The sequence below is a fragment of the Schistocerca gregaria genome, chromosome 7 (assembly GCF_023897955.1).
Source record: "Schistocerca gregaria isolate iqSchGreg1 chromosome 7, iqSchGreg1.2, whole genome shotgun sequence".
Taxonomy (NCBI): Eukaryota; Metazoa; Arthropoda; class Insecta; order Orthoptera; family Acrididae; genus Schistocerca; species Schistocerca gregaria.
Window position 1 is genome coordinate 293,454,440 of NC_064926.1, and position 288,358 is coordinate 293,742,797.

The following is a 288,358-nucleotide window of genomic DNA, read 5'->3' on the forward strand; positions in this document are numbered from 1 at the left end:
AGTCTTCCGATGTCTATAACCACCACTGCCTGCAACATTGTCTCCGATCTAATTTGGAACTGACCAGAAGTAGGAGGGTATTATACCTGCTACATTTGACATCTCATGAAGGAGCAGAATGAGCTGGGTTCGAGTAATCAATACACTTCGATATTTTGCTTTCGAAAAAAGTATAACACGTATTCCAAACTTGTACTGACAGAAGCTAGTGATATACATAGCTATTCTCATTCCAGCACAGCTAAGGAATTTAGCACTCTTTATTAGCCTATAGTAGGTATGAGGCTGATGCATTTGAGAGCATTTTGGTGATATAACAGACGATTAAGAAGAAGAAGAAGAAGAAACGTGTAATTTATGCGTAAAATCACTTGCGCTATCAGTTCCGTAGAATTGTTGTAGCGTAACACTACAAGATTCTGGCTGGCCGTGGTGGCCGAGCGGTTTTGGCGCTACAGGAACCGCGCGACCGCTACGCTCACAGGTTCGAATCCTGCCTCGAGCATGGATGTGTGTGATGTCCTTAGGGTAGTTAGGTTTAAGTAGGTCTAAGTTCTAGGGAACTGATGACCTCAGAAGCTAATTCCCATAGTGCTCAGAGTCAACTACAAGATTCTGAAGCATGCAGTAATGTTACAGCAGTGTGATTGCCCATAGTTAGTCGCGTGACGTACATTCACCCTGCAAGTTTTGTATCCCAGTGGCTATGGTGAGAAAGTTTAAGGCGATAAAACTGTTACCTTCTACACAAAACGTGAAAGAAAAAAACAAATTCTTTGTTGTCCATGCACCATATAACTTTCTGAAGGTATACAGCGTCTACTGTTCACATGCGACTATGGTTCAGAAATTATTCTCCGCTGGCAGCAGTCATATGAAATTATCATTGGCAACGGAAAATGCATGAAACAATGACATCTTATCAGGATATAGACAAACGCATACCAGCCGTATTTAACATGGTAAAATACATGCCATGATGCTCTAACTCCGTGAAACGAATATAGTCTCTTCCACACAAAACATCTGTCAAGTAAATGTACACATGGCCATTACATTACCTCATAAGCCCTATTAGTAAGTTAGAATCACCGCAGTTAAAAATTGAAGGCCTTATCTATGACAAAGATGTGGCTGGGGGTAAAGTATTTCGCCTACGTCTTCGTTCATATAGAGGAGGGTGCCTAAATAGGTTCTTAATCAATTTGGTAGACATTAATCATCATACATATGCTGGAGGTCCTCTGCTGACTGCGGTATGGAGAGTTTTGCTGTTAACTATCTCAGGTAGAGAGCGCTCTAAGTCACACATAGAACGCGCACTTGTAGACAAGGCGAACACATGTTTTATCACACAAATGAGACACCCCAAGAGAACAATGGAAAAGAATGGTTAAATAAGTAACAAATGACCTGTCGTATCTTTAAATAAAATTCGTCATTAGTCTACCAATAAAAAATACCTCATCACAACCCCTCTTAACCGATTACTTCATCTAATTTCTATTATCCTTTAATTCAGATCCATGTCAGTTTCGAGGCAGATGGTTGGAAAGTATCAAAGACAGCAGTCAACTTGTATGTGTCTCTATTACCTTAATTGACATACAGTAGGATGTCGTTCAAAGTCATGTAGCAACTGTTCTGTAAGGTATTTGTTACATGACACCACATGATTGTAATTGGTAGAGAGTACAGAGAAGGACAATGTAAACACCATTTGTCACGGTTTAAAACACATAAACAGTCTTGCACAGGGTCAAACATTCTATCAACTCTGCAGTTGTATATTGCAGCCCCCAACCTGGTAATACAATGCCCTTAGGCTAAGGATACTGTATATAAATCTTTGAGGTGGTTGTCAATAGTTCTCAGCTCTCACCTAGGCTTATGATCCGACATACATATAAATTTACCGTTTTAAATCTCGTGGTCATCCACGTTAAACTGTCTATTCCAACCATCTTGACTGAATACATTGTAAGTGCCACTGAATCATAGTGCTTTGCTACCAAAGGCTTAAAGCGAAAACGAGAAGTCAACATAACGAAAAAAAGAGCATTTCTGAATGTTCGTATTGCTACCTACCATATAGTGAAGACCCTGAATCACAGGCAGGCGCAACAAAAAGACTGCTAAAGAAGTAAGCTTTTACCAAAAGGTTTTCTTCTGAATTAGACAACACACACACACATGTGACTGCTTCCCTGATTTCCACTGCTTCCATGTCAACTTTTTCTCGTATTCCTCTCACTGCCACAACTGCCACATACTAATTCCTATGTGCAATAATTTTCCTTTATCAAGCTCACATGTTAGTATTCCCTCATTCTCCCTCAGTTTTCCCACTTATTTTAGGCATATTCTCCCTCAATTTAAATGTATTTTCTGTCAGTTTTCGTAATTTTACTGAGTTTGTGTTACTCCTGCTCATGTTACCATGACATCACATCTCGCCACGTAGTCTAAAATTGCTTGTATATGTAGTAGAATTGTCAACACCTAGTGCAATTGCACTATTTTTCTGCATATGCATATGCATATGCGTATGCCTGTACCACTTTCACGTAGGTTTGGGAGGGGGGGGGGGGCGGGGGGAAGGCTGTACTCTAAAATACCGCTGGTGAATCCGCCTCCAGACACAGCCAACTAAAAGTGAGGCACTAATTCTGCAAATCGAATTTGATAAATACCCTCTGCAATGTAGATTAATTTCCTGTCATGGGATCCTTCCAGTCTACAAGCTCACTGACTCTTCCTGACAATTTTTTCTGGGAGGGAGCAATGGGTGGGATGTCCTCTGGTGGCATTGCACACTTGCTCAGTCGATCCCTGTGTGTGAAGGTGAGCACACTTGCAAAAATTTTCCAACAAGACTACACCTCCACTCTGCAGCAATGCAATTACGTAATTGGGACATGCAGTTGCCAGACAGGGTAATACTAACACCTTCCACACCAATAACTCTGCACAGAGTGAGCGAGTTTCCTGTCCATTTTTTCTGGGTTGGGACCAGTGAAGTGTGGGAGGGGAGGGCTAGGAAATTTCCCAGGAGGGGAAATCGATCAATTTAATTAACTAATCAATTAATTTGATATTATAAGTGTGCTTGTATCTGCAATGGAGGGTTTCTCAGAAAGTCAAATTATCCCCAGGGGTCATACACCAAACCCAGGGTCATAAATCAATCTGCATAACAATAAGTTAGACCCTCAAAGTATGCTAGTCCTTACATGTATGCAATCTGCACAAATAATCTGTCCTCATGGCCCTCTTGCCCAACTACTAGCGTTCACTATTAAATTGCAGAACTCAAGTAGTCTTGCTCCCCTCTGGTTCCAGCTACCAATCCCAAACTCTCCAGTAGCTCTTTCTTCTATTGCCACCCCCACAACTGCATTCCAATCCCCCACAACTGTTCGATTCTTATCTCCGTTTATGTTCTGAATTACACTTTCAATATCCTAAGATACTTTCTCTATATCCCCATATTTTGCTTGCAACGTCGGAGTGTATACCTGAACTATTGTTGAGGGTGTTGATTTGCTGTTGATGCAGATAAGAACAACCGTATTACTGAACTGTCCACAGCAGCACATGCTCTGCCCTACCTTGTTATTCATAATAAATCCTACTCCCATTACACCGCTTTTTGCTACTGTTGATATTACCATGCACTGGTTTTACAGAAATCCTTATCTTCTCTCCATTTCACTTCACTGGCGCTCACTGTATCTAGAATGAGCTTAAGCATTTCCCTTTTCAGATTTTATATCTCCCATACCACTTTAAGACTTCTAACATTCCATGTACAGTCTAGCAGGACGCTGCTCTTTCGTTGATTACTCAGTCTTTTTCTCATGGTCACATCTCCCTTGGCAGTCCTTTCCCATTGATCTGAATCGGAGACTAGTCAACAAGCTTTTGCCAGTGCAGAGATCATCATGACAGTTTTTCAGTTACAAGCAACCTGTCATGTGGATGTTTGCTATGTTATTTATTTATTTATTGCTCCGTGGGACCAAATTAAGGAGAAGTCTCCATGGACATGGAACGAGTCAGTACATGAAATTATAACATGATAGTAGAAACAGATAAATGAAATATAAGTAACTTTTTAGGCTACAATTCTTAAGTCTAAATAAAGAAAATCAACAATATAACACTGGAATTTGCTTAATTTTTCAGCTCTTCCAGGAGGTCCTCGACAGAATACAAAGATTGAGCCAGGAGGAAACTCTTCAGTTTAGACCTAAAAGTATTAAGGCTACTGAAAAGTTTTTGGAGTTATTGTGGTAGCTTATTGAAAATGGATGCAGCAGAATACTGCACTCCTTTTTCCACAAGAGTCAAGGAAGTGCATTCTACGTGCAGATTTGATTTCTGCCTAGTATTAACTGAGTGAAATCTGCTAAGTCAACGGAATAAGCTAATATTGCTAACAACAAACGACATTAAAGAAAATATATACTGTGAGGGCAATGTCAGAATTCCCAGGCTATTGAATAGGGGTCGACAAGAGGTTCTCGAACTTCCACCACACATAGCTTGAACAGCTCGTTTTTGAGCCAAAATACCCTTTTTGAATCAGAAGAATTACCCCAAAAAATAATACCATTCGACACAAACGTATGAAAATATGCGAAGTAGACTACTTTTCGTGCTGAACTGTCACTTATTTCATATACTGTTCTAATGGTAAAGAATGCAGCATTTAGTTTCTGAACAAGATCCTGAACATAGACTTTCCACAACAGCTTACTATATATCTGAACGCCTAGGAACTTGAACTGTTTCGTCTCGCTTATAATATGCCCATTCTGTCTCATCAAAATATCGATTTTTGTTGAATTGTGAGTTATAAACTGTAAAAACTGAGTCTTACTGTGATTAAGCATCAAATTATTTTCCTCAATCCACGAACGTATCTCATGAACTACATTATTTGATACTGTTTCAATATCACACACAACATCCTTCACTACCGAACTGATGTCATAAGGAAACAGAAATACTTTTGAATCAGCTGTAATACTAGAAGGCATATCATTTGTGTAAATAAGAAAAAGCAGTGGCCCCAGCCCCGACCCCTGGGGAACTCCACACTTAACAGTGCCCCTTTGGGACTTAGCATCACTACCACTCTCAATATTGTGGAGAATTACCTTCTGCTTTCTGTTCTTAAAGTAAGAGGCGAACAAATTGTAAGCTACTCCCCTTACTACATAATGCTCCAACTTCTGCAGTAATATTTTGTGGTCAACACAGTCAAAAGCCTTCGTTAAATGAAAGAAAACACCTAGATTTCGCAACCTTTTATTTAATCCGTCCAGAACCACACAGAGAGAAGAGAATATAGCATTTTCAGTTTTTAATCTATTTCTAAAACCAAACTGTTTATTTGACAGCAAATTATGTGAATTTAAATGCTCCAGTAACCTTGTATATACAACCCTCTCGATAACTTTAGCAAACACCGATGGCATAGAAATAGGTCTATAATTGTCAACATTATCCCTGTCTCCCTTTTTAGAAAGTGGCTTCACTACCAAGTACTTTAAGTGGTCAGGAAACCAACCACTCCTAAAGGAAAAGCAACAGATATGGCTAAGTACAGGGCTAACATACATAGAACAATAATTCAGTATTCTGCTAGATACCCGTCACATTTGTGAGAGTTCTTGGTCTTCAGTGATTTAATTATTAAGTTAATCTCCCCCTTTTCAGTATCATGGGAGAGTATTTCCTGTAACAGTCTCGGAATACTTTTTTCTGAGAGTGCTATATGATTCCCTGTTGGGACTAGGTTTCTATTTAGTTCACCTGCTACATTCAGAAAATGATTATTAAATACTGTATACATATGTGACTTACCAGTAACACGGACATTCCTACTATGAACCGATTCTATATCCTCGACCTGTCTCTGCAGACCAGCCACTTCCTTTATGACTGACCATATGGTTTGAATTTTATCCTGAGACTTAGCTATTATATCTGCATACCATATACTTTTTGCCTTCCTAATAACTTTTTAAGCAGCTTACAATACTGCTTGTAAGGGACTGTTGCATTTAGATGTTGACTATTTCTAACGTTTTGATATAATTGTCACTTTGTTTTACAGGATATTCTTATCCCTGTAGTCAGCCACCCAGGCTGCATGTTTGTGCTAGTACCCTGTTCTGAACGTTCTAACGGAAAGCAACTTTCAAAGAGCAAGAGAAAAGTCTTGAGGAAAGCATTATATTTATCGTCTACTGTTCCTTTGCACTCACGTTCGAAAGAATACGGTTTGCATAAGATTATATAAATTAAGGATGTCTACCTGCATCCTCTTCCTAGCACAATCACTTATACAATTAATATTGAAGTCACCACATATAACTAACTTTTTGTATTTCCTATAAAGTGAACCAAGAACCTCCTCTAGCTTTAGCAAAACTGTTGTGAAATCGGAGTCTGGAGATCTATAAATAATAACAGTTAAAAGTTTAGCTCCACTAAATTTAACCACACCTGCACAACATTCAAACATCTTTTCAGTGCAGTACTTTGAAACATTGACTCAAATGGGATACCGTTTTTCACATACATGGCTACTCCCCCACACCGTAAAGATCTCCTAGAAAAACTGCCATCGAACCTGTATCCTGGTAAAGAAGCCTCTGAATTATCTCATTATTTAAGACGTATTCAAATATACCAATAATTTCAGAGTCAACATCTATAAGCAGTTCACTAACTTTATCTCTAATACCTTGTATATTTTGATTTAATATACTAAATGTCTCATTTACCGGATACCTAAGCTTTGTTGAAAGTGGTTTCTTTCTTAGAGAGACTTCCGTTAAGCAGGAATCAGCTGACTTCAATCTAAAAAAAGGTAGAGCTCTAACACCCACTACTACAGGAATTTTCCCATGAGTGATCCCACAACCCCCACCTATGCTGTTACCTCCCCTTTTCATACCTGTTAATGTGCAGGCCATGTCTAGTGAAACCCGTCCTGCTGATAGACTCCACCGACACCATTGAAATGTGACTTATGCATTCTGTCATCGACGCACCCCCAAGTCTCATGTTATTACGCCTGATGGCTGTATTAAGATGAGCCCGTTCTTGCCACTGAAACAGTTCCACGAAATGCACATTCGTGTTTCCAGTCTGAGTGGTTATCTTTTCGAGGCCACCATCTATGTCATATTCCCCATCCCTGTCAATACTATTACCAGCACCACCCACAATCACTCTCACATCATCTTTAGTAAAATACCTACATAATCCCCCTATGTTAAAGTCACCTGAGTCAATCCTGCATTAGGCTTCACAACGCTGGTGACCTGGTACTCATTCCCCAACACTTCCTGCAACTGCTGGCCTACACCTCTACCATGAGAACTACCTAACAGCAGAACCTTCTTTCTCTTAGACATTGCAACTGTCCTAGCCACCGTAACTACTAAGGTCTGCTGCATACTTCCTAAGCCTACACCTACTAGAGATTCCTCTCCACTAGACTCTGATAGTTGGTCATATCTATTGGAAACACCAAAAGTAAAACTATCTGAAAATCTCCTTCTCCTAGCAGATCTCTTGCCAAAAGCCAGCTCCCATTCCTATACCCCTTTCTCCCTTCTCATCCTATCTAGCTATGTGTCTTTAATGCTAAGGTTTCCATTGCCGTATGCATCCTCACGTCGTTGATCATTGCTGTTTCTTCCATCTTTTATGGTCAGTTTGCCACCACAAGAGCAAGAGGGTGATCCAAACCTCCGTCCACTCCTTCTTCCTCTTCGGCAAGCCCTTTGGCAAAACGAGAGTATCTTCTTACACCGGAAGTCATCGGCAGCCCCTGCCGGTGATTTGTATTCAAAATTTAAGCAGTGGCGGGCTTAGAACTCAGAACTGAGGATGTTTTCACTACGAATCAACGACGCTATCCCTACTTAACTTGGGTAAATGCACTACTGTATTATACAGTACTGTCCTGCATTATTAACTGTTAATCTCATATAGCTGCAACATGTCTTTCCAAACATAAAAAAGCTAAATAGTACAAAAATATTAATAATCAAGAAGAAAATGCTGAATGTAAGTAAGTGATGCTCCGGAAAAGCTGACTCACATGCGTTTCTCCAAAACTCAGAAGGAAAAATTTTAATTATTAATCATGCGTTACATTAGTCTTGTTTAAACAATCGGTAACCGGAAATGGAAAAATACTGCTGGAAAATTTCAACGATAAATTCACATTTTGATGTTCATTTTCCAAATTTTTAGAGGCCTCAGTGCAGTCTTTATATATGTACTTTAACCCATGTCTCGTCGATTCATTTGGCAGATACATCGGAAAACTATATTGATCAGCGAAAAGCACAAACTTTGCATCAACACACCTACTCCAGCCGGAAGAGTAATACTGCTGACAGCTCGCAATCAATCTGTTGAAATGTTTGATACGGCCTCAGCCACTTTTTTTTTCTTTCTGTTTTGTCACGTGGGTCCTCAAATTGAACACCATTCTTGTACTGCGAAAAATAATACGTCCGGTTCCACCCAATGGCAGAAGATTATTGTCACAATGGAGACTGCTGTGAACATAAGTAAGCCTCTAAAAGCTTCCTATTCATGGACATCAATGCCACGTACCAAAAAATTGTTATTTCGAGAGGACTTTTACCTATTTGACTCTTCGACGACCACCGGATAATATAATCTAAAATGTCATGAGTAACAAGTAGACCTTATGCCTGTTCAGTATCTGGATTCTTCGCAAAGGCATGAGTCCCTTATCGATTAGCTCTAAATCGCAGACCAGAAAACTACAACACTACGTTCCGTTGTCCTATTCTGACATTACTTGGTGGCTGTTCTTTTCTACATTTGAAACAGTGTCTCCTTCCATAAAAGAAAGAGATACAGTGATATGAATGTTCTTCATACTTCATCTTCAACTGTTTGTACGTCCTCCACTCCATCATCCCCATCATACTTTTCGTATTTCGAATTCATATCATCATCACTTTCTGTCTCAAATCTCCGCCAGTACCACTGTCTTCCCTGTTGGGACTAACTTGTCATGACATTGTGGTACATGTAGTATTCTTATATAGTACTAACATTTAATCGAACTGTGAAGGGAATGGGACAATGTATGAGATATTTCTCTCGTACCCTATAACCATAAACGATGGTTGTATATATGATGGGTATTACGAGGTGCATAGTATGGAGGGGTTCTTGTGGCTTGCTATTGCATTGCTGTCAAATTGATGTATTCTTCAGGGTAGTTCCGTAGGTTCATGCTATCATTCATTTCCGGATTTTTATCTTCCATATGGAAAATGATTTAACTCCTGATATAAAATAATAAATATAGCAACGGATGTACATTACATTAACTTTTCAGAACCTATAGTGTTAACGTATTTGGTCTGAAATTCGGATTTAGATTTCTTGACGCACATTGTTCACAGAAACATCCGTGAAAATGAAGTAAAAAAGGATATACAATGACAAGCTACAAAAATATGTGTAAGAGTATCCCTTGTGCATAATACTGTTTTTTACTAAACGTAGTACTTGAAAATGTTCTGTTTCATGTGGCATGAGTATCTTAAAAGTTAGTGGTACATAATAATACAATAAACACAGGTCGTATGTCCATCATGTGATTCGTGAAGTTCTTTATACTTCCTTGTGACACTCCTGTAGAATTTACTTAGGATGGCTTATCATTATGCAGCAATAAGTGCCTCAGTTATTGGTAGTGAACAAATGATTTTTGGGAAATGAAAGTAAAAAAGGTCATATTTAAGAGTTGAGAAAACGCCCTTTTATTTTCATGGCATGATTATTCAACTTAAATAAGTAGTATGGCAGTCATATTCTCTAGAAACAAATTCGGGTCGCATTAAGAAATTTTGATACTGCAAAAAATCTTAGTTAATTCTAATAAATGCAAAAGAGACTTGTAATTTCTTATAAAAAGTACTGTAACGTATATTTTATTAGTGCCTCATGAGATGAAATAGTGGTAGTAGACGTATTGCTTTTGTAAGTGCTGTGAATTTTGTTCAGCGTGTCTGGTTAAATGAGCAGCGATGGGAGTGATAGCATTTGCGTCATCAGGATGTAAGACACGGCGAAAAGCTTTTTAGAAAAGAGGAGGAGAAATTCGATTAATTTTGCCTATCGAGATTTCGTCGTGACTAGGTGCAAAATATTTTCAAAGAAACAATTACTCCATTGATGGGGTGTAGCAGCTTTTAATAGGACTTACGGTCGCGTTTTGGTAGCAGAAAGACAGGAGGAAGCTGCTGGGAGGAGACTGGGAAAACTGATAGTTGCATGTATTCGGACAAAGAGAGTAAACACACACGAACGTTGGAGGAGTTCTGAGGCAGAAGACATGGACACGTAATGGAGACTAAGTTTCAACTGCGCTCTCAAGTCACATTGTCGCTGGCTCTCTACTCTACTCACAGTACATTGGAGATTGAGCTAAACATGGCTTAAAGCTCTGGCATAATGCGGTAAGCGAGATTGTGTACTTCATTTGCAAAATAGCTACCACTGGCTTATATTAGCGTTTCATCAGGCCTTTAATATTCTTGGATGCTTGTCCCAGACAAATAGTCATTGTGATTCTGACATACACGTTACTGTGCCTCTATCATTGAACTGATGCTTGATTTTGTGTAACTACAACTCATTCAGTAACTTTGTAAAACTCAGAACTTCTATTTGCAGTTCGCATAGTAAGGTACAATTCTGAAAAGTTCTTCTTCAGGTAATTCTACTTAGTTGCATTTTTAATCTTGTCTCTTCAAATGAACCATAGTGTTCCTTACGTGTTGAGTTTATTATCACAACCATATACTTAAAATAACCAATGATATCTCAAATCCTCTTCTTCAAACTCACTGCTAGGCCCTTAATGGCGTTAGTAATTCCGTTACTTACATTAAATTCGCAATGGAATCTCAAGGGTGCTCCTGATTCTCGATTAATTTGGGATTCAGTTAGAGTTCACATTCTCACACACTTGGATTTTGCGGCGTTTGAGATTACACAATAATGAAGCGAAATAGCAGCAAGAGCTCCACAAGAACGCCACTGCTCAAAACGTTAGCGAGCTGTGTAGTCGGCAGCTGAATGAACCAAGCGTACTGTTCCCACATAAGCCATGTTGGCGAAAGTCACCTATTAAGGAAGCCATTGTTTTTTTTTCTTTTTGAGAATACTTTCACGAAAAAGACCCTGTAGAAATGACGTTGTGACAACAGCGTGCACTTACAGTCCCGGGACGAAGGAACGGCTTTCTTCTTGTAGGGAGAAAATGGAACCACGAGGCGCAGGAGAAGTCACGTACTTCTGCGGGTATCAGTTACACTCTCATTCTTACTTGTCTTATTTTAGTGTCTTTTTGCCCCCTCTATATGCTTGTGCCAACGGTGGGGGTCTCTCTCGCCACGAACTCGGCATTGCCCTAAGCGACAAGGTCCTTAGAAACGAAATAAAAACCTGCGCTGGGAAACGATGGGAACGAAGAGAACGAGATAGACCCTGCCCGTTCAGAGAATCCGTCTCGACATATGCCCTAAGCGGTTGTAATATCCACTCCTGTATTTTATCCAGAGTAATATTGACGACGGTATGTGGAATATTAGTGAACTTTGATCGTATTCTCGTGATAGCGATAAAAGGGACACCATCGTTGATAAAATAATAAATAACTAATGCCAACGACATAATTTAATATATTGTAATAACTTATACCTCAGACAATATCCACGTAAAAAGATAATGAAAATCTCACTCTTTTGTTATCTATGAGTTTTGTAGAAAAATTTTTCTTCTTCTTCGAACTGTTGTAGTGGTTTATGTCTCTTAACACAGACGTCTGTGGAAAACTTTAATAAAGTATTGTTTTGCTGCTAATTCATATTTAAATATTGAGTTTATGTGTTATTGAAATGAATCTTCTTTGTTCGCAGATTTTTTTCACTGTAATTCTCGTCCTATATAAATGATAAATTTTCCGCACAGCAACCAAACAGCGCAGCCATTAGCTATTGGTCTACAGTGCAGTTTATTGGTAAGTAGTGAGCATAAATGTGTCATGAAACATTTGCGAATGTTAATGCATATAGTGAAGGTGAGAAGAGATTTAATATACTTATTATTTATTACGAGTAAAACACAGCCTGAAGCAGAATCGATAAGTAATTGTCTTATGTTAGCCGCCATCTAAGTGAAATATTGCAGCTGCAGTTTTAAATTGATTTTCCATTTTGTAGGTTATAACTGCAATAACAATTGTGCACTAGTGGCCGAGGACCCACTCTGAACTAATAAATTCCAGCTACACTGTGAACATGTCGAACTTCTATGAATGCAAACAGCATTTTACGTGACATAAATTCTTATTTTCTTATGCATGAAGCCTGGTAATTTCTTAACAACGTTGATGAAATAATTTGACAGGAAAATACATTAGTGTTGTGTGCATGTGGTATTGTGTGACAAAATGGTTCATTTTACTTAAAGAAAAAGAGTTGCCATCTAACGATAACAGTAGCGTTAATTTTTATAAACGATCTGCCACTAGCAAAGTATTTTAAACAACAGCACTGAAATTACTAAAAATCATTGCTCTTGTTTAGTTCAGATTCCTTATCATACATTTAGCTTATTTGTTGGTTATAAATGATTACTTTTGTGAATGAACGTAGTGACATTTACACTGCTTGTCAAACAACGTTGCTACACGCACCCAGGTGGAGATTTCTTTAACAAAATAACGTTCACTGACCGGTAAAAGCAGTGATTAAATAAAAGCTCATGTTACATTAATAACAAGTAACTAGTTCTATTGTAATCTTGCTGAAATTGTACAACACAACACACGCAATTACACCAAACGCCGTACGGTATAGGGAAATCAAGGAATTACTTAGACATGGATCGCCAGAAGAGTATGTGAACAACTACACACCATGTAATATTTGTGGCTCACACTGTCTGCTAAATCTGAAACATGCTGTTAGTTTGTTAGGAGGCCAACCATAAAGCATATTGGGACTGTAACCTTGTACTATATGACATGAACTCAGCTGGGGGATACCCGTTGCAGCGTGATTACGCATTGTGTTTGTAGTTGATCACATGTAACATCTCTGAGAAATGTGTTTCCCCTTCCCGCACTGGCTGCTAACAGTGGTCCAAGAACAGGAAGTGGGTCCCCAGAGATGTGAGTGGCTGAAAGACACTCAGTAAGATGCCCTAGGCAGCGAGTTTTTATCAGAGACAGGGGCATCTTTCGGAGTACACCAGGTAAGTATGATAGGATCTGTCTTCTTTTCTATACGTGAAGACGATGTGACGAATAGGGTGAGCAAAAATCTGCAATGGTTTATGGTGACGATGTAGTGTACGGGAAAGTGTCGTCAGTGAGTGTTTGTAGGCATATTAAAGAAAGTTTGGAAAGAATTTCTGTTTTGTGCGATGAATGGCAGCTTGCTTTAAAGGTCCAAAACTGTAAGGGAAGGAAGATGAGTGCATTAAATATCTACATGTAACACTGTAAAGCGGTACGAAATGAAACGAGCATAAGGTCAGTGGTAGGGAAGGCGAATGGTCGATATAATATGAGGAGAATTTTGGGTAAGTGTGGTTGACCTGTAAAGAAGGCTGCATATACAACCTTAGTGAAACCTTTTATTGAGTACTGTTCTTTTGTTTTGGATTCCCACCATATCGAATTAAAGGAAGACGTAGAAACAATTCAGAGACGTGCTGATAAATTTGTAATCGGTAACTTCTATCAACACGTGAGTGTTACGGAGTTGCCTTGAGAGGTCAATGGGAATAAATGGAAGGAAGACGCGAAACACTAGTGAGAAAATTTAGCGCACTATCATTTGCAGCTTACTGCAAAACGTTTGTATTTTGGCCAATGTACATTTCACCTATGGACCGCGGAAACAAAAGAGAAGTTTTGGAACGGAATGGTGAACCCTAACCTTTCCTTTCTTTCGGATGCCTATGCACACGTCACAATCGTCTGAAGTCTTTGTCTCCTCCCAAGTATCAGGCGGCAACGCTTCCAAATTCGCACTTTGATTACTCTCGAATGACTGCAATTAAGCAAAAGGCTAAACTATTAACATAATCAGAGAATACAATCACTTCAAAGTAACTGGGCTATAAAATCCGCGTACCTCATAATTAAGGTCCCTAGTTGTGATCTCAAGCGAAAGGAGACTATTACCATTGTTCCCTCCCGTCTCTGGTCACCTCCTCCCCCCACCCTCTCACCAATTGCATTTTCCCCACAATTCGCATCTCTTCCTCACCCCTTTTTGTCCATCTTCTTCTCCCCAGTTTTCCTGTACATTACCTCCTCCCCTCCTTCCCTGTCCTTTCTTTTCTATGTTTCGATTTCTCCCTCCCTCTGTCCACCTTCTCCTCAACCATCTTTCGGTCCATTTCCTTCCCTCCCTCTCTCCGTCCATCTCCTCCTCCCCTGTCTCTAACTATCTACCTCTTCTCTCTCTCTCTCTCTCTCTCTCTCTCTCTCTCTCTCTGTACATAATCCCTTCTTGTTTCTCTGTCCATCTCTTCATTTCGCCTCTCCCTGTCGATTAAATTTCAATTTCAATTCCCCTTCCATCTCCCCCCCCCCCCACCTCCTACCTCTATCCATCTCCACCTCACACCCTCCCCGTCCGTTTATTGATCTCCTCCTCTCCTATTTCCTTTCCACTTTGGCACCCTCACCCCACTTGGAGTCTGGTAGTTTTTACCCATCAGTATTTCTTTCAATATCGCAACTCATATGTGAACCAAATTTGGTTGAAACTATTCCAAGGGATTAGAATGAGATTTTCATTCGTAGCTTCCGCATTGTATGTACACGTCACATATAATTCACATATATTTAACATATTTCGCAAGTATTTGTACAAATATTTCACCGGTACCTTTAGCGAATCTCGCCTTGCATTTTCACTTTGAAGGAGCTCAACGCTTATGATGTCTGTCTTGTGGAATATATGTCGTGCTATGTTATAATTTTTCAAGTGCATCCTGTGGTATATGTGTCTAGCATCTGCGAAATGCGTTGTGAATAGAGTTAGTAGTAAAGAAGTAATTAAGTAAAATTACATTCTTGAGACACCAGTTTTTCACGCATCTCAGTACTTGACACCATATCTCCTGTAATATGTGTTGTACAGTGGTACATTTCTGTAGGTACATTGAGCACAATACGAGGATGCTGTCTAAGGCAAGTGTTGTGAATAGAGTTAGTAGCAAAGAAGTACTAAATTTAAACATCATGGATGATGCGGCAGCTTTTTCGCATCTCAGTGTTTACGACATCATAAGTCCTCAACTATGTGTCATACGATGACATAATTTTACTAGTGCAGTAAGTGGTATATGTAAATATCGTGTGCAAAATGTGACGGGAATAAAGTTGGTAGTAAAGAAGTAATACATTAAAACGTCAAGCCGCATGAGGTAGTTTTACTGCATGAACAGCTAAAGTGTAGTAAGCAGTAACATTTTTTTTTTCCTTTCATCATTGTGTCGCGATTGTCAGGGAGAGAATATTTCGGTAAGGTTCGAAATTATGAGTAAAGTTGAAACGTCCTGGCAGATTAAAACTGTGTGCCGGACCGAGACTTGAACTCGGGACCATTGGCTTTCGTGGGCAAGGGCTCTACCATCTGAGCTACCCAAGCACGACTCAGGCCCCGTCCTCACACCTTTAGTTCGGCCAGTACCTCTTCTCCTACTTTCCAAACTTTACAGAAGCTCTCCTGAGAACATTGCAGAACTAGCACAGCCTGGGGCTGTGGCTAAGCCATGTCTCCGAAATATCCTTTCTTTCAGGAGTGTTAGTTCTGTGAGGTTTGCAGAAGGGCTTCTGTAAAGTTTGGAAGGTAGGAGACGAGGTACTGGCAGAATTACAGCTGTGAGGACGGGGCGTGAGTCATGCTTGGGTAGTTCAAATGTAGAACACTTTCTCGTGAAAGGCAAAGGTCCCGAGATCGAGTCTCGGTCTTGCACACAGTTTTAATCCGCCAGGAAGTTTCATATCAGCGCACACTCCGCTCCAGAGTGAAAAACTAATTCTATGCGTAAAGTTACTTGAAGTCACAAAATGCTCTCCTGCTCAAATATTGGAGAGTAGTCCTGCCTCTTGAGATACGCTAATTATTATTCCCTACTTCCACCCCTTTGATATATAGTTGGTTTGTGATCCGTGTACCAAGTTTGGTTCAAATCGGTCCAATGCTTTAAGAGGAGATCTGGAACATATATATGCATATATACATTAATACAGATCGCGCAGGAAACAGTGGCCGATGAGCAGTGACCAGTTACCGTCCAAAGTGTTGGTCAAGTTCATTCGTTTGCTCCGGAGGGTAGGTGTATAAACGTTTGGCATCTTTCGGCCGGTCGACGTGCAGACTAATCAAATGGCTCTGAGCACTATGGGACTTAACATCAGTCCCCTAGAACTTTTAACTACTTAAACCTAACTAACCTAAGGACAGCACACAACACCCAGCCATCACGAGGCGGAGAAAATCCCTGACCCCGCCGAGAATCGAAACCGGGAACCGGGGCGCTGGAAGCGAGAACGCTACCGCACGGCCACGAGATGCGGTCTCGACGTGCAGGCACTGCAGTCTTCCTTAAACGATTTTACAGAAACTATTCGGTAAAGATGTCCATTATTGCTTTACTTGTAGCTTCATATGTCAGGTTCATTATGACTTGCCCAACATTTCGTTAATGGTCTTAATTACATTAAAACAAAAACAGAGCTAAACCTGTTGTTGATATTACAATTAAAAACTATGTCGAGAGATGAGAAACGATATGAATGGCTCACAATGTCGGTACATGTGAGTTTCATAACCGTAATGTTGGAATGATATGTAGATAGTAGTTAAGTACATATGGTGAATATGGAGGAATCGTACATGCTTTGAAAGACGATAGAGATTTTCACCTAAAAACTTCACATGGACACATGTCCTATTCCGAATGGTTTCCGAGATAACACATTTGATGTGCGTAGTTACTTATTTTCAGTATTATTCAAACATTGTCATTCTTTGCAACGTACCGCTTCAGCGTAGTTGTTACAGGACACTTGTGGTCTGTCAAGTTGGGAAACAACCTCACGTCGGCTTACAAAAACTACGTAAGCTACAGCACATGCACGTCCCGCGTGATTTTTAATATTCTAGTGCTCTCGGCTCACACACTGTTAGTCCAACACCAAAAATTAATAGTACAATTTTTGAGAAATTTTTTCTAAAAAAATGGCTCTGAGCATTATGGGACTAACTTCTGAGGTCATCAGTCCCCTAGAACTTAGAACTACTTAAAACTTACTAACCTAAGGACATCACATCAATCCATGCCCGAGGCAGGATTCGAACCTGCGACCGTAGCGGTCGCGCGTTTCCAGACTGTAGTGCCTAGAACCGCTCTGCCAAAAAAATTTATTCTAGTTTAATTACGTACCACCATACGTTTTCTCTAGTGGTGGTATTTTCGAGTCTTTCAAGGTTAACGTGCAAATATGTTACTAAGTGTTTTATATTTCGGAATCTTTTCGGCGCGTTTGTCCGTATGCAGCAACTATATCCACTTTTCATTATAACATATAAATTATAGAGGGCAACAATCAGTAGTCCTTTTTTACGTTTTATTACGCAAATGCATATTTCGGCTAGTGGCTAGCCATTCTCAATGCACTATTTTCTATTCTCGATGCATGTAAGTCCCTGATGTTCGGTCGTCACTCATATTTCTTTGAATACTCAAGTCTTGCAATATTTGCAATCATTTTATGTTTTCTTCTTTCTTTGTTTACTTTTTCATTAACTTCAAAGGAGTGCAGGTAACTCTGCTCGGCGCCAATGAATGCTGCAGGCAGAGTGCTCTTCTATTTTTATGAGGACGAAAGTATTCTGGAACTACATTCCCTGAGCTACAGCTGCAAGACAAAAGAAGGAGAGATAAATGATGGCGAAGGGGTCTGTTGTGGTAACAAAACCCAAAGGGGAAATGAACGTAGTAAGAAAGAATAATATCTCCAGAAGAGGACGCATTATACAAACGATAAAACGTGAATTTAGAATTCACTCAGTTGAGAATAATTAAAGTGGGTGGCTCACCACGCAACACGTTTGTCTTTAGAGTGCAATTTCCGAAGAGCGCTCTGTTGACGGAGTTCTCTGTGGGATAACTGTGACGGTAGTTGTCTAATTACTGCACTGCAGCGTCTTTGAATCAGTGGAGACTCCTCATTGTGCTCTGAGGCACGAAAATCCGATTTCGTTTGCTGGCTATGGAGGGCAAAACATATACAATAAACACCCTCTTCAATTAACATAGCGCCTGATGTTCGAGGATTGTGTTCTGCATCTCATACAAGTAAATGGAACTTCACTTACAGTTCCGAACACTCAGGATACAAGAAACGGTAGATATCAAGCTGGCTACCGAATAAGAAGTTTTGGAAAACTGCCAACATTGTGGAAATGTGCCACGTAACACAGAGTTAACAGTAGGAAGTCAGTTTAATTAAGGAAATAAATGTGAATATAAGCGTATGTTGCTTCTATAGTCTACAAAAGGAGGAGCTTACATTTATCAGCATTGAAAGCAGTACCAGTATACTTGGAAATTCTTAGGGGGAATTATTTTTCTATCGATATCACTACTAGGAATGTGATCAGTTCTTTGTCTGAAGGTTTTTCTCTGGTCTCAATGTTGCATGCATTGCAGAATGAGAGATCCGTTCTGGAAAACGAAGTAAGTAGTGGCTATAGCACACGGAGGTAACTTTGGGCTCTAAATGCTTACGTTAAGACCTATGATCACTTCTTCATCTTGGATATTCTGATATGTCACTTCCACTCCAAGCTCTTTGCTTTCCATATTTTAGGAAGAGGATGTACCTATCAGAAACAAACATTGTCCATAGCGATCATCACGAAAATAGGCTTCTCATGGTCATATAATTATATTACTACCTTGCCAGTTAGTGATAATTTAAAAAGTTTGTAAAAGTTTCTAAAAAAATGTTAGGCATATCTATTTCAGTCTAGAAGATGATGGAGTACTGTCCAAAAGAAAATTCTTGTCAACTTCTACGAAAAAATAAAAGCTAGCATTACGAGATAACTTGATGAAAAAAAATTATACTTTCACCTGTGGAAAAATCCAAACCACTAACATATTTGGACTGAAAAATCACCTATGAACACTCTCAAAGCTTACAGATACATGGGATGCTCATTTTAACGAGAAAACTTATATTCCGAAAATAAAAACAAAATACCTTGAAAGATTTGATACTATTTACGAGAGACTCTTTTCGAGACAGGGCACGAATGCCTGGACGCCGCCACCTGGATTCAGAGCGACGTCTCGCCATAATACGACTGAGAATATTCCCTAGTTCCCAAAAATCGTTTATTTGTAGCTCTTGCTGACCCAAATCGACGATAAACGCTGTACAAAAGTAACTGTAGGTTCTTTTAGACCAATACTTTCGTTGAGGTCGAGCAAAACATATTTTGGTGCCTAGTATGGTGAAACCCAAGTTTTATATAGAGATAGTAAACGGCTATTTTCCTCCGCACACAGTAAGTGCATTTTACGCATTACTTTGGTTTTGCTGCTGCGATGTGTCTAAATTACATTACACCTTCAGTATCAAAAACCAAGTGAGTGGAGTGGACAAAGAACGGAGAGCACTGAGAGAGAATAATTAATTTTTGCACTGTGATCTTTTTCGTTTTGTTAGATGCCGGATACTTCCCTCCGTCGTAGTATCGAAGTACAGTTCTACGCAAAAACCTCTTGTCAAAATGGTCATATTTCGCTATTTCCGTTTAATTCAAATTCCTATTTAGGATAATCAATGCACACGCTGATATATAGAGATTCTGCCGATGCTAATGCGGAATGAAGAAGCATCGAAGGTGTTACAAGGTTTTTCTGTCATTTTGTTAACCTGATCAATATTGCCATTATTATGGGTACTTCGCTGTTGGCCAGATCAGTTAAAAATAGCCAGTACTTTCAATGAAACAAGTTTAGATTGTTTACAAACGTCCTTATTGCACTTTACGTACAGCGTAGCATTACACATAGGAACTCTTGCTCCTCCTTTTCAGTCACTATCCAAACACACGTCAAAGCACCGTTCCACGTGAGTGTGAAACCACACGTGAACACACGATATCGCACGGAAACACTGACAGAAGATTCAACTGACCGTCACCTACTGCCATGGAGAAGGAGGGGGGGAGGGGGTGGGGGTGGGGGAAGAGAGGACGAGGGTCATGTGACCTTAAAGTTTCTAATTTGGTGACGACACTTTTTAACAAGTAAACATGGTCTCTAAAATGCATACTTGAAGAATTAAGAGTACTTATTCAATTGAAAATAGTGTGTTTCACAGTAACGAAAGTAAACAAGTATTCCTGTCTTTAATAGCCCATGTTTACCTTTTTGCGTCGCATACTGTTTAAAAGAGCTTTGGAAGACTTACGGTCAAATAAGGCAGAAGGGATAGACAACATTCCATCAGAATTTCTAAAATCATTAGGGGAAGTGGCAACAAAACGTCTATTCACGTTGGTGTGTAGAATATATGAGTCTGGTGACATATCATCTGACTTTCGGAAAAGCATCATCCACACAATTCCGAAGACGGCAAAAGCTGACAAGTGCGAGAATTATCGCACAATCAGCTTAACAGCTCATGCATCGAAGCTGCTTACAAGAATAATATACAGAAGAATGGAAAAGAAAATTGAGAATGTGCTAGGTGACGATCAGTTTGGCTTTAGGAAAAGTAAAGGCACGAGAGAGGCAATTCTGACGTTACGGCTAATAATGGAAGCAAGGCTAAAGAAAAATCAAGACACGTTCATAGTATCTGTCGACCTGGAAAAAGCGTTCGACAATATAAAATGGTGCAAGCTGTTCAAGATTCTGAAAAAAGTAGGGGTAAGCTATAGGGAGAGACGGGTCATATACAGTATGTACAACAACCAAGAGGGAATAATAAGAGTGGACGATCAAGAACGAACTGCTCGTATTCAGAAGGGAGTAAGACAAGGCTGTAGCCTTTCGCCCCTACTCTTCAATCTGTACATCGAGAAAGCAATGATGGAAATAAAAGAAAGGTTGAGGAGTGGAAATAAAATACAAGGTGAAAGGATATCAAAGATACGATTCGCTGATGACTTTGCTATCCTGCGTGAAAGTGAAGAAGAATTAAATGATCTGCTTAACGGAATGAACAGTCTAATGAGTACACAGTATGGCTTGAGAGTAAATCGGAGAAAGACGAAGGTAATGAGAAGTAGTAGAAATGAGAACAGCGAGAACCTTAACATCAGGATTGATGGTCACGAAGTCAATGAAGTTAAAGAATTCTGCTACCTAGGCAGTAAATTAACCAATGCCGGACGGAGCAAGGAGGACATCAAAAGCAGACTCGCTATGGCAAAAAAGGCATTTCTGGCCAAGAGAAGTCTACTAATATCAAATACCGGCCTTAATTTGAGGAAGAAATTTCTGACGATATACGTCTGGAGTACAGCATTGTATGGTAGTGAAACATGGACTGTGGGAAAACCGGAACAGAAGAGAATCGAAGCATTTGAGATGTGGTGCTATAGACGAATGTTGAAAATTAGGTGGACTGATAAGGTAAGGAATGAGGAGGTTCTACGCAGAATCGGAGAGGAAAGGAATATGTGGAAAACACTGATAAGGAGAAGGGACAGGATGATAGGACATCTGATAAGACAGGAGGGAATTACTTCCATGGTACTAGAGGGAGCTGTAGAGGGCAATAACTGTAGAGGAAGACAGAGATTGGAATACGTCAAGCAAATAATTGAGGACGTAGGTTGCAAGTGCTACTCTGAGATGAAGAGGTTAGCACAGGAAAGGAATTCGTGGCGGGCCGCATCAAACCAGTCAGTAGACTGATGACAAAAAAAAAACTGTTTCTGTCACATCCGTGAATACTGACCATTCATCTTACGACATCTGAGGCCTGAGGCGTGGCGCCTTATATAGGTACTGTCTAGAGATTGCTTATCGGGAGAATGACACAGGTGAACGCAGTGACAGATGGTCTGAAGCGTGTTCAGTTGAGTACGTAGTTCTATTTTCATCCACCAGAGTACAGTAGTGCATAGAGATATTCAAGAAACAGGTCAAGAGAATGCTTTTGTTAATTGTTCCGTTTATTTCTTGAAGGCTTTTTTTGTTTATTTATGTTCTCACAGTTTTATATATGCTTTTAGTATTGTGAATGATGCATGAATATCATCTAAAGTAAATATGTAGAACGTTGTTTTATTGATAAGTGCTGTACGAACTAACGTGAGAAATTTTTAAGCAGTGTGAATACAGACTACGGGGAATATTGTATCATTAAATGTTAAGTAAATTTAGGGCAAAAGGAAAGCTAATTCAAGTGCAAATGAAAGTAGTTAATAACGGAAAGTATCCGAATGTTAAATATTTATTTCGGGAAGAAGTACAGTTCAAGAGAGTGTGTTTTGTTGATTCGTTGGTCGTGAAAAGTACGGACTAATGTGGGAGACTAATGTCTTTCTATTGGCCTTAAAGAAAACTGACCAATCAGAACCGAGTATTCGTCGCGCGTCTTTTTTCTTGGAGATATAGAATGCTTACAGCAGTCTAAGAGTGGGACCCGAGCCTCTCTATGGTAAGTTCGTGTGGTAGTATGAACTCTGAAGGAAGACATAGTTTGCTGCTTTTAATTGTGCTACAGTCCTCAAAAGTACTTTAAAGTGGAGGCATATTTATTCCGATGTGGTATTTTTTTAAGTATGGACTTTTTAAGTAATTTTGTACACAAGAAAATACAGTAATTCCACGTGGCATATTGAGCAGATCGGTGACTAAAAACTCGACTGGGTTAGACACCGATAAACTTAATAGTATGGAGAGCATGTTCATATAAGAACAAACCGTTCTTAGTAGCTGTTCAGATTTCGGGAAGGGTTTCTTCATGACTGTTAGCATCAGCAGGGCCTTGGCAGTGAATGTGTAATTCTCGACTCCATAATATATCGAAGTTTAGTCTGTCTTTTTTTGAAAATAAGAATTTTTCCCGATTCTTAGATTAGTTAAGTTGTACGTAGCCTGGTGCGAGTTGCAGTACGGTACGTTTTTGCTCGGCTTTCCTGCCCGCGATCTGCTGCACCGAGTTCACAGGTAGGCACATGCAAAGGACGAAAGGAAACGTTCCGCCGGACATCCTGTAGACTCTAGTGCTAAATTTATTCACAGTTTCCGTTGAGTTAGAAACAAATGGTAGTAGACTGTATCTGCAGTGAGGTACAGAGATGGGCTCCAATGGCCGGGATGTTAGAACCATTTGTTGTGGAATACGTAGAATCAGGCTCCTATCTATGTCCGCTTTAGTTTTTCTAAGTACTCAAGCATTATTTATTTATATGGTTCTGTGGGACCATGCGAGCTAAAGCTGTTTTGTTATTAGATGAGTTAGTACGCAGTTTCCAGAATGCCCGTTACAAAATTTATAAAGAAAATGAGTATAACATGAAAAAATGTCAGACAATAAATGGATAAATAAGAAAGAAAATTTCTCAGATATTCATTGAAACTTTCTACATAAGTGAGGATATGTACCACAAGGAAGCCTTTCAACTTGGATTTGAATAGTTGGGGCTTATCACTTAGTATTTTCAGATCTCCTGGTAGGTGAAACAGCTGAAATCAACTAATGATGCACAACTGAATAGTGCACAACTTTCTTTGCAATGCTTACGGAAATCTTATCCAAGTACAGTGGTTCTCCCGACGAATCTTCACTGAATTGCTCATTAAGTTTCCTCTAAACGGGTCAGTGCTGTCAACAACAAATAGCGTGATTTAATAGACTGAAACGTCCCCTTAGAACAATTATACAAGACTATGCTTAAACTGACACACAATATTTTTAGCGCAACGCAATCTGACTTCCAAAAATCCCTACGAAAGAATGGCCCTGACTAACATTAACCTATACGTTTCACAAATCACTTACCTCACAAAAATCTTCGTTACTCAAGCTACTGCAATACAGCGAGCGCCACTACTGCCAGCTAAATAAAAGATTCAAACTACGGAAGTCACTAACTACTGAGGCACAGTTAGCAAATGAAAGATTTTAATAGAGAACAAACAATGTATTTACCTTAATAGTCATAATATATATATATAACCAGTTGTTACAAATTTCAAAACTCCGCCATCTCTCTCCCCACGTCCACCACTGCTGGTGGCTCACCTCCAACTGCGCAACGCCACGCGCTGTTAGCATCCAGCTGCCTCTGCTCAGCACTACAATGGCAGACAACAATGCAAACTAAACACACACTGCGCACAGCACAGCCAGTGATTTTTTATACCGAGTGCTAAGCGGTGTTACCAATAAGAAAACCTAAACAGCCTACTTACATAGCCCCCATGCTCACCACAAAAAATTTTACAAATTGTTTTGGGCAATGGCCAATAATGATTTGATAAAATTTTTCATAATTACTACAACAAAGATATCAAATGCACACACTTATTGATACAGTGTTGGTCAAAAGCTAAAATTTTCTCACAGTCCTTGAAGACAGTCCTGATCATTCATCACAGTAAAATAGCAGTGTTTTTCTCTGAGCAGTAAAAGAAAATGCACACGGAAGTAGTGGATTTCCATGCAGTCTTGAAGTAGTGTTGTCCTTCCAACGGAAAGACAGTGCTGACTCTTGACATGCAGACAGGTAATGAGCCACAACAGAGCAAACCCACAGCAGAGTCAGAGCAGACCCACTGTAGTCCTTGTAGAAATTACGGTATTGGTTGGCCACCAGAGATGCAGACCCATTGCAGTCCTTGTAGAAATAATGGTATTGGTGGGTCATCAAAGGTGTAGACCCACTGTAGTCCTTGTAGAGATGGCCAGCAGCCATCTGTTTGACTGTGCAGGCGCACAATCACCATTGAAGAGTCTTGCGGATAATATAACAAGTCCATAACCACCATTTGTGCACTCAGAAAAATTGTTTTTGAAATGTCCTTAGAACCTGCAATGCTGTTATCCAGTCCCTTACAGAGTTATTAACACATGTGCAAACACTATCAGTCCCTACTTCTCACATATTGTCCATATACTATGACCAACAGAAACGTGTGCAGTGAAATGTAATTTACAAGTTACTTAATTTGATGAACTGGTGTAAATTACAATTTTATAACATAAGAATGCAATAACAAAGGTACAAAATACATCTTTAAAGAACATAACACTACAGATAACATTTGCAGTAGTACAGGCTTTACAAAAGAATCGAAATAGCAAATACCTCAGTGTTACAAAAATTACGAGATAAGTACATACATAAAAGATCAGAATAACTTTTGAAACATCAACTTCACACATGAGCATTAGAACAAAATAGAATAAATAATGTCTAAACATCTTTACAAAGTAAATAACATATTATTGGTGCAAATTATATTTGAGGATAACAGTATTCCTCATCATAGTGAATGTAGCTTAGTATTAGAACAGAAAAAAATCTATGAAACAGTACACAGAGACAGGAAGAAAATAAATACACAAGGGTACACAAACACATAGTGGGATACACAAAAGGAAAGGACAGGGTTTGTTTTCTGGGTAACATTTGGTACTGGAGTCCAACCGAAAACGTCATTCCATAGATCGCCCCTCTTATTTCAACATTTGCTCCAGCCAAAAAAAATCCTATCCAAGCATGCTTTCTGCATTCTGTTCTCATCCTCTTTAAAAAATAGCTTCTCAATGCTTTTCTTCCAATTCATCGTAGTTAGTTTCTTATATAGTCTACCCCCTCTTAAGCTAACTTAAACCTACTGAGCTAAGATGCTAAACTAATGGATGAGGCAATGCAGCAGCACAAAACAATTAATACAAACAGCAATGACAAAAAAAATGCAAGTAAACATAGCGAGCAGCAATAAATGTAATAATTTATATCTAAACATGACAAAGCTGAAGCAGAAAAAATATTACAGTAAAAATGTTTAATACCTATGTCACACCTTAACACTAGAGTGATGCATCACTAGAACATACGCTATCAGGTAAGTTACCAAATCGTAAAAAAAAAATTATTTTTGCAAGTCCTGTGAAGGGAAATGTCTATTTGTGCCCTCTTTTCTAAGGAAGTACATCATAAAATGATTCTTTACTGGGTCTGTAGACAGAAAGTAGTTATATTAGTACATGTATTAAATTTTAATTTAAACAATGCTGCGTTGCAACAAGAAACTAGATATTAAACAAAATAGGCAAAGCAAGGCGTGAAACGTCATTCGCCAGCCATAAGGCACTTCATAATGCAGTAAACAATCTTCCAGCTAGCAAGACAATAGACATGAAACGTTTCTCATCATTTCATTTCAGTAAATATCATAAATTAAGAACTCTACAGTGTAATCATGTTTTCAAGTTTGAGGGTGTCGTATTTACGATGCTTTCTACAAAGGAATGTCAATAGCGAGGATAATGACCTCTTTTTTTTTTACCTGTGCCTCTGACAGGCACACACTAATGGCTTTTTTTCCAGGCGCCTGTCGCGCAGCTGGGTGCCCACGACGCATTACGTGCAGGTGGTCACTTACCTTTCTTACTGAAAAATTTACGACATCAGTTTCCGCTACAGTGACAGTCACATATAAAAATATTTTCACAGGTTGAGAATTTGCGTTACAAATCTGTAGAAACAAAATCATTTAAATATAATAGTGTCCAAAAAATTTTCATCTGCATTGTAATACATTCACGCATTTACATACATTTCATAACTCTTAAAGTGCGATTCTTGGTTTCCAGCAACCTTTTTCACAAACCAGAGCCCTAACCACTACTCGTTATTCCTTACCTTTATTACATATACACATATTCGTAGACACATCTTCAATTTTTCATCATAACAAATACGTAGCATAATCAAATAGCATCAGTTTATTTATCATAAACATACCGCAACAGCATAATACACATCGTCGTCGTAATAATATCATAACATCTCAGTCAACTCTCAAAAACGTTGTAGCTTCCTCCAATAATTTCAAAACCTAAAAAAAATTCTCTGCTCATTTCAATAGTGTCATCTACCTCAAACGTACTTTAAAAATCATGATCTCATACCAAATACATCATTCAAAGCTCTCATAGTATCACAATGGTTCTGAAAACTATGAAGGGTTCACACAGTACAGACAAAATACAATTTCATAAGTGTGAAGTTATCCAGCTGTGTAATTGCGTAAACATCTGTCACTGACGTAGTAAAAAAAAATGTTTGTCTCTCTCAGTTAAGTGATCAGATAGCTGTGTAATTTATGTGTTAGAGAAATATGGTACCGATGTGTAAAGTTGTATAAGTAAATACCATATTAGCTAGGGCTCCTTGTGTTTGCCAGACACATGGTACACAAAGTAAGCGTGTACCCCATGAGGATTAATGTAATTATACCCTCAGGTGTTACAGATTACATCAATGGAATGAAATGTATCATAGAAAACCTTTGTTTCATTGTACTTCAAATATCTTTAAAAATAAATGTTGAAGTACAAAATTAATCACTCAAATACGTGTACGGTAGCGCTAAACTGTGCGTCTTGTTGTAAGATAATCTCTGTGGAAGTGTCGTAGTTATCGTCCTCCGAAAGCTAAGTTCTGCAGAAGTCAATGTACTTACCTCATGATAAACAAAAGTGAAATGCTTTGCGTATAGATATCATAGTTACTACGCTTATTACCGTGATGAAGTACGTACTGTACTGTAACGTATCGTTGTGCTACAGAAAAGGCTGCCTCATTGTAGATATACCACAAAGTTACTACTAAAACATTGTTTCCTTTCCAGAAGAATTCAGAAAAACTGTGCAGATATAAAACAGATACACCGCAAAAGCACAATGTAAACTGTGTCACACATTAGTAGCGTCGTGATATAATTGTGTAGCTATCAAAGAAACCAATTGCTAAGTCATCTTTAATCTCACAGAAAGTACTTCAGATAAAGAATGTCTTTTCAACTAAACCAAAATGTTGCATTAAAATCTCATTAGCAGTATATGTTCTAAGTATGTAAGCCTTATAGTCGTTACGTAATCGTGCAACTAACAAGCAAGAATGTACAAATAACAACACTGTGTCGTCTGTTCACTATAACAATGTATTCGTAATATCTGTTTAAAAATGTTCCCTAGGTTCTAGACTGGATAGTTAACTTCAAAACATTGTTGCATGTTAACAGATTCTTAGTGTGACAAAGTATACTAGTGACGTGATGTGAACAGCTTTATGACAAAGACAAAGTTTAAAAGCAGATTATATTTCAATAAACGGTTTTACATGTGAAATGTGATGTAAACCTTTACTCTTCCTAGTACGCAGACTGTCAACTGAAAAGCAATTATCATGTGATTACGTCGGTAAGGAACACTGGAATTCTGCTCAAGGTTAACTTATGTTATTTTTCTCTGAGCCAGCCGGCGCACGCGGCTGCCTGCGGTGCGAGTCATTGTCTGTTTCTTTGTTGGCGCGCGTCGTTCTTGGGATTAGGAGACCTAACTTCTACAAATTCACCTTGCCGAGAGGGCCCCGCCCTGTTTGAATCCCACCAGTTCTGATGCAATTCAGGACGATCATATCGTCTGTCATCATGTCGGTAGATTCCATAGTTTCTTTCTTGTCGGTCACGTGGTGGTGAATTTCTCCCTGAATCGTTACTGCGCGCTGGACCGTTGCGTCTAAAGTTATTCTGTCTCCCTTGATAATAATTATTTTGGTTCCCATATTGTCTGTGTCTCTGATTGTCTCTGTGATAGTCATTACCACGGAGAGACGACCTTTCCCTGTAATTATTACTACTCTGCCAACGGTTGTCATACGGGTGGTGTCTGTTTTGGTCACGATTTACGTTGTAAGAATACCCTTGTCGTGTCCAGTTATGTCTTTCATCGCGGAACTGCGACGGATATGACCTGTAATGGTTGTGCTTCTGTTTTCGCGTTCCGCAATTATCAGTGTCAATGTCCAGTTCTTGTAAGAGTCGCTGAAAAGCTTCAGTGTCGTCTTTGCAACGTCCTACCAAAATAATATGCCGTAAATGTTCCGGTAATTTGATTAAGCAAATGTGGATGAGTTCTGAGGGGCTGTATGGGTTTGAAAGATACTGATTCTTATGTAACATGTCTTCAAAATATTTGACAAGACTGGAAAATTCAGATTGTTCGAAATGTTTTATCATTATGATGCTATGTTTTACTCGGTCTTGTGTAGCTTGAGACCAATATGCTGAGAGGAAGGCATGATAAAATTCTCCTTCACTATGACAATCGTGAATGACCGATCGCATTCTTACAGCTGGTTCATTCTCCAAGTAGCCACACATAAATTCTAATCTGTGCTCTAATGATCAGTTGGGAGGAAAACAATGAGAGAATTGATGGAGCCACGCTTGTGGATGAATGTCGTTGCCAGAATTCTTAAATGTTTTGAATTTACGTGCAGTAATGAACAGCTTATAGTCAAAATCATCGTGTCGGCGGGTAGCATATCGTTCATTGTTACGTCGTGTCGGCAGTTCCATCTCAAAATTCGGTGCACCTTACCAATTTCTTTCACAATTTCCGAAATGCCCTGTGTTATTATTTTGTGGCTTTTCCGTATTTATAAGTCCCTCTTCCCGTTTTGGAGCGCGGCTGTCCTCTGAAATACGTAATTCTTGTATTACCTGTGTCAGCTGATCTTGCACTTCCCGGATTTCTCTTTGGTGTTGTGTATTAATTTGATTCTGATTTTGTTTGAATTTCCTAATTTGTTCGCACTCTTCTGTATCATTCAGATCATCATCTACCTTTGTAGATAAATTAGTGAAATGATCCGCAAGTTCGGCTACTTTCTCCGATAGTGAACACATTTCCTCAGTGTGTTTTTCTGAACCAAGTTTCAGAGTGTCCATTTGTGTTGAAATTGAATCTACTGTGACCTGACTTCCAAAAATCCCTACGAAAGAATGGCCCTGACTAACATTAACCTATACGTTTCACAAATCACTTACCTCACTAAAATCTTCGTTACTCAAGCTACTGCAATACAGCGAGCGCCACTACTGCCAGCTAAATAAAAGATTCAAACTACGGAAGTCACTAACTACTGAGGCAAAACTCCGCCATCTCTCTCCCCACGTCCACCACTGCTGGCGGCTCACCTCCAACTGCGCAACGCTACGCGCTGTTAGCATCCAGCTGCCTCTGCTCAACACTACAGTGCAGACAACAATGCAAACTAGACACACACTGCGCACAGCACAGCCAGTGATTTTTCATACCGAGCGCTAAGCGGCGTTACGAATAAGAAAACCTAAACAGCCTACTTACAAGACTTACAGGAATGGCTGAGTTAAATTTCGGAGAAAGCTGAAACCAGGACTGCACTAAATTCAGGAACTGACACCGCAGATCAGTCTCACGGCCCATTTCTGAGCTAAGACTATTCTTGGTGGTGGACCAGAGTTACCCGAAAGTATAACACGATACGGTATATTAAAACGAAAGTAAATGCAATAACCAATCTTTTGTCTTTCGGTGACAAAGACAGTGTACATCATGCTTAAAGTGAAGACATCAGCATTCAGTTTCTGCACTAGATCTTGTACGTGATATATCCAAGTAAGCCTTCCATCTACCCTCCAGCCTGCCCTCAGTTGTGAGAATTTCTAACGGCTGACTACCCTGACTGTTAGATCATCTTGGGACAATATAATTTCGCTTTTCCAGTAGCTCTCTCTTAGTAACAGTATGCGTCGTTAAGCTGTACTCTGTTTTCTGAAAGCCATGTACTGATACTACGAACAAAGCTACTAGTTACATCATTTGTATTACGTACCATCACACCTTTCACATAACATTTGCGGTATCTGCAAAGAGAAAATTTTATGCCTCTGCTGCCTACTTTTGTGACAAATCATTGATATAGGGAAAGAAAGGCCACAGACCCAGAACTGATCTCTGTGGCACGTACATCATTACATTACCCTGTAATTAAGTGGTTGTGATAGCGTATTACTTTTGTTCAATTTCTGGAATTCAAAACAAGTTATTGGAATCACTGTAAATAAGAGTACATCACTAAGGAACTGCTTAAGATAGAATGTTACAGCAGGAATTTTTCTCAACCTCAACTAACAACCCGCTATCACAAGTTTCATCAAAACCGATCAACTCAGCGGCTGTCGACGAGCGGTTTACTAAATGATTCTTTATGCTCCGACAGAGTTAAAAACACAAGACACTGAATGAAGAAATAAGTTCACAGAAGTGGCAAAAAAGTATTTATTACAGTGATTTAGCAGTACACAAAATAAATTCTATATATTTCTGAGGAACAAACCAGGAGGAACATCTTGACAAAATTTAAACTGCACTCCTAGGATTGCAGCTGTAGCGTGTCAACAACTTGCTTAAAAACACAGTAGCATAGGTTGCGTCAGACAAGTCAACACATGGGAATGATTCACAGAAAGCTAAATGGACGTGCCTCATACTTGCTAGGAGAGGGGAAGGGGGTCTTGTAATTTTTACTCATGAAAATCTAGGTCCTCAAACAGTAGTCAACGAGTGGAATGAAATTAGTCCCGTTATTTTTATATTTTTAAGGACCTTTTGCTGTGACGTGTGCTGGATGTGAAGCGTTCTCATATTCGCAGTGCTCTGCCTCATATCAGGTGCTCCTGCTGTCTGTGCAGCTGCTGCCCTTCCTCTGCGAGCAACTACTTAGCCTTTGGCAAGATCCCCAAATTGCATTACCTTACTAACAAAATAGATTTATATTTTCGATCTGTCCAAACTATATAACACCATCCTCTTAGCTTAACTGTGGCACCTGGTCGGATATGGCGCAACGTTCGGCCCGTCCCGATATTGATTTCTGTGATAAATGTGTTGCTCACTTTATGCCTGAGCGGAAACTGAAATCACACTGCCTAAAGTGGCTATGGTAAAAAAAAATTGGGGGTGTAACGTCTTCTTCTCGGTGCACGGAAATTTTTTGGGTCAGGGATTGGCTGCTTCTCCAGCAGGGACAAGAATGTCATCAACGTTGGTTAGGATTGGCCAAGTGGTAGAGCAGACGAGCTAGAGTGTGGACAAGGCACTAAAGGAGCCTTCTGAGTGGCACAAAACCCTTGTGCAAGTAGTTGAGTGGGTGCTTTCTTCGAGTTTATCGAGGTTTGATGGAGAGGGAGGAGTTGTGAAACATGGCTTCAGATTTAGACTTTGGTCTGGCAAGCAGTTTCTGGTGCCGTCTCAAGTTGTGAATGTAACACTCGTCATGAGCGTAACTTTTCACTGCCATTGGTGTTGTTTGGGTAGCCAGTGGTAAAGTCTTAGTGATAACGACAGTTTGAACCTGAGTCATCCCAGCTCGCTGTGCCAAGTACAACGTCATTCTTATCACGTCTAGTGTCTTGACATTTGATCTCCTTGTGTGCCCTGCCTTAGAACAGAGTCAAACTGGTCAATACTATGACCGTCATAATAGTGTATCACATGCTGGAGTCTGCTGAGATTTCAGGGCTCCATTTAAGATTAATTGCGATCGCCAGCCCGCAGTTTTCCATATTCCACGCCCACGATTACAAAGCACAGGCTCTGTGCATCACTACTGAGCAGACTCTTACACCACACTGTCACCTGAGACATTGTCACTCATCAAGAAAGGGGTATAGTATTGCTGCTCTGGCTTGTTAGGGCCATCTGAATTACAGTATCGTCTCTTTCTCTCAGCTGAACGAACACTGCGTAGCTCCTGTGTAGAATAAATCTGTGTTACACAGTATCAGATTGCGTTATTCATGTTTTGAGCCAGGGTAAATAGAATAAACAGACAAACCATAAACCTTGACAACCAAACCTCACCCAGTAGAAAGCTGATTACCTTTTGCTTCCATTTGTGTTGCCAAAGTTCCAGATTTGTCATCTTTCTTAACTTTTGTTGTTTGTAATATTTTATGAGCAATAATCACTAGTAATTTTTTATAAAAGATTAATTCTATGTTGACATATTAATCACCCATTAATAGTTGACTACACTAATTATAGTGTCACCGTTTCATTAAATTATTTCAGCGTTCAGGTTTTATTTATGCTTCTTACAAACGTGATAATCTCCTTTGCAGGCCAGCAGAAACAATCACGGTCAGTGTCAATTTAGCAGATTCTTGGCCAGGTAGACAAATTAGAGGCTTAAAAGTTAAAGTGGATGCTGTCAGGGTGTATGCTTACAGGTGCCTTAGCCTTTCAGATCAGACCACAAGACAAGTGTCGTCTTGCAGTATAAACTAAGTCACTAATTTATTTGGGCTAGCAATCAGCTGGCAGGTAACATGGAACACCTACTAATCATTCATGCTAGTGTTACATGGAGCAGCATCACTGGGAAATAACAATACACTGTCATACCTAACCATCCTGGCCACGAAAAAGCTAATAAATAATTGAAAAATTTTGCAACAGTGAAATGATTTACTGAGTCAAGTATTTGTATATTAAGAAAAAATTATCTGTTCCCTGCATAGCATCAACTATAGCACTACACACGCGGTGTTCCGATGCATCCGTGGTTTTATTAACAGAAATCCGCAAGGTTTCATGCTACAGTGTATTTGGAATTTTACAAATTACTTCTTGAAAACACTGTGGCATAAAATTTTTAAGCAATGGAGATTCTTTCGCTACCGTTTTCTTTGTTTATTTTTCTAAAAACACGCGAGACTCCACATTATTCAATCCTACAACACAATGTCAGATCACATGTTACACACAAGTCTTTGAATCTGTACCATGCCTAAGTTAAGCTACCAACTAACTAACTAACTGAAGTATCTGGGACTACCAGTCGACTGTCACCTAACACAGAACACCTACTAATCCAACAGAAAGCTCACTTTCTACTAAAATTACCAAATGAATGAACTTGAAGATTGCACTCATCCACTATCTTTCACACCTAAAGTAATTATGGCCCAGCTAACTGTCTTCCATGACAATGTTGCCCAGAGTTTTGTCACCCCCCCCCCCCCCCCCCCCCCACACACACACATTCGATCATCATACATTCAACCTTACTTTTCGATCCATTTACCTTTCACTACATGGATCATTTACCACCTTACCAGCATTCGATCTCACCTCACTCACACTGAATACCTCTGCAAATCCCACTCTAAGCGAAAATTCGATTCCAACAATACTTTATCTAATATATGCAATCATGGTACACTGCTGCCTCTATAACAACTTATTCCACCAACATTACACCTACTTCCTCTATGTATCTTTTCGCAACGAAACTACTGCCAACTACCTCTACCAGAAATTAAAGCAATTCCAATATTTATCTTCCTATGATTTGCAGGAAGGGACTTCAAAAAATAGTTATGTAATATAACGCCAGGGCAAGTAGATTGAAACGAATCTGCATTAGTAACGGATTCAACTCCAATATAAAACCTGTGTGCACTACCCATTCGCCCCTAACGTACAGAACTTTGCATGTTGTCAAACATCCTATTACTAATTGGGCAACCACACTCAAAGGAAGCACCATTGCACTGAATCAATACTTAAATATACTCCTTGTTATATTTCTTAAATAATGGTCCCCTAATCCTTGGAGAGGTTGCAGAAAGTAGGGTTCATAAATGTAAATCACCTTCACAATTACCATTTTTATTCAAAATCAAAGGTAACATGGAAACTTACTGCAATGTAACACGTGACAGAGAAATACGTAGAGGAAAAACATAGATTACTGAAGTTGATTATGTGGGTGTTTGACAGACTGCTTTAGAATGAAAAAGAACCAAATCAGAGTTCCTCAAAAACACATGTCTCATTTTGAATTTATGCAGCTAAATAATTGCAACGAATGTTCACAACACTTTCAGACAAGATCATCTGTGGTTGGAAGGTATTTTTCAGTGTATAGGAACTGATTTCTGCTTGGAATCCAAGCAAAATTCCGCATCTATGTTTTGATTTTAGTCTCTGACAGCTGATGAAATCTATTGATTCCCTGTTTTGCTCTGTGGTCGACCTATGTACTCTCATGGTTTTCGCTTCGAAATTGGCATGTATTCTGAAGTCTATGATCGCTGGCAGAACTCGCTTAATAGTATCACTGCTCATCTTATTGCTGATGAATTCTAGTTTGCGCGGTATGGCGCAAGAATTCGTTAAAATAACTCTAAACTGACCCATAAATGTCTGTACATGATGATTCACACCTGCTGTGCAGGCGAGAGACTTGTTTACAGAAATGAAGTGCTTATTATCGAAATTCGTCCGGTGGTTGATACACGTGGTGTCCCAGAAATATTACAACAAACTTCAATAGGTTTTAGAGGGTGTCTTGTAGAACAAATCGAGGATAGGAGTCCATGTTCAGAAACGTCGTCCAACGACACTACAGAGCATCGAAGTTACAGGCGCCGGCGGCTGCCTTTAGGCCATCCCTTTGGGTGCAAAAGTGACTTTATGTACTGATGAACTTAGGTGGAACGTGTTGTAATGTTGTTTGTTGTACAGTGATTGCCATGATCGCCTGTGGTGAAGATAGAGCTAGCTGCTGTGTATTGTATTGTATTGTACGGAACTGGGGACCTAGAAACGATGGAGAGGCTTTGTCCCCGATATGGCCTTCAGTGGTTCACAACCCCACAACAGGCTACGGCAGTCCACTCACCCCACTGCCACCCGACACCGAACCCAGGGTTATTGTGCTGTTCGGCCCCCAGTGGAACCCCGCGCCCCCTCCCGCCCGGGAAGTTTCACACCAGACGAGTGTAGTACCAGTGTCTGTGTGGTATGGTAATTATGATGTACGCGTATGTGTAGAAAAAGTAAAGTGTTTGCGCAGCAATCGCCGATATTGTGTAACTGAGACGGAATAAGAGGAACCAGCCCGTATGCGCCGAGGCAGATGGAAAACTGCCTCAAAAACCATCCACAGACTGGCTGGAATACCGGACATCGACACTAATCCGCCGGGCGGATTCACACTGGGGACCAGCATGCCTTCCCATCCGGAAAGCGGTACGTTAGACTGCACGGCTAACCAGGCGCGATTAGCTGCTGTGTAAGGCACTGTTGTCTCAGTGGATGATGTTTTTTCACATGGGGCTCCAATTGCAGTTTGTTTTTTCTGCATACCTAAAAACAATGGAGATTTAATATAGATGCAGGAGAAGAGTAAACTGCAGATGGAAACCAGAGTCCAAACTGAAAGACAGAGTAGTGTACCCAAATTTTTGATTCACTGAGGCAACAGAGATAGCGTTGATCGAAGACAAGGCCTTTCTAGGCAGCATATAGTTCCACCTTCTCCACTGACAGTCATGACAATCACATGCGATCATTGAATAGCAAACAACATTGCGAGACTTTCCACCTGTGGTTAGTTGGCATACTCGTACACAGTCACGATTACTGCTGAAGGGGTGGCCTACTGGCTGGTGCCAGTGCATATAAGTTTCAAGCTTTGTAGTTTACTACACTGGTTCCTATCTTCTGTTTGTCGCTAACAATATTTTTTTAAGCCTCTGAAGTTCGTATCACCGTTTCTGAGACACCCCATAAATTCCAACACACTGGCTTTCTCTCTTACAAACTGCCTTTCACATACTGACAAAACTGTATCATCTTTTTCTCAGCACTTGCCTATCGTGTGTCTTCTGTATCTGAGTCTTTCGCTGCAGTTACTTCTAGCACCTGTATCTCCTGTTCTGGTTTGTGAATGTCTTGTCTAGGTGACATCATCTTATTATATTTGGAGAAGTACACTGTGCTATAGGTCCATCTCTGACCTGAATCTACTCTTACATCTACATCCAAACCCCACAAGCCACCATATGGCAGATGTCGAAGGACATCCTCCATCACTGACAGTCGTTTTCTGTCCTGTTCCAGTCGCGATAAAGCTAGGGAAAACGACTACCTATATACCTACAAGTAGGCCCTAACCTGTTATCCTACATTCGTTACCCACATGTGACATATATGTTGGCACCAACAGACACGTACTGCAGTGAGCTTCAAAGACGAGAGATCTAAGTTTTCTCAATACTAACTAAACTTTAATACTTTGGATACCCATATTCACAGTGTTTCGCGGAAAGAACATTGTCTTCACTTCATAGATTCCCATTTGAATTCATGAACCATCTCCATAATTTTCACATGTTCATCAAACATACCGGTATGAAACATTTCAGTGCTGCCAGTAGGGGCTATCAGCAGATTAGGTTTCACTGGGCATGGCCTGCACCTCAATAGGTATGGGAAGGGCAGGCTGAGAAAGCTTATAGGTGACAGTGTAGTGGGTGGTTGTGGGATCACTCATGAAAAAATTCCTGTAGTTGTTGGTGTTAGAGATGCACCTGCCAAAAATAAGTCCCTCTAAAGGGACATCAGAGCATCACATAAGTAATTTGACAATTCAGAGGCTTCCTGTACCAGGATACGGATTAGCTGGCTGTTTTTCTAGCATTTCCTTGTGGTATGGGCGAGTGGCTATGTCTGTAAAAAGCAGTATTCCATTTGAGTTCGTAGACCTATCATTGCACCGCACTGAACAGATATTTGAATGTTGTGCAGGGGCAGTAGCATTTAACGAAATTAAACTTGTAATTGTTGTTGTTTGTAGGTCCTCTAACTCTGACTTCAGAGCATTTCTGCCCAAGCTAGAGAGGGCTCTTGATTCACGTCGTAGGAAGTACCAGAAATTAGTTATAAGTGGTGCCTTCAATATAAAGTTTGTCTATGATGGTGCAAGAAAAAGGATGCTGGTAGATCTTCTAAATTTATATGATCTGATGCACACAGCGTTTTTTCCTTGGAGGGTGCAGGGGAACAGTATCACAGCCATTAACAATATTTTTTTTCATTCTTCTTTACTAGATGAGCATTCTGTTAGAAAAAGCGTGAATGGTCTTTTAGACTATGATGCACCAATTTTAATATGAAAGCTTTTTTGTATTCAAACAAATCTCATATGAGATTACAAACCATGCAGGGAAGTTAATCCAACAGCAATAGCGTGTATTTTAAACCTTGTCAAGGAAAAAAAGTGTCAGGATGTTTGTGTTGTTGTTGTTGTGGTCTTCAGTACAGAGACTGGTTTGATACAGCGCTCCATACTACTCTATCCTGTGCAAGCTTCTTCATCTCCCAGTACCTACTGCAACCTACATCCTTCTGAATCTGTTTGGAGTATTCGTCTCTTTGTCTCCCTCCACGATTTCGGACATGTCCGAAAGAACAGTGCCCGAGCTCTTACGGGAATCGGCAACGCGTCGCGTGTAATGAGTATAATGGGCGGGGGCACTACGAATGTATAGCGGGACGATACGTTGAGAATGTGGGTTTCGCGAGGACAGTCTGCCTTCGGCAGGGCAACAGAGCGGACGCGTACGTGTTGACTTCGTGCGGCGCGCGAGCTCGCCTTGTTTACATTCTGACGGCCGTTGCTTAAGTGCCGGCTTACCTTGTACGATCCGTGGCGAACCGTTACCGTAAATCAAAACTCCTATTTACTTTCTGCAACGATTATGCCCGACCCAAAGCACTAGAGGTGGAATGTATTCTGCGAGAGGAAGTGAAGATCCCAGCGACCGATATTATCGGCATACATTTGTCCATCGTGAGCAGCACGGTCTATGTAAAAATCATTAACGACGCGGCGTGCGAACGTATACTACGTGAGACCAAACAGGGGCTCCGCTTCTGTCACGCTGATGGCAATGTCGACCACGCAGGCTTAGGTATGCGAACGATACGCATTTTCGAATTCCATTCGAACTTCCTGCTGAGGAAGTCGTCGCAGCACTACGCCCATATGGCACAGTCCACGGCCACACTGCGGAGAAGTGGACACAGTTTCCGACGTATCCCGCCCTAAACGGGGTCCGACAGATCACCATTGATCTCCGAAGCCACGTCCCGTCCTACTTACAGATCGGCGGATGCCGTGCAATAATTATATACGACGGCCAGCCTCGGACCTGTTCCGGGTGCGGCAAAGAAGGCCACCCTAGATCCGAGTGCCTACAACGGCGTATTACGCAACGTCCAGCTGCCGAAGAACCACCCACGTCGCAACCTACGGTGCTACCGGTGACCTATGCCGCTGCTCTAGCTTCTCCTACCGCTTTGCAACGTTGCCCGGTCACCACAAACGACGCCACCAACGAGCCCGACCAGACACCGACGGAGAGCGCCTCGGACGACCCGCCGCCTCGGCCGGCCATCGACGCCGCTCCGAAGATGCCGGCGTAACCAGAAGCTGCCACTGACCTCGGAAACACGATGGAGATCGAGTCGCTCATCGTTCCTACAGCGGCCTTTCTGCTAGAACGACGCGGCTCCCTTCCGTCGTCGGACAAGGAGGGTCGCACAAGGAAACAACGTTCTCCGAAACGTCGCAAGCGAAGACGTCGCACCGTTTCCGGCCAAGAGGAGACGTTACAAGTCGAGGAGGACGTAACCGTCGACCGGCACGAGGCCTCAGAACACGCTACTGCTGACGAGGACGTTATGAGCGCGGAGACATCTATCGGTGTGCCTACGCCCCGTGCTGACGCTGAACTAGATCATGAACGTATCACAGGCGACGCTACACCAAGCACCATTACAACATCTTCTGCAGATAAAATGGACGATACACCAGTTTCCGCTTCCACGGCGTGGCACGAGGAGGAGGTCGAGGAGCAGGACCCGTTACGGGGCCCTGCACCGTCACGGCCGCACCACTAAACATACTCTCCCCAGACTCCCATGCGGGCCAGCGGGATAACGTTCCGCTGCGACGCCCACACCCTTGCGCAGACGGCGGAGTTGACCAGCCTCCAGCAATCCGACACTAGGCCTACCGGATAGCAACCATCAACACCAACAACATCCGTTCTAGGGTGAAAATCCGCCTTACGCAGGTGATGTTCTGGGCTTCGGATATTGATTTCGCTATTCTGCAGGAAGTTCACTTGGCTAGTCTCCCGGATATCAATGGCTCTAACGTCCACGCCTCAGCGAGTGATCCTATGGGCCGTGGAGTGGCCATCTACGTCCGCCGCGGGATTTCTGTCACCGATGTCGCCTTCCTTCCATCAGCTCGGATCATGGCACTCACTGCCATGGGGACACGCATCATTAATGTCTACGCTCTCTCAGGCACCGACCGACGACCTGAAAGAGCCCAGTTTTATTCCGAGGAAATCGCTCCCCTGTTTTTAGGGCGTTATGACCATTGTCTACTAGGAGCTGATTTTAACTACGTTCTGCATCGTAAAGTTCAGATTCCCCACTATACTACATGCCAGGAGCTACGTATAGTGGTGCGAGACCTCCTGCTTCACGATACTTGGGAAGTTCAACACGGCGACTTTTCTGGCCATTCCTTTCTTACAAGTCATTCCGCAAGTAGACTAGACAGGATGTATGTCTCACAAACTCTTAGATCTGCGATACGGGGCGCCGAACGCTGGCCGCTGGCCTTTTCCGACCACTACGCTTACATCTGTACGGTCCTCCTTCCGCCGCAGTCAGTATGGCGCAGCCGTAGGCCATGGAAACTCAATACCTCACACTTGTATGACCTGGCGTCTCGCCAACAAGTCACTGAAACGTGGTCAGCCTGCGAAAGACGCCTTCCCCGCTACCACTCGACATAGACATGATGGTTGGACTGCGCCAAGCCGGCGATCCTGAGGACACTAATGAGGTACGGGAAGGGCGTGGCCGACTGGCATCGCACCACTGTTGACTTCTATTACGCGATTCTCCGAGATCTGGATGCTCAACCGCCAACACCGGACAACCAGTTGGAACGGCAAAGAACTAAGGCGAAGATAATTGCGCTGGCACGCCGGAAACTGCAAGTGCTCGTGATACGGACGTGACGTCACGATCACGCGGATTTAGAAATTCCATCCATGCATAATAATGTCCGATAAACGAAGGCGTCGTCGGCAGATCATCAGCACTCTGACCGCGCCTCATGGAACGCAGGTGACCACTCAGAATGACATCGTCCACGCATTCGTCGAACACTACCGTCGTACTTATAGTGATGAAGACGCTGAGACTGCTGCAGACGACTTCATTTTGCATTACGTTACGCGCACCCTCCCCCACACGGAGGCGGATGCTATGACAGTGGCGGTCACGCTAGACGAAGTCAACAACGCAATCGCCAAGGGTGCAGTCAACAGATCGCCCGGCATTGACGGCTTACCGATTGAGTTTTACCGGACCTTTCGGTACCTCATGGCACCACGGTGGACGACTATGTATCAAGAACTGATGACATCTGGCCAAGCAATCCCACCCGCCTTTGCTGAGGGCATCATTATACCAGTCCACAAACCAGCCCGTGGTTCAATGGTCACGAGTTACAGACCGCTCACCCTACTCAATGCCGATAACAAGATTTTCGCGCGCTTACTGGCAATGCGGCTCCGAACTACACTCCCTCATATCCTCTCGCCTGAGCGAACGATGCCTGGCGGACAAGGTAACATACAGACTGCCACAGGGGAATGCCGAGACTTAATTGCGATAGCGGCAGCCTGCAGACTCCGGGCAGCGGTCGTCGCTATAGACTTCGACAGCGCCTTCGATAAAGTGCGTCATCGTTTCCTGTTTTCGGTGGCAGCCCGAATGGGCATCCCTCCTCCGTTTCTGGACGTCATCCGGCGTCTTTACGACAGTGCTAGTTCACGTGTCCAAGTCAATGGACGACTAGCAGGGCCGGTACCTATCTGCCGTTCGATACGGCAAGGGAGCCCCTTCTCTACCCTCCTGTATGCCATTGCCCTTGAGCATCTTATTGGTGGACTGACGACCAAGCTCTCTGGCCTCACCCTACGCCAATACACTTTCCACTGTCGGGCATATGCTGATGACCTCCCCCTTCTCATGCGCTCCGGCTCGGAGATTCGGGAGGACCTCGAATTGATTACCCGTTATGGGGCTGCCGCCGGCAGTGCCATGAATGTCGCCAAATTTTCTGCAATGCACATTGGACGAGGCCTCCAGGAGGGTGAAGTGGCACCCCTGCCGCTTGTGCGGACTTTCCGGTACCTGGGCATTACCTTTACCCCCACGGTCACACGCACAGCGGCAACGAATTTCCGTCGCCTGTTACACGTCATCCACAACGAAGTCCGCCAGAACCACTTGCGCCGCCAGGACACACTTTAACGGGTTGAGTTTATTAATCTTTATCTGGCTTCAAAATTAGTTCACATCGCGCAAGTTCTCCCTCTGCCAACTGTAATTGGGCGCAACCTTCAGGCGGCTTTTGGCTATTGTCTCACGGCTGGTTCAATGTTTAAAGTCCGTTATGAGACACTTACCCTGCCCTCACGGTATGGTTGCATCGCGCTCGTCAATGTCCGTATGAGAGCTGCAGCCTTGTACATGAGTACCATGAGAAAACTGTGGATGGGCCAGGGTACATCTCTAACACGCAGCTTGCTTGAGGTCCTCCTATCTGCTTCCACCTGACCACCGGTGTCTGTCGGTCATATCGTGCCTTATTTGTCCCATATTTCGAGCTTTTTCGTCGACTATAGTTACATACATACCAGCCTCCCAGATACACGCCCACCTAGGACTAAGGATTTTTACAGCCTGTTGCTGCGCTGTTCCCCGGAATGTGATGGAGACCAAACATCCCTCCATCCAGTGGCTCATAGTGTGGACTACCGTCCACCAGCCCTTCCTCCCTACGAACGTGCGGCCACTGTGGTATCACATAGTCAACAGGAAATTTGCCACGAAGCAGCGCCTGCACAACATTGGCTTGTCAGAATCTCCTCTTTGTCTCCTTTGCCAGCAGCTGGACACTGATGAACACCGTCTGACATGCGCCTCATCGCAATATGTATGGAGCTCCGTGCAGCAAATCATTGCCTGCTATCTCCGGGTGCCACCAGACACAATCGAACCTCGATAGTTTCTATACCCGGAGGACCGACATTTTCCCGCCGCCAAATGTTATGCTATTACGTGGATCAAAGGGTGGGCGGTCGCTAATCTCTTTCATGAGGGACCTAAATCCCGCCTCGACTTCTGGACCTATTTACGAACAGCCAATGCAGCTCTCCAAAACACGCCACGTTACCGAACATTATTTGCTAACTATCTTCGAGCGGTCTTTGTTAGACCTCCACTGAGTTGAGGGGTGCCTAGCTCAGAGGGCACCCACCCCTCCTGCCCCGGTGGTGTCTGAGTTTCAATCGCCTACGATCTATTGTACTTCTTACCTCCGCGGATGGGAGAACGCGTCGAAGATTGCGCGGATTTAATTTCTTCTTGTTTTTCCTTTTTCCCTTCTTTTTCTTTAACCAGAATTTATATTTATTTTCTCTTTTGCGGATGTGTTCCTATAATTTCATGATATTAGTGAATCTTACAAAAACACATGCAAATAAATAAATTACAACGCCTTCCAATACTGTTGATTCCTGTGTCTCCCATTTCCCTAAGCACCACAGGCTCGGTGGTGGTGAGTAGGACACTGTGGCCAGGCGTCGGAATTCGACCCCTGCCCACTTTGCCCCCCGAGCCCCCACCGGTCTACAACATTAAAAATAATAATAACAATAAAAGAAGCTGTTCTAGTCGCTTCAATCTGGAACCGCGTGCAAAAAAAAAAAAAAAACGTAGTAAGCAGCATCATTGTCCCTTAAAAAATGTTTGATAGGGCGGTTGTTCAAGCCTTGTTAAAAAAAAGAAAAAAAGAAAAAAATATGGATAGAGCGTCTGCCATGTAACCAGGAGATCCCGGGTTCGACTCCCGGTCAAGGCATAAATTTTCATCTGTCCCCGTTGACGTATGTCAACGCCTGTAAGCAGCTAAGGGTGCTCATTACATTCTAACGAGCTGCTTGGTATAGTAAATATATATCTTATTGTATTGTTGATTGCGTTTATTTAAATGTATGGACTGACTTTTTGGGTTCATAAACATTTTATTATTTTATTTTATTACTTGTATGTGGTAATTTAATATACTGACACTTTCCATGAACTTGGAGATTGGCTCGTCAATTTGGTCCTACGGAACTTGACGTGTAAATAAATAGACAAAGCAGCCCGTCTCTGAATTAGTTCGATGACTTCCTTTAATCTGACCTGGTATGGATCCCTAACACTTGAGCAGTACTCAAAAGTGGATTGCACTCGGTTTTATAAGTGGAGTACTTCACAGATAAATCACACTGTCTCATAGTTCTCTCAATAAAGCAAGATCGACCGTTCGCCTTCCCTACTGCCATCATTACATGCACTCTCTATTTCATACAGCTTTGCAGTTTTACCCCTAGATATTTAATGTACACCTGACAGAAGAAAGTGGGCCACTGCAGAATGCTACCAACATAATGTAGCTGCGTTGCAGGTCATCTAAACGCTGAAACTCTGGGGGTTTACAATTGTTTCATTATACACAGCGGTTACCACAAAAGACTGTTAGAGGTCATTGCTCACTATGGCAGTCAGTTTAGATGTAAACTAATACCATGATACAACAAATATTTGAAAACACTTTACTAGAGATGAGACAGTCCCTCATGCTTGTAAATTAAACTTCATTACCGAAAGTGACTCACTAAATGACATGATGAGTTTTTGTTCATGGCCTGAATTTGAACCCACTGTTAAACAAACGAAGCTTCTGTGTCTGATTGAGGTTCAACTGAGCGTAAAGAGGTGCGCACTGGGGACCCCAAGGACCTTATATTGCCCCTGAGAAGTAACCACAAAAGTTCACCTACATCTAAATGTATACTCTGCAAATCACATTTAAGTGCTTGGCAGAGGGTCTATCGAACCACCTTCACAAGTCTCTATTATTCCAATCTCGTATAGCGCGCGGAAGGAATGAACAGCTGTACCTTTCCGTACGAGCTCTGATTTCCCTTATTTTATCTTGGTTATCGTTCTGCCCTATGTAAGTCGGTGTCAACAAAATATTTTCGCATTTGGAGGAGAAAGCTGGTGATTGGAAGGACAAGGAAGGAAATCGCGTGTGCCGTTTCAAAAGGCTGATCCTGGCATTTGCTTTAAACCTAAATCAGTGCAGCTTGACGACTATTTGATGAATCGTATGGTAACTTCCTCAGGAGAAAACAGTGACCAATGGCATGCAAATATCCACAAAATGTGTTGTTATTGATATATATCTAGTGGCACAAAGAAGGTATTGTGTGCTGCGAATTGCTTCATAGGGATGTGTTCTTTGCACTGACATTTTTACCAACAAATGAGATGCCTTGCAGTTACAGAGTAACAAATGCCACCTGGAAGAAAGGACCAAGGATCTTGGTTAGCAAACACCCTACAACACGTCTTCTAATCTGGCATCCGCATGTGTTTACCTTTTTCGCCCACAATCGATCGGCAACCAGGATAATTGGCCTTGTTTTGGAGACTACGTGGCGCAACTCAGAATCGGCTGGTCACTACATACGTGGGATCGAAAGTCTTGCTGCATGGGGTTGCATCTGTAGCAGTTCTAAAGCTAGGTACTGAAAAAACTGTTTGTGCACTGTATTCGAATACTAAATTCAGTAGTTAGTTCATCCAAATATTAGCAGCGTACATACTTTTCACATAGTGCGTTTGTAGCTGTAGCGTTCTTAAGTTCCGGCAAAGCTGTTTGCACTGTTTCTTGGTTAATAAATTAAGTAGTTTTCAACGACGTCTCGTCTTGCTTCTGGTGAAACAACGGTTTAATAAACTTTTGGAAACTTTCGACCACCGTATTCTATAGAGTGGTTTGTGTGTTGAAGTTATTTATTAAATTTAGTACTCGAGTTTTCAGCTGAGTGTTCTTATTATTTGTAGTGAAATACTTCAGTAAAACTTACGTTCACTGTGTTTTATTTCGTTAAGTTTCCAGTGGTGGCTTGAATTTGTGCTTTTAAAGAAGATACGGTGTGGTATTGGTAACAGTTGTGGTTTAGTAGTACTAACAAAATTAGTTTCTTTCTTAATACAGAGCGAAATTCGAGATCAACATTGATAGATCTTCAAATAGTTCAATTATTATAACTGACTTTAGGTAACGTAGACGTTTAGATTTTTCCGTAACCGCTAACATTTTACAATGAATGAGGCCGTGCCGTTTCAGACAAACCATCCCGTCATTTGCCTGAAGAGGTTTAGGGAAATCATGGAAAACCTTAATCTGAATGGCCGGACGCGGGTTTGAACCCTTGTCCTCCCGAATGTGAGTCTAGTGTGCTAACTGCACACAGCAGAAAATGTTGTGTGTGCTTTCACTGATCAAATATTAAATGCTCTAAATAACTGTACCTGAACCTTGGAAGATTTTGTGAGGTTTCAAAGGCTTTGGACTGTGTGAATCATAAAATGCTTCTAGATAAGCTTAAGCATGGTGCTTTGAGTGACACAGTGCATGAATATTGAAATTAATATTTAACTGAGAAAATGCAGAAGGTTGAAATTAACAGTACAGATCATCTGGAAAAATCATCAGAGTGTTCTGACATAGGAGATATCAAGAATAGTGTCCAGCAGGGTTCAGTGTGGGGTCCCTTATCGTTGTCAATATACAGGGTGTTTCACAAATGACCGGTATATTTGAAACGGCAATACAAACTAAATGAGCAGCGATAGAAATACACCGTTTGTTGCAATATGCTTGGGACATCAGTACATTTTCAGGCGGACAAACTTTCGAAATTACAGTAGTTACAATTGTCAATAACAGATGTCGCTGCGGTCTGGGAAACTCTATAGTACGATATTTTCCACATATCCACCATGCGTAGCAATAATATGGCGTAGTCTCTGAATGAAATTACCCGAAACCTTTGACAACGTGTCTGGCGGAATGGCTTCACATGCAGATGAGGTGTACTGCTTCAGCTGTTCAATTGTTTCTGGATTCTGGCGGTACACCTGGTCTTTCAAGTGTCCCCACAGAAAGAAGTCACAGGGGTTCATGTCTGGCGAATAGGGAGGCCAATCCACGCCGCCTCCTGTATGTTTCGGATAGCCCAAAGCAATCACACGATCATCGAAATATTCATTCAGGAAATTAAAGACGTCGGCCGTGCGATGTGGCCGGGCACCATCTTGCATAAACCACGAGGTATTCGCAGTTTGTACCGCCACAAATTCACGAAGAATGTCCAGATAGCGTGATGCAGTAATCGTTTCGGATCTGAAATATGGGCCAATGATTCCTTTGGAAGAAATGGCGACCCAGACCAGTACTTTTTGAGGATGCAGGGACGATGGGACTGCAACATGGGGCTTTTCGGTTCACCATATGCGCCAGTTCTGTTTATTGACGAAGCCGTCCAGGTAAAAATAAGCTTCGTCAGTAAACCAAATGCTGCCCACATGCATATCGCTGTCATAAATCCTGTGCACTATATCGTTAGCGAATGTCTCTCGTGCAGCAATGGTAGCGGCGCTGAGGGGTTGCCGCGTTTGAATTTTGTATTGATAGAGGTGTAAACTCTGGCGCATGAGACGATACGTGGACGTTGGCGTCATTTGGACCGCAGCTGCAACACGGCGAACGGAAACCCGAGGCCGCTGTTGGATCACCTGCTGCTCTATCTGCGCGTTGCCCTCTGGTTGCCGTACGCGGTCGCCCTACCTTTCCAGCACATTCATCCGTCACATTCCCAGTCCGTTGAAATTTTTCAAACAGATCCTTTACTGTATCGCTTTTCGGTCCTTTGGTTACATTGAACCTCCGTTGAAAACTTCGTCTTGTTGCAACAACACTGTGTTCTAGGCGGTGGAATTCCAACACCAGAAAAATCCTCTGTTCTAAGGAATAAACCATGTTGTCCACAGCACACTTGCACATTGTGAACAGCACACGCTTACAGCAGAAAGACGACGTACAGAATGGCGCACCCACAGACTGCGTTGTCTTCTATATCTTTCACATCACTTGCAGCGCCATCTGTTGTTGAAAATTGTAACTACTGTAATTTCAAAAGTTTGTCCGCCTGAAAATGTACTGTTGTCCCAAGCATATTGCAACAAACGGTGTATTTCTATCGCTGCTCGTTCAGTTTTTATTGCCGTTTCAAATATACCGGTCATTTCTGGAACACCCTGTACATTAATGTTTTGCCACACTGTATTCATGAAAATGCAAAGCTAGTTCCTTTTGCTAATGATACAAAAATAGTGATCACACCGAACAAACAATAATAAGGTGAGGAAATAGTAAATAACGTATTTCAGAAAATTGTTAAGCGATTCTTTACAAATGGACTCTCACTAACTTTTGAGAAAACACAGTATATACAATTCTGTACAGTAAATGCTATAACATCAACGCTATATACTGGACTCTGGAAAGAAGTATGTAGCTAAGGCAGAATATTAAAATTTTGTAAGCGTGTGCACTGATGAGAAATTGAATTGGAATAAATATGTTGATGATCTGCTGAAAACGTTAGGTTTAAGTACTTATGCTCTTAGTGCTATTGCAAATTCTGTTATAAACATATATGTAAATTAGCCTACTATGCCTATTTTCATTCACTGCTTTCATATGGTATCATATTTTGGGGTAATTCATCATTAAAAGTACTCTTTACACAAAGTCTTGAATCCATTCAAGATCACCATACAGTCATATATTCAAGGAACTCAGAATATTCACAGCACCGTCGCAATACATATACTCACTTACGAAATTTGTTATTGAAAACACACCCCAGGCCAAAATAACGGCAAAGTGCATAGCTACAACACTAGGAGAATGGATGATCTTCACTATTCTGGATTAAATCTGACTTTGGCACAACGGTAGCATTACAAGTCTGACAGAACGCCTACCAGCAAATAAATTAAAAGAATTTCTAAATAACGGCACTTTATACTCGGTAGATGAATTTGTAGGTGTGAAGTAGTAACTGTAAAAAAACATCTAAGGAAAACTTATATTAAATTGACACGTTTCACATAATTATGAAATGTCGTATTCATGATTTATGTAACAAGTATTAATGCAGTGTCGTGTAATGTAAGACTCCGAATTACGCTGCATGTTGCTTGGGAGATGCCTGTCTGCTTTCGGCCGGGACAGCCGAAAGGTATAACGAACGCTCGCAATAAGTGAGAAATCCGGATTCGAATCCCGATCGTGCATAAATTTTCACTATCTTCATTCCATTATACCGTCTCATGGTTGTCTATTTTCGCAACTGCGCATATATTTCACGTATTTCATAACGGTTGTAGTCGCCTCAGCGCATGTGTCTTTGGATATGCATATCTCCGAAGGAACATTGCATCATACTTCGGAATAACACAGACAGTGCAATATCGTATTTTTCCGTCTACACCGGACAGACGTCATTCAACATTTACATCGCTGTCCCCACAAGCCACCGTACGGTGCGTGGCGGAGGGTACCCAGTGCCACTACTGTTTATTTTCTCTTCTCTTCCACCCGCAGATAGAGCGAGGGAAAATCGACCGTCTGTATGCTACCGTGTGAGCTTTAATTTCCCGAATATTGTATTTGTATTCCTTACGCGCAATTTACCTTGGTGGTAGTAGATTCGTTCGGCAGTCAGCTTCAGATGCCAGTTCTCTTAATTTTCTCTACAGTGTTCCTCGAAAAGTGCATCGCCTTCCCTCCAGGGATGTCCATTTAAGTTCCCGAAGCATCTCAGTATTTCTTAAATGTTGTTCGAGTCTATCGGTAAGTAATCTGGTAACTCGCCTCTGAAATACTCTGACGTCTCTCTTCAATCCGATCTCGTACGGATCTCAAACACTCGAGCAGTACCCATGAGTAGGTCGCATCAGAGTGCTATATGCTGTCTCCTTTACAGGTGAACCACTCTATTCGAAAATTCTTCATATTAATCGAAGTCGACCATTCGTCTTCTGTACCACAGTTCTCACATATTCGTTCCATTTCATATCGCTTTGTGCAGATATTTAAACAACTTGACTGTGTCAATCAGAACACTGTACCCGAACATTAAAGGGTTTCATCTTGCTACTCATCACCTTTACCTCATACTTCTGTACATTTACAGATCCCTGCCATTCATCGCACCAACTGGAAATTTGGTTTAAGTCATCTTGTATCTTGCTAAAGACACAGACACCTTACTATACAGCATCATCAGCATACAACGGCAAACTGCTGCCCTGCCTTTCCGAGAACTCACTTATATACATGGAGAACAACGGCGGTCATATCACACTTCCCTGGGGAACTCCTGACTATATCCTTGTGTCGCATGAACCATCGGGGTTGCGGACAACGTACTGGGTTCTATTACTTAAGAAATCTTCGAGCCACTCACATATCTGTGTACTTATTCTATACGCTCGTATCTTTGTTAACAGCCTGCAAAGGGACACAGTGTCATATACTTTCCGGAAATCTAGAAATACGGAATCTGCCTGTATCTCTTCACCCGTAGTTTGCAGTATATCATGTGAGAAAAGAGCAAGCAGAATTTCGGACGCCCTCTGCTTTCTAAAACCACACCGGTTCGTGAACGTAAGATTCCTAGTCACACGAAAGTTAAATATATTCGAAATGATAATATGTTTAAGGATTCTGCAGCAAACCGCAGTTAGGGATATTGGTCTGTAATTTTGCGAGTCCGTTATTTTACCCTTCTTATATAATGATGTAACCTGTGTTTTTTTTTTTCAGGCACTTGGTACTTCGTGCTGGACGTGAGATTCACAATAAATAATGCAGGCTAGGTAAAGAGCAAGTGCTGTAAAGCACTCTTTGTAAAATCGAATTGGGGTTCGATCTGGACCTGATGACAGTTTGCTTTCAAATCATTCAGCGGTTTCTCTACACCATGGATACTTATTACTATGTAGTTCATATGAGAGCCTCTCCGAATGTCAAATAACAGTATGTTTGTGCGATTCTCCTGTGTGAACGATTTCTTGAACGTGAATTTTAAAACTTCGGCTTTCGTTTTGCTAGCTAGAACTGCCACACCAGATTGGTCAACAAGGCATTGAATGGAAGCCTTAGACGTACTTCGCTATTTTACATAATACAAATCTGTTTCTGGTTTTCTGCCCGATTTTTTGCTAACGTGTGACGGTAGTGGTTGTATGCCCCGCTCATAGATCTTTTCACAGGCACACGAATTTGTGCGTTCCCTTTTGAACCGAGAGTGCAACAGCCTCTGCTTTCTCAGGATCCTCTGTATTTTGTCATTAAACCATGAAAGGTCTCAGCCACACTTTACGCAACTTACTAGGCTCATAACTCTCCAAACCACTATTTACAATCTGCTTAAACTTGGTCCGTAATTCGTCTACACCGATCTTTATGTAATTAAGTAATGTCGGTTCACTATCTAAGTGAATTACTAACAACTGATTATCTGTTCTATCTAGTAAAACTGTTTTCTAGCCTTCCTGATTGTTTCATTAACGTTTGTAATTATAGTTGCTATAATGAGATCATGATCGCTCATCCGCGTTTCTATACTGACATTGTCAATAAGGTCCAGGCTGTTTGTAGCTACAAGGTCTAAGATATTTTCATTGCGTGGGAGCTGCCGAGGTAGCTGCTCAAGAGTAAAATGTCTCTTGTACGGGAATACTCGTAATGGATGTACGAGAACAGGTTGGAAACACATGTTGACGACGCACGGAAGTTTGTATCTGATCGTTAGTCGTGCTAGGACAGCATAATGTTAAGGGACCGCTTGCGATGAGCGGAAAATACGGGTTCGATTCCCGCTCCAGTACAAATTTTCACTGTCGTCATACAATTGTACGTCTAATGGTTGTCTATATTCGCAGCTTCGAACACATTTCATGTATCTTTGCTTTAAAACACACTTTGATGAGTTTTCTTTAGTGGTGTACTGCATATACTCACGTCAACTAAGATTTTCACTGAATACACTTAATTAATCGATGACAACACAGGTTTTGTAATGATGCATAAAACTCTGACTTTACCACATTTGTTTCCTTACTGATTCATTGCTCACGTTGGTGTTTATGCATTTTTGTTGTGCGTGCATTATGTCTTAAACTAGGCTATTGGGGGTGTTCATGCGCCTGTGATCGATATTTAAACCAGTTTCTCAGTAACTGTTCAAGAACCTGAGTACAATGATTAAAAACAATTTGTCAAGCACTATTAGTGCGCGTACGCACGACTGTTGAAAAGAGTTTGCAAGTTATAAATGCTGTTATCATTTTATACTTCTTATGGTTATCATTTCTTTGTATCTATTCATGTTGTTGGTCTTTCTAATTCGTTACCGAATTTTGCAGCCTGTTGTTGTGGTCTTCAGTCTTGAGACTGGTTTGTTGCAGCTCTCCATGCTACTCTATGCTGTGCAAGCCTCTTCATCTCCCAGTACCCACTGCAACCTACATCCTTCTGCAGTCTAACCTTTGTTACTTATATATCTCACCCTGCAAAATTCTGGCCGGAGACGCCAAGGGAAAGTGAAACGAGTTTCTGTTCATGTTTGTAAGAATTTCTCTTGTTTTGTATTTCGTAAATTGCGCTAGTAATATATGAATAGGCAAGTTTTGGTTTAATAACATAAAGGGGCAAACAGTAAATATTTTTGGGGAATTATATTACGATTCAGTAGAATACTCATTCCGGGGAGCATAAGAATTGATTTTTTACATTGGCACGGTTATATTTTTGAAGAATGGATTGCGGATAATGATTAAATTTATTATGGTTGAGGCATAGGTTTGATAATGCAATATTCGTGGTTCGTCAGACATCCAGTTCAGGGATCTTTCTTGCTTTTATTCTTTTCGTTATTTATCATTGAGTGAGAAAAGGACTTAATAATTACATTCTGCAATTTTGTTTAAGTGGAGGTTATGCAAGTGAAGTTCAGTTTTTGAAATTCTTGAATTATTGTTACGTGATTTCAGAGAAAACGTAACTATATTTAAAATATCATTCAATGTTGTGTAGTCAAAGTAAACGAAACTGGAATGAAATTCATTAAAATCAGAGCCATTGTCCATATTCCAAGAGTAAATTAAATTTAGTTTATTTAAAAACCATTATCAAAAATTATCAACAAAGAATTATAATATTTTTAGAATAGGCATTTCACCTTTGCATACCTCTGTAGTTTGCACCCAGGAAAGACAAAATGTGTAAAGAACCCGTTCTTCCTTCAATTAAATATCGCAAGGACGAACTTTACTTTCAAAGGAAAGTATTTCTCTTTTATCAAAGTTCATAACCAGATTTTGTGATTATAATGAGTTTCAGATATGGTATGATTTCCTTAACATTCTCTCAGTTTCATTTATGTATTACAAAGAGACTTAACAATTTTTTTTTCTTATTGATAAATGTACAGATAATCCTTTGACTCTCACACCAAAGATTAATGTGACAAGTATGTAACACTCATGGACAAAAGAAGATTTACGCTCTTCCTTTATTAGTTTTAGTATTCGTTACCTTTCGTTGTTACCATGTCGTGGTGATAAGACGCGCTGTGTAATTTTAAAGAGAAATTGTGCTAAACCATGAAAGAAATTTATGAACAATATGATTTTCTGATTCACGATACCATGGATCCCAGCTCCAGTAACTCTGGAAGATTATTTTTTTTAATTTTATATGGATAATTTAGATGGAGGCGACGATCTTCACTACGGCGCTGCTCAACAGTAGAGGTACGTGAACGTGCTCATCTCTTTCCCTTCGAGATGGCCAACGTCAATTTCGATATATTTGCCGCAACATTCAGAACCTGCATTCTTTCTTTTCATTTAATTACGAAGTCCGATTACTTTCTTTCTTCGATGAATAAATGCATTTTAACCACAATTCTTTTTACTCGGGTCACGGGAAGCGGTAGTATTTAGAATGTACGTGCCCCTATCCCGATCGTACGTTCGCATACATTTGAGGCTGTACCAACGTAACTATTCTAATGACCCATTTCCATCACAGTATTACTTCTTATTTTGAATACTCACTCGCGAATGTACATGCCTCTTGTTCTGTATAGTCAGTCGGGTGTATTCTTTAATAACTGTACTTATGATATTCAGTGGCTTAGTTTCCACGATTAACCTTTGTCTGTGTCACAACGGCGCTTCACGCGATATACTGTCATGTGAGTAGGGCCTCCTTTCGATTTGTTACCACACCGGCGACTTACTCGTCAATGGGGATGAAATGATGATTAGGACAACACAATACCCAGTCCCTGGCGGAGAAAATCGCCGAACCAGCCAGGAATCGAACCCGCGCCCTTAAGAACGACATGTTGTCGCGCTGACAACTCAGCTACCGGGAGCGGAGCGCGAAAACCTCATTACGCGACATTCATAATAACTCTTATTTCAAAATTACGACACGGAGTGAATAAGCTATAACAATTTTAACAGTGCGGTTACAACGGTGACCAAGTGCCATGACCTACGTTTCAGAAGAAATTACTACCAATTTTGAAACTGAAAAATATTAACTAATTTTTTCGATCCATTATTGTGATTGTCACCAATTGTTTCTAAACTTTAAACTGATTATCAAGGAAACCGACCGGCAAAAGAAAATACGTAAGGTAAGAGCAACAGCACTACTACGCTTTTGGTTGACCGTAAATGTGGACTAGTCTTTCATTTTTCCGACACCCACTGCGTAGAACGCATTAATTTTTCCAATTTCTTTTGATTTGAATTTGCGTAAAATTTAGTAGTGTACTTATATTGTAAGTGAATCTGTCACAAGATGACAAATCATTTTCATTGATTGTGCGCGTAGCAGTCACTTATCAGTATACTGTTTCACCAGAGACATATTTCACTACATTGAATTTCACGGACGAGAGCGACGTCATCTGTGATTTGTTTACGTTATGTGTAATACGAGCGGCAATAGTAGTGAAGTTCGGCTGCACGCTGGTTTACGGTTTTTATACAGCTAAGGTGAAATTAAGATCACTAACCAAAACGATGGATGTTTCATCCGATGAGGAATCAGTTGCTCAACCTATGCTTATCACAGAGATAGAAAACATTGCAGATACTGATAACGTAGTCGCAGCGACTTTTGGTACTCAGTCGTAAGCGATAGACGATAATATGTCATTTTTGGAATGTGTTCCGGATACCGCAAATGTTCGAAGTCAAGTACAGCCAGAGAATATGCAGATGTTTTGAGTGATGCAGACAGATTTGATGTCACAATTTGTAACTCAGATAACAGTCCAAATGAACACACATATAGGAAATGTCCCAGCACAGGTAAGCAATGTCACTACACAGGTAGACAGTGGCACAAAACAGATAGGAAACGTAAGAGCCCAAATGAATGTACAGATTGAAAATTTCACAACAGAGATAATGAATGTAACGGGCCAAATGAATACACAGTTAGGAAATATCACAGCATAGATAAGCAACGTCAGTACACAAGTAGACAATATCACAACACAGATAGGAAATGTAACAACTGAAATGAACTAGCTCGACAGAGATGTAAAAAGCCCTGCTGATATGCACAGTAACCTGAAGACACAAAGAACACAACTAAAAAGAGAGGTAGCGGATCAGGTAATAGAAGTGGTGCATGAAAATTTAAATTCCAATAATGATGATATTGATAATTTGAAAACTACAGCTATGGATGTCTCTGAGCACTATGGGACTTAACGTCTCTGGTCATCAGACCCCTAGAACGTAGAACTACTTAAACCTCACTAATCTAAGAACATCACACACATCCATACCCGAGGCAGGATTCGAACCTGCGACCGTAACGTCCGCGCGGTTCCAGATTATGGCGTCTAGAACCGCTCGGCCACTCCTGCCGGCGTGCCAGATCAGATACGTAAGTTAACTGAAAATTTCTATGCTATGTGTACAGCAAACCGAGCTCAATACAGAAATGTAGGAAGCTATAAATCAAGTTGAGGACATGACAAAATAGAAAAAAAACTGCATTTTGAGGGCTGTTTAGAAGAAAAAGACACACACATAAACCATAGAAACAGGGCTACAAAAAGCAATAAGTAACACAATGGAACACGTATACGCTACACAAAACACATCTGTAGTTAAACTGCAAACTGACACGGGCCAGATACTGAAAACTTTGACACAGGTATTACCAGGCTGGCAGAATGAAATAGCCGAGCAACTTGACAGGAAACTTAGTATAATTAAATAAAGACACCAAGACGCAGAAGAAGAGCTTGAAAATATGCTCACAGGAAAGAGCGATATTGATTATCCTACCGCTAACCTGCATGTGTGTTCACGAAATTATGAAAGGTACAGTAGCCAACGACACCGTTACGCAAGTAAGAAACAGCATATAGCTGAACCCATTTTGTCATCGGTTCTGTTAGAAGAGAATCTTATAAAATACCGGCACTTTCAAGTGTTTGTCCCTGAAAAGAAGTCTGTGCATCCGATAATTTTTATAAAATAATTCAAAAATGTACTGCCTATAACGTGATCGACACAGCAAAAGATATAATATGGTACGGGTTATATACAAAGCGATGGAGCGTTATGGCCGTTGGAAATGTCAGAAACTTGTCAGACATTAGAACAGTACTGGTCACATGGCGTTCAAGAGAGATTAAGAAAAGCCCAATTCAACCATGAACATCCCAAACTTTGGATCATTGCGAAAGTATTTTGAGAACTATATAAATAAGCCGAGGTTCTGGGATGAGCCAGTGACACACACTGACGTACTACGCATTCTGAAAGCTAAACTACGCCTTAATATTCCGAAAAGCTTTTACAAGTACCCGAAAGCAATTTGCAGTATTTTCTATCTGTCTAGGACTCTACTGACTTAATTGATGAAGATGCAAGACAGACCCACATCAACCAAAATACTTTACGTAGCAGTGGTGGCAACAAGCCTCAACAGCGCCAGCCGCAGTACGGCATCAACAATGTAGAGTGCGCGGCTGAGTCACGACGAGCTTTTGTCGATCCCGTCGCAGCTGCGCATATGCCAGGCTCAAGTTGGGGAGGAAATTTTTGTAATAACTGTAACCAAAACTTTAACCCAGGTTATAAAAGGAAAAGAAAAAATGGTGACAGAAACTACTGTGGCTACTCCGGTAACCGGATACGAAATTGGAATAGTAACGATAAGGGGAATTAGAGGGGTAATTCATACAGTAATTTACAGCATAAATTTAGCAACAACAACATGGCTGACCCACTAAATGTGCAGTGGCAGTATCCAATTACTAATCAACCCTATCAGTCCTAAGCAGAAAGAAACATTACGCATATAAACCCAGGGCATAGTCATGATCGAAATGCCCCACAGTGAAAACTACATACACATTAAAAAAAGTTTTGCATCACCTCGGTTCCGAGAGTTCAGGAACCTGTACAGAATTGGAAAAGAGATCAACATAAACATCATTTCCGCCTTTTCTATCGCTCATGAAAACCACACATTGCATGTTGTACCACCATAAAGCGAGACCTTCATAAGTTGTGGTCCAGATTGCTGTACATACCGGTATCTCCAATACACAATAGCACGTCCTCTTGCAGTGATGCATGATTGTATTCGTCATGGCATACTAGCCAGAAGTTGATCAAGGAATAATAACGCTAACGGGAATCAGTGGGGTAACGCTTACAGTAATTTGTAGCCTCAGTTTAGCAACAACAACATGGCTGGTCCACGAAATGTGCAGTAGCAGTATCCAGATTGTCCCATTCCTTAACAGCGATTCAGCGTGAATCCCTCAGAGTGGTTGGCGGGTCACGTCGTCATGAACACCCCTTTTCAATCTATCCAAGGCTTGTTCGATAGGCTTCATGACTGGAGAATATGCTGGCCACTGTAGTCGAGCGATTCGTTATCCTGAAGGAAGTCATTGACGGGATTTGTACGATGGAGTCGCGAATTGTCGTCCATGAAGACGAATACCCCGCCAATACGCTGCCGATATGGTTGCACTGTCGGTCGGAGGATGGCAATCACATATCGCATAGTCATCCTTCTGTTCCTCTAGAGACTTGAGGTACACGGCTGTTAGAAGTGGGGCAAGTTCTTTCGCGTACTCTGTGTAGAATCGAATTGGTATCCCGTCAGGTCCAGTGGACTTTCCTCTGTTGAGTGATTGCAGTTCCTTTTCTATTCCTTGGACACTTATTTCGATGTCAGCCATTTTTTCGTTTGTGCGAGGATTTAGAGAAGGAACTGCAGGGCGGTCTTCCTCTGTGAACAGTTTTGGAGAAAGGAGTTTAGTATTTCAGCTTTACGCGTGTCATCCTCCGTTTCAATGCCATCATCATCCCAGAGTGTCTGGATATGCTGTTTAGAGCCACTTACTGATTTAACGTAAGACAAGAACTTCCTAGGATTCTCTGTCAAGTCAGTACATAGAATTTTACTTTCGAATTCACTGAACGCTTCACGCATAGCCATCCTTACGCTAACTTTGACATCGTTTAGCTTCTGTTTGTCTGAGAGGTTTTGGCTGCGTTTAAACTTTGAATGAAGCTCTCTTTGCTTTCGCAGTAGTTTCCTAACTTTGTTGTTATACCACCGTGGGTTTTTCCCGTCCCTCACAGTTTTACTCGGCACGTACCTGTCTAAAACGCATTTTACGATTGCCTTGAACTTTTTCCATAAACACTCAACATTGTCAGTGTCGGAACAGAAATTTTCGTTTTGATCTGTTAGGTAGTCTGAAATCTGCTTTCTATTACTCTTGCTAAACAGATAAACCTTCCTCCCTTTTTTTATATTCCTATTAACTTCCATATTCAGGGATGCTGCAACGGCCTTATGATCACTGATTTCCTGTTCTGCACTTACAGAGTCGAAAAGTTCGGGTCTGTTTGTTATCAGTAGGTCCAAGATGTTATCTCCACGAGTCGGTTCTCTGTTTAAGTGCTCGAGATAGTTTTCGGATAGTGCACTCAGTATAATGTCACTCGATGCTCTGCCCCTACCACCCGTCCTAAACATCTGTCTATATCTGGTAAATTGAAATCTCCACCTAAGACTATAACATGCTGAGAAAATTTATGTGAAATGTATTCCAAATTTTCTCTCAGTTGTTCTGCCACTAATGCTGCTGAGTCGGGAGGTCGGTAAAAGGAGCCAATTATTAACCTAGTTCGGTTGTTGAGTGTAACCTCCACCCATAATAATTCACAGGAACTATCCACTTCTACTTCACTACAGGATAAACTACTACTAACAGCGACGGACACTCCACCACCGGTTGCGTGCAATCTATCCTTTCTAAACACCGTCTGTACCTTTGTAAAAATTTCCGCAGAATTTATCTCTGGCTTCAGCCAGCTTTTTGTACCTGCAGCAGGTACAGTAGTCTCGTAAATGCTGCGAACGCTGCAAAAAACACTTCATACAGATGTACTGACCTGCACTCGCGGCATCGCTGCCCGGCGGTGGGTGCACAGCTACTGGACTCCAAAAGGTGCGTAGCGTGCTGCCAGACTAATTGTTACTTGTGCGGTTACTTGAAACTGACGCATTATTGACTGACGGCATGATGCAGGAGGACAATTTGAATGGAACGCAAAATCTACCTTCAAATGGACATTCACAATATTGCAAAGAGATGCAGAGACACGATTTCCTGATGCACTAACTAATGTCTTACCACTACAGCTCATGATCTACATCCCACGTTACGAAATAAAAACGACACTCATGTTCATTGAATTTAAGGTAGAACAGTACCTATTTTTATGTATATGTTAGTGTTAAGTTAGGCTAAGTACTAATCTCTATGAATTTTATTTGTTACATGTTTATCTTGCCCATGATGAGGCAACTATAGAACTAAGAAAGGACTTTAACAAATAGATCCTGGTATTTAAAAGGGAGGCAGGGGAGAGCATAAGTAATTATAAAAAAAGAATTTATCCCACTTACTACTTCAGATACCGGTGTTAACCCTACAGCCTGGATCGATACACCAAACTATGCGACTTTCTTGTGAAACATACTTTCAGGAAAACTGTAATTGCAGAGTCACAGAAAAGGATGTGAAATGTAACGTGCTATTGAAAAATGATATTTATAAGCAGGAACAATGACGCTGCTAACCAACATAAGAAAGTAAACTATGGACTTGTATAAATCGTAATGTATTATTCATATATTTGAAGTAAATGACGGTGATGGAATTTTCGTGTGTAAATGTAAGCTAATTTTATTTCGTGTACCCTAGTGTGTACATTTTGTTTACACTATTAAGTGACAGAGCGGCACAAGAACTATAATACAAGCAAAATGTTAATGAGAAATCCCTTGAATGACACGAACAGTGTAATTCAAGTACGTGTTTAAGTGACTGAAAGAACCACCAGTGTGAAAAATGGTTGGGCTCATTTCCCGGGTTTTGACATTTCTTTCGGACAATTCGCTCAAGGAGATGATATGAAGGACCTTAACTTTTTTGTACTTATTGATAAATGTATAGATAATTATTCGACTCTCATATCAAAGATTAATGTGAAAAGTACACTACTGGACATTCAGATTGCTACACCACGAAGAAGTGCTAAAGGCGCGAAATTTGACCGACAGGACGAAAATGCTGAGATATGCAAACGATTAGCTTTTCAAAGCGTTCAAACAGGGTTGGCGCTGGTGGCGACACCTACAACGTGCTTGCATGAGGAACGTTTCCAACCGATTTATCATACACAAACAGCACTTGGCCGCTGTTGACTGGTGAAACATTGTTGCGATGCCTCGTGTAAGGAGGAAAAATGCGTACCATCACGTTTCCGACTTTGATAAAGGTCGGATTGTAGCCCATCGCGATTGCGGTTTATCGTATCGCGACATTGCTACTCGCCTTTCTTGAGATCCAATGGCTGTTAGCAGAATATGGAATCGGTGGGTTCAGGAGGGTAATACGGAACACCGTACTGGATCCCAACGGCCTCGTATCACTAGCAGTCGAGATAACAGGCATCTTATCAGCATGGCTGTAACGGAACGTGCAGCCACGTCTCGATCCCTGAGTCAACAGATGGGGACGTTTGCAAGACAACAACTATTTGCATAAAAAGTTCGACGACGTTTGCAGCAGCATAGACTATCACTTCGGAGACCATGGCTGTGGTTACCCTTGACGCTGCATCACAGACAGGAGCGCCTGCGTTCGTGTACTCAACAACAAATCTGGGTGCATGAATGGCAAAAATTCATTTTTTCGGATGAATCCAAGTTCTGTTTACAAAGTCATGATGGTCGCCTCCGTGTTTGGCGGCATCGCGGTAAATGAACGTTGGAAGTGTGTATTCGTCATTGCCATACTGGCGTATCACACGGCGTGATAGTATGGGGTGCCATTGGTTACACGTTACACGTCTCTGTCACCTCTTGCTCGCATTGACAGCATTTTTAACAGTGGACGTTACATTTCAGATGTGTTACAACCCATAGCTCTACCGTTCATTCGATCCCTGTGAAACCCTACATTTCACCAGGATAATGCACGATCGTATGTTGCACGTCCTGTACGGGCCTTTCTGGATACAAGTACTGTTCGACTGCTGTCCTTCCCAGCACATTCTCCAGATCTCTCACCAATTGAAAACGTATGGTCAATGGTGGCCGAACAACTGACTCGTCACAATACGCTAGTCACTAGTCATGATGAACTGTGGTATCGTGTTGAAGCTGCATGGCTAGCTGTACCTGTACACCCCATTCAAACTCTGTTTGACTCAATGCCCAGGCGTATGAACGCCGTTAGTACGGCCAGAGGTTGTTGTTTTGGGTACTGATTTCTCACGATCTACGTACGCCAATTGCGTGAAAATGTAATCAAATGTCAGTTCTAGTATAATATATTTGTGCAACGAATACCCGTTTATCATCTGCATTTCTTCTTGGTGTAGCAATATTAATGGCCAGTAGCGTATTTGACACAGATGGACAAAAGAAGATTTACACTCTCTTTTTACTAGTTTTAGTATTAGTTACCTTTGGTTCCTCTAATATTCTGTTGATAAGAGATGCTGTGTGATTTTAAAGTGAAATTATGTTAAACCATGAAAGCAATTTATGAAAAATATGTTTTTCCGATTTACGATGACATGGATCCCAGCTCCTCTAACTCTGAAAGGTTATTATTATTTTAAGTTTATATGGAGAATTGAGATGTAGGCGATGGCGCTGCTCATCAATAGGGGTACGTGAATGTGTTTATGTCTTTTCCTCCATGGCCGCCAATGTCAGTTTCTATATATTTGCCGCGACATTCAGAACCGCAGTCTTTCTTTTCACTGAATTACGAATTCCGATTATTTTCTTTCTGAGATGAATAAATGCATTTTAACAAAATTCTTTTTACTCTGGCCACGGGGATTGACAGTATATTTTATGTACGTGTGTCTCTATCCCGATCGTTCCTACCCATACATTTGAGTCTGTACCAACGTAATTATACTTATGACCCACTTCCTTCACAGTATTACTTCTTATTTTGAACCACTCGCTCTCGAATGTACGTACCGTCTTACTTTGTGCAGTCAGTCGGGTGTATTGTTTAAAAACGTGACTTATAATAATCAGTGGCTTAGATTCCACAATTAACCTTTGCCTGTGTCTCAACGGCCCTCAAGTGAAATACTTAATACGCGATATTCATAATAACTCTCATTTCAAAATTGCAACACCGGCTGACCAAGCCTGTGACAATATGCCTTCTTCCAATCGAATTTTTGTCACAATTAGCGTTAGGCACCTACAAGTTCAGATTCACTTTCAGATCAACTCTCACTTTCACTCACAAAAACCGATCGAAACCGTTAACATTCACTCTGGAATTTACATTGCGCTCTTAATGTTGGCAGCATTACTTTCAGATTCACTTTCGAATCTACATTCACTTTCACCCCACAACAGCTGAAACAGATAACATTAACACTGGAATTCCCATGGCTCTCTAAACGTTACCAGCCTTTCTTTAAGCTTCAGAAGGCTGCTTTGTACTTTTCTTTACGCTGAGTCAATCCTCCCGACAGTCATTTCTTTTCAGATTTTGTTTTTTATGCAGCCGTATCGCCTTTGGTTCCCAGCATTTCCTATTTTTTTTTCATTCCTAAACGGCGCTCTTTTGTATATTCCTCAGTTTCACTGAACATTTTTTTCCCTACTTTCTTTTGCCGGTCAGTTCAGGTATTTGTTCTGTTACCCATCGTTACCTCGCAGCTAACTTCTTGGTACATATGTTTCATCTTTTCAACATGAACGATTGCCATTTTTAGAGATGTTCATTCCTTTTTAACTAAACTGCCTTCTGAGCTAGTCGTTATCACATCGCCTATAACCTAAGAGAACTTCAAGCGTCTCTCCTCAATCCTTGGTATTTTCGTTTCCCATTCTTTGCGCATTGATATTCCGTGACTAGTCTCTTGAATATCAGCCTACCTATCAACCCTACTAAATTGTGATCTGCATCCATATCTGCTCCTGGGTACGGCTTACAATCCAGCATCTGATTTCAGAATCATTGCCTGACCATGATGGGTCGCCTAATCACGGGAGAAGTTTTGAACATAGGCTTCGTAAATGGTAATCGATTTCACGTTCACCATTTTTAACGAAATTAAAACCTAACTTGGAATCTTACTGCAATGTGTTTCGTGAAACACGTGGACGCAGAGAACAAATACTAAATACTGAGGTTAATTACATGGAAGTTTTTATGACATGATTAGGAAGACTGAAAGAGGACGAAAACCAAAGTTCCTCGTCTATACAACTCACATTCACAATTAAGAAAACATTAACCCAATGAACTCTCCATGCAAGATGCACAAACAGGTAGACAATTGCAGCTTGCTCAGAATATGGACACAAAACATTTCGTGCTGTAGGACAAAGGGAGACATCCTTCCCCAAAATGCAGAATCATCTGGAGTAAACAGCCCGTGAATGTGATAGTCGGCACGGGAAAACTCCCCGAAACGAATGATCAGAATTCAAGGCTTCTGTTCTCAACCAAAACTCTCTTTCGAGGAGTAGCTCCAAGCTTGTAGCAGATGTGACGAAGTAGAAAATGCCTCAAAGCGTCAAAATAGAGAACACGGCCAAATTTTCGCTGACCTAGGTACAAATACGAATAATCAATTTGCTAGGTTAATAGCGTGTTTGATCGGCCTTTTCTTATTGATTGACGAAACATGCGAGGTGTCTAGTGAGGGCGGCAACTGATAGGTTTGGCCGAAGACAAGATACTGTTGAGGATGTGCTGAATTTCTCAAAACAATGTTTCAAATGGCTCTGAGCACTATGCGACTTAATTACTGAGGTCATCAGTCCCCTACAACTTAGAACTAATTAAACCGAACTAACCTAAGGACATCACACACATCCATGCCCGAGGGAAGATTCGAACCTGCGAACGTAGCGGTCGCTCTGTTCCAGACTGTAGCGCCTAGAACCGCTCGGCCACTCCGGCCGCCTGAGTTTCTCAGGTTTCATGGGAACAGAAAGACAGTATTCATGCTGAATACATACTTGCTACATCTCAGGTAGGCACTTGGGGGTAAGGCACAGCTGCGACCCCGCATCAGGGATTAAGTCTTAGGAATAGCACCGAAATGGCCCTGGGAACCATTCCAGGATGTTATCCAGCTCTGCACTACCCACTTTAATTTAAGAAAGGAATATAACAGAACTTCTACAGATTATAATAGATTACATTACATGTACTCTAATTTATCCATAGTGAGGAAGTACTCCAGTATGTACGCTGAAGGTCCAAAGAAACTGGTACACCTGCCTAAAATCGGCCAGGGCTCCCAAGAGCACGCAGAAGTGCCGCAACCCGACTTGGCCTGGACTCGATTAAAGTCTGAAGTCGTGCTGGGGTGGAATTGGCGCCATGAATCCTGAAGGACTGTCCATAAATCAGCAAGTGTACGAGGAGATCTGTTCTGGACAGTATGTTGTAAAGCATCCCAGATAGGTGGATACTGTTCATGTCTGGTGAGTTTGGTGGCCAGCGGAAGTGTTTAAACTCAGAAGAGTCTTTCTGGAGCCACTCTGTGGAATTCTGGACGTGTGGGGTGCCGTATTGTCCTGCTGCAATTGTCCAAATCCGTCGTAATGCACAATGCACATGAGTGGATGCAGGTAAACAGACATGATGCTTACGTACGTGTCTCCCGTCAGAGTCGCATCTAGACGTATGTGGGGTTCCATTTCACTCCAACTCCACACGCTCCACACCATTACAGAGCCTCCACCAGCTTGAACAGTCCCCTGCTGACATGCAGCGTCCCTGGATTCATGAGGTTGTCTCCATACCCGTACAGATCCATCCGCACGAAACAATTTGAAACGAAACTTGTCCGACCAGGCAACATGTTTGCAGACATCAACAGTCAAATGTCGATGTTGACTGGCCCAGGAGAGGCGTAAAGCTTTGTGTCGTGCAATCATTAAGGGTAGACGAGTCGGCGTTCGGCATCGAAAGCCCAAATCGACGGCGTTTCGTTGAATCGTTTTCACGATTGATGGCCTAGCACTGAAATCTGTAGCAATCTGAGGAAGGATTACACTTCTGTCAAGTTGAACGGTTCACTTCTGTCGTCGATGGTCCCATTCTTGTAGGATCTCTTTCCGGCCGCAGCTATGTCGGATTCCTGATACGCACGGTACACTTGAGAAATGGCCGTACGGGAAAATACCCAAATCATTGCTACCTCGGAGATTCTGTGTACCATCGCTAGCGTGCCGACTATAACACCACGTTGAAACTCACTTAAATCTTGTTAACCTTCCACTGTAGCTGCAGTAACCGATCTAACAAATGCGCCAGACACCAGCTGTCGTATATAGGCGCCCCCGACCGCAGCACCGTATTCTTCCTGTGTACATATCTCTATATTTGAATACGCATGCCTATGCCACTTTAATTGGCGCTTCATTGTATAACATTTCACAGGATGAAGAATGCGCTACAAATATTTGCTATGAGAAAGACATATGCTAATGTACCTTCCACAGATCCCAAGTGAAATAATCGTCATGGATGCGAAATAAATAATGTAAATTTTGAAACATATTTTCATTTAAAAAGTAATAAATGCTAACCAGAAACAATCATTTTACAACACTTGTTTCCTATGATCGCCTTACCGCACTAAATTTGTACATAACTAGGATTGTACTAATACGTTATTTCATATTATCAGTTACACACATTCTCTTCAATTGCTTCTACTAAGAAATTCTTGAGCGGAGTAGAAGGAGTTTACCATCTATCAATCCTGTAGGCTCTTCTTAAACTGAGCTTTATTGATAGTTAAATTTTTGTGCCTTCTGGTAAGTTATTGAAAATGTGTTTTCCTGAATATTAACATCTTTCTTGACCAAAGTGACTTTAAACCATTATGAAGATTAGAGAATTCTAGTACTGATTTCATGAACAGTGCTGTTGGTTTGAAAAAGAGATACGTTTTAAACGACAAATTTCATTGAGTATTAAATAAACTGGAGAGCAGTAGTTAGTATCACCTGTTGCCTGACCAGGCCTTCGCAGATCACACAACAAATAATTCTTATTACACGTTTTTGGACCTGGAAAATTTTAGCTTGGCTTGATCAGTTACCCTACGAAGTAATCCCGTATGACATTATGGAATAAAAGTAAGGTTAAAATGCAAATTTTTAAAATTTTTATCTTCCTTATGCCTGCCAACACTCTCATTGGAAATAGAGATTATTTAGGTTCATCAGTAGTGCTGCTGTGTGCTCCTCCCACTTGAAATTTTAACAATGCACACTTCTGTTCGTTGTCACATTTTAGGCATATACTGGTGGGAAACCTCTTACAAGTTCTGAACTGCATGTAACGGTATTTTTTTTTTCAAAATCTAGTGACCAAGAATGGGCTAGTACCATTTATTAATGCCCATAAAAATTTCATTAACCAAATTTTCTAAGGGTACGCTTTATACGCTACTTTTTGCAATGTTTGTATCATCTGCGAACAAAACAAACTTGGCGTATGCTAGTGATACAGATGAGAGGACATTGCTATACACAGGAAACAGTGAGGGCCCTAAGGTGGAACCTTTCCGGATACCGTATATATTCAGTTGCCAGTTCGATGATGCCTAACAACTAAATACCTCTACCTTTCCTAATGACACCCTTTGTTTTCTGTCAGACACAGCATTTGAAAACGTTTGTATCGTTTCAGGTTACATCGGAATATTCTAATTTGCTTAAAGGTGTACTGTGATTCACAGAGTCAAATGCCTTTGCTAGATGAAAAATATAGCAATAGCTTCTAATTTAATGTCTAATGAATTAAGTACATATCAAATATACGTGTAGATAGCTTCCTCAGTATCAGAACCCTTAACAGATCCGGACTGTGATTTGTGAAAATGTCATTTGTTGTTAGCTGATTGAGAAGCAATCTGTACCATTCACGTTACAAATTTTTGCTGAGTGCTGCACTGCACTTGAAAGTGACTCAGATATAAGAAACTATTTTCCAACATAGCTACCAAGTCTCCGTAAAGTCCCCTCGTAACAACAGTCAGGGCAGCCCTCCTCCCTTCTTTCAGAATGTTTCTCTATTGAAACTACGTCAGTGCCAACACATCAGAGTGCTTTTCCATTTCTGTTTTCCTTCCATAAACGTCAACATTCAACTATCATCGTCAAGGTAGTACACAACAGACTCCTAAGCTTATCCTCACATCCTACAACCCTAAAGTACATCTAATTTTGCCCAATCGGAAAAATACTTTATCCTCAGTGTATGTCCTTTAATTTTTTATTGAAAGTATATTGCTTCATTTTAAGATTTTCAATGATGTGCAATGTGTTTTAATCACTTTTTCATTGGTTTTGCTTTGCCTTTCAGTTATTTTTGTTTTAATTTGAAGGAAGTATATAAATACCATCCATTAATATTTGTAAGTGTTCCACCGTATGAACATTTTAAACTTTTGCGGATGGGTGCAAAAATTTGGCTGCAGGATGCTGCTCATTTACTACCACTGCCTTGATCGAAGTTGATTAATCAGGATGCAGCCTAAGTAAACAGGGGAAAAAAGAGACAAAAAGTATTTCAAGCTATAAGAAATTCAGTGTCTCACAGTTAAAACAAGCTGTTTATCTTTTTACAGGTAATAATTTTTAGTCGACCGTATATAAACTCTTTTGAGATAGAGCTGAACCAAAAGTACCTAAGTGGTTTCCACAACATGTGATATAGATATCACTATGTGATATTGATATCACTATTTTGTGGCCAGCACAAATTAGAGTCGATATTTCAATATAGCTGTCATATGAAACTGACAGCAGAGAAGCATCTATTAAGTAGTTGCAAAATGTCCTTCTAGCACATATTACGCTTTCTGTCTCGTTTTATTTTCCATATATTACATCTGAAGCGATTTGGAAATTGACTCCGATATTTTCAAGCTAAAAAATCTGATGCATATTAGTTTTGCAGTCTCAAAAACGCAATTAATATAAGCAAATTCACTCAAAACAGACTAAATAATTATTTTCCTATTTAAAAAAATACAAGCCTAATTGTAACACATTAGCCATAGTTATGGTTGACTTGCTGTGATCCCTGTCACGTCGACAAAACTGCTTGTTCTTCGAATTAGGATTCATGTTACAGCCCTCGAAACGTGGGTGCTTTGGAAAATTCATTACAAGCTCCATCAGTGTCGTAACTCGCTCATCGACGACAAACATAAAAATTTTAATTCCTTTTTTCTGGAAAAGGAAATGTACAAAAGTGGGACCATTTTAGGACATTATCGTCAAAAGTTACGAATCTACATATTGCGGAGAATTTAAGTAGAAGAAAAAAAAATAACGTTTCAGCTCCGTACCGTAAGCAACAAACTTCAGCTCTATTTGTCCTTTCATATTATGCAAGCCTTAAAGAGAAGTACAAATGAGGAAGGTGATATAATAGACTTATTTTAATTTGTTAATGTTATACAAAAATGTTTTTATTTTGATATCTGATCTTCAAGTATGCAGAAAAGTGTGTCATATGTGGAGCTTACTTTCGATCATCTTGTAATCAAGGGTTTAGGCAGTGAGTTATTCTAACTACATAATCAAAATATATATTTTCTGTTGTGACGTTTGTTGAACGTGATCCACTAGAGTTCAGACGGGGTAATAACGCCCATAATTAAAACACAAGAGGAAAAAATTGAGGATTTATTATTCTTAATTAAACCTGATTAACTCACGAAGGGGTTCTATCGAGAACTTTGATCACTCACCCAACAATATGAAATTCCTGACAAGCACCAAATTAAATTTCAACTTATTTAGTGCTAAAGTTTTGCAAACTTCCTTGTGTTATTAAACAAAATTTTTGAATATCAGTTGCGAGGCGTAATTTCAATTATAACTTAAAAGACACCTAATTAATTTTTGTTCGTTGGCAGCTAACTGTCTGCTGTCATGGTGCACAGTGAAAATTCTGCGCCGTAGCACTGTTGATTATTTGGAATTTCGTATGAGAATTTGTTTTTCGAGGTGTCGGAAGTGTTGCATCCTTGTCAATCCAGATGACATCTTCAGCCGCGTGGACTGGTCAGATAGTTTGTCAGAGTGCTGCGTCATTTCATTTTGAAGCTGGCATTCCATTGTTTACCCGGACTGTCTAGAACTTGCATCTAGATAAGGAATAAACAACTGAACGTTATTTTTTCAAAGGAAGTTAACATTATGTAAACCGTTTTGATCTTTGCCATTACCAAGCTTCATAAATAGTAATCTAAGGAACATGTAACTATGAAACTTGTCTCCATTATAACATAATCGTATTTATTCTGCCGACTTATCTTTAGGTCACGTTATATTGTGTATGTTTTGTTGGAGAAACAGCGATATATCACAGCACACGTTGTTCCAAAACGAATATAGTGGTTTTAAGACCTACAAATAATAATCAAATAACAGATGACCTCAAAAAGTTTTTCTTAAAAGTGTTCAGTATGAAAATTTCTCTTCACACATCGAATAGATAGGTAAGTTCTTCGCAAACGTTGATCAGTGTGTCAGGAGTAGCTGTTTCAATAATTCTGTTTCTAAAGTCGGTTAGCGCATCTGTAGAGGAGACACGTATATATGATTTTTTAACAAACAGGAAGGGTAAAAAACACATTGCTTCAGATCGTGTGTTAACTTTTAGGTCATACAAAACATGATCTGTTATCCGGCCCCTTGCTGCAAAAAAAAAGATCTCTGGTTCAGCTTCTTCAATTTCAGGAAAGAACTGTAGCTGTAGCGCGTCGAGATAAGAAGCATCAGTAATAACTGCTGCACCGAAGAAGAAAGACCAATAAACTTGCAGCTGTACCATCTCGTGGGCAATTGCGATCATCAAATGCGCTCATTAAGTGTGTTTACTTTTCCACTTACGCAAAATGTCGATTCTGCCATGAAGACGAAATAATCAAGGAAATCTTGATTGTCATACAGCAACATTTCGTCTCCAAAATTGGCACTTAAACCGTGGTCTGTAGACTTTAGATATTGTAACAGCGGCAAAGTACAAGGAGTAGTTGTTAGCGTCTCCTTCAAAGATTCCACATAATCGTGACTCGAATTGCTAATCGACGAATAGACTTCCGATCTCATTCCTCGGGGCTACTCTCATTAGTTCAACATGGTCCTCAGCAATTCTCGGTCGTCCCATACACTTCCCTTTGCACACAGGAATATAAACGCAACGGATTGAGTTGCTCTTTCATTTGACGTATTATTTATAATTGTAAGGTGAATGTAATGAAGGCTACAGAGCTTTGGAACCCGTATATTCAATTATTAAAAAAAATACTTGTCACCTACTACAGATATGTGCACATTGAAAGACCGAAAGAAACTCATGCCAAGACGAGACGAGCTTCACGTTTTCTGGCCTTGTACGTTCGAGCATTCGCCACATCATTAATGCGAGCGTAAATATAAAACATACTTGGAATCGGCCGTGTGACCTCTTTCTCCCAACAGAGACCCACACCTTGTCATGGCTCGTCTCTGCTGAACTGCGAGCGGTAATGAACGTGCAAGAGACGCTGTGATTGATGAGATTGCGTGAGGCGTCGAGACGCGTCGCGACGTCGCTGGCAGCTCGAGAGGGCGTGAAAGGAGTTGTCCCGGAGCCAGTCCCCCTTTCACGTCATTAAATATTGATAGATGACACCAAGACAGCAGCGAAACGCGAAATAATGCTGTCTCCGAAGCCACGAATTTCATTCAGTTATACATCAGCTCCAACGGTTGCATTTATTTTTCGAAGTAGGTATTGTTCCACCGTGTGCTAGCGCACTTACAAATGATAATTATGCATGCATACTCAGTAAGATGGATCCCGTATTGCTTCATTCTTTATCAGATTTTTCCACTTTCTGTGATCCATACTAAGCCTCAGTGACCAGAAAGCAAGAGAGGCGTTCACAAAGTTTCAGTTATCCTGTCGTCAATAACGACCTGAAGGATTTTGATGTGGATTCTTATTCACACATTCACAATTCAGTGCCACACATATTAGACGATGAAAACTGAACTATTATAGCACCCTCCTGTAGCTTTTCTGTATGTCCGTCTGTCTGTCGAACTGTTTAGAACCATTTTGCTTGGAAACGTGTAAACGTATCAAGTCGGAATTCATGTCACATACGAAGTCTACATTCACTTGCTGGTATAAGGAAGTGAATCTTGTATATTATCATATATTTAAAATACACGCATCAAGAAAAAGTTTTGGATCACCTCGGTTCCGAGAGTTCCGGATCCTGCACAGAAAATTGTTATAGAGATCAATATAAACATCATTACCGCCCCTATTAATGCTCACGAAAACCAAACACTGCCACTATACAGCGAGACCTTCGGCGGTGGTGGTCCAGATTGCTGTGCACACCGGTACCTCTAATACCAATCAGCACGTACTTTCTTTTGATGTATGCCCGTATTCGTCGTGGCATAACTATCCACAAGTTCATCAACGCACTTTTGGACCAGATTGTCCCACTCCTCAACAGCAATTCCGCGTGTATCCCTCAGAGTGGTTCCTGGGTCACGTCGTCCGTAAACAGCCCTTTTCAGTCTATCCCAGGCTTGTTCGATGTCTGGGGAACATGCTGGCCACTCTAGTCGAGTGATGTCGTTATCCTGAAGTAAATCATTCACAAGATGTACACGATTTGGGCGCAAATTGTCGTCCATGAAGTCGAATGCCTCGCCAATACGTTGCCGATATGGCTGCACTGTCGGCCGGAGGATGGCATTCACGTATCGTACAGCTGTTACGGCACCTTCCATGACCACCATCTGTGTACATCGGCCGCACATAATACCACCCCAAAACAACAGCGAACCTCCACCTCGCTGCACTCGCTGGACAGTGTGTCTAAGGCTTTCAGCCTGACCGGTTTGCTTCCAAACATGTCTCCGACGATTGTCCGGTTGAAGGCATATGCGACACTCATCTCTGAAGAGAACGTGATGCCAATCTTGATCGGTCCGTTAAGCATGTTGCGAGGCCCATCTGTACCGCGCTGCATGGTGTCGTGGCTGCAGAGATGCACCTCGCCATGGACGTCGTGAGTGAAGTTGCACATCATGCAGCCTATTGCTCACAGTTTGAGTCTTAAGAAGACGTCCTGTGGTAGCGATGCTGTCCGTGTTCCTCCTAGCCATAATCCGTAGGTAGAGGTCATCCACTGCCGTAGTAGCCCTTGGGCGGCCTGAGCGAAGCATGTCATCGACAGTTCCTGTCTCTCTGTACATCCTCCATGTCCAAACAACATCGCTTTGGTTCATTCCGAGACGCCCATTCCGACACTTCCCTCATTGAGAGCGCTACCTAGTACAAAGTAACAATGCGGACGCTATGGAACCGCGGTGTAGAGCGTCTGGGCATGGTTGAACTACAGGCAACACGAGTCGTGTACCTCCTTCCTGGTTGAATGACTGGAACTGATCGGCTGTTGGACCCCTCCGTTTGGTAGGTGCTGCTCATGCATGGTGCTTTACATCTTTGGGCGGGATTAGTTAAACAGTCAAAGGGACTGTGTCTGTGATCCAAAGTGAACCTCTATCTTCAGGAGTTCTGAGGAATGGCATCATGCAATACTTTTTTATGTATGTAAAATAACTCTCTCGGATTTCGTCGAGAGTATGACTTCACGATGTTTCGTAGGGAACGAACAGACCTCACTGGCACTATTTGCACCCTAGGTTGCCTGAACTCAATGTACCGTTTGTTTTTACTTTTGTGGGTTTTGCAAGTCGCCGTCCATCCGTCACCCACACCAACAATGCCGGATGAATTGTGACGACATATAGCAACAGCACATAAACGCATGAACTTCAGGCATGCTCGCCAAATCATGGAGCGGGTTTGAGTATTGTCAGGATGTTTGTCATGCGTCTTATCGAAGGTTCATTGATGTTTTGTGGAAAACAAATGAAAGCTTTGATTCTAAGTATCCGCGGTGATACGCGTATACGTGTAAAAGATGTTCCCTTGTAAAACCAGACGTTTCTTTTGATAATAACGCTTGGTAGTTCTATGTATTAGTTGAAATTCACCAAAGTTTCTGTCTTCATTCGCGTACAGGATATAATCTATTTAAACATAATGAATCTTTCTGAAACGATCTGTACTTTTACTGCAGACACACGTATAGAATAAGCTGTGTCAGTCAGACAGCTCTTGACAATAAATGCCTGTTCCTTTTCGAAAAATTGTTACCACATACATGTTTCTATAACCTTCTCTGTAGCTGTTCACTGATTCACTGGAATGCGCTCTCACTTGGCATTCCCACATGTTGTTTAGCCGTTGCGTTTCTGCGCAGCTCAAGTACCAAACGAGTCCCTACCGGCGGCGCGCTACCAATTGATACAACAGTATTTATTCTGCCAATACGCGAGTGATTCGTTTGCAGGCAGAGTGTTTGGGATATTTTTGGCAAACGACACATTAGTAGCGATGTACGCACCTTTCTAGTGAGGTGTAATATATACGAGTGTCGCTCTAGTTTATCACGCCGTCAACTATAGGTTAAATTAGGCAAGTACAGGGACTTCAGATATAAACCGAACGGAGTGGATTGAGGTTATATTGCGGACATTACAAAAGTAAAGCAGTGATACTGATGTATCGTTTACTTATATCCTATGGTGCTAAAAATTGGTGTAGGAAACAAACAAAAAGCGTTGTGGGGAACCTTTGCCGTTTGAGAAGAGAAGTAGTTGACGACGGCAAAAATAAAACGGATATAAAATAGTCTCGCAGCATGTAGCTAAACCTTCAGCGAAAAGAGAAATACATTATTACGGAAAGCAAATGCAAGAGCTAGGTAGTCTTTTATAGAATTATTTGTCTGGAGTACAACTTTATATAAATCAAACGTCAATGACGGGTTGTAAAATGAAGAAGAAAGTAGACGCTTCTGAGATGTGCCGCAGAACCAGAATCATAAAAGTTAAATGGAAGGACCGGGTACTGAAGAAAATATATTTATCGAATTTTAGGAGAGAAATGATTGTCAGAAACCGCGTGAGACACTCACTTTATTTTCTGATTTAGGCAAGAGTGTGGGGAGGAAAATTTTGCAGGAGAGCCCGGTATTGACTAACGTAAGAAGGCTGAAGCTTGGTTGTGGGATTCAGTAATCCGGCAGAAGCGTTAAACTTCGTGGCAGTTATAATTATGTGGGACACCGGGAGTCGAGCAGGCAGCGTTACCTTTGGTCGGTAACACTGGTTTTCGAGTATCATGGTTCTCTGTTTCGTTTCGGTAGTAAAAGCATAATGTGCTAGTATGAGTATGTAACGAAGACGTAATCATTAGTTTTTGGCACCAATTTCGACACAACCGTCAGAACCCACATTAAAGCTTGGAGAACTTGCTATAGGCTGATTTGTTTAAAACTCGCTAAGAATCTTTCCGCGAATGGAAATGCTCTGGATTCATATACCGATCGGACTCATTGTTTTGATCGCGGCAGGCTGAAGGATTATTTCAGGAAATGTAGAGCCTTGCGTAGAATGCAGTAGTGCGAAAAGTGCGTCGAACAGTCGCCGGATCGAAGACCTCGACCACTACAAATGGAAGGGCATTCCGAAGCTTTTGTAATAGTGATCCTACTTGAAAGAACCGCTACATTACAGAACGCTTATATAGGAAATAAGATCCAGTGGAGTAAGAGCGATAATCATAAAATTTTAAACTGTCACTTCTAAGAAATCGAGCTGCTACCGTGAATGTTTTAGTCCTTTAGATATCCACCTTTATTTGCTACACACTTTACCCAAAGATGGATAGCTTGGTGGAGACCTTTGTTGAACAGGTGTGCATTTAAGCTCTTCAAGAAATTCACGAAATGTTTTACTTCAGAAATCATCTCGTTGTATTTCGCGAAATGCTTCCCATGCAAACAAGTACTATTACTGGGAAAGACGAAGAAGTCAGTAACAACTTATGAGAAGAAAATGCGGGAGTCTGGTCTGTTGAGGCAACATTTGATACCCGTAGTTCAATGAGCCACCAAGCATTACTACGCCTCTTTCAGAAAAGTTGTGGAATTGTAGTGGCGTAAAAACATCCCATGGGGCATCTATCTCAAACGCTTCGTTTTGACAGGGCCCCGCAACCGTTGACTAGTTCCCGTAGTACAGGGGTTCCCAAACATTTTCTCTGACGGAACCCCTTGACAGTCCAGGTATTTTAACGGAAAGCCTTGTTTATTTTTAAGATTAATACATGGTCCAGTCACATTAATGTGACTACCACATATGTTCGACGTAAACGTGATATAACCACTAAGAGACGGCAGATGGCTACAGTAGCAGTGGGTGCTATATAGTGTAGGAGGAAGCGGAGTTACGGTGCAGTCCTTGTCGTAATGCGGAAACGGAGCGATTTACCTGAATCCAAAAGGGCATGTTCATTGCCTTTCGGGTCAAGAGTGGAATTATTTCTGAAACAACTAAGTTTGTAAACTGTTCGCGTGTCAGTGTAATTAAAGTATACAGTGCGTGCCAAAATGTCGCAAGTCAAACCTTAGCCGAGGAAACTGTCACGTATCACGGTCCGTAGATGATACGTATGAACGATGGAAATATGTACGGGCGAACAGACGTGCAACTGTTGAACAACTGACCGCCAAGGTGAACCAACGGGCTCTCAACAATATCTCCTCAATGACCTTTCATGACATGCCGCTGCACGTGGCCCTGAAGGCGCTCGGTTCATAAACCGTGCTAAATGCTGTTCATCGACGACGAAGGCTGGAATTTGCAAGCCAGACCGCAATGTGACGTCCATTGAGAGGCGCCGACACGTGGTCTTTCTAGATGACAGATGCCCACAGACATGTCCGGCGTGAAACGTCTGAACACAAACACTCTGTAAAACTCGTCTGGAGGAATGTGCGTTGTATCCCGGAGAATGTTTTCGTGGCATGGCACAATGGATCAACACAACTACGCTACTGTCTTCGGCGGACAGTGTCCAGCCGTACATTCATTTTGTTTCCTCTCGGCGTGATTGCATCTGCCAGCAGGACTGCGAAACGTGTCACACAGTTCGCAGTATACTGTGCGCGGTTCGAAGAGCACCATAATGAGTTTACCGTACACCTCTGGCCACCAAAGTCTCCGCATTTAAAACCAACCGACAATACGCGGGATCACCTCTTTCGGACTACTCGCACTATGGACCCCACACCGTAAAACCTAGCACGTCTCGCTACGGCACTGCGGTCGGTATGGCTCCACATCCCTGCCGGTAACATCACTGACTCACTTCCTGCTAGTGTCACAGCGGTCTGTGCTCCAAACGTGCTTATTCAGGCTTTTGACAGGTGGTCCATTGATGTGACTGGACGCTGTAAAGTTTAGAACTACGAGAAAAAAACTCTTTCATTCATTGATTACTTCGATAGCAAATCATAGCTAATAACACAGAAGTGAGAATAAAATTAATAAAAAGCAATTAGTTCTGTCAAACTTTCGTAAAACACAACATCAAGTTATTAACAGGTTTTCTCGGAGCTGTTTTTCACTTCCGCGAAACACAGTTTAGAAAGCCCTGCGTGTTGAAATCTTCTGATGATTTGACCCTTAAGAGCATAATGTGTAAGCGCCGCTGCATGACAGTCCGAAGCAACATCTTCTTGGCGATAAGGGATGGCTATTCGCCATATTCGGCGCTGCTAAATCCTCAGGTTTCTACCAAAAGATCTGCCCCTTTGTTTCAGACTCATAGTGACACGCAGCAGTCATGGCACTGGCGATTAGGCGGAGGCGGATAACATCTCGACTGGCTTGATGCTTCGGTTCGGTGTGCTTCTTCAAAGGTTGTAAACAGTCGCGGAACCCAGTAGCTACTATATTTGTCGTTCTCTAATAGGTCGTGCCATATGTTGAAAATGGATCCATGGCCGATTTGACACTTCCCCCCTTCTTCGAGCACCAGGGTCTCACCTTCCGTGGCAATTCGCGGTTCATCAAAGACAGGTAGTCTGCCACTTCGCCTTCATTCGGACACTAAAAGTTCCTGTGCCACCTTAACGACTCTATCACATTACAGTGCATCGTTGTCAGACACTTCCGCCGACTCCGCATGATAGCTGTTCCACCTGAAATGCAGGCAACGAATTATCACCCTACAGCCCACTTTATCAGTGAGCAACACCATTTTGTTTGGGCCCCTCTTGCGGCGTGTTCAAATGTTCAAATGTGTGTGAATTCCTAAGGGACCAAACTGCTGAGGTCATCGGTCCATAGAATTATACACTACTTAAACTAATTTATGGTAAGAACAACACACACACCCATGCCCGAGGGAGGACTCGAACCTCCGGTGGGAGGGGCCGCGCAATGCGTACATGCCGTCTCAGACCGCTCGGCCACTTAGCGCAGCTTGCGGTGTGCTACGATGCTGTGGCTCGGACACTTCGCTGCGTGAGAAGACTGCAGACAGGTTTCAATATCTATAGTAATGTGTGAGATCAACCACGAGTTTAATTTTTTTACAGTTGTCAACACGTTTAATCCATACTGACACGGATTGTGATTCATTTATTTTGCGATGATTCCTGCTCCCGATAACCAACGGCGTGGAGGACGTGTAATACAAGCTCCCAATGTCTCTGTTGTAGACTTCACTAATATGAAATGTGCGATAGGCGATGACGTCACGACTATTAAATGATTCGATTCGTGGTACTTTTTTTTTTTTACTTTACGCGTTATATGTACACCATACCGTTAGTTATCAGGACCAGAAATCATCGCGAAGGTTCCTTGTGAGGTGTCACTCGTTTTTAAGGGTATTTATTTCTCCAAATTTTGCGCTTATCGAGACTCGGCAGACAGGCTAAGTCCATTCGGTGCATTAAGCAGTATCGCAGAATAAAGTGGCAGTGAGCTGGAATCCGGTTCCCTTGGAAACAGAGGCTAGAAACCAGACCATAAGGTGTGATCATAAATCACAAGAGTGGAAAGGGGAACGCGACCCAAAATAAGGGATCTTTCCTACAGTACAGATGTAAGGAAACCACTAGTGTGCTGGGGCGAGGCTCTGAATTATATTGAATCTTAATGATTAAAGCCTTCTTTTGACATAACTGGTACGAGGAGGAGCCTACGGTCATCAAGGATTCACTATCATATGAGCACAATCCACTATGACGTTGTGAATGGGATTGTTTCATAATACTAAACTTTGTTACAGTTTTGGCAAATACATGTATCGTAGTGGAGTCCTGAACTTATTTCCTACAGACTAGATACTGATACCACTAATTAGAATCACAGGTCGCCTGCCTGCATCTTCTGAAGGATCAATTGCGCTACCAGATTTACCTTTGGGGACCATAGAGTTTCACAGAGTACATGTAGCCCATGCACTGACTCGCTAAATGATAAGGGAGCGTATTAACTAGCTCAGTACTCGTTGGGCGGACTTGATCAACATATTTTACAGCACTTAAACCACTTCCTACGGAATTACGAATGAACTGAGAAAAATGTGTGCAGTTTCAAATACGCGAGGGTAGGTTGCAACCCCTAAGGAAAGGAAAAAAAAATTACGGGTACGTAATTTCGTTGTTTTGAGTTTGCGAAGTCAACGAAGGATCAGCTCTATCGACACGAGAACAGATATGAGATGTGTACTTGAGCATTGTAATGGGTTCACCACCCTGTTGGAGCAAATGTGATCTAAATGTATTGTTCACTTGCTAGAACGACAATTCACGGACGCTGCCTGAGACCTAAAATACCTTTGTCCTGTCAAAAGAGACCTGCAATAGAGCCGCAGGTCAGAGCAGTCTCTGCCGCAGTTGCAGTCGCTCGCTGCTACAGTGTTGTAGTCTGTCCCTGGTTCAGTGCAGTTCACAGTTAGTAGTTGTTAAAGTCACAGTGCAGAACAAATTGTAAAATTTTATTATATGAAACTGAATAATAATTGTGATCAGCCACAGAGCTAAATGATATCTTCGAATGAGATGATGATGAACAAATGAATAATGGTTAATATAATGAAAAATCAACAGTGTAATTAAGTCAGCCATCTACTGTAGGGTAAATTTTATTATTTTTATTGGCATGCGGTTAGTTAAGTTACTTGTCTGAGACGTTAATATAAATTTGTTTGAGTCTTTTCTTTTGTGACTCGTCAGTACCAGTTGACCCAGATTTGTAATATATACCGTTTTCCCGTGTAATGGATAGTACGTAGACCTTTATCAAAAAATTCAGAATGTAATTGTTTTTACCAGTCAACTATAAAAGAATAATTTCCCCTAAAGTCATTGCCAGTCCTGATCCAGTCACTTATCTAAATTAGAATATTCCAGAATTTTTGTCAGATCAGAATGATGTGCTCTTTAGTGATCAGACGACCAGCTGTGTTTTTGTGTCACTAAGTAAACTCATTTTTTCTCCAAATTCAGATCTCAGACAAATGTTATCCAGTATTAGTAGATGGGAGATCGATGACATCAGATGTTAAGTCGCATAGTGTTCAGAGCCATTTTCGTAGATAGGCCAGCATTGCACTAAGGTGTGCCACTTACGAGCAGATATATAGACAGCGTTATCTGGCGACACCATCACGAGGTAAGAATTTTTCAGTTTGTTTATCAGGGACAGATTGAGATTGATTTCACAGGCCCAAGGTATAGCGCTGCTTACGTCAAAATTCATTAGTTTTTAATGAGTTAAGATTTATCAGTTTTCATACATCAAAATTTAATTATTCAAATTCAATTATTTTTAATTTTCTGTTCGGGAAGGTTACACATCATTATCTTTTTTTTTTTTTATTTATGCGGGAAAGTTACAGCATCTCTATGCCCAACAACGTGTTTCACGGTTGGTTGCTTTCAGAAGTTCGAGTGCGGGAGCCGTTAAAGCAAAGTCTATAGGTGCGGTTGGTCGCTATCAGGCGACTGCAGAAAACATTCGAATGCTTAGTACTATACCATGTTTTATGCTCATGTGTTGGGCGAAGTATAACATTAATGCTGAACCATAGTTGTCATGTAGATTGAAAAATTCAGGATGTTTGCAGTTCCATTCGAATCTCGTAGCGTAATTTTGTTACTGTAATGAAACAGTCCGCTGGCCGCACCTGATACTGTAGGGAATGTGAGGTTAAGAGGCGGACGTGTGGGCCGAGGCATTTTCGGCTATGTCTGCGATGCTTGGCACGGCCTCGCGTTTGCAGCGCGTGATTCAGACCAGTGAAAGTTTGGCTTAACCCGTGGATGTGCAGTGCCAATTCGCCGCATACGGATTTGTAAGAACACTCGAATGATCTGCCTGTGACGATAAATCGTAAAGTTACTCCTCATAAGTCGACGTCTGGGATTGTCTGTCTCAATGCAGTAATTTGGTTTTCTAATCTTTTTCCTATTACCATTAGTAAGTAATTGTTGTCCGTTGTGTATATATTAGAATACTGGAAGTCGTGAAGGTAAAGGTAATTTATATTGAACTGGCGGCAACCTGTTACTTTTGTGGACATGTTTTTTTTCCATAATGTTTCAAGATCCTGGCCATCCCACCTTCATATGTGTGTGGTGAACACTATTTCTTAAGTAACGGCATTGAAGAATTCAGCAACGAAAGACAGCTATAGGTGCTATAACTTTTATGTGGAAATACTTTTTTCCAGACGCCTACATAATTGTAAACATCTGTTATAGAGTGAACATAAAAGGGAATGTACTCTCAAAACCTTATGTATAATGTGTCGGTGTGGAAAGGGGAGGGCGGGTTGGGCGGGAGGTGGGGTACTGGTCATTCATATACGTGCGTCACCCTATAAACATTAATGGTACGGACACTATCGGTTTGACTTCATGCTGCCGCTAAATAATGGGATCCCGGCTTAGATTCCCAGCAGGGTCGGATTTTATTCGTTCGGGAATTGGAACTCTGTTCTCCTAATCACAATTTCATCAAAATGTTCAAATGTGTGTTAAATCTTATGGGACTTAACTGCTAAGGTCATCAGTCCCTAAGCTTACACACTACTTAACCTAAATTATCCTAAGGACAAACGCACACACCCATGCCCGAGGGAGGACTCGGACCTCCCCCGGGACCAGCCGCACAGTCCATGACTGCAGTGCCTTAGACCGCTTTTTTTTAACATTACTTCACATTTGGAAAAACCTTAATTTCCCGGAGTACCTTCCAAAATTGCAGAAATAGACTACAGCGCATAAAAAATTAATGTCACCATTAAAAATGTAAATGCCGTGTGGCTAGGGCCTGCCGTCGTGTATATCGTTCGCCTGTGCAAGTCTTTCGAGTTGACGCCAGTTCGGCGACTTGTGTGTGTATGTGGATGAAATGGTGGTGATTAGGACAACACAACACCCAGTCTCTGAGCGGAGAAAGTCTCCGACCCAGCCGGGAATCGAACCCTGGCCGTTAGGTATGATATTCCGGCACGCTGACCACTTTTTTATTTTTTATTATTTTTTAATTTTATTTTTAATTTTTTTATATTTTTTAATATGGAAAAAGGCTTCTTTCAGTAACGACAAACAAAATTAGAATGTACATCCGTAGCAACAACAGAACAAGCGTTCCTTCTAAACTATGAAATAGGATTTGAAACTAATAGCGTGATGATAGATAGTTCCCAATTGATACAATATGTTGCAGCGTGTGACGCCCCATGAAGGCGGTCATCCTCTGCCCGGTACTCCCCAACTGTGAGGGGGGTTATCGAAGACACTGCACAAATAGTTCGCAAACAGTTGTCGGTATCGGGGTGTACACTCAAGTATGCTACCACCTTCTCATCATCTCGAAAGAGGTAGTATATGGACATGCCTTTAAACCATGTAAGGGCGTGAGTCTTCCCAGGTGGGAAATAAGTATCCTCTGGACAAAGGAGGAGCCATGGCTCAATTGTGCGAGGCGCGATTCACAGGTAGCAGGCGAGGATCTTCTGCACTAGCAGCCATACCTCTAACGCCGATCCACATGTTAAACGGTGTTCGTCAGTATCCACGAGGTGGCAACGTGGACAAAGGGAGGAATCTGTCATCCCAATAGCGTACAGTCTTTGTCGTGTTACAAACTTCCCGTTCACCACCTGGTACCACGCGGCTCGTACCGGCGTGGGGAGGAACGGCTTCTGAACCGCTCTCCACACTGCGGGCCATAGGGTCGTAGGGCTCTTCCTCTCAATCACATGGGATGAACCTTAACAGCAGTCTGTAAACGTCTCTTGCATTGGGAGTGCGAGCGTTGGGAAGGATTGGGTGCACGTAACTATACTCAAGAATAAATGCCGAGAGGTGCGAGAGTGAGGGAGTAACGTGCGCAACCGTGACAGGTGGCAGAAGAGACGCCGGCAGCAATTCCTCTAACAGATGTACCGTAAGGGAAGCATCTTTGTGGGTCCACAATTTCATCATTGTGCACAAGTATAACGCTGTAGCTCTCGCTCGTACATTTATAAGTCCCAGTCCGCCATCACACGGAGGGCGGGTGAGTGTTTCGTAGCGGACTTTGAATAGGTGTCCGGCTGTAAGGTAATATCCAAACGCTGCTTGCAGTCTGTCTGCCATCGCTGCCGATATCGTTAGGACCTGGGCCATGTGCATCATCTTAGTCGCCACGTGAAGGTTGAGGTATTCCACACGCTGTAGGAGGTCCAACCGTTGAAGTAAGTTCCGGCAAACGTCTGTGCGTATTGCCTGTAGTAATCGTGCATAGTTCATGGCAGCCGTGCGGCGCACATCCTGTATAAATGTTATGCCCAAGAACCGAATCTTGTTAACTAGTGGGAGTGGAGCTAAAGCATCCTCGTGAAGACCTCTGCCAATGGGCATCGCTGCCGACTTGGCCACATTCATGAGGCTGCCCGCTGCCAATCCATAGCGATTGATCCATTGTATCACCGAGCGTGCCTCGTCACCAGATCCGACAAGTAAGAGAAGGTCATCAGCATATATACTGCAGTGAATGGTGTGATCAATGACATGCCTGAGAGCCTGTTTTTCAATCCTCCGACAAGTGGTTCGAGTGCGATCTCGTAAAGGATCATGGAGAGGGGGCTTCCTTGGCGGACTGACCGTCGGATCGGAAAGGGACCAGCAATCCGTCCATTCGCCAGTTCACCGGATTCAGCTCCACGGAAAAGCCTCTGAAAGATTTCGAGGAAGTCAGGAGAGAAGCCCATGCGGGCCATAACGGACAGAAGGAACTTGTGGTGAACTCTGTCGAAGGCGTGGTCGAAATCAATGGAGATCAGAGCAGCTCCAAGGCGACAGGATGTAGCGATGGCTATTAAATCCCTGCATTCGCTGGTTGCCGTTTGCATGTTGGTCACTCCGCCCTGTGTCGTTTGCTCCATTGAGAGGAGTAGGGGCAGAACCTTCTTTATGCGGCTGGCGAGTAGTCGGGCGAAGATTTTATAGTCCGAGTTGAGCATTGTAATTGGCCTGGAGTCCTCGACCGTCCAACCTCTGGAAGGCTTGCGTAACGGTATAAGGAGACCTTCCACGAATGTAGGTAGCACGTGGGAACCGGGGGTCATCCGTTCTTGGTACATGATCATCCATCGGGGCATCATTAGATCGCGGAAAGTCCGACAAAACTCGAGCGGCAGTCCGTCTGGCCAGGGAGATTTGTTGAGTGCTCCCTTGTTAAGCGCGTCCTCGCTGTCGTCCCGTGTAATTCCACCTAACAACGTCGCCGCTGCTGCTTTGTCGAGTGTGTGCGACACGTGCTGCAGTATGACGTGATCGTCCGCTTCCTCGTCCTCTGTATTCACCTTGTCGTAAAACCGGCGATAGTGATCTGCAAAGGCTTCTGTAACCGCCGCCTGAGTCATTACGACCCTACCACCTGGCAATATGAGGTTTGTGATCAGCTGCTGTCGGCGTCGGCGGCTGTCGAGCACGATGCGATGCATAGACGGGTTTTCTCCTTCCACTCGGTCATGACGTCGCGATCGCACTACGACCCCCTCAAAACGTTTCCTCGTGAGAGACAATATTTTACCTTTAATTCGACGGCTTTCCATTTGTCAGTTTGGAGATGGTGGTTGGCTGTCGAGTTCGCGATGCATCGTGTAATGAAAGTCCGACGTGTGACGATGCGAAGCTGCGACATCTGTTCCGAATTGTGTTAGCACACGCCGAAACGCTGGTTTTGCACAGTCCACCCACCATGCTACAGTCGAAGGGTATCGGGGAAGACGACGTTCGCGATCCAGCCATGTGTTGGCGATAATCTGACAGCATTCCGGGGCTTGAAGATGTGCTACATTCAGCTTCCAGGGTCCTCTGCTGCGCCATATCCGCTGCTGTTGTAGAGTGAGTGTGCATATGAAAGCGCTATGATCGGAGAAAGCAAGTGGCCAACGTTCGGCGTCCAATACTCCCGGCGCTAGAGCTCGTGAGACGTAAATGCGGTCTAGGCGACTGGCTGAGTGACTAGTAAGGTATGTCGGCCAGGGACGGTCACCGTGCACTGTTTCCCACGTGTCGGTGAGAAGCAGATCTCGAACCAGAAGCTGAAGTTCTTGACAAGTCGAGAAATGTGGGACTTGGTCTTTGGGGTGGAGCACACAGTTAAAGTCGCCGCCGAAGATATATTGATCGAAGCGACTGATAAAGAGGGGGGCGTTATCCTCCGAGTAGAACAGCGAACGTTCGCGGCGTTGGTCAGTTCCTGATGGCTCGTAAATGTTAATGATGCACGTGCCCAGTGCTGTGATCGCCAGCCCCCTTCCTGACGGAAGGTAAGTCACTTCTTCGATGTCAATTCCGTCGCGCACTAGTATTGCCGTACCGCTGCCATTCCGGTCCGCCGGTGACACATATGTCACATAACCGTAGAAAATGGGGAGGGCCGCTATATACACTTCTTGCAACAGGGCACATCCGAAGAACGAAGCATCTCACGCAGCAACTGGATCTTCACTGCTGTTCGTATCGTGTTGATGTTAAGCGTGGCTATACGATAAGCTTGTTGCCGAACTGCAGGTGTTAAGTTATCCATTAAGACTGTAATTACCTACGACGCTTCTGACTGTATTGACACCTCCACATCCCCCCAAACCTCAACTGCAGTCCTTTCTAGAGAGCCGGCGCCAATGGTGTGGGCTCTGTTAGCGTGACTTGCGTGGTTCGGTCGTCGTCGTGGTCATCCGCCCACGTCGGAGAACTCAAAGCAAGATCGGCTTCCCTATCTTCCTCAGGACGCGGCATGGGTGCCTGCACTCCAGAAGGTGGTGGGCAGCATCTGTCCTGCATATCGGCATCCAATTTTGCCACTGTAGATATAGGGTGGTGTGTCCTCAGTTAGGTTCGGTGGTGCCACACCGCAGCAAATGGCGGCTGCCTCTGTGGTAGCGTCATCATTGAAGGTGGAGTCGTCGTCCTTTGGAGGCTGTGCCGCATCCCGTTCGGAAGTTGCTCTACGCCTCCGCTTCCGTCGCTTCGGAGAGCGTTGCTTCCTGGTGTGTCCTTCTGTGTCAGACGATGGCAAAGATTCACGACGTACCGGCACAAAGGCAGCCGTAGGCACAATAAGCGAGTCTACGGCCATGATGTCGTCATGTATGTTGTTATCCGTCGACGGGGGCGGCGGCATCGGAGTTGAATCCGTAGCTTGTGGAACGGGTGTGTCATCATCGCCCTGTATTGGAGTATGGAGCCGCGACCCAACAGTGGATGTCGGCTGTCGTGGTGAAGTGGTAGCTGTCGTGAGGGCTGCTGCATAGGTCACGGGAAGGAGCGTCGGCTGCGATGGCGGGTCCGCGTCAGCCGGCGGCAGTTGAGTGATTCGACGTTGGATACATTCTGATCGGAGGCGTCCCTCCTTCCCACAACCAGAGCAGGTCTTCGGTTGCCCATCGTAGATGACGATGGCACGGCGGCCACCGATATTCAGATATGAAGGTACACGTCTTTTAAGTTCTATTCGGACCTGGCGGACTCCGTTCAGGACAGGATATGTCTGGAATTGCGTCCATTTTTCCGCAATATGATCATGGACCGTGCCGTAGGGGCGCAGCGCAGTCACGACGTCCTCCACCGGTAGTTCGAAAGGAAGTTCGAAAAGTCTGATCGTGCGAAGTCCCATGCCAGAATAATCGACGTGCACAGTCCCCACGTTGCCATCAGCATGGCAGAAACGGAGGCCCTGTTTCGTATCCCGAAGGATCCGTTCACATGTTGCGTCGTTGATGATCTTGACATATACGATACTTCTCACAATGGACAAGTGAATGCCGAGAATGTCAGTCACCGGGATTTTAACTTCTTCTCGTAGAAATCGTTCGACTTCGAGTGCTTTGGGCCGTGCAACTTCGTTGCGGAACGTAAATTTGAGCGTCGATTTTCTGTATTGGTGCGCCATAGTTATCTATATGCTAAGTACGGCACGCGCGAAACGGCCGAGTACGATGTAAACAACACGAGCGCTCGCTCCGTGGCAAGAATACAAACGGCACGTCCTCACCGCAGCACAGCCAAAGGCCAACTGACCGCTCGGCTAATCCGCCCGGCCCAAATTCATCGAAGATCAAGCCGCCGAATAGGCGAAATTAATCCAGTAAAAAGATTTACACTAGATGCACGAACTATGCCAGATGGTGTCTCCGAGTCAATAATGCAATTCGTTCACTACATTTTAATAACCGTTTCGAGTAAAGGATATACTGGGTTAATACTGACAGTCTTACTTATTGTTCTTCATCTTATCGATCATTATATAGGCCTACTGGTAATTAAGGAACGATCAGCAATAGACAAGGTGATGCATAATTGTAATGGTTATGTGGAAGGGAAGAGTTCACAAGGTGAGAATTAAAAACTTAAGATTACTAGTCGTATTAATGGATAGGTAAATTGTTTGGCGATGGCGATAGCCTCCGACCTGTGACACCTGATAGTTCAAGGCGCGGCGGCGTCTTTCCGTTCCGTACTTGGGTCCTTCACCCCAAGTGTCAGTCCGCCCAGTTGCAGGCAGTGGGCAATGGATCTCCACTGCGGCGGAACGCTGCCGCCGCCGCCGCTGCCGCCGCCCCAGAAAGGCGGTGGTGCGGTCGCGATCGAGCCGGAACTAATTCGGCCCCCCGCTGAACGACCTTCATTCCGCGAATTACCTCTTGCATAATTGACCTAAAACGTGGAGTGTAATGGGCTCCGTAAAACGCCGTCCCCTGAAGCCAGCGAGACGAGTAGGGCTTTCTCAATGACTGGAAAAAGGGAGAGACAGTTTCTCCTGTGACGTAATTGCCCCTGTCCGTTATAAAAGGGAGGAGATGGAGTCTGATAAGAGAGAGAGAGAGAGAGAGAGAGAGAGCTAGAGAAAGAGAGAGGGAGGGAGGGAGGGTGGGGTACTACCGAAGCCTAACGGTGGGGTCTTCTCCCGCTTATTTCTTTTACGGTGGGAGCCCTCTCGTCCGGGGACACCGTTTGCCGGACTGCGCGCGGACAGGGAGCCTTACGTGCTCGACGTGCTGCGGCGTTCATCGGGGTGACATTCCCGAACAAGACGGCCGGCGTTGTAAAAGCGGCCCGCCAGAAGGCGTGTTAATAATGCACACGGCTCTGGCCAGACATATTGTTGCCTTGGGGTCATCAAAGTCCCTTCTACTCCTGTCTTATCCTGCACTGGCGATCAGGCTATTCACGTGTAATTCACGGATGTTTGGCAGTAACAAATACCCCAGAAACGAAAACCACTTTACAAGTATACAGTTTTTGTAATCTGACTGCGCCAATGGGCTGTCGAAAACGTAAATACAACGACTACGTTATCAGCTATTAAATTTTAACTTTCCTTATACGACGTGCTTCGGAAACTATGCTCCATCCTGAGGTGGCAGCTGCACCTATTTAACAGAGTGCATTGCTCCTGTGAAATCAACGTCGCTGCGATGAAATCAACAACGACTACATACATGGAACTCTGTGCAACTTTCTTACGTTTTTTTCTAGAGCGCGTAGCACTGGAATGCAATTACGCCCGCAAACTTTAAACTTTAGAGAAATAAATGATAAATGACTATGAAAATCATTTTTGGTCGATGGCTATCATCACCACATGAAAGTATTATTCTGTATGAGAAATCCACAACTGTTACATGATGTTCTTCCAGTTTTTGTCTGTTTGGCCATGGGCAGGTACAAGAATAAATGCGTGCATGTGAATTTTCTCAACACAAAGGATTTAAACCAAGTTTTTACAAATAGTCTCTCATGATAAACGCCTGTATGAAAACAGGTTTTTATCCATCTACACTGTATCTTTGTATGTACATATACACTCCTGGAAACTGAAATAAAAACACCGTGAATTCATTGTCCCAGGAAGGGGAAACTTTATTGACACATTCCTGGGGTCAGATACATCACATGATCACACTGACAGAACCACAGGCACATAGACACAGGCAACAGAGCATGCACAATGTCGGCACTAGTACAGTGTATATCCACCTTTCGCAGCAATGCAGGCTGCTATTCTCCCATGGAGACGATCGTAGAGATGCTGGATGTAGTCCTGTGGAACGGCTTGCCATGCCATTTCCACCTGGCGCCTCAGTTGGACCAGCGTTCGTGCTGGACGTGCAGACCGCGTGAGACGACGCTTCATCCAGTCCCAAACATGCTCAATGGGGGACAGATCCGGAGATCTTGCTGGCCAGGGTAGTTGACTTACATCTTCTAGAGCACGTTGGGTGGCACGGGATACATGCGGACGTGCATTGTCCTGTTGGAACAGCAAGTTCCCTAGCCGGTCTAGGAATGGTAGAACGATGGGTTCGATGACGGTTTCGATGTACCGTGCACTATTCAGTGTCCCCTCGACGATCACCAGAGGTGTACGGGCAGTGTAGGAGATCGCTCCCCACACCATGATGCCGGGTGTTGGCCCTGTGTGCCTCGGTCGTATGCAGTCCTGATTGTGGCGCTCACCTGCACGGCGCCAAACACGCATACGACCATCATTGGCACCAAGGCAGAAGCGACTCTCATCGCTGAAGACGACACGTCTCCATTCGTCCCTCCATTCACGCCTGTCGCGACACCACTGGAGGCGGGCTGCACGATGTTGGGGCGTGAGCGGAAGACGGCCTAACGGTGTGCGGGACCGCAGCCCAGCTTCATGGAGACGGTGGCGGATGGTCCTCGCCGATACCCCAGTAGCAACAGTGTCCCTAATTTGCTGGGAAGTGGCGGTGCGGTCCCCTACGGCACTGCGTAGGATCCTACGGTCTTGGAGTGCATCCGTGCGTCGCTGCGGTCCGGTCCCAGGTCGACGGGCACGTGCACCTTCCGCCGACCACTGGCGACAACATCGATGTACTGTGGAGACCTCACGCCCCACGTGTTGAGCAATTCGGCGGTACGTCCACCCGGCCTCCCGCAAGCCCACTATACGCCCTCGCTCAAAGTCCGTCAACTGCACATACTGTTCACGTCGACGCTGTCGCGGAATGCTACCAGTGTTAAAGACTGCGAAGGAGCTCCGTATGCCACGGCAAACTGGCTGACACTGACGGCGGCGGTGCACAAATGCTGCGCAGCTAGCGCCATTCGACGGCCAACACCGCGGTTCCTGGTGTGTCCGCTGTGCCGTGCGTGTGATCATTGCTTGTACAGCCCTCTCGCAATGTCCAGAGCAAGTATGGTGGGTCTGACACACCGGTGTCAATGTGTTCTTTTTTCCATTTCCAGGAGTGAGTTTACGATTTTTGTTATTATTATAGAAAAATCCATGACTATTGTGTGAGATTGTACAATTTAGTTTTTTAAGTAAACCGTGTTCGACTGTTTCAAGTATGAAGATAATTAAATGTGTCCATGGAATATGTGTAAATTGAGATTTTAAAGTAAGTGGATGCGAAGCGTCTCTCAACTGGCTCTCAATGCGACAAAATTTTTTACATAAAAATGATTTTTACCTTAGATAAAATATATGACGAGTGGGACTAATAACCTACACGGCTAATTAAATCAGTTCTTTAGACAAGGAAAACGGACTCACCAGAGTACAGTAAACTTAGGTTAGGTTTCAAGGGCATGACTGAACAAGATGTTTCAAGGGCATGACTGAACAGGATAATACTGCCTTAAACAAGTACTGTACATGAACTGCAGATGAGAACAAATTTAGTATTCGAAATTACACTACAAGCTTGCAGATTCAGGAAACAAGGCTATTAAAAAGACAAAACCTAGTCTGCCATTCCCCTATATAACAGCAAACAGTGAGTATTTTAGTTTGCGAGCCTTGTTCAAGGTTAATTTTCCTGATTTTCAGACCATTGTATGGGATTGACCACCATTTCCGGCTTTGCGACTCGTTTTATAGGTCCACTTTGATGATATGTTACAGGTCACGGCCTCTAGAGTAATAGTAAAGCGTAACTGACAAATAATGCGTTTACACAGTGATTATTTTCAAGGATTGATGCTGTTCAATGTAATGATGTTCATACCTCAGTGTGTGATGAATTTCTTTAAGTAGTTAAACGTACTGGAAATCACTGTTAAAAAAGGTAGAATGGGTGACTCACCTGCCCCTTTCGATCGGTTTATGCAACTCTCAATGCATTCAAAAACTGTGCGCGGAATTTTCATTTCTCTCGTTCGGTACACGCAAAAAATTTGTTCCATAGAAAGAAATTAACGGCACACAAGACCTTTTTTAGGAAATTTAATGTAGTGGAGGCCACTGTTTTCGAGCTATTCAAGAAAAACGCGTCTTAAAGTCACATTTGTTCTTCTGTTTGTTGATTGATGGGAAAACTATGACGTCCTGCGAAAATGTATCACAGTGGGAAATTTAATCACATTAATTATCCTACAAAAATGTTCGGTTCGTTTTTCCTGTGCAACTAATGCTTTGGGTGTAGCGAGCGGCCGGCCGGGATGGCCGAGTGCTTGTAGGCACTACAGTCTGGAACCGCGCGACCGCTACGGTCGCAGATTCGAATCCTGCCTCTGGCGTGTATTTGTGTGATGTTCTTAGGTTAGTTAGGTCTAAGTAGTTCTAAGTTCTATGGGACTGTTGACCTCAGATGTTAAGCCCCATAGTGCTCAGAGCCATTTGAACAATTTGTAGCGAGCTACAGAATATGAAAATCCGGCAGCTGGTATTTGAAGGTGTTGTTGGCTGCACATAATCAATCGGAATCAGCAGTTTAATCGCCCCGTATAGCTCAGTCGGTAATAAAATTACCATTGAAAGGTTACGTCCCATGTTTGAGTCCGAGTCTGGCGAACAGGAAACTTCTACGTTAAAGCACTGTGCAGAACATTCTATGTAAGGTGTTAAGCTATTAATTGTTTGTTAGGTACCTGGATAAATATGTAATCTTATTTTCACTATGGTTTTAGGGAAATTAGGTCCCGACTGGTAAGTTCAAACTAGAAACTGAAGTTCCATGAGTCGCTGTTTAGTGACCTCAACAGTAGAAGTGATTACAGAGTAAGCATCACCTCTGAAAAAATGAGAAATGAGTCATAGGAATCAGAAAAAGGGAAAGATATATTATTCATGTATTTAAAAAAGAATTGTAAGTCTCTTGTATTTTGGCGCTTTACGTAGACCAGTGTATGATGAGAAACAGAAATAGCGTCAGAGAAACAACGCTTGAAAGGTAATTATTGAGCTCATCGGACACGAAAGTAGTCAGCCCAGCGCGCCAGCACAGTTGAATCGTGAAGCCTCTGCAGTTGGCACAGCGATCGAATCACGCGCTCAGCCGCGCGCGCAGTGCTTCCGTGTGAGCATGAAGCCGTCGTCACACGGGACGTGGCAGCTAACACTGATGTGCACGCGTACAGGATATCCTACGTCACCAAACGCAGCGCCGTAGGCATACTGAACGAGCCGATTAATGTGATTTTGCGCTCTCCGAGCTCTACAGCGTCAGGTGTCTGCTTTATCTGGCTGGTAAACCATGCAGTTTTTTCACGAAAATGGGTGCACCTAAACTTCGTACGTTAGTTCTATTAAAACGCACAATCCATTGCCAATATCATGTTGTCCCGTCTGCAGTATATATAAATAAAAGCTCCAGTATCCGCAAAGTAAGGGCATCCAACGAGCTCCCGTCGGGACAGAGCGAATACCTAAAATATGATGACAACACCCTGTTCCTTCCTGTCCACTTCAATATTCTGGCCAGTCTCACCTCTCTGCAAGGCTCAATTTTGGCGTTGCAACCGTTAACGGTGGAAGGGAAAATCGACACTTCCGCCAAGTGTGAACCACGTTCTGTTATTAGATTTCTGTGGCTTAAGGGTCAACCCCTATTGAAATCTGGCCGATGTGTTTGGAGAAAAGCGTGTGGATGTAAAAATGTGCGTAAGTGGTGTAGGGAGTTCGCAGACAGCCATACAGGCGTGCATGATGAGGCCGGTCGCGGGTGTCCATGTTCTGCATAAGACAGTAACGAAAGACGAAGAAGTTTTGCTTGCGGATCGGAGAGTGACTGTGCCAGAGATCGCCGAGGATAGAGTACGTCTGTAAGACTACTGTGGACAAGATTTTGAGTGACATTTTGAAGTATCACAAGGGATGTGCCACTTGGGTGGCGCAAATGCTCACTGATGAACACACGAAGAAGTGCATTGGAAGTGGCAGCAAGTTTCTGCGGCCTTACCGGGCGGAGGGTGAGGAATTTCTAGATTCAGTTGTAATGGGACGAGACTTGGGTCCACTACTTCACGACATAGACTAAGGAACAATCAAAACGATGGCGGCATTCCGGTTCTCCAGATATCAGGAAGTTGAAGCAAATGCCGTCAGCGGGGAAGGTGATGGCTTCCGTATTCTGGGATAGGAAAGGCGTTCTGCTGGACGACGACTCGGAAAGAGGTACAACAATGAAAGTGGCAAGGTACTTCGCAGAGACTAACAAAGCTACGCCGGGCTATAAAGAACAAATGGAAGGGTCGGCTCAGGAAGGGCGTTCGTTTGCATTATGACTACGCCCACCCTCACGTCGCCAGCACCAAGCAAATCTCATCGCCAAATTCGGGAGGGAAATCATTGACCATCCTCCATACAACCCCGATTAGGCTCCCACTGACTACTATCAGTTCTCTAACTTGAAACAAAACTTGAGGGGGGGGGGGAGGGGGGAATGAAATTCTCAAGCGACAAAGAGATGGAGGCAGCTGTCCATTCCTTCCTGTACGAGTCGGCAGGAGAGTCGTACGACGCGAGTATGAAAAATCTTTTAGTGCGTCTCCTAAAATGCATGCATCGTTGCAGGGATTACGTTTAAAAATAGCTAAAAGACCAAGCTTACAGAATCTGTAATTGGTTTTGCACTAAAATGATATTTACTATGTGAGAAAGTAATGGGGACCTCAATTTCCCGACAGCCTCCATTTGCAGTCAGTAACGACATCAGCGTAGTTCACCAAATCGAACAAACTCTGTCCTGTCATAGAGTGCACTTATATTTACATACCAATAATACACAAATTATCTCTATTAATTTAAAAAGAAATGCCACAGTATTTTAGAAACGGCGAAGGTTAAAAGAATAGACAAAAAATAAAAAAAAAAAACAGCGCGACATGAACTCCTATCCGATCTATCTTTAGTTCCGTAAGGTTCACCTCTAATAACTATGTTAGGCCGAAGCTTTGCAGTTAGTGACATTGGATTTTACTTTACAATCTTCTGTTGTCCCTAATCGCCGAAACGTTATCGACATTTAATAATAAAGAATCTTAGAAGGTCGACATCTCTTCCATTAATCTTATATGTGCCGTTGTATTATACGCCTTACTATTATAGCACACGAGCTATAAAGCACTTTCTAGTACTGAATGAATTAAGCTCTAAATTAAAGATTTACTAAAAACGTAAAAAAATGCGGTAGTTGCATTTTGATTTTGCTAAAAAGTTATGTTCTGTAAAACATAAAACGTCCCCTCAGAAAAATTACACATGACTGTGCTTAAACTGACACACAATATTTTTTAGCGCAACGCAATCTGACTTTTAATAATCCATACAAGAGAATGGCCTGGACTAAATTAACCTATACCTTTCACAAATCACTTACCTCACAAAAATCTTCGTTACTCGAACTTTTGCAATAAAGCGAGCGCCAATACTACCAGCTAAATAAAAGATTCCAACTACTGAAGGCACTAACTACTGATAGGCATAGTTAGCAAAAGAAACATATTGATAGAGAACAAGCAATATATTTACCATAATGGTGTTCAAAAGTAATAATATGTATAGCAGTTCATGACATCCATTCTTACAAATGTACTGTCTCTGATGGACACACGTCCAGATTATCCGCTCCGAAAATTCCGCCATCTCTCTCCGCACATCCACCACTGCTGGCGGCTCACCTCCAACTGCGCAACGCTACGCGCTGTTAACAGCCAACTGCCCAACACTACAATAGCGATTATTGCAACAATGCCGACTATCCTCAGACTGCACATAGCACAGCCAGTGATTTTCGTACAGAGCGCTACGTGGCGTTGGCGTTACCAATATAGGAACCTAAACAGCCTACTTACAAACATTCCATGCCGTATAATTGGAATGAAATCTGGGTGCAAAATCAGGACCAAAAACAATGTAAACTTCGTATTAGCTTATCTAGCAGAGTGAACGAGTGATGAAAATGAAATTTAGAATGCAATAGATTGACAGCACAAAGGTATGGAATAATAATTTTATTCCCATATTATTTTCCAGTAACTTACAAATTAGTGAAAAAAATGCTGATTTTTCACGATAAGACGAAAGCAGGGTATACTCATACTTCTTTCACAAATACCGTTTTAAATTAACGCTGCAAAGCCAGTCTCAGTCCAGCAACCAATTTAGAGCCCCCACCATCCCCAGAATAGTGAGTTTGATTTCCAATTTGGCTAACAGGCTAAGTAGCAAGAAACATCGCATTGAGAACAATGCTTTCAACTTCGGCTTATTTCTTGTTGGTGAAAGGTATTTGTAATCAGTTGTGGAAAACAGTTTTTGTATAAATAGAGCAAATGAGAGCTGTATTTGTACTACTAAGGATAAAAGATAATAACTGTCTATGTTACATGTTAATAATTTAAATCTATCGTACTAGATTAATATATGGTTTTGTTATACTGGGGCATTGTATTCGGCGTAATTACATTTGCCACAGTACAGATATTGGACCATCGCATTCACCATAGCCGTTCATTTGCCAGAAAACTGCTACATGTGAAGCCAGGCATTGTTTGAATTGTTTTACACCTGTTGCTTCTATTTCCCAGCCTTCTTTTGGATACGGGATTTGGATTTTTGTTTAGTAATTCATTCAGACGTTTGTATAAATTATCTCAGATTTAGTTCCCAGAAATCAACAATACTTCTTTATATGATAAGTCTCAAAGCAGGGTATATAATGGGACGTTGCAAGCTTAGAATTGATATCTAATTTCCTGGCACACTGTCTGTTTCGTGCAAACCAAGCATCTGCGCGTTAGCGTACTTTTCTGCGAATGTTCACTCACAATAACAGCCGGAAAATGTCTCCATGTGAATCGCAGAGGATTCTCGTCATCGTTGCTCCTTCTCCTGCTAGCTTTTTTCCCTTTCTGTAGCATTTTTTTCTACGATATCCCTTACGACAGAAAGATGTAACTCTGCGAGTGCCTTTTTTCGCCCTGTTACTGACCGGTGGGCCATTTAGACTGCATAAATCCACACACTGATCCCACTGAGCTCAGTAACATGTCACAACTGTCAACTGAACCCATATTCGACCTTGCGGTTTCTTTATTTTTTCGCCAGTATTTCTGTCAGTCTTCTCTGTTTCAACGATTTGTGTTGTGTGACTTGTGGTCAATATGCACACCTCTCTCCAAACGAAAAAAATGGCTCTGAGCACTATAGGACTTAACATCTGAGGTTATCAGTTCCGACCGACCGGAGTGGCCGTGCGGTTCTTGGCTCTACAGTCTGGAACCGGGCGACCGCTACGGTCGCAGGTTCGAATCCTGCCTCGGGCATGGATGTGTGTGATGTCCTTAGGTTAGTTAGGTTTAATTAGTTCTAGGCGACTGATGACCTCAGAAGTTAAGTCGCATAGTGCTCAGAGCCATTTGAACCATTATTTTCATCGGTCCCTCAGAACATAGGAGTACTTAAACCTAACATACCTAAGGACATCACACACATCCATGCCCTAGACAGGACCCGAACCTGCGACCACATCGGTCGCGCCGTTCCAGAATGAAGCGTCTAGAATCGCTCGACCACGCCATCCGGCTCTCTCTTATAGCACCACTTGATAGCAAGGATTTTGTCAGTGGACGGTTTCTCCTCGTTTTTATTTCTTCTGCAGTTTTGGAATTTTACGTCTATTCTCATGAACAGTTCCGTATGTGGTCTCGGCGGAGGTTCGAGTACTCCCTCGGGCATGGGAGTGTGTTCTTGTCCTTAGGATAATTTAGGTTAAGTAGTGTCTAAGCTTAGGGACTGATGACCTTAGCAGTTAAGTCTCACAAGATTTCACAGACATTTTGAAGAGTTCCGTATGCTGATGTTCCATGGTTGTGAAGCCAGAGTAACAGGTCCGGGCTCGAGTACCAGTTATCGACATATAGAATACGACCTTGTTCCAAATACGGTCTCATAAGAGTTGTCACTACAACGCCACTTTTCCCTAAAGTTTAGAATCCAATTTGTGTTGTTGCGCCTGTATATGAAATAAAATTCAAAATGTATCCACTCTGACAGTCACACAGTACAAATGTGTTTATTCCAAATCTAACTTCTTAAAAGGTAATTGTCTTCTGAACAGAAAGAGACTTTCAGATATACAAAACCCGTGATGTGGAAGAAATTAATTACGAAGCGTCTTACGAACTTTGTCAACAATCGTCGTAATTTTAAATAGACTGTCGCCCCCGGTACTCGCAGAGTTATCACTGAAATGTAGCACTCACAAAAGTAGACTAAGTGGGTCTCGGGACATAATTACACTGAAAACTGGTGTGTTCAAAAGTGTATCTAGGGACCAATAAACACTTAATTTTAATTTCTTAACTTGCACCATTAGAAGACAAATAGTAACAAAACAATTCATTTCCTCAAATCCAGTGTAGTTCCACTTTGGCAGCCGGGAATTCACGGATTCGATAGTATTTTTTCTGGTGTAAACGAAAAACGATTTGTTCCGTCGGCAATAAATCAGTTCTTCAGACGTAAATATCACAAAATGATGAAAGAATGGTTGCGTCAGTATCTAGTTCACACTTGTGTCCTGAGGTCGGGTCATCAAAGTAATCATACAACGGCTGGAAATCGGTTTCCTTACAGTCAAATCAGTCATTTAAGCGAGCTCTTTTCCGAAGTGTTTCACTGTCACTTCTTGATTCCTCGGATTCAGAGGAACTGCTGACTGTAGTCCTTGCTCTCCCCTCTGATGTAACGGACTGAGGACTACAGCTTCGAGATTCTGTTGAAGAGTCATCACTGCTAGCAACATCAGATAATGTACACTCACTGTCGCTCCTAGTGAGCATATCCAGGATCTCATTATCTGTGCAACCACGGCGACGTGACATATCTCCCGTAGAGAGCAAGAAAACTGACGCAAATACGGGAAGCGAAGTCGAATTCTGCAAAGAAGAAGCACAGCAACGAACATTTACGCGCTCCGGAACTATACAGTCAGGCCATTGAACAGCTCATGGAAGAGCGGGGCGGAAAGATGGCTCTGCGTGTTTTCACGTCTCTCACGCTCAAGTAGCTGTGATTCAGCGCGCCTCAACTCGTCCCTAGCGGTGTAAAGGCTGAGGTTCGTAAGAGCAATTGCCAGCGGGCTCGTGCACATGCGCAGAGCTGAATTCGCGTATGAGCAGTGCCTTCTCCCGCTTCTGGCTACTTGAATCGTGGCTGTTTGCTGTATGGGCAGTAGCAGCAGGTAGCCAGATGCTAACAGGAAAAATTTTTCTGGCGCGCCCAAGCTGCCAGATTTGCGCATGCACAGAGAAAGCTGAGTTGTAGTGGAGGGGGGGGGGGGGGGGAATCCTTCCCCACGTGACCCGTGTATATGTTTCGTGGCTTCGAAATATTGCTGCTCTCTTCGTTTACAGCTCCCACGTCAAATTAAATCAAAATAAATTTCTGGGGCCGGGAGCCATCAAGTGAATTAATACGCATTCTCATAACCATGAAAGACCAAAATAAGTTAGTAGTTTCTATTTTCTGATTTTATATTATTTCCACGTGATTAGGAATCAACCATTAATGTCTTAATGAAGCTATTTCTGTCTGTTTTGTAGAGAAATTTTCTTCTATTAATTTTTTTTCTGCTGAGGCAGTTAGTTTATTTGGAACGAAGTGTTTCATTCCCCACTATTGGCTACTTTCAACTCCGTTCAATTTCAAGTGCAAATTTGCATTTTCTGGGACGAATGACATTACACCATAATAAAGAACCAAACATGAGATTACAGTGCTGGACCTCTGAGAAAACTGGTATCACGAAAACCACATGAAAAGCTGAATATCAGGTACTTCAGAGTGCATCTGGACATAGAAATGTGCAATAAGAGTGGAATGAAGCATTTTACTGTGGTTTATGTTCCCATGCTGTCTGGAGTAGTCTCTGATGTCCTGTTCCTTTTATGAAACTGTAAGATCTCTTAATGCTATATACGTACGAAAATACGTAAACATTTACTTGAAGCTGACTAAGTAGGCAAATTTGGTCAGTAGTTTTGAACTAAATAATTTGTTTCAAATATAATGACAGCTGTAGCAGAATTTTACAAATCTTCCTTCTGTGAAAGTGTTTATCAATGACAAGGCACTTGTCTAGTACTTCCTCTAGGCCTGAAGTTATTTCTTAAATTTGTGTTTACGCCTTAAATTTATAGAATGACATTCTATGGTAAATTGTAGACTGGCAGCATACCGTGTTTTATCGTTTTAACTCCTCACATGGCTTCATATTAAATCCTAGAGTAGAATATAAACTGTCAGTTATACGGTTTCTTTGCCTCACAGATCAGCTTGTTAATTTTTTGCACATTTTGAAATTGTCGTGAAATTTATTGTGCTTTATTCCGGTGTGAGCCACACAAGAAACTGTTTTCTTTTCTTAATAAATTTGTATTCCATCCTACTAGCTTTTTGCAGTGCTGTGTAGATGTAAACCTGTTGGCAATGCTACATAACAATATTGCAGAGTACGAATTTAATAAAAAAAATTGTGTCAAATTCACCCCATAGCAATATGTTATTGTACTTCGAGCTGTGGAGCCTAAATTTGAAATGATATTTTGCCAAGAACTGCTTCATTATTTGCATCCTTTATTTGGGTAGGATATGATAAAGCAATTGCTCTAACAAGGGAACCTCCCCATCGTACCCTCCTCAGATTTAGTTATAAGTTGGCGCAGTGGATAGGTCTTGAAAAACTGAAGACAAATCAATTGAGAAAACAGGAAGAAGTTGTGTGGAAGTATGAAAAAAATAAGCAAAATATACAAACTGAGCAGTCCATGTGAAAGATAGGGAACATCAATGAGCATCTCACCTGAGGAGCGCCGTGGTCCTGTGTTTATCGTGCGCAGCAGGGGAACGAGAGGTCCTAGGTTCGAGTCTTCCGCCGAGTGAGAAGTTTAATTCTTTATTTTCAGACAATTATTGTTTTGACAGAGCACAGGGAAAACTGTTCGACTGTGAAACTGTTGCAGTTATTTGTTGCAGTTTATGTGACAAACTCTTATGTTTTCATCATTTTTTTCGGAGTGATTATCACATCCACAAGAAAACCTAAATCGGGCAAGGTAGAAGAATCTTTTTACCCATTCGCCAAGTGTACAAGTTAGGTGGGTCGATATATTTCTGTCATGTGACGCACATGCCGTCACCAGTGTCGTATAGAATATATCAGATGTGTTTTTCTGTGGAGGAATCGGTTGACCTATGACCTTGCGATCAAATGTTTTCGGTACTATTGGAGAGGCACGTTCTTTCGTCTACTAATCGCACGGTTTTGCGGTGAGGTCGCAAAACACAGACACTAAACTTATTACACTGAACAGAGACGTCAATGAACGAACGGACAGATGATAAAATTGCGAAAATAGAGAAAGGAAACTTTTGACTCGAGGGAAGACTTGAACCTAGGGCCTCTTGTTGCGCAGCTGCTCACGCTAACCACGGGACCAAGGCGCTCCTGAGTGCACACGCTCCTTGATGTTGCCTGTCTTACACATGGACAACTCAGTTTGTATATTTTGCTTATTTTTTTCATACTTCCACACAACTTCTTCCTGTTTTCTCGATCGATCTGTGTTCAGTTTTTCAAGGCCTATCCACTGTGCCAAATTATAACTAAATCTGAGCGGTGTGCGATGGGGAGGTTCCCTTGTAAATACAACTATGTATGACCTCTCAACAACATGCCGCAGGGCTGCACATGTCACGTGATGCCCCACCACGAAATTCCTCCAGAAATTCGACGAAAATCCCATGAGCACAGCAAGCACCAAGCACGGGTTGCCTACGTCATCGTAGCCGCGCATGCGCAATACAGCCTGTTGCCTGGCGCTGTCTGGTAGCTGCTCAAATGAACCCCTGGTGGCATTGTTCGCGTCAACATGTCCTTAGCGCTGTAGGGAAAACCTAAGGGCCGAGCTTAACCACGTCTGGCGCACCAAGGCAACCGTGAGGCATGACGGGTTAACACGACCCCAGCAGTGAAAGGGTAAACGAGTTGGTAGGTAAATTTGAAAGACGGTACGTTTTGCAAAATACATAAATAATTTATTAATTTACATACAAGAAGCATTAACATAACAGAATGTGACTAAGTGCCCCATCGGGGCGTTGGCGCCGCGGCGACGATCAGTAGCCGCCTCCCAGGTACTTGCCACCGCTGTAGCCGCCCCCGACGTACTTGCCGCCTCCATAGCCGGCGTCCCCTCCGCCGCTGGCGTGTGCGTAGCTCTGACCGCCTCCCGCCTGCTCCTCGGCGCCGTACTGTTCGTCGTGCCCGTGGTACGCCTTCTCGCCGTGGGCGGCGTCGTGTCCGCTAGCTGCGTCACTGTGGGCGCCCTAAGCGGAAGGGATGGTCACCGTAACTCACAGACAGGCACATTGGTATTCACTGCCCTTATTTATATTGTGTGTAGATATTGTGAAAAGCATTTGATTACTGTAGTCAGTCAACATCATCCAAATCAGTTACAACAAAGTGGTCATAGTTATCTGGTAAATGACATTGGGATGCAGCATTCCTAGTAAGTATATACTGTGTAACTCCATTGTTCTCTGCACAACTTCTACAAGCTATATCCATTACAACGTGCATCCTGCGTTTAAAAATTGTCCCGCTCTACAGTTTTTACCCTGTCATGCTTTTCTCCCAAAAAGGCTGTTAATTTTTCCCATCAGCTTATCCATTCTTTTAGTCAAGTTATTGCATAAAACTCGACTTTCCATAATTCGGTTCTATACCTCTTTATTAACTATCTAACCTAACCACACAATTCTGTACGTTTATCTGTAATATCACATTTGTTCTAAACTGCACTGTGTAACGTCCACATTTAGCTGCAATATGAAGGTAGTCTCCAGACACATGCTCTTAGAAAAATTTTGCTTTTACATGCTACTAATGTATTTCTCTTCTTCAGATAAGCTTTTACAGACAGAGAACTATAACATTAGCAGAAATAAACTCTCCACATTTAATTTATAGTTCCCAACGCAGTAGGAAGGGGGTGTCGGAGGAGTAGATGTATGAATGCCATTTAAATCCAGAGAGGGCCTTCATGTATGTTAATTGCAGTGCTACACACTGCTAAAAATAGTTAAATGAGGGCAAGCGTCATCTAAATATTTTAGAAGATGAGGGTGGGCTTCTATTTATTTGGCAATCCATGAGATAACGAAATGGATTTTTATGAAACCCAAGAAAAATGTGGTACTTAGGAACCCTTTCAGCTGCCATGAATGCTTTTTGGTAATTCAAACCTAGTCTTTGTAGCGAAAATCGTCCAAAGACAAAGGATTTCGAATAACTTGTTACGAACCTTGTCACTAGTTTGCGAAACTAAAGAGTAGTCTTACCAGAGGGCTGCACGAATTAGAGGTAAGATGTTGACTGTTAAGGTGGATGAACATTAGAAAGTGTATTTTTCTGAGAGAAAAACTAATCATTTTGAAAGTACTGAGCTGAAAGTACAGAGCTGCTCTCACCCATGTCAGAGGGGACAAAGGACAGTAGTTTTGGAGCTGTAATCACCCTTTCCCAACGGATATTCATGACGTCTTTCTAGCATTAGTACCTCTTCATTAAGTGGTCAGCAGTTTTATTTTGGTTTGGATTTGCCAAGGGCAGAATTTCGATCCTTCATGTCGTAGCCAGACACACTGATCGACCTAAGATATGTGTCTAAATAGTGCAAGAAGTACGAGTTTTAGTAATATTCAGCATAAACATTGTAACGTTACGCGTCATAAGTAATAGGTGTCCCAAGCAATGGGTACAAGGGGGGGTTGTCAGTATCTATTTTAAGATAAGTAGTCTAAAGCAATATCTTGTTCCAAATGTGAATGTATGAAGTCTTGCACAAGTGATAAATTTCTTCCGGAATTGGCAAAAATGCATTCTGCTGATTCCAAAATAAAGAGTATGCAAAATATCAATTTTCAACGTTTGCAGAAGCTCAAAAAAGAGATTCGGTTACGTTTCATATAACCTTTATGTCATTAATTCAAATGAATGTATGCATCAATTGCGTCTTTACAACTTCACATTATGCGCAACATTTCGGAACACGTGGATTCATCTACAGGTGTTATGATTTGGATCTATGTTATGATTTTACAAAGTTACGCAACGGTAACACATCGACAGTTAATGATTATGTGGTCAGTAACCAGCTAGTTTATCATAATTTTAGATTTTTTGTAAATAACTGCATTTGTATTAACATTAGATACAAGGGAACATATAAAATTATGCCTCTGGACGCTCCATAAACAGCATCAGCAGAAGATTTGGTGACGATCAAACGTCATTGTTCACAGTTTAAAGTTGTTTGCTGCTTCAAGTGTAACTAACGTGACTTTTCAACAGTCAGCAATATCGGCACGTACAATTTAGGACCGAGGTCGAAGACATGAGAAATGATTTTTAGTAATTGCTAATATTACCAGAATGCTGGTGTATTACATCGTTAGTAAATCGATAGCGGCTCCGTCCAGTTCTATAGTGCTAGCAATCAGGTGTGTCAGACCTGGGGAAGATCACAAAGAACCGACAAGTGTGTCAGTGAAAATTGTGGTTTGGAATTGGAAAGTTGTGTCACTTGAGCGAACCTTGGAAACGAATGAGATATACTACAAAACAGCTTTTTCAAAAGAGAAATCCTGCTCAAAATCTCAGAATTTGAAGCTGAGTTCTGGAACCATCAGGTTAATAATGCTCATGTGCCTGTCGCCGTCTAAACATTCAAAATCTGGTAATGATATTTCCATTACTACTGTTACAACCACCTTCTGTTACCTCATGAAGTAACTTGTTTCTAAACCTTTGGCATATACTGAACCCAGTGAAGGACTATCTGCAACGGCCGTTGTGGCAGAGCGGTTCTAGGCGCTTCATTCTAGAACCACGCGACCGCTACGTCATGGGCACGGATGTGTGTGATGTCTTTAGGTTAGTTAGGTGTAAGTAGTTCTAAGTTATAGGGCACTGACAACCTGAGGTGTTACGTCCCACAGTGCGCAGAGCTTTTGAACCATTTTTGACTATCTGAAATTTCAGGTGGCGAAATACTATGCAAAGTGAATCTCAGTGGCAGATTAAAACTGTGTGCCGGGTCCAGACTCGAACTCTGGACCTATGCCTTTCGCGGGCAAGTGCTCTACCAACAGAGCTACCCAATCACGACTCACGCCACGTCCTCACAACTTTAATTCTGCCAGTACCTCGTCTCCTACCTTCCAAACTTTACAGAAGCTCTCCTGCGAACCTTGCAGAACTAGCACTCCTGAAAGAAAGGATATTGGGGAGACAAGGCTTTGTCACAGCCTGGAGAATGTTTCCAGAATGAGATTTTCACTCTGCAGCGGAGTTTGCTCCTGACATGAAACTTCCTGGCAGATTAAAACTCGAGACCTTTGCCTTTCACGTGCAAGTGTTCTACCAACTGAGGTACCCAAGCACGACTTTCGCCCCGTCCTCACAGCTTTACTTCCCGAGTTCGAGTCTCGGTTCGGCACACAGTTTTAATCTGTCAGGAAGTTTCATATCATCGCACACTCCGCTACAGAGTGAAAATCTCATTCCACTATGCAAAGTGTTTAAATTATTCTTGGTGTAAGTCGATGGAGGAGAGTTGAGCCGAGGTATGAAACTGAGGGGACAGTGTATGTGCTTGGGTGTTATAATAATGAGATCTGCGCCTCTTGTGGTCTTTTAGTATAAGGAGTTGCCACGCAATGAGACAAACAGTAAATGGAGGACGTACCTTTGAGTAGGCGCCCTTCTCGCCCTTCTCGTTCTCGGCGTGTCCGCCCTCGAACTGACCGCCCTTCTTGTAGCCGCCGTGGCTGACGGCCTGCTTGGCTTCGAAGGCGCCGTCCTTGCTGTGGTGGCCGCTCTGGTGGGCGTCATCGTAGAACTCGTGGTCCTTCTTGTACTCGTCCTTGTGGTAGACGTTGTGGAAGCCGCTGGTCTTGTGGCCCTTGCGGTGGCTGCCCTCCTCCCCGAAGCTGGCGCTCTTGAAGCCCTTGGCTCCCTGCTGCTGGGCACCGTAGTGTGCCGCCTCGTCGTGGTGGGCCTGGGTTCAAAACAGCCACGTATGTCTCTCGCGTACCAACGGTCTCGTATGATTCCAAAGTAAGTCCTAATACACAAGCTGTTACCGAATTGTCCCATTCCTAATAATGATAACTTTCGACTCTGCCATACTCAAAAAAGCAGTCGCACGTTATTTTTTTATATAATATGACTCCCTTCTTAATACTAAAGGATGAAATAAGGAAACTGGTAAATCTTAAAGTCTGGTCTAGTAGCCATGCTCCACTTTCCGAAGTACAGCCGTGCGTCTCGTAAATCAGTGCAGTAACTTCCCGCAGATTGACAAAAATCGTACGTAACTGATGGAGAGGCACCAAAACTATAGCCTGGTTTATTGCTCAGCTTCCATTTGTCATGGTGCACAACAGTTTTTATACCACGACCATTGTACACAAAACCACCAAACATAGGCAATCGAAATACAGTCACGCTGTTGATCAGCGAAGTAACAGCCGATTGAAACTGACTCTGTATCAATGATATCTGTATTTCATGGCAGCTAAGTGAGTAGCAAAGGTGCGTAGTTTCGGAGAATGTTAAGAAAATATCTGACTATACCGAAAACCAATAACTACGAAATAAAAGAAACTATAAAGGACGTTGTTTAAGTACCATATAACCCCAAAAGCTATACATGATGACACTATTCAAAAGACTCGCTACCGCACTGAGCTATATCTCCACTATTCGTAATTAGTTATTGCGTAACAGGTAGAACGACGTCCAAAAAATTAAACTGATTTAACATAATACAAGAAACTAAGAACAGTCAAAAGGATTCGACTTAAAAAAGTTTTGTAACAGAATATTACATCGCAGTAATGATTCATATTGTGAATAAAACCCAAGAAGTATATCGTTAAAGAATTTCTAGAATCTTTTTAAAGTCGGACCATAGGATGCAACGTAACAGATGGCACTGAACTTAGTGTCTGTAAGAAGTTATAACCTAATACTCAGTTCTGTAGCATGCTAATCAAAAATCATAGCAATCGAATTGTGTCCCTTGAAAAAATGTCGCCCTAGAACTATATAAGCCATTTGTGTGAATAGTGCGGCAGATACAGAAGTAGAGATGAAACGGGTATTTATGAAAATCAGGAGAGTTCCGTACTATATACTGCATAAAGTTATTTCGATTGCTGTTCCACACAGACGTACGTGCATCTTTCCTTATCAAAGTCAGTGATATAGCGTTTAAAAGTGAACCGAAAATTCCCTCATTTGCGCCTACAGCAAATGAGTATATTATTTTTCCATTTTGACTGACTGCCATACAGAATGTTCTTTGTGATGTCCTAGTTCTTCTTTTGTGCTCTTTACCCCACTAACTTTCTTGAATTACTCATAAACTCTTATCGGGTACACAAGTTTTGTGTTATTTTTTTACCTTTAATAATGTTTCACTGACTGAAAACTCTTACACTTAAATCGGTCGCTTCAAGTGTTAGTTTTGACAAATTTTCCTGACTACATTCTATGAAAGTCTACTGAAAACAACGAAATATTTCGTCATTGCACGTTTTAACTAACAACTCACTGTGCTTTTGTTAACCCAATGGCCATTAAAGTTTCATTGTCGCTGTTAAAGTTTATGGTAATAACGGAAACCTCAAGGCGCCACCTCCCAATGCCGAACATCAACCGTGAAATAATTGCTTTAACAAGCAGTTGCCTCTAAACTAATCATTTCTTGTAATGTGCAACAGACAGTGAAATTAAAGATGTAGATAGTAAAATACTGGTGCAAAATATATTTTTCTACTGCAAGTTAGTAATCAAAAATTTAATTTCTGTCGCAATGAAACCTCATGTTCTTGTAAGAAACAGTGAATTTACCATGTTTACAGACTTGTGTTTTTGAAGGAATAATTTCGTTCATAATACAAGCGGTAGTTGGATTAAAATCATCCCTTGTGTTGATAATATTCTCTCATAGAAGACAGCACATCCAGCGTGGAAGACGCTCGTAATAATCCAAGGAACAGAATTGTTACACCATGTAATCTTCAGACATGCAATTGACAAGATTATCAAAGAGATAAATTACCATGCCTCCCGTCTTAAGGTAAATGAAGAGAGAAATGTATTCATACATCGACCCAGAGAACGAGAATAAATTCAGGTAAAATACGTGCAGTAATATAAGTACATTGTGCAAGAAATCTGCAACACCCATGAGAACGTCACGTCAGTCCTACGTAACACAACCTCTAGCTTTGAAATTGGCCTCAATTTCTGCGAGGAAGACAGCCAACGTGCCTCCTCAGTCATTCCATATTCAGTTCAAGGCGCTCATATAAAATTAGGTGACGTAAAGCTACAATTTGCGGAGTTGCTGATGTCTAGGTTTCACTTGCTGTTCCAAGTAGTCTGTGACGTTTTGTGTAGGACTAAGACTGTGTGACTTGGCAGGTCTTGGTAGCGTTAAATTAAGACAGTGGTACTGATGAATACATTGTACAGTATTCTAGGATGAGTAGGAGCAGTGTTTTGATTCTCAGTCAGTATCTGTTGCACGTGGAAAGTAAGTTCAGAAACGATATGTTTATGACAGTCTACCCATTCCAAAAGGAAGGTGACAGGACAATCGTAAATAACGACAGAGGGATCTTTGTTTTTCGAGGAACGTAAAAGATATTGCATTCAAGTTTACTTCAAAAAACCCAAACGCAGCTGACACAGAAGATCAGCGAATACCAAACGAAGTTTCTTCCAGGGTGCTCGTGAAAAACATTTTCCATTTAGTAACAGTATTGAAATATTATTCAATCCGAAACAGCCCAATCATCGGCATTCTCTTCGATTGCAGGAACGCATATCAATCGATTGACTTACAGCCTCTTCTTGACTTCCTAGAAGGGCGGGGACTAGACTCAAAGATAGTGTACCTCATAAGGAAACACTGAGGACACAAAGGTAAGTAAAATTTGTGGGAGATATGACAGAGCACTTTTCAATTAAAAACGGAGTTAGACTAATGATGCGGACTGCCACCACTCCAACCTCATCCTAGACAAGATAATTAGAGACGCTTACCCAACTTGGACGAGTTACAGAAGACTTTAAGATTGCTTGCCACGAAATACACGCAAATCAAGAGGTCAGATGCTTAAAGTATCTGTGTGGGATCATAGATCCAGCGGAGCTAGGAAAGGAAGCAGAGAGATTTAGATTACAATAACTCAAGAGAGCGTACAGGGGAACGCATGACATCTACAAGAAACAGTGCATGTCGAAACTTAGAGAGGTTACGCACTACAGCAAGGTGATCAAAGCTTAAGCTGTACGTGCTGCCGAAACTTTAATTCTCGAAGGAAGAACCAAAGATTATAATGAAAATTATTGGACCAAAATAACTGAGGACAGATATTGACTAAAATCCCGTAAAATGACAGAGAAATTACCAAATCTGGCAGCAGACACTAGGTTCAAATTTTGAGAACATGTTCAAAGACTCCCAACAATGAGACTTGGACACAAACGTATAACACATGTCCGAAAATTAGAGGATATAGCTTGGGTTCAGCTGCTAGGTGAGAATGACCTCGAGAGAATGCAGACAGAAGCACAGAAAGTAGTAGTTACCAAAATATAAATTGGTGGGTCGTATAGGAAAGAATGAGGTGAAAATATATAAGAACTAAGTGGACTGAAGAAAGAAAAGTAGCTCGCAGAACGAAAAGAGTCATATGGGACACAAGGGGAATGAATGCATTGAATGTTCCAATGGGCTATGTAAGATCAAAATTACTACTAAATAATTTAGAAAGTAATGATAACTGTGGGTTAGATTTACCTTCTTCTCACCAGCTCCCTCACTGTAGTGCCCCTTATCGGCCTCGGCTGCGTGGACGCCCTTCTCGCCCTTGTCGAATGACTCCTGCACCTTGTAGCCCTTGTCCCCCTTGCCGCCCTTGGCAGCGTGGTGACCCGCGGCGTAGGACTCTCCGCCGCCCTTCTTGTAGCCGGAGTCCTGGTAGCCGCCGCCCTGCGACCCGTAGTACTCTGCGCCCTTGTGTCCGCCAGCGGCGCCCCCGCCGTGGCCCAGGTCCTCCAGAGCTGCACTGTGCTCCAGACCTCCGTCGTAGTCGATGTGTCCGATGCCTTCGCCGCCCACGTATCCCAAGCCAGCGCCGGCGCCGAGGCCGCCTCCGTGTCCGAGGGCGCCGAAGCCCTTAGGCAGCACCAACTTGCTCAGCCCCAGCCCACCCACCGCGTAGTACTTGCCGAATCCAGGCCCGTAGTACTTGCCGTAGCCGGCTCCGCCGCCGAGACCCACGCCGCCTTCCACGCCTTCGGAACCGTAGTCCGCGTAATGGTCGTAGTAGGCGCTGCCGTCGCCGTCAGCGTCGCCGAGCTTCACCACCTGCACTGGACCCTTGCCGTCGGACTGGTATATGTACCCAGTGGCTGAGGAGTCAAGGTCCTTGCTGGCGGAGCGCATCATGTACATCTTTCCCCGGATGTCCTGCGCAGGATCCGGACTGGCGCCAGCCCACGCCGCTGGCAGTAGGCACGCCAACACCAGAAGGCTGCTCGTCGGTCTCGGCGCCATCGCTGCAAGAACTATCTGTGTGTGTTCGCCGAGTGCTACCTCCACCGAACTGTGCCGATTGCCTGCAGTCCCACACCTTTTATACACCGGCCGGCCGTATCTTTTCCAGAACCTTCGGATACCGATACATGGACACGTTAGGCAAACGGCCTCCGCGATCGTGCGCTCGCGCCGAAACGGTCCACTGCTTCTACAGCCGTGAATGTCAAAATACCCGAGCACGTGGGAAGCCCCCTTTTTGCCTCCATTTTCTCGTCCGCTGTCTTGGCTAACTATATCGCTCGAGGACACGGCCCTGCGGGCGTCTCTCTCGCAACGACTTCCCCCGGCGGCTCCGCCGAGTGGTGGGGAGGGACTATGTCGGCAGCTCCAAGTTCCATTGCACTTTGTAAAGCCAACGGAATTCCGTCTCCGGTTCGGAATCGGTCGCGCTTGCGGTGCGGTGCCGAAAGCGTGAAAAAAGTACAAATCAGGTCGGGGAACCGCGCTGCGTGATTTCGACGTGCTGCGTTGCTGTAGTGCTTGCCAGCTTGCGTACCTATTGGTATGCGTGCACGCATGGGTTGTGTGTGTGTGTGTGTGTGTGTGTGTGTGTGTGTGTGTTTGTGTGTATGTGTGTGTGTGTGTGTGTGTGTGTGTGTGTGTGTGTGTGGTTGGGTGTGTGAGTGGTACGGCCGTCGGTATAATAGCGATATATCGTTGTTTCCCAAAAGGACATCGACACACAGATATGGGCGACATATTTCCCCAATATATCTATATATCGGTACCCGTATGTAAAGCTTTTATTTTATATTACATTTTTCGGTAGATACATTTTTCGGTAAATACATGACATTGTTCTTTTGAAATTGTAGCAGAACATAGTTTTAAGTTAGAAGGAGCTTACTACTTTTTTGTGATGCCATCACATCCAGTTATTCTCTTTGACTGTGTGAATCAAGTGCAGGTGGCACAAAGAAGAAGTCTGACTGCACTGGGGGTGACGACGTGAATGGAATTACAGGATTTCCTACGTAGAGAAATAGCAAATCAGTTGCGTTAAAAAACAACTTTCAACACTCCTAGTGTGCTATTGTTTCATATCGGCGTTCTTATAAACAGATTCTGTAAAAGATGGCCATAATCTGAATGACAAGATTCGTTTTTGCGGTGGGCGGAGACGTGTGAGATAACTTGCGATCGCCGCTACCAACGGAAACTGCAACCTTTAGCCCCGACACACAGTTTTGACTGCTAGGTCGCATTTGCAGTAAGACAAATCCGCTATGTGATGAAACAGAACTGTGGACCCATCGGACAACTTTTATTGTGCCAGTTACATACAGTTACCACTGTTACCGATGTGGTTATCGCCAAGCTTGAACTTCCTACGTTTTCTTTTGCTTTCAGCTCTTGTTCTAAGGGGGATAGGCAGGCACTTAGCTTGTTGATGTACAGAATATCTAATAACAAATGAATATTTGAATATACAGATCTAAAACGTGCAGCCTACTTATAATGTGCAGCCGTTATTATCTAGGTCGATAGGCCGATATTTTATTGTCGATACCTAGATGTATCTATCTTTAGACATATTTGGAGTCTATGATAATATTTTTGTTAAATATCGACATATCGGATCCCAGATATTTTGAAAACTATCAACAGTCCTAGTAGGTGGGACTCAACCCGAGCGATCTGGTATTTCCGAACATGAGTGCAATGAACTCTTGGACTAGAACTTCGCTGTTCAGGAAAAGTCGAGAGAGTGTCAACAAATACCTCACCTCGAATTACACTTTTTGTCCTTTAAGCAAATGAGTGCGTGTGTATACTGTAGCAGACGAGCCTCTCAGGCCTTGGGGTACGTAAAATGGGTGTGAGAATTTCAGTCTCATTTAACTCTTCATCTGAATCTGCTCATCCAAAGATACACATTTTTATCAGCAACTGTACGTAAAAAAGTGCAGATGACGTAAAAGAACGGACCCATCAAATTCCACAACAATGTTCTTATCATCGGTTTGCTCAGAATTTTGTCTTTATTCCAAGTTCTCATGAAATGAATTTTCCTGAAGAAGAAAAGCTTCTGTCCACAAATAATTACCGATTTAGAAAGCATCGCCCTCACACTGTCACGTCGATTGGTTATCTAGGCGTAACACTGCAAAGCGATGTAAAAAGAAACGAACACGAAAGGTTGGTAGTCTGTTTATTCGGAGAATTTTAGAAGTGTGGCTCATGTACAAACGAGAACGCCTGTAGGACACTAGTACGACACATTTTCTCTAGTACTATCTGAATGTTTGGTATTCCCATCCCGTAGGATTAAAGGAGGACAGCGAAGCAATTCCGAAAAGTGCTAGATTTTTTACCGATAGTTTTGATCAACATGCGAGTATTAACGAGACGCTTCGTTCACCCGAATTTTAATCCGTGGAGAGAAGAGGACTTTACATTCGAGAAACGTTGTTGGGAATTAGAGGGCCAGCATTTGTGGCAGACTGCAGCACGATTCCAGTACCGCGAATATACATTTCGCTTGAGGACCACCAGGACAAGTTAAGAGAAGTTGGGATTCGTGAGGAGGTATTTACTCGTTTGTCCCTCGCCCTGTTTGCGAGTGGAACAGGAAAGAAAATGAGCTGTAGTGGTACGCGGTACCCTTCACCACGCACCGTGGCCGCGCGGGATAAGCCGAGCGGTCAAAGGGCGCTGCAGTAATGGACTGCACGGTTCGAATCCTCCCTCAGGCATGGGTGAGTGTGTTTGTCCTTAGGATAATTTAAGTGGTGTGTAAGCTTAAGGACTGATGACTTTAGCAGTTAAGTCCCATAACTTTAGACACACATTTGAACATTTTGAACCACGCACCGTACTGTGGCTTGCGGAGTATTATGTGGATGTAGATACAGGTGTAGATGTAAGTTGGAATGAGAACACTAGATATTACATACAATTATATTGCTTCGTCTATTATTCCGTATGGCGAATTGACACAGAAACCAAAGTAACAGGACAGATTGGTGCAATGGCAAAATGGCGAATCTGAGAGAGTGCACCACTGAAACGTGTTTCGTACAAATTTTGTATGTAGTCATTAACTTCAAAATTTCTTTTGAATAAAAGTGCTTGCAGATTAAGGTCCTTGATATATAGTTTCCTGTCTCTAAACGCTTTTTTCTGTCATCATTCTATCAGTTAGGCAACTACGATAATAATTTACCTTTTTAAAAATTTTGCAACAAAAAAGGACTAACACCCACTAACTTATCATTACTATATTACTGCAATATGGCTTAGTAACGTGTTGCGTCTTGTTGCAGAGTTGGATTACTGGTTGTAAGGCCAGTTTTGGGCAAGTTACTGAGTACACTTACTGAATAGGTGAAGCCGTAGTTGCTCACAGTAGAGGACAAGAATGGGAAATTGCCCCGGCTAGGTATTCGGTGGCATGAATTTTATATGGATTACAAAACTGTCACGTTTTAGTATCACTGATCGTCTGCACAAATACTAGATCCTAGGTATGTCAGTTCCGAGCAAGTATTTATTTGGTTGTAGCTTATGCCGATTCCTTGGTGCGGCAGTCATTTCGTCCCTGCTGAGCGGTCGAAACGGATCCAGACATTAAAAAAATTAGCTGAAATAGCCTTTCCTCTATCGCTTATTAGCACAACACCTATCGAGCTGCAGAAACGGATCTGTCAGATAGCCTGACGCACCAATTTCGGTGACGATTATCAGCACAATATAAATAAACACGACTTCGGTTATACATGTACCATTCCGAACGCAGTTCCCGTAAGGGTGTGCTCTCCCATTACTGCACAACTTCTTAATGACAGTAAAATACGATAAGTCTGTGGGCAAAGAGCATCCGCGAGTGTGTATGCGTACCCCTACACATATCAAAAATCGTAGGAGAATGCTGCCAGGTGACGTCGTCGACAAACGCCAGTATTTCGACAGGGGTGGCTGCGCGGGGTAGCCGCGCGGCCTTGGGCGACTTGTAACGGTTCGCGCGGCTCCCCCCATTGTAGGTTCGAATCCTTAGTGTGAGTGGGTTTAAGTTACGTTAAGTAGTATGTAAGCCTACGGACCGATGACCTCAGCAGTTTAGTCCCGTAGGAACGCCCCACAAATTTTTCGACGGGAGTGCACCCTGCCATTTTCGAGGCAAAACAACCGCAAGTAATATGCAAGTGAATTTAAAAATTCTCTTTCAAGAAAAACTCCACAAAGATACCACTTACACACTGTGTAAACACTAACGCTATCACAAACCAGAGATGACCAACGTAAGACGATATCAATAGTGAAATTAATAATCAACGTGTGATATAGCATAAATTTTATTTCCATGTTCTTTTTTTTGAGATAGAACAGGATTCCACGCAGAATTTAAACAAAACCGTCGTCTCTATTTATAAGGATGCTTGCTAATTTAATTTCTGCAGTTTCCCTAATAAAGCTATCCCAAAAGACGGAAATGCATGCCAGAATCTGCAAGTCATTATATTCAGTAGAATGACTGGTACCAAGACAATGTTCTGCAATGGTGAATTTTTTCGGTTATTGTAAGCATGTGAGCCGTTTTTGCTCAATGCACTGTTCGTAGCTCTCGTTGTCGCTATAAACCTAAGTTGATGGAACAGTATGACATGCAGGCTGCCCCACAGACATTTGCGCGAACCGCACCGCCAAATCAGTGAGATTGAAAGAGTGTGCCTTATTGGCATAAGAGGATGTGATGCATCCATCCAGGAAACTGCTGGTCGTTTGAGACAAAGCCTTTCGGTAGTACAACGGGTGTGTGCAGAGTGATTCACGCGAGGCCTTAGAACACGACACGATGGGTCAGGTTTCACTACCCAGATCTCCCCCGAGATCGCCGCCTCATCCTAATGGCCTTGCAGGACAGATCTGTGTCCTCCTCGGCTCTGTCGCAACAACGGAACATTGTAGCTAATCGTACACTATCAGGAATGACATTCCGCCGACGTTTATTGCGACATGGGTTACGTGCGCGTCATCCACTTCCCCGCCTACCTTTGACGATTGTGCAGAAACATGCTAGACATCAGTGGTGTACGCTTGGGTCAGAAAAAGCATGAATCCATGTCCTGCATGTTTGAAAATGATGGCCCCACTTCGGTTCACCGCAATAGGTGGAGTGGCATCATAGTAACTGCGTCGCAGAAGACGTACAGAGCCAGCTTAATGCATTGTACGGAATGCTATTGGGTACATCAATAAATCACAGCTTGTTCCTGCCCAGGGCACTGTCACCAGTGTGACCTATTTGAATGACATCCTGCGACCCGGAGCCATCACCTTTCTGCACAACACCCCAGACACCATTTTTCAGCAAGACAATACTCGAGTACATGTGTCTTCTTGGTGTCACAGGATGTTAGCCTTTTGCACTGACTCGCCAGATCACCAGACCGTCGCCAAATAGAAACTGTGTGGGATGTGGTGAAACAGTGGGTACAAGGCTGGACACAATGCTGACCACCACAAATTAACTTTGGAAGCAGATGAATGCAACACGGAGGGTATACCACAGGACGCCATTCGCGCAATATACGCGGCTATGCCATCCAGCATGGAACAATTCTATGAGGGCGTATGGCGTGCCCTGCGCCTACTGAGCAACAGGTCACATGCTGAATCCAGGTGATGAAATGCTAATCATTTTTGCAGAACATAGTATTATATGAACGTCTTGTCTGCAGTTGTTCAAGGTGTTCTGTCTTTCCTGAGTATTAGTGTGTATTGGTTCGCAAGTTTGCTATAAAATCTTGAATATGGTACACCTGAAGCCAGGCATAATATTCAGACCATTGTCTGACTAATGTGCTTTGTGTCAAGTAGGAATCTCCGAGACAAGTTTTCTTAAACTCCCGTGTTAATGAGCTTTTTTTTAAATTTCCACATTGTGGAGTTTTCTGTTAGTTGTATTCGCGGATGGAGCGTACAACTAAGCCACCGTGCATGCTGTTATTACTATACCTTTGTCTCGATACGTGTGAAGTCGGTTACAGTGTTTTGGTGAATGGTCTCTTCACCATTCAAAAAAATTGTAGTCTTAAATATTACATACTGTTTTTGATACATAAAAAGTATGCATCACTGTCTTTCAAAAAGGTCGAAAATGATTTTACCAGGGTCACTGTTGCTCTATTGGTACCATCTGTTTCGTACGAACACTCTGTGCATTATTTCCTGTGTATCGTTAAGGTGAACAGTGCTACGTATCATCTAATACGAGGATGAACTAATGGGAACACTGTCTTGTTTACTGAGTCACCATGTAGTGATCCGTGTGAAGGTGGCAACTGTAACTGTAACGATCGATGAGGAGTGTGTTAGAAACGGATTGGTCAGGGGCGAGTCACGAAATTCGTCTCTTCAAAGAAATCATTCCGAAATACATCTCTTAATATTTAAGAAAACCGGAGAAAATATACATGGCGAAAAACGTAACGTACCCAGAAGGAGGGAAGAAAGGCACGGAAACTTTGCCAATTGGGACAGAAAGCGTCGTTATTTAAGTGACGACAAAATTAAATCAAATTTCCAAAACAAAGGCTGACAATATCAATCCTCTTAGCAGTATGACGTTGCAATCCTCCCACCTGGATACTCGAACTGAATCGGTTGGAAAGTGTGCTTGCGGAGCCCTCTCATTAGGCAAGCAGGCACACAAGAGCCGTAACGTGTATCACGGATACTGGCAAAACTGGTTGCAAACAGGTTGTATTCAGAACAGTTCTGGGGATCTTCCTGGCGTCGGAAGTCCCTCAACATCACGCACACAGTTCACGCGACACGCATAAGCGAGCATAGTCCTTTTGCGAGATGATAAGACAGTCCTGTGCAAGAGAGGTAGCACATGAGGTCATACGACTTCCGTGATGCGATGTTGTGACATCACAATTTCCTCAGTCACTGGTAGCCGTTACTGAAGTCATACCCGATGGATCCGCACGCCATGACGCCAGCAATAACGCCACTGTGCATCCCTAGAACACTGTGATAGTGGTATCCCTCTCCAAATCCCGGCCATACTTGCCGAGGATCTCATCCCACACAGTACCTCGCTGAATAACATACGACGTAATTCATCAACAGTCCAGGTCTCAGATCGAATCCAAACGCAGCCGTTTGCGTAGTGGCGCTAACGGCAGCCTTCACATGGGGTGATAATTCGTCTAGTTCATCTACTGCTAGTCTCCGATAGCGCGGGATGAAACAGAATGTTGCAGGGAGTCCATTCTTTGTTCGCGGATGGCAGGCGCAATATGTAAAGAACTTAAGATGTGCTTGGCGCACAATACAACTACCCTGCCTGAGTTGTCGAAAGGAACCTTGACGACGAGTATACCTGTTCATATGTTCCAATACAGACCAACATCGGGCAACTGTGGCATCCTACTGCCCAAAAAAATTGCACATTACAGGAGTTGACCAGCCGGCCAAATGGAGATAATACATTCTGAAACTTTAATGGATGCTGATAACGCTGTCTTGCGCGAGTGCAAATGGAAATTGACAATAAGTTCCCTCCCAGACTTTGTAAGGTGCTATTAACGCTCCCTCACACGTGCATATTACATCTCCGTGTCCTTCACAGTGATCAGTAAGGTCTGCATTTTAATGTCAAGCGATATTTTTTCCTTGACCTTTGGAATGAATTTTACAACATTATATGCATGAATCCAGGTGCTTTTATTGTGCAAGTAAAGTCATAATCACACCTTTTTAGTAATAGTTTTCGGCTAACGTTTGCCAGAATAGGTCAACGTGTGGCAAAAATGAATACATTTGTCGTACCTTTATACGTGAATACAAGAATAAAAACAAGGAAATGCTGCTCACTGGACAATGTTTAAGGTGATATTGCCATAAATAAACACAATTGCTACAAAGCGGTATTTATTAGGACATAGTAGAGAGTCAGCGTTAACACCAGCGACGGTAGCTCAGGACATGCCGGCACGGTAGCTCAGCGTGTTCGGTCAGAGGGTTAGCCGTTCTCTGTACTAAAAGAACTGAGTTAATGGAACAACGATGAACTTGAACAAACGTCATGGGACATCCGCCCCGAACAAATAGAACGAACAATCACGAACAAAATGAGATAAAAAAAGAACGCTAATGCGCTGCTTCCCGGATTCGGGTAGGTGCGCTGGCCCGGGATCGAAACCGCCGGGCGGAGTAACAACGAGAGCCTGGATGTACTTTTCAGGCAGTTGTCCACATCCCGCTAGGTTAACACTAGGCTGGTCCCCACGTTCCGCCTCAGTTACGTGCCTCGCAGACATATGAAACGCATTCGCGCTATTCTATGGATTACACTAGATGCAGACAGTAGGGGTACACACGAACCGTCCTGGAATGGGGGGGGGGGGGGGGATACGGGGTGGCGACAGGAAGGGCATTCGGCCACCCCTTAAAAAATTAAAATGCCAAATCCGGTTATCCATAAGAGCACACCCAGCAAGTCGGGATAAATGCTTGGAAAGAGAGAGTGAGTTGAGAAACACCGTAAAATACTAGACGGCTCGCTGAAGTAAGACATCGTTCCGTGGTGTTGACGAAACGACTTCATAGACAACAGTGGGGGCTTCTGACTTAATAATATCGCACCCATGGTGATACTATTCAGTTTGAATACAAACTCAGTCGGATTCCACATGCAGAAAGTAAATTGCCTTTACAGCATGAAGTAGATAAGTTTTGTCTGTGACCATGAGGAGAGGTTCTTCAGTATTGACGGGGAAATACTATTTTGTAAGCTATGTGAAGTTACAGTTAGTGCAGAGAAATGCTTTGACGTGCAAGAACACTGTAATACTGCCAACGCAGAAGCTGTTTGAAGAAAATAATTAAGATGACAGCAGACAATTGCCGTTATTTAAGCAGACTGATCCAACTTCAACTGTGCAGTTAGTCTTCAAGGGCTTGGTTGAGTTGAGTCTTCCAACTATCCACTAGAGAAGCTGAAGAATCCGTGTTTCGGAAAGTTCTTTGAAGAGTACACAACACATCCACTTCCAGAGGAATCTATATTGATAAACAACCATTTATCCGTATGCTTCGAGGATGTGATCAACAAAATACGATTTAGTACTGCTGGCCAAAAGGTCTGAGGTCTGGGTGCCCACAAATAAAACCACTAATGTGGGTGGGTTTATGTTGTAAATGTTGTTGTTGGTGTTCTATAAGTTGCAGGTCTGGAGAAATGTTACTCCTAACATGTGAAGCTCTCAAGAGAGTAAAGAACATGGCAAATGCCATTTTGTTTTCAGAACTCTATGAAGCACCTGCGGTCTAGTGCCGTTAACAGCGGCAATGTTTTGCCGCTAATAACAGATGGTGCTTCATAGATGGCCAAAGCAGCCAAGGGGTGTTAGATTCTCTACCCCAGTATCGGGTACGCACGTGCCTTGCTCATGCATTACACAGCGTGGCAGAAGAGGTGCAAGGTAACCACCCCGATGTGCACAAATTCACTCCCTGTGACAAGAAAAACTATGAGAAAGCTCCGCCGCAGGCGTATAAACTCAAGGAACACTCATTTCATTACAGCTTCCCCCTCAGTCTCTTGAAACACGATACAGTTCTTGACTAGATGCTGCTGAGTATTACTGCACTATTTAACCCAAAATGAAGAAAAACATTTGAGCTTTACACCGATGACTCATCTGCTTTAAAACTGTGAAATATGTGCCTGGAAACTTGGCATAAATCATCGCCAAATTTCCAGTGGTGTCAAAAGCCATCACACGAGTGGAAGCTGCTGGTACTCAGCTGTGTGACGACCTGTATATTACGGAATATGTACTAAGTGCGTTGGGTAGAGGTCACTGTCATATGGCTGACAAAGTGAACAACAAATTGCAGAGTGCTGGATATTCTACAATGTGCACAATTAGCGACAGTCATTCTGCTAATGCCACGCCATTTGAAACAGTGATCCATTGCTGGCCTGCAGGGATCTCGGCGCCTTCAAATACGCTCTTGTGACGCCCTGTGATGTGTAGAGGAGTTTTTCCTGGCGGGAAAATTATTCTCACTTACAGCCGCAGTGCTTTGAAAATGGAACTCTTAAAAATGCTCCTTGATATACAGTGCAACTCTACAAATCCTGAGACTGACAGGAATTTGGAATACTTTAATATGTGCGCAGTATTAAAAGCATGGTTTTATCGGCCAGATAGTTGTTATATTTTTCACTGTACTTCGTGTATTTTTTCAGACACATGAAAACATTGCAAAAATATATAACAGTGATCCATTGCTGGCCTGCAGGGATCTCGGCGCCTTCAAATACGCTCTTGTGACGCCCTGTGATGTGTAGAGGAGTTTTTCCTGGCGGGAAAATTATTCTCACTTACAGCCGCAGTGCTTTGAAAATGGAACTCTTAAAAATGCTCCTTGATATACAGTGCAACTCTACAAATCCTGAGACTGACAGGAATTTGGAATACTTTAATATGTGCGCAGTAGTAAAAGCATGATTTTATCGGCCAGATAGTTGTTATATTTTTCACTGTACTTCGTGTATTTTTTCAGACACATGAAAACATTGCAAAAATATATGCTAGTTAGTTTCACACAATACAAAAAGCAAGTGCTGTACTCACAATTTATTCAGAACGGAATTTTGTAGTACTAGTAATATTTAAAAAAATCAGCAATAATATTTCAAAATAAAGTTTTATAAAGTCATATTTTGCTTTTTATGTTGATATTTATACAAGCTTTAGGTAATTAATGCTTACACATTCCGTTGTCTTTTAGATCATTAAAATCCGGGTCCTAGTAATCAAACAACATCTTACCGTGTTGACGCTACTTAATTTTTAACGAACAACATTAATGCTCTCTTGCAGTCGTCCTACCTTTTACAGAGTCATTTACATACATGGCGAAAGTGTGTAGATACATTGACATTTTAGCGTGTCGTGTGGATGCTTTACGTTTTTGTCAGACAGTGTGTAATTATAATTTACGAAAATTTTCTCCGTCCCTCCCGAATGGATTAACAAAAAGCGACAAATACTCACAGAAAAATCGAAATCTTAACTTCCTAGGAAATTACGTTAGATTGGCATGAATGCACTTGGCTATAAAATAACAGTGTAAATTGGGTGTCTTTCCCTCTTCAAAGGACAGGAAAGGAACTTGCCAGACTTCCCTTGTTACCGTGGTTGAGGATCAGATTCTTCTTCGGCAGAAAGACGCTGATGGCTACAGTACACCTTTTGAAATACAAATTTTTAGCAGCATCTGAGACTTATGTTGAGCTATGTCTGGCAGTACGTACCGACCTCGTTGCTTCACTCGTAATCACTCCGTGTAGGGACTGAATTACTGCAGTTTTGTACAGCGAACTCATTTCAGTTTAAGAGTACCAGATCTGATTTCTCATTATCTGCTTCATTTTACTATGAAATTTTCTTGAAGTACCGATGCATATAAGCAGTTTAGTAATAACTGAGAACATAATGAAAATAAACCTGGTAAAAAATCAAATGGTTAATTTATTAATTTTTCTGATTCCACTATCAACATGGAATAAATATGAAGTTTAACTACACCTCTGTTTTGATACGAAGCTATTTAGCTCGGAGTAGGGTACTTGGAATATTACAGCTCAGTACGACTGGTGAACTGATTGGTATTAGGCTCTCACAGTTAAGATTCATTTAATGCTTCACCTATTTTCAAGATAATTTGTCAAACTCCAGTTACACTTTTGTTACGATTCTCAGTCTAGATGTCTTTGACTTTATCCATTCATCACCTCCAATGTCAGCCAAGTGGACACACGCCTTCGCGCCTTCATTTTCTAGTAAATTTTGGTTACTGTATCGGTGTCAACAATCCTTGACTCAATATTTTTCTACAACCATCTGATCATCTTGCTCAAGATCGGATTAATAGTTTCTCCTCTGTAACTATCGACATCTAAGTTGTATGTAGCACCTTTAGAATTATAGTTGCATTTTGTCCCTTCGGTTTGTTGCTGGAGGTAGTGCGTGTGATCCTAATTTCTTTTATACTGAGTTCTATTTTGGATCCATATCAAGATATTGGTGATCTGGTGGTTTAATTTGATGTATATTGTCTAACCGACGTATTAGGTGCCTAGATACCTAATGTTCCTTACCGAAAAATTCGAAGACACGTCTAAACCTCAGCTGTAAGGACGGTCCTCTGGAAAGAAGCTTCATTTCTGCCTTCTTTGCAATCTTCTTCGGTCATACATTGCTAGAATTGTTGTCTAAGTTTCTAACAGTGTCCTCCGTCTCAGAGTATTACGCTGATGTGACATTATTTTCAAGGTCACATCATTCGTTCACCTCTTCAGTACAGCACTTACCCATTTTCTTTATAGTTCTTGGAACACTTTCTCGAGCACTATACTGAACAGTACAGGCGAAGGAGCATGACCTTGTTGACTCTGTGCTGAAACGTTAAATTCCATGGTGTCTCCCTCTGCTACATTACGTTTGTTCAGTACTGTGTTGTCATTATAATGAGGATACTTAAATTTAAACTGGTCCTATTAATTCCCATGTAAGGTATAAATCGCCGGAGTTCCCACTTCTTGCCAAAATTTTTTAGACTAGAGGGAACTACTAACTCCAGTCCTATGCACTGAAAGACATTCATTATTAACCTGGAAGGATGAGTCGAATAAAAGGCACCTATTATTAAAGATTGTGTGGAGATCATGGCAGGATGAGTTAAACAGAAGATATCTACTGTCATCCTATACGTTCGGAAGCAGTATCCTTTTGTTTTACATTCAAAGAAACTACTGTGTAGGTGGAGCAACCACAGATGAAATAACATATAACTAATGGGATTATCCTACATGTGCACAAGTTAAGTATCCTGTAGTTTTGTATCCAAACAAACTGCTCTATAGGTGGGGCAACGACAGCTAAAATAACACGTGACTGATGAATTGGAACTTTTGTACAATAGTATTACACAAGATGTTGTTAGCAATTTATAAATGATGTGAATGTAAGACCCTCTAACGACATTAGCTGATTATTGTAGCCAATCCAAAGACCCACGACTGTTTTCGCACCTTAAAGGTGCATTCTTAGGTCCATTCCCCCGTAACACTACTACGCATACTAGAATCTCTAGTTTTGTCGTTATCCTATAGGACATTTTCAAATGGTCGTTTCTCCCCGTAACGTCGTGATTATTTTATTGAAAGTGTCTTAGCTCTCCCCACTGTTTTGGTAAACACTTCTGCGGCGTTTCGTCTGCCAGGAGCTTTGCTTCTTACTTAATCAGTAGACTGCCAGTTTTATACTGCCACTAATATGTTGCCTGGGTGCATACACGGTAATCGGTTTCTGAACTGTCTCTTCGGAGCTGGAGACATCGCATCTGCCAGAGGTGTGTCTCCACTGTTAACAGGTGAAATGTAGTCCCCGATGCATTCCGCCAAGAACGGACCATGACAAACCGCCACCGGTAGTGGAGCGAAGGTCCTGTGCTGCGCCAAGCGCCACCTCAGAATGTGTCACGCAAAAATTTTGGATTGTCTGCGCGACACAAGGAGGGCCCCCTTCCCGGAAAGGGCACACACTCGCTTGTGAAACTTGGCCGTCCTAAAATCACATACGAGTAAAAAACCATTATTTCCCCAAGAACTGACTTCAGTGTTCCTTGACCTGCAAAGAGTAGTCTTGATTTTATTAAAAGGAGATAATTACGAGGGTGACTGGAATTTTTTCAGATCTGTTCACAGTGGAAAGCTAGCTTAACCGAGCAGGTGGCTGTATAGGTTAAAATTCTAGTAAGACACACGCCAGAATCTTCGCATCTTCCTTTTATCAATTTACCGTTTGTCACTTGTTGTGAGAGTGGATTTTCATATCAATTGGAATAAGAAGGAAGTGAGAAGTGCTGACCGGGGTGATCATTTATGAAACGTGCGAACGAAAGAAACCTATGGCACACAGCTATCCGAGTGATTGGTTATTTTTTCAAATCTTATCAAGTGCCTAGAGCCAATGAACAGTTCATAAAAGCAAAAAAAAGGAAAAAAAAGAAAAAAAAATCTTTGTCAGTACAAAACACACAAATTTCTTTGGAGTCTACAGTTTGGCCTGCTGTTGGAAGTGTAGGTTAGGCGTTCGTTTTCGCTTGTTTTGATTAACATGATTAGGGCTTCACCTAACATACGATTTGCCGATAAACATTTTTTTTCGCTCCTGTTTATCGGTAGAGAGATGAACTACGTAAGTAGCAAGGTACAGTGTTCAGAAGTGACCGTAGTTCATGGATTATATTCAGTTAAAAATCTATACTAAAATGAAATTTCACTGACATTCAGCATTTGTCATGCAATACGGGCGTCACGGAGTACGTACATTTCTGACAGCTGAAATTTTATATACCAGATTATCACCCTAAAAAACAGGTATTAAGTGTAACTTCACTAACTTATGGTAGTGATATTTTCATGTAGAAGGTGTAATTAGATGAATGACGAACACTAACTTCACTTAAGTAAGGTTTATTCAGCACTTGCACATACAAGAGCGCGGAGGGAACTGCCTCCGGCCAGAACACACATAATATATATACAACTACAGAACATTCCAGTTCAATCATTCTTTACATTTGTGGATACTTCTAAAATGTACTCGAACCGAATACAGAAACTAAAATGTAAGGTCCAGGTGAGTCTTGAACTCACGACCCTCAACTATACAATATCATATCCACTACCTCACGATGCTATTCAGCTTCTTTTGCGGCATTGCTCCCTCCTTAAACGAACAGCGTGTCTGTGTTACGTCCTAATTCTGGAACGATTCATAGGTCCTGCGTACTCTGACTCCCGATGACTGATGCTCGCACTGGCGGTGACCTTCTAAGAACTTCGTCACCTTTCCGCTTGTTGCCTGTCGCTGTAGCTTCCAATTTAACCTGGGCTGCAGGATCCTTATAGGGCTTCATTCAAAGGACGTGGACCGTATCTCTGATCTTTCGTCGTCTTGCGTCGGGGTCGAAATCTTCGACTTCATAAGTAACATCAGACAACTCTCTCACGACCTTATAATGTCCCAAGTAGCGCCTCTGGAGCTTCTCAAAAACACCAACCTTCCGAACAGGAGTGAAAATCCAGACGAGGTCACCTGTCTGGTAGACAACAGGGCGGTGACTCGCGTCATGCCGTCGGCTATCGCTTTCCTGAGCCTGCAGAGTGTGGAGTAGAGCTAACTGGCTAGCTTCCTCAGTTCTCGTTAACACCTAGCCCAAGTAGTAGTCTGCAGGATGTAAAAAAAACACAGTGTCCATCGTCGTAGTCGCCTCAATCCCATGCACCAGGAAAATGGTGTAGGCAAACGTCACGAAAGGTAGCACCTCATCCCAGTTGTTCTGCTCAGCATTGGCGAACATTGATAGCACGTCGGCCAAAGTCTTATTTAGGCGTTGAGTAAGCCCGTTAGTTTGCGGATGGAAGGTAGTCGTCATCTAAGAGTAATGTTGCACCGACCGTTTATCTCTGTCAGAAGATTCGATTGAAAAACTTTCCCTCAATCCGTAATTAACGACCTTGGGCCACCGTGTTTCAATACAATGTCCTTTACGATGAATTTGGGTACCTCGGTTGCTTCAGCTGTTTTCACGGCTTTTGTTATGGATCCGTAATCCGTCTATTGCCACTAGCAGCCGTTGGAAATCGTCCGAGGAGGTGAATCCAAACACGCTGGAAAGGCGTTTCGGCTGGTGGAATTGGTATGAATCGGCCAGGTGGTTTCTGAGGAACTGCCTTTCCTCTGGCACTCTCGACATTGCGAGACATAGTGACGGACCCATCTAAGTAAACTTGGCCAGAAAATTCTCTTGCAGATCCTATCGCAGTCTTAATAAATTCTGAATGTCCGGCCTCAGGTGTGTCATGGAATTCCTGAAGAACATATAAGCGCAAGTATTTCGGAATCGCTGGTAGTCACCTCATTCCAAACGGATCAAAGTATTTCTTGCAAAGTAATCCATTAACTACCTTAAATTGTCCTTTCACATCCTCTGACCGAATTACTGCAAGCATAATTTGAGATATCTTGGCGTCCTTCTGCCTCTCAGCAGTAAGATCCTGGGGTGCAGCGAGATAGTGACTATCTTCATCAAAGACTTGATGGTCTTGCACAGGGTTTCTTGAGAGACAGTCGGCATCTTGGTGTTTTCTTCCACTTTTGTACATTGTGGTAAAGTCATCCTCTTGAAGATGTAGTGCTCACCTGGCGAGTCGTCCTGTTGCATCCTTAAGATCTTTCTACCAACAAAGTGAATGATGGTCTGTAACAACTGTGAATTTCCTTTCATAGAGATACTGAGGAAATTTGCCCAATGCACAGATCACAGCAAGACATTCTCTATCTGTAGTTGAGCAGTTTCTCTCGGCTTTCCTAAGTGTATTAGAAGCTTAGGCTGTAACCTTCTCTTTTCCATCCGAAATTTGCACCAGCACAGCACCGATCCTATGGCCACTAGCATCAATGTGTAGTTCTGTAGGTGCTCTCTCATCATACACACCACGTACAGGGTCGGTCGTCAGAGCTTTTCGCAGCACATCGAAAGAATCTCGTTGAGCACCACCCTAGATAAATTTTACATCTTTTAAGAACCCTTGGAGTGGCTTCACTTTGATATAAAATTCTTTGATGAAACGACAGTAATAAGAACAAAATCCGAGGAAGCTTCTCACATCTCTAATACTTTTAGGAATAGGACATTTCGTTATAGATATCATCTTTTCTAAATCTGGCCGTACACACACAAGGTGTCCAAGTATTTTGATTTATTTTGCTCCAATGTGAAACTTTCTTGGGTTAAGTTTCAGTCTGCTTGTTGGAGACACTTAAGAACGGCCCTCAGTCTTTTTATGTGTTCATCAGATGTCTATGAGAACACTATAATGTTATCTAAATAACAAAGACACATCGTCCACTTCAGGTGACTTAAGATTATCCCTCATCCGTTCAAAAGTGGCTGGTGCATTACACAATGCAGTTTTCTCACTTCAGCCTTATCTACTCTGATATGACAGTATCCGGAGTACATGTCCATGGTTGAGAAAAATTTAGCCCATTTCAGACAATATAGTGTATCGTCAATTCGTGGAAGAGGGTAAACGTCCTTTTTAGTTATCTTATTAAGCTTCCTATAATCAACACAAAAGCGGCAAGTGCCATCCTTCCCCCTGACAGGAACCACCGGTGACGACCATGGGCTCTGCAAAAGCTGAATGATGTGATTCTTCACCTTGTTTCTACCTCATCGCGAGTTATTCGACGTTCTGTTGCCGACACACGGTACGCTCTCTGGCTTATTGGTTGACAGACTCCAGTGCCAATCCGGTGCTCCACCGTCGATTTGTTTATTTTGCTCTTCACCTGTGGATGGAAGTATTCAGAGAACTCTTGAAGAATGGCAAGTACATTCTACTGTTGTTCCTGAGTGAGATCTGGTGATAATCGAGCTAGAAGATCTTGATTCTTAGTGTTAGCGCTAATTTAGCCCACAGACTCGGCATGGGTGACTTCTACGACGCTGAGCTGTTATTCAGTTAACAGCTCAGCGTTTGCTAGGCACATGCGTCTTGGAAAGATCTGTGGTTTTCGGTGACTGTTAACTATCCACAATTCACAGAATACGCTCTTAAACAAGATGACAGAGGCTGAGATGAACTAGTTATTCTTCAGTGGTATGCGTCTCTTACACTCCATTACAAGATGCATGGGTTGATCCACTGCATGACACATGACAGTTACCTTTTTAGCTTTGACTTCAGGAATGATCATTTCATCCAGCATACATAGTCTCCACACACTCGAATGCGCATCTTCCTGTCTACAGTATCTCATCACTCTAGCATAACCTTCCAGCGACCAGAATCTATAATTGCCTGAGAAGCTCCCAAAAAGTCCCGTCCGAGAATGACGTCATGATTACTCTCTTGTAAGACAATGAATTTTAAGGGTTGTGTATGGCGACTTATACCCATACGAATGCTACATATTCCTCCAGGTTTTACATGCTTCCCATTACCACCTTCAGCAGAGACGTTTTGCTATCGATGAATACGGTTTTCTGGAACTGGCGACGGTACTTCTCCAAAATAATTGTATATGATGCTCTAGAGTTCACAAGAGCTTGTGCTGGTTTGCTCTCCATAAGGATATCGTCGTAGTTTCCTGTCATTTTGTAGTGATCGTCGGTGGGTGATTTTTCTCTTCGGCGGCCTCACCTCCAAGGAAGGTCGCACCCTTTAGTTTTCCAGGTTGCGGTTGCTAGGTGATCGGCTGGAGCTTCTAAATTGAGCCGGAGACCATTATCGGCGTGAGGGGGAGTGTCCTTTCATGAGCGTAGATTGCGGCGTTATTGACCTACGTCGTCCTGCATCCACATCTTCTTGTTCATCTTCGTCGTCCCGGAGTTGGGGTCGGCTAAGATCGGTCTGCTGTGTTCTGGCGCGGGTGTCATCATATTATCCCGCCTTTCTCGACAACAGCCCACCACATGTCCCGTTTGTCCTCAGTGGAAACATATGGTTGGTTATCTTGGGTCCTCCAGACGTTAGTCGTCCTTGATTCCCCTCATGAGGCACTGTAGAAACGTAACTTCGCCTAGGTCTCGACTTTTTAACCGCTTTAAGGGGAAATGGAGGACGAAAGATTGGGTTCAATGTCTGTTCAACTTCCTCCCTTATGACTTCTTGAAGCGTCTCGGTTTTCTGCTCTCCGGGCAACCCAGGCCCGTTCTGAACTTCCTCTCTCACTATCTGACGAAGAACACCTCCTTCCTCCATCACAGACATAGATACGACGTTTGGAAGCCGTTAAAACGTCTTGCGTGTAATTCTTTTTTTGACGCATTGTCTGGATATACTGGCATAGTCTGCTGTCGAAACCTCCTTCCGGAGATGGGCTTGATACATGTCCTCAGGTCACACTATGTGCAACCTTTTTTTCATCCTTCATTCTGGGATCCACTATTTTACACAGCTCCAAGACTCTGTGTCATGCACTTAAATTTGTCTTCAGCCTTGCTCTTCTTTCGTGTGTGTCGCCGAAATACTTGCGCAGTTTCGCCTGGAATACTTCCCAGCTTGTGTACTTCTCCTCTTTGTTCTCATACCATTGCTTGGCAGTGCCCTCCAAGTAGAAAAATACGTTAGCTAAACACATGGTGTCAACCCATTTGTTAAATTTGGCTACACGCTCATATACCTTCAGCCACTTGTTTGGATCTTGACCATCGTCATCAGAGAACCCGGAAAGATGTCTCATGTGGTGGCATGAAGTTGCTGCCATCGTAACACCCTCTTCTTCTTCTGTCTCCGATAGATTTCGATCTGCTGAATATGGATCGGACTCAGGTTTCTCGCCACGTAAACGGCGCATCTGTCGTAGCCTGACGGGAACCACTGTGTCGTCGATAATGTGTTCTTTCACAAGTTCCAATACTCGGGGCCTCCACCAGGATAATGTCACGTAGTGGGAGGTGTAAATACATGAATGATGAACACTAGCTTCACTTAACGAAAGTTTGTTCAGCACTTGCACATACAAGAGCGAGGAGCGAACTGCCTCTGGTCAGAACACATACAGTATATATACAGCTACAGAACATTCCAGTACAATGATTGTTAACATTTGTGGATATTTCTAGAATGTACTCGAACCGAAAATAGAAATTACAATCGTGTAGTGTACGTTAGTTTTGAAGTAACGAGCTTCCATGCAACAGTTTAGTATCATAACCACTACACCATCGTGCTTCTCAACTTCTTCAGTGGCAATATCACACGTTAACTGTAACAAAGAACTCCTAAGAACGACAACGAATCCTTGTAATGTTGTAACATAAGTACGTTAAGATGGAGATGACTGTGTAATCAATGGAACATAAGCGTAATAGAATTAGTTTGTGATGTGCTGTATGCAAATTGATTGCCAGTTAAAGTAAATGTTAGTCAAAATTAGTAAACTGAATTCTCTCGTTCGGGAAGTCAGATCGCCTATGACGACAGCTATATCGGAAGATATGTCATAGAAAACATGGCGTCATGTTTCACTGACTGATATTTGCCGTTCATTTTATTATGTTACACGCCTACAATTTCATACAACTGTAGATGATTATTTTTCAATGAAATTGCCGGCCGAAGTGGCCTTGCGGTTCTGGGCGCTGCAGTCTGGAACTGCGAGGCCGCTACGGTCACAGATTCGAATCCTGCCTCGGGCAGTCCCTTAGTGCTCAGAGCCATTTTTTCAATGAAGTTACTACAGAAACTACAATTTTTCTTGCATCGTTTTATATCTCTGATCATATTTGAGTCTTTAACATACATTAATCACTGCTTAACATCAGGAAGAATTATCAGTAGAGTACTCCAGCAATGAAAGAGCAGTTCTGGTGCATGGAGATAGCAGTTACCGCTGGCCAGAGCGGCATGGGCGTCGACGCTTGATGATGTACTGTCCCTGTTAATAGACGTAGCTAAAACTAACACCATACTATCCTAATTTGCAACCGCTCTCTCGGAATGGTGCATAAAATTCTGCTTTAAAAATAATTTTGTTGGTAACAGGAAACAAACCGACGCCTTCTGCCGGACCTGGGCGTCACATGAAAGTCGTGATGAGTAATATTGTTTGGGCGGACTAAAGATACTAACTACGAAAACTAAACTGCAACTATCTGCCGGTACCCGAGAGGATAAGCTCCGGACGACTCTTAGGAGGAACACCATATACGTAGGTGATTGAGTCCTTGGAGGGAAGTTTGACGACAAAGTGTGCTGTATTTTAAATACTTTGATCCACTGATCACGTCTCAGAACTTCTAACCCGCGCAGAAGGTAGAAAAGAACGTGTAGGTGCGTATCTATCTAGTAATGAACCATCGTTTGGGCCATTTGAGAGGGAACGCCATGCAGCTACCTTTACGTGGGTTTGTGACGGAAGTTTCTCCTCCGTAATTAATGTAGATCTGTCCTACTAACATTCTCTGCCTCATTTATTTTCTATGGTTTTAATGCTGATTTGATATATACCTTATAGATTTTTTTCCATACAAATACGGGAATGAAATTTACATGATAATCTATGCGATTTCATCTGTACATGTTTGTTTTGTTGTTCTACCTTCATGTTAAGTTAATTTAAAATTCTGTAAACGACGTATGCCCAATAGCATGAAACTTAACATCTACACTGCGCAAAAGATTTATAGAATAATTTTTTTTTCAAATCCCATAATTCCATTGCGACGCTTCAGTTTGGAATTCGCCTTCTGTGGGCGTAAAATGTTTCTCTATAATGATGCAAAATCGTGGCTCCTGCTACGTCACCCTCTGGATCGACGACGTCTCAAACAGCAACTTTACCACACAAGGACACAGCTCAGATGTTCATATGACGTGTAAGGTCGGTTAATGACGTAATACTGGAACCAAACTTCACCGCAGTTCTGCCTAATGTCACCGTGGATGTGTCACACGGCGGGAAGATCGTCAAAGCCTCTCATAAAAAAGTTTCGCCCCTTCCTTTGCGCCTCGCGATGAAGGTTAGAACACCCAACATTGAAATAACGCGGTTTCGTTATGAATGAAAGAGAAAAGTATTCTAGATTTACCACAGCTCAGAATCGTCTCGGAAACGCTTCCGGGGTTGGCATTAAGGACTTCATGAAACCACCCCTTTCTCTGAGGCCTATACATTTCGCGATCGGAAACGACTGTTCACAATCAGATGAGCAACAGGAAGATGTTCTTGACAACCTTTGGCATTAATGATGCCCTCGGGCGTTTCAGCTCTTCTCTGAGGACATAGTATGGCTGCATCAAACATGACTGAACCCCCTGGAGGGCACTGCGAGAGAAATTTTTACTCTCATGTTCTTGTTGGAATCATACGGACCGTTTAACACTTTTCAAGGAAATGTGAATGTGATCCAAAGCAGCAAATGGTGCTTTTACTTTCTCAGTCCTATGTTGTTGCTTGATCACTGGGGGTGGGGGGGGGATGCAACACATGTGTGAATAAAATGGGAAAGAATCCTTCTAAGACCCACCCACCTTGTTGAAACCTTAAAATTATACCTGTAGAGACAGAACCTGTGAGGGGGTGCCCTGCTCTTGCAGCCTGGCTGCGCAGCTACACTGTTGTTCTTGCTCCTGGTAGCAGGCCGTCCGTAATCCGAGAGTAGCGAAGTGGTTGCAAACACGCAAGTGCACTACGACTATATCAAGGATTTTGTCTATACAGGTGCATTTTTCATAATCTAAATAAAGGTGGTCGAGTGCCACCGAGGTTTTTTTTCCGAAGTTGGGGATCTTAGAGGGACACACTGCCAACCCCCTCCCTCCGTCCCCCCCCCCCCCCCCCCCCATCTTGTTATGAAACAGCGTAACAGGACGGATGAAAATGCATATGCACGCATTCTTTCTTCAGATAACTTTCAGATTGCCAACCCCCTCCCTCCCCCCCCCCCCCCCACATCTTGTTATGATACAGCGTAAAACGATGGATGAAAATGCATAGGCACGCATTCTTTCTTCATATCACTTTCAGATTTTGTCCTTTGGTTTTGAACGGTAACTAGTAGTTCCTATCTTTCCATAGGAGGAATAATTGCCTTCGCTCTGTACTCCAAACGAATGCACATTCGATGGGGATTCACTGCTTCAGTGCCCATAGAGAAGGTACGAAAACGTTCAGTGGTGTCATCAGTGTCAAGGGTTGCCTACAACTTCTCCCTGTTGCTGATCACACTGGGAACTGTCGCTTTCGACCCCAGCATGTTTGAGAATTAAAGCGCCAGAAAAAGGGATGGTTTCATTGACCCACTTTATGTCACGCTCAGTGGCCTTCTGTGCCGATACCGACGGGCGGTGCATCCGAAATATCTTCCTCCACCTTTCACAAGGAATCCGCATTATTTCCTCCATCGAAGAGGCGTCAAAAGAAGAGTTGATATGAGGGTTAAAGGCAGTATGACGACCTTTCGATCGCGTGTCACATACACAGTGGCCGAGGGAAGAATTGTGATGAAATTAAGTGCTAATGAGACATCATTAACCTACCTTAAAGTCAATAGAACTTTTTTTGGTGTGACTCGGCTCTTTGATGTTTGAATAGTCGTCTAGCCCGAATGTGAAATAGCTGGTGGCCACTGTACCATTAAAGAGGAAGATCATACGTACCTCTAGGCCAAATTTCCAACTAAGCCTCGCAGATACGCGGTTTGGAAGAAGTTATCTTATAAGTGTATAGTGTTCTGTATGTGGTTACATAAAAAGGACAATTAAAATTGTAGAGTGAGAGGAGGCTTCGACGGAGACAGATTCTTGAAACGACGATTCCATTGACAGTGGGAAGAAATGTCCCGACTCAAATTTTGTTGAATGATGTGTGTAACAGAAAGAGGAAGAGGAAAGATGACGAGGAGAGGTTAATTTAAAGGGGATTTCGAAGGTTATTAGACGCTACAACGAATTTTTTGTCAGAGACTGAGCAACTGCCTCTTCGTGGAACGCACTGGAAAAATCTTAACTGAATATCAAGCATACGGAATCTTCAGAAGCATTGAAGACGCTGAAATAAGGCTGACATACTGACAGAAGAGAAGGTGTATTCAGTTTTTGGGGGAAGATTTAGTGAACAAGAAGAGAAGCAAGAACAATCAACATTTACATAATGGCCAGCGACATTTACGACGAAGTCTGCAAGAGCTGATAAACTGAGTGTACTTTGACTTGAATCCTACTACTTGGATTCTAGGAAAGCATTTCGTATAGCTGAAATCACGAATGATGGCTGCACAGCTAATTCTCCGACACCTAATGAGCGTTCAGAAGCGTTCTGAGTGCTCGGTTGTGAATGTCGTAGCTAATGCAGCCGTTAAACATGACCATAGCGAGTTTTTCAGTGAATTTTTATTCCATTTGCTGCAAGTTGTCGTTGCTGATAGTGGCGGTAAGTGGTAAATTCTGCCGGCCGTAGTGGCCGAGCGGTTCTAAGCGCTACAGTCTTGAACCGCGCGACCAGTCGCAGGTTCGAATCCTGCCTCGTGCGTGGATGTGTGTGACGTCTTTAGGTTAGTTAGGTTTAAGTAGTTCTACGTTCTAGGGGACTGATGACCTCAAGTTAAGTCCCATAGTGCTCAGATCCTATAGATAAATTCTGCATAAGCAGGCAAGAGACACAAATAGCATGATATCCGCTTTCTTCAAGCAGAAAGCGTACGCATGCACATACCGCAAGTGTTGCATTTAATCGCCAACAATACAACTCCCTTCCGTGGTTCGACATGCTCAAACCGCCGTCGTTCTTGGATCGGACTATTGCAGAAGCTGATTGAAATGTGTTGTGCCGGAAGTCGAGCTACGTAAACTATGTCGTTCAGTGGAGCGGACCGTGTTGTGTATATGCACTCTGACATAAAAACTAACTGCTCATTGGAATGTACAGATGATACATGAAGTTATAAATGAACATTTCGTTAGTCCAGTATTACCATATTTGTGTATAATACCTTTTATTGAAATTCTTATTTAAAGTTTCAATCAAATGCACGTTGTTCGACAAAATATTCCTGTGTGGCAGGGCCACTAATACCATATAGCATGTATATTTTGTCCACGGATCACATTTGTATCCCATTTCTGAGTTTTCTGTGAAGCGTTTAAAATAATTCATTGATTTTTAAAGTTTTCGTTTAGGGAAAAATATTTTTAACGTAATTCACAACACGTGAATCGTCAGCATCCTCCTTCAGCGACATTTTGACCACCAGAGATCGCAGTAGCTATCTTCCACCCAGCAGTTACGTCCACCGTCTAACATATACAGTTGCAGCAAATTGTCGTGGACATTGTCAGCGTCTGACTGTTGGCGTGACACTAACACCCCAAGCGGCGAGAAAGCAGCTGGAAGATTAATGTTTGTTTTAATGCTTTTCTAGTTGGTTAGAGAAGTAGCTATTACATTTTTGCGTTCCAGACATTAGTAAATTAGCAAGAAACATGAATGTGTAAAACATTCGAATTTCCCTGATTCAGTGACATAAGCTACAACTTAACGATAAAGAAATACTTTCGAATGTGTGTGTAATTGCAGCTTGCTCCGCTGAAAACATGAGAATGAAAACGTATATTTCGTGCACGAGGAGAATATATTTCTTTTGTTGTCTGCTTTTGTTATGACAGAGACTTTCCTTGACACGCAACAAAATTGCAGGGGGCCAAATTTTTCGCTCGGTCCTAAGCTTCGCTCGACTTGATAATACATTAATATTTTTGTCAGTGTAATTACGTTTGCTTCAAAATCGAGTGTGTTACAAATTCTTGTCGTTAATGGCCCAGATGGAGCAACAATTGCGGAAATTGTTTCTTCTCTGTTTGGAAACAGCTTTATCGCTTGTGTTCTTTCCTTACAATAGCTGTGTGGTTTTTTCTTCAGCTACAGTTTTGGTAGTTTATCTGCTGCGTTACATAGTGTAGGTATTGCACTCCACACACGTTTCGTATATTTCACAGTTACTGATTTGAGTGGAACAAAATTTCACGTTTCTGATTAGATATACCACAAAAAGTCAACTCTTCTTTTGTTTACAACAATTTCTTGTTTTGTTTTTAGAGGACACGAAATTTCTCAGTAAATATCTCTAGTTTACAGGAAAATTGTAAATAAGCTATTCCGTAAAGCAGCGGTTTACACTTCCTGGGATCGTTAGGAAACCTGAAAATCGACAAATGACGCTGCAATTTATTGCCCCTCAGACGCTCACGTTTGCAAAAACCATTCTACAGACCAATATAAGTAATTACGGTTCGCTTTCGCTTTCACAAGATTTCGCCGAACTCAACAGTATAACTCTCTGGTCCCTTGGCGTGCTGCAATCGCAGTGGATAGCGAAAAAGAGTCGGTACGTGCGACTATTATGTTGGACTCTGGATACGACATCTCAGGTAAGAAAAGAGCCAGTTTACATCTTTGGAACTGTTAAATTCGAAACAATAATTCACTGACATATGAACGTGTCGACACTCCGGGATACAAAATCTGACGCCTCAGTGATGCTTAATGACGTAATATGATATATGAAACATCCGCTTAAAAGCGGGACCTAAATAACAAAAGATAAATTAGATTCCCATTAAAACAGAGAAAAAAATTCACGTTAACAGAACTAGAAACATATGCAGCTTTGTAAACTTTGATAACTTTTCTTCTAGCAGATACCTGAGAAACAGACATCGTTTGTTATACCAGCAGTTACGTTCAGATGCTTGTATAGCTTTCAGATAAATACAAACAAATTTTCGATTAGCTCACATTAAGAAAATTCTTATAGCAAAATCGTTTTTTGCATATTTTGCTTCAGCGTAAACACAAACCACATAACTTAATTAAATAATAAACTTTATTTTATTTAATAAGTATTTCTTTATGGTCTGGTGTGTGGTATGGAAGTTATATCGAATATTATCTTCTTATATTAGCAACTGAAGACATGAAACACTGGCACGAAACAGCGAAGTGGCTTATTATTGTACGTAGCTATTATTTGAACAGACGTAAGGAGAATAATAAAGAACTTGGTTTGTGTGCATCATAATAGTAGAAGAGATCTCTTTTCATCGAATTTGTAAAACATTTCAACATGTTAGTACAGAGTTGACAGTTGTTCAGTTTATATTAATAAAATGGTACCAAGTGCAAAAAGTTATTTGAATAATTAGAGTTGTAGTAAAGCTAAAAGAAGCAGTTTAGCAGAGAGATATTATGATAAATTAAGAATCGTTTTACATGTCGTACTAGTAATCAATTCAAACTACGGGATTCCTATTTAAAGAGTTTAACGCATTTAGTCCTCGAGTCACAGTAAATTTTTTATGCTTGAATTTTTACGTATTTCTGAATCCTGCCATTTTATAACACATAGAAGGTGTAAAGAAAACGGTCTATAATGGAACACTCTTTTACCTGACCAAAATGTCTCAGGTTCAGAGTTTCCCCACCAGAGCCCCATGGAGACGGTACTGTTCAGCCGGTGTTCATAGTCAGTGAGATGAATATAATGTTGAGGATGCTGCTGATGTATTATCGATTGCTTTATGTGGAGGGAGATGAAGCGTTGGCTTACGAGACACTGACAGTCGCCCCGGAAGAGATGTATGCCCGTGTAATATTATTGGGATTTCCGTAGTATGAAAGCTGTGAGTACCCTTGGAAAGGCATTCACCTATCTGTATATTAAATGATCAACTTATGAAATGAGACATATTTTTTAAAAGACATTTGTTTCATATAATTTACGTAACTGTAAAGATGCGCATCTAGCGCGGACGCTAATACATCGATTGCGCAGTCAAAGAAACATTTTAACAGAAGCTGAATTGACGTTCAGCTTCGATCTAAATAAAAGATGACAGTAAAAAACATTTGCAGATCTTCAGATTTTAATGTACTTCTGCATGTAATGTGAAAACGTAAAGAAGGGCGACTTTAAGCTCTAAAAGCGTGCAGATAACATTATTAATTAAGGAAATTCAAGTGATTTATGTTCGAAACTGTAAATCCAGAAGTTATTGTTATGAAGGTGTCGATCAGTGCAAGAATTGTCTTTAACGAAGGAGAAAAGCAATGACTGTAATTTGTGACTAAAACGTAAACCAAGGAGACAGCACAGGGCAGGCTGAAATCTGATCGCATCATACAGTTAGAAAAGTACTTATGTAGGTTATATTGTTTATAAATAAGCCCTAATTTGTTAGTGAGAATTGTTTGAATATATTTAGTGTTAACAATATTTCTTATTCTGTTCTTTTCCTTTATACTTTTTAACCTCTATGCTATATTATTTTTATAAATGTCAAACAGCCTTTGCCACAGCAGAGGATAGTGCGGCATCCTGGTCGTGTACAGGAGGCCGTACCTTGTCTTCTATACAACTCATTTATTAATGATTTAATTTGCAAATGCATTTCTTTACTGTTCATTGTTAAAGGTCCCTTAGGTAATTATAAAATTCATACTGATAGCATAAAGAAATCCGGGTTGTTCTTTTCCAAGTAATAGAAGTCTTTGCGTAATCAAAAACTAGCCTCCTTCTGACAACGATCAAGAGCCGACCAGAAGACGGACGTCTTCGACCGCTTTCGTGTCTCCTGTGGCAAAGCTGTGCCAAACTGGGAACACGACATTGTAGTATTAAACAAAGATTTAAATTGAAAGAACTTAAATATATGTAACCAAATAATAATTTTTTTATCATACTAGATGTGGCGCCCGAACAGGGATCTGATAAAAAAAAATAATCTGTTCTGTTAATGTTTCATGACATCATCCGGTGGACATCGGGAAGCCGTAAAGGAAGTACTGAACGAAACCGAGGAAGTATTAAAAAAAAATTCGAAAAATAACAGCAGTGCACAAAGCGACTGATGTAAGTACGGTTTTCATTACGCATAAAATTTCGCGTCTTGTATAAAAAAACTGATTTCCGGAATTTCTTTCCTTACTGCTTCATTTTATCCTATCACTGTTATCTCCTTGCAGAGTTGCTTATTTACGTAATTAGAATTCATTTTTGATCATCTCTTCATGCAAAGTTTATTTGTTAGCATTATTAGCATCTTCATTGTTGCTACGGTTAAGAACACAAGATAGATGCCATAATACCAGGATTCAGTGTCTAGTAGGTGTTTGTCACTTATTTTCTGAGTTAGGTGCCATCTTGTGCCATCTTGTCTTCTACCCGGTATAGCTCTGCAATTGTCAGCTACCGCGGTGCGACGTTTGACTATCAGCGCGCGCATCTGAGAGTTGACGATCGGCGTGCTGCGAAAGATTTCTTTGAGCAGTTACGTCACAAACTTGAAAATAAACATGTCAGATGACAGAGGCAAGCCGACAAACAGTGTGGATGACGTTGATGACACAGTTGTCAAGTCATACCAACTACGTTCGCGAACGGGAACAGGCAGACCCGATTCACGAATGGAGAGAACGGCAGACGATGATGGTGTGCGTGACGTATCGTCACAGCAAGCGGGAGAAAATTCGATGGTTGAAATGATGAGAATTTTTTTCAGGAAAGAGAACATGAGAAACGGGAAAGGGAAGCTTATAAGTTACAAAAACAACGAGACAGACAAGAAAGGGAACAAAAAGAAAGGGAAAAGGACGGGAGGCAGAGCGAAAATGGTTTGACTTAAATACCACGATTGGTAAAATGAAAAATAGGTTAGATAATATTGATGGCAACTTAGAGGCAAGAATAAGGACAGTCACTGTGGAATATATCGCGGAATTAAGTACTAAAGTTAATGAAAGGATAGAAGGTATTCTGCAGAAGGTAGATGCATGTGAGAGCACAGTAGGTAACGTGCACAAAGACATTAAGGTACAAATCGAAAGTTGCCAGGCAGTTACAACGAAAGTTTCAAAAAAGTCTGCTGAGGTCGGCGCTAAAGTAAACAAGCTTGCAGACAATGTCATCACTATGCAAGGCCAGGTCAATGACCTGACTCAGGCGCTATCCGAAATTGACATTGAAGAGAGGGTGAATGAAGCTGCAGCAAACGTACGTTCCACGATAGGAAAAGAATTTGTAGAATGGGTCGAGACTAAGGAACAGTACATAATAAACAAGGTTCAACACGACTTAAAAGAAGCCATTAAGTCAGCCACAGTTGAAGTTTTAGCTGCTCCAGGTACAGAAGGAGATACGCTTCTCACTTAATTAGGAGAGATTCGTGAAGTTTTTCACCGAGATCTTCCCGAATGGAAACGACACCTCACTGAGGAAATCGAGCAGTTGAAACAACAAGTCAATGATTCTCCTAATTACAATAGAAGTACTAACGCGAGTTCTTTACAGACGAATGGAAAAAACTAGTAGAAGCCGACCTCGGGGAAGATCAGTTTGGATTCCGTAGAAATGTTGGAACACGTGAGGCAATACTGACCCTACGACTTATCTTAGAAGCTAGATTAAGGAGGGGCAAACCTACGTTTCTAGCATTTGTAGACTTAGAGAAAGCTTTTGACAATGTTGACTGGAATACTCTCTTTCCAATTCTGAAGGAGGCAGGGGTAAAATACAGGGAGCGAAAGGCTATTTACAATTGGTAAAGAAACCAGATGGCAGTTATAAGAGTCGAGGGACATGAAAGGGAAGCAGTGGTTGGGAAGGGAGTGAGACAGGGCTGTAGTCTATCCCCAATGTTATTCAATCTGTATATTGAGCAAGCAGTAAAGGAAACAAAAGAAAAATTCGGAGTAGGTATTAAAGTCCATGGAGAAGAAATAAAACCTTTGAGGTTCGCCGATGACATCGTAATTCTGTCAGAGACAGCAAAGGACTTGGAAGAGCAGTTGAACGGAATGGATAGTGTCTTGAAAGGAAGATATAAGATGACCATTAACAAAAGCAAAACGAGGATAATGGAATGTAGTCGAACTAAGTCGGGTGATGCTGAGGGAATTAGATTAGGAAGTGAGACACTTAAAGTAGTAAAGGAGTTTTGCTATTTGGGGAGCAAAATAACTGATGATGGTCGAAGTAGAGAGGATATAAAATGTAGACTGGCAATGGCAAGGAAAGCGTTTCTGAAGAAGAGAAATTTGTTAACATCGAGTTAACATCGAGTGTCAGGAAGTCATTTCTGAAAGTATTTGTATGGGGTGTAGCCATGTATGGAAGTGAATCATGGACGATAAATAGTTTGGACAAGAAGAGAATAGAAGCTTTCGAAATGTGGTGCTACAGAAGAATGCTGAAGATTAGATGTGTAGATCACATAACTAATAAGAAAGTGTTGAATCGGATTGGGGAGAAGAGAAGTTTGTGGCACAACTTGACCAGAAGAAGGGATCGGTTGGTAGGAAATGTTCTGAGGCATCAAGGGATCACCAACTTAGTATTGGAGGGCAACGTGGAGGGTAAAAATCGTAGAGGGAGACCAAGAGATGTCTACACTAAGCAGATTCAGAAGGATGTAGGTTGCAGTAGGTACTGGGAGATGAAGAAGCTTGCACAGGATAGAGTAGCATGGAGAGCTGCATCAAACCAGTTTCAGGACTGAAGACAACAACAACAACAACAATGGAAGTGAGTATTCAGACTTGCTTTCTTAAGAACATAAATACAATAATAACCCCGTGTCTCGTGTAAAATTCTCTCCACTTGTACATGGTCACAGCAGTAAGAATCCGTTAGTAAGCAAGCAGAATGATCAAATAACTCTTGTCGAGCTCATGAAATAAGAAAGCGTTCTCAAGCACCGCGTATTCCAGCTGTTTCTGCCAGAGAAACGCAACATCCACCCAACGGTTTTTTCTGAAGTCATTTAATGGTGTTTTTCCTGAGAGCTGGGATGTCAAGCAACGTATGCGCTTTATAGTAGGTTACATTCAAGGAGATGTTTCTGCCTGGGGAACAGAAGTAATTGACAGATGTAATAATTACGCTGACTTCGAAAAGCAATTTCTGAACAAATTCTGGAGTTCAGGCACACAACAACGCGTTAGGAAGGAAGTATATAATGCTGAACCGTTTAATACGAGAAGTGCTGGTCTCCGTAGGTACTTTGAGAAATACCTGCGAAAAATACAATATTGGGGCACGCCCATTTCCACGAATGACGTAATTATGATCCTTAAGTCAAAGCTACCGGTATCAATCAGGGAGAAGTTAGTAAACGTCAGTGACGACGACACGGAGGCTTTCCTGTCAGTACTTGACAATATGGCATGATTTAAGAAGACGTGTGTGCTAGTGCGTGGAGTAATTGCAATCTTGGCCCGCACACTAGACAGTCGCACGGCGTAGGCGCAGATTCAGGTATGTCATACCAACCCAACAACAGTAAAGGACACGATGTTCCGTGTGATAATAACAACTACTATCGCCGTAACGGGAAGCAGAAACATAAATTCCAGGATCAAAACAGATACCACCCCATATACCAGACAACACAACAGCAATACGGTAATTCACTAGTTAATTACAATGATCGCTATCACTACAATAACGATCGCGAACGTAATGATAATTTCAATGGAAAGGGACGTTGGATTAACACCAACAGTCAACAGCAGTTTGGTACCCAGCCTAGATTCCAGCACTGTTCTCAAGGGAGAAATGCTCCAGATCTTTCCAAGCAATTCAAACAACGGTATGCTCCAAATTTTAGGAATAGTCCTCCACCTTTTACTAACAATCAAGTTCAAAATCATGAACCTCAAAATTCTCGCATCTATTATGCCCGAGGAAACCAGCCAACACACACCCTCTCGGCTGAAAGTCCGGAAAATAGCCCGCAACTTAGGTGGAATACGGAAGCAAACTTCGTATCGAGTGTACCGCCCGGTACTTCAAAGGTATTCGTGTGCGAAATTCAACCTAATGAACATGAGGAAAACTAAAACCACACTTCGACCGGTTTCACAACTTCAGAACTAATCCCCAGCCAAAAGGAAAGCAGATGAATGGACTGATCCTATCCCTACATACAAGGTCCAGAAGTCAACCTAGATAATAAGTTAAGACAAGCCTTGATCTCTCTCACAACTCATGCCAATTTAAGAAAAAAAGGTATTTGACAAGCATGTCAATAAAATTCTGTCGTATCGCGTGAACGAGCGTGTTCTTCTGAGAACACATTTCAAACCATCTCTCATCTTACGTAAAAATCTTAAGTGGCAACACCTATACGAAGGACCCTTTGTTATGGTCAGGAAGCCACATATTGGTTGTTACGTGTTGGCAGATCCAGTTAGTGGACGAATAAAAGGTTTTTACCACCATGTAGACCTAAAGAAGTACCATGAAAAACATAAAAATCATCATTTATTACATTAAGCTGCAACTTGAAACAAGAGTGTGATCTGTTTGGAAAGTATGTGAGTCAACAGCATATACATGTATTCTGCAGGTGACGTAATCATTTGAGTGAGGTGGACACAAAGTAATGTTGGAGCTTGAAAGATATGACGTGATTGAAGAAGGTACTCTACCTATTTGGAAAATAAGATTTCTTTAGTGTTAAGGTAGTTTTAAGTTTCTTGAGCAGTAGAAGACTGCAGTCGTTGAATTGAGTAAAGGACGTGCCAAAGTGCAACTGCTGCTTAGTTATGGCAAATCTCATTTTTACCAAGTAGTAAAGGTTTTCTTGAAATCCCTCATTCAGACTGGAATGTCCGTATATGTGAAGTAATAACCTAAGTTCAGCTTTCAAAGTATTGATATTTTAAGTCGCTAGAACCATGTACGATGCAAAACTGATACATTTTAATCTGTAGATTACACCGAGTATAAGCAGCAACATATAGTTAATGTACAAAGAAATGAATAATTGTACCCGCAACTGGAGAGCAACTTCAATTTATTTATTACTATGAATCAACCAGTTAAAAAATTAGCATTTGTAATGATAATTAGGTCCGGTGACGCTAAAAACGGTAGAGCCGAAGAATGAATTTGCTCAACTGATTATTTCCCTTATCTTCGTATCTTTCATTTCCTTGCACTATCCTATTGTAGCTTTCTTCTTTAGCATTCTTACCTTCCTACCCTACCCGGTAAGGGAACAAATTTGGAAATTGGCACAAAAGACTTGTCGTGTGTATATTGTGTGTATTAACGATCGTGGCACGTTGGTCAATGCGTATCTTCAGTTACTTTATCGAAACGTGCTGTAATCTGATTTGCTGTGAGCAAAAGCATCCTAGGAAACAGGAATAATTTTCCCGATTTCTGTTAGATGAAGTATTGAACGTGAACTGTTCGGCATGCCAAAGTGGGTATATTTTACTGATTATTGATGTAACCGAGCAAATGAACAAAGAAACTAAAAAGAAGGCGGTTATAGAACAATAAGAAAAAGAAAAGAATTAGATGTAAAATACATATAAAATCTAACGTGCTTCAGAAGCGCTATTCAGAATAGCAAACACGTTTTTCGTTAGATCATGGACAGTAACAAAAAAAAACTATGTACACTCCTGGAAATTGAAATAAGAACACCGTGAATTCATTGTCCCAGGAAGGGGAAACTTTATTGACACATTCCTGGGGTCAGATACATCACATGATCACACTGACAGAACCACAGGCACATAGACACAGGCAACAGAGCATGCACAATGTCGGCACTAGTACAGTGTATATCCGCCTTTCGCAGCAATGCAGGCTGCTATTCTCCCATGGAGACGATCGTAGAGATGCTGGATGTAGTCCTGTGGAACGGCTTGCCATGCCATTTCCACCTGGCGCCTCAGTTGGACCAGCGTTCGTGCTGGACGTGCAGACCGCGTGAGACGACGTTTCATCCAGTCCCAAACATGCTCAATGGGGGACAGATCCGGAGATCTTGCTGGCCAGGGTAGTTGACTTACACCTTCTAGAGCACGTTGGGTGGCACGGGATACATGCGGACATGCATTGTCCTGTTGGAACAGCAAGTTCCCTTGCCGGTCTAGGAATGGTAGAACGATGGGTTCGATGACGGTTTGGATGTACCGTGCACGATCGACGATCACCAGAGGTGTACGGGCAGTGTAGGAGATCGCTCCCCACACCATGATGCCGGGAGTTGGCCCTGTGTGCCTCGGTCGTATGCAGTCCTGATTGTGGCGCTCACCTGCACGGCGCCAAACACGCATACGACCATCATTGGCACCAAGGCAGAAGCGACTCTCATCGCTGAAGACGACACGTCTCCATTCGTCCCTCCATTCACGCCTGTCGCGACACCACTGGAAGCGGGCTGCACGATGTTGGGGCGTGAGCGGAAGACGGCCTAACCCCAGGAGCAACAGTGTCCCTAATTTGCTGGGAAGTGGCGGTGCGGTCCCCTATGGCACTGCGTAGGATCCTACGGTCTTGGCGTGCATCCGTGCGTCGCTGCGGTCTGGTCCCAGGTCGATGGGCACGTGCACCTTCCGCCGACCACTGGCGACAACATCGATGTACCGTAGAAACCTCACACCCCACGTGTTGAGCAATTCGGCGGTACGTCCACCCGGCCTCCCGCATGCCCACTATACGCCCTCGCTCAAAGTCCGTCAACTGCACATACGGTTCACGTCCACACTGTCGCGGCATGCTACCAGTGTTAAAGACTGCGATGGAGCTCCGTATGCCACGGCAAACTGGCTTACACGGACGGCGGCGGTGCACAAATGCTGCGCAGCTAGCGCCATTCGATGGCCAACACCGCGGTTCCTGGTGTGTCCGCTGTGCCGCGCGTGTGATCATTGCTTGCGCAGCCCTCTCACAGTGTCCGGAGCAAGTATGGTGGGTCTGACACACCGGTGTCAATGTGTTCTTTTTTCCATTTCCAGGAGTGTATATTTTGTAAATGATCCATTCATGATAAGTAATTTTAGCATTACCTGTACTACTCTGTAGTATAAAGACACCTAAATGGACACGTATGGATTGATGCGTGTGACTCAGTGACAAAATGAAGGACACGTGTGTAAAATCGAAATTGACACATGTATGGACACGAAAAACTAGTCATCTCTTGTGTGAATCAAAACTGTAATAAACTTACGGACACGAGTGATGTTCCGCTTGTGAAGTAGCATTACAAGAATTCTCACGCTGTAACGACGATACAGTGACTATCAGTCAAAGGATAAGACAAGCTATTGCACTCACTGCAATAGGTGACAGTAGTCATTTTCATCGATGACTGTTCTTCGTCGCTGGTGCTGTCAATTAACCGTCGAGGTTGATCATGTCGCCTTGACGGGCTGCTCTAGTACCCACGATTCAACAAAATGCCTAAGTTTAAAAAAAAAAGAAGGGTTGGTAGCCACTGAACTATCTGCCTCGTGCAGGGCGCGGACTGCCAACGCTGTCAAATGGCGAGTTCGTCACCACGTGACTGTGAAGCACAGCGGCAGCATTCAATGACTGCTCGCCAGCCCGTACTCGACAATACGCATTCCTCTCCATAACGGGCGCGAGCGTGCTCCAGATTTGAGATGAAAATGGAAATAAAAATAATAAAACTTTGATAAACTACTCACGATTTTACTACACATTTAAAGGACACTAATGATGACTTTTCCTTAACTATGAAAATTGATACGGCAATATTGCTAAATACATTGCTTAAAAAAGACCTGTACAATACGAAATGTGTTTTGCTAATATATGCTTATGAAAGAATATAAAACCTAGACACCAAACATGAATAATATATAATGTGTATGTACATATTGTATGTAGTAAATTTTAATGTCTTAAATTCTTACTCTATATACCCTTAGATTAAGATGATAGTGAGCGAGTCCTAATACAGATTTTTTTCTGTATTTTCATGTGCTGAAACATGAATTGAAATGAGATTAAGACAGCCACCAAACCGACTCATTCGTCATTGAACCAGTCATCAACTTTCCTGATTCCCGACATGACCCGATGCATCGTCGAGTCAAGAAATATCACTTCCCCCTTCACATAGTGAAATTCCCAGTGTTTTCCAGCAGAATGTGAAAAGATGATCCCCAGTTTTAGTGCAGTGAAAAGTGAAAGGTGATGAAAGAATTCCCCTGTGAAAATCATCCGAGTGCATGGGAAGTCTCCCAGCTACAAAGTGGAGAGTGACGTCGCTACGAGAAAGACTGATAAAAGTTTTATGTTCTGCTCAAAATTGGCGGAAATACACCAATACACAAATCGAATTTTTTTCTTGTCAGTATTTATGTGTGTATGTATCTGTATGTGTATTTCATTTGTACTTGTATCTATGTTAGTATTTCAATGTTTCTATTGATTGAATGAGAGTAATTCTTGAGAACACGCAAAAAAAAGAAGAACCTATGTTAAATCCTTGAACACTTATGATGGCATCAAGCCACTACCAAGTTTGTTAATGATCAAGCAACTGTGATTAGTTTTGACTACTTAATGTGAGACGTATATACTCCTATATGCCTTATGTTATGTTTGTTTTGCTCCCTAGAAGAAGAGATCCTTAAATACTTCATTCACTAAGTACGTGAATCCAATAATATTACTACTGTGCGTGAGTCGTAACGATCTTTCAGATTCATTACTTCTCACGCGGGAAGCGACGTAATATTATTGGGATTTCCCTTGTATGAAAGCTGTGAGTACCCTTGGAAAGGCATTCACCTATCTGTATATTAAATGATCAACTTATGAGATGAGACATATTCTTTAAGAGACATTTGTTTTATATAATTTACGTAACTGTAGAGATGCGCATCTAGCGCGGACGCTAATACATCGATTGCGCAGTCAAAGAAACATTTTAACAGAAGCTGAATTGACGTTCCGCTTCGATCTAAATAAAAGATGACAGTAAAAAACATTTGTAGATCTTCAGATTTTTAATGTACTTCTGCTTGTAATGGGAAAACGTAAAGAAGGTCGACTTTAAGCTCTAAAAGTGAGCGGTCTTTCCAGCGCTCAGACAACATAATTAGATAATGAAATTCAAGTGATTTATGTTCGAAACTGTAAATCGGCAAGTTATTGTTATGAAGGTGTTGGACAGTGCAAGAATTGTCTTTAACGAAGGAGAAACGTAATGACTGTAATTTTGTGACAATGACGTGAACCAAGGATCAGCACAGGGCAGGCTGAAATCTGATCGCATCATACAGTTGGAAAAGTACTTACGTAAGTTATATTGTTTATAAATAAGCCCTAATTTACTAGTGAAAATTGTTTGAATATATTTAGTGTTTACCAGATCTCTTATTCTGTTCTTTTCCTTTATACTTTTTTAACCTCCATTGCATATTATTTTTATAAATGTCAAACAGCCTTTGCTACAGCAGAGGATACTGCGGCATCCCGGTCGTGTACACGAGGCCGTACCTTGTCTTCTATACAACTCATAGCTGCCCCATTTATTAATGATTTAATTTGCAAATGTAATTTTTTTTACTGTTCATTGTTAAAGGTCCCTTAGGTAATTATAAAATTCATACTGATAGCGTAAAGAAATCCGGGTTGTTCATTTCCAAATAATAGAAGTCTTTGCGTAATCAAAAACAAGCCTCCTTCTGACAACGATCAAGAGCCGACCAGAAGACGGACGTCTTCGACCGCTTTCGTGTCTCCTGTGGCAAATCTGTGCCAAACTGGAAACACGACATTCTAGTATGAAACACAGATTTAAATTGAAAGAATTGAAATATATTTAACCGAATAATAATTTTTTTTATCATACTAGACCCTTTACGCTTAATCTGTAGCCATTATTAGCAAAGGATCTGTTTTCTCCGAGCTTGTTCCATACATATTAGGACACAGACGGCAATTGTGCGTTAATGTAAACGGACAACATTTTTATGGAAGTTCTGTAAGACAATATTCATCATGCGGCAGTTTTAAAAAATTCTCTAAACGTCACTGTAGAAAACACTCCAAACGCTTTGAAACTTTGTACATGTGGTAGTTTCTACTCATGTATGCTTCCTTTTGGTTAGTTTCTCTAACGCTCTATTTCTGTTAATATATTAAGGCAGCACAATGACGTTTGATCCATATTTATCGCCCATACTAGTGACTGACTGTTCCAATTTGCATCTGTTGCGATTATGCTGCAAGGGTCAGCGAAAATAATAATGCTTCCTACCTTATTCTCCTTAAATAATACTTTTGATGTGAATAATTTGCTTTAGGCGTTATTCTGAGATGATTCTTCTTCAATCCAATACAACACCATATTTCTGAATCGACAAATTCAGAAACCGCAGTTCCTTGCAAAATGGCCGACATTGATGTTCCTATTAGACAGAATTCTGTGACAGAATTCCTGAATGCAGATAGTGAAACCCCCATTGACATTCATGAAAGACTGAAAAATGTGTACGGTGATGCAAAAGTGGATATCAGCTCTGCTAGATGAAGGGTTCGCAGCCGTAACGAAGCTGAAGCGTACACACAGTAGTCTGACGGAACGCAGTGCAGTAGGCTGATGACGATTTGAATCTCACTATCTCCCTCAGTTGTCATTGTACTGAGGACTATTCAGTAAGTGAGATCCAAAAATGTTTGTGCAATTTAGGTACCATGAATGTTAGCCGACAAGAATGAAGATGGGCGAGAAATAATTGGTTCCAGTTTGGAGGGGGCGGAGTTCTGGAAAAAATGTGACCGAAGACGAGACGGGGTTCATCTTTTTAACCAGAATCAAAGAGGCAGTCAGTGGAATGCCATCAGAAGAAAAATACAACGCCGTCAGACTCTCAAACATCTTAAAACACGTCTTCAGCAATACGTCCAACGAAGGGTATAGGGAATCCTGCATGAGAATGCAAGACCACACTCCAGTCGTCATGCCGCTGAATAGATTGTGAAAATATGTTTGGAGGTCTTGCTTCATTCCCCACAGCGCACTGACCTTGGACCATCAGACTTTCCATCGTTCATGCCGCTAAAAGTAGCTCATCGTGGGATTCACTTTGAAGATGAAGAGTTCGTGAAAATGTCTGTGCGTCAATGGCTTCGGAAGCAGGACCGTAGGCTTTATCATGCTGGAATACATGCCTTTGTTAGAAGATGTTCCGAAATTTTGTAACTGACGGTACATGATGACGAGAAGTAGTGAATTAACAATCAATGTTGTGGTTCTCAACTATGTAACTGCATATGAAATTCTTGACATATAAAAGAATACGGTGGCATAACTTTTTGAGTGAACCTAGTCTTACGACCTCGGTAGATTGCGGGTGTCGCTCTGTTCCGTTTGTGCCTACAGGCAGGTATGATACTTTGAGCGTATCTCATTTGGTAAACAATATGAAAAGGGAATACTTGTTTAACATGATTTTAGAACTAACTGTCTGTACCTTCAGTGCACGAAGTTATCCGTGTAGGTCGCTGAACATGTAGCTGATTCAAATGTTCAAATGTGTGTGAAATCTTATGGGACTTAACTGCTAAGGTCATCAGTCCCTACGCTTACACACTACTAAATTATCCTAAGGTCTAACACACGCACCCATGCCCGAGGGAGAACTCGAACCTCGGCCGGGATCAGCCGCACGGTCCATGACTGCAGCGCCTTAGACCGGTAGCTGATTTATTAATGTATTTTACAGCGTGGTAAGTCAGCCATGGCAAAGAAGAATTGCAGAAGGAGTCATTGTGCAACTTTTAGGTCTAAATTAATAAGGCAGTTAGCCTACTTCATCATAAAATTTTATCTCTCTGTTCAACCAAGGACCTTACACTGTGTCACAACTCTATGATTACTATAATTGAAATAATTTATGTAAATGTTATTAGATTTGGGAAAGCAGTATACACAACTACGTGGCACACAGTAATTTCACTCAAAACACGTTGTTCTATGCTACTCGTTACATTGGCTCTTTGTGGCAGCGACTTAGATAAGACCCTTCTCCTCTGGTTCTGACTCCACGAATTATCGGAGACGAAATGCCACAGGAGGTAGTCGAGCCGTTGTTCGACTGTTTGGATCGATATGAGATTCGACACACAGTTCCAGTGCGTGGGAACGTTGCACATGGCCCCGCCCGCTGCCACAGCCAACAGAAAGTTCTAATCCTGAGGCAATACAATTTCGCGTAATACGCTGCTCCATGCTCCCGCCGGGAGTGGAACTTCCGTCTAACGGTGTTAAGGCGCTTTGGAACTTGCGAAAGCCAGATAAGACACGCACGTCTCAAAAAATACCGCATCATTTCCGAGAATTGAGGCTCAACTTCCGCAGCTCATTCTCGTTTCTCTGCTTTCTGTGCTTTGTCATAGGCTGAAATCGGATTTTCTTTCCTATTAGCGCCAGTCTCAGAAGAGATCTCGGCTATTTACTACACAACATCGAAAAGTAAAGTAGAGAATCGTCGTCTTTATGACACATTTTTAATCGGCTGTGTATAAACTAGTTCTTAACTACCATTATTCTAGAAGTTACGACGATTAGAGCGAGCGTTTACTGACACAAACGCGTTCTGCTTCTCATTTTGTCATCGACGTTATGTTATATTTTGCATAATATTATCTTTTTCACCTTGGGCATTTGACTAAGTTTGTTAACGTAAACTATATAGTACAGTATAGATCTTTCCGTCCTTTCCTTTGTGACTGTTGTCACTGAGCAGTATCTTCATGTTCCACAGTCTTTTTTTCTACGCTTTTTCCGTCAACAGTGTATTCTTTGCCATTTGTACTTACACATGTAATGACTTTGTAACTTGGGGTACAGAGATTCCGCATTTTGCTAAAGTCATACATTCACTCTACCTAAATGTCTTCAAATATATCCTTTCACAATTAAAGACAATTTCTAATAATTTAATGTCGTCATCCATCAGTTTGTCGTACCTAAGTTCATTTAATATTGTGGGAAGATAGTATTCTTATGAAAGTAACTAGAGTTATGCCTAGTTCTTAAGCTATAACTTAATTGTGACCCATTAGGGTCATAACTGAAATGGGTGTTTTGAAAATTATAATGTGTTTTATTATATTCTGCCGTAGAATTATTTTTGTGATGCAAGACACCCATACACTCAGTTTTCCCTTTTAATCATTTTCTTAATCCCAAACCTCTTATTAAATTTACGAATATGAGAGTTCGAAACTGTTAGTTTATGGTTATTCATAGTTTTCTTAGCAGATAACAGTGTTCCTAGTGTTTGCGCGTATGTGTTATAGTGAGTTTTCCGTTGTGGATTATTGAGTAGGTTATTTTACAACGTTTCCTGACCTGTTCCTCACTCATACATTAATAACTGTATGTTTGGACACTTAACCTGGACTTGCTTTCGAGGGCTTTATTTCTAACAACAGAATTTTTTTTTATTTTTGCTTAAAGTAAGAAATGATCGTGACCTTGACGAAGTAATTCCATCATCCAGAAGTTAATCCAGTAGTTCCAATTTTGATGTCGATCTGATGTCATCTGCCATGACACATGCCACTAGTTTCCAAAACCAGTGACTAGGTTCTACATTGACTGTTTGATGTTGAGAGAATACAGCAATACTGACGCATATTAATCACTTCATTTCTTGATAATGGAAGAAATTCTCCGCAATTCGTTAAATATGTAGAAGGCTGGATGGATATGATAGAATCAATGGAAATATTGGTCGATAATACAGTGAACATAGATTCCCCAAGAAATAATAATGTAAAATCTATTGTCAATAGTTTCATCGCAAACTGTATGTCTCCCACAAGGTACTTACAGTACCTAGAGAGTGTTTAAACATAGATGTGGACGTAGCGCATCTGTTTAATATCACTTGAGAGTTACTCATTTGTAAAGGGCAGTATAAAGTACTGGAAATCTTGATTTGCAAATTACATTCGTAACTTGTATTCTGCAAGGAATAATGCGCAAATGATATCCAGGGAGTCAGAAATAGTAAGTGACATGTGATATGGAACAAATGCTGCAAGAACCTCACGCCACTGTGTTGACCTTTATTTCCTTCAGATGATTCGGGGCACTGGGTGCAGCATACTAATCGTCTCCCACACAAAACTCCACGCTGTCGCCCCAACAATAGAACATTCGGTATTGTTAGTGTTCCACAGTTCATTCTTTTCTGACAATATTTGTTTGGAGTATAGCCGTGTACGTAAGTGAAATATGGACGATGAACAGTTCGATAAGAAAAGCACAAAAGGTTTGGAGATGTGTTGCTATAGAATAATGCTGATGATTAGATGGGTAGATCAGAAAACTAAAGAGGAGGTTCTGAATAGCATTGGGTAGAAAAGTAATTTGTGGCACAACGTGACTTGAAAAAAAGGGGTAGTTTGATGGAACACATTCTGAGACATCAAGGTGTCACCAGTTTAGCACTGGAGGGAAGTGTGAGAGATGAATTCATTAAGCAGATTCAGAAGGATATAGGTGACAGTAGTTATTAGGAGGTGAAGAGACAGGATAGAGCAGCGTGGAGAGCTGCATCAAACTAGTATTCGGATTTAAGACCACAACAACGGCACATTCTTTAAATAATTGATTTGTCCTTTTATCTTGTGTTATGTACGTAGGCAGCCATAGACATTATTAAATCATGAGCAAAGATCGCTCCCAAACAGAACCAAAGTGTAACATGTGTGCTGTCACTTACACACACACACACACACACACACACACACACACACACACACACGCGCGTGCACATACGCACACATATTTGTAGTAGTATTGAACAACATCCAATGTCAATTTTTTAGAATTTGGGATATGTAGCGTAAGAGGCTGGGAAAATTACATAGTCTTAGGTGTGAGAATAGCCGAAGTCTAACTTTAACGGGAATGGAGGGAAAAACTTGCAGAAAGCCAATGTTACATCATAATCGCTGAGGTACTTCATGCAATATCAACCACTGTGTACAGTTATAATGGATTTTCCATCTCTATCACTACTAGAACAGCCAATGTTAACTTGAATCTCTGTTGGTCCATTACGGTTAGGCATATCGGCTGCTACGTACTTTTCAATTCAATAAACTTTACCAACAGTCGTATCCTTTAAGATATTTTATTTTTTTCTGAAAACTGCAAGTTTAGGCAATTCACATTAGCATCTTAGGGCCCCATATGCTTTCTTCAAATCAACGAACTTATCGTATAGCAACATAAAATTTGATATCGTGAATTCCAATCGTTGTGCAGCTGATTCATGAGAAAACGTTACAGCAACTTAGTGCGTAGGTTCATTGTTAGCCGACAATGCATATGGATACAACCCAACATCAAGTTCGGAGTCTTTCGACTTTACGATTTTAGCTTGCAGCAGTAGACAAAGTAAGAGAAAAAACGTGGTACTGAAAGTAAGGGCAATGTTGATCATTTGTTATCACCTGATGGAACTGCAAGGCAAAATTTTCAACGACAAAAGTGTACGACAAAGTGAACATCTGACACGGCAAAATCTGCTGGTAATATTTGACAAACAGCCGGGATATAAGGGACGCAATGCAGTTCGACAACTGGAGTACATCACCTAGGTGAAAGATTGTGAAAATCGTGTAAATATCTGAGAAAATGCTGTAGGATATTTGATGAAGAGGAACGGGAATTTTTTTTACAGAATTTCATAAAATTACATGTTCTTTAGAGGAATATCTTAAGAAAACTGTTTACTTTAGAAAAGGAGAGTATACTAGGTACCAGCAGAAATCACTTTTAAAGAAAATAATTCTTTCAAAACTGTAGCGCTAGAAACAATCGTCCAGTTGCGCCAGACAATGTGCCTGTACACCCTAGCTTTGACTTTAATGGAAGTTCGAGTAACGGTTGAAAAGTAATACATCAGTAATTGTGGCGCCTCTCATGAAGGCGGTAGAGACAGACATGAAAAACACAAAACTTATTCTGTAAATTTTCCTTCAGTTCTCAGGGGTGTTAAATATATTAAAATTATCTAACAAGAAGAGGCAGACATCCAGTGAATCATGATAAGCGTTCACACGACATCTATAAGTTTATTTGTAGGTAAAACACCCACAGTTGTTAGTGTCCTGTATAGATCCATACAGCAGGGAATTTTACCAGAACCTCTTATCAGAGCGTCTAGGAGACTCTGTAGAGTACTTGCCACATGCAAGTGATAATGAGTATAGTTGTTGGGTGAAAATTACATTTTATTTGAGTTTCAAATGTTGTCTCGCCTTTCTCTGCTATGAACTCATACTAGCTGCGACACTTCAATGTGGAGAATGTGTTCGAATATTGTAACATACAGCATCACGTAATATTGTCTCCCCTTTCACCGGAGTGGAAGTGAAATGTAGAACATAAAAGTGTGTTTAATTATACAAGTACCTGATTTTACTTTATTGCCTAAAACGGTCAAAAAAGACATATTTTACATTTAGTAAATGTAATAAAAGTAACAGACCTCCTTCAGTCAATGAAACTTATTGAATGAAAAAGAAATAATGTCATAAAATTCTGATTCAGAAAAATGCCGCAACATTTTCAGACAGCACAAATAATAGCATTTATAATAATTTTTATTAGGGTTAAATATGAAAAAGAACAGTTTTAACAACACGAAACTTGTCTCTAAATTTCAATGATCGATTTAGACAACATACTATTTTTTGACGTTGGTTGTTCTTGCCGCAAGTACATACACGACGTTTCACAATTCATGTCACACACTTCTAAAGGTGGTAGTATTGACAAAAAAAGAAAAAAATATCTACTAAAGATGAGATCTAAATGCATACCTTAAGAGCCATGAGTATGGGCAGTTGTTGAATACAGGAGACGTGTACCACTTCTCAAAGTTGTCTACCCTACAATCTTAGCAAGAACAGCACCAGTACACTTGTTCCACTGTCAGAACCACCAGAAAGGTTTTCGCTTACAACTTTTCGACTGGTTCGTTTCCGTCACTCGGACGCTTATCTCGGACTAATACATTAATCCTTCTCCATCATCCTAGAAATTTTTACTATCATTACGGACTTGCCCTGTACACAGATACACTTACAGACGCCGGCGTCTTTAACTTTGACCCTCTGTAGGGTGGCTGGATTACTTTCCTTGGCAAGTATACTAAGTCTTCTCTAAAACTTGTACATTGTATAACATGAATTTTAAGCACCCAGTTTATGATGAAATTAGGAATTGAGAAGCTGGGTAAGTGCAACTATCGGCGTGAGCTGGTGTACAAAATTACAATTGAATTATGTGATTTGCGTTAAATTTGAAGGTGACTACATTCGTCCAGAAATGAGCATGATGAAATAGGGGGGCTATAACGCTCTTTCGCTGAAAACCACAAAGGTAATCTCTTGTGCATGAATGAGTAGTCCTTTAGAGGCATGACAAGAACACCAGTGCTAGGTGATATTACTCCTTATAGACTGCTGCGTAAATGTTCTGTTATTTCACTTTCAATATTTGCCACATTATGATAACGATGAGTAAACCATAAAAAAATGTCTGATAACTGAGTTTTAAAATTGGCAGTGTCTTTTAGAAGATTGGCAACTGTAAACTTCTGATGTTGTGCTTTGTGACGCAATGATAGAGCGCCATAAGCACCCTATCGTAAGTTATTTTGTGGTTTGAACGTCAAACTTGCGTCTTAATTCGCAGGCAAACTTTTTACAAACTAATGTCCCTTGTATGAACATTAATTGTGTACACTATTATTAGTCACCAAGCACGCCGTCAACCAACGATAATAATATCGGTCTGAATCTAATTTTCTTTTCAATTAATGAAACCAATGAACATAACTATAGTCAATTTCGAAATAATCACAATTTGTAATAGTTTATATTATCATTATTAATGAGAATAATAGCATCACCTTCTTATTACTGCATTTGAAGTTGACTCGTTTATTTAGAGCTTGGTGATATACACGAACACGAGACTTGATCAGCTTAATCCAAAGGAACAGAATCACAGGAATATGGAACTGCGTGATTTTTCACCCTTCGAGTGGTGCTCCCTTGCTGGAGATGGATGATATATTTCAAAATGCTCCTGTGGTGCACCATAGAGAATCCAGTTCGTCTCTGATGACTTACAGAACACAAAATTCGTTTTCGTAGTTGGATAAAGTTTTGGAGGTACTTTTCGAAAATATACCATAATTATTGAAAATGTATACTAACGATTAAAATACGCATTTTACGAACCGAAAGAGTGGTAAATCTTGACGAATTCCTCGAGTTTTGGTTATGGGTATGGTTGGTACATTTGTGATATTGAGAAGATGTTGTGAAGAATAAGCTGTAAAGTCATGTAATATGGAATACTTGGCAGTCCATAAAAACCACTCTAAGTGTGCAGATGCCGAGAAAGAAGATTTTATCTGACTTCTGTAAATAACTGAACACAAAAAGAATCATCTGTAGCACACAAACATAAACTGTTTCAGAACACTGTTTTGAAGTTAAGAAATACAACAGATTTGTTGAACAATCTAATAACTTTTTTCTGTCATTGACAATTCTTTTAAGAATTTAAATTACGTGCAATCTCAGAATCGGATTTTTTGTACATAAAATATGTTTTCTCCCAAATTTACATGATATTCTGCATTTTTTTCAAGTCAGTGTCATAGTTTCAGTCCATAAAGTGTGAGCCTCAAAGTGAAACATTTTTAAAAATTCCTTTTTCGGTATCAAAATTTCTTCAAATTATATTAAGATAAACATAAATACTTATTGACAAATGGTTAAAGTTGATGATTCAGTTTGCTTGACAGTCAAGAATGATTTCAATCTGGTGTTACAAATACAAAAGTAAATGGTATTCAATACTGAAGGAACTCTGTACATAAAACATGATGTGGACTTTTCCTTTCTTTATTTGTTTCTTCAAGAAATACATTTTTCATAAGTCACGGTTTTTCTAGATCAGTTTGTTTGTATTTCATTTATATATATTCATGTGACAATACAACAACGAAAAATAGAAATTAATTCAGTTATTTCCTGCAAACAAGGAATGTAGAAGCTACAGAGATTCGCTAGAGCCAAAAAGGAGACTTACAAAATACAAGGTACCATCAGCCTATTAAACTAAATCGCAGTTGTATTCGCTTTTTATTAATCAATTTTTCACGAATGTTACTCTGTTGACACTTTGTAAGAAACAGTATCTTCAACTACGGAACGTGAATCGCAGTGCATAGCCTCTGTACTTTCTGTGCTATCATGGTTACGATATAGCCCGTAGTAACTTTCTACTTCTGAAGTTCGTAATCTTACTGTTTCTATTTACGGGCCTGGCCAGTAGTGAGGTAGGTTATCCAGATGTCAGCATGGTGCAAACGCTACGGGTGCAACTTGACGGTACTCAATAGTTGTTACGACTTTCTACAACCAAGAGCCAAAGAAACTGGTATAACCGCCTAATATCGTGTAGGGCTCTCTCGAGCACGCAGAAGTGCCGCACCACGACATAGCATGGACTTGACTAAGTTCTGAAGTAGTGATGGAGGGAACTGACACCATGAATCTTACAGGACTGTCCATAAGTCAGTACGAGCACTACGGGGTGGAAATCTCTTCCGAACAGCACGTTGCAAATCATCCCACGATTATTCTCAATAATGTTCATATCTGGGGAGTTTGGTGGTCAGCGGAAGTGTTTATACTCAAAAGAGCGTTTCTGGAGCCACTATGTAGCACTTCTGGATGTGTGGGGTGTGGCACTGTCCTCCTGGAATTGCCCAAGTCTGTCGGATTGCTTATGTACTTGTCACCTGTCAGAGTCGTATCTACACGTATCAGGGATGCCATCTCACCCTATCTGCACACAACACACACCATTACAGAGCGTCCACGAACTTGAACAGTCGCCTTCTAACATACAGGGTACATGCATTCATGAGGTTGTGTCCATACCCGTAAACGTCACTTCACTCGATGCAGTTTGAAACGAGACTCATCCGACCAGGCAACATGTTTCCAATCATCAACAGTCCAATATAAGTGTTGACGGGCCCATGTGAGGCGTGAATCTTTGTGTCGTGCAGACATCAAGGGTACACGAGTGGGCCTTCGGGTCCGAAAGCCCATATCGATTATGTTTCTTTGAATGGTTTGCACGCTGCTACTTGTTGATGACCCAGCATTGAAATCTACTGCAATTCGTGGGAGAATTGCACTTCTGTCACTTTGAACGATTGTCTTCCGTCGTCGTTGGCCCCGTTCTTGCAGGATCTTTCTTTCGGCAGCAGCGATGTCGGAGATTTTATGTTTTACCTGATTCCTGATATTCACGGTATACTCGTAAATGGTTGTACGGGAAAATCCCCACTTCATTGCTACGCCGGAGATGCTGTGTCCCATCGTTCATGCACCGACCATAACACCACGTTCAAACTCACTTAAATTTTGATAACATGCCATTATTGCAGCGGTAACCATTTTAACAACTGCGCCATACAATTTTTGCCCTCTACAGGTGTTGCCGAGAGCATTGCCGTATTTTACCTGTTTACATATCTCTGTATTTGAATAAGCAGGCCCATACCAGTTTCTTTGGCGCTTCAGTGTAAATGATTACATACGTGTGAGTGAATGGAATGGTTCGATGGATTTTGAGAGGAAGGATTCTGTGTATCCTCGTGACAAGCGAAGTGATTTCAAGAGAGTGTTTTTAATATGACAAAGTGTGGCATAAAGGTTAGCAAAGGACATCATGAAGGACTTTCTCGTATACTAGAACCAAACAAAGTGAGCTAGAAGACACATGTGGAACATGTGTAACAAAGCGTGAAGAATTTCACTCATCAGCTTTAGGTGCTGAGCATATCCATACGCTTATGCTTCCGGGAGAGCCGTTGCATATTAGTTGAGCACACCAGCGGAAGAAAGGGAAAGGTACTGCTGCAAACTGTCGGAATAGGATACAGTTTCAGTAGATAATTTCAGAATAGGAAGGCGTTAGGCTCTTGATGATGCTATTAGACATCACATAGCAACGGTTTCAATCAGGGGGCCACAATTTGCACAAATTGATACGAGAATCGTTTAGTCTTTCATTGGTAAGGTAAGTTCTTTGCATCAACCGATGGTTTACCTTCATCCTATCAATTTTCATCAGAGTACATATACGGAACTTTCCGTAGTTACCGCCAGAGAAACGGCAGATATATGTGACTCCATAAACTTTTGTATCTCACAGACACTTAACAGGGACTGTGAATCCAGTTGTATTATATTAAAGAAAACTAAGGGAGTCATCCCTGTCTGGTTTGCGATTGCGGTTAAGTAATTACAAAATTATGCTATGGTTTCACTGTGAAAATCGAAATTATTAGCCCGTGGAAGAAAGCTCTCAAAAGAAGAAGAAACTATATACACTTGAGGAATTAAGCCCAAATGAAAAAGTTAGGAGGCTGTAGCGAGTAATTTTATTCTCTTGCTAATCTCAGAAGCGATAACCCGGTAAAAATTTATATCGATGAGCATATAACAGATTGATTCGTCATCACCCACACATTGTTGAGAAAAGATTATATATGAGTATAAAACCACAGAAGGAAAGTTTTTCTAGTATTTACTTCTGAATGATACAAAAGGACGGTACAGTTTTCCACAGAATGTATTCAGCAGATTTTTCCATGTTCTTAGGAGCCATCTGTTGATTAAGCCACTGGACTGAGTTCTCTATGCCCGCAGCGTTTCTATGAGAGTGGCACATTCCTAGAAACTACTGTAGTGCCCGCTTGTGATACCGTTAAAAAGATTTTACAGATATTGTCTGTATCAACAGATGATATCAATATAAAATTTTTTTGTATTGAACATAGCAAGTAATCGAATGTTTAGCTGTGTGTTAGCTTTCGTCCGTAAGTAGGTATATCTCACATTCAGCTACACCTCTGCACGACCTGCTTTCGACCCGCCTCTCGCGAAGGTAACTACTCGGATGTGCAAACTTTTCCGAAACTACGTTTCCTCCTCAGGCACTTTACAGACGGTGCCCATGCTTCAACTGGCAGCGAGGTTTTGCAGCTCCGGTGTGCGTGCACACAACTTGCGTGTCCATTTTCCTTACCAACCTACTTTAGCATGATTCTCCTCGTGGGCCTTATAACATTCACGTATAACGAGAAGTCTTTTCAAATCAGTGAGAGACGCTTGAATAACATTTTAATCCAACCATGTCTTGTCTGCAAGATAGGCCTACGACAATGTCAGACTGAAAGTTCTTACCAGTTGAGAAATTTACTTGTATTGTGTGAATGCAATGCTTCGGGAAAAGGATACGTAATGTCTTGTTCAAGACAGACTGGTCGAAGCCAAGAACACAAAAATGGCTCAATCTAAATGACATACATTGTAGGTCAAACACTTTCCATTCAACTGATGTAATATTAGGGATGAACCAACCAACCGGACCAAAATAATTGCAGCGCAATAAAACCAGTCGCCTGCGTAAGACAAGGATAACTGCTACCACATAAAATAAGCTTACTTTAATTCATTTTATAATCACTCTGTTGCTTTCCGCATCTAATACTGAAAAAAAATTTATCATGTACCTCACAATAATTTAGAAACAAGATAGACAGTATGATCGCTCCATGTGTGAGACCATTAACATATATTAACGGAATATCATTAAATCTTGAGAAGATGTAGTACGTAGGGGCGAGTGCTGTAATTCGGAAACGTTTTCAAAATTTCGCCTGTTGTCAGCCCCGAAATACAAGTTTAATACACACTGACGACAAAAATAGCGGTATCAAAACGAAATTACTGTAGAGCAAAGCTATTTCGGGAATACGTTTATCTAGATAAGACACGTAAATCATTAACATTACAGGGTCGCAGGTTAATGTAAGTGTGGGATACTCCATTGCAAATGTGAAACACTGGTGCGTTAGGGAAAGGAGTAACAGCCACAAAGTAGAATGAAAGCATGCAAACGTGCTTGCATTGTGTTGTACATGTCAGTTCGTGGCATGGACTTCAATGCCTGTTGCACTTCATTGGCCAATACAAGGACGGTTAATGATGGTTGTGTAAGACCCCTGGTGATGTCATCTGATGATGTCCCTATGTGCTCGATTGGAGACAGATCTGGTAAACGAGCAGACCAAGGCAACACGTACACCCTCTGTAGAGTATGTTCTATTGCAACAGCGGTATGGAGGCGAGCATTATTCTCTAGGAAAACACCCCTGGAATGTTGTTCATGAATGGCAGACGACAGGTCGAATCATCAAACTGACGTACAAATTTGCAGTCAGCGTGTGTGGGATAGTCACAAGAATGCTGCTGCTGTCATACGAAATCGCCCCCCAGACCATAACTCCAGGGGTAGGTCCGGTGTGTCTAGCGTGCAGACAGGTTGGTTGCAGGCCCTCAACTGGTCATCCTTCTAACCAACACACAGCCATCACTGGCACCGAGGTAGAACCAGTTTTCATCAAGAAACAACCAACATGCACGTTGCTGTCCGATAAACTTTCGGCTGGCGCAACTGAAATTGCAGATGGCCTTGGTTTCGGGTCAGTAGATGGCACGCAACTGGCCGTCTGACTCAGACGTTTCCTTGAACTGTCAAATTTTCAACGGCTAGTTGTGCCTCTATGGTACCAACTGCTGACCAAATTACTCCTGCAGCTGCAGTACGATGCGGTTGAGCCATACACGATGGTCATCCCTCTAAGTAGTGCCACCTGGCCGTCCGGAGCCCGGTCTTCAAGTGACCGTACATTCTCATGATCACACTGCTACTATTAACTGTGGTTCTTGAGGGTATTTTTGTTCCGTCGTTGCAAGTAAAAGAATGGGTGATATTTCTCAATAGACGCGCTTCGTTTTATTGGGGTACAGCATCATCAGTGGTCTGTAATTAATTAATTTACATTTTGATTTGCATTTCGATCGAAAAATAATTCGCTAAGAATAAGTTGGTTTGTACTTAGAGTGATTTTCGGTTGATTTCTCGCTTACACCGGGAAACACTTCTGCTAGCAGATCGTTGCTGTTCTGCGTTCGACATAGAGAATTTTGTTCTAATGTTTAGTTGTTCTGCTGCACTATGCTTTTCTTATGTTTTCCACAACACACTTTTATACACACCACTATTTTCTGTTTATTTTTGTACTTCTAAGTATGTATTGTGGTTTGTGTTTTGTAGTGTTGCCAACATAACATTTCCACTAGTTTGACGTACAACGTTTTTTATTAGATTATTGTATGTGCTTACGTCTATTTAATTATTTGTCTGTGTATTTATGTATTGTCTAAGAGTAGGGAAGGAGTACCGAGGAAGGTTTTTTTTTTGTAGGTGAGTGACAAACCATGATGAGTGGACATAAGCGTAGAGCAGTGTGATGGAATGTGAGTTAGAGGGGAAGGTGAGGAGCGTGAAGTGAAATGAAATATGTGTGGGAAGGGGGGTGTGGTTGTGAGACAGTGGGAGGGGGGCTAAGGATGAAAAAGGCTCTTTTCTTTTTCAAGTAATTTCAACTGTTATTGTATACAGAGACTAGTTTTCAATATTTATTTGGTCTCTGAGCAACTGTTTATTTTGTGTTAATGCGTTTTCTATGTAGCAATTTTCTAGGAAAGAGAGGAGGTGTCTGTGTTTACTTATTTTTATTATATTTGTATCTTTTCCAGTATTGTTTGTCTATGGTGCTCTTCTTCTAGATGATCCACAAATGTTGCATGATTTGTACTGTATTTATGTGCTCTGATGTGTTCTTTATACCTTGTGTCGAATGTGCTGCCAGTCATTCCAATGCATATCTTATCACAATCTCTGCAACTCAGTTGATAGATACCAGATTGTTGGTATCTGTCTGGTTTTGATTTCTGTTTTGAGTTGTGATCTTGTATGGAACTGACTGTTTTGTAAGAAATATTTATGCCTTGTTTTTTGAATATGTTACATACTTTATATGTGGCTTCGTTGTGGTAGCTCATTGTACGCCATTTCTTATGTAGTGCAAGTTGTATGAGTTTGTGGTTTACTTAGTTTTTTCATTATTTATCTCTTTACTTTTATGTTTAGTTTATCTACTATTGTTTCTTTGTGTCCATTTTAATGCTATTTGTTTTATAATGGCTAGCTCGTTGTGATAATCAGAAGTGTTTACGGTGATCCTGTTCAGCGTGTTTAACATGTATCTGTTTGCTGCTTGTTTGTGGTTCTGTGGGTGGTTTGGGGTTGCATTTAAAAGATTATGTCACTTATTTTGGGTTTCCTGTATATTCCAAATGTGTATTTATTATTTTCTTTTCCCATGGTTATGTCTAGAAAGTTGAGTGAGTTTTCTTGCTCTTCTTCTATAGTGAACTTTACGTTTTTGTGTACAGCATTTATGTCTTTGTGAAGTTGCTGTAATCCGTTTTTAGGTTTATCTACCATGAATATTATGTCTTCCACGCACGATGTCACGGAAGGAATGGCAGGAACATCCACTTACATATACGTTGATGACATGGCCATCAGAGCAAGAGATACAGACAAACTACAGTAGGGCTAAATACTCCAAGCAAATGGGCGGAGCGAAAAGACATCAAGGTAAAGGAAGTGAAGACTTAATTTGTAGTGTTCAGGAAAGGAGGACGACTCACTGAAGCAGAGAACGTCAAATGCAATGTGAAACCACTCAAGAGGGCTAACAATTTGAAATATCTAGGCATCACAATCTAAACAACGGGAAAAGGTTTCAGACTACATAAAAGATCTAGAGCAGTGTCGGCCACTAGAGCAATGAATGAAATAAGAAACGTCACACAACTATCGATCAACACAGCTATGGAGCTGTTTAGACTAAAGATACTACCTGTTCTGACGTATGTCCAAAAATGGGAGAATATCTCACATGCAAACAGCTGGAACAACTCAACCGAGTAAGTGCTAGATACCTGAAGAGAATTTTAGGGGTCCCTCAGAACTCAAGGTCGAGGTTGTGTACGAGCTTTCCAGGAAGACCTCCCTGATAGAGGATCTTAGATGCGAGCTCATACTCCCAGGTAGTGCCTACTTCAAACAGCATCTACAAGATCGGCATGGGAAGAAAAACCAGATACCGGATGACCTCTATGCAACGTCTGCTATGCAGGACAGTTCCTGGATGGAAGCTAACCATGAAGTACGACACCTGACGACGGGACTAGCAACCAATGGTTTTCACCACAAGATGTGTGGCAACGAATTATTTCACGAGCTAGATGACAAGAGTGCGTGTGAGTTGTACTTGAAATTTTGTGACCGATACCATATTATCAAATGCAGGAATAGATAGAATTCCGTCGTAGCTTACAGCAAAGACAATGTGAATTTAATGTAATGTGAATGTAATCCTTTGCACATCATGTTTGCGTTTCCCATAAATAATATTATGTCAGCGATGTATCTGTACCAGTGAACAACGTTGTAGCTTTTCTTTGTTATTATGTCTTAAAATATTAATTTTTCTGTATGACTCATGAAAATGTTGGCTAATAATAATGGAATAGGTGTACCAATAGGTATATCTTCTTCTTGTATGTACTATTGATTGAATCAAAATAATTAACTGTAATAACTTTATTGTTTCATCTGTGTGATCATGAGGTAGTTGGTTGTGTGTTTTCAGGTTTTCTTCAAATACTTTTATGGTTTCATTAACAGCGACACACTGTTCGTATTTTCTACATCAAGCTAGAGCAATGTTTGCCGTGCCGTGGATTTTAGTGTTTATTATATGTTGTACCTTCTTGGAGGTCTTTCTGATTGTTCTATCATTCTCTAGTTTACAATACTGGGTGAAATGTGACTGCATTTGTTTTGCTAGTAGGTGTATAGGAGCTGCTCTGAAATTTGCTATTAGATGCACCGGATAATTTTCTTTATGGACATTTGGTCGACATCTCATGTCAGAGGTTGCGGGTTTTCTTGTACAAGTCTCTGTTTCTCACTGTCTGTAAATGTATACTTTATATTTTTGAGTATGTTTTTAACATCTGTTTGAAATATGTTAATCTGGGTTTCGTTTTAAGTTTTCTTTTCTTTTTGCTGATGGGTTCTTCTGTTTTTCCTATATATTCTTTTGTTTCCATGAGGACAATACTATTACCTCTGTCAGATTTTGTTATGATGACGTTTTCTGCTTGCATTTTTCTTTAGGTTTTTAAGTTTTGTTTCATCACAATTATTTTTAAATTTTATGTTTTATTTTTGAATCTGTGTTTTTATGGTTGTAATTTCTCCTTTTATTAACTCTGTAGTTAGCCTTGTGTTTAGACTACTGTTTTCATTTTTTTTTTCTTCAGATGTTTTTCTAAGAAATGTTGTTCGTTTTCATCTAGTGTTATATCTATAAGACTGACACCCTATGGTAGAAATTTTGTGTGTGAATGTGTTTGGCGCGATTTGAGATTTTAAATTTTCTTGTTATGCTTCAGTCGTATTTTATTTATAGCTCTGCATGTGCAGCCTTCGACGTTTTCCACAATGAAACAAAAATAGCTGGATTATTTAATTATTGTGCTAGCTGAAAGTGAATGTCGTATAATTCTTTGTTTAATGTCTGTTTCTTTGTATATTATGATTTATTTTCAAGTTTCTGCCAGGCACTTTTAGCAGCCTGTCTGGACACTTTTGCTACATTCGAACTATTTTTCATCTTTACATTTACGTAATTTAGCATAGGATCATTATCTTTACAATGGTTATTGAATATGATGGTTTCAACTGTTATATACAAGTGGTAATAGAGGCTGATTGGAAATGCTTGACAAGGTGACATTAAATTCATTATCTGTGTGGCCATAGGTCTGTAGTTGCTTTATACTCCTTGAGGGTGTATTTCTTCCAGTTCACGAAGATACACTTTACACATTGCTGTTAGTCTAGAACAATTTTTTGGTTACATGTGATCACCGAAAGCCAAACTATTAAAATTAAGTCTGAGCAAAGAATATAGGGAGAAGGTGCTGACAGGACCTTAAATTGCCAATTTTCAAAATTACAGTAAGTCTGAAATTTTTAACATGTGTACCAAAATAGTAGAATCGTTTAATAGAAATAAAAGCCGATTTATAATCACTGAATAGTTGCTGTTCCATTTTTCGAATAGTAGAATCGTTCAAGGGAAATAAAAGCCGACTTTTAATTACTGAATAGTTGCTGTTCATCTTTTTCGCATCATAATTTTCTTTTTTAACAATAGTTACAGTTGTAGCCGTAAGGAAGCTTTATTACAAGAGTGGATAAAAATATAATTACATGTAAATGTACTGGAGAAAGAAGAGCCTTATATACCTATTGATACGTGAGGGACTACTAGCACTATAATGAAGGATTATAACAATGAAAAATAATCTTTAAATACATTAGAGACAAGTGAACCGTACCATGTAAACCTAAATATATGATTTGCGTAGAAGAAGTTGTTGTTAACGATTAACAGCTCTCCATAATTTTCTTCTGCAATTCTGTACTTCGGATCTCAGTAGTGTGCAAACCTCAAACGCATGTTTTTTTTTTTGTTTCTTCTTTAAGAATGCCTTGCTTTTTTGGTCAGCCACCAGTTCTGAATAATTATTTCCTGCACTCTTACGGAACCATTGTACCAGAAACACAGCAAAAGCTACTGCTGCAGTGTTGGTGAGCTAACTCTTCAAGGTCAAATATTTTCCCGGGTAGGTGTCCACTAGCATCGGGCGTAACAAACGTCTGCACCCAGGCTGAACCAGGGTCCTAGGGAAAACAAAGTCTCGCCATTCCTGCGTCCACTTTCGACATTCGTTGCAACATCTATGACGCTCCAAATGGTGTCAGGGCTAGGGAACAAAATCAGCTCGCAGGAAGTGTGACAGACATCCACTGTAACTCAGGACGAAGGAGAAGAGATGAAGGTGTTGCCTGTCTGACAACTGCCAGAGACAAAAAAAATTGATTTTACTGTTTCGAGTGTTGATAGGGCGAGTTTATTAAAAAACTAGAATTCTGCCATAATCTACTCAATAAGAGGTATGCCCCTGTTCAAAAATTTAACACAACAAGGCAACTATTAGAATTAGAACTTGTGTGTTTCTGTTGAGGAAGCGAAACTAATGTCGCGCAAGTACTCGGACTTCATTCATCTAGTATTTGAGAACGAGAGCACTTGGCGCCTCCAACAAACTTTTCTCGTAATTTCTAACATTTTAAGAATTTTCTCTCGCTGACAGACTCCATAAAATGATAAAAGGAAACTGATTTGTAAGGTGGGAAAGTTATTTTGATTTTTGTAAGTTATCGATGTGCATGTCAGAGAGAAAGCAATTCATGTTACTGTTAATTTGTTGATCGTGTTATGGCACAGTCTTTACCTTAGTTCAGTCTGATACATTCTTACTTAGAAGTGTGGTGGGTGACGGACATATTCAGTAGTGTTTTGTTGACCTGTGATTGTATCTGTTAGATGCAGAAAGATTTATTGCAAAGGACAGCAAGGATGAATATGAAACAAAAAAGTATAAATTTTGAGTGATATTACTGCAGCACTGCGCCGCTACTTGTTCTGAATGATTATTAGAAAGACTACCCCACTTCCCTCAGTCATTCATTAAGATATACACTTTTAGGCTTTGTGGTTTTTATAGAAATTCTCTGTTAGCCTTGTATCCTTTTTGTTAAGTATAGTACTGTTTAGACTCTCCCTTTTTTAATACTTACTCCATTTAAAATGCGTTGTCTTGGAATGTCATTTCACAGGAATAGCTATTCTCACCACCCTACTGTTTAACGAGGGTTTATCATTACGCGTTACGACATTGCACCACCTGGTGAACAACAGTTCGAATATTGTCTCGAAATTTTATTAAATAATTGAAATCTAGCTTAACCGCTGCCTGCTTACCGTTGTGATTTTGATAAATCTGCTACATTGGTGTCAAGACATGAGGTAAGTGGAAATTTTGATTACGGCCAGATAACTGTGTCACTTCAGTTCCGCATTAAGTATAAAGATTAGTGGTCTTCAGATCCATTCAAATTAGGTTCTGTGTAGTCAATGGTTATCATAGGAGTTTAAGATAGTGGGTATAGAGATTTGGTAATACGCAGGATTTTATAGAGTGGGAGGTAAGGCTGGACAAAACTTCAGTCAGAAACACGTAATGGGGGACTTACAGGTTTATCGCTTAAGTCATTTTTCCTGTACGTGCAGTAAAACAGCGGCATTAGACATAAATTAATACGGCTTCTTTTCTACCAATTATATTGGTAACATAGTTATCAGACAGTATCCACGTACGAAACTGAATCGTCCTGCAAAATTATATCATTGTACGACCCATAGTTCAGGAGATATGACGTCATGGAAGTTTAGCACCGTAAAAAACTAGCCTATGTTCAAAATGGAGCGGAGTAAAACTTCAACATCAGCCATGACGTTTTAGTTCATCACTTCTGTACTACGGATCCTCTTCTGAACACTGTTTGCAGACAGTATTCACATATACCACTGAACATACTTGCAAAATTACTCATTGTGCGACACACAGTTCAGGAGAAATGACGTCATCAACACTTAGATGCATGAAAAATTAGCTCTTGCTTGAAATGGGGCATAAATTTGTCAGACTGCATTCATCCAGTGTTTCATAATAAGACCACTTAGCAACTTCTAACAAGCTTTAAGCATAAATTCAAACCTATTCCAACCTTTCTGACGCTTACTTCCTTAACGTCAAATATTTAACACATTAAATCATTTTTACAGTAGTCTGAAGTTTTCATCTGCTTTATACACGTGAGTTCGACCCTGTAAAGAATCGAGTTTTTGCTGGTTTACTCGAAGAAGTGCATGGTCACGTGAATAAAACAGATCATGGAAGTAAGTAATTGCTGGACTATTGCTTATAGCCATCGACTGGGAGTTAACAATTTCTCCGTCTCATAGTGAAGTTGATCTGCTAGATTTTTAATATACTTGCAATATTATAGGTCAACGCATAAGGTCAAGATTTCCCTGATATTAAATGCAGAGTCAGTAGCACCTGTAATGTGTTCCCTGCGTCGTAGCTAATTGAAAATTACCGACGAGCATACACACCGTAAGCTTCCTTACGGTCGGCTAATTCTTTTCTCCATGATTTCGAAATTATTTTAGGAAGTTGTATTGTTCTCACCCACTTATACAGTCATTACCTATAAAATTTCAAAAAGTAATATTACAGGACGACAATCATTGAGCTATCCGAAAAAAGTTACTTGTTTAGAATATACGGCGTGCAAACACTTAATTCAACATGTAAATGTCACTACATATATTTGGATCTAGATTATCACATGTTGGATATGACAGCCATCATTGGCGATGATGTGGCGCAGGTAAATAGCGAAATTCTGCATAACCCCCGAAAATGACGGAACATCGATGCTGTCCATGACCTCTTCAGTGGCTGCTTTCAGCTCAGCAGTGGTTTCGGGGTTATTGCTGTACACCTTGTCTTTAATGCAGCCCCACAAAAAGGAGTCGCATGTGTTCACATCCGGCGATTGTGAGCGCCTATCGAGGCCCATGCCAGCACCTCTGAGTATCCGAGAGCCAGAAGGCGATCCCAAACTGCTGCTCCAGGGCATTAAACATGCTCCTGCTTCGATAAGGTCAAACTCCGTCTTGAATAAACCTCATCTTGTCGAAATCAGGGTCACATTGGATAATGGGGATGAAATCATCTTCCAAAACCTTCACGTATCGTTCGGTAGTCACTGTGCCATCAAGGAATATCGCACCCATTATTCCGTGGCTGGTCATTGCACACCATACACCACAGACTCACTCATTGAGAGTGAAGAGACTTCTCGATCGCGAAATGCGGGTTCTCAGTCCCGCAAATACGCCAGTTTTGCTTATTGACGAACCCATCCAAATGAAAGTGGACTCCGTTGCTAAACCAAACCGTGCAGCGGATACTAACTCGAATCACAACCCGCGGCTAACCACGCAGTTTGAACCAAACCGCTCAGAAGCTACGACGATATTATTTTATATAGTTCAATAACTGTCACCCTGTACTTTCAGCATCTAGGAAAATACCACACCGACAGATGTGTCGCTCTCGTGGGGACGGTGAAGACGAGATTTTAGAACTCTTCCCTCTCTCTATAAGCGAGAAATGTGGTACAATGAGAAGTACTACATGCGGCGTGCTTCGTATGTAGATGGACAATTATATGTTAAATCGGATGTCTACTCGTAATTGCGGCGTACAACCGACTAATTGTGGTCCCTTAGTCAAAACTCAAAACTAAGGTCGAAAATACTGGATGGAATAATGAATACTACGGAAAGGAGAGAGTGCTCCTCACCAAATACAAGAGATGTTGATTCAGAAGAGATATAAGCAAAAACTGCTAAGCATCTGAGCTTTCGCGTAAAAGACTTCCTTTTGAAGTATATGACACACACACACGCACACACACACACACACACACACACACACACACACACGGACACACACACACACATGCACCCTCACTCACTCACACACACACACACACACACACACACACACACACACATACACACACACACACACGCAATCATAGCTCAGACGCACATGACTACTGTCTTTGCCCAGAAGACCAGCATAGGTGAGCAGAAACAGTAGCCTTGGGTGTGCGAGTTGTCCTTGCGTTAACTGTGTGTCTGTTATCTAGATTCGCAGAAGGCTTTTTGGCAGAAAGCTCATATATTTAGCAGTCTTTTAAATGTGCCTGTCTACAACATAACTTGTCATCGAAGTGGTGAGTAGCGATCAATCTTATCATAATATTGTCGAAATTAAGGTTGCTTAGACCTTGCTGTCAGCAGTGCTTCATCGTTCCCACTCTACGAAAATTCACGTCGATATAGGCAATATGAAGGTTGTTTTGAAAGCAAGTTCAGATCGATCGCTAAACGGAAACTAGAGTGAAAATCAGAAACATTTTATTTGCAAGAGTTAGCTACACTCTCCAATACTTCTCTACATAGTCGCCGCTCCCACTTAGACTTTTGTCGGAGCGTTATACCAAATCTGTAACACGATCGTCATAAAAGGCAGCCGCCTGTGCTTTCCGATAATTCTCTACACTGGTCTATAGCGCGTAGCCTGAGACCACGTGTTGCCTTCATATCCAGCGTTTAATGAGAACAGAGATGATACTCAGGATGAGCCAATTAGGGCTGTGTTGTGGGTAAACAAACACTTTCCATCGAAGAGGCTGCATTAGCATCTTCACTTCCCCTGCAGAGTGCGGCTGAGAATTTCCATGAAGAAAGAAGTGCGTGGCATTTGTGTTAGGTGGGCTGCATTCATTAAGGCGAAGCCTCTCAGCGGACCCTCCTACTTGGCGGGAGGTATCGTTTTTATAGGCACCTTTACTCACTCGCAGTGCGCTCACAACTGAAAAGTGCGTCTTAATGCGATCAACGGTCATACTAGAGACACTACACAAAACATTTGTGCAAAGCTTAATCGGATTTTCACTGTGGTGTCCATTTCGAGTCCGATCGGAACTTACATTCTGGTCAACACTAGTGCTGGAACGATGGCGATCTGCGTAAGAATTTCACTCGAATATGCTGACGTTATTATCGGTGATAGCGCTTTTACACTTATGGTTGGGGTAAAGACCTTTGTAATTGAAATAACAGCAAAGACTTCACTGTATGTGTGGCTGCTAAAGTTGCCATACATCTCACTACTTCAAGGATTTCAACAGAATATTTCCTTTTCCACTTAGTGATGAAATTCAACTTCAGCTTCAATCTATCACCGTCACTCTGACCTGTACCTAGCACGAAAATGTGTCTCTGTAATTTGTCGTACTGTCAACACTGAATTTCGCTATAACACAAAACATCGTTAGAGTAATTTACGAGATGTAGATACTTATACTACATACACAGGTGATTGCAAAGGGGGAGGGCAGGCGTGAGGGGGTACTCGACTCTCACCCCACCCCCCTCATCCACCTTCCTCTTGGAATGGTAAGTGCAGATTTGTTATTTCTATTTGCGTCTGTAATCATTAGATATCTGGGATACAGTACCTTTCTTGTGGCACCTATAAAATGTAATTTTTATCAGGATTGCCTACATCTTGCTGGAATTTACATTTTGAACTTCTATTCCTGTGAATGTGTCCTGGTTTTCCATCACTCTTGCCTCCACTATAAACCACGACATCAGGATTGCCTCTCTGGTGCCTTTACCTTCCCTAAGGCCAAACCGATCGTCATCTGACTGATTCTCAGTTCTCTTTCCCATTCTTCTACATATTATTCTTATCAGCAGCTTGTACGCATGAACTGTGAAAATGATTGTCTGATATTTCTCGCTCCTATCTACTCTTATAATCTTCGGAATCGTGCGCAATTTTTCCGAATGTCACAATGTACATCGCCAGACACAAGCCTACAAATTAAATTGATTAGGTGCATTGTTGCCACTTTACCCGATGATTTTAGAAATTATGGTGGAATTTTATCTGTCTCTTATACCTTATTTGATTTTTAGTCTTCCAAAGCTGTTTTAGAATCTGATTCTAATACTGGATGCCCTGTTTCTGTGAATCAGTCATCAGCAGCCACAGGTAAGTAACTGATCTTGTGACATTTTTAATTGTTTCTAACCAGGAGCGTGTGCTCTCGTAGCTTTGTTTCTTAAGTGTCTGCATTTTAATATAATATTTGATACGCACAGTTGTCGGAAAGTAAACGAATTTCGTGACACATTACAAGTTCCTGATCAGCAGCGAATTATTTAATCTCACCAATATGCTGTGGTAGTTTAGTTTTCTAATCTCTGCGTGTTAATCTACTGGACACAGTTTTCGCTTTTTCCTTCGTATCTCCAGTTAGAGTTACGTAATGCGTGGTGACTGTATTTGTTTGTCTGTGTAGTGTAGTTTTCTCCGGTCATTTTTATGGATAGGGACTGTGATGGCTGTGTGAGGATGCGAGCCGAGTTGCTGACGCTTCGCTCTCAGCTCCAGGTTATGATGGTTTCGGTTACACAGCTTCAAGCTGCAGGGGAAGGGCGTCAGTGGTGTGAGCCGACCGTGTGGATGTAACGGACGTCCAGCACGTCTGAGTCCGCCGATTGGTCCTCACCGGTGACGGGCCCAGTTATTCATCGCACTGAGGTTAACCTTCCCTCGTGCGCCGCAAGAAAGAACTCCCCGGTTATTCTGACAAACAGGTTCCAGGTGTTGTCTGTGGCTGTCACTCTCAGGAGATGCAGTCGCTTGTCCTGTTTCAGAGGGAAACTCTCAGCCATCAGGATCCGGTCAATCACAGAGGATCGCATTATTGGTAATTGTGGTAATTGAGAGTTTCAATGTTGGGCGCGTTATGGGGCCACTTAGTAACGTGGCTGCCAAGGACGGGAAGAAAGCTAATGTGCACTCAGTGTGCATACCGGGTGGAGTCATTCCTGACGTGGAATGGGCTCTTCCGGATGCCATAAAGAGCACAGGGTACAGCCAACTATAGGTGATGGATAATGTCGGTACCAATGATGTGTGTCGCTTTGTATCGGAAGAGATTCTCTCTGGTTTCAAGCGGCCAACACAAGTGGTAAGGATTGCCAGTCTTGCTTGAGAGATGAAAGCAGGGCTCAGCATCAACAGGATAGTCCTTCGGACCTTTGGTGCAGAGTCGAGTGGAGGGTGTAGATCATAGGGTAAGACGGGTCTGCGGCCGTGTAAGCCGTGTAAGCTACAGATTCCTCGATATTCGCCTTATGGTGGTGAGGCTTCGTTTTCTGCTGAACAGGCTAGGAGTCCACAACGCGCAGGAAGCGCCTACAAGGATAGAAGGGCTGTGTGGTGTGGAATTTTACTTTGAGATTTACGCTGTACCCTATCTACAATTTTTATTTGTCTTATAGCCTTTTGTGGGTAGAGGGTCTCGGGAAAACAGAAGAAGGGCTTCAGTCACAAAGGGTACAGGTCGAACACAGGAAGAACGTAGATACAGGAACCATTGGTATAACAGTTGTAAGTTGTCGTTCCTGTGTTGGGAAAGTGCCGGAACTCTGAGCGCTAATAGAGAGCACTGATGCTCATAGGTACTGAAAGCCGAGTAAAGCCGCATATAGGTTCCGCTGATGTTATTGCGAAGAACCTAACTGTCCTCCGAAAGGACAGTTGAGGCTGTTAGAAGTAGCTTATCTTGTAGCGAAATCGAAGCAGTTAGTTCCAATGAGGTAGTATAGGCAGAGGTCGCTCTTGGCAACCGGGGTCAAATAAAAATTGTATACTTGTACCGACCTCCCAACTCAGATGATACAATTGCTGAAAGGTTAAAAGAAAACGTGTTTAATTCCAAACATGTGCACGTCTCACACAATTCTGGTTGGTGGGCTCTTCAATGTACTCTCGAAATGTTGGCGAAAATATATGCTTAAATCCGTTGGTACGCATAAGACATCATCCGAAATTGTGTTAAATGCATGCTCTGAAAATTATTTCGAGTAGTTAGTTCATGAGCCCACGCCAATAGTAAACGTTTCTGAAAACACATTTGACCTCTAGCAACAAATAATCCTGAGCTAATAACGAGCATCAAAACGGATACAGGGATTAATGAGCACAGAGATGTCATAGGGACGCTGAATGGTGCAACCCTGAAATCCACCCTGAAATCCACCGGTTAGTCCCTCAACCGTTAGGGGTGAAACTCAATGGGACTCGGGGCAAGTAAGGGCAGCAACCTGCTTCCCCGATACTTTAAGTATGATGCTGGCAACAATCAGAGCAAAATGCCTCGGACCTTATGAGGTGACGGAGTCCCACCTCTAACTGACAAACCAGGGACTCCTAAGATACGACTAGGCAAACAAATGGTAATGACATGGGGAGCTATTAATATCAATGGGGGCTACCCAGGAAAGAAGGTAGAGCTGTCAGAGGCTGCAAGTAAGATGGGGTTGGACGTTTTAGCAGTTACTGACATTCGGGTAAGGGGTGAGAAAGAAGAGGAAGTGGGAGAATACAAGGTCTACCTGTCAGGAGTCAAAGCAGGAATAGCACAATGGGGTGTAGGGGTTTACATCAGGAAAGAAATGGAACCCAGCGTAGTTGCAGTAAGGTATGTAAACGAACGACTGATGTAGATAAATTTGACAATGTCTAGCAAGAAAATTAGGATTGTGTCAGTATATTCGCATTGTGAAGGGACAGTTCAAGATAAGATGGATAGTTTTTATGAGGCACTCACTGATGTAGTTGTTAGAGTAAAGGACAAGTGTTCTGCTCATGGGTGATTTTAATGCCAGGATTGGAAATCGAACAGGAGGGTATGAAAAGGTTACAGGTAAATTTGGAGAGGATATGGAGGCCAACAGGAACGGGAAACAACTCTTGGATTTCTATGCCAGTATGGGCTTAGTAATCACAAATTCCTTTTTTAAACTTAAGAACATTCACCGGTATACTAGGGAAGGCAGGGGAACCAGATCTGTCATTGACAATATAATAACAGATCAGGAATTCAGGAAGGCTGTGAGGGACACACGTGTATTCAGGGGATTCTTTGATGACACTGATCATTATTTAATCTGCAGTGAAATTTGGATTGTGAGGCCGAAAGTGCAGGTGGTCAGGTCCATATGTAGGAGGATAAGAGTGGAGAAACTTCAGGATAAGGAAATCAGGCTCAAGTACATAACAGCCATCTCAGAAAGGTACCAGTTAGTAGAATGTAGTCAATTACAGTCATTGGAAAAGGAATGGACAAGGTACAGGGACGCAGTACTAGAACTGGCTAAAGAATGTCTTGGAACAGTAGTGTGTAAAAGTAGGACGAAGCAAACAGCTTGGTGGAATGACACAGTCAAGGCAGCCTGTAAAAGAAAAAAGAAGACGTATCAAAAATGGCTACATACTAGAACTCAGGTAGACAGAGAAAGTTATGTTGAAGAAAGAGACAAAGGCAAGCAGATAATTGCAGCATCCAAGAAGAAATCTTGGGAAGACTTTGGAAACAGGTTGGAGACTATGGGTCAAGCTGGTGGAAAACCATTCTGGAGTGTAGTTAGCAGTCTTCGAAAGGGAGGTAAGAAGGAAATGACAAGTATTTTGGACAGGTCAGGAAAACTGCCGGTGAATCCTGTGGATGCCTTGGGCAGATGGAGGGAATATTTTGAAGAGTTGCTCAATGTAGGTGAAAATACTATCAGCAATATTTCAGATTTCGAGGTAGAATGGGATAGGATCGAGGATGGAAATAACATTTGAGGAAGTGGAGAAAATGGTCAATAGATTGCAGTGCAAATAAGGCAGCTGGGGTGGATGAAATTAAGTCGGAACTCATCAAATACAATGGGATGTCGGGTCTTAAATGGCTACACAGGATACCTGAAATGGCCTGGGAGTCGGGACAGGTTCCATCAGACTGGACAAAAGCAGTAATCACACCAATCTTTAAACATGGAATCAGAAAAGATTGTAAGAACTACAGAGGTATCTCTTTAATCAGCGTTGTGGGTAAAATCTTCTCAGGTATTGTTGAAAGGAAAGTGTGAGTATTAGTTGTGGACCAATTGGATGAAAATCAGTGTGGGTTTAGGCCTCTTAGAGGTTGTCAGGACCAGATCTTTAGCTTAAGGCAAATAATGGAGAAGTGTTATGAGTGGAACAGGGAACTGTATCTATGCTTTATAGATCTAGAATAGGCATATGACCGGGATCCTAGGAGGACGTTATTGTGTGTCCTACGAGATTATGGAATAGGAGGCCAACTTTCGCAAGCAAATAAAAGGTCTTTACATGGATAGTCAGGCAGCAGTTAGAGTTGACGGTAAATTGAGTTCATGCTTCAGAGTAGTTTCAGGGGTAAGACAAGGCTGCAACCTGTTTCCACTGTTGTTCATACTATTTATGGATCATATGTTGAAAACAATAGACTGGCTGGGTGTGATCAAGATATGTGAACACAAAATAAGCAGTCTTGCATATGCGGATGACATAGTTGTGATGGCAGATTCGATTGAAAGTTTGCAAAGTAATATTTCAGAGATAGATCAGAAATGTAAGGACTATGGTATGAGGATTAGCATCTCCAAAACGAAAGTAATGTCACTAGGAAAGAAATATAAACGGATTGAGTGTCAAATAGGAGGAACAAAGTTAGAACAGGTGGACGGTTTCAAGGACTTAGGATGCATATTCTCACAGGATGGTAACATAGTGAAAGAACTGGAAGCGAAGTGTAGCAAAGCTAATGCTGTGAGCGCTCAGCTACGATCTACTCTCTTCTGCAAGAAGGAAGTCAGTATCAAGACTAAGTTATCTGTGCACCGTTCAATCTTTCGACTAACTTTGTTGTATGGGAGCGAAAGTTGGGTGGATTCGGGTTACCTTATCAACAAGGTTGAGGTTACGGATATGAAAGTAGCTAGGATGATTGCAAGTACTAGTAGATGGGAACAATGGCATGAGGGTGTCCGCAATGAGGAAATCAAAGAAAAACTGGGAAAGAACTATATAGATGTAGCAGTCAGGATGAACAGGCTTAGATGGTGGGGTCATGTTACACGCATGGGAGAAGCAAGGTTACCCAAGAGACTCATGGGTTCAGCAGTAGAGGGTAGGAGGAGTCGGGGCAGACGAAGGAGAAGGTACCTGGATTCGGTTAAGAATGATTTTGAAGTAATAGGCTTAACAGCAGAAGAGGCACCAATGTTAGCACTGAATAGGGGAACATGGAGGAATTTTATAAGGGGGCTATGCTCCAGACTGAACGCTGAAAGGGATAATTAAATAATAATGATGATGATGATGATTATGATGATGATTATGAATAAAGCAAATCGAAATTCCTTCCAAGTTATCAAGGTAAGTATAGACCAGATGGGCGTTCAATTAAAAGAAAAAGCATCGACAGCAACGGACGTATCTCCTTGGTACGCAAAACTGGTCAGAACACTGTTGCAGAGACAACGAGACAAGCAAGACAAATTTAAAAGAACGCTAAATCTCCTAGATTTGCGATCTTTTACAGAAATTCGAAGTTTAGCTTAGAGATAAATGCGACATGCTTATAATAGTTTTCACAACGAAACCTCATTTCAAAACCTCGCAGGAAATCCAAAGAGGTTCTGGTCGTATGTAAAGTATGCTAGTGGCAATATAGTTAATGCTTTCTCTGAGAGATAGCTATGGAAATACTATTGACGCCAGTGCTAAAACAGAGCTACTAAACACAGCCTTGTAAATTCCCTCACATAAGAAGTTCGAATCAAGAACAGCTGCCATCATGAATAACTTAGAAGTAGATACCCTCGGATAAGTGAAGCAATTTAAATCACTTAATTGTAGCAAGTATCCCGATTCAGATTGTATATTAATTAGATATCTTTCAGAGTATGCTTATGAAATAGCTCCATACTTAATCATCACATACAATCGCTAGCTCTGCGAAAGATCCATTCACAACAAATGTAAAGTTTCATAGGCCACACCAATATTCAAAAAAGGTAGTAGAAGTAATCCACTAAATTACAGGTCCAGATCCTTAACGTCGATATGCATCAGGATTTTGTAATATATATTGTGTTCGAACACTATGAATTACTTCCAAGAGAACGGTCTACTGAAACTCAGCAAACACGGGTTTAGGAATCATGGTCCCTGTGAAACACAACTATCTCTTTACACACACGAAATATTGAATGCTTTTGAGAAGGGAGTTCAAACTGATTCCTCTTTTCTACATTGCCAAAAGGCTTTTGACACTGTACCACACAAGCACTTTGTCGTGAAATTACGTGCTTTCGGAATATCGTCTCAGTTTTGTGACTGGATTTGTGATGTCCTGTCAGAGAGGTCACAGTTCGCAGTAACTGACGGAGAGCCATTGAGTAAAGCAGAAGTGTTTTGTAGCGTTCCCCAAGGTAGTGTTACAGGCCTTCTGCTGTCCATTAGTGTATAAAAGATTTAGGAGTCAATCTGAGCATCTTTCTTAAGATGTTTGTAGACGATGCTGTCGTTTATCGTCTAGTGAACTCATCAGAAGACCCAAACAAATTGAAAAACGATTTAGAAAAAATATCTGAATGTTATGAAAATTGGCAATAGACCCTAAATAATGAAAAGTGTGAGGTCATCCACATGACTGCTAAAGGGAAAAGTGTGAGGTCATCCACATGAGTGCTAAAGGGAATCCGTTAAACTCCTTTACACCATAAATCAGTCTAATCTAAAGGCAGTAAATTCAACTAAATACGTCCTCCCATGAACCTTGGACCTTGCCGTTGGCGGGGAGACTTGCGTGGCACAGAGATACGGATAGCCGTACCTTAGGTGCAATCACAAAGGAGGGTTATCTGTTGAGAGGCCAGACAAACGCGTAGTTCCTGAAGAGGGGCAGCAACCTTTTCAGTAGCTCCAGGGGCAACAGTCTGGATGTTTGGGTGATCTGGCCTTGTAACATTAACCAAAACGGCCTTACTGTGCTGGTACAGTGAACGGCAAAAATCAAGGGTAAACTACAGCCGTAGGTTTTCCCAATGGCACCAGCTTTACTGTACGGTTACATGGTGATGTCGCTGTAACACCAACACTATTGTAAGTAGGTCTATACTATGTAAATATGTGTCTGTGATTATAAAGTGTTTGTTCTTTGCTAGTTAAGGCCATTGATTTGTGGCAAGAAATTTAAAGTTTGCAATATATTGAATAAACTGAAAGGGCTGGATGTAGTAGAGAATTTCAGAAAGAGCATTGTGAAACGATTTACAAGAACGGGGGAATGAAATACAGTAACGGAAGACTGGGTAGCTCTGAGAGATGAAACAGTGAAGCCAACAGAGGTTCAAGTAGGTAAAAGGGCTAGCAGAAATCGTTCGGTAATGGAAGAGATGTTAAATTTAATTGATGGAAGGAGAAAATATGAAAATGCAGTAAATGAAGCAGGCAAAAAGGAATACAAACGTCTCAAAAATGAGATCCACAGGGAGTGCAAAACGGCTAAGCAAGGATGGGCAGAGGACAAATGTAAGGACGTAGAGGCTTATCTCACTAGGAGTAAGATACATACGGCCTATAGGAAGAATAAAGAGACCCTTGGAGAAAAGAAAACCACTTGTACGAATACAAAGGGCTCAGATGGAGAACCAGTTCTAAGCAAAGAAGGGAAGGCAGGTAGGTGGTAGGAGTATATGGAGGGTGTACACAAGGGCGAAGTATTTGAGACCAATATTATTAAAATGGAAGAGGACGTAGATGGAGATGAAATGGGAGATACGATACTACATGAAGAATTTGATAGAGCACTGAAAGACCTAATTCGAAACAAGGACTCTGGAGTAGAGAACATTCCATTAGAAGTACTGTTAGTCTTGGGAGAGACAGCTCTGACAAAACTCTACCATCTTGTGAGCAAGATGTATGAGACAGGCGAAATACCATCAGACTTCAAAAATAATATATTAATTTGAATCCCAAAGAAAGCAAATGTTTACACGTGTGTAAATTACCGAACTATCAGTTTAATAAGTCACGACTGCCAAACACTAACACGAATTCTTTACAGACGAATGGAAAACCTGGTAGAAGCCGACCTCTGGGAAGATCAGTTTGGATTCCGTAGAAATGTGAGGCAATACTGACCCTACGACGGAGGTAGACCTACGTTTCTAGCATTTGTAGAGTTATACAAAGCTTTCGACAACGTTGACTGAAATATTTTCTTTCAAATTCTGAAGATGTCAGGCATCAAATACAGGGAGCGAAAATTTGGAGTAGGAATTAAAATCCATGGAGAGGAAATAAGAACTTTGAGGTACAGGAACCAAATGGCAGTCATAATAGTCAGGGGGTACGAAAGGGAAGCAGTGATTGAGAAGGGAGTGAGACAGTGTTGTAGCCTATCTCCGATGTTATCCAGTCTATATACTGAGCACGCAGTAAGGGAGGCAAAAAAAAAATTTGGAGTAGGAATTAAAATCCATGGAAAGGAAATAAGAACTTTGAGGTTTTTCGACGACATTGTAATTCTGTCAGAGACAGCAGAGGACCTGGAAGAGCAGTTGAACGAAATGGACAGTGTTTTGAAAGGAAGATATAAGATCAACATAAACAAAAGCAAAACGACGATAATTGGGTTGTAGTGTAATTAAATCAGGTGATGTTAAGGGAATTAAAATGGTTCACATGGCTCTGAGAACTGTGCGACTTAACTTCTGATGTCATCAGTCGCCTAGAACTTAGAACTACTTAAACCTAACTAACCTAAGGACATCACACACATCCATGCCCGAGGCAGGAGTCGAACCTGCGACCGCAGCAGTCGCTCGGTTCCAGACTGTTGCGCCTGGAACCGCACGGCCACTCCGGCTGGTTGAGGTAATTAGATTAGGAAATGAGACACTTAAAGTAGAGAATGAATTTTGCTTTTTGGGGAGTAAAATAACTGATGATGGTCGTAGTAGAGAGGGTATAAAATGTAGACGCAATGGCAAGGAAAATGTTTCTGAAGAAAAGAAATTTGTTGACGTCGAGTATAGAATTAAGTGTCAGGAAGGCTTTTCTGTGTGTATTTTTATGGAGTGTAGCCATGTATGAAAGTGAAACATGGACGATAAGTAGTTAAGACAAGAAGAGAACAGAAGTTTTTGAAATGAGGTGTTACAGGAGAATGCCGAAAATTAGATGGGTAGATCATGTCACTAATGAGGAGGCACTGAATAGAATTAGGGAGAAGAGCAATTTGTGGCACAACGTGAATAAGATATGAGTTTGTAGGATATGTTCTGAATCGTCGGGGATCATCAGTTTAGCATTGGAGGGAAGTGCGTATGGTAATAATCGTGGGGCGAGACCAAGGCATGAAAACTCCAAACGGATTCAGAATTACATAGGTTGCAGTAGTTACTTGGAGATGAAGGAGCTTGCACTTAACAGAGTAGCATGGAGAGCTGGATCAAACCAGTCTCTAGACTGTAGACCACAACAACAACACAACCTAGGAATTACAATTACCAACAAGTGAAATTGGAAAGAACACAGAAAATGTTGTGGGGAATGCAAACCAAAGACTGCGTTTTATCGGCACAATACTTAGAAGATGCAACATATCCACTAAAGAGACTGAATATACTACGCCTGTCCGTCCCTTTTTGGTGTGCTGCTGCGTGATCTAGGATCAAAAAATTGTTCAAATTCCTCTGAGCACTATGGGACTTAACTTCTGAGGTCACCAGTCCCCTAAAACTTAAAACTACTTGAACCTAACTAACCTAAGGACATCACACACATTCATGCCCGAGGCAGGATTCGAACCTGCGACCGTAGCGGTCGATCTAGGATCATTAACAGATACTATTAACAGGGTACATCGAGAAAGTTCAACGAAGAGCAGCACATTTTGTATTATCGCTAAATAGAAGAGAAGGTGTCACTGATATGATACACGATTTGGGATGGACACCATTAAAACAAAGGCGTTTATCGTTACGGCGGAGTCTTCTCACGAAATTTCAATCACCAACTCTCTCCATCGAATGTTTTGTTGACGTCGACTTACGTCGGGAGAAACGAGCATCACAGTAAAATAAGGGAAATCACGTGTACGTTATATCCGCACGCTGTTCGAGAGCGGAATCACAGAGAATTATGAAGGTGGTTCGATGAACCCTCAGGCAGGCACTTAAGTGTGATTTGCAGAGTATGCATGAAGACGTAGCTGTAGATATATCGACTACTGTATCTTCATTCACGATGTCATCAGACAAGTCTTCCACGCATGTAGGCTTTGAATGTACTCTTTCCATCTATTCGCCATCTCTTCTACATTTAATAGTTGTATTCCATTTGCAGTCAGACTGTTACCACCCTTCCTATTAATTTCACCGAAGGCTGTTTTGGCTTTTTATATGCTGTGTCAGTCCTTCCGCCATTAACTTCTTTGTCGATTTCTTCACAGTTTCATACAGACATTTCACCATAGCTCCCCTACACTTCTTCTTTGTTTCATTTGTATATGACTCGTATTTCTGTGTTCCTGTATATCCCTGAACATCTTTGTACATCCTTCTTTCGTCGATCAACTAGAGTATTTGTTATGTTACCTGAGGTTTCTTCACAGATAACTTCTTTGTACATATGTTTTTCTTTCCAACATCTGTGACTTCCCTTTTTATAGTTGTCCATTCCTTTTCAACCCAGCTGGATGCTAAGCTGTTTATTATCGTAGTCTCTATAAGAGAACTTCAAGCGTATCTCTTCATTCCTTACTACTTCCGTATCCTACTTCTTTGCGCATTGATTCTTCATGTCCAGTCATTTAAACTTCCACTTGTTCATTATCACTACTAAATTGTGATCTTATTCTGTATCCTTTCTGGGGTACGTTTTACGATTCAGCATCTGATTTCGAAGTCTCTACCTGACCATGATGTAATATACCGAAATTTTCTTCCCATATCTCCCTGCCTTTGTCTGCTATTCTCTAGTATACCTCTTGTGATTTTTGAACAGAGTATTCACTATTACTACCAAAAATTAATTGCAGAACCCAATTATTCTCCTCTCTAATTTCTAGTTGCGAGTCCATATTCTCCCGTAACAGTTTCTTCCACTACTCCCATGACTATTAGATTTTCATCTCTCTTACCTGTTCTATTACCCTTTCTATACCTTCATTTACTTCCTCTATATATTCACCTTCGACTTGCCACGTCGGCATCTATAGCTGAACTGTAGTGCTCAGTCTTGGTTTGCTATCGATTGTGGTAACAACTACCTTATCACTGATCTGTTCACATCAACGAACTATCTGCCCTTGTAACGAACACTGCTCGTGTTATACAATTTTCTGGTGGTATTCATACTCATCAGTGAAAGGTGATGTACAGTTTGGCATGGAATCAGAACCACATGTTGTTTCTGACGACTGCTCACATCGCTGAGAGGTGAAGACTGGGTAGTAACGATGATTTAGCCAGGTTTCAGCCCAAATAATTGAGCCTTCTTCAGAAGATGTTCCTGAATCTGTCTAAGACGGCATGATCTAGAAATAAAACTAAAACATGTGACTACGCCTATTCAGGCTCCTTTAGTTTTACTTCTAGACTATGATCTCTTAGGCAAATTATAGATTCAGGTATATCTTCTGAAGAAGGCTCAATTATTTGGGCTGAAACCTGGGTAAAGGTTGGTTTCATTACCGAAATCGAGGCTGATACTTTCTTATATATTAGTTTACCGCAATCGAGGCTGATGCTTTCTTATAAACTACGAAGATACAATAGTTTCCTGCGATGCTCGATATAAGCGAATCCTCTTGCCTCTCACCATTGGGGTGCTTGATTTCGTTGAGTCTCCTTGCGTTTTACCATAATTGTAATTCACAATAAAGGCTCAAAAAGGCAACCTTCCATTTCGACACATTTACTAATTCGTTCATGGAATGCATGTAATTAAATTAAAAGCATGTCTGGTGGAATGTTTGCGTAAGGATTACCAATACGTTCAATCACGCTCTGCCGAATAGTTGTTACTTCTGGAAACACTTTGTCCTTCAGATAGCACCACAAGTAAAGATCTGGAACGTAAGGTCAAGTGAACTGGCAGGCTTCGTTACCAGATGACCACTAACGATCGGCGACCATTGAACACGCTATTCAGTACTTCCTTAGCTCTTTTGGAGTAGGGTGCCAGACAGCCGTCATTTTGCAGCCACATCTTTAGTCGCTCTACGAGGGATACATCTACCAACAAAATGTGTGGCTCCTATTACACTAACTTAAGGATATCTTTTCCCGTTCAATGTGGCTTCCAGAACTAGGGGGCCGATTAGTTTGTCGCCTCTGTTATCGCAACAAAGGTTAACAGACCAATGACGTTGACGAATATCCCCACTTACCCGGTGCGTGTTCCACACTCCGATAACGCAGGTTACGCCTATAAATTTCGCCGTAGACGTTGATTCGTTTAAGAACATTGTCGACAAAAGAACTGGGGGTCTCTGTATTTGCATGAGCACCCAATTACAAAACCGCATCCGATTCTGAAAATCATTCCCAGGAAATTCGTGACGCAAGTAGGTGTGGTAGGGGTGGTATTTGCGACGGAGTAGGATCGCAGAACCATGTCTATGACTAATTCCAGACTGCTGTGATATGTCTTGGGCACCTGCATATGGATTTTGATTAAGTAAAGCTAGTACTATAATTTCATTATTGATGTTCCCTGTTACAGTTGCTGTACGAGTTCATTTTTTTGCCGGCATATTCCTTCGATGGTAAACTGTTGTAACGCATGATGAATAGTTGAACTGGATATTGACCCATCAGGAAAACTTCCTGCAAAAACATCAACAGCAGCATCTAGCTGTCTGGCAGCCTAGCCATAAATTAAAATTATTTCGATTCTCTCGGCAACTGATATGATACCGACTACGACAGCTGTCCCAGAATACGCTACAAAGAGAAGCAGTGCCAATATGTTGGGTGGCGGTGCTTATTAGGTCGCCTGCACTGCAGTGGAGCGCTGAGGGATGGGGCGAGTTTGTGAGTGTTTACTCAGTATGTGTGGATCCATGATGGTGCGCCTTTCACTATCGCTTGAAGGACATTTTACTTTATTACAATGGTTGTGGTTTGTATACCACAGGTAGGTGAGTAGCGAACAGATACACCACAATCAAACCTGCAGGGAACAGAAAACTACGTTACTATACAAGAAGCTTATATACTAGGAATATCAATTTGTAGCCACATTATTTTAATGAGCCATCCAGTTTGTAACACTAAAGTAAATTTAGAAAATAAATATTAACCGTGAAGAACACAAAGCTTTATATTTATGTCTTAAACGAAGTGTAGAAGCAAACGCGACGTTCTTAATTGCATAAACAGGTACATATGATGTTTGTCGATTACAGCGCATCTAGCATGAATAGAAAGCAATTATTTGAGCAAACATTACATATTATCTGGCGCAGACTCCGGATATGCAACAAAAATGGAGTGGATGCGATTTTAAAATATGTAGTTGACCCCGGCCCCGCAAGGGGGATCATTAGTTTGTGACCAGTCTTAGCATATACAGATTTCCCATTTCTTTATATTAGTTTATTACCATAATCATTTTTTGAGTAGGATGCGTCTGTTTCGAAATATTTTGCTGTCTCAAGGTGAAACAAAAGCCCTGTATATAATATTATCTGTAAAAGTATGTTTTTGTTGTATTTCATATAACGCCAATGTAAAAGAAGTGACATGGCCCAGTAGGAATGAAGAGCTATTGAATGGAAAACAAAGACAATTGAAAATGTGGCCTGTGAAGAGTTTTGGTTCAGACGATTTCGCAAAAGTACGATTTCGGTAATTGTAGGAAGAATAAGTTGCTTTTGATTCAAGTGTCGGGCTTCGACATATGTAGAAGAAGCAGAAAGAGGGAAGAGTGTTGCAAATGGTGCAGTTTTGGGAAGCTCGGCAATGGGCTCAACGAACAGTTGTCGATGTCGGTATAATATCATACTGCAGTACTTTAAGCTTCTAAAGCATTCTATGGAGAAGAGCGCTTTTCGACATATAAGAGTAGAAAAAAATAATAAACTACAGAATTAATGTCGAAGGCAGACGAGAAAAAAGCAGAAGATATCGCAAGAAATTTTAATGTTGGTCATCAGTTACCTTAAAAACAGCAAGCAGGATGGTACTCATGTTATCTGTTGGTGGTAATTGTGGACATTTACATGAGCAGTCCAATTGCTTGGATTGTGTTTTAATTATGAGGAACTGGATTTTGTAAGGACTGTCATAATTTACCGAGCAATTACAGCATTTTTTACGGTTTTAAGAGCGTAGCACATACTTACAATAAGCTGACGCTTCGTCAGCCTTGTTATTGAAACCACTGTAGGACGATTCTGCATTATCTCACGAATAGTTGTCTTGCTGGAAAATGAGAATTCCATCGGTAACGATATCACTTGAGAGGACGTGGGTGGTGCGGAACACTGTTCACGAAGCCCACAGCTGTCATAAGACTTTTCGTAAATACGACTCGTTCCACAGGAAACCAGGAATATGTCCTCCTTGGCAGTGTACTTCCCCCACCTGCTTGTGTCAGTCGTGCGATTCATGTTTCGAACAACCGTTTTTCTGAATGGCGGGGGAACCCTACAAGAGCATCGAACTTGTTTAACAAGAAGCATGATTCAACCTATAAGGCTAAACATTTCCACTAAACCAACGTCGGAACTCGACGTTTCCGTATCCACTGCAATCGTAATTGACAATGCCGCGATGTAAATGTCGAAGGGTTCAGTCTCGGAGTCCCATGTTCAACAAAATACGGTGAACAGTGTGATCTCAGACACCTCTGGTAATGCCAAGGATGTACTCAGCAACATGTAACAAACTGCCTGCTTTTCAGTGCAGTGAAGCGTCCGAAATGTGAACTTTCAATACCTTGTCCCCTACTGGGGTTTGAACTATATTTTCACCATTTTTCATACATGCTGAGGACAGTAACACGCGAAATGCATACCAGTTTCGTCCCTTGTTAGTCGCTCGTTTCAAGGCGCCAGCCGGTACGATTGTGATCTTTTTCGAAGCCGCTTATGTGTGTGTGTTTCACCATTTGCAGCCTTTTCGTCTCGGCAGTGATTCTCCATGTGTCTCTCCTCCCATTTTATGCTCTCCATTATGTGCCCGCAACGCTAGCAGTTGGCACCCAATCTTGCACTGGGCAGTGCCCATGTTCTGGGCTATCTATGTATATTATAATTGTACAGGAGACGCAATCACACATTATTATTCTAATAACTATTTCATTTCTTTGGTTACGCTTGTTAAATTCAGTCTGTTAAATAAAATTAAAAGAACATATCATTTGGGAAGTATTCGATGTTCAGTATTTACGTTAATCACATGGTATATAGAAGACGCCTTGTGGTAATCACTATTTTAGAATAATGTTGGAGCCATCATAATGTTATTTGATCACGCACCATTAGATATGGTTATTTCTTTCCCCACGGCGTAACTTGGAGTGTGGGATGAAAGCAACAAAAATGTAGGCAGGACTAGTCAACAGTGAAGTTACAGGTGGTGCTGTGACAACCAGGAGTAGCCATTAGAAACTCTAACGTGAACACATATGACGGCCAGCTCTAGAACGGGCAAGGCTCCGTTTTCGTAGACAACAGCACGTGGAGTGTCTTCCTACTTACGCACGTAAAGGAAATTAAAGAAAAGAAGATGGAGGGGGAGGTATAACTGTGACTGTTACAAACTTGGAGCGTAGCAAAAGACAGGTCTGATGAAGGAATCATTTGTAATAGCGAAATGTTAAATAGTGCCGCTAGCATGGGTAATCACAAGCAGGCTGGCCGGCGGCGGGTGGCCCTGCGGTTCTAGGCGCATCAGTCTGTAACCGCGCGACTGCTACGGCCGCAGGTTCGAATCCTGCCTCGGGCATGGATGTGTGTGATGTCTTATGTTAGTTTGGTTTACGTGGTTCTAAGTTCTAGGGGACTTATGACCTGAGATGTTTAGTCCCATAGTGCTCAGAGCCACAGGAAGGCTGGTGACGTTAAGAGGAGATTAAAAATGAAATTTTATTATAGATTTTCTTATAGCAACACCGACCTGCGAGGAGCGGGTGTCAATTTTGCCACACAATAGAGATAAAAAACAATCTATGTACGCCAATAAAGTTGAGAGACTCCTTATCAACCGGTTTTGGATAAAAAAGTCACACACTTAAATCACTATTTAGTCCTGAAGACATAGGATAACAGTAAAACTATCAATGTTGATTACATTAATCTGCATTATTTTAATGACGTCACACGAAAATTTTTTACAAAGCTACTAAAAATCATGACACATAATGGCACATGAAAATACATACGTACCGAGTGAAATAAACAGAACGTGTTGATCGGACGTCATAGAAATTGTACATCAAGACATGAAATCGTCGAATTCCAAAGCGATTTCACTGACCAAAGTGGCCTCACTTACACACACACACACACACACACACACACACACACACACACACACACACACACAAAGTAGAGATGACATGTAAACCAGACATGAAATGAAAAAAGAGCAAGTTTCCTCTTTTGGCATTCGTGCTGCGCCACCACAGTATCTACACTAGCGTGTTGAAGAAGAAATCGGTTCTTAGCGTTCAAAATTTATAAAACTATGATGCTGATTCCCCTTACGTATTTCTCTCTAGAGACAATTTCTATAGCAACGCTTTGAGGGCAAAAGAAAAGTTGGCCATTATTGGAACTAAACTTGCAACTGCCAGCTAAAAAGAAAGTCTGTAACCAGAACAAGGCAGCCAGATAAACGTCAACGAGGAAATGTAAACAGAGCTCTGTCGAAGAAAGAGCACGTGATGTCACAGCGATGTTCGGCGATATCGCGGCAGACCTAAAAATTTCAACTTGTCGTCTTTCCCAACTTTTCAGAGCACACGCGAAGCTGTAACTTTATCATTACATACTTGGCCTGTTTTATATTTGGACTTTTCTTTTTCTTTGGAAGGAGGTAAGATAGATCATCAGTCTTCCGATGAATTAGCAGCCTGTTACGATTTCTCTTCATCTCAAAGAAGCACTTACGTTTTACTATCGAGGAATACTAATTATGACAGCGAACCATTAGATCTGTAGTGACAGATTACTCTGTAACTGCAATATATGATCTGAAGATGAGCAACTAGCCTGAAACCGGTTATTGAAAAAAAATAGCGCTCAGAGACTGAAATGCCGTTTTTTTTTAAAGAACGATAGTGGCTATTCCAGTAAGACAATCATGTCTAGTTTTGATAAATTTGTGTAAATAATAAGACTGTAAAAATAAATGAGACGAAATATAAAAGACACGGAGGAACTGAGGTGAAACAGATACGAGATTATAACAACAGACACCAGGTAGTACTGTAAGTGAATATATTCTGCCTCCTTGGAAAAAGTATAACGCCAGAAGAACGAAGCAAGGAGAACATAATAAGCAAACTAAGAGAAACAGAACATTATTCGCCATAAGACGAATATTACTGTCAATAATAGTCTTAATGTGAGAAATGTAAAGGCGGTGATAAAAAGTCAGTATAAATTTGAAAACGTAATAAACCATGGGATAAAGTAAATAGAGAGCTAAAAATCGACATACGTGCTTCGAATGACACGGGTTTTTTTATAACAACCGACAGATGGCGCTAGACAGGAAAACTGCTACCATGACGGGTGAGAGGTACGCCGATATGTGACTGAATCGCATCATCCCCAGTCTGGCTGATAAACACCTGCTGGAAGGTACGATGTTTATGCAGGATGGCGCTGCACCCCATACTGCTAGACGCGTGAAACATCTCTTGCGCGCGTCATTTGATGATGATCGTGTGTTCAGCCGCCACTTTCGTCATGCTTGGCCTCCCAGGTCCGCAGACCTCAGTCCGTGCGATTATTGGCTTTGGGGTGTATCATGATCGACCGACATCTCTAGGGTTGCTGTTCACAACATTATTCCACGACTACATCTATTGTTGAGGAATGATGGTGGACATATTGAGCATTTCCTGTAAAGACCATCATCTTTTCTTTTGCTTTGTTATGGTAATTATTGCTATTGTGATCAGATGAAGCGCCATCTGGCGGACATTTTTTGAACGGTTGTATTTTTTTTTTGATCTAATAAAACCCCATGTCATTCCAAGCATGTGCGTAAATTTGTACCTCTCTATCTACAGTATTCCGAGATTTATTCAGTTTTCAAATTTATACTGACTTTTTGATCACCCGGTATATCGGAGAAGATGCATCTGGAGTCCAGAACTGTGAGGTGAATCATGGGCTAGGGAAAACAAGAAAAGGGGAGAATCGAAGGACATAGTATGTTACAAAAGGATATAGAAAATTAGCTGGATTATAAATTAATGAATTAAGAGGATGCCCATGGAACAGGCGACAAACGGAAAATGTGAAAAAATTTAACAATAAGAAGGAAAAGCATGTTACAACGTTTGTTAAGGGCAGGAGATAACATCCGTAGTAATTATAGGTAAACTTAGGCATCAAAATTAGCAAGGGAATAAAGTGGAATTTCTACACCAAATAGAGTTAGGTGATAATGTGGGATAACGAAAACGCAAGCAGACCGAACCAACTAACCAGAAGGCTTATGAAGTACTCAATGACACCCCTCGACGTTCCATACTCCGGCCGAAACAAATGATTAAAAAATGAAATTGGAAAAGTAGAGATGTTAGCCGGATCGTGCACATTTCCTAACCACTGCTCCTTCCAGCATTAAGCTTCTTCTCAGTACATTTTAATTTATACTCATTAGATTCATTGATAGCATCGCATTTCAAATGACTCCGGTTTACTATACAGGGAAATTAAAAAGTAATGTAGGGACTACAAACAGCTGTAACTATTTAGTGCATACAATTACATGAATATGAACGTTCACTTTATTTCACATTCCTTATAGTTCTTCAATATGACTCCCGTAAGTCACACGGACCACATCCAAGTCGCAATCGGTTACACATCATATACCTTGAAGCGTATTTAAAGTCACCAACTGGACAACAGTAGGTGTAAAACATGCATTTCAAGTTAGGGAATTGTTTTCGGTATAAGAAGCATCTACACATAATCTTTAACATACTCAAATAAAAATAAATCCATGAGTGCTAGGTACGCAGATTTACAAGTAGACCAAAATACGAAAGCAGTAAAAACGAAACACATTACCATAACTGCTACGATGTAAGAGAATAATTGGCTTTCAAAATAGCTTACAGTCGTCTCCTAAGGATAAATAAAGGGCCTGTATGGTTTTAAAGAGAATCTCAAAACATTGGCTTCTGCCAAATAGTGGAAAGTCCAGGTAACGATGATGGTGATCGATAGCGATCATGAACCCTCCTCTCCAAAGCAGATCACGAAACCCCAGTAATATTGAAATTTTGTTACAGTGGCGGACAGTGAGATTTGACAATGCATCGGTGTGCTCACAAAACCAGTTCTAGACAATGCCAGATGTGTGAACAAGCGCCCGATCTTCTTGGAACACAATTTTGAAATTGGGGACCAAAACTTTTCTGTGGATGGACGCCATCGTCCATATGAACAACCTTTGGTAGTAATGCGACCATGAACAGTCACCATGGGTCCCATAGAACAGCATAATGTGTCCGTGCAAATCATCACCGAACCAGCCCCCCTCCTCTCGCCACTCCCTCTGCATTCCTCTTGTTTCACTCTTGGCAGCAAGCACTCTGCAACGTAGTCACTGAACGTAATACATCAGACAAACTCGGTCAGGAGTAAGAAACAGTGTGAAACGAGACTTGCCCCAACAAATGGCTTTCTGCCATAGCTCCAAAGAACAGGTTTAGTGGCTTCAGGACCATGTTATCCTGTTTTGGGTGTTTGCTTCACTGACGGGGGGGTTTTGGAAATTCAAACTCACCCTCCAATTACCGGCTTATGCAGCTCTTTTCTTGTCGTTTTGCTGCTTACAGGGTTGGTGAGCGCAAAATTCAGTTCTGCTGTGACTTTTCATATGTCGTCGTCTTATTTTTCGTCAGAGTCCTCCACACTGAACATTTGTCACGAGACTCAGTACACACTTTCTTCCTCGTTGGAATTAAGCAGATGTTGTTTTTCCCCCTGGCCCTGTACGCTGTATAAATATTCCATATAGTGCTATTTGAGTATATCAAACTCTCCGGCTGCGTGGCTTATGGATGCACCCACCTCATCGGCACCTGCAAAACGCTTAGATTCGAAGTCATTTATTTCAGATACAGTGCACTCACAACGACACAGAACACTGTTCTGACCGCATTTGTTAGTTTGAAGGTGTTAAGAGCACCGCACAGCGAGCGTTCGTGGTCGGATACATTACGGGATGCGTTTCTCGTGATGATTCCTTATTTTATTCTCTGCAGGTGGCGAAAACTGGGCGGAACAGAGAACTGTTCCACCAATTACAACGTACACGATGCTTTTTTCAAACTGTGGATACCATCTGCGAAAGGTGTTATAAATTGGATGTGCCTGATTGATTCTTCTGTGCACAGTGATGTCAGAGCCGTAACTGTCAAAATCAGACATGCAACATTCATTCTGTACGGGATGCGCCATTTCCACTTACGACACGGGAACTTTTTACTTATGTACGTGCCGATTAAGATTTGTACCTCTATTTTACATTTTCTGTAGTTCTTGCCGATGTATCCCTATGCATTAAATAGTTTTAGCATCTTTAACTACTACATTCGTTTTGAATCGCCCTTTACTCCTGGCTTCTTTTAGTCGACGTTTCATTCCCACGTAATGTGCTTCATATGTACATTTTCCAGTATTTCTTCCTCTTTTTCTTTTCCACAGCAACATGTGATATCAGTAGGCCTTTTTTCTTTTTTTTTAAAGAAAGCCCTATATGATATTCTCCAACCAGTCCACTTCAGATATCAGAAACCCTTCATTATAGAAAGGACAATTATTCCATTTCTACATTACTGTGTCGATATCGGTTTTAATATTATCTAAGTCGATTTTCTCGTTTTTATCTGTTGATCAGAATAAACAAATATATATAGCTGGACATGGAAAAGGGTCGGTGGTGACGGGTCCACGTTACCTGCGTCCGTAATATTGCTGTAGCGGTCAAGAGCTGCGTGGTACCGTAATGGATGTATTGAAATCAGCTCTGTTGTACATTACTGGGTTCCCTTTATTACATCGTGATAATGATAACCATACGACTGGTCTTCACTTGCAATCGCAATTTCGGACACTGCTGTGTAAATTAAACAGGCAGCAAGAGAAACAACGAAACCTAATCATAGAAATAACACTACTGGTCGCAAGCGTCGCATCTGATTTCTGTAGGCTGCACCTAGTGAGGCGGGACGATATGACAAATGCGAACAGAGAAGACGGTGTCACCAAACTCGTTTGTGGTAGTCGATCCAACGAATGGCAGCTGTCTGTAAAGAAATAGATGTCAATTTCTTTGAAATACTGATGCAGCTCATGACATCAGACTCTCATTCATTGATATCTTTATCCTTAAGGGTTGTTCTATGCCGACTGTTCGCACTATTTACTTCAAGGGACCTTCACTCTTACTGAGGAGAAAGTGTCCTATCATTAGGTACAGTTTTTAAATTTAAAATTACTAGTAAACTAGCAGCTATTAAACTACGGAAGATGTTATACACTACACTCCTGGAAATGGAAAAAAGAACACATTGACACCGGTGTGTCAGACCCACCATACTTGCTCCGGACACTGCGAGAGGGCTGTACAAGCAATGATCACACGCACGGCACAGCGGACACACCAGGAACCGCGGTGTCGGCCGTCGAATGGCGCTAGTTGCGCAGCATTTGTGCACCTCCGCCGTCAGTGTCAGCCAGTTTGCCGTGGCATACGGAGCTCCATCGCAGTCTTTAACACTGGTAGCATGCCGCGACAGCATGGACGTGAACCGTATGTGCAGTTGACGGACTTTGAGCGAGGGCGTATAGTGGGCATGCGGGAGGCCGGGTGGACGTACCGCCGAATTGCTCAACACTTGGGGCGTGAGGTCTCCACAGTACATCGATGTTGTCGCCAGTGGTCGGCGGAAGGTGCACGTGCCCATCGACCTGGGACCGGACCGCAGCGACGCACGGATGCACGCCAAGACCGTAGGATCCTTCGCAGTGCCGTAGGGGACCGCACCGCCACATCCCAGAGAATCAGGGACATTGTTGCTCCTGGGATATCGGCGAGGACCATTCGCAACCGTCTCCATGAAGCTGGGCTACGGTCCCGCACACCGTTAGACCGTCATCCGCTCACGCCCCAACATCGTGCAGCCCGCCTCCAGTGGTGTCGCGACAGGCGTGAATGGAGGGACGAATGGAGACGTGTCGTCTTCAGCGATGAGAGTCGCTTCTGCCTTGGTGCCAATGATGGTCGTATGCGTGTTTGGCGCCGTGCAGGTGAGCGCCACAATCAGGACTGCATACGACCGAGGCACACAGGGCCAACACCCGGCATCATGGTGTGGGGAGCGATCTCCTACACTGGCCGTACACCTCTGGTGATCGTCGAGGGGACACTGAATAGTGCACGGTACATCCAAACCGTCATCGAACCCATCGTTCTACCATTCCTAGACCGGTAAGGGAACTTGCTGTTCCAACACGACAATGCACGTCCGCATGTATCCCGTGCCACCCAACGTGCTCTAGAAGGTGTAAGTCAACTACCGTGGCCAGCAAGATCTCCGGATCTGTCCCCCATTGAGCATGTTTGGGACTGGATGAAGCGTCGTCTCAGGCGGTCTGCACGTCCAGCACGAACGCTGGTCCAACTGAGGCGCCAGGTGGAAATGGCATAGCAAGCCGTTCCACAGGACTACATGCAGCATCTCTAAGATCGTCTCCATGGGAGAATAGCAGCCTGCATTGCTGCGAAAGGTGGATATACACTGTACTAGTGCCGACATTGTGCATGCTCTGTTGCCTGTGTCTATGTGCCTGTGGTTCTGTCAGTGTGACCATGTGATGTATCTGACCCCAGGAATGTGTCAATAAAGTTTCCCCCTCCTGGGACAATGAATTCACGGTGTTCTTATTTCAATTTCCAGGAGTGTAGTACTAGAGAGTTTTTAAACATTAGTCCGTCAAATAAAAATGTTCCAAAAAAAGCTGTCATTCTGAAATAGGAGAACGATGAATTAAAACGTATAATTTTTAGCTCCGGAAAATATGTTCCACCATTTCGAGTTTTTTGAGTTTGTTAATTACGGGCTGTACACTGAAGCATCAAAGAAACTGCTAGAAGCATGCATATTCATATACCGAGACATTCAAACACGCGGATTACGGTGCTGAGGTCGGCAACGCGTATATAAGACAACAAGTGTCTGGCGCAGTTGTTATAACGCTGCTGCAATAGTAGGTTATCAAGATTTAAGTTAATTTGAAGATGGTCCTTGAGTCGTCGCACGAGCGACGGAACATAGCATCTCCAAGGCAGCGGTTTTATTTATTTATTAAGGAAAAGTCTCCATGGTCATGGAACGAGTCAATACATGAAATTATAACACGATAGTAGAAACAGATAAAATGAAATACAAGAAACGTGTTCACGCGACAGTTCGTAAGTTTAAATAAAGAAAATCAACAATGTAACACTGGAATTTCCTTAATTTTTCGGCTCTTCCAGGAGCTCCTCGACAGAATAGAAGGAGTGAGCCATGAGGAAACTCTTCAGTTTAGACTTAAGAGCGTTTGGGCTACTGCTAAGATTTTTGAGTTGTTGTGGTACCTTATTGAAAATGGATGCAGCAGAATAGTGCACTCTTTCTGCACAAGAGTCAAGGATGTACATTCCACATGCAGATTTGATTTCTGCCTAGTATTAACTGAGTGAAAGCTGCTAACTCTTGGGAATACGCTGATATTGCTAACAACAAACGTCATTAGAGAAAATTTATACTGTGAGGGCAATGTCAGAGTTCTCAGATTGTAGAGTAGGGGTCGACAAGAGGTTCTCGAACTTACACCACATATAGCTCGAACAGCCCGTATTCGAGCCAAAAATACCCTTTTTGAATCAGAAGAATTACCCCAAAAAATTAATACCAGATGACATAAGCGTATGAAAATATGCGACGTAGACTACTTTTCGTGTTGAACTGTCACTTATTTCAGTTACTTTTCTAATGGTAAATAAAGCAGCATTTAGTTTCTGAACAAGATCTTGAACATGGGCGTTCCACAACAGCTTACTATCTATCCGAACGCCTAGGAACTTGAAGTGTTCCGCCTCGCTTGCCTTGTTGAATTGTGAGTTATAAACTGTAAAAACTGAGTCTTATTGTGATTTATCATCAAATTATTTTCCTCAATCCACGCACTTATTTCATGAAATACATTATTTGATAATGTTTCAATATTACACACAAGATCCTTCACTACCAAGCTGGTGTCATCAGCAAATATAAATATTTTTGAATCACCTGTAATACTAGAAGGCATATCATTTATATAACTAAGAAACAGCAGTGGCCCCAGCACCGACCCTTGGGGAACGCCCCACTTAACAGTGCCCCATTGGGACTGAACATCTCAATATTGCGGAGAGTTACCTTCTGCTTTCTGTTCTTAAGGTAAGAGGCGAACCAATTGTAAGCGACTCCCCTTACTCAATGGTCCAACTTCCGCAGTAATATTTTGTGGTCAACAGAGTCAAAAGCCTTTGTTAAAACAAAGAAAACACCTAGCGTTCGCTACCTTTTATTTAATCCGTTCAAAACCTCACAGAAAAAAGAGAATATAGCATTTTCAGTTTTTAAACCATTTCTAAAACCAAACTGTACATTTGATAGCAAATTATGTGAATTTAAATGCTCCAGTGACCTTGCATATATAACCTTCTCGATAACTTTACCAAACACCGATGGCATAGAAATAGGTCTATAATTGTCAACATTATCCCTGTCTCCCTTGTTATAAAGTGGCTTCACTACTGAGTACTTTAATAGGCCAGGAAACCGACCACTCCTAAAGGAAAAGTTACAGATATGGCTAAGTACTGGGCTAACATACATAGAACAATACTTCAGTATTCTGCTAATTAATTCATCATATGCATGAGAGTTCTTGGTCTTTAGTGATTTAATAGAAAACTCAATCTCCTTCTTCTCAGTATCATGGAGGAGCATTTCAGGTAACAGTCTTGGAACACTTTTTCTACGGGCGCTGTATGATTCCCTGTTGGGGCTAGGTTTCTTTTTAGTTCACCTGCTATATTCAGAAAGTGATTCTTAAATACTAAACATATATGCGACTTATCAGTAACATGGACTTTCCCACCACACACCGATTCTATATCCTCAACTTGTCTCTGCAGACAAACCACTACCTCTACGACTGACTGTATGGTTTTAATTTTATCCTGAGGCTTAGCTATTCTATCTGCATACCACATAGTTTTTGCTTCCTAATAACTTTTTAAGCACCTTACAATACTGTTTGTAATGGGCTGCTGCATTTAGGTTGTGACTGTTTCTAACATTTTGATATAATTGCCACTTTGTTCTACAGTATATTCTTATCCCTCTAGTCAGCCACCCAGGCTGCCTGTTTGTGCTTGTACCCTGTTTTGAATGTTCTAACGGAAAGCAACTTGCAAAGAGCAGGATAAAAGTCTAGAACGAAGCATTATATTTATTGTCTACTGTATCAGCACTATAAACATCTTGTCACTCTTGTTCCTTGATAAGGTTTACAAAGGTCTCTACAGCAACTGGATCAGCTTTCCTAAAAAGTAGATAACTAGTTTTAACATGTGTTGCAGCACAAAAATCTTTTAGAATTAAAACTTGTGCATCATGATCTGAAAGGTCATTCACTTTTTTGCTAACAGATTGCCCTTCTAGTAATGAGGAATGAACAAAAATGTTTTCTATGGTTGTTCTACTGTTCCTTTGCACTCTCGTTGGAAAGAATACGGTTTGCATAATACTATATAAATTAAGGAGGTCTACCAGCATCCTTTTCCTTGCACAATCACTTATAAAATTAATGTTGAAATTACCACATATTACTAACTTTTTGTATTTCCTATTAAGTGAACCAAGGATCTCGTCTAGCTTTAGCAAAAATGTTGTGAAATCGGAGTCTGGGGATCTATAAATAACAACAGTTAGAAGATTTGCTCTACTAAATTTAACGACACCTTCACAACATTCAAACACCTTTTCAATGCAGTACTTTGAAACATCAATTGACTCAAATGGGATACCGTTTTTCACATACATGGCTACTCCCCCACACCACAAAGAGCTCATACAAAAGCTGCCAGTCAACCTGTATCCTGGTAAAGGAAGCCTCAAAATTATCTCATTATTTAAGAAGTGTCCAGATATACCTATAATATCAGTTCACTAACTTTATCTCTAATACTTTGTATATTTTGATGAAATATACTAATTCCCTCGTTACTCGGATACCTAAGCTTTGTCGAAAGTGGTTTCTTTGTTAGAGAGACTTCCCTTAAGTAGGAATACCTATCAGCTGACTTCAATCCAAAAGAGGTGCAGATCTAACACCCACTAGTACAGAAATTTTCCCATGAGTGATCCCACGACCCCCACCTATGCTGTCACCTATAAGCTTTGCAGACCTCCCCTTTCCATACCTGTTGAGGTGCAGGCCATGTCTAGTGAAACCCATCCTGCTGATAGACTCCACCGACACCACTAAAATGTCACTCATGCCTTCTGTCATTAGCGCACCCCCAAGACACGTGATATTATGCTTGACGGCTGTATTAAGATGATGCCGATCGTGACGCTGTAACAGTTCCACGAAACACACATTCGTATTGCCAGTCTGAGTGGCTACCTTTTCCAGGTCACGATCTATGTCATACCCCCCATCCCTATCAATACTATTACCAGCCCCACATACAATCATTACTTGATCATCTTTAGTAAAATCCCTACATAGCCCCCCTATGTTAACAGTCACCTGAGCCAATCCTGCATTAGGATTCACAATGCTCGTGACCAGATACTCACTCCCCAATACTTCCTGCAACTGCTGGGCTACACCTCTACCATGAGAACTACCTAACAGCAGAAACTGCTTCTTTCTCTTAGACTTTGCAACTGTCGTAGCCACCGTAACTGCTGAGGTCTGCTGCATACTTCCTAAATCAACAGCTACTAGAGATACCTCTCCACTAGACTCTGACAGTTGTTCATATCTATTGCAAACACCAGTAGTAAAAATATCTGAAAATCTCCTTCACCTAGCAGATTTCTTGCCAGCAGCCAGCTCCCATTCCCCAACACCCTTCTCCCTCCTCATCCTGTCTAGCTCCTCCTGTGCGTTTATCAACTGCACCTGAAGGGCACAGATCTTACGCTCGTGCTCCTCTATCAACTTACTGTTGCCTCATAACCTGCAAGTTCCAGGAGAGGATCTCACCAGAATGCCCACTGGCTTCCCCGCTGCATTCCCCCCAGTGAAAATACTTCGAACAAGTCTCAAACCACAATCTACTACTCACGAACCTACGGCAAAGTGCACACTTCTCACTCATGGTAAAATTTTACAGTTATTGAAAAAAGAAAACTACTTTATCTAAGTTCCGTTACTACAATAAGAAGATGTTAAAAAACTGACTACAATAATCACAAACTTACTCTACAAGGGAAATAACCACTGTTATTAACACTATTAATCAACAGCAATTGAGAATATAACAAAATACTAACACATAAAGAAAATCAAACGTCTAATGACACAGTAACGAAACTGAAAACAGTTCCCTAAAATTTCTTCTGAAAATATTTCACCAGAAAACACCAAGAACACCGGTTGACGACTAATAAAGTTCCTAAATAAACCACTATACACAAACAATTAATTAGTACTTAGCTTTCGATGCGCCGCTACAGCTGCAACCTGTCAGCGCGGAATGTAAACACAGGTAAGAGGTTAAATTGCTCGATACGAAACACTCACAAATATCAGGTCACAACACAAGAAAGGCGGAGGTGAATGAAGAAACCACTTATAAGTCACCTATATAGTAAATATTATCACAGAAAACGTTAAAATATGAAACCTAAAAATATATGAAAAGTGAGAGAGAGATCTCACACGCAGTCACGCGGTGAACTGGGGATTTTCTCGTACAACCATTTAACGTGAATATCGGGAATCCGGTAAAACATCAAATGTCCGACATCGCTGCTGCCGGAAAAAAATGTTGCAAGAACGGGACCAACGACAACTGAAGAGAATCGTTAAATGAGACAGAACTGCAACCCTTCCACAAATTGCTGTAGATTTCTATGCTGGGCCATCAACAACTGACAGCGAGCAAACTATTCAACGAAACGTCATGGGTATGGGCTTTCGGAGCAGAAGGCCCACTCGTGCAGCCTTGATAACTGCGCGACACAAAGCTTCGGCCTCCCCTGGGTGCGCAGAAACTGACATTCGACTTGATGACTGGAAGCATGTTGTCTGGTCGGACGAGTCTCGTATCAGTTGGGATCGAGTGGATGGACGTGTACGGCTGTGGAGACAAGTTCGTGAATCCATGGACCCTGAATGTCAGCAGAGGTCTGTTGAAGCCGGTGGAAGCTCTGTAATGGTGTGGAGTAAGTGCAGCTGGAGTGATAAGAGGTCTCTGATACGTCTAGATACGACTCTGACAGGTTACACGTACGTAAGCACCATGTCTGATAACCTGCATCCATTAATGTCCACTGTGCATTCCGACGGGCTTGGACAATTCCAGCAGGACAGTGTGACATCCCACATGTCCCGAATTGCTACAGAGTGGCTCAAGAACACTCTTCTGAGATTAAACTCTTCCTCTGACCACTAAACTCCCCAGGAATGAACATTATTGAGCACATGTAGGATGCCTTGCAGCGTGCTGTTCAGAAGCGATCTCCACCACCTCGTAATCTTACGGATTTAAGGACAGCCCTATTGAATTCATGGTTTCAGTTTCATCCAGCCCTACTTCAGATGTTAGTCGAGTCCCTGCATCGTCGTGTTGCGGCACTTCTGCGTGCTCGCGGGACCATGCATGACATTAGGCAGGTGTACCCATTTCTTTGGCTCTTCATTGTAAATAAACACTAAAATTTAATGAATAAGTAACTTAGCTTTTAATCGTACCAAATATTTGTTTCGAAAGTAAAGAGTGCTGCATAACGGTCGGTTACTGTGCAGACGTTCCAGACATAACAAGATAAATGCTCGGTCTTTGTGCTTTGTGAGACAGAAGTCACAATTAAAAACTTTCCCAGATTCATCGTCGCCACCTGCGCAAAGCTCCTAACACAGTAAAAGCAACCGTTCCACATAATCAAGGACTCCTTAAAATTGTCAGTTGACCACAGCTGGTTGCAATAAATGCGTTCTTCGTCCTATTTCCATTCGGATGATGGGTCTTTCGACATGGTTTCGTCAACGCTTGAATCGGAGTCTTCGACACCATGATCCTGCTGCTTCCACTGCTTCTTTCTTACGAAGAGCTTCCTTTTGGCGGCATAAAATTTTAAACGACTTTCAAATACATGAAATAAGGCTCCTGGAGTTGGTTTTGTTGAGGACGGTGTATTTGATTAGGGACTTGATGCCTTTTTTCTCTTTAGCCAGGGACTGCACCAAAACCTTTTTAAAAGGAGATAACGTCAGATTACTGATTTAACTGCTGTTGGTGTTGGGTTTGATGAAGGAGGTACGGGAGGTAGGCAGGTTTCAAAAACCTCGGTTTTAGCATCCCATTAACTGCATGACCGTGGTGAGGCTCCTGACGTTTTATCCGCACCATCTTCAGACTGCTAAGGAAGATCATCCACAGGTGAAGAAACCAGGGGACCATAAGGATAGAACGCACATTTTTTTAAACCATTTGCAGCCAGTGCCATTGTTGCACTTCTGCACTATGCCAAACTCATCAATGCTCTTTGTCTGTCGAACATTGAAAAAAATGGCACCTGGAATAAAATTCAGAACATCTGTTTGTATAAACTTACTGAGCCGTGTGCGGCTCGCGTTGATGCCGTTCATAGCTTGGCATCTTGTAATAACGATAGTGGTGTCTCGCTTTCTTAGTGTGTTCACTGGTGCCACTACGTTTGCTCGGCTTGTCTGTCCGTGATGGACAGCACTAGTGCTTATCGATAGCGCGTATTTTTGGAGCGGCCTCTAGTTTTTCTGGGTCGTCGATGTCCAGGAAGTAGAGTTCGGACGGAGCAGGAGTGAGGTCCGGACAGCCGGAACTCGTCCGACCACTGGCGACACACATGCACTGTCCGATGGAAGGATGTGGTCGCGAGAGTGCACGACCACGTCCAGGATCGGATTCAGCGAGTTTAGTTTAATGGACCGTGATATTCGAGCAGTGCAACTTTCGTCTGTGTGTGTGTGTGTGTGTGTGTGTGTGTGTGTATGTGTCCCCGTCGAAGTGCCCTCATGGCAATAAGTTGTCAGTCGGTGATTGATACTAGGATCTTTTCCATGCCTGACTTGAGTGACGACCACCTTTGGTTGGTCGTTCGGTCGGCCATCGCAGCGAACGACGTCCCGTTGGTTTTCCCACAGCTTCTGGCTTCTCTGTGTTTGTACTAACTTACAAGTCGTCAATGTTGTTTCACGGTGACTGGTTTTAATGTTGTTGAAGACATTGTGGAATTGTCTTTGTAAATCTGTGTGTACCTTGTGTGATTTCAATATCCAGTTATTTAAATGCTGCCTGTGTTCGGGTGTCGGCAGTTTGGCTTCGGTCGGAGCAGCGAGGTGGTCTGCAGCGCGAGCGCAAGCCGGGCCAGCTGGTTGTCAGAGCGAGCTATAGAGCGCAGCAACGGACAAGGAAGATATTCAACTACTCGAAATTAAACAACCACCCGAATTATCGATACTTTATTCTAAAGCCGGACAGATAATCTATATCATATACAAGTCACACAATTTCTAGCTCTTTACGCTGAAGTATGTAACGATCGAAACTCACATCATGTTTGTACATCGCAAAATTTTTGTAAACTAGTAGTACAGATTGCCGTGAACATGGGGTCTGCATCATGATGGGAGCCCATTTGAATAACGCATTTTTACATTTTCCTTGAGTAAGTAGAAAACGCGACCACTAGCGAGAAACATATCCCAGTACATTTTACGTTATATTACATTTCCTACTAAAAAGTCTTACCAGTTTTTTCTCTAGGGCTAACTGTTAGCGCGATGCAGAGTATTGAAAAATCACAAATTATTAAAGATTGTGTATTAATTGCATAAATTATGTTTATTGTTAAATGGTTCAAATGGCTCTGAGCACTATGGGACTCAACTGCTGTGGTCATTAGTCCCCTAGAACTTAGAACTACTTAAACCTAACTAACCTAAGGACATCACACACACCCATGCCCGAGTCAGGATTCGAACCTGCGACCGTAGCAGTCGCACGGTTCCGGACTGCGCGCCTAGAACCGCGAGACCACCGCGGCCGGCCTTGTTAAATGAAGTGGGCTAAGATTAAATATTAAATCTGTGTATCACTTATAAAGAAAGTGTAAGACAACCGTATTGAGGGTTAAACTGTCTTTTCAGGGTGTGACGGAGAGCTGTAGAGGGGGTTTGAGGCTCAGAAATTTTGCTATATTGTTCGTAGCACTCCCTCCTACACGGAACAAAAATTTACGAATGCACGATTTATTTCCCCTTTTTTGCCTTCCTTGACTGGACTGTTACCGAAGTTACAGAAAATATTAGTCATGATTGGCATACAGGAATCTGAACCCCATTCGTGTCTAATGTGCGTCCTAAGGTGGCATCTGTTCCTTGGACACCAGAGCTTTTAGTTATTTATTTATGGTGAGATACGCACTTATGGCGTTTCTTTATACCGTATATTAACACGATTTTTCAGGCACTATCAGAGAGAAATGTGCTTGAAAGACAGCCGTGAAAAGGTAAGATAGATCTTGTAACATAACAGTTCAAAGAAACAAAGGTCGACATGTACTAAATGATATTTTATAATTTCAGTCCTTTATAGGTAATGAATCTAACATGCACGTCCTTCACTAAATGTAATACTGAAAATTCAACAGGCTGCTTTTCAGAAACTTTTGATAGCCAAATTGCATTCAGTACTATTTCTTCCTAATGACCAGTTTCAACAGTTACACTGTCGTCTTCTGATCTGTAATACGATGCATTTACTTAGAGTACACGGGGAGTCATTATTTATAATTTCCATTACAGGTGAGTAAATGGAAATTCTACATTTTCATACGTTCATGCAGCTTGTTGCTGTACGTCCTGTTACCTTATAATTATATTACACATGCCATGTAGACATTATAGTGGGTGTCATGTGATAAGCACATTCCAAATAGGTTTGTTAAAAATAAGAGCAGTCTGGTCACAAATAAAAACAATACATTTAAAAAGCACCTCGTGTAACTGTTTACGTCCACACCCATAACATTCCACTGATGCTTGTTAATGTTGATTTGCGTAACAGTGCATATTTGTTGCACATGTTTGCATTTACATGACTAGTTAAATGCATCATAAATCCACATTCTTTAAATACACACTTCAGCTGATTGACAGAAAGCTACAGATAACGCCTGCAAATGTATTGTAGACAGTAAATGGTCCCTCTTATGTAGGTTTTTGAAAATTAGATCGTAAATTGTTTTAACTTCGTTTAAAATTACAAATTGCTCTGAGAACAGCTCTTTATAATTTGAAACTGTACTGACCCTTATCATACATGTGTTGTGCACTTCTACAAAAGTTGTTATTTACAATATGATTTATATATAGTGTATTATTTTTTATTTTATTTCATTATATTATTGGGCATATACAGTCGATTCATACTTGCTCTTTTCCGCAAGATGCTGAACATCCCCACAAGACACACTTAAAACGTGACATTCAACTTGAAAGACGGGAGTGGTTGTGGCGGGGGTGTTGGGGGGGGGGGGGGAGCGATTAGGAGGAGGGGGGCACTAACTGCATATAGATAACCTGAGTGCGGCAAACTGGAAACTGCAGTATCAGGACAGAGAAAAAGGGATGGGGTGAGAGAGAGAAATAAACAAGGAGTGTCGCGTTACAGCACGGGCATTGCAAACTCAAAATATATTTCGTGGTTCCGTGGTTATGTCATATGAACTTGTTAATACATTTTACAACATTTTTCAAACTGTATTCTGTTTCTTTCGGCTTATATTGCTCCCTTAGTTATGCTAGCACATGGCAGAGCGTAGATATAGACTTATATACTAATTTTTACTAAAAACCATCCATACCTGCAGCAGTGTTACAAGAGTGTCCAAAGGTAGAAATAACAGATGTATGCCCACAGTAACGTTTCTTACGCTCATACGAGTTGTGGTATAAGATCCTATATACCTGTTCTTCATCTCCATAGTAATTTAAAATTTTCTGCCCACATCGAGCAAACATGTGCGTCACTGTGCTGTGGTTATGTCACATGGACCTGCTCACATACTTTACCCCTTTTTAAACTGTGTTCCTATTTTAAGTGATATGCGTAACCAAGTAAAAAAAATGCCATATGATATGATGTTTCACTGTATTGATGAGGCAAAAAATAACTTGAACAATGTTTCCCCTACTGTATTAATTGCACTAGTGGCCATTAAAATTGCTACACCAAGAAGCAATGCAGAAGATAAACGGGTATTCATTGGACAAATATATTATACCAGAACTGACATGTGATTACATTTTCACGCAATTTGGGTGCATAGATCCTGAGAAATCAGTACCCAAAACAACCACCTTTGGCCGTAATAACGGCCTTGATACGCCTGGACATTGAGTCAAACAGAGCTTGGATGGCGTGTACAGGCACAGCTACCCATGCAGCTTCAACACGATACCACAGTTCATCAAGAGTAGTGACTAGCGTATTGCGACGAGCCAGTTGCTCGGCCACCGTTGACCAGACGTTTACAATTGGTGAGAGACCTGGAGAATGTGCTGGCGAGGGCAGCTGTCGATCGTTGTCTGTATCGAGAAAGGCTCGTACAGTACCTGCAACATGCGGTCGTGCATTATCCTGCTGAAAAATAGGGTTTCGCATGGATCGAATGAAGGGTAGAGCCACCGGTCGTAACACATCTGAAATATAACGTCCACTGTTCAAAGTGACGTCAATGCGAATAAGAGGTGACCTAGACGTGTAACCAATGGCACCCCATACCAACACGCCGGATGATACGCCAGTATGGCGATGACGAATACACGCATCCAATGTGCGTTCACCGCGATGTCGCCAAACACGGATGCGACCATCATGATGCTGTAAATAGAACCTTGATTCATCCGAAAAAATGAGTTTTTCCTTTGGTGCACCCAGGTTCGTCGTTGGGTACACTATTGCAGGCGCTCCTGGCTGTGATGTAGCGTCAAGGGTAACCGCAGCCATGGTCTCCGAGCTGATAGTTCATGCTGCTGCAAATGTCGTCGAACTGTTCGCGCAGATGATTGTTGTCTTGCAAACGTCCCAATCTCTTGACTCAGGGGTCGAGACGTGGCTTCACCATCTGTTAGAGCCATGCGGATTAGATGCCTGTCATCTCGAGTGCTAGTGATACAAGGCCGTTCGGATCCAGCACTTCGTTCCGTATTACCCTCCTGAACCCACCGATTCAATTTTCTGCTAACAGTCATTGGATCTCTGCAAACGCGAGCAGCAATGTCGCGATACGATAAACCGCAATCGCGATAGGCTACAATCCGATCTTTATCAAAGTCGGAAACGTGATGGTATGCATTTCTCCTGCTTACACGAGGAATCACAACAACGTTTCACCAGGCAACGCTGGTGAACTGCCGTTTGTGTATGAAAAATCGGTTGGAAACTTTCCTCATGTCAGCACGTTGTAGATGTTGCCACCGGCGCCCACCTTGTGTGAATGCTCTGAAAAGCTAATCATTTACATAGCACAGCATCTTCTTCCTGTCGGTTAAATTTCGCGTCTGTAGCACGTCGTCTTCATAGTGTAGCAATTTTGATGGCCAGTAGTGTATGCAATGTATGTGACGTAAAGCTGCTTATCTTGTTTGTACTTTAATGGAAGTACTTTTATATTTTAGTGTTTCTATATTTTTATAGTGATGAATATCACAGTTACAACAAACGCTGCATATTTCTGTAAATCAGAGTTTAATATTTCCTACGTACAATATCTCTACATAGATACCAGTGTAAATGTACGATGATTCCAAGAGTTGCAATGTGCTTAAGTTTCGTATATATCACTATTTGATACATTTCTTTATTGAAATTAATCAGTATCATACTGAAGGACTATGCAGCAATATTTGCTAGTCCATAGACTGTTATTCTCATTAAAAACGATGCAACAACGTCATTTTACTATGGTTATGAGCCCCTACCTTTTGATAACCCTGTGGTATAAAAAGTAACCCTCTTGCAGTGTCCATGGTAGAACCATACCGAAATCTCCTTGTGTATACCCGTCTTCCTCCCCTCCTTTACGCTGGGTCTAGACGCTGCAGTTTGCAATTAGTAGCGCTCAAGTTATTTATATGCACTTCTTCCCCCTACCCTCCCAGGCAGTGGTCATCTTTCCAAACTTACGTAACGTTTTAAGTGTCTTGTGGAGATATTCGATCAAGTGCGGGTAAAAAAACTGGTGTATGTACCGATGGAATATATACAGTGATATAATGTTATGAAATAAATACTAATACACTGATATCTATCTATAATTCTTATCGTAAATAATAACTATTGCGAAAGTGTATCAACACTTATATCATAAAAGTCAGGATACTTTTCAAACGTTAAAGAGCTATTCTCAAAGTAATTTGTTATTTTAATGAAATTAAAACAAGTTGGGGTCTAGTTTTTCAAACACCTACGTAAGAGCTATCTATTTGCTTAAATGAATTTGTAGTCGTTATCTGTGCCTTTCTGTCAATCAGATGAATTGTCTATTTAAAGAATGTGGATTTATTATGTATTTAGTGCGTCATATAAATGCAAACATGTGCGGCAATATGTACTGTTATGCAGTTCAAAATGTAAGAAGCATCACTTGAATATTACTTGTCTGGACATCCACAGTTTCACAAGGTGGTTTTGAACTGTATTGTTTTCATTTCTGACAAACCTGTTTTTGTTTTTAACAAACTTATGTGGAATGTGCTAAGCGCATACCATCCACTGTAATGTCAACACGGCATGCGTGACACAGTTTCAACGGAACAAGACGTACGACACATTTTTTGAAGGCATGAAAATGTAGAATTTCCCTTTCCTCTTTTGCCAAATACAAAAACTGATTGTACATGTACTCTACCTAGATGACAATATCAACTGTTGAAACTGTTCTTCAGGAACAAGTAGTACTGAATGAAATCTTGGCTACTATTCGTAAGAATTTCTTGAAAGGAAATAAGAGTCGCTACTTCTAATCTCTAATAGTGAGAAATTTCAATCGATTCCTTTAAAAAAAACACGGATGCAATGATGAAGAGCCAGAGAACCTCATTAATTTACTGAAGCGATTTAACAACGACAAGTAACAGTACCGGGTTTCAGGAAAGTCTACTTCGCCCATTTCCCAATGAAATGTTATTGAGTCTAGTGAAAGCTTATGGAGCCGGGGTATCAGCGTAAAGGGACTCCGTCAACGTGAAACGAGCCTTGTGTAATATTAACTTCAGTTTGTATTGCAGCACAGTGTTTTTCCGGTTAACCGCAACGAGCAGTGCGTCAGTAATACCGGTGAAAACAGCTTACGGCAGAAAGCAGTTGCCTTTGTGTACTCCGTTGCCGCTTTTTCTGTCTGGTTGATAATGAAAGCAGTCACAACGGAAGCAGTGATCTCAAGCACGCGCTAAATTTGTTGGGGTTATTGTGAAAGCATTATGTCGACAAAGAACGACGTGTTATGCGGAAAAAACGGAGGCACGTAGGGCCAACAGTTCGAATTAGAAGAAACGTTCCAAATTAATCGCTGGGCCTACGCTACAAAACACGTCACAAAGAAGTCAATCTGTGCTCCTACAGCATTTCGTTCATCAAAAGCAGTGGATTGCTAGTAACCCAGAACTTGGGTCACTAAACACGTTACTAAGTTAAGGCCAGCACAATTAAAAATATTTACTTTCCTCATAATCTACTTCTAAAGGCAAAGGACAACGCATCACACGGGAAGGTTATTTTCGACGCAGCCTATGAATCTGTAGCTGTGGATTCACCAACAACGCTTCGTTACAATTTACTTCAAACAAAGCTCTGCTGCAGGAAACCAAAATTTGTGTCTATGACGTTTATGACATACTTTGGTGTCGTACTAAGGTCAATACCACACGTGAACAGGGCGAAGAACAATATCTCTCAAACAGCAGCATTCATGATAATGGAATGAGAGCCATACTAGATATTTACCCATAGTAAACGAATAGAACAGAAAACAGTTTTCTACATCATGAGAACAGTAAATTGGCACGCAGACTCCCTAGTTCAGATCGCTAACAATCGGCAGCAGTCGGGAAACTGCTTGCTGTAGTGATGTGCACAAGTTCGTTGTCAACTGTGCAGCGTGCCATTATCGTGTGTTGACTGCCTTGTCGTCCGCTTTGCTGCTGAGATGTGCTCACGCGGACTAAGCTTTGTTGCGCTGTTTTCATTGCGACGTCTCCGAAAATAAGTGATGACGCTGTTACTGGAAAAAGAAGCCAGTCGTCAGGAACTTGTGGTAACTGAAAGAGCAGATCCGTCTGAAGGCACCTACGAGTACAGAGATGACCAAAAAGGGAGTGAAATGTTTTGTGATGCGTTTGGTGTCACTGAGCCTACTGCTGCTACAGTTGTGCTGCCTGTGGATCGTTTCCATCTGCCTTGCCGTAAATAAATACGGTACCTAAACACCATTTCAGATTGTTCCCGATGTGAGCACCGGTACATTCTGCTACTTACAGTACACTGCGTCAATTAGGCAGACTGCAACACACAAGGAACACACTGAATGTGGTCAGAGGAATTATCATTGGCCAGCGGTACCTACAGTAGCAACGATTCATTTCCGTACACGCATTTATACGACCTTTTCTCCTCTATTTACTATATCCGTCCTTGCAGTATGTTCGTTTTATTAACGTTTACTCTGTAGTAGTTCGTAAGTGGTACAAGTGAATAAAATTGTACAAGAAATGACCAAGGAGATACAAGTAAAAGAAATTTTTTCTAAGGTCTGTTGAAGCACACCTCTTAAATAATTCTTAAATAATTCTCGAATTACTTAGACGACACAGAATAATAAGTGTTAAAAGCGTAACATCATTTAATAATAAAGAAATATCATGCTACAGTTAACTATCATAGTTTGATGAGTCTACTGTAACATTATAAGTCGAGGATTGACAACGGATGGTTCTAAATTACGTCCGTTATCTTGAGCTCAGCATCTCATTTATTGTGATGAGGTGCTGCATCAGCTTTTTCAGAGGGACCAAGAGGGCAATAAATGATTGACGATATTATCATAGGCCTGATTCCACGCGAAAGTCTCTTTCTCTCTCTGTATTGTGTGTGTGTGTGGGTGGTGGGGGGGGGGGGGGGGGAGGGGAGCAGGTAGTATAGTGTAGTGTGGGCAGGCACCACTGATGAGACACGAAGTAATAGTATAGACATAATTTTTTAAGTATTTGTAAACTTGTTTGCCAATGCGTACAAAAACTCTTGACACAACATACCAAAATCTACAACACCAACCGTAATGTACAGCTGTGTGAAATAATTATTACAACTGAGGTAATGTGCAGAAGCTAATTCACATGCCTTGTTAGAAATGTAACGCATTCACATACTTTGTACGAAAGCATGTGCTTTTAAGTTTCGGCTCCCAAATTTTTTTTAACTTACACTCTCCCTAGAGAATCAGCAATGTCTCAGAATTAGTTTCTACTCTGAAGTGGAGTATGCGTTGATTACGAACTCCCTGGAAGACTGGAAGATTAAAACAGTGGACCAGGATTCGAAAAGAAGCCTGTGGCTATTTCTTTTGTATTACAATGTTTGAATTTGACAGACGTTAATTAATGAGTCAAGTAACCTCCAAGGAGGATAGCTTTCACAGTTCATAGCAGTACCGATCACCTTTTAATAGCGTAAGAAGATTGTAATGCAAGCAAATATAAATTTCAGAAGGACTTTAATTTTGAAGATCTTGAGGGTAGTAATCTATTTAGAGTAATTTAATACTGAACTAGTTGTCTGAAAGGAGAATGTTTGTATATAAACTAGATAATTTCTCATTAGCCTTTCGATGATTTCGAAGTCTGGTGGGATATTTTTCTCCTCGTATATTTTCATTCATGCAGGGTTTTCAATAATTCCCTCCTGTCTTTCTCGTTTATGGAATATCTGCTCCTAAGAACTTGTACTCAAGTAAGTTGGAAACACTAAGAAAGAAGCTTCTTCAAATCCTACAATGAGGGAGTTTCCTATGCTATAATTAAGAATGAAGGTGTGGCTAGGATTCGACGCAAATGCGCTGTTTAATGCTCCGAGCGGGCTGTTACTGTATGGTAACATTTGCAGGCGATAACATAGTGACACAATGGAAGTTGAATTTCTTATTGTTTAATTAAACACTGATTTCGCTCACATAAGTTTATTTTCCCTTCGTTTGATTAAACAAAGATTAAATTGTGATTTTGCTGGTACATGTTTAGCTATTCTTTCCATGTTCACAATGTATGCCACGTGCTCTCTGGTGTTATGAAAACCGGAGCGTTGATTCGAGGCTCGATATCAGCATATTCTTAAAATATCTATACAAAAATGAAGGAAGTAACTTTCACTTCGTAAGATATTTTTGATAAAAAATGACATATCTACTCAGAATGTATTTTAAGCTAAAAAAAGCTGTCGTAAAAGGTTTCTTTTCATTTATTAGATTTCTTTTTTATAATAATGGTATCAAGGAAAAGCATTAGATGCATATTGTAATATTTGTGTAACTAAGACGTCCTGAATGATAAAACACAACGGTCAGTATCGTACTGAACGACTATGGAGCAATACTTCCTAGTCCATAGATTGTTGTTCTCATAAGAAACGGTTCATTTTATGGAGTAGCTGTATTAAACAGGTTCTCGGATCCGACGAAATGACGAATATTTACAAATGTCATAGTTATTACTCACGCGTTCGCTTAAATGACAAGAGGTAGGTGTATAAAAATTCTTTCCGAGAAACAAATAGAATATATGGAACCATAAAAAAATGCGATTACCTTGAGAGTTATGTCCCAAGGTTTCTTAGTGTCTAACTCGGCTATTTAGAATAAAGAAAGTAAAACGAAAACTATGAGGAATAGGAGGGGCGAAAACATCGACAACGAAAATAGGTAAATTAGGGATGTTGCAGTTTGAAATAACAATCATTCAGTAAGAGAAATATCGTCTCAGCGTAAGGCTGACTGTATTAGCTTTCATGAAAATGAATGTCGTACGTTAGTACGGATACTGAAAACACAATATCTGGAACTATACGTTCCGAGCTCACGACGATTTGGACAGTGTGCAAACCGATAAAGCGGATGTAGAGTTGCTTGACAGATGGTTGTTGATATGGCACATTAGAATGGTACTTCTGACAGCGCAGGTAAAAAAACGATAACTTTTGCAGAATCTGGCGCTACTGATGTGACTCTGAGTGTGGCAGATATGACACGTTGCGAAACAAGCAGAAGATGGTTTCAATCAAATCTAAAGATTAATAACTGAGGAAACAAAAAAATCAAATATGAATTCTTCAAATAAAGTTAGTGCATTGGGATTGGAAGTTACGAGAAGTTGTGTCAACTTTAGGGAAATAAAGTCGTCATGTAATTTATGGAAGAATAATCCCTACACTCATTTTGAGTAATTTCAGAAAAAGCCACAATACATTTTTAAACTGTTAGATTTCTATTTGAAAGCAATTTTACATCTTACCTTTGAGATAAGGGATAGCAACATCCCACAGACAGCGACTGAATATGCAGTTACTTCCTCTGAAGTCAAAGCAACTCTACTGCAGCGTTGTTTCACTAGCAGCCAAAAAGTTAAAACTAACTCCTGTGGTGATGAACACTGGCATTGTCACTTGTCTGTAGTCGGAGAACTACTGTAGCTATAATACCGCTTGATGTTGGTAGAGAAGGCTGATTATTTTTCTTCATGTTGTTCCCAGAGCTCTCCCGTAACTCTTGCCCGAGGTTTTTCATTTCTCGATACGGCTTGTAGCAAGAAACAGTCACGGATCATTTGTTCCTCCTCCACGCCACTAGAGAAACTATATCAACACAAACGAGAGATATTTTTATGATCTCCTTTGATGTAGTGATTAACGTACTGGAATTAATCACCTTTACATTGCACTGGAACTAATTTCAGACTTGGTCCTATCATTACTTCCATTTCACATTCGAAGTATGGCACCCCGTCAGGATACTGTGTATATGATACAAAAAATCATAAAAGAATAAGTGTAAGTGTATCGCCTCACTTTTGGAAGTATTCCAATGCGTTTGTGTTATTGTGTAATGATTCGACAATACTAGTGGGTATTATACCAGCGTTATACAATACGTTTCAAGAAATGGGTGGTGATTCGTGACTAATGAAGAGATTTGGTCAAGAAAATACTTCCCTGCATATGAACACATCGAGATAACGACCAAATAGCAGGAGACCAGAAAACAAACTGGAGCAACATAACTGTGCATATCTCAACGTCTTAACGTGTGGAGAAAGCTAGAATGCTATTCTTTTCTAATTTATGTAATTTTATTGACGTTTGATGCACCTGCCTTGCACGTAGCGTATGCCTACAGTGCACGTACGAAATCCTAGAGGTCTGTTACAGACAGACGTTCAGTGAATATGGAAGAACGTTACAAGTAAACCGACTAATAATGTGAGACGATAACCGACGCAAAGCACAAGCATCATGGCATATCGCGAGTTATATAACATACGAATTTTAGAGATGAACAGTGACCGGGGTGGGATCTTCAATATTGCTGAAATATTGGGTCTAAAATAATCAACCACCTTACAAGACAAACGAAAATATTTCCGGACGGGCATCCCGTGGCGTCGGTCCCACGGAACTATACGTGGTGACCGACAGACATTAGCGATCGCCTCCTCTTAGAATGTGTGGCGACACTGCACTGTGTAGGCTTCAGCTACTGTAGACTGAACATCACGTCTGCTACCTTTTGGCCACCCATTGTGTTGGGAAAGGGGTTTCAATTTCGTTAGTACACTGCATAATGATACTTGCCCATCGACTTATTAGTGATAAGCACAGAAAAGATGAGCATTGGAGCAAAGCTTATTCTGGGACGCCAATTGATATATAGAATAAGAACAGGCATCGGTTGCGAATGATAGAAGTCAAAAGATCTTGACTTGCTTTTCAACCCATATAAATGTGCGATCTTCAGCATTCTTATTATACAGAGTTAAATATATATAGAAAAAGGCATCATTGAAAAAATTTAGGATATTATAAAAACATAACACACATACAGGGGGGCTTTCACAATACGTAATAAAGATAAGATCTCTTGCAATCATAAATGCTAGCTGAATGTCAATGTGCAAAACACAGCAGAGTGACCAACTGGCCATGTACCTAACATAGTTACCAATGCATTTCAGAAAGCCAAAAGTTATTAACTATTAAAATAAGCCACATTTTACATTTTACATGCTGACCATGACATGCTGCCAGTAGGCTTAATCACAATTGAAACTGACAATCGTAAAAACAGCTGTCTGGCTTTGTGATGCATAAAATGTGCACATATTAGATTTGGTGCATGTGACCAGTAATGGATAAACAAGCTACTGATGATGCAAAATTTATGTGTGAACAGAAATTGAGAAAACTACTTCTAGATGGCGCTGATGCACACTGCAATTTACAGCCATAAACAGCTGATGTACCTGTACCAAATGCTAAAATGAAAACACTTTTTATAATAAAAATACTGAAGACGGTGAGTGACATAAAGCATCAAAAACGGTTACAATAGGACAACTAGGCTTATGAAAATTACATTCGAAGTGACATGATTGCACAGGCGTGGATAACATTTCATTGGGGACGCTTATGAAGAATTTGGCATGCAGGAAACAGCATAGTAGCCCAATTTAATAATTATGTTAATTCGAACACAGGACGAAAACAAATGAAGAAATTTTTATTTTACAATTGCAATTGGTCATTCAAAATTGAATCCTTATTGTTCAACATGTGTTTAAAAGTTTTAAGTTCTTCCAATAAATCCAACCTAAATTTCTTTTACTCTTCGAAAAATAACAGTATCTTCGTAATTATTAGGGGAATGTCTGCTTTTAACGAGACGTACAGCATTTGTGGACCTATGAATATTTATACCCCCTTTCACCAGTAAATGTTTCTTGTAGCTAGCATTAATTGGCCTCCCAATCTGACCTATGCAAAAGATGGGCATTCGTTACATTTTGTCTTATGAAGCATCGAGTGTTAAAAATAGATCATTCTTTTCGTTCCGAGTTATGTATTAACTTTCATCTAAAGTTTTTATTAGGTGAAAAAGACACTTCACAGCTCTATTTTTTTAATAAAGAAGTCATCTTATTTTATTTTCTAACGGTGTTGTTTGGACGGCCTAGTAATATGTTACAGCGTCCATTTGCTGTTAGGATGGGATGAGTGGGCGGTAGATCCTAATAGTGTAGAATAGGGAAGACGAAAAATCTAGTTTTACCATTTACTAATAAAGAAGGTGCGAAAATGCATCACGCGCGACTGGTAACCCGTCATCACTGTGTCGAGATCGATACATGTTCGCAACTGGCTGGTCTCAGACTGCTCTTCGTAGCCGGTGGTTGTGTATGCGCCACGGCGCGTGACTCAGATTGCATTTCCCGTCAGCAATCCGCGTGATGAGCGCACAGCGCGGCGGCTCTCCCGCTGTCCGCTACTGCCGTACGATTCTGCCGTTACAATGTAAAATATTATCTAGAAACAATACGGAAGTAAAGCATCTTTTCCCATCCATATCTTCCCACTTACTACCATTTAGTGAGGAACAGTTTTGTGAGTTTTTCTGATCCAAAAACCTGTCATCTATTGAGGCATTTTAGCTGTTATTGGGTGACTATAGATTTCATTAACTTAATCTCATCTCATAAGTTCTCGGCTTTTAATGGAGTAACCAGTGCGCGATGGATATCAGAATGGAAGAAGGGCAGCTCATGGGTTAGGGTGAGGGCTCAGTCAGATGGAGTGATACTGACAGAAAAATTTTCTTTTCGGAAAATGTTGAAGTTTGTTCTGTCGTCATGTACTCATAATGTAAGATCAAGGTATTTCAATTCTCTGCAATTGTTTTCCATTTATTTTGTAAACACAATTTTTCGCCTAACTGATTGAAGTTGAGAAACACTTGATCTAATTCATCGTCTGTGCCTTCAAAAATGATGAATATGTCATTGACGTATCGTGTATTGAAAGTAGCGTTTTTCAGTATTTCGGTATTTCCTTTAAAATATTTCACTTCGAAAGAATTTAAGAAAATCTCTGCTGGCAGGCTGGTGTGGGAGCTACGTATGGCTGAACCAAAGGGCTGTATGTGCAATTAACTGTCGAAGAAGAATTGGTTATAACTGACAAAGGTCCTAAGCGGAGAAACAAGTTTTGTCGTTTACGGAACAGTTATTGTCTTGTGGGTTAGCAAGTTCTTCTCAACTATTTCCAGAAATGTGTCTACTGGGACGTTACTGTACACGCCAATTACATCGAAGGAAACTAAATTCGTCTGAGGAGAATATTTAATATTAGTTAGTCTTCAGAAGAAGTCTTCAGAACTGTTCACCGAAAGACTTCTCTCTAATGAATACTATTATTTGAGTTTTGTATGCAGAAAACGGGCTAGCTTGGGATGCAAATTATGGGTTTATGATCGGACGTTCCGGATGGCCTGTTTATGGACTTTAAATTAGCTCATCAGTACTAGTGGTTTATATTCATATTTACTAAACATGTTTTACAACAGTTTTTCGATATTAACCAGGTCAATTCTAATTTCTTTTTGTAGTTTATGCGTTGGGTGAAACTATAAGGCCATTCTCTTCGATTTTTTTCTGTATATTCATTCTTATAAAACACTATTACCATATTACCTCTCTCAGCCTTAGTTATAAGAGCATCTTTTGTTTAAGATTAAGATTTATGCTGCTTACTGCTGTTTGCTCAACTGGGAATTGGTTTACTCCAGTGACACAGAAATCTACAATTACGGATAAAGGGATGTAAGACGAAACCTTCGGGTCCATGTATCTTTTGCTGTTAGTATCTTACTGACATAAATACCCCTGAAACAGGTATAAGAGTTTCAGCTTACCCAAATTACGAAATGATTCTTAATTTAATTAAAAGGGTATAGGCGCACCTTCAGTAATAACAGCTTCATGTAAGTGAAATTACGAAATAGAAAACAGGCAGGCCCTATTTAATAACAACTTCAGTCAAGTAAAATTACCAAATACAAATAGGCAACACTTCAATAGTAACAGATCCATTTAAGTAAAATTAACAAATAGAAAACAAGCAGGCCTTCTTAAATACCAACTTCGATTAAGTAAAATAACCAAATAGAAAATAGACTGCCCTTCAAGCACAACACCTTTAATTAAGTACGATTACCAGATACTGAACTGGCACGCCTCCATCGATAACATCTAGATTGAAGTGAAATTCGCAATTAGAAAACAGGCAGGCCTTCTTTAATAACAGTTTCAGTTAAGTGAAATTACCAAATAGAAAACAGGTAAGCCTTCTTGCATAACTGCCTCAGTTAAGTAACCAAGAGTTAGAAATACCTGCTCACAAGGGGCGCACCAGAAGGCTTATATGCAAGGAACACAAAAGGTAGGCCATAGGAAGCACATAGAAAGGCCAAGAAAGGCCACATCGAGAGGAACACCCTTCCAAGGCCCTTCTCCTTGTGTTCACACAGGACTAAGAAATATTAACTCAGTAAGTTTCATTACGTGAAGGCAACAATAACTAGCCAAATGGTATATCCACGTCACTGCAAGATACTACCTCTAAAACGACGGTGCAACGCCTGAAAGAAAACAAGGCTGCCTAACCCAACTACATAGCCTCAGAAACTTCAAATTTCGTGCGCAGGCACCTCCTAAGCCAATAAAATTAAGAGAGCAAAGACGTCAGCGATGCCAGAAGGTGTCTCGAAACTGGCACCCGGCCGTAATACAATACTTATCTGATGGTCGAAGACGTTCGGCAAGGGGGTCAGCTAAAATCCAACCATGTAAGTACTGAGTGATGATGGGGAGGTGTCCGGCCACAGATTACAGAAATATGTTATTTCTCCGGCTTAGGAAACCATCGGTTCACACAGCTTAAGATTTCCTGTTAACAAACAACCCAGGCCAGTATCGACTGAGGAAAAGCAAACCAGCCCTAATTCGAAGAGCCAACTGATGGTGAAATAGATCAGGTAAGAAATCGCAATGATCGCAACAGACTCACAAGTATCGATAACAGAACAACAGTTGAGACCTCAAAATCTAGAACTTCACTGAAATTCACTATTCGAAGCTGAAGCATGCCTGTTCCAAAGGGGGTCAAGAATTCAGCGCAGAAAAATTTCATCAGTGTGACACATATTAGAGTTGGGTAGCCAGGCTATGCAGGAAGACTGCACTTAATGTCAGCCATGGATTCAAAATGGCCCAAAAACATGCCCGGTATCTACTCTCGAGACTCTGCCCAAGACAGTTTCGCAGATGCTCGCCTTACTCGCTAGGTAGACCTTTCACACCGTCCTTCTCCTTCCAGTACATTCCCCAACTCACCACGCCACAACATGCCCCGTCCCCATCGACTACCTCGTACGAAGACGTTAGTGGCATCAAACCAGAGGGACGTCCCACCACAGGTGCTATTGCCGCCAAGAATTCGAAAGACAGCGCCAGCAACCTCACCATCGCCGTGGTTCAACCCGCCCCCCTTAAACCAACAGACCCCGGTCTAGTCTACAGGAGATGAAGGGGAAGGTGAATTAATGGGCTTCATTAAGGTGCACCCTGAGAGCTCTATCAGTGACCAGATGCCTGACAAACAAGTTAACTGGACACAGAATTTTGATGATAGAACATGGGGTTGATCTTCCCAAGTTTGGCACCACCCCTCACCCGACCGGCACTATTTTTCACGAAAACCTCATCTCCTATGTTGCCCTTAAAGGGGGGTCTGTCCCTATTATACCGCCGTGTCTGGCGGCGGTGGTCTAACCTAATGTTATTCCCAGCCTGTCTTCAATTTTCACTAAGATCTTCAGGAGTAAGGGACTAAGGCAAGATGTTATTGATATCCCACAATTTTTATAGAGGAGAATTAACGGGATATGCAAACAAGAGAACAGCAGGAACTGCTTGGTTGGTTGGTGCTGCACATTGTTAAATGCAAAATTGTGCCAAGGTAAGGTGGTATCCAACTTACTCGCAGTCTTATGATCAAAACTGAATTAAGTTTGCGATTCACTCTCTCGGCAAAAGATACCTAAGGGTAATAGGGCGTGGTGGCTAGGTGCTTAACTGTGTTACACCGGAAGAACAGTTTAAACTGTTTGAAAACCAACATCAGAGCGTTATCGCTAACAAGAGCCTTTCAGGATCCAAATCAGCTGAAGATGTTCGTCAGATGTGCGATGGTAATGGCCGCCGTGTCCCTGCCACTAAGGATTAACCATGCAAATCTGGAAAACACGACAACAACCACCAGAATATATATATACCCTTCTTGGCATGAGAAAGAGACCATACGCAATCGATAAGAGTTTATCCATAGGTTTCTCCTCACAGTCATAGTGTAACAACTCTTCAGAGGACTATTACCGGCTTCACAATCACCCACTAACCGCCTGACATCCTTAGACAACATGGGCCAGGTGAGGTGAGGCTTAACTTTTTCCAAGGTTTCATAGAGGAACAGATGTCCTCCCACCAAATAATTACGAAAATAAAGGAAAATGGGAGACATCAGCTCCAGAGGAAGAAAATTTTAAAGTCTCAAGGTTCGTTACCGTGTTAAAGAGCATGCCATTCCTGATGGAGTAGTCACTAACCTCACCAGCAGATAAGAGCTTCTTTCTTAATGGACCACACAAAGGATCTTGATCCTGTTACGTTTTAAGGTCCACAAACAACTGGTGAACATCAATTAAAACATTGCACACAATGGATAAATCTCCCTAGCACCCTTATTCTCGATAGCCCCTCCTCCTTAAACATGCGACTGAGGGCGACTTGGTTGGCAGATCGTTTCATGTGTCGCACCTCGAAATGAAATGCGAACATGCGGGCGCTCATCTGGCGATTATACCAGTCTTCCTGGATTGAGCCAACTTAGGGTCTCTAGATCGAATTCCCTATGCTTAAGACACAAATTAAAACTCTTAAGGGAAAAGCACAGTTAGCGCCTCGCCCTCATAAACTGAGTAATTCACCTCGGCACCAGACAACATTTACACGAGAAAGCTAATTGGCGTCTCTTACCTTGACCCTCCTGCAACCACTCTGCGGAAAAACCGGAATTGGAGGCATACGTTTAAACGGTAAGTCTTTTGCCGAAATAAGGGACAGCTAAGACCGGCGGGTTGGTCATAGAGGTCTTGACAGCTTCAAAATCTGGCTTTTGGCTCTCGCCTTAAACAAATTTCTCCCACTTCCTACGTAGTTTATTCAGAGGAGCGGCCATCTGGGCCAAATCATGAACAAAACGGGGAAAATAAGTCTCCATCACAATAATTCTGGCTATATCCTTCCCATTTCGGGTAATGGAAATTTATTCGACACCTTAATTCCTCGTCAGTCTTAATGCCGTTCCCGGAATTTTAAATGGCCTAGGAAGGATAACTGCTTCAAGTGTAGTCTTGGACAGCTTAATGGTCAACCTCGTAAGCCAAAACTTGGAGACGATCTCCTGAAGATGGGGAATATGACCATCAAATGAATGACTGGAAATGACAACATCGTCAAGGTAATCTAACAAACGAGACAAAACTGCCGCCCTAATGAACATGCCGAACAGCACTCGGTTGAACTCATAAAGGTTCGAACCAGTGCAGAATGCGGTGACATGTTTAGACTCCTCGCTAAGAGGATTCTGATAATAAGCTTGGTTGAGGTCAAGCACCATGAACCACGTATCACCAGAAAACCATGTAAAGCAGTTGTGAAGATCCGGCAGAAGGACAGACTCTAAGGTAACCCTTTATTAAGTAGTCTACAATCAATCACCGGCCTGTACTACTGGCCCTGAGCTTTAGGAACGAGAAAACTTGGTGACTCATAGAGAGATGTAGACGGCCTAATTTCCCTCTCCTACAACATACTCACCAATTTCTGTCTGAAGATTTTGACTTTGGGTGGCAAGAGGCGATAAGGAAACTGTTGCACTGGAATGACGTCAGCCAAGCGTGTGTGGTACTGTATGACGTTAGTGACTCCCAACTTATTAGGGAAAACATTGGGAAAATCTCCTAATAAATTCAACAACTGCCCTGCCTTACCCGGCTCCAGATGGGCCATATCAAATTCACTAGAACTACGATTTACCAGGTCCCCAACACTTGACCAACAAAAAGAACAAAATGTTATATTGTCATTAGGTGAAAACCTAAAAAACAAGATGCAGCTGTTAAAGTTGAGAACTAATCCAGTTTTCTCAATAAAATCACACTTGAGCAACAAATTTAGCACTAGATCTTTAACAAACAGAGCGTAACGGGCCATGCGAAATTACGAATGGAAGAACTACCGCACACCTCGTCAACCAAAGGCAGTTCTTCCCCACTTGCCACATAACATCTCTGAGGGAGAGGGCACATGGAAGATAATCTACACAGATGAACAAACAGGATATAATAACTGCGAAAGATACTGTCAGTTAATATATATAATGCCTGCCAGTATATATATAATAACTGACAGTATCTTTCGCCAAGGGGTAAAGTAAAACAAAAATTACATTTAAATTGCAATTCAATTCGCAATTCAGATTGCACCAACAGGCACAAAAACTGCTGGACTCTCCATAGGTATCGAGTTGAAGCTCTGAAATACATTTGGGTACTTGATTTGGGTATTCCCACGAAATGATTAGCTGGACGGCAACCTAAAACTTTCAACCCGGATGCCTGATCCAATATCTGATTCTTATGGGTAGCTGTTAAATTTCCTCTCTCTTCCCGACTTTTAAAGCTATTAGACCTGCAAATAACTCACTCGATCACTCGATTGCCCTACTCTAGTAACTTCAGTCTGGCTAAGTTGCAAGGAGATAATGTCCCTCTAACATTTCTTGAAATGAACTTGGTGGGCCTGAGTTCTTCGAATTTGCTTGACAGTAAGTTGGCTGTTCTGCAGAAAGGACAGGTTCCACTGCACCTCATAGAATGACGCGGAAATATTATAGAGAGATACACATACCTCTGCAGTGCTGTTCGCCAAAATGCAAAGCTGGGTGCCCAACACCGCACGCAACCAGGCCACCATGACTGGATCACCTGGGAGGGGCTGCGGTGGAGAAGAGTTGGTACCTCTTTAATTATGGCGAATTTTGCATGAGAACTAAACATGCACTCGACCTCCTCATTACCTACCACCTAAATTATTACGTGCACAATGGTAACGAAAGGAATTGATGATGGACCCTATTAGTCGGTAAAATAAGGAGTCCAAACTCTCAATAATTTAATAAAAATCGTAACCCACTTAGGGAAGAAAATCAATTTTATCATAATAAACGACAGAAATGGGATTGTGCATCTATCTTCGAAGTGGTATGCGTTTCAAATATCACAATGAGATTTGTTATAAATCAGAAGACAAAAGTACTTGATTGTCGTTACAAACATTAGGCTAAAGAATAGGGTATAAGGAACTAGTTTTAGAATAATAGTTGGCTTGACAACAAGAGGATCCTACTCTATGTGATGCAACAGCTTGACCACAATGAGGTCCTAATCAATCAAATATTACTCCCCCGACTATAATGCACTATGGTAGTGAGAGCTCAAATGGAAACACATGGCGAAACAAACAAGGTGGACTTGTAGCAAAGGGACTGCTAGCGCTGCTGAGGACATCAGTATAAAAATGATAGGTCCTACAATGATGGAGCCGCTAAATTCTTTACCAGTCCTGAAACCTGGAGCATGCTATCAGTAGTTAGCCTTCTAATAATGTAGGCACTGAATCCTCACGTGCAGCAACTCTGTTTCAACCTGTGGCCTCGAATGCTATACGAGAATCCTAAGTTCTGCTGTTGTGGCCGAAACAGAGAAACACTTGGATGCACGAGGATATATCTCCAGGAAGAGACACAGCGAAACCGCCTAAACTCTCCCTTGTGGCACAGGTGCGAAAACGCAAAGGAAGAATATGGATCTTAAGTCACAGAATGAAATTGGAGTATGACTGGTCATGAACCACAACGATTCAGAAAAAATGCGACTAAGTCGCAAGACCATTTGATTCCATCGAAGATCAGATCCGGAATGGCATGTGACCACGCAATGCAAGAGCGAAACCACCACTATTCAAAAGCTGCAAATCAGCATTCAGCCCTGATTCCAAAATTCCCCCACATTATCGCAATTTCGTGCAGGGCATTGTGATGTCATCTGTTCTCAGTTTAAGTTAACCAATCAGCCTCTGCTCTTTAGCTGGAGGCACTGAACTTGCCGTTTGAGCTACAAAAACAGCATGACAAGACCACTGGCCATCTGGCGCCAGACAGTCGCATCCAGCAGGGCACCGACCACAAGAATTCTCAGAATCATGATGACAATAGAGTCAGTTGGCACCAGCAATCTTTGTTCCAGACGCACCGCAATGATAAACACATAAACTGTGACGACACTCAGACAGCTCGCAGGTCGTTTTGGCCTCCACACAATAGGCGAAACACGACCAATGTCAGCCGCCCCACGAGGCGCTCAGGCTCACTGTGTACGACCCTCCACATGTTCGGCGACGTCCAGACCCCCATTGCAAACGCATTGAGTCGTGTCCTTCAGTGCTCGCCTCGCAACAAGCCACACAGGAAAGTAACAGACAAAACTAAAAGCAAGACCACATAGCCCCCAACATCCATAGCAATCAATTAAAAAGTAATTTGAGCTCTCAGTACAAATACTCTCATGAGAATAACCGTATTCGGCCTGTTCCCAATGTGATATGATATAAAACTTTAGTAAAATTTATGAAAATGAGAGGAAACAACCAAAGAAAGGCATGGAACCTCTCACAATACCCTCAGTGCAAAGCTCCGGAATTCTAAGTTCATACTGCGACTGCTATTTCTTTAGAGGCCCAGTTCTGGTCCAGCCCTTTGCATCCACAACAAGCTAGCTCCATGTGTACAACGAAATAATGTAATACAATGCTCACAAATGATAACAGATTCAGTTAAGTGAAATTAGGAAATACCACAGGCAGCACTTTAATAATAACACACTGAGTTAAGTAAAATTATCAAAATACAAAACAGGCAGACCTGCAATGTTAAAGGCTTCAGTGAAGTAAAATTACCAATTAGAAAAGAGACAGGTCTTCCTTAATAACTGATTCAGTTACGTAAGGCTAACAAATAGATAACAGACAGGCCATCAGTTTCAGTTAAATAAAATTTCCAATTGAAAGACAGATAGACCTTCAATAAACAGCTTCAGTTAAGTGAAATTACCAAACAGAAAACAAGCAGACCCTCTATATAACAGCTTCACTTAAGGAAGACTACCAAATGGAAAACAAGTAAACCTTCATGAGTAACTGCCATAGTTAACTAACCAAAAGTTTGAGTTGCCTCCACACAAGGGATGCACCAGGAGGCTTATATGCAAGGAGCACAAGACCACATCAATTATTAAGGCCAAGACAGGCTATAACGAGAGGACTGGCCTTCAAAAGCTCTTTTCGTTGGAAATATTAAGGCAGCAATGTTAATTACGTGAAAGCAACAATAAGTGGCCAGATGGCTGATCAGCATCACTGAAAGGTACTTGCCTCTTCAACGACGGCGATACTCACGAAATAAATCTAGGCTGCCAAACCCAATTACATAGCATCAAAAATTGCAAATTGTGAGACCCAGGCCCCTCCTAAGCCAATATAATCAACAGAGCGATGGTGCCTGCAATTATCGAAGGTCTCTCTAAACCGGTAGGCAGCCATATTACCAAAGAGAGGTTCTTATCTGGTGTTCGAAGGTGTTTGGCAGAAAGATCAGCTGACGATGGGAAGGGGCCCGGCCACAGCGTAGAATAAACCCGTTGTCATTCCGGCTAGGGAAGCCATCGGCTCACACAGCTTAAGATATCCTGTTAACAAACAATCCAAGACAGTATCAACTCAGGGAAGCAAACAAAGGCCACAATTTGAGGAACCAACAGGTGGTGAAAGGCATCAGGTAATAAATGGCAATTTTCGCAACAGACCTATAGGTATCAATAAGAAAACAACAGTTTAGACATCAAAACCCAAAACTCAACTGAAATTCACGAATCGAAGCTGAAGCTTGCCAGTCCCAATAGGTGTGTCGCCTCCCAGAGCTGGTCAGGAAGACTATGTACAGAGACGGCGATCAAAGTCAACCACGGATTCAAAACGACCCACAAATAGCCCATTAACCACTCGCACACTCTGTGCCCCTAGACACTTGCTCGAGTGCTCGCCTTACGCGCCAGGTGGACTCTCACACCATGCTCCTCTCTCCAATACCACTCCCCAACTGGCCACGCCACAACACGCCCTATCCCCATCAACAACCTCGAGCAAAGTCGTAGTTTCCTCAAACCACATGGACGTCATACGACAGATGGGACTACTTGTGCCAGGAGCTGAATGTCGATTCCAACAACCGCGTCACAGCTCATACATAAACCTTTTTTGTTTCATTTGCTAACATACTGCAGCATTCATTAGCAATACTATTCTGTTCCGATTTTTCCTTTTTATGGTTATCCTGACCCACCTTTAGGTCAACAGTGCAATCTTCTATAACAATAGGATCACTAAGCCGATGTTTTACATTACATTTGAGATCTTCACACAACAAGTAATTTTCTGTTAATGTAAACTATCTGATATGATTATTTATTAAATTGGTGAATCAAGTCACCGTTCCTTCTCTTCCTTCCCTGAAGGTGTCGCTCTGCTTAGTGGTTTATGACACTCTGGGGGGTGGATTTATGAGCCAATTGGAATAATCCATCTTTCCTAGGAACCCTCACTGCCCCTGCTCTTAACCACCCTTCTGGGAAAAGAGGCACTTTCTTTTGTCATCCCTTCCCAGTTCAGTTACGAGCAAATTTTTCTCCTTCTGGGAAACCCATCCTAGACCTTGGTTCGATTTCCGTGCCTGTGTAGAGGTCATGTCTGATCACCCCACTCCCATTTCCATGACACAAAAACAGTAAGCACCGAGGAATGGACTGAAGCGCGACATATTAGTCACCGTTTTGTGCTGCCCACATCTATGTTAGTCGGCCAGGCGCCATCGACCACTGGATGGAGCACAAACCATGTGCGTCAGTATGCCACAGAGGTCGAGGCACATCCACTGGCTGGGAACCACAGACACCATGTCGAACATCAAATGCTGGCAGTTCCATCCCCTGTGGAGGTGTGTAGGCAAAGGGTGTGTTTCTATATAGCACACAACAGCCCACGACGCTGATGTTGCCATATGGTGGCCAGCAGAACCACTGCAACACTTCACATACTAAAAGCATCCGTGTTCTGTGTCAACTGAGTGCAGAGAAGCCACTATTGCGGGCTGCACAACCAGTCGCATAGAAACCACTGTCAGAATACCAAGTCCACCGCTATCAGGAGCCGTGCAGTCTTACCTGATGGGCATGCCTACCTGCCCGAGAAACCTAACCTTGTTCTTACGGCCGCTGAACAAAACATCTGATCGCTTCATTCCTTTGATCAGGAAATTTTGCACTCAATTTCTGCCTGTCTATATGTCTGTCTCTCCCTTTCTCTCTCTCTCTCTCCCTCTCTCTCTTTTTCCTCTGGTTTGAGCACCTGCATGAACCAACATGACGAAACACACAGACAGAGGGTTTCATTCTTCAGAATACTGAGTTCCAACTAGCTAATGCTGAGTCAGTGAACCTAGATATAGCACACTCCTACCCCCATTCATCCTCATTCTGCTATCGTCCCTGGTTGCATCAAGTTCGCTGTATGTTTATTGGCGTTTCCTGTCTTTGTTTGTTTGACTGTGTGTTTCTTTTACATGACAAGATAAAACTTTCAGCTAATAATAGCAGTAGCGCCAGTGGAAAACTTCCTGGGCTAGGAGAACTGCCATATTCCAATCGACAAGAGTAACATTTTTTCTCGCAGATCTTTCACGAAGAATTTCTAAGTACTGCATACATGTCATCTTCTTATTGTTTCATAATATATCTGTGAAATACTGGACCAGTTGGAAGCTGAGAGGCAGCCTCGGCAAATGCAGCAGTACTAGCATCGTAAGTACATATTTTCTTCATTGTAGTGCCGTGTGTATACACAATATGTTGCACAGACATATTCTTTCTTTCTTTCTTAAATTCTTTTGTGCTGCCATTTACCACCTCCATGTTCTCAGCCAAACTGCTAGGTACTTGCACCTCCATGTTTCTCATCGCAGCCAGCATAAACATCGTTGTCAACTAGTTACACCAATACCAGTAATACTGCGGCTGGCAGCAGTATCCTCTCACCTCCATTTGCTAAAGTACATCAGATTAGTAACACCATACCACAATAGAATACCTAATGGATGCAGATGCCTTTGAGGAGCGAATGTCGTTCACTAGGATCGAGAAACAGCAGGAGGATGTGGTGACCGTGTTCGGTTTCTGAAAGTGTGCATTCCTGTTCTGGGAGTGGAGCTCCACGTTATCCCGCCGTTAAATGCAGCATTGTACTGCACATCAATTTCACATCCCCCCCAAACAAAGAAACACCAGTGTCGAGGAGAGAAGCCTTCACTATCTTTGTGGAGAAATCACTTGATGCCATTGAGCACATCAATCTCCGAGTGGTTTCATGAGTCCACCTTGAGTACTATACTGGGAACCTGTTTTCCGACGTGGAAGTTAAGAGGGTCAGCTAAAGCACTCAGCCGAATACTACACCTTGACATCCATTCCAATGTCTGTGACCCAGTAAATGGAGGGTCCAGCTATATCAAGCTTTCTGAGGATGTATCTGATAAGTAGGCTTTTTTAATGTAAAAAAATAGTACCGACTAGGCTTATGGCCAATCCTCGCCTGTGAGAGAAATTGCATGGTTCGACCTGAACGTCCAATTAGTTACACTATCTCAGGGGAAGGGGGGGAGGTGGTATAATTTAGATGCTATCGAGTTCCCTGTCAAGATCCAGGACATGCCAAAATTTGAGACACCGAATACCGGAATATCAGTTCACGTTTATGGCCTGGAGAAACACATGTCAGATGAGCAGAACAAGCCGGATAATCATATAGTCGTAGGACACCTCCTTTTCTCAAAACTGGTCTGTGAGCATAAGATGAATGTGAACACGGTGCACAGATATCATTACTATTTGATGAGGGACATGTCCTGACCTGTCTCCTCCCAACTGAGTAAACGTAAGGATAAACGGAATTTTTGCTTAAAGTCATTTCCTCAGATAAGATTTCAAAGCATCTTGTAGACTGCTCTTCCAAGGATCCGGAGCGTATTATTATGCCTTTTGAGGAAAACAAATATATAACATTTAAGAATGCCTACCATCAGGAGCGATGCCCGTTTGTGGTGTATAGTGACTTGGAATGCCTCGTCGCTCGTTCGGCCAGCTGTGAACAAGATGCTGCAGTTTCATATACAACCTTCACAGCAAAACATGTACTATATTCGACAGTGTACCAAGTTGAATCGTCCTATGATTCGAGTCGTAGATACTCCTGAACTTGAAACCTTTTCATGAGAGGTTCAAATACTTTAAATCGACAATATTCCCACGACCAGCTCGAAGGAAAATGATGATTTGTACAATAACTCGGTTAACTGACATATTTGTGAGGTGTTACAAGGCAAAGAATTGAAAACTTCTCTTAGGGATCACCATCATCTTACGGGGAAGCTCCGTGGCGCCTCCAGTAACACTTGCAATTGAAGTATCTACTACAGTGACACGTACCCCTTTTCTTTCTTAATTTAAGCCGTTGTGACGCTCCATTTCCTGTTGAGCACTTGGGTAATCTCGGTATAGATAAGGATCCCGTCAGTGTCTTGCCGGTAAGTATTGAGGAATAAATGTCATTCTCCAAACGAATGTCAAGAATTACGCTTTGCTTCCCTAAGTCGCTTCGTGTTATGCAGGTACCACCCAGAAACTTACTGCAACTTCGCGTCAGAAGGATATACATATCGCCCAAGCGACATTCCCCGACGAGGGAAAGTTTCAGCTTGTGAATGGGAAAGGGTTTTTCCATATGGGTTTTGAATAGTATGGAAAACTCAAAGAAAACTGGCTACCCGAGAAAACTGTATTCCTCAGCAACCTTACAGGAGATGTCATGTCGAATGCAGAGTTATTGTATGGCAGGAATTCAGCATATCTACTTTAAGAGAGTAAGCACAGCTTTACAGGGACACAGACGTGAACTTGCTCGTGAATATTTTATAGAAATTCCGAAGTCTCTGCATGACCACATAGTCTGTGGATCCCGGGTTTTATTACACAGCATCTGGGTTGTCTTGATACTCCTTGCCTAAGAAAGAAAAGAGCAGCATCAATCTGTTGACCGATGCTGATTGTGCTTCTTTTCCACGAAATGGAACCGTTGGGGACTTTACCAATGTGTCCATAGATACGTCAAAGTAAATAACCATTGTAAGGGTGAGAGGTTCAACATGGCTCTTTATTCAAATTAAAAACATGAACTTGGACGTTAATAACCAATATGGACACACCATGCTACAATCACTGATGATGGCAAGTTTCGATGGGTGCCCAAAGAAGAATGGAAGGGATTAGGTGGGAAAACCAAGGGTATGGCGGCTGAGTGTGTGGGGGGGGGGCTGAGTGGGGGGGGCTGAGTGGGGGGTGGCTGAGTGGGGGGTGGTGGCTACTATTAGATAGCATGATGAGCCGCCAATTTGTCCCACTCGGTCTAGAGCAACTAGTTCTGAGACAAGGCTCCATCCGAAACTGAAGACAATGCTGGGGAATAAGTGGAGATACATCATTCAATACCGTAATCTCCAGCAGTGCCGCCGATTGGGGATGTGGCTGTTTACAATCAGGTGGGCTATCTCCTTCAAACACTCCCCGTGACTGAAGAAGTATATTGATATGAAATCGAAATAAAGACTCTTGAGACGTGTGACGTTGAGAAAGAGTTTTTAATTAGTGAAAGATTCAGTTTTCTACAAAACAATGGTGAATATGGTGGAACACGATAGAATTTCTGTTAGAAGTGAATGGGATGGGTGTTATGACATAAAAAATGCCACAAGATACCAAATTTTAAGCGAGTCACTATTTTCAATGAAAGCATTGATGGTGTGGAGATGGAGAAAGTTGCAGTAGAGTTCCCTATATCTATCTGTGTGAAATGTGCTTACTAGGCCTGTCCAAACTCCACATGTACCACCTTCATTATGAGTCTGCGAAGACACATTTCACATATTCTGTGTTACTTGATATAGATACAAATATCTTCACTTACTGGGTGTAGAACTGTGACCCATATGAAGTAATGAGGCGCCACAGTGAAGCATTCAACATGTGTTTATAAACAGCCGATTATCTTTGCGGTATTGCCCCACAGAACAAGAAGGCCAATGGCAAATTAAAGGCGAAGCGACTGTGGAGTTCGTACGCTTGTCACAACACTGGAAGGTGCCACCCAGGGCCGGTTGAGACTGTGAGTCATGCAGCAACGTGATCCCTCTCGATCGAAGACTATTTTCGGTGACTGTACAGCGGTATTTCCGGTGTTCCGTCTCTGCTGTGGGCTATGGTACACAAAAATAGTATTCGATCGAGAGGACACAAGGTGTCTACTCTGCTGCAAGGTATAGTCGGCCTGTTGTCCCATGACAGTATAAGGGTCATTTGTGATAATGTAACTGCTGTTGCAGAATTGTATGATCCTTTTATCGAAGTGTAAGTAAGTGTGCGTTTGTGTGTGTGTGTGTGTTTGTGTGTGTGTGTGTGTGTGTGTGTGTGTGTGTGTGATGTAAATATATATTTATTTGTGTGTTCGTGTGTGTGTGTGTGTGTGTGTGTGTGTGTGTGTGTGTGTGTGTGTGTGTGTGTGTGTGTGTGTGTCATGTAATATATATATTTATTTATGTATGCACACCACATGTGTGAGGAATGTGTGCTGACTGCACTTGTAAACATACAGCAGTGAGATATGGACTGTGGTAAAACTGGAATAGAAAAGAATCGAATCATCTGAGATGAATGTTGAAAGTTGTTTGGACTGATAAGATAAGAAATGAGGAAGTTCTCCACAGAATCGGCGAGGAAATAATATATAGGAACCACTGACAAAAAGCAGAAGCGGGATGATAGGATATGGTAAGGCATCAGGGAATAAATTCAATGGTACTAGGCGGAGCTGTAGATTCTAAAAAGCGTAGAGGAAGTCAGAAATAGGAATACATCCAGTAAATAATTGAGGTTGGCAACATCAAACGAGTCAGAAGACTAATGACTCAAAGAAATAAAATTAAATAAATTGGAGTCTAATGAGCAGTGTCTGACTTTAGCTGTACACGATGCATACATAGAAAGCTGTCGACGTTTCTCACTGCCGGGTGGTGGTCATGAGAAAGACCAGAGGCATTTTTATACGGTTTTATAGTGTTTCCTAGGTGTGACTTTTTTTTGTCCTATGTGGTTAGGGACTGTTTGTGAATCAACTGGTTTCACCAATGAAATCATAATAAATACACGCAACAGTCATATGTTGGACATCCAGGATCTCCACGTGAAGAGCCATGAACATAGATACGCATAAAAGAGATTCCTAAATCGAATTCGTGGGGCACCGCTTTCGTTATGTGTTGTGAAAGCAACAACTCATGAAAGTTTCACAAGCAAATAACAGTTTTACAAATGTATTGTCCCTTGGATTTTTGTTGTCGTTAGTAGCTCAAAGGTTGATGCCAACTTTGAATTCGTCACTTCAGATTCAGTCATTTACCGTGCAGCGTTTTCTGTCTCGATATTTACAGAGTAGGCGGATGAAATGTGTCATCATCGTATTTTTAAATAAAGACTTCACTGAGAAACTGAAAGGAGCGGTTACTACCATGGAAAACACTCGGTGGAGAATCCAAATTCAGCTCATGATGAATATGTCCACCAACTTGAATAGTATCTTCCTTCACACGACCACTGATATTAGCGATAACCGTACGGCAGATATCTTCCGTGATTTCACTGCAAGCTTGAAGAATAAGGTGCCTGAGCTTCACTAAATCATGTGGACATTTGAGAAAACCTGTTTCCTGTAAGTACACCCAAAAGAAAAAAGTCACATGAGCTGAAGTCTGCACTGTTCGAGCCCCAAACTGTCCGTCATTACAATGACGCTAAAATCTGAGTGATATGACCCGCATCTACAACCGATCGTGCTAGAAATCCTACGCAGCGTTTTTGCAGTAAGTGTCCGTGCTCAGTCCTGCATCTACCAATTCGTGTTGAAGGGCAACGCAGTAGTCGTAGTTTCTTCTATTTTGTTTGTTGACCACACCGCTAAAATGAAAATATGCCTCGTCTGAAAACCATATGTAGCTGAGTGTTTGTTCCCCATTCTCCGCCGAGCGTTCAGAGAGTTCTCTGCCGTTTGTGTTCTGCAGTGAGCTTCTTAGCTGGGGTCGTCCTGTACTGGTATACTCGTACATCCAATAACTTTCGAGAATCCGGTGAACGGAGCGTCTGGATGTGTCCATTTGCCCTGCTACCTTTCTGTACGGTTTGCCAAGGCTTTTTTGTGCCGCTTCAACATCCTATGGGGAACAAAAAGGCTTCGGACGAGGCTGCTTCGCTTCCAATATTGATCCTTCCGGTACAAATTGGTCATAAAGCCGGCGAATCGTTCTCCTGCAAGGGATCCACAGCGTATTAAACAGTTGTCGAAACCCCTTCTGATATGCAGCAGGACTTTTAATTTCGTGAAAAAGTAAAAGTTCCGACCATTGTTGCGTTGTTAGCTATCACTTGTCGGGCATGTTGTAAACACTAGTCTGCTAGCGACAGTCTTGTAAATTACCCGTCACTTCGTAACTCGTTTGTCGCTCCAAGCTAGACTGCTGTTGATTAGATTAGGTCAGATTAGATTAATACTAGTTCCATGGATCATGAATACGATATTTCGTAATGATGTAGAACTAGTCAAATTTTCCAATACATAACATAATTAAGTTAATTTAACAACAGAATTAAGTTAATATAACACCTTTTTAATATTTGTTTCTTAATTTATATCTAAAAATTCCTCTATGGAGTAGAAGGGGTTGTCATTCAGATATTCTTTTAATTTCTTCTTAAATACTTGTTGGTTATCTGTCAGACTTTTGATACTATTTGGTAAGTGACCAAAGACTTTAGTGGCAGTATAATTCACCCCTTTCTGTGTCAAAGTTAGATTTAATCTTGAATAGTGAAGATCATCCTTTCTCCTAGTATTGTAGTTATGCACACTACTGTTACTTTTGAATTGGGTTTGGTTGTTAATAACAAATTTCATAAGAGAGTATATGTACTGAGAAGCTACTGTGAATATCCCTAGATCCTTAAATAAATGTCTGGAGGATGATCTTGGGTGGACTCCTGCTAGTATTCTGATTACACGCTTTTGGGGAATAAATATTTTATTCCTCAGTGATGAATTACCCCAAAATATGATGCCATATGCAAGCAATGAGTGAAAATAGGCGTAGTAAGCTAATTTACTAAGATGTTTATCACCAAAATTTGCAATGACCCTTATTGCATAAGTAGCTGAACTCAAACGTTTCAGAAGATCATCACTGTGTTTCTCCCCATTTAATCTCTCATCGATGGACACATCTAAAAATTTTGAATAGTCTACCTTAGCTATATGCTTCTGTTTAAGGTCTATATTTATTAATGGCGTCATACCATTTACTATACAGAACTGTATGTACTGTGTCTTATCAAAATTCAGCGAGAGTCCGTTTACAAGGAACCACTTAGTAATTTTCTTAAAGTCATTATTGACAATTTCATCAGTTATTTCTTGTTTTTCAGGTGTATCATTAGCAAACAGAACTAACTTTGCTTCTTCATGAATACAGAATGGCAAGCCATTAATATGTATTAAGAACAACAAAGGACCCCGGGCCGACCCTTGTGGAATCCCATTCTTGATAGTTCCCCAGTTTGAGGAATGTGCTGATCTTTGCATATTATGAAAACTGCTTATTTCAACTTTTTGCACTCTTCCAGTTAGGTACGAATTAAACCATTTGTGCACTGTCCCACTCATGCCACAATACTTGAGCTAGTCTAGCAGAATTTCATGATTTACACAATCAAAAGCCTTTGAGAGATCACAAAAAATCCCAATGGGTGGTGTTCAGATCATTCAAAATTTGATTGTTGGAAGCATATATGGCATTTTCTGTTGAAAAACCTTTCTGGAAACCAAACTGACATTTTGTTAGTACTTCATTTTTAAAGAGATGTAAAGCTACTGTTGAATACATTACATTCTCAAAAATTTTGGTTAAAGCTATTAGAAGGGAGATTGGACGGTAATTGTTGACATCAGATCTATCCCCTTTTTTATGCAACAGTTTAACAATAGCATATTTCAGTCTATCAGGGAAAATGCCCTGTTCCAGAGAGCTGTTACACAGGTGGCTGAGAATCTTACTTATCTGTTGAGAACAAGCTGTTAGTATTTTGCTGAAAATGTCATTAATTCCATGTGAGTTTATTATTTTCCTAATTTCAGAGGGAGAAGTGGGTGAGATTTCAATTGTATCAAATTGCATAGGTATGGCCTCTTCCATTAACAGACTAGCATCTTCTAATGAACATCTGTATCCTACTATACCAACAACATTTAGAAAATCATTTTGTTCATAAAGTTTTCATTCAATTTGATGGTAATACTGTCTTCCTGTGCTCTTGGTTGATCTGTTTCTCTTTTAATAATATTCCAAATTGTTTTAATTTTATTATCATAGTTGCTGATTTCAGACATGATATACATACTTTTGGATGTTTTAATAACTTTTCTTAGTACAGCACAGTAGTTTTTATAATGTTTGATAGTTTCTGGGTCACTACTCTTTCTTGCTGTCAGATACATTTCCCTTTTCCGGTTACATGATATTTTTATACCCTTAGTAAGCCATGGTTTGTTAAATGGTTTCTTACGAGTATATTTAACTATTTTCTTGGGGAAGCAGTTTTTAAATGCATTTACAAAAGTGTCATGAAATAAATTATATTTCAAATTGGCATCAGTTTCACGGTACACCTCATCCCAGTGTAACTGCTTTCCCTGAAATTTGCAAATGTTAAATCGTTGACTGAACGTACTACTTTGGAGGACTGTTTAGTGCTGCTGAATGGAGCTATGTCATATACTGTAACTTGCTGTGCACCATGATAAGAAAGACAATTCTCAACATGCTGAGCATTTATCTTGGGCTATAAAGAAGTTATGTATCACTGATCTGCTATCCTTTACCACCCAAGTAGGAAAATCAATAATAGGTGTCAAATTGAAAGAACCGAGTAATACTTCAAGGTCATTTTTCCTATTACGCTCTTTCTGAGAATCTACATTGAAGTCCGCACAAATAATAATTTGCTTCCTCTTGTCTGACAGATAGCACAATAAGGAGTCCAAATTTTTCAGCAATAGATGAATATTTCCTGATGGGGACCTATATACAGTTACAATTATAAATGTGCCTTCATTTAATTTAAGCTCACAGGCACATATTTCTATATATGTTTCTCTACACAAAACTTTTTTTCTATACTTTTTGCACAATAATAACTATATGGCAACTCCTCCTTTCTCCACATTTTCTCTAATTACAATTGCAGAGAGCTTATATCCACTTACATTTACCTTATCCATATCAGTAACCATGTGATGCTCTGCCAGGCATAATATATCTATTTCATCCTCAGCTTCTAAATCTTCTAAACAATCCAGAAGATCATGTATTTTATTCTTTAAACTCCCAATATTTTGATGAAATATACTTACATTGTTTTTAATTATGATTTTATGAGAAACATTCCTTAATCTAACATTTGCAGAACTCTACTGTCTGAGTTTCTCATTGTGCTTAGGCCTAGTTCCTATACCAGGGGTCACATGGTGTTCAGAGAGGCAGATTATGTCATCTTGGTTGGGTGATTTTAATTCATCAATTCAATTACCTAGGACTGAGATACAACTTGGTGGAGATAAAATTTCTGGTGATTGGTGAAACTTTATAATTGACAGCTGTGATTGGTGATCCAATGTGCTAGAATTGTGCTGTTTAATTTCTTTCCTAAACTGAAGATTTGTTTCAATCCAGACCTCTCGTAGAACTTGACATCTTTCTGTCTTACCTATCTTAAAAAAAGGTGCTGCTCCAACACCTGTAACTACTGGTATTTTACCATTCATGGCAGTGCCTCCCTCCCTTAAATTTCCTGCTATTACCCCAGCCAGTTTACCCTTCCCATTTCTGTTGAGATGTAGGCCATGCCTGGTATAGTCCCACCTACTGAGAGAATAAACAGGAACCACACCAATATGAGCCCCCGCACCTTACCCAAGCAGCCGTTCCAACTCCAAATTAACTCTCCCAACAGAAGAGTTCAAATCAGGCCGGTTATGCCGTCTCAGCACAGATACAAATTCAACATTGGCGTGTCTCGATGCCGACGCAACCTTTACCAGGTCACACTCTATTCTGTACCTAGGATCTCTGTCGATACTGCTCCCTGACCCTCCCACAATAACCACGGTATCTTCCCTGGTAAATGCTTTACAGAGTGATCCTAAATCCTCTCTCACGTGATCCAGACTAGCACTTGGTTTGAAAAAATTTGTGACCTGTTATTCTGGTCCTAATTCCTCCTGCAGAAGTTGGCCTATACCTCTGCCATGTGAACTGCCTAACAGCAAAACTTTCTTCCTTTTCGATGACTTTCCTTCATTCTTTTTCAATTTCCTATTGAAAGTTTGTTGTGTCCTGTCTACACCTACCTCTGCTTGAGGGTCATCAGTTGTTGTTGAGATGTTCAACGGGAGATCTAGTGCGACATACAAATTATGTAAGAAACATATGGTAAACATTTCGTGCAGCACTCTGTAGTTAGATTTGTGCTTTCCCATCTTATGGAACTGATGACCTCAGATGTTAAGTCCCATAGTGCTTAGAGCCTTTCCCATCCTCTAAAATGCACTCGCTCAAATCGTCGCTGTTCGGACGTCCGTACAATCACTTAGCAGAGCCGTCTGTTTCATCAGCTGCCCTGCTGTTACTTAATGCAGCCACTCTCGCTTTCGTTGACTCCCGGTGCGTCACAACGGTGCCCAGGCGACGCGGTGACGCTCGATTTGCTGGAAGCAATCGGAGCGAGACGACCAGGCGAGTCGTTGCCCGGCGTTTTGTCGCAGGGGAGTGGCCAAGCGGAGCGATGCAAAACGGGGCGGCTTCCTCTGCGAGCGCAACCACTTTTTCCGCGGTGCATGTCGCCTGTTTAGCTGAGGCGTCGCCAGTCATGACGTTACGTCATCGGGCGCCAAAAACTGTAAAATTTTAGACCATCACTTCTCCTACACTCGAAAGTCCGTTCCATAAAAGATTAAATTGAACACGACCCAAGCCAACCAATCACAGTGCATAATCCCTTTCTTTTGCGAACACCCTTTTCTTTCATGCACCATGGCATTTCACGACACAATGACAATTACTTTCAGACAAAATTGACCACCTCCAGATGCTGCAATAACAGGAAGAGAGATTCCTGTATTAATACTTCAAGCTTGCAAAGAAAGAAAAAAAAATCAGTTAGTTAAGTAAAGCGGGATGGAAGAACAGGGAATAATGGGCATATTTGCAGATATTTTTGTATTTAGTTTCGTAATATCTGCATACAACAGTGTGTCGGCTGTTGTTTCTCTATGTCGAACAGTAGTCTCTCAAACTTTACGACCTGATGTTTTCTGTACATTAGAGACTCCCCTTTTTGCGTCCATGTGTTCTTATTTCAACACCTGACCTACCCAAGGGAAAATCGACACTAGTGGGTTGCTAGTGTCACGGTTACGTGGAGACACTACCTAAACTAAGCCCGTCTGGTTAGCCGTGTGGTCTAAGCCACTGCTTTCCGGGCGGGAAGGCGTGCCGGTATCCGGCACGAATCCGCCCGATGGATTAATGTCAAGGTCCGGTGTGCCGGCCGGTCTGTGGATGTTTTTTAAGGCGGTTTTCCATCTGCCTCGTCGAATGCGGGCTCGTACCTCTTATTCTGCCTCAGTTACGCTATGCCGGCGATTGCCGCGCAAACACTTCCTGCACGTATGCGTACACCGTAATTACCTTACCATGCAAACATAAGGGACATACACTGGTCTGGTGTTCGACTTTGCCGGGGTGAGAGAGGAGGGGGGGGGGTGGAGAAGGGGGGTTGTGTGGAGAAGGGCGGGGGGGGGGGGGGGGTGCACTGCGGACCGAACCACACAATAGTCCTGGGTATCTCCACCAAGTTGTATATCAGTCGTAGGTAATTGAATTGATGAATTAAAATCACCCAACCCAGATGACATAATCTGCCTCTCTGAACACCATGTGACCCCTGGTATAGGAACTAGGCCTAAGCACAATGAGAAACTTAGACAGTAGAGTACTGCAAATGTTAGATTAAGGAAAGTTTCTCATAAAACCATATTAAAAATAGTGTAAGTATATTTAATCAAAATATTGGGAGTATAAAGAATAAAATAGATGAGCTTCTGGATTGTTTAGAAGATTTAGAAGCTGAGGATGAAATAGATATATTATGCCTGTCTGAGCATCACATTGTTACTGATATGGATAAGGTAAATGTAAGTGGATATAAGCTTTCTGCACATGTAATTAGAGAAAATGTGGACTGCTGTAGCCTGTTGTGGGGTTGTGAACCATCGAGGGCTATGGCGAGGACGAAACCTCTCCGTCGTTTCTAGGTCCCCAGTTCCATACAGTGACATTCAATACCTCACCGAAGCCGCGCGGGATTAGCCGAGCGGTCTTAGGCGCTGCAGTCATGGACTGTGCGGCTGATCCCGGCGGAGGTTCGAGTCCTCCCTCGGGCATGGGTGTGTGTGCTTGTCCTTAGGATAATGTAGGTTAAGTAGTGTGTAAGCTTAGGGACTCATGATCTTAGCAGTTAAGTCCCATAAGATTTCACACACATTTGAACCTAAACTAAAAACATACGACTTGCCATAGCTATAATTATTAGTCAGCAAAATACTTAAATTCTGACCCAACACTGTTCACTACACCGTCCTCAGTTCTCTATAGAAATACCTGCAACCTATACCCATTACACCCTGTGCAAGTGCTTAACACCAACTGGCTATGCTCCCAGTCTGGTGACGAAAACATTTATTACAAGCTTTGTCAGACTTAACTTAATAACAAAAATTACCCCATTGTATCAGCCAAACCAAGTGTGCCAACCTTTTTTGTGGTCTATTCTTTACAAACTAATACATTCTATGTAGGGAAATGAAAAACTATAATATGCAGGGTGGTTATAATGAAAGTTTCGCTACTTGAGCCAGTAAAGACAAAAAAGTATTTACTGTATGGCTACCCAGCTTCACAGGAATGAAGTTCAGAGTGTGCGCTGCAGGATCTGCGTTGTTAGTAGTGTTAGTGTCATGGCTTGCCGTTAGGCGCTGCTACTGGTACTGCGAAGTAGGGTTGAAATAGAAGCATCAGTGTGGTTAACAGTTGCCGTCAACATGGGAATGGAGAGGCGAGGATAGCTTTACTCGGAATACTGTTTTATCAAAAAACAAAGAATACGGCGAGGTCCTCTTTCCATAGTGGGGTTGCAGAAGACGATTCTGAAGTTTGAATTAACTGGAGATTTGGGAACTGCTCTTGCGACACATCGACGACCAATTGCGCTACACATTTGTGAAGAAGTTACTGCTGCCATGGCGGCGAATGCTGGACGCAATGCGCGACCTTCAGGTACTGCATGAGCTGTGTCACGACAGCTGAGTATTCCATGGGGCACCATTGCTTCAGGCAGTGGTAGAGCAGTGTCTAATGCTGATTAAGGCTGTCGTGGTTGCAGATATAGTCACAACGGTTAACGTTTGTAAGCTGCAACGTAAACATGGTCCGTAGTTAACAAGTGTTACCCTCTCATGAGAAAATTAAAATTTGTTCCATTCACTGGTTTATCGGTTAGTCCTGAGCCGCATATGCGTGACAATTTTTGCATAAAATGTCGTAATTAACGACCATTTGCTTTCCATGGAACCCATCAAGCATCAAAATTTTAACCCCGGGTATACCACAGATATTACCAAGATTATAACAGTAATTCTGTTTTTGCCTAACAACAAAGTGCAATTCCCTAAGGTACTACAACCACATTTAAAATGCACTAAGGTCTTTCTAATAAAAGGAAAACATGAAGGATCCGGTTATGACCCAGATATCCGACAGCTGATGGTGAATTATTACCGGTTGTGACGTATTTATCTCTACTGCCCAAAAGCTCAGAACGGGATTAGTTATATCGATATGCGTTGGGATACTTCGATATAACCCACAACAGATTTATATGTTCAGGAGATGTTCCAAAGGATTTATAATAACATTAGGGATTAATTATCTACACTCCTGAAAATTGAAATAAGAACACCGTGAATTCATTGTCCCAGGAAGGGGAAACTTTATTGACACATTCCTGCGGTCAGATACATCACATGATCACACTGACAGAACCAAAGGCACATAGACACAGGCAACAGAGCAAGCACAATGTCAGCACTAGTACAGTGTATATCCACCTTTCGCAGAAATGCAGGCTGCTATTCTCCCATGGAGACGATCGTAAAGATGCTGGATGTAGTCCTGTGGAACGGCTTGCCACGCCATTTCCACCTGGCGCCTCAGTTGGACCAGCGTTCGTGCTGCACGTGCAGACCGCTTGAGACGACGCTTCATCCAGTCCCAAACATGCTCAATGGGGGACAGATCCGGAGATCTTGGTATCCAGGGTAGTTGATTTACACCTTCTAGAGCACGTTGGGTGGCACGGCATACATGCGGACGTGCACTGTCCTGTTGGAACAGCAAGTTCCCTTGCCGGTCTAGGAATGGTAGAACGATGGGTCCGATGACGGTTTGGATGTACTGTGCACTATTCAGTGTCCCCTCGACGATCACCAGAGGTGTACGGCCAGTGTAGGAGATCGCTCCCCACACCATGATGCCGGGTGTTGGCCGTGTGTGCCTCGGTCGTACGCAGTCCTGATTGTGGCGCTCACCTGCACGGTGCCAAACACGCATACGACCATCATTGGCACCAAGGCAGAAGCGACTCTCATCGCTGAAGACGACACGTCTCCATTCGTACCTCCATTCACGCCTGTCGCGACACCACTGGAGGCGGGCTGCACGATGTTGGGGCGTGAGCGGAAGACGGCCTAACGGTGTGCGGGACCGTAGCCCAGCTTCATGGAGACGGTTGCGAATGGTCCTCGCCGATACCCCAGGAGCAACAGTGTCCCTAATTTGCTGGGAAGTGGCGGTGCGGTCCCCTACGGCACTGCGTAGGATCCTACGGTCTTGGCGTGCATCCGTGCGTCGCTGCGGTCCGGTCCCAGGTCGACGGGCACGTGCACCTTCCGCCGACCACTGGCGACAACATCGATGTACTGTGGAGACCTCACGCCCCACGTGTTGAGCAATTCGGCGGTACGTCCACCCGGCCTCCCGCATGCCCACTATACGCCCTCGCTCAAAGTCCGTCAACTGCACATACGGTTCACGTCCACGCTGTCGCGGCATGCTACCAGTGTTAAAGACTGCGATGGAGCTCCGTATGCCACGGCAAACTGGCTGACACTGACGGCGGCGGTGCACAAATGCTGCGCAGCTAGCGCCATTCGACGGCCAACACCGCGGTTCCTGTTGTGTCCGCTGTGCCGTGCATGTGATCATTGCTTGTACAGCCCCCTCGCTGTGTCCGGAGCAAGTATGGTGGGTCTTACACACCGGTGTCAATGTGTTCTTTTTTCCATTTCCAGGACTGTATATCAAGAAAGTAAAATACGAGCTAATGAAGTGAGATGCAAGTTTATATGAAAATGTGACTCCTGATACACGTTATGAAATACATCTAGTAACAAAACACCACTAACATGGTCTGCGGCTCTCTGTCAGCACTGGACATCAAATACATACGCAGCAATAAATGTTCTCGGTGCACCTGCAATCTTAATTTTCCACAAAACTTAGAACTTTCAACAATATCCTCCATTACAGTCGTCAGATAGAGTAAGTGATGGATTCACTCACATGTAATTGATGTAATAGTGTCGGTGTTGGCTCCAACGATAAACCGGCTTTCGTATCACCTTTGTTTCCATCACGAAATATGAGACGAGACCTACTCATAGACTCTCTCGATATCAAGTACCAGCTGTCATGCATTGCTGAATGGGATTCCTGTGTCTTTATTATAATTTCCACAACCTCTTTGATGACAATATCGCCGGTTAGAAGCGTAGGCTTTGTGCTTAAAATCTTTATTACATCTACCTTACCTAACCAGATGGTTATTCTACGGAGATTATGAATGTTCATAGCAACGGAAATTTGAAACTAGATCTCAGAATAACATTTACGAAATCCAGATTTGCGTCGGTATAAAAGATGAATATCGGAAGTTTTCATCTTGAGAAGAAGCCTTTGCGATGTGTACCTACCGCCAAATTCCGAAATACGTGTAGAGGATATGTAACGACTACAGAAATGTAGTGGCAGCAAAAAATAAAAATATAAATAAAAATCTTAGGTTTTGTTAGTCGTTGGGAGCTAGTCATTAATGCTGTTCATCACGTTTTGTCTTCAGTAGCAAATGCATTGTTCTATTGGAATTGAGTTTGGCAGGGGAGTCGAAGATTCACATTAAAAAGTCATAGATCTATTTTCTGAACTTTTTTTTTTTGCCTTTGATTTTTCGAGTCATGCAGTCGTCCCAAATAAACAACAGAGCTAGTCATTAATGCTGTTCGTGACGTTTTGTCTTCACTGCAAATGCATTGTTCCATTGGAATTGAGTTTGACGGGGGAGTCGAAGATTCACATTTAGAAAAATTATACATGACTGTGCTTAAACTGACACACAGTATTTTTAGCGCAACGCAATATGACTTTCAAAAATCCCTACAAAAAATGGCCCTGACTAACATTAACCTATACGTTTCACAAATCGCTTACCCCACAAAAATCTTGGTTACTCGAACTACTGCAATACAGCGAGCGCCACTACTGCCAGCTAAATAAAAGATTCAAACTACACAAGGCACTAACTACTGATAGGGATAGTTAGCAAATGAAAGATTTTAATAGAGAACAAACAATGTATTTATCTTAATGTCATCAGAAGTCTTAATATATATAGCAGTTCATGACATCCAGTCTTACAAATTTCAAAACTGCGCCATCTCTCTCCCCACATCCACCACTGCTGGCGGCTCACCTCCAACTGCACAACACTACGCGCTACTAAGATCCATCTGCCCAACACTACAAAAGCAGACAACAATGCAAAGTAGCCACAGACTGCGCACAGCACAGAGCGCTTTGTGGTGTTACCAATAAGAAAACCTAAACAGCCTACTTACAACATTAAGAAATCATAGATCTATTTTGTGAACTTTTTTTTGCCTTTGATTTTTGCAGTCAAACAGTCGTCCGAAATAAACAATAATCGATTTTATTCATTCATTAACTCACAAGATCACATATTCTAATGACATTGATCATTCCATTCATGTATCTGTATGGAGAGATTGTTGTGATACTCTTGAACAACGCTGACAGACTTCATGTGGTCTCGTTATATTCCTTTGAAAACAATCTGTCTTATGACTAGTTTACTAGTTTGATTTAGCCAGAAACATCCTTCCGTAGTACCAAAAAAATCTTCCTTTACAGTATCTCCGAGACCAAATGTATTCCAGTCTCTGCCTTCCCTTACCGGTTTTGCTGTCTGCGACTCCCTGAAGTCCCCTAGTTATTATTCTCAGATTTTTTAACACATATCCTATCACCCTATTTGTGATGAATCATACCACTTCTTCCATTATTCGCAAATCTTCCAGAACCCTTATGAGTCCATTTTATCTTACTTATCCATCTGTAACATAACATCTAAAAAAGCTTCGATTCGCGACTTTCTAGTTTTCACAGCGTCAGTCGTTATCCTACGCTAAACGGTGGGCCTATATATACAACCCCACCCTGGATTTGCAGTCTATGCTTGGAACGTGTGGACATCATTTGTCGAGGAATGTCCCCTTTACCTGTGCTGGTCCTCTTTTGGTCTTGCTTGACTCGTCATGCATCATTTCACTTCCACGTGTCTTTCACTTTCTCTAGTGGGTGGTCCACAACTGCGACATTAAGACTATAATTGCACAGTCTCAGTTCTGCTACTTTCGGGTTTCTTCAGTTTCCTCTAGATTCACATTCCAAGTAGACTGCCTTTTCCGTTCAAAAGATCCTGCAATTCTCTCTCACTTCCAGTGCAACATTAATAGCAAAGGTTGTGACTTATCTTTCTTTACCTCGAATGTTTTCCGTTTCGGAAACATTCTGTTGTGTTCTAAGTCTTTCTTCGATATACTGGTCCAACACTGGAGGGAAGAAAATTGCATCCCTGTCGCCTGCCTTTTTAATGCGATCAGTTTTCTTGTAGCCTTACATTCTTACAAGAGAAACTTCCCCCCCTCCCACCCCGACCCCACCCCCTCCTCGCCCCTTACGTTTAGTGGTAAGATGGCCCACTGGATATCCCGTCAAAAACTGAACACGGATGAAATGAAAAGAGAAAGCAAACCTACTGAATTGTGGAAAAAATAGAAACTGTGAACGGTCCAAGAACAACAAGCGTAATGGCGTCGTGGATTAGTGCTTAAGGTGCTGGACTGCCAAGAGGGCGAACAGTATTTAAAACTCTCTCGTGCCCTTAATTTATCAATTTTTTTTCTCAATATTATGAAATATCCGTCCTGTCACTGAAATGTTTGTTCCCTTACTGTAGTCTTGGCAGTTGTCATACTATAAATTGGCTGTAGAACATAAGTCATGTGGTAACAACATGTTACCATAGGAAATATGTGTGATAAATAGTGAAAGCAGGCGAGTTACCACTTAGACGTCTCACTTAGATTAAAACACTAAATAATCTGATGTAAATTACGTTACAACAAACGAATTCGGGAGCCAAGACTTACAAAACGGAACCCAACTTCAAAAACTTTAAAAATCCCGGAGAAACTGTGTGATTGTGAAAACGTTACGTTGGTTTGTTGCAGCTTATGTGACAAAAAACGCCAAAGAAACTGGTATAGGCATGCGCATTCGAATACAGAGATATGTAAACAGGCAGAATACTGAGCTGCGGTCGGCAACGCCTATATAGAACTAGTGGCTAGCGCAGCTGTTAGTTAGCGAATGCTTTTAACGAGATCTTGGCAACTGGCGACTTCCCCCTCACGTGGAAACATGCTGAGGTCGTCTCCATACCGAAGACCCTGGATCGCCTGCAAGCTACAGACCAATTAGTTTTTTACCTGCCATCCTGCCATATCGAAACTCGTTGAACGTCTGTATATACAGAGACTTCAGCATCATGTGGAAGCACAGTACCTAATACCAGACGTCCAGTTCGGCTTTCACCGAGGCCACTCGACCACCTTGCAACTACTACGCCTAGTTGAGGATGCATTTGGCGCCATGGAAAGGAAGGAATTCTTCGGGGCTGTTTTTCTGGATGTCTCTCGCGCCTTTGATTGCGTGTGGCACGAGGGACTCCCGTATAAACTCCTAGATAGGGGGGTCCCCGTGTCACACGCAACACTCCTGAACAGCTACCTCGAAAACCGGACATTTCATGTCCGCACTCAAGATAGTAAATCATCTACCAGACCCATAAACGCAGGGGTACCTCAGTGCAGTGTACTGGGACCACTGTTATACATCTTGTATACATCTCGTCTACCAGACCCATAATCGCAGGATAACCTCAGTGCAGTGTACTGGGACCACTGTTATTCATCTTGCATACATCTGATCTACCATCGACGGCCAGTACACACCTATCTCTATATGACGATGACACAGCCATCTTCTCCCGAAGTATGAACGCTGCACACCTCCAGGCAAGCCTGCAACAAGCGTGTAATATACTGAGTGAATGGGCGACGAAAAGGCGATTGTCTTTCAACGCCATGAAGACGCAGGCAATAGCTATTTGCAGAAGACCTCTTCCGCCTAACGTCCAGCCCATTGAAATAAGGGGCACTCCAGCCCCACGGTCAAAAACAGCGAAATACTTGGGTGTGACCCTCTACAGGCAATTGACATAGCAACCTCATACAGAAAACATCCGAGAGAAAGCCAGGAGAAGAATGGTACAGCTTTACCCACTACTAAATCCATCATCAACACTACCATCAAGACTGGGCCTCACATTGGTGCGACCAATCGTAGACTACGCCGCTGTTCTGTGGGGCAATGATGCTCCAACCCACATACAACGGCTACAAAAAATTCAAAACGTGCTCTGAAAAGGGCACTACACCTGCCATAACGGTTCCCAACGAACGAACTTCACCAACTCGCACGGGTACCCTACTTGAGGGACCGATTCAGAACCACTGCCAAAGCCTTCTACGAAAGCACACAACAGTCAGGTAACGGAAGTGAAATCTTCTGGGATGTTAGGCCGCGTCGTGTTTCAACCAAAATGCTCTATGTTTCGACCTCTCTGCTGGTATCTTCCTCAGGATCTTTTGGTGTCCACTACAACTAGAACTTTCTACGAGAACTTGGACGCAGGGTGCACTACCTGGCCTCCACCAGATGGCCCGACGAACTACGTGAATAACATTGTGTACACTTATTTTAAAATCTTTAAAATTAAATTTTAATATGTAATAAAAACATGAATGTATGTGTGTGCGAATGTGTGCATTGTAACATGTATAAGTGTGTCCATTGTATATACCGTGTGAATGTGTGAGCGATGGGAAAAAAAAACGAAAAATAATTTTAAAAAAGTTAAAAATTAAAAATAAAGATTAAAAAACAAAAAAAAAACAACATTCAGCTAATGTTTTTTAAATCATTTTAATGCAGAAAAGAAAGAAGACAACCAAAAAGCTAATGTTTTACTTTCAATATGTTATTATTGAAGGCGTAGCCGCAAGGCTTGAACTTCTATTTTCAGACTGGGCAATCCAAGATGCCCCAATAACATATGCAGCGGCGGCGAATTGTTAGATCGGTTACTGCTGCTACTGTAGCAAGTTGTCAAGATTTCAGTGACTTATAGTCGGCGCATGAGCAATGGGACACAGCATCTCCGAGGTAGCGATGAAGTGGGGATTTTCGCGAATGCCCATTTGACGAGTGTACCATGAATATAATGAATCCGGTAAAACAATAAATTCTCCGTATCGCTGCGACCGGAAAGACATCCTGCAAGAACGGGACTAACGACGACTGAAGAGAAACGTTCAGTGTGACAGAATTGCAACCCTTTCACAAATCGCTGCATATATCAATGCTGGGCCATCAACGAGTGTCAGTGTGCGAAGCATTCAACGGAACATCATCGGTATGGGCTGTCGGATCCGAAGGCCCACTCGTGTATTCTTGGTTATTTCACGACATAAAGCTTTACGCCCCGGGTGGCCCCCATCAATACCGACATTGGATTGTTGATGACTGGAAAATATGTTGCCTGGTCGGACGAGTCTCGTTTCAAATTGTATACAGCGGACGGACGTGTACGGGAATGGAGGCAACCTCATGAATCCATGGACCATGCATGTCAGCACTGTACTGATCAAGCAGGTGGAGGCTCGGTAATGGTGTAGGGTGTGTGCAGTTGGAGTGACATGGGACCCCTGATACGTCTAGATACGACTCTGATAGGTGACACGTACATAAGCTACCTGTCTGATTACCTGTGCCTATTCTTGTCCATTGTGCATACTGACGGGTTTGGGCAATTGCAGCAGGGCTATGCGATGCCCCACACTTCCAGAATTGCTACAGAATGGCTCTAGCAACACTCTCCTGAGTTTAAACACTTCCGCTGGCCACCAGACTCCCTAGGAATGAACATTATCGAGCATATCCGGGATGCACTGCCACGTGCTGTTCAGAAGAGATCTCAGCCCCCCCCCCCCCTAACCGTCATAGGTGTATGAACGGCGGTGCACCACTTCAGACAGTAGTCGAGTCCATGGCACGTCGTGTTGCGTTACCTCTGCGTGCTCGCGGGGGCCCTGCACGATATTAGGCAGGTATACCAGTTTCTATGGCTGTTCAGTGTCGTACGCTTTCATGATTTCCAGGGAGTGATCACAGTAACATTCATACGAAAATTTATGCCTGGCAAGGAGGCATATCTTACTCATTTACCAGTCGTCCAAATTAGGTGCGTCGCCAAGAGATTCCCAACGTATGACACATGTACTGTCTCTAATGCCGTATAATGACAAATCAGACGTGGTTTCTGGTGGAGAATTCGGCTGACTTGTCGCCTTGTCATCAAACGTCTGACGTCCCTAAGTGACATTTATTGCAGAACAGAAGAAGCCATTGTGAGTTAATTTCTCCAATTGACGGTCGCTGTGCCGAGCGATTCTATACGCTTGAATCTAGAACCACTCGGATTCTGCGATCACGGGTTCGAATCCTGCCTCGGGCATGGAAGTGTGTGACATCCTTAGGTCAGTCAGGTTTACGTAGTTCTACGTCTAGGGGACTGATGACCTCAGATGTTAAGTCCGATAGTCCTTAGAGCCTTTTGAACCATTTTTTCTCCATTTCCTCATAAAGTCCATTTCGTCATCTTCGACTTTTGACATCAGCGTAGATACTTAATTGTTGTGGTGGGCAGTGGCTTGGCTTCGCTTCTGATGAGAATAATCCTATCATTGGCATTCATTCATCGTTCTCTCTACCTATAACGAATCCCATTCTCGTTATACGAGTTTCTGCAGCTGTTGATATTACCCTATATTCGCGCGTCTGGAAATGGCTTTCTTCTTCAAATTTCACTTCATTTACACCTGCAATATCCAGATACATCTCTATTTTGGATATTGTGCCGCAAAGGCACTCCTTACATTCCACGCTATGTCTCACAGCATGTTATACTTTGTTTACGTTTTTAATCTTCTTTTCAAGTTCATCTCATATTTGGCAATTCCCCCCGGACATAAGACTTTGCGTTCAGGGATCTTTTGCCTTTGGAGAGAGGATAATGACTTTTTTTCCAAATTTGGCCGCATTTCCTGTGGACATACATATTTATTTTTTAGTTCGTCATCTCTATTGTCCACTAGGTCCTCATGCCATGGACGTCTGCTAATTCTCTCTGCTTTAGTGGCATTTGAGACGTGGCGACTGGCGTTAGTTATACTCCAATTGCGTCGCTAATATCGACACTCGTCTGGTCATGTATCTCTGACTGTTGTGCCCTTATTTTTCCGGCTTGGTGTGTGGCCGAGATCTCTCACTGGTCGGCGTTCAACGAGCCAACATGTATGGAAGGGCAGGCCCTCGTCTCTATCCCCTGTGCCCCGTGCCCGCCCGTCCTTTCCGTCCTTGACGTCCTTGCCATTTCGCCGCACGTCGGGTGTACAGTGCTGATTATTCGGCACTTTTGGGTGTGAAACGATGGCGGATCCGTCATTTGAGGTTGGACATCTTCTCATCGGGTAACTGGAAGCATTAAGTTACGTATGATTTATATGCTGCTGTTAACTTGTGAAGATTTGTGAAGCTTATAGTGGCACGATGTTATCTCCCTGGGATCAGCTAAGAATGGTTCTGAATAAGACAATGTTATACTGAACTTACGAAGTCTAAAGCTTCCAAGTGTTACTTACTGCTTGTTTTAAAGGTTCCTTGCTGTGTTAATTTGATGGAGTATGTTAATTGTTGTGCTATCCACCCAGTTTTGGTTTTAGACTATCTTTTAATATGAAGGGCATAGTTTTGTAAGGTAGTGTAATTTTATTTATTCTTTTACTCGGTAAATGTCTCACGTTGGTTGTCTGTTATGTTACAGGTAGTCGCGTAGTTAGTAAGCCTTGCAATGTCGCCGGCCGGTGTGGTCGAGCGGTTCTAGGCGCTTCAGTCTAAAACCGCTCGACCTATACGGTCGCAGGTTCGAATCCTGCCTCGGGCATGGATGTATGTGATGTCCTTAGGTCAGTTAGGTTTAAGTAGGTGTAAGTTCTAGGGGACTGATGACAGATGTTAAGTCCTATAGTGCTCAGAGCCATTTGAACCTTGCATGGTCTTGAAAAGCTGAATCACGAGTTGAATTTGTCTACCGCGTGAATCATTTGCTGTTGCAGAAATATTCTGGTAAGTGGGGCAAATGAGGTTCATCGCCCTGGCGGGCAAGCTGAGATCGTGTGTGTGTGCGGAGTGTTTTCTGCCCTGGTTTGCAGTCTGACCATCTTCGAAATTTCTCCTACGCCCACTTTGACAAAGTCAACGGCAAGAGGTGTATATTAACTATGCACACCATGACTTGGGTCTGTTACTGAAAGTCTGAGAAGCGGCTGTGATCGAGTCAGAGACCCAAGACCTTTCCCAAAATAATAATCCTAAATCTACATCTACATCCACATTTTTACTCCGCAAGCCACTCGACGGTGGGTGGCGGAGGGCATTTTACGTGCCACTGTCATTACTTTCCTTTCCTGTTCCACGGTGCTAACAACAGAGCGGCGTCGTAATTCCTCGTATAAACGTCACAGCCCACAAAGGCTACATAATTAATACCATACGATAACTATTGAGGGTGTCTTCGTCAGAACAGATTTTTGAGATACCCTTTAAATAATTCACAGAAAATTAATTATGGCCAAAAACCACATTAACCAAGGTGACAATTGGCATGATGTACAAAGATACTTACGTAATATTACATTGCGATAAAGCAATGGTCAGAATTTAAAGCAGCTATGGTCAAGTCAAAAATAAAATAAAACATGTTGCAGCCTTTGGCAAGTATTCCTTGCTAGGAAAAACATCACACTGACCTGCCCAGTGGCTTACATCGCTGCCACAAGAACAATACAAATTGTGCCACCTATCGGGTGCGTATAGTGACATATGCCCATTTGAAACGTTATAACAGAAATAACCGAAAAAAGAGTTAATTATAAAAACAAATTACAAAGGAAGAGAGCGTAATACCTTTTTGAAAATAGACAATAGTCAAGTGGATGAAGTACAGGGTGTCCAGAAAGGACTCCCTGATTTCAAAATTAAATATCTCGAAAACAAAGATCGATAGAGGAATGCAGTAAACGGTATGTTTATTGTGAAAGCTGTAAGAAGTTTATACTGCAGTTTGAAATAATAGCGACAAAAGCTGCTAACAGATGGCACTGTAATCCCCATATGTAATGCCTAGTATAAATAGTGATCCGAAGCCCAGAGCGATCAGTACCACTACTGAAACGTGAAAGGAGGTTAGAGTACTGAAGGAAGAGATTAAAACCATGTACTCCATTAAACAAAGCGTTTTTCTGGTGGTATTCTAGGTTAGAAGCGAGCTCTACTGCAACAAGGCTAAGTTTTCAAGCACGATTTAATGTTACAAAAGGACCGGATGCGAAAACCACTCGTACGCTCTTCGCAAAATTTCAACGAACAGGTAGTCTAACTGATGATCTAGTGGGGCATGTTGACCGCAAGCAAACCGCAGTTACGCCTGAAAATATCGCCACAGTTTCTCGAATTATTCAGCGAAATCCAATGTCATCCGTCCGTAGAATTGCATCTGAGACTGATTTGAGGCGTTCCATCACACATAAAATACTGAGAAAGAGCCTACACATGTTTCCATTCAAAATTCAAACGCACCAGGCCATTCCCGTACGAGCTGTGCATCAAAGAGTTGCCTTTCCTAATCAGATGCTCACAATGATTGATAGTGAAGGATTTGACGTTGGCTGCAACTGGTTTACAGATGAAGCACGCTTCCACCTGGATGGATATGCGAATAAGCACAACTGGCGAGTTTTGGGTTCCGAAAAGCCATATTGGTGTGACGCGAAACCCCTGTATTCTCGTAATGTTACTGTGTGGGCTGCAGAATGCAGCAGAGGCATTATTGGTCCTTTTTTCATTCGACAAACGGTCACTGGTGCACGTTACGTTGCAATTTTGGAACAATTTGTCGCCACACAGCAAGCTTTAGAGGATCGACCAGGTACTGAATGGTTTATGGAAGATGGAGTCCGACCACATCGGACCTAAGAAGTGTTTCGCTTTCTTGAGGAATACTTCGGGAATCGAGTCATTGCTTTGGAATATCCCAAATTTACTGGTGCAGGCATGGATTGGCCTCCATATTCGCCGGATTTGACTCCCTGTGACTTTTTTTTGTGGGGCACAGTGAAAGACATGGTCTACCCGAAGCATCCCGCCGCGCTGGCCGAGCTTGAATCGGCGATCTCTGTAGCATGTGTATCCATTTCGGTTGAGACACTATGAAATGTGATGGCGAATTTCATTCTTCGTTTGCACCACCTCTGTAGTGCCAATGGTGAACATTTTGATTTGATTGTTTGCAAAGATTGTTTTCATCCGATTATTTCACTTGTGTATGCTGATATGAGCTGTACAGCGTACAGCACCATCTGTTAGCAGCTTTGGTAATTATTATTTCAAACTGCTGTATAAACTTCTTACAGCTTTCACAATAAACATACCGTTTACTGCATTCCTCTATCGATCTTTGTTTTCGAGATATTTAATTTTGAAATCAGGGAGCCCTTTTCTGGACTTCCTGTATAAGAGCCCTGTATTAGACCTTACAGAAATTACTATTGCGTAAAGGACAGAATAATACAGAAAATATATACAAACAGCTGTATAATCCTAAAAATATCTACATGAAGTCAAAGAAAATGATGTTTGGGAAATAGAGGCAGAAAAATATAATAAAAAACACCGGGATCAAAATTCCGCGAGCAGTGGATTAAAACCATTGATGAACTTTTTTTAACGTAATTGTTACAGTTAATTGTGGATAAGTCCATGGTTCTTAGAAATACAAAATCTCCAGCTCTTCGATTACATCGAGCATATGATCTCTCTTTTCTCTATGTAAAATGGAAGTTTCTTCAACGCTCTTCGGTTTGAGATCGGAAGTTGACAGATGAGCAGCAATAGTGGAATTATGTAAATGAGTCCCTTTTTTCCCAATAAATGTTCTTTTTACCTGATACTGAAAGACCTCCCAGTTTGACCTACATAATAAACGGGACACGTATCATAAGTGACTTTATGTACTCCTGAATTATGTGTAGAAGCAACTGTGGACCTGAGATTCTGAAGAAGACTTTTTTACCAGTCACTGCTAATGGAAAAAGTAACTTTGCATCTGTATTTTTTAAGAAGAAGATGACAAATATTATATGTAAATGGCCTAGTAATGACATCGAGAAAACATTTTTGTCCTCCTTACTGTCAGGAATGGCACTGATGCCTGTAGTGGTCACTTTATCCTCAGTTTTCACTTTGGAAATCTTGTCAACTATCGAGCGATCATAGCCGGTATAAACTGAAACAGTTTTTATGATATTCATCTCTTCATTGTGCTTGTTAGGGGACAAAGCTACAGAAATTCCAAGATAAATTTCCAAACGGGAAAAATGCTTTTTTATGGAAATGATAATGCACTGAACTAGCGGGCACAATTTGATCTGTATTACGTACTATTCAAAAATTATCGAAAGAAAGTCTGTAGTTGTCGGTAGCAGTACTGAAGTCCAAGTAAATAAACTCATGATCGTTATTTTCTAATTCGCAAGTGAAGCTAATTTTTTCATGAAGGGTATTAAAAATTTCAAACAGATGCTCAGTTCCTCAATTGCTAGGAACTACAGTATGTGAGCAAAATCTCGTCTACGTACCGAGCACGAGCATCTAACAAAATACCCATATCAGCAGCAGAAATATTATTGAAGAATTTCTATTCAGGTGAATTGATGAAAATATCGGCTAAGATGCCTGCCAGTTACCCATTTCGAGGACGTCAGGCACATGGTATTGGCTCACTGAAAACAAAGTAGTTGTATTTTACTACTATTCTTAGCATCTAAGTTTGTCAGTGGTTTGCTCGTCAGAAATGTCTTTTTTGAAGTTTGCTTCCCAACGATGTCAATGCTTGTTTCAACAGGCACGTTAATATGAAAGTTCGTAACATCACAATTTAGTATTTTGATCTCACTACAGATCTTTGATTTTGCTGACTAGAGTTTTACGCTTGACGATAGAAAAGTTACTTAGAAAAACAAAGGATCTTTCTTATTTTATTGTGAGGAAACTTAGCTAGTTCATAATATACACTGTTCATACTGTTCACAATCGGACGTATTGGATGATGATTTTTCGGTACTTTGAACTGGGAACGCTATTTCACGGCCTGTAGATTCATTTTCATAAGCTGTTTTTTATTAAACGGTTTAAGCAGCTGCGTAGTGCTGTTAATGACAAGCATAATTTCTACTTTTATCGTGGGGGTCTGATCCTCATCTACCTCAGAAAAAACGTTCTCCTCTGAGTAGCATACGGGGAAAAAGCTGGAAGGTGTTTTATTTTATTTTTGACATGACCACAGCTGCTCGTAATTGTGACCCTTGCTTTATCACAATGTAATTTTACGTAAGCAACCTTTGTACGTCTTGACAATTGTCATCTCGATTAGTGTGTTTTGTGTCATACCTAATTTTCTATGTGTTATTTTACAGGGTTCCTCAAATTTGCATTCTGCTAAAGACACCACTAAGTGGTGTCTAAACTTAAGTCAGTGCACCAAACAGTTATTTGCACCTGACTGGTTGTATAATTTCTATGTCTGAGAATTAGAAACAGTCATGTTTAGAACTGTTTACTGGACATTTATTTTCTACTGTTGGCCCATGCAACCACCTTTCAAAATATGAAATCAAGGAGCTTGCTAAAGGAGAGATCTGTTTATCTGTATGGAAGGTGTGGAAGTACTTTAGTGCTCTTAACGTTTGCATATAAGGGCCAAATGTCTGCTACACTCATTGCTTCGAATGATCGTTCCTGACGTTTCCCTGAATCCTGACCATTCCTCTTCGGACGAGCTATATGTATAATAATTCAGTTGCATCTACCACTGTTGTTTTATGCAACCCAGTACGATATAGCTGGCCTTCACAAACCACACTCAAGGTTTTCATATCCTCTTGGCCGTTGTGCGCCGACTACTGGTCATACAGAAACAAAATTGATGTAGTTACATTTTCACTGGGATGCATTTTCGCTGGAGGCACAGTTGTATAATTGTTAAAGAAAAACGTCCAAAATTGACCTTCAAACACACATAGATGCTACGCTGATCCCTCTCGTCAGGAATCTAGTATGTTGCATCTGGCACTCACGCCTACCAATGGACAAAAATTTTTATTAGGCGAACTATTCCCGATATTCCACTTTCCTTGTCTCTAATGATTGGGTTGTTATGCCAGCAGCACAGTAAGCTGTATTGTTAGCACTGTTAACCGAAAGAAGGCCGTGGAGATAACGAAGGAAAAACGACTTTTTTAAACGTTACGCTAAACCAAGTTACGTTGATAATTTCATCAGAACTTAACCCTTACAAGCAGTTTCGTAGTCAGAATTCCTGACGAATTGAACGATGCAATTGTTTATGTAGGCAGTTGAAATTCACAAAATTTACACAAACATCAGTTTTTCAATTTCTAAGTGTTCGACTAAGTCGGTGGCGTGATGAGGTTAGTCCATAAAGACCAGGAAAGGTAGAACGTGGAAATAATTCTTGCAGTCGCAGATATGTGTTCACTGGGAGAAGGGAATGTCACGAAGAACATAGAACATAGCACAAATGGGTATGGGAATGGGACTGCGTTTGAAGGTGAATCGAAAACTGCGGCCTATAGCGAAAGCGTAGCCCAGTGCAAAACTTGACTACATTAAATTTCTTACAAAATGATGCTGTTCACTTTTTCTGCATTGCGAGTGAGAGAGTACGAAAATCTCGAGCACTGTTTATGAAGGCTAGCTATAAGGTTGCAGGGTGCATAAAACGACATTGGTGGAGGCTGTTGAATCACCATGTGTAAATAGTAACTTGATGAGGATTCTCTCTCCAAGTGTCGTTTGTTGTCAGGTGCATTTTCACAATGAATAATCAGCTTTTCCAGTGCTCCTAAAATGCTGGAACCAGGCGTTCGTGTACGTTTGTTGATACACGCGTGTCGTATCATTAAGATCTTCATCTCTGCATTAATTGTATGGTGTTGTTCATTCCATATTTAAATTTCATGCCGGTCACCGTTACATAGATAAAGTGTGAGATGCATTCCTGTTGGTGGGATATCTCTGGCTCTGAGCACTATGGGACTTTACAACTGAGGTCATCATTCCTCTAGAATTTATAACTACATAAACCTAACTAAATTAAGGACATCACACACATCCATGCCCGAAGCAAGATTCGAACCTGCGACCGTAGCGGTCGCTCGGTTGCAGACTGAAGCTCCTAGAACCGCTCGGCCACACCGGCCGGCGTTGGTGGGATGGTTTAGCGCTACTAGTGTAGCTGTTAATTAGGTCGTAATGAATAATGTCTCGCATTGCCGCTTGCATTGTCCCCATCACCCGAGAATATGACCATAAACTTGCTGCCGACGCCGCTACTACATAGGGTGGAAGCACGATTTCTAGAGTATTCAGTAGATACGTTGGGACTGGAGATGTACTCCCGACCCTTTCACTTCAATGCATCACAAAAACCTTTTATATTTTAAATATGCTACATTTGGATGCTGCCTCTTATTTTTCTTCATTATTTCTAACTTTCGGCACAAACGCATATTGCCGAGCTTACAGCATTGTTTTCATTGTTAATGTTTTCTCAGCAGTAGCTTAGGGTGGTTTCTTGGACCAAATTCAGGGTCACAGTGTATCCTGAAGCCAGTTACGTATAAGATAAGCCCACCCCCATGTCTGACATCCACACCTCTCCAGAAAATGTGACATAAAGATGGAGGGGAAAATGAAGGTGACTCATCCCCTGCTGGGTTTTGAAGACGGATAATGATTTAAGACAAGGTATTCGTCCTTCATTGGGTTCGAGATAACAGGAGAGATTCCAACGGTGGGAAACCAGTCGCACCCTTCCCCTACCTCAATTTCTGTCTCGGTCAATATGATTACATCTACATCTACATACATAGTCCGCAATCCACCATACTGTGCGTGGCGGAGGGTACCTCGTACCATTACTAGCATCTTCTCACACTGTTCCATTCCCAAACAGAACGAGGGAAAAATGGTTGCCTATATGCCTCTGTAAGAGCCCTAATCTCTCTTATCTTATCTTTGTGGTCTTTCCGCGAAGTATAAGTTGGTGACAGTAAAATTGTACTGCAGTCAGCCTAAATGCTGGTTTTCTAAATTTCCTCAGTAGCGATTCACAAAAAGAACGGCTCATTTTCTCCAGAGACTCCCACTCGCGTTCCTGAAGCATTTCCGTAACACTCGCGTGATGATCAAACCTACCAGTAATAAATCTAGCAGCCCGCCTCTGAATTGCTTCTATGCCCTCCTTCAATCCGACCTGATAGGGATCCCAAACGCCCGAGCAGCAATCAAAAATAGGTCGTATTAGCGTTTTATAAGCTCACTCCTTTACAGGTGAACCACATCTTCCCAAAATCCTACCAATGAACCTTCCCCACAACTGCCATTGTATGCTTGTCCCACTTCATATCGCTCTGCAATGTTACGCCCAAATATTTAATCAACGTGACTGTGTCAAGCGCTACACTATTAATGGAGTATTCAAACATTACAGGATTCTTTTTCCTATTCATCTGCATTAATTTACATTTATCTATGTTTAGAGTTAGCTGCCATTCGTTACAACAATAACAAATCCTGTCCAAGTTATCTTGTATCCTCCTACATTCACTCAACGATGACACCTTCCCGTACACCACAGCATCATCAGCAGAAACCCGCACATTGCTATTCACTCTATACAAAATATCATATATGTTGACAGAAAACAACAGCAGACCTACCACACTTCCGTGGGGAACTCCAGATGATACCCTCACCTCCAATGAACAATCACCATCGAGGACCACTTACTGTGTTCTATTACTTAAGAAGTCTTCGAGCCACTCACATATTCGGGAACCAATCCCATATGCTCGTACCTTAGTTAGGAGTCTGCAGTGGGGCACCGACTCAAACGCTTTCCGAAAGTCAAGGAATGTGGCATCCGTCTGATACCCTTCATCCATTGTTCGCAAGATTTCATGTGAAAAAAGGACGAGTTGCGTTTCGCAGGAGCGATACTTTCTAAAGCCGTGCTGATGCCTGGACAGCAACTTCTCTGTCTCAAAGAAATTCATTATATTCAAACTGAGAATATGTTCGAGAAACCTGCAACATACCGATGTTAAGGATATTGGTCTGTCATTTTGAGGATCCGCCTTTCTACCCTTCTTATATACAGACGTCACCTGTGCTTTTTTACAGTCGCTCGGGACATTACGTTGGGCAAGAGATTCGAGATAAATGCTAGCTAAGTAAGGAGGCAATGCAGCAGAGTAATCTCTATAAAACCGAATTGGAATGCCATCAGGACCTTCGATTAATTTATTTTCAACCCATTGAGCTGCATCACAACCCCAGGTTACTTATATATGGTGGAGAAATACCTCACCCTCCCGCTGTTGCCACTATAAAAATTGCTTCAGTCACTTCATTCTTGTTCCATGCACCGTAATGAAAGGATCGTCAGCAGTAGAGTCATCCTAATTAAAAATAGTGGTACATATTACCATAATTTATTAGATAAGACGTTTGACATTAGAACATTTCACATTGGTGCAGCTAATTACCAAAATCTAATGATTTTATTGCATATTCTGCAACATAGCTGCAAATATTACCAAAATTTGTAATGTGAGGCAGTTGGCCATTACGGCTGATTTTCTATAATTTAACATTGTCATAGTATTCTTCTGTAATCACTCAATTTAAGGGCACCTACCATTGCTATTTACGATTGTTACATTTTTGTACCGAATGTAGTGCAGTATTCCACAATGGAGAATGAAAGCAAGCGTTGGCATCTGTGAATATTAGCAAACCATCAGCTTCAGAGGTCAAGGCTGCAAAATTCTAAAATGAATTCTTCACACAAGTGTGGGAAAACTGTCAGAAGTAAACCTCATGGAAAATCTGTATGGAAAGTAGTAACACTTGAGACAATACCGCCAATACTTCTCTTGGAAATGAAAGGCTTATGTATGTTTACAGCATATGGGACTTGAAAAAAGTTTTTGAAAATCTTGATCATAATACTTTCTTTGAATTTCTAAAGATACCAGTGGTAAAGTACAGGCAGAAAAAGGTTATTTACAACTTGTACAGAAACCGGACTGTAGTTACAAGAGTTGAGGGGCAAGAAAGAGGCGCTGTTGTTGAAAAGGTAGTGAGACAGGATTGCATCATCTCTCTAATGTCATGCAATCAATACACCGATAAAGTTGCAAGGGAAACCGAACACAGGTATGGAGTACGGACTGATGTTCTGTAGTAAGGGGAAAAAAACTATGGTATTTGCCAATGACATTGTAGTTCTGTCAGGCACAGTAATAGACTTCGGACAACAGTTGAATGGAATGGACTGCGTCTTGAAAGCAGAATACAAGACGAACATGACAAAATAAGAACAATAATCATGCAGTGCACTCGAACCAAATCCAGTGATCCTAAAGGGATTACATTAGGAACTGACACATTAAAAGTAGTAGACAGGTTTCGCTATTTGGGCAGCAAAATAACTGATCTAAGCTAAAGTAGTGAGTATGTAAAATGCAGACTGGCAATGGCAGGAAATGTAGGGCAAATTGTTATCATGTAATATATCTTTAAGTGTTATGAAGGCTTTTCTGAGGATATTTATCTCGACTGTAGCCACGTATGGATGTGCAACATGGACGATAAATATTTTAGACAAGAAGAAAATAGAGAATTTTGAAATATGGTGCTACAGAGTAACGCTGAAAATTAGATGGATAGATTGCATACTAATGATGTGGGACTAAAGAACAGAAATGTATGTCACAAGTTGACTGAACTAAGGGGTCAGGTGATGGGACACTTTCTGAGATTATAAGAGGGAAGTGTGGGCAGTAAAAATAAATTCAGGAGGCAGATTCAAAAGAATGTTGGTTGCATAAGCTGTTTGGAGATGCAGAGACTTGCACAGAATATAGCAGTTAGGAAAGTCGCATCAACCAGTCTTTTTACTCAAGACCACAAGAGCAATACCGTCTCACAAATACAAACTATTTAATTCTGAGATATATGTTAATGCTCCACTTTTGAAGTTTAACAGCTACTGCAGCACCTTGTTCAAAGTAATTACACCAATAACATGCATTAAATAGTTTCCACAGTTCACTGTCTAATTCTCTCGGCAAGCACACGGTCGTATGGCCTCATCTATCTGTTACTACACTCCTGGAAATTGAAATAAGAACACCGTGAATTCATTGTCCCAGGAAGGGGAAACTTTATTGACACATTCCTGGGGGCAGATACATCACATGGTCACACTGACAGAACCACAGGCACATAGACACAGGCAACAGAGCATGCACAATGTCGGCACTAGTACAGTGTATATCCACCTTTCGCAGCAATGCCGGCTGCTATTCTCCCATGGAGACGATCGTAGAGATGCTGGATGTAGTCCTGTGGAACGGCTTGCCATGCCATTTCCACCTGGCGCCTCAGTTGGACCAGCGTTCGTGCTGGACGTGCAGACCGCGTGAGACGACGCTTCATCCAGTCCCAAACATGCTCAATGGGGGACAGATCCGGAGATCTTGCTGGCCAGGGTAGTTGACTTACAGCTTCTAGAGCACGTTGGGTGGCACGGGATACATGCGGACGTGCATTGTCCTATTGGAACAGCAAGTTCCCTTGCCGGTCTAGGAATGGTAGAACGATGGGTTCAATGACGGTTTGGATGTACCGTGCACTATTCAGTGTCCCCTCGACGATCACCAGAGGTGTACGGCCAGTGTAAGATATCGCTCCCCACACCATGATGCCGGGTGTTGGCCCTGTGTGCCTCGGTCATATGCAGTCCTGATTGTGGCGCTCACCTGCACGGCGCCAAACACGCATACGACCATCATTGGCACCAAGGCAGAAGCGACTCTCATCGCTGAAGACGACACGTCTCCATTCGTCCCTCCATTCACGCCTGTCGCGACACCACTGGAGGCGGGCTGCACGATGTTGGGGCGTGAGCGGAAGACGGCCTAACGGTGTGCGGGACCGTAGCCCAGCTTCATGGAGACGGTTGCGAATGGTCCTCGCCGATACCCCAGGAGCAACAGTGTCCCTAATTTGCTGGGAAGTGGCGATGCGGTCCCCTACGGCACTGAGTAGGATCCTTCGGTCTTGGCGTGCATCCGTGCGTCGCTGCGGTCCGGTCCCAGGTCGACGGGCACGTGCACCTTCCGCCGACCACTGGCGACAACATCGATGTACTGTGGAGACCTCACGCCCCACGTGTTGAGCAAATCGGCGGTACGTCCACCCGGCCTCCCGCATGCCCACTATACGCCCTCGCTCAAAGTCCGTCAACTGCACATACGGTTCACGTCCACGCTGTCGCGGCATGCTACCAGTGTTAAAGACTGCGATGGAGCTCCGTATGCCACGACAAACTGGCTGACACTGACGGCGGCGGTGCACAAATTCTGCGCAGCTAGCGCCATTCGACAGCGAACACCGCGGTTCCTGGTGTGTCCGCTGTGCCGTGCGTGTGATCATTGCTTGTACAGCCCTCTCGCAGTGTCCGCAGCAAGTGTGGTGGGTCAGACACACCGGTGTCAATGTGTTCTTTTTTTCCATTTCCTGGAGTGTATTTACAATTCGTTACAATTTTGCCGACTTTCTCCCTGTTTTAAAGTTGACCGAATTGTATATATGGGGCTGTTGCAATAATCGAAGCAAGTGATTTAAGCAAATACACCATATCCTATGAGAAACAATTAGCATAGTGTAATGATTTAACAATTCAAAGAAATATCACGTAGTAACAAACGCATACCAATTCTACAGAAAACTCATCTCCGCATTTTTAGCGTGTTAAGAAACAAATTGTGTCATTATAAAGTTGCCTTAGATTAGTATGACACGCTAAGATTATCGTATATATGAAAAAAAAATACCTGAAAACCTCTACACCTACACCCACCCCTCCACACACAAACACTCACACACATAAACATGACATTTAAATTGATGTTATAAACAATTACCTCAAAACAGTACAGGTGTGGTAAAGGAATGCGGTCTATTTAAAATCCACTAAAAAAAATGTGAGGAGTCGTGTCATGTGTGTCTCTAGATATCTGGCTCAACATCCATTGCCACTGCTGCTGCCTCAGACATATATATCTTAACATTTTCCGGCCCAGGAAATTACCACCAGAGGCCGTCTACCCACATTTGAAGCCAACATGTCCTTACTCTTAAACATCATATGCCTCGGCCACCAGCAATGGGCTGAAGCATCCGGCACAACAGGAGAGCGAGACAAAGAGGTAGAATAGTCATTCTCAATCAGACTGGCAAACCACGTCTGTAATGTGCAGTATTCACGACAACAAACCCACGGAAACCAATTTGTTCCATTCTCACACAGGATGCCAATCACTTCGCTTCTCCATCTGAGCTACCGAAGCACGACTCACACCCGGTCCTGGCAGAAGTAAAGCTGTGAGTACCGGACGTGAGTCGTGCTTCGGTAGCTCAGTTGGTAGAGCACTTGCCCGCGGAAGGCAAAGGTCCCGAATTCGAGTCTCGGTCAGGCACACGGTTTTAATCAGCCAGGAAGTTTCATATCAGTGCACACTCCGCTGCAGAGTGAAAATCTCATTCTGGAAACATCCCCCAGGCTGTGGCTAAGCTGTGTCTCCGCAGTATCCCTTCTTTCGGGAGTGCTAGTTCTGCAATGTTCGCATGAGAGCTTCTGTAAAATTTGGAAGGTAGGAGACGAGATACTGGCAGAAGTAAAGCTGTGAGTACCGGGCTTGAGCCGTGCTTCGGTAGCTCAGATGGTAGAGCACTTGCCCGCGAAAGGCAAAGGTCCCGATTTCGAGTCTCGGTCGGGCACACAGTTTTAATCTGACTGGAAGTTTCATAGCTGTAAAACATGATTAGAGTTCTGAACATGAAAGATATGGTTGAGTGACTCGCTATTTTGCGTACAAGCTACGGGTATGTTTTGGCATATGCTTGGGCAGTAGAGCATCAGGGGTAGATATGGTCTGTGCTGTAGAGAACTAAAAGGGGAAATCATCATCTGCTAGGATTACAGGCCTCTACCAGATAAGAGAACAAAATATATGTAATCAGGGATATACTGGTTGTAACGGATATAAGTGCAGGTGACTGAGGACAGTGTACTACACCACATTACATCAGTATTTATGTCACTTTCTGACTAACAGCTATAGCTGTAACAAAGATTATGTTTTTAGGCTGGTAAGCACTTCCAAGTGCACATGGCATGAGCAAGCCATTAATATTTACTTTCTCCTGTGAAACAGGTGATGATGTGTGGACGTGTGGATGCTAAACAGTTAACCTATACTGAGCTGTTCAGTCCACTTAATGGTGCACTCACCACTGTGCAGAAAAATTATGTGATGTGTTTGTGTAAAGATCGTTGGACGCAGACAAGTACAACTATCACACTTATGTGTGTACATAACAAGGTGCCACATATATAATATCTGCACTTATAACTATTACACCCTATGTAATTAATATCCTATATACAGTCAGGATCAGATATATTAGTCAGGAAGTGGTAAAAGATTATTTCTTTTACTTATGCTCGCTACACCTTGTATAGGTAAAATTTCTACCTGGAGACAGGAACATATATGTTAGCAGGGAAGGGTTAAAATATCGTTGTTACTGCTTTGTCACACGCAGTATCCAGAGAAGAAATAGGAAACGTAATAAAAACTACGCCTAAACACAAGAACCACAAACTATACGGTACTGTTTGTGAATTTTATAATAGTTTCTATCCGGTCATAGAGGAAGATTTCATACGGTAGTGAAGGAGAAACAATGCTGCACACACTTACACTCTGAGAAAGAACATGGAATAATCGCACTTGTTCGCAAGAAAAAAAAAACACAAGTAATATTATATTTCACGCTGATAACATCATGTGATCATTTGATATTTCTGTCTCGTGTCCTAACTGCAAGACTGAAAGAAGCGCTTCCATACAAGGGTGAATTTCTTCATTTGTGTGGCCATAGTGTGCGTAGTTGCTTTATAAATCTTGAGGGTATTTTTGTTCTTATGTTGTAACTATAATATTGCGTGATTTTTTCACTAGATGCGATTCGCTTTATTGAGGTAAATCATCACCAGTTGTCTATAATTAAGTTATTTACACTGTGATTTGCTAACCTAAAAAAAAGCCTCTCTCTCCATCGCTATTCCTTCTCTACTCTTACACAGTACGCAATACACAGAAACATAATTAAATAGAATTACTCACACACAATAACCTAATTTTAAAAAAAAAATGTTGTAGGTCGAAAACAAAGTTGTGGAAAAATTATGTTGGCAACACTACAAAGCACAAACAATAACACATACTTGAAGTACAAAAACAAACAGAATACAGTGGTGTGCTTAAAAGTGTGCTGTGAAAAATGCATAGTGCTGCAGAACATCTAAAAATTAGACCAAAATTATCAGTGTCTCACACTAAAAAACAACGATGTGCTAGCAGACGGCATTTCCCGATATAAGCCAGAAATCAGCCGAAAAATCGCCGTAAGTACAAATCAACCTATTCTTAACTAACTGTTTTGGGATTTAAAAAGCAAATCTAAATGTAAATAAGTTAATTACAGACTACTCGTGGTGCTTTACCCCAATAAGCGAAAAAGGAGCTCATTGTCAGATGAAAGACGTATGTCTCAGGCATATTTCTTGAAAGTATGACTTCTGATGGTTAACTTGGCAGATTGATTTTTTGTACTTGCTTATCATAGGGCTATGTAGGGGACCCTCTTTCAGTAATTTATAAACTCTTATCAGCATCCTGTTTTACCCTATGTATATCTATTGGTTGTAAGCTCTCCACTGTATGAATTATTTCACTCGCAAGTCAGTGGTTTTGTTATGATAAGTGGTCATGTTAAGTAATCTAATGTATTTGCAATAACATCGGCTGCCCTTTGGTGTCTACTGTACATGATCGGGTAAGCATAGCTCGTGATGTGCACTCTGCACTCTCCTTTCCCAAACATTGTCCCAGCACATATTGTGTTCACATGATCGGCGCTGCTGCCAAACATCGTGTACAGAGCGCAACAGCAGGAACACCCGTCTATGCATCATGCTGCTGAAGTTGCTACAACGTGTACATTATGAAATTTTCTTTTCTTTCAGTTATCATCTTATGACTGGTTCTGATGTGGCCCACTACGAATTCCTTTCCTGTGCCAACCTCTTCATCTCGGAGCAGCACTTTCAACGTACAGCCTCGGTTATTTTCTGAACGAATTCCAGTCTTTGTCTTCATCCACAGTTTTTACCATCTACAGGTCCCTCTAGTAACATGGAAGTAATTTTCTGATGTCTTAACAGACATCCTATCATCCTGTCCTTCAATATATCCCTTTCCTCGCCGATTTTTCGAGGAATCTCCTCATTTCTTATCAGTCCACCAAATTTTCAACATTCATCTGTACCACCACCTGAGAATGCTTCGATTGTCTTCTGTTTCGGTTGTCCCGCAGCAACGTATATCGTGGAAATATGGATTGAAGGTTGTGTAAGCATCGTATCCACTACCTGGAATCGTAACGCATAACGCATATCAACTAATAAAATAATTATCACAGATATGTTAAAGACCAAACTTCTAAAAGTAAATAGCTTTTTGAAGGGGTTAATATTCTTCCCTTCTTCGCGTAATATTCTTCAAATAAATGTAAGTCTTGTACTACACCACACGTAAAGTAGGCTACGTTTCTCCTCTGGGTCAAAGTATATCCATACGAATTTCATCTAAAACGGCTCAGCAGTTTAGTCTTGGGAACATAAGATTTACTTTTGTATATATAATATTAGTACGACTTTGGAGTCCATGTACGATCTTAGAATCAGTACAATTCTCCTGGGTGCCATTGCAGAAGCTTGGGAACGTCCATGAATTTTTAGCTTTCAAAGCTGGTTTGTGGTGTAAGCGGCTCACACTGTTTTCAAAAAATGGTTCAAATGGCTCTGAGCACTATGCGACTTAACTTCTGAGGTCATCAGTCGCCTAGAACTTAGAACTAATCTAACCTAAGAACATCACACACATCCATGCCCGAGGCAGGATTCGAACCCGCGACCGTAGCGGTCGCTCGGCTCCAGACTATAGCGCCTAGAACCGCACGGCCACTCTGGCCGGCCACTGTTTTCAGAAGTTCGTCTTGCAATTTATCACTCAGACCAACACGCGAACTGCGGAATTTTCCACCGAACTCCTGTTAGAAATTTTGTTCGGTAATCTGGTGAGAGGCTGAGCAATGGGCACTGGCTTTTTCAGCAACAACCAGATTCGACGACGCGGTTGGCGTCGCGGGGTCGGTTTTTGTAACAGTTGGCTGGCGGCCATCCCCACACAGGAAGATGGCACCAGAGCACAATTACTTGGGTGATTTAGAAAACTTTAGAGAATAGTGAGGCGCGATCCGACTGTATGGTGAGTAACATCTGTTGCCCTCGAGTGGCCGTACGGTAGAACATTTTGGTTGAGAATCCGGTTAGTTCTGTGGTTTCGTAGTGTAGGTAATCTGTGCAGCACATAAATACAGTCGTTAAGGGATTTATGTAGGTGCAGTTCACGTGAGTAAGGCTTATCGGTTTTCTACTGAGTTTTTTGATGGCCGATTTGCTTTTCATTATTGGTGAGTAATTCTTAACTGCTTTCTACATACCTTCTTCAGCATATATGGTCACAAAGCAGATTTGACGGCTACCGGTCACTGTTGCCGATCGCTGTCGATAGCAATTATTGTAGAATTTATCTTCTAGTGTCTTTCTTCCACAGCTGTAGCAAGTGCTTGGGTTTGTGATGCGTTCACAAGAGCAGTCGCGTCACGTCTCTTGGACGGCACCGTCGATGTTAAGAAATCAGTTCTCTTGAAGAACTGTAAGAGTAGCAGGATTTTTGTTTATTAAATGATTGTAAACTCAAGAATAGTATACTTGCAGCCAGCGTTGCTCTCAATGGAATTTACCGAGCGAGATGGTGCAGTGGCTAGCACACTGGACTCACATTTGGGAGGACAACGGTTCAATTCAGCGTCCGGCCATCCTGATTAAGGTTTTCCGTGATTTCCCTAAATCGCTCCAGGCAAATGCCGGGATGTTTCCTTTGAAAGGGCACGGCCGCTTTCCTTCCCCGTCATTCCCTAATCCGATGAGACGGATGACCTCGCAGTTTGGTCTCTCCCCCAAACAACTCAACTCACCTCAGTGGAATTTACGAAAACAAAGACACGGTCTGCTCTTCACAGGAACCTCTGTTCCCCACCAAGTCCATTACATCTGGTAATAGATTATTCATTATTTAGAATAGTGCTGAAATTCAGATTTAAGGACGAACCTAATTAAAAGAACACCTGTCATCTTTTACAGCTACCTCGTACTTCCCTCTAATGTAGAAATGTAAATTGCTTGTTATTATCCATTGTTTTAAGATAGAAGTAGTTTTGCATGTCTTGTGCACTGTCGGGTCTCTATACTTTGCCCACCTGCACTGGAGATATTTCCAGCTTACAGCGATTGAGGGAAATCACGATGTCTCGCTTTTCTATTCTTCTGTTTTCCTTCATTGTCCGTTGACGAAGTCCTGCGAGCCTGAATAATGGCTGGCTCTTTGGCTGCAGTCGAATCTCTGAAGCGGAGACTTCCTGCAGCTAGCAGCGTAGTGACGTCCATACCTCACACAGGGATCCGCTTTCCATTGAAGATCGGAGGAAATGCAACGCCAGCAGACCATAGGGCCCTAGATAGCCAAGGGAATTGGCACGATCTACAGCGTTATAAATAACAGTGGTCATTTGGCAATACCATTACGTTATGTGTATGCATATCTTCAAATATTGTCCTTTTCTTACCCGTATTGGTGGCTTTAAATATTACTAGGTCTTTCAGGCGGAGACAAAGAGTGGTCTCTAGGCTGAATTAACTGCTGCCTCTAGTTCCTCTATCAGCAAAGACAATGAGGGAAACTGAAAGTAGTGCAGCTGGTCCCGACTGAAGTTCGAGTCCTCCCTCGGGAATGGGTGTGTATGTTTGTCCTTAGGGTGATTTAGGTTAAGTAGTGTGTACGCTTAGGGATGGATGACCTTAGCAGTTAAGTCCCATAAGATTTCACACACATTTGAACAACTGAACCTAACGACAAGTGACTGGCAGTGAATGAGCCACCGGCAGTGTTAAAACGCGTTGCTTGTTCTCAGTTTTCTATAATTCTCTTAATGCAGTTTACTGCCGCTCTTATTGCGATATTGATCACCAGCGTCGGTTTTAAGTGATCGTCTTCAGAGTCATAGAAACTAATGAGTAACGAGACTGATTCAGTGCTCTCTTGAGTATCCTTGAGTCACTACACGCAGCTTATGAAACGGACCAGTTGCCCTGAAACTACAATGGATCTGGAGATGATCTCTTAAGAATGAATCCATTCATCAGTGTCAAAATTTGGATGCCCATAGACTTTTTAAAAATATATTATTATTCTTTGGAAGTCATTTATTTCCTCAAATTATCATCATGTCGAACTATCATGATTGAAATGGACATCACACCGGGGACAGATGCACATAGAGCCCACTACATACCGTGCGTTTAAAGCTACAAGAAGATATAATGATGTTGTTAATTAGCTGACGCACCGCTGGCTTCCTCAGCGAGGGGTAGCTCCGTCTATCTCCTACTACGTCCTCCACCCCTAATTGCCCCTCCTTTCTTCCCCTGGAAGCAAAAGAAACAACATTTTACTTACTTTCCTTCACACTTCCACATATGGCAATGTCTTTATCGAGCGTACGACCGTCTTCCATTTGTTCTGCCTAGTGCACGGTTTGTCCGTTTGATATTCATCTTAGATTTCTCCTCCCGGAAGTTATCTCGTCACCCAATTCCGGAACTTTCTCTCCCTCTCTTTCTGCCTAATATTCTGCAAGTTCTGTACTACGTAGAATGTTCTTACTGCTGAATCATACCAACTCAACACTCTCTTCTTTAGCACTTCGACGATTTTACGGCGTTCGTGCACAACATTTATTTCTTAAGTTCTTCTTACACTCAATTCATCGTTGACTTAATCAACTACGGTTCCTAAACCTTTCCTTAGCATTTTCCTTTCCAACATTAATAGGTTTCCATGTTATTCTAAATATTAACATCATGTAATATAAGCGATATGATCTTTGATACAGACAAATTCTGAATTCGTTACTATATGATCTTTCCCTTAAGACACTGATGGAAGCATTGGGCTTCAGGGTGTTTTGTCGAGTCGTTAATTAAGCTCTTTGTACTAAAATATAGTCTCTTTATATTTCATTTCGTGATGATATAGAGACAGTCTCGGCGACACACGAGTTGCTTGGTTCTTTCGGTCGGGTGTAATTTCGATGTTCCTTGCAAATTTTCTTCGAATGTTGCGATATTCTGCACCACGTTATACATGAAACATTCGTTAACATTGCAAATAATATCTTTAAACTTCTTTGGACGGTTTGAAATACAGTGAGTGCATTGCTATAATAGGAGTATATCGAAGTTTCCGTATATTGGTCCATTGTACGATAGATAAGCGATATTTGGCTTCTCATACTCGGTGTCAATCTTAACCTCTTTCGTAAGCGTTCTTCATTTTGACAGCTCGACCGTTTAATATGGTGATCTGAGTACTCATTAATTCGGAACATTATTCGTAGATTTTTTTAATTCTTCGGCGAGGCTCTTATTGTCCGAAAGAGATGACCGAATTTCTTTGTGACGGATTGTGGTGCCTCGAGCCTTGAGACAGAGGTCAGTGATCCAGAAAACCGTTCGTTATTCTCTTATCTATAGGTCGTCGAAAGTTAGTTGGCTCTTTTTTTCAAGTTGCATCATGCATTTTATATTAGAATGGACAGCGTCTAAATATTCCGGCAACTCTTGAAGCTGTTACGCTCCATGTGATTGTAACGTTCCCTGGCAGCACACACACCGTTAATAAACTGAAATGACGTTTAATTGTACTATGTACGCCAGTATGAAGCAATTCGAATGTACTGTAATTGTTTAACAGAAAATATTATTTAATTTTGTATAAAGGGCGTTGGTAATTATTTTAATATTTTATGTAATAATATTCTCGATGTATTTATGATTGTAATATTTCTATACTCATAATGTAATTACGAAATATGTTAATATCTGCGATGAAAAAATGTAAAATATAGCCACAGCGGAAAATAATGTAAGATTACAAAGAGATATTAATAATCAGCAATAATATAAATAGCACTACATAATGTGCATTCTTTGTCGTCTTCCTCGAGAGCTGGGAGAGAGAGGAACCTGTGACGTAGCATTATGCATGAGTAGACTTCTTTTGTCTGTATCTGTCTTTAGCCGCCATTAGAGGAGATATTATAAAGGTGTGTAATTTTAATTATTGTTGTCGTCTAAATACTTTATAATTTATCAAAATTGTGTATTACTAATGTAAATTATCTTGACAATGTCATCTATAATATTTCTCTAAAGAATTTCAGCACTTTTAGCGATTATCGTTGGTGTTGCTGGGCTGTGCCGCGACCGAACGATTTGCAGCGGTGGCACATTTAAAAAATTGTTCCGCTATAAAATTAACGAAACCCGTAGATCGGGAGCAGGTAAAATTAGCAGTGAATTAGGAAATATTTTTCTTTTACAGCAATCCTGAGGCTGACTGAATTTATTGCTGGTTTTACATTTGTGCATTCATAGGCGGATAATAAACGTTGAAGTTGTTCATCCGTTGGTTCTTTCAATTTATAAAGTTAATAACTTAAACGTATAGTGAAGTGTGTTTTGTCAATGATAATTAAACGTCAGGTCGGCTTGGCAATATTTAACCATTTTATGCTACCAGAGACAGTCTTGTGTTCCATAGCTAACGCCGGGAAAGAATTCAGTAAATATTTAAAAACCCACTGCATTTAGAAAATGTGTGCCAAGGCCGAAATTGGTAAAAACATTTAATTTAAATAATTTTCAAAGTCATAATCATTTAGTTTGAATTTATGAAGATGAGAGGGTTGCTAAACTTCACGTAATTTTAAATGTGCTTAATTCTGTCTAAATGAATTTTTATTACCACACGTAAAAAAAAGGGTTCTACAACAAAGTTCGTACTGAAAGAGAAAATAACAAATATATTTAAAGCCATTTCTTCCCCATTTTCATCCATTCATTTTATTCGTTGAACTGGCGCCCAAAGTGGGGAACGAATTAGCAGTGGCCACAAAATACCCATGAGATAATTAGGGAATTATTGCAGTCGAACTTTGTTGGAGAGCAATTAATAATTTTTTCATGTATTGGATCTATTGCCTTACCAATATTGTGTGGTAATAACTGTATACGATTTTTTGCATGAGAACACTGTATACCCAGAGGCAAGCTGAAGAAGAGAGCTCAGTATATCAAAAAATTAAATACCTACTACAATAACAGAGGGATACTGCGCCCAAGATAGATCACCAAAATGTGAAGCTACAGTTTAGTTGTCCTCTGGGTAGTAAAGTAGCCTCACTGCGGTGTTCTCGGATCATTAGTGGTGTGCTTGATGTTAATGTTTTTTTTTTTTAATAACATGACATTTGGGTAGTTGGGCATCGTAGGATATAATAAGCGTGTTTCAACAAATGACCATTTCTTGTGTGATTATGTCAGTGAAACCTGAGTGTTAGGATATTTAGTTCAGATTTTGTTTCTTTTGTTGACTATGGTTAGATTGCGTAGTCAGAAAAATATAAATATGGATAATGAACAACAGTTAGCAAGCAGTGATACCGAGTTAGACAGTGGGGCACAAAGTAATGTTAGTGGCGTAGTTCAGGAAGTAGAATGTGAGAATCTGGGGGCTGAAGGGCAAGAAATGTTGCCACTGCCAGCCAGTGACTCAGTTGAAAGTAGAAATACTGTGCCACCCACTCGCACTAGACACGGACCAGAAAGTGGTGAGATGTCAGAAGTGCAATCATTAAGAGTGATGTTCGAGCGCATGCTCAATTTCCAAGTTACGTTTGCTCATGAACAAGCAGAGAGTGACCAGAGTAGCTGAATTTGCACGTAAGCAATCAGAACACGATGAGGAAATTGATGCTATGCAAGCAGAACGCGATAGAGAACGTGATGCTATGCACGCAGAACGAGAAACAGAACGTGATGCTAAACAAGCAGAGCGTGATCGATGCCAGCATGAGAGAGACTTGCAGTTAATGCAGTCTTTGGAAGCTATGCAAAGTGAGATTGTTAGTTTGAGACAAAACTATGAAACCATACCAAAAACGGTGCATGAGCGAAAGAGTAGATAATATCCAGGTGGTTAACGCCAGTTGTTGTTGTTGTTGTCTTCAGACCTGAGACTGGTTTGATGCAGCTCTCCATGCTACTCTATCCTGTGCAAGCTTTTTCATCTCCCAGTACTTACTGCAACCTACATCCTTCTGAACCTGCTTATTGTATTGATCTATTGGTCTCGAATTTTACCCTCCACGTTGCCCTCCAATGCTAAATTTGTGATCCCTTGATGCCTCAGAACATGTCCTACAAACCGATCCCTTTTTCTGGTCAAGTTGTGCCACAAACTTCTCTTCTCTTCAATTCTTTTCATTACCTCCTCATTAGTTATGTGATCTACCCATCTAATCTTCAGCATTCTTCTGTAGCACCACATTTCGAAATCTTCTATTCTCTTCTTGTCCAAACTATTTATCGTCCACCTTTCACTTCCATACATGGTTACACTCCACACAAATTCTTTCAGAAACGACTTCCTGGCGCTTAAAGGTATTCTCGATGTTAACAAATTTCTCTTCTTCAGAAACGCTTTCCTTGCCATTGCCTGTCTACATTTTATATCCTCTCTACTTCGACCATCATCAGTTATTTTGCTCCCCAAATAGCAAAAATCCTTTACTACTTTAAGTGTCTCATTTCCTAATCTAATTCCCTCAGCATCACCCGACTTGATTCGACTACATTGCATTATCCTCGTTTTGCTTTTGTTGATGTTCATCTTAAATCCTCCTTTCAAGACACTGTCCATTCCGTTCAACTGCTCTTGCAAGTCCTTTGCTGTCTCTGCCAAAATTACAATGTCATCGGCGAACCTCAAAGTTTTCATTTCTTCTCCATGGATTTTAGTACCTACCCCGAATTTTTCTTTTGTTTCCTTTACTGCTTGCTCAATATACAGATTCAATAACATCAGGGACAGGCTACAACCATGTCTCACTCCCTTCCCAACCGCTGCTCCCCTTTCATGCCCCTCGACTCTCATGACTGCCATCTGGTTTCTGTACAAATTGTAAATAGCCTTTCGCTCCCTGTATTTTGCCCCTGCCACCTTTAGAATTTGAAAGAGAGTAATCCAGTCAACATTGTCAAAAGCTTTCTCTAAGTCTACAAATACTAGATGTGTAGGTTTGCCTTCCCTTAATCTATTTTCTAAGATAATTCGAAGGGCCAGTATTGCCTCACGTGTTCCAACATTTCTGCGGAATCCAAATTGATCTTCATCGAGTTCGGATTCTACCAGTTTTTCCATGTTGACCAATATTTGGCCTAGTATGCCTTTTCAAATTGCACATATGTATCCCAACTGTCAGCTTCTTCGGTTGCCCATAATGCAGCATCTCCTTGTATGTAAGACATAACGTACTGTATTTCCTATGTATGACTCCAAACACTAGGCAAAATGTTTCAAAATCTCTTTATAAATACTACAAGGTTAACATATTTCTTCTATGTTGTAAAGATCTGAAACTGTCGGATTTTAATCAGGCTTTCTTCAATCACTAGTTTGGTGTGACATTTGTTTGTTTCACTAACATTGGTTGCCTGTTCTGTCCCGCAGTCGCAATTTTTCACTGCTGTATTTATATGCCTATCATTGTTGGACCTGGCCGGCGTCACACACGCCTGTGCGTCGCCGTGCAACATGCTGTTTTCCAGCTCCGCAAGACGACGGTTGACATTCCGCTGCCACAGCTACAAATCGTAGATGAAATCAGTGTACTGGCTAACAGGATGGAAATATTAGAAATTGGCACAAGTCAAGCAATAGAGCAGAAAATGTCCGAACAGGCGAACAAAATTGAAAAGGAATTTACAAACTGGTTAGACGCAAAAAGACACCGACCTTAACCTATAAATAGACGAGAAGGTGCACGCCGCGATTGAGGCCAAAGACTTGGGTTCGATTGCGGAATTGCAGGACCTAAGAAGAGCGGTGCACGCAGGCAAAAAGACACCGACCTTAATCTATAAATAGACGAGAAGCTGCAAGCCGCGATTGAGGCCAAAGACTTGGGTTCGATTGCGGAATTGCAGGCCCTAAGAAGAGCGGTGCACACACATTCCGCTGAGGCAGCGGAATGTCGTCTTGCGGAGCTGGAAAGCAGCTTGTTGCAAGGCGACGAACGGGCGTGTTTGACGCCAGTCGTTATAACAATGATAGGCTTATAAATACAGCAGTGAAAAATTGCGACTGCGGGACAGAACAGGCAACCAATGTTAGTGAAACAAACAAATGTCACTCCAAACTAGTGATTGAGGAAAAACTTATTAAAATCCGACAATTTCAGATCTTTACAACTTAGAAGAAATATGTTCAGCCTGTAGTATTTATCAAGAGATTTTGAAACATTTTGCCTAGTGTTTGGAGTCATACACAGAAAATACAGTACGTTATGTCTTACATACAAGGAGATGCTGCATTGTGGGCAACCGAAGCAGCTGACAGTTGCGACACATATGAGCGATTTGAAAAGGCATTCTTAGCCAAATATTGGTCAACATGGATTCAGGAGAGATTACGGAAAGAGGTATATATTCCAGAGCAGTTTTCTCCACGATTAGACAATTTGGGAAAATATTTTGAGAAAGACATTAATAAGACCCGTTACTGGGACGAGCAGATTTCATCCCGGGATTTGGTCAGACTTTTGAAATCACATTTGCCGATACACGTAAAGCAAAAACTTATACACGTACCGGAGAACGATATGGAACATTTCTTGCCTGTTCTGGACTCAACTAACCTGATTCAGGAGGATGTTAAGGCAGCCTCTGAACAGGCTAGAAGTAACGGAAATGGTTACAGAAATGGTCGAAATAACACGCCTCCACCAAATAATGGAAACGGCGGAGGTAACAATAGGAGACAAGATTATGTACAAAACGGAAATAGAGGTAGAGACCGGAACGGCAATAGTCCGCCGGTGAACAATGTCCGGAAACGGAAGTTCGATGACCGATATGAAACAGGCCCACCAAGCAATAGCAGATGGAAAAATGCCAGGGGGCCGTGGAACACCAATACCTGTAACGATGCAAACCGAACTTGGCCACAGAACCAGAGGTCCAGTCCGGACCGGCAAAACAGTGAAACATATGACAATAACTGACCGCCACCACAAAATGCGCCAATTGCGCAACCATGGCGGCCGACGCAACACAACTTACACATAGTCGAGGTCAGCGACACAGAGCAGCCACACCCATCCACCAGTAATAATTCAACAAACTAGGTTCAGCCGATATACGCTCTCCATCGTCGGCTGAGGTTTGGAGTGAGAGCAGCCCGACACAGAATAAAACATCGGAAATCTGTATCCTCAGGTATAATGACGGGGTACAGATGGGACATGAATTAATAACTGAGCCAGCCATGTCCATAAAAGAGCACAAAGACCAAGTACAAGCGATAATAGAGATCAAAATTAACAATATTGATGTGCAAGCAATCGTAGATACAGGTGCTACTGTCTGTGTTATGAGTATGGACCTATTCAGAATACTGGGGACAGAAAAGCGTATGCTGACTTTTCCTGTGAACAATTGCAAAGTCAGTCTAGCCATCAGTGCACAGCGACAAATAATGAAACTCCAAGTGAGGGTAGAGATGTATATAGGGGGTGAAGCCATATCGTGCTCGTTCCTGATAGTAACGGGTTTAAAGGTAGCCTGCATTTTGGGGGTAGATTTTTTTAGAGAAAGGGACGCAGTAATCGACCTTTCTCGGGGAAAATTAAGTTTGATGAATACGGGTAGGAGGATAGAATTGTCCATGCTCAGATCTGAAGAGGTACCTGTGCCTAATTGTAATGCTATTAACATAAAATGTAAGAATCAGTAGATAATACATTTAGGCAGTCATTCTCTAGGACAAAATCTCTATTATCCAGACGTACAAGGTGATCAATTAAAAGCAAATATGGACACACTTGTGAACAAAGTACCAAAGTCCGAAAATTTGAACTCACTGCAACAGCAGGATTTGGTACAGTTATTATCTGACTATGCAGATGTATTTTCAGAAAGACCAAGAATTGTTAAGAGATATCAATACAAATCGAGGTGAAGCCTCACAATACCTACTGTCGAGCCTCATAGTCCATTCCTTGGTCCAGGAACGAAATAGTAGCTATAGAAATGAGAAAGCTGATCGAGTGGGGAATAATAGAACCGTCTTTGTCCCCTCATAGTAGTCCTTTGGTGGCGGTGGCAAAAGCAGACGGACGGGTACGGTTAGTATTAGATGCAACAGACATAAACGAAATTATTGTACGTGTCAGGACTCATCCGGAAAACTTAGATGAGCAAATTCAAAAATTCCGTGGAGTTCAATATTTGTCATCTGTTGATATGAAAAGTTCATTCTGGCAAATCCTGCTCACACCCGAATCGAGGAAATATACTGCATTTATATTTGAGGGAAGGAGCTACCAATTTAGGATACTACCTTTTGGCCTAAATGTAAGTGCAGGAGTTTTCGTAACAGCCCTCGACGCGGTTTTGGGTCCGGATTTGCTGCAAAGGGTAACAGTGTATGTAGATCTGGTAATTGCTACTGCCACCTGGGAGGAGCACGTAGAACTACTGGGTAGAGTCTTAGAAAGGTTTCAGTAAGCGGGAGTAACAGCGAATCTTCAGAAATCCAAATTTGGACGTAATCAGATTAAATTTCTAGGTCACATAGTAACACCACAAGGCATCAAACCTGACAGCAAAAAACTTGACGCAATTCGTGGGTTTTCGAGCCCGAGAACTAAGAGATAACTCAAAGCGTTTATAGGTCTTGCATCCTTTTTTAGACGGTTTGTTCCAAACCAATTAATGAATAACGAGCCTGTTGCGTACAAATGCTCACTGAGTGTGGACAGAAGAATGTCAATGCGTATTTTATGCTATCAGAAACGCCTTGGCGAATACAAACATACTGCGACACATTCTTGTTCGTACGGTCTGGGCGCTTGTTTGTTTCAGTGGGACAGGAGCAACGACCACGTAACAATCAATGTAATCGATTTTGCCAGCCGCACACTAAACAGCTGTGAGAGAGCATATTCCGCTACCGAGTTAGAGGCTCTTGCAGTGGTTTGGGCGGTAAAGAAATTCAACTATTACATCCATGGCAAAGAAATCAAAGTACTCAGGGACCATCAGGCTCTGAGCTATGTCTTGCAAATTATACCATATCCGCTTGCTAAGATGGAGGTTAGCATTGCAGGAATATAAAATGAAGATTATGTACATAAAAGGACAAGATAATGTTGTAGCTGACGCCTTGTCGAGGCTCCCACTAGGGCTATCCTCAGTGTCAAAGATTTTGGAACAATCGGAGGAATATCGATTGCTCTTAGTACAAGACAAGGTACATAGGAAGGACTTTTTACATATGTGTAAGAATATGTCTACATTGTAGGGAACTGCTCCGATTTGGAGAGATGTCATTAGCAAAATTAAAGAAGGTACGAATCTTAAAAGTGTGCAGAACTTCAAAATAGTAGACAATATTCTGTAATATAAAACAGGTGTGTCAAATGACCATGGAGTCGTGTGTATACCGCAACAGGCTATTCCAACTGTAGTGTGGCACACGCACGTAGCATGGGGTCACGTTTGGATAGGCAAAACAATAAGGTACTGTTACTTTAAGGGAATAAGCCAGCATACTCGCACCATTATCAGGATTTGTCCTCTGTGTCAAAAAGCTAAGTTTGAAAATAAATACACAAGGTCTGAACTGCACCCTATAGTCCCTCAGCGGTCACTTTAGTTAGTATGTATAGACATAGCTGGACCCTACCCTAGAGCCAGGGGTGGGTTAAAGTACATTTTAGCGGTATATGACATTTTCTCTAAATACTTAAAAATATGCTGCTTTAAATCAGCCACCGCTCGTGGAATAGTTCACTGGTTAGGGAAAGAATATTTTACACAGATGGGTAAGCCTGAAGCGATAATATCAGATAATGCTTCCTATTTTACAGGTCATACCTGGAAGAAATATTTGCATGAACAAGGCATATTGCGCATACTAATATCCCGTTTTCATCCATAGGCAAGTTTAGTAGAGAGAACATTTGGAGCGTTAAATAAATTTTTCAGCTTATATATCGCATATAAGCAAACAAGATGGCCAGATCTGATATCTAAATTTTTGGAAATTCACAACGCAACCCCGCATGCCTCTAAGGGGTATCAACCAACCGAGATTATAATGAATAGTAATAGAGTACTGAATGAGTGGCTGGCACCTTTGCCTAAGGTCCCAGTAATTCCTGAGCCTAAGGAAGAGAGGATAAGGAAAGCAGGGTGCAACCTTACCAGGTGCGCTCAGAAAAGGAAAGAAAAATATAATCGACATGTGACCAATAATCAAAAACTTAGTGTTGGGGACTTGGTGCTCTTACGAAATCATCCTAAGTCCTTGGCACCCTTGAAACAGAATAGCAAGTGGCAATTGGTGTACAATGGACCTTTTAGAATAGTAAGTGTGCCACACGAGTATAGCTATCTCTTAGCAGATCCCCAATCAGGGAGAGTACGGTGACTGTATCCGCGTAAGGACGTGAAAATATTCCTACAGTAAATGACTAATAGTCCTATGTGTTATGTGTAAAAAGGTACGCCATTCTTTTGGAAATTAATGAACATTAATGATGTGTGATCTGTAGAGATAATGTACTAGTATAGAAGTATTTAGTTATAAGAATATGATTGACTTTCTATTTTGTTTATGATTATTTGTGTTATGTCTTCTTTTTAATTAGTGTTAGCTTAAAATTGCTCTAAATGTCTGCACAGATAACCTGATTAGTGCAATTATTTGTAGTGTTAAATTGTGACAGAGATCAGTCAGGAGGAACATTTTAGTAGTGATTAGTTTGTGTACTGCATTATATTCTATATGTGTGACAGACTTGAAATATTTCTTGGTACAGTCTTTTCTATTATATGTATGTGTGTGTGTAACTGTCAGATTGACAGGTTCGAACCCAGAATAATATTAATAATATGAGACCCTGAGAACTTTATTTTCAAACCAGTATTGTCAAAGAGAGTAATGCACCCAGTAGTGACCCAAGGGCACCATGGGAGGCAAACTTATTCCAAATTTAAGTAACCCAAAGTTATGCACAAAGAAGCTTCAATTGAAACATGTGCAGATCGAATCAGTAAAAAGAGCTAGCCTGATACAGTCCAAGTCAATTTTAGCCTACAGAGACTACACTGTAGTTACGTAGGACCTTGCAACTAAAGTGAGACATAATTTCAAAGGAGTCACTGAACAATATGCCTGAATCCGGCTGGAGTGCAAAAATAAAATCTACTCGAACATAAATATAGATGATTTCTGGGCACACTAATACGAAATTTTAATATTTGTTACCATGTACGCAATTATCACACACCTAGGTAAAGAGAGAAAAAAAGAAGTTACGAATGTGTTGTTAAAAAAAATTGCACAACGATCATTGTAACTGAAAAAACTTAAACAAAAGTGCAGTATTGTGTGGCCGAGACAGACAGAGACTGTTAAACCTGCAGCAATACGTCACGAGGTTGTTTTGAACAAGAAATAAGAAACTGTATCATCGCCCTGTGTGATAGTGAACAAGGCTCTGAGCACTATGGGACTTAACATCTATGGTCATCAGTCCCCTAGAACTTAGAACTACTTAAACCTAACTAACCTAAGGACATCACACAACAACCAGCCATCACGAGGCAGAGAAAATCCCTGAACCCACTGGAAATCGAACCCGGGAACCTGGGCGGGGGAAGCGAGAACACTACCGCACGACCACGAGATGCGGGCAGTGAACAAGGAACTAACACGACACTAACAGTGAGCCGATACTAGACGGTGGACCAAGCTAGTGTCAAACTATAACTTGTACTGTGCATGTGTACAAAAAAATATTTATGTGTGTCAAGGGACGCCAGGAAAGCGCATTGACTACAGAAATACATTTTGTTCTAAGGTGAAAACTTGCGTGTACTAATGACAAGTCATGACATGGTGAAAAAATATTGTGTGCCTATAAAACGCGTTACTGCGACAACGAAATATTGTGCAAACCAGACTAGTGAAGGCCTACTGAATAATAGCTGCCAATAACTGTGTGCGTTCTTTCCCACAGCAGGAAAAATGCCCATAAGGATAGTACACTGTTTGTGAACTTGTTGCATGTTTGTTGGAGCACTGCAAGAAGATGTCACACGGGCGAGCTGATATACAACGCGCATCCGGCTACTTCAGCCATGCAGCGGCCGCAGCAACCCATAGCAGACCATACAGCCACACGCCTCTCCGCGCCGTACGTGTCAACACCGGGGACGGTGACCCACAGGGAGCCGACGCGCCGCGTCGAGCGACGCTCAACAATCACTCCGCACCGCTGACCAACTACAGCATTATTGACATAGTCCAAAATATTTACACCAACTGCATAACACATCAATGAACTCGATTTTTGTCAAACATTGAACACTTATTATGTATACCCGTAAATTGACGAGAGAAAATGAACACTAACAAGTGTAGGAGATGGATTTGTAACACGTAGGTAGTGAGAACATTATGAAAGTGACGGTGTACTAAATAATTAAAAAAAACTAGGTGATATATTCTAGGACAAGTGACCTTGCAGTATATCGCAAAATGATAATTACGAGTTGTTAAAATCACACAACAAACCTTCGTTGAACTGTATGTGACTATGAAATTATGTAACCGTTGATGTCAAACTGCTAAATCATTTCAAAACAATTACTGTTAAAGGGACAAGTTTAATCATGAACCAACTGGGATGGCTGGGCTCCGGCACAGTTTTGCCTAGGTTTTCTGTCTGCCTTCGCCCAAATGGGGGAGCCATGAACATATATAACCGTGGGACCAATTAAAAGAGCCATTCCTTAAAAACAAAATACAAAAAACAGAATTGTAAAGAACATTACTGGCACCATTGTCTCAAAGTATAGAAACTCTTTGCCAAATGCTGCCAGGGGGCAATTTAACGTTCCCTGGCAACACACACACTGTTAATAAACTGAAATGATGTTTAATTGTACTATGTACGCCGCCATGAAGCAATTCTTACGTACTGTAATTGTTTAACAAAGAATATTATTTAGTTTGTATAAAGGACGTTGGTTATTATTGTAAAATTTTCTGTAATAATATTCTCCATGTATTTACGATTGCAATATTTCTATACTCATAATGTAATTACGAAATATGTTAATATCTGCGATGAAGAAATGTAAAATATAGCCACAGAGGAAAAAATGTAAGATTACAAAGAGGTATTAATAAACAGCAATAATATAAATAGCACTACATAATGTGCATTCTTTGTCGTCTTCCTCGAGAGCTGAGAGAGAGAGGAACCTGTGACGTAGCATTATATGCACGAGTAGACTTCTTTTGTCTGTATCTGCCTTTAGCCGCCATTAGAGGAGATATTATGAAGGTGTGTAATTTTAATTATTGTTGTCATCTAAATATATTACAGTTTATCAAAATTGTTTATTACTAATGTAAATTAGCTTGCCCATGTCATCTATAATTTTCAGCACTTCACATCTACATCTACATCTACATCTACTTTTAGCGATTATCGTTGGTGTTGATGGGCTGTGCCGCGACCGATCGATTTGCAGCGGTGGCACATTTAAAAAATTGTTCCGCTATAAAATTAACCAAACCGGTAGATCGAGAGCAGGTAAAATTAGCAGTGAATTACGAAATATTTTTCTTTTACAGCGATCCTGAGGCTGACTGAATTTATTGCTGGTTTTACATTTGTGCATTCATAGGCGGATAATTAACGTTGAAGTTGTTAATCCGTTGGTTCTCTCAATTTATAAAGCAAATAACTTAAACGTATAGTGAAGTGTGTTTTGTCAATGATAATTAAACGTTCAGGTCGGCTTGGCAATATTTAACAATTTTATGCTAACAGAGACAGTCTTGAGTTCCATAGCTAACGCCAGGAAAGAATTCATTAAATATTTAGAAACCCACTGCATCTAGAAAATGTGTGCCAAGGCCGAAATAAGTAAAAGAAATTAATTTAAATAAGTTTCAAATAAATGTTATTAATCAGTTAGTTTGAATTTATCAGCATGAGAGGGTTGCTAAAGTTCATGTAATTTTAAATGTGCTTAATTCTGTCTAAATGAATGTTTATTACCACACGTAAAAGAAGGATTCTACAACAAAGTTAGTACTGAAAGAGTAAATAACAAATATATTTAAAGCCATTTCTTCCATATTTTCATCCATTCATTTTACATAATAAATATTTTTTACAGGTCAGTGACCCAGGAAACCGTGTTTTTTCTCTTATCTATAGGTCTTGGAAAAGTTTTTTTCAAGTTGCATCATGCATTTTATAGTAGACTGGATAGCGTTTAAATATTCCAGCAACTCTCGCAGCTGTTACGCTCCATGTGATCTCATTACTATCCTGTCGTCCGGTTCTGATAGAAACACACTGAAGGCGGACACTAGTGCCATTTTTTCGTAGTGTTCCATGTACAAGTTCGCCGCGACAGGCGCCAACGAAAAATCCAGTCACCAACCCATAGGTTTGTTGAGAATATTTTCCATCGAACTGTAAATAAGCAGATGTATGAACGTGTCTAAAAAAATCGGACTATAATATGCGCATCCTGCAGTCTCAATTGACTGAGGCGATGCGCGATGTCAGTGGAGTTGGGAATGTGGTGTTCTCACTTCGACACGTATTCGCAGAGAATGCGTTTCGGGTACTCGGACAGCTGGTATGCAGGTGTGCCAGAATAACTATGGGTCTCTCCTTCCTTGCGTCCTTTGGGAAGTCCATACAGTCGTCGTGGCACTGTACCTCGTATTTTACGATCCATCATGATGTTACGTGGCAACCCTTCCTCACTGAATAGGGTCATCATTTTCCACTCGAATTTTATTCGTAGGATTTACATCTGTCTGTCTCTATGCAACTTCACTTAGAGGTCGAAAATATTCTTATTTTAGTCCACACGTGACGTCGTCACCGTAGCATTGGTAAAGCTACAGTTTCCTAGTCATCCCGTATATTTTTCTGTGCTACTCGTTCCTTCTTGGAGATGTTGGATGTTAGCGTTGGCACCATGGTAAGTACAGGTTTTGCGACGTACCTCTTCAGATGCTTCCTATGACAGCGAAGCTACAACGAGCTTTGTGGAACTGATGTTTCTTGCCATTACAAGCATTTTCGATGTCGGAGTGAAGTGCATCCCTTCAGCGGGGATCTTTACTGTATTCTCGTGCTGATGTTTACCACACGACAAGGGCAGTGCTACGGCTCCATTGTCACGTGTGGACTAAAATAAGATTTTCGGTTATTGATGGACGCTGCATACAGACGAGTGTCAATTCTGCGAATAAAATCAAGAGGAAACTGATGACTCTATGCAATAAGTCAGCCTTGCCACTTAATATCATAAAGCATCTAATTCCTTCAGGTTCGACAGTAAATATTATGGACAAATAGAGGACTTGGTGATGGGCAGTCCTTTATCTTCTGTCATGGCAGACCTTTGCAAGGGAGACCCTACAGCAAAAGTACTTGAATCAGTGAAGTTGAAACCTACGTGATATATAGGTAAGTTCACGATCGGAAAAGGTTCAAGAACTCCTCGAACATTTAAACCCTATCTATCATAGTGCTAAATACACAACGGAAGATGAAAATGAGGAGAAACTACGTTTCCCTGATGTGTTAAGTAAAGAACGGACGGAAACATGAGTCCCAGTGCGTACAATAAACCTAAGCACTCTGAACTCTGTCTCCACGCCGCGAACCATCACCGCCTCTCACAAAAGAATTCAGTGTTAAAGACTGGACCCCAGATCTCGAACACTTTCAGGTAAGGAGCGTGTCGTCGAAGGATTACAGCACACACTGACAGTGATCCGAAGGAATGACTACTCAGATAACCAAGTTCAACGGGCGACGCACTCGAAATCAGGAACGCTTAAGAAAGATGCAGAGACTGAGATATACGAAGAGAAGCCAAAAATCCTTTATCTACTTTATGCAGGCGCAATATGTGGAAATACTAACAGACTCCTACTGGAGCCTGGCATCGAGTGCATTCCGATCCCTTCAACTAAGTTCGAAAGTGTTCTTTGCAATGTTAACGAAGATACAGATCTCAGAGAGCCGGCAGTGTATCGTATTCCTTACGAACGTGGCATGTCATACGTGTTGCGGACTATCAGAACAGTCGAAGACAGATACAACGAACACCGTCGACACACCCGACTGAAAAAATGAAAAAAAAATCAACTGCTGCTGAGAATTGTCACGAATATTATCTTGAAATAAAATGCTTTGAAACGTGCATCGTGGTGCAAACTAATTGGAAGTGTAACACCTATGTATACGTTCATAGTCGGCAAGACCTAATCGTTCAGCCTGTGTAGTTTCCGTTCTCTAGTCATACAAATCGGAAATAGTGGGTAACATGACTCCGGAATTTCTAAAAGCAATAGGGGAAGGAGTAGGGGAAGTGAAATCCAAACGATTACGGACTCTATGATATCGGAATGTACCCCCGGAACCTCGGGAAAACATCAACCACATATCCATGCAGATATCAAAGGCAGAAAAATGCGATAACCACTGCACAATCAGCTTTACTGCTCATGCTATAGCAAACAAGAATAGTATACACAGAAATGGATAAAAAACTGAAGATGTGCTAGATGATCAGTTTGGCTCTAAGAAGGATAAAGACACCAAAGAGACGTTGTACTTCATAACAGAACAAAGATTTAACAAAAGTCAATACATGTGAATAGAATTTGTCGACCTAAGAGAAGCGTTTTACAATGCAGAATGCAACAATAAGTAAGAAATTCTCAAGGAAGGAGGTGTAAGATGTAGAACACTGGTTCCCAACCTATTCTGCCTGGTGCACCCTGTCCAAGTGTTTGCTCCGTTAGAAAGCCTTTATATGAGAGTAGTCTGCCATCCACACTTTAGTAGAAGAAGATTATTAAATGTACAACAATAGAAAACTATAGCGTTTCAAAGGACTTGGTACTCTTAATAGAAAAGTCATTATGACATACTTAAATACCAATGACATTGTTCTCAAATGGACAACCCTTTTCCCAATCAACCCTTTTCTTGTGCTGAGAGTCACAAGATAATTTCAGAACATCAATGAGAGGGTTCAAATTGTTTTCTTAAACAATATCTGAGTGCTTGTTTTTAAACTTGTTAAAACACTTAAATTGTCACTCTCAGAGTTCAGGTAACTACGGCGTTTTGTTTTCATGATTTCTACCGTCGAAAATCCAGTAGATGAAATGATAACTTTCCGAGGACTCTGAAGTCTTCCTTTGCCACTGATGGGTAAATGGGAAGGAAAATGGTCCTAAATTCATTCAACCTCATATTTTTAAACTTTGCTCTAACTCTCGAAACATACTGAATTCGGTACATCCTCTTGTATTTCATTAGAAAGAGCGTGCACATCAATTGGGAAGGATGATCTTGCTAATTTCCACAGGCAGTTTTCTTCTGAAAACAAATGAGGAAAAAAAAAAAGTTTGAACTCTTCTTGGAGGAGTTCCACGTGTTGACTGATGATAACTTCCTACTGCCTGACATCACACTGTTGCCTATTTAGAAGTTCACTGAATTGTGGGAACGACGCAAATTTCATAAAGGGCGCATCCAGACGACGCTTAGTTGTACGTGTTCCAAGACGGCTCTTATGGTATCATTGTCATTCACTATTGTGGTGTTTTTCTACATTGTAGTTACAAATTCGGATTATTCAGCGTTTCAGAGAAGTTCGCAAGGTATGCTACGGAAAACATAAAGCTGTCAGCAGTGAATGAATGATGAAGCTCAACTTTCCTATGACCCAACCTCTCATTTCAAGTCATAGAGGCCGGTAAACATATTACCTTTGGAAAACCAACAGAGTAGTGTATGAAAACTTAAAGAATGG

The 288,358-nt window shown here is 41.7% G+C and overlaps 1 protein-coding gene across 1 annotated transcript; it reads right to left on the reverse strand.

Moving 5' to 3' along the window:
* Nucleotides 1–101,518: 101,518 nt before the first annotated feature.
* Nucleotides 101,519–110,212, reverse strand: LOC126282105 (uncharacterized). Its single transcript, XM_049981565.1, has 3 exons — nucleotides 109,388–110,212; nucleotides 105,257–105,568; nucleotides 101,519–101,831 (listed from the first exon to the last, which is right to left on the reverse strand). Exons 1-3 carry the CDS (start codon nucleotides 110,144–110,146, stop codon nucleotides 101,622–101,624), a joined length of 1,281 nt encoding a protein of 426 aa, XP_049837522.1. The 5' UTR covers nucleotides 110,147–110,212; the 3' UTR covers nucleotides 101,519–101,621.
* Between the last annotated feature and the right edge of the window lie 178,146 nt (nucleotides 110,213–288,358).

Coding starts and splice junctions, on each gene's coding strand:
- LOC126282105 (XM_049981565.1), bottom strand. CDS start 110,146: ATGGCGCCGAGACCGACGAGCAGCCTTCTGGTGTTGGCGTGCCTACTG. Junction 105,569..109,387: donor AGGGAGCTGGTGAGAAGAAG/GTAAATCTAACC, acceptor TTTTGAACCCAG/GCCCACCACGACGAGGCGGC. Junction 101,832..105,256: donor AGAAGGGCGCCTACTCAAAG/GTACGTCCTCCA, acceptor CCTTCCGCTTAG/GGCGCCCACAGTGACGCAGC.